Source organism: Diceros bicornis, chromosome 3, assembly GCF_020826845.1.
Source record: "Diceros bicornis minor isolate mBicDic1 chromosome 3, mDicBic1.mat.cur, whole genome shotgun sequence".
NCBI classification, from domain to species: domain Eukaryota; kingdom Metazoa; phylum Chordata; class Mammalia; order Perissodactyla; family Rhinocerotidae; genus Diceros; species Diceros bicornis.
In genome coordinates this window covers 25,104,351-25,316,424 of record NC_080742.1, presented here as the reverse complement: position 1 = coordinate 25,316,424, position 212,074 = coordinate 25,104,351, and the positions used below count along the sequence as shown (strand labels likewise).

General features: G+C 38.8%; 2 protein-coding genes and 1 long non-coding RNA gene across 10 annotated transcripts; 2 read left to right on the top strand and 1 right to left on the bottom strand.

Annotated features, from left to right (window-relative positions):
- The first annotated feature begins 23,948 nt into the window (after positions 1 to 23,948).
- On the top strand, positions 23,949 to 89,087 carry ABCB4 (ATP binding cassette subfamily B member 4). 3 transcript variants are annotated; one of them, XM_058524751.1, is made up of 27 exons: positions 23,949 to 24,081; positions 26,769 to 26,823; positions 30,221 to 30,371; positions 36,650 to 36,707; positions 38,567 to 38,758; positions 39,845 to 40,016; positions 41,308 to 41,432; positions 43,949 to 44,120; positions 46,482 to 46,595; positions 47,954 to 48,064; positions 48,285 to 48,410; positions 49,928 to 50,128; positions 50,476 to 50,646; positions 58,730 to 58,891; positions 63,589 to 63,765; positions 66,156 to 66,302; positions 68,345 to 68,449; positions 70,312 to 70,389; positions 71,709 to 71,792; positions 72,823 to 73,026; positions 77,223 to 77,323; positions 78,816 to 78,956; positions 81,518 to 81,674; positions 82,633 to 82,830; positions 84,350 to 84,556; positions 87,476 to 87,622; positions 88,233 to 89,087. In XM_058524751.1, exons 1-27 carry the CDS (start codon positions 24,002 to 24,004, stop codon positions 88,437 to 88,439), a joined length of 3,843 nt encoding a protein of 1,280 aa, XP_058380734.1. In that variant the 5' UTR covers positions 23,949 to 24,001; the 3' UTR covers positions 88,440 to 89,087. The 3 variants fall into 3 exon arrangements, with proteins under 3 accessions (XP_058380734.1, XP_058380724.1, XP_058380730.1); XM_058524741.1 differs by lacking the exons at positions 23,949 to 24,081; positions 78,816 to 78,956; positions 81,518 to 81,674; ... (2 more) ...; positions 87,476 to 87,622; positions 88,233 to 89,087 and adding an exon at positions 76,841 to 76,875 and having other exon boundaries at positions 26,799 to 26,823; positions 77,223 to 77,288; XM_058524747.1 differs by lacking the exons at positions 23,949 to 24,081; positions 58,730 to 58,891; positions 63,589 to 63,765; ... (10 more) ...; positions 87,476 to 87,622; positions 88,233 to 89,087 and adding an exon at positions 52,979 to 53,977 and having other exon boundaries at positions 26,799 to 26,823.
- Positions 89,088 to 89,985: 898 nt separating this feature from the next.
- On the bottom strand, positions 89,986 to 146,447 carry CROT (carnitine O-octanoyltransferase). Of its 5 annotated transcripts, XM_058524755.1 has the most exons (19): positions 146,270 to 146,447; positions 145,736 to 145,825; positions 144,906 to 145,014; positions 135,979 to 136,114; positions 132,310 to 132,434; positions 130,664 to 130,845; positions 130,372 to 130,496; positions 122,786 to 122,894; positions 114,427 to 114,520; positions 112,430 to 112,555; positions 110,715 to 110,816; positions 105,982 to 106,065; positions 105,798 to 105,905; positions 105,447 to 105,577; positions 97,281 to 97,404; positions 96,334 to 96,412; positions 96,150 to 96,243; positions 95,905 to 96,024; positions 89,986 to 91,465 (listed from the first exon to the last, which is right to left on the bottom strand). In XM_058524755.1, the coding sequence occupies exons 4-19, from the start codon at positions 136,091 to 136,093 to the stop codon at positions 91,345 to 91,347; spliced, it is 1,839 nt and encodes a 612-aa protein (XP_058380738.1). In that variant the 5' UTR covers positions 136,094 to 136,114; positions 144,906 to 145,014; positions 145,736 to 145,825; positions 146,270 to 146,447; the 3' UTR covers positions 89,986 to 91,344. The 5 variants fall into 5 exon arrangements, with proteins under 5 accessions (XP_058380738.1, XP_058380763.1, XP_058380757.1 ...); XM_058524780.1 differs by lacking the exon at positions 95,905 to 96,024; XM_058524774.1 differs by lacking the exon at positions 144,906 to 145,014.
- Positions 146,448 to 146,638: 191 nt separating this feature from the next.
- On the top strand, positions 146,639 to 208,644 carry LOC131393756 (uncharacterized). Of its 2 annotated transcripts, none has more exons than XR_009215969.1 (5): positions 146,639 to 146,812; positions 202,924 to 205,427; positions 205,648 to 205,682; positions 206,426 to 206,535; positions 207,995 to 208,644. It is a non-coding gene; the product is annotated as an uncharacterized LOC131393756 (long non-coding RNA). The 2 variants fall into 2 exon arrangements; XR_009215970.1 differs by lacking the exon at positions 146,639 to 146,812 and adding an exon at positions 194,694 to 194,742.
- The last annotated feature ends 3,430 nt before the right edge of the window (positions 208,645 to 212,074 follow it).

Sequence of the window (212,074 nt, the reverse complement as noted above, 5' to 3'; positions counted from 1 at the left end):
CACAATGAGGAGGCAAAGGAGTACGTTCCAAGTAGGAGAACAGCACAAAACCCCAGAAAAAGATCTAAATGAAACAGAAATGAACAATCTACCTGACAAAGAGTTCAAAGAGTCATAAGGATGCTCACTGACCTTGGGAGAAGAATGGATGAACTCAGTGACAACATGAACAAAGAAATGGAAAATATAAAAAAAAAAATCATAAATGAAGAATACAATACTGGAAATGAAAAATTCACTAGAGGGACTCAAAATCAGAGTAGACGATACAGAAGAATGGATCAGCAAGCTGGACAAAAGACTAGAAGAAATCACCCAAGCTGAACAGGTAAAAGAAAAGAGAATTAAAAAGAATGAGGACAGTCTAAGGGACCTCTGGGGCAATATCAAGTGCACTAACATCCGTGTTATAGGTGTCCCAGAGGGGAAGAGAGAGACAAAGGGGCAGAGATCTATTTGAAGAAATAATAGCTGAAAACTTTCCTAACTTAAGGAAGGAAACAGACGTCCAGGTACAGGAAGCACAGAGAGCACCAAAAAAGATAAACCCAAAGAGGCCCACATCAAGATACATCATAATTAAAATGTCTGGAATTAAAGATAAAGAGAGAAATCCTAAAAGCCACAAGAGAAAGGCAACAAGTCACATAAAAAGGAAACCCCATAAGGCTAACAGCTGACTTCTCAACAGAAACCTTACAGGCTGGAAGAGAGTGGCATGATATATTTAAAGTGCTAAAAGGAAAAAACATACAGCCAAGAATACCTGGCAAGGTTATCATTCAAAGTGGAAGGAAAGATAAAGAGTCTCCCAGACAAGCAAAAATTAAAGGAGTGTATCACCAAGAAACCAGTCCTACAAGAAATGCTAAAGGGACTTATTTAAGGGGGAAAGAGAAGACCACAAATAGGAAAAAATTATCTATTTCCATTACTAGAAGGTAATGGATACACATGCACAAAAAAGAGGTTGGATATGATATCAAAAACTTAAAATGTGGGAAGAGGGGAGTAAAAGATGAGAGCTTTTAGAAAGAGGTCAAAATAAAGAGACCATCAACTTAATATAGATTGCTGTATACATGGGTTACTGTATATGAACTTCATGGTAATCACAAACCGGAAACCTATAATAAATACACAGAAGACTAAGAGAAAGGAACCCAAACATAATACTAAAGAAAGCTATCAAACTAAAGGGAAGAGAGCAAGAGAAGAGGAAGGGAACAGAGAAGAACTACTAAAATACCCAGAAAAAAAGTAAAAAAGTGGCAGTAAGTACATACTTATCAATAGCTACTTTAAATGTCAGTGGACTAAATACTCAAATCAAAAGGCATAGGGTGGCTGATTGGATTAAAAAACATACCCATATATATGCTGCATACAAGAGACACACTTCAGACATAAAGACACGCACAAACTGAAAGTGAAGGGATGGAAAATGATACTCCATGCAAATGGCAATGAAAAGAAAGCTAGGGTAGCAATACTTATATCAGACAAAATAGACTTTAAAAAAAAAACTGTAACAAGAGACAAAAAAGGTCACTACATAACGATCAAGGGAACAATCCAACAAGAGGATATAATACTTGTAAATATCTATGCCCCCAACGTAGGAGCACCTAAATATATAAAGCAATTATTAACAGACATAAAAGGAGAAATAGCGACATAATGATAGTGGGAGACTTTAACACTCCACTTACAGCAATGGATAGATCATCCAAACAGAAGCTCAATAAGGAAACATTGGCCTTAAAGGACACTCTAGACCAGATGGACTTAGTAGATATATACAGAACACTCCATCCAAAAACCAAAGAATACACATTCTTTTCAAATGCACATGGAACATTGTCCAGGACTGATCAAATATTGGGCCACAAAACAAGTCTCCATAAATTTAAGATTGAAATAATACCAAGCATCTTTTCTGACCACAATGGTTTGAAACTAGAAATCAACTATAGGAAGAAAATCGGAAAAGCCACAATTATGTGGAGATTAAACAAAAGGCTACTGAACAACGATTGGGTCAACGAAGAAATCAAAGGAGAAATCAAAGAATACCTGGTGACAAATGAAAACATGACATGCCAGAATTTATGGGATACAGCAAAAGCGGTTCTAAGAGGGAAGTTTATAGCGATACAGGCCTATCTCAACAAACAAGAAAAATTTCAAATAAACAATCTAACAATGCACCTAAAGGAACTGGAAAAAGAAGAACAAACAAAGCCCCAAATCAGTAGAAGGAGGGAAATAATAAAAATCAGAGCAGAAATAAATGAAATAGAGACTAAAAAAACAATAGAAAAACTCAATGAAACCAAGAGCTGGTTCTTTGAAAAGATAAACAAAGTTGACAAACCTTTATCTAGACTCACCAAGAAAAAAAGAGAGAAGGCTCAAATAAATAAAATCAGAAATGAAAGAGGAGAGGTTACAATGGACACCTTAGAAATACAAAGGATTATAAGAGAATACTATGAAAAGCTGTATGCCAACAAATTGGATAATCTGGAAGAAATGGATAAATTCGTAGAATCATACAACCTTCCAACACTGGATCAAGAAGAAGTAGGGAATTTGAATAGACCAATCACCAGTAAGGAGATCAAAACAGTAATCAAAAACCTCCCAAAAAATAAAAGTCCAGGACCAGTTGGCTTCCCTGGTGAATTCTACCCAAGATTCAAAGAGGACTCAATACCTGTCCTTCTCAAACTCTTCCACAAAATTGAAGAGGAGGGGAAGCTTCCTAACTCATTCTGCGAAGCCAACATTACCTGGGTACCGAAACCAGACAAGGACAACACAAAAAAAAGAAAATTACAGGCCAATATCACTGATGAACATCGAGGCAAAAATCCTCAACAAAATACTAGCAAATCGAATACAACCATATGTTAAAAAGATCATACACCATGATCAAGTGGGATTTATTCCAGGGATGCAGGGATGGTTCAATATCCACAAATCAACCATGATATACCACATTAACAAAATGCAGAATAAAAATCACATGATCATCTCAATAGATGCTGAGAAAGCATTTGACAAGATACAGTATTCGTTTATGATAAAAACTCTGAATAAAATGGGTGTAGAAGGAAAGTACCTCAACACAATAAAGGCCATATATGACAAACCCACAGCCAATATCATCCTCAATGGTGAAAAACTGAAAGCTATCCCTCTAAGAACAGGAACCAGACAAGGATGCCCACTTTCACCACTCGTATTTAACATAGTATTGGAAGTCCTAGCCAGAGCAATCAGCCAAGAAAAAGAAATAAAACGGATCCGAATTGGAAAGGAAGAAACTCTCGCTATTTGCAGAGGACATGATTTTATATATAGAAAACCCTAAAGAATCCTCCCAAAAACTTTTAGAAATAGTAAATGAATATGGTAAAGTTGCAGGATACAAAATAAACATATAAATATCAATGCATTTCTATACACTAACAGTGAGGTAGCAGAAAGAGAAATTAAGAATACAATCCCATTTATAATTGCAACGAAGAATAAAATACCTAGAAATAAACTTAACCAAAGAGGTGAAAGACCTGTACACTGAAAACTAAAACATTGTTGAAAGAAATTGAAGAAGACACAAGGAAATGGAAAGATATTCCATGCACTTGGATTGGAAGAATTAACATAGTTATAATGTCCATACTTCCTAAAGCAATCTATAGATTCAATGCAATCCCTGTCAAAGTTCCAACAACATTTTTCACAGAAATAGAACAAAGAATCCTAAAATTTGTATGGAACGACAAAAGACCCTGAATAGCCAAAGGAATCCTGAGAAAAAAGAACAAAGTTGGAGGTATCACACTCCCTGAATTCAAAATATACTACAAAGCTATAGTAACCAAAACAGCATGGTCCTGGCACAAAAACAGACACACAGATCAGTAGAACAGAATCAAGAGCCCAGAAATAAACACACACACCTATGGACAGCCAATTTTCGACAAGGGAGCCAGGAACATACAATGGAGAAAGGAAAGTCTCTTCAATAAATGATGTTGGGAAAACTGGACCGCTGCATGCAAAAGAATGAAAGTAGACCATTCTCTTACACCAGACACAAAAATTAACTAAAATGGATTAAAGACTTGAATGTAAGACCTGAAACTATGAAAATTCTAGAAGAAAACATAGGCAGTATGCTCTTTGACATTAGTCTTAGCAACATATTTTCAAGTACCATGTCTGACTGGGCAAGGGAAACAATAGAAAAAATAAACAAATGGGACTACATCAAACTAAAAAGCTTCTGCATAGCAAAGGAAACCATCAACAAAATGAAAAGACAACCTAACAATTGGGAGAAGATATTTGCAAACCATACATCTGATAAGGGGTTAATCTCCAAAATATATAAAGAACTCATACATCTTAACAACAAAAAAACTACCAACCCAATTAAAAAATGGGCAAAAGACCTGAACAGACATTTCTCCAAAGAGATATACAGAAAGCCAACAAGCACATGAAAAGATGTTCAACATCATTAACTATCAGGGAAATGCAAATCCCAACTACAATGAGATATCACCTGACACCTGTCAGATGGCTATAATTAACAAGACAGGAAATACGAAGTGTTGGAGAGGATGTGGAGGGAAGGGAACTCTCATACACTGCTGGTGGGAGTGCAGCCACTATGGAAAACAGTATAGAGATTTCTCAAAAAATTAAGGATAGAACTACCATACAATCTAGCTATTCCACTTCTGGGTATTTATCCAAAGAACATGAAAACACGCATGCATAAAGATACGTGCACCCCTGTATTCATTGCAGCATTATTCACAATAGCCAAGACTTGGAAGCAACCTAAGTGCCCGTGAAGGGACGAATGGATAAAGAAGATAATGGTATATATACACAATGGAATACTACTCAGCCATAAGAAACGATGAAATCCAGCCATTTGTGACAACATGGATGGACCTTGAGGGTATTATGCTAAGTGAAATAAGTCAGAGGGAGAAAGTGAAATGCCGTATGATTTCACTCATAAGTAGAAGATAAAAACAACAACAATCACATAGAGACGGAGATTGGATTGGTGGTTACCAGAGGGGAAGGGTTAGGGAGGGGGTCAAAAGGGATGATTAGGCACGTGTGTGTGGTGATGGATGGTAATTAGTCTTTGGATGGTGAACATGATGTAATCTATACAGAAATCAAAATATAATGATGTACCCCTAAAATTTATATAATGTTATTAACCAATGTTACCACAATAAAAATAAAAATCGCAGGATTTCCTTCTTTTTTATGGCTGAATAATATTCCATTGAATATATACCACATTTTCTTTATCCATTCATGTGTCGATGAACACTTAGGTTGTTTCCAGATCTTGGCTATTGTGAATAATGCTGCACTGAGCATGGTGGTGCTGATTTTGTTTCCTTTGGATATATACCCAGAAGTGGGATTGCTGGATCATATGGTAGTTCTATTTTTAATTTTTTAAGTAATGTCCATACTGTTTTCCATAATGTTAAGCCACCAAATCTGTGGTAATTTGTTACACTAGCCTTGAGAAACTGATATAAGCCTCAAATCAGGGAAGATAAACACGATGCTTTTATTTAAAAAAAAAAAAAAGAGGGTAATGAGGCTCTGAGTTGTGCTAGTGAGAACAGAGAAGAACAGGTGACTATGAGAAATATTCATAGTCTAGATGTGAAAGGTGGAGGGATGATAAAAATTGACTGGGAAAATGCTGCGACATTGATAGAGATGAGGAACTCGTTTAGAAGGAAGATGATTTGTTCATATGGCTTGAAGGTGACATCATAGTAGGTGTTTGGAAGTGTGGCCTTCAAGGACTACCTAAACACAGATGAGTCCCTGCATGTGCTGTTTGCTTGAGTTCAATTCTCTTTTATTTTCCTAATTCCATCCTAGGATTATTCAGCTATATCCATCTCTAAACAATGATGGCCTTTCTATTTGGTTCACCAGAATCAACTTCTGAATTTAGGCCAAAATGTGTTTCAATCTGTTTCCTGACACACAAAGCAGCCATTTGTTCTCAAGTCCGAATAGTAAGAAATCTTTTTGATTCTTTTTTGTTACTCACTGCTCTGTTTCAGATGCCTACTCCCAGTTTGTGAACCCTTTGAGGAAAGGACTGTGTCTTTGCATCACTTTGTTCTTGTGTTTGGCATATACAGTCATGCATTGCTTAATGATGGGGATACGTTCTGAGAAATGCATTGTTAGGAGATTTCATCATTGTGACGACATCATAGAGTGTACTTCCACAAACCTAGATGGTATAGCCTACTACACACCTAGGAAATATGGTACTAATCTTATCAGACTACCATCGTATATGCAGTCCATTGTTGACTGAAACATCATTATGTGGTGCATGAGTGTAGCAGACTTTCAAAAAGTTTTTTTGCCAAGTTTTTGATCTAGTATGTACCTTCCCTTGGGTCACTTTTGTTTATCAAAAATTAACATCTGAAAAGTCCTTTGTTAATATGAGATATATTGAAAGGATTCTTATCTAAGGCCATAAAATTTTACATAAAAAATAGGGAGGGAAGCCCATGATTACCATAAGACCCATGACCCAGCCTTCCCCACTCTACAGAATAAAAGGGAAAGCCTTATGGGACTTGTGTCCACTATTTTGTAAAAGAAAAAAAGATTGTTTTTAAGAAATTGGGGTAGTCTGGTGACAGTATTGTACTAATGTCAGTGTCCTGGGTTTAATTTTGTACTGTCGTTACTACATGTCTTCATTCAGGGAAGCTAGGTGAAGGGTACACAGGACTCTACGATTTTTGCAACTTCATGTGAGTCTATAATTATTTCACAACAAAAAGTTAAGAAAAAAGAAATAGGAGAATCAGATGGTTAAACTTAAAGATTTGCTGCTTTTGAAGTGATAATAATTTGAGCTGAACTCTGAAGAATGAGAAGGAGTTACCCAGGAAGTGGTAGGAGTGGGGGAAATAGGCCATAGGGTTGGAGGGAGAGCATTTCAGGTACAGGAAACAGCCTATTCAAAGAGCATTTGAAATACAGAAAGAAGGATATTGTGTTTGGAGCTGGCTGAGCATGGCAGAGAGTGACGTAATGCACCCTGGTGGGGTAAGCAGAGACGCCTACCTTCCTCTAGGAGACTTACCTGTCAAAATGGAGTCTGGGAGTGTTTTAAGCTGAGGACCAGATCCTGAACTATGATGACCTCTCCCTCTCAGAACCCAGCCGCCATGCTATAAGAAGCTAAGCCCAAGATGCATGGGGAGGCCATGTGACTTGACTCAGCTGAGCCCCAGTCCATAGCCAGCATCAAAGTACCAGCCATGTGATTGGGTATCTCAGAAATCCAGCCCAGTCAAGTCTTCAGATGCAGCCCCAGCCAGCATCTGACTGCACCCTCATGAGATCAGAACCACCCAGCTGAGCCCAGTCAATCCACAGAACTGTAAGGGATCATAAAAACCATTGCTTTAAGCCAACTGACAACTAGAACAAGTAATAACCGTTTTAGTTCCAGAGCCTATAAAGGACTTTCACTTACCTTTACTCTCTTAATCTTCAAAAATACCCCTCTAGGCTGCAATAACTTGGTGGTTACTTGGTTCACCATCGTACTCCAACACCCCTATCAATACCTGGCACATTGCAAGTCCTCAATAAAAAAATTTGTTAAATAGAAAAAACAAGATTTGTTGCTCTTAAAAAAAAAAGGTGATCCAAAGATTTTCAGGGAGCCCCTTCTGCCACTGTAGTCCTTTGTCCCACTTGAAACTTCTAACACCAAGTTGAAAGACCTCTGCCCTTGGGGTCAGGAGAAATCAGAATAGCAAAGAGAAAGGCAGGAATGCTTACAGATACGTGCGAGAGGCAAAGATGCATGATGAAATATTTTCACCTGGACTCTTTCAAAAGAGCCAGTTTCGGTTCTAAGGAAAAGTGACCTTTGAGTTGAAAACTGAACATTTTTGCTTTCTCCACTGGGCAGCTAAATTGAAATATTTTTCATCTTATTAACTGTTACTTAGTGTTTGAAGAAGCACTTAGGCTCTCCCATCAGAAAAACCTGGGTTTCTATTTTGGCTGCCAATTTGTTAATATGTACCATTCTTTGGGCAAGTTACTTAATTACTTACTCTAAGTCTTTATTTTCTCATTGGCAATTAAGGGATTTTAATAGCTACCTCATTGGATTACTTGAGCACTAAATATTATAATAAAGTATTTAGTACTCAATGCATAGAATATAAGCATAAGAAAATAACGTTGTTTGCCTTCACTTCATATTTTTCTTGCTCTTCAAAGCTACCAATTATCTTGCATGAAAAGGAAGACTTGTTTTGTATTCATTCATTTACCTTAAGTGCCTACTGGACTAGATACTGGGAGCACAATGATAAGACAAGGAGCTCACAGTTTAGGAGACAGAAAATCCAGTTAGTAATGTGTACTGGTGCCATGATGCAAGACTTCTTGGGGAACCAAGAAGAGAACCATCACTTCTCCTGGGAGTGGTTTGAGAGTTAAAAAAGCTTCCTGGAGAACTGAGTATCTACTGGTCAAATAGACAGTAGAGAAAGGGTGTGGATGTGGAGAGCAGTGTAGAACAGCCTGGAAGGCTGGAGTCGGAAGTGACTCAGGTGGTCAGAGTTTCAGGTGTTGGGTGAGGGGAGGAGTGGGTGGTGGCCACCACAGGGATGAGTCTGGGAAGTCAGGGAGGATCGGAGCCCAAAAAGTCTGGTTTACTAGAATAGATTTATTTTTCTTCTTGCTGTGGTTTATTTGAAATAGTGAGAGTGTTGAGATATGCCTTACTTTAGAGTATCCACCTTCCTACAAATGTACCTGTGCAATGAGATTTTATAAAACGAGTCAAATGAAACTTTTTTGATTTCCATTATAAAGATGAAAATATAACGCTTTTACAAACTCCATAGGTAAAGGAAGAAAAGAACACACTTTAGAAACCTACCTTGCAACTCCCAAGCATGTGGATAACCTGCAGGAGAGCTTCTGTGGCTGTGGTATTTCAATCACAAGCATCAGGGAGACACAACATCCTAGCATCGTAGGCAGGAAATCGCACTATTCTATTTGGGGAGGAGGGGAAAAGTCAAGGTGAGGGAAAGAGGATTTTTCTTCTTTTTAGTCAAGAGATAGAGAAAACTAAACAATATTCTCAAGGTCATAACTCTAATATTTTGTTTCTGTAATCAAACCAGTTTGCAGTTGAGGCTTTCCTATTCCATCAGAATTTGTGTATGACAGTTATTTCATTTCCAAAAGAGTTCATTGTCCCTCTTCAATTCTGTCTTATGCAAAACATGTCTATCAGTGTGGGCAATGACCTCACTACTCCCACTCGTTAGAGTTTAAATAGGTGACTCAGGCAGGATTTGTCCATGGATTTTCTACATTGTCTTGGGGAAGTGCCAGTTCCAGCTAAGCTATGGCTGAGACTGCCTAAGTTATTTGAAAAACCCTATGGCCACAATATTCTACCTCCTTAGACTGAAAAAGGGTATAAAATTCTTTGGGGTCAGGGAGTCCAGGTCTGGAACATGTGCACATAGACAAAACCTGGAGAGAAATACACCAAAATTGAAATGGTTGGGTTAAAGTGAAAAAACAATCTTATGGATTTCTTCTATGAAAACAAATACTTAAAAGGGTGTTTAAGAATGTCAGAGGCTTGGGCCGGCCCCGTGGCTTAGTGGTTAAGTGCACGTGCTCCGCTACTGGCAGCCTGGGTTCGGATCCTGGGCATGCACCGACGCACTGCCTCTCCGGCCATGCTGAGGCTGCGTCCCACATAACAGCAACTGGAAGGATGTGCAACTGTGATGTACCACTATCTACTGGGGCTTTGGGGAGAAAAAGGGAAAAAAAAAAGGAGGAGGATTGGCAATAGATGTTAGCTCAGAGCCAGTCTTCCTCAGCAAAAAGAGGAGGATTAGTATGGATGTTAGCTCAGGGCTGATCTTCCTAAAAAAAAAAAAAAAAAAAGAATGTCGGAGGCTAAATACAAAATACTGGATGTTTCACAAAACTTAGCATTCATGAATGTCTTTTGCATATACTTCAATTCTGAAAGCAAATTTTTTGAGTAGCTAAATTTTTTATTATGGGTTATTGTTAGCTATTAATAGATGAAATTAAATTTCAAGTACATTTTAAATTCTCAGAATTTGTATTTATACCGGAAAGGCTGTTTTAGCCAACAATTTTACATTCTAGCATTGCATATCAAGGCTAAGGTCATAAGTTAGCTATGCAAATTCTCTGCACCAAACTTTCATATACTTTCTACACCTCTTCACATTTATGTTTCACACTATATTTTAATTATTTGCTTATTTTTCTCTCTGTTTATAGCTACTTTGCATACCTGAGGGCTGGGTCTCTAGCTTATTGTCTTCTTGTGCTCGATGCAATGTGCTCAATGCAATATCTTGACATAGTAGGTGCCGTCTTCAAAAGTCTTCCATGAATCATGAATAGACACAGCGAGGCAGGAAATGGTAGAGTTAAAATATCTTTGCAGTTTCCAGATTCTTCCACCTTGAGACATGTACCAAATATCTTCCCTTTGTCCTTCCATACTTACTCTCCACCCTTGTCTCCACACTGCTGTATGCCCTTGGAGGTTGAATTCTGTGGGTTCAGCTGAAGGGGAGCCTGGGAGACAGTTGGAGGGGATCACTGCCCTTCTCAAAGCAGTTTTCTCTACATGACACTCAATATGGGTTCTGGTAACTGCTTCCTCCCCTCACCCATGCTGGCCTAGGAAAGGCAATGTCCCCCCCATTTTTGTGGCCTCAATGTACTTCACTATTCAATATGGTATATCCACCCTATGTTCTGCCTATACTTTGTAAATAGTTACTTCATTAAATCCTCCTTGAATATCCTAATTTGAATATGCCACTCCTCTCCTACTGGGACTTCAACTGATAAGAGACAATTCAAATTATTTCAAAAAGAATCCACCATTTTTAACAAGTGTCATGATTGCTTTCTGAAAACCTTCTTAATAACCTCTGTAAGTCTAAATTCCTACTTAATGTATAAAACCTCTTACATATGCCACTGTATCCTTATCTGCCTTTTGCCTCCATCTAATTAAGATCACACCTTCTTTCTTCCAGGCTCCAGTCTTCACCTCCATCTGTTTTGGTATTATTTCCCTGCTCTTGGAACTTTTAGAATTACTTCTCTTAGAAGCAGCTTCATGTATAAGGTTAAAGAGAATATGAATATTGTATTTTTAATGGCTTAATTGTATTTTTAATGGATATTATGAGGGGGGAGAAAGCACAGGTAAAAAGTTAAATGACTTTTTTACTATAGAACTCTCACAATGTTTGATGTGCATTGTGACCCTCTGAGAGAGTAGCATGGTAACCAGCATTTCTCAAACTTACTTGACCACAGATCCCTTGTTATCTACTGAGCACCTGCTGGCATTCCTCAGGTCACAGTTTGGAAAACCTTGACCTAGGGGTATGTTTTAAACTCTATCCTTTTCTTCCTCCATAAATATTTTATTGAACAAAAGAACAAATATTGACAAAATTGGTTAGAACTCTAAGAGAAGGGAAACGGAAGACAGGGTTCCACAACCGCTTTTAGTCCCTGGTGTCTGCTGTGTCAGAATCTTCGAAGATGTGTGGAGTGGGGTGGGAGGGGGCCAGCACTTCCTGCAAGATCTAGTCTGAGGTACTAATTGATGGTCCCTGGCTATTGATGCAGAAGTCTTCTCCAAGCCTGTAAGCCTAGATTAATTGTAGATGCAGTTTCTCTTCTGAGCTTTCTGCCTTGATCCTGAGCTAGCTGGGGGTGGAAAAGGAGTGGGCGAGAAGGGAGAGAGTAGTAGTTATCAGGTGCTTGCAATGTGCCAGGTGCTATATTTAGTACATCCCCTTTCCTGAAGGAGCTCATAGTCTAGTGGGAAGGAAAAGATGTAAGAATAAGTGTAATCAATGTGGTGTAATATAATGTAACATAACATAACAACATAAGGCTATGTAAATGAAGATCTTGTACCCTGTTTCTTTCACATTGCCTCATTATTCTGCTATGGCAAAGTCTACAGTTATTGGCATTTGACTTTATATTTTATTGTGGAGTAAGCTTGAGGCCAGACTAAGACAGTGTCCACCTACCCTCATGTCTCATGTAGAAAAATATACAGTTTTTTATAAGTGCCATAATAGGCTGGATGTTACTAAAAGAGTGAGAGAGTGTGGAGCAGGGAAATGAGCAGGTAAGTTAGAGAAATCTTTTAATCTAATATTTCATATTCCTTCTTCTATTGATGAGCAAATTCAAAGATTGGCTAATTGGATTTTAGACTTTTCTTCCTTTGCATCTGCACCTTAATAGAGAAAATGGATTTAAAAAATCAGGCAGTAACTTCCAAGAGGATGGAGTACAGATATTTTTTCCTATTCTTCCCACAAAGTACAACTAGAAACACTGAAAATTATGTATGTATAATATAAACATGAGATGACTCTGAAAAATGGAGAGAAGAAGGCAAACTAGGTAAGGACCTTGGAATCCAAAGAATGACATGGTGGTGAGTTCCCCATTTTTTGTTTTTGTTTTGTTTTGTTTTGTTTTGTTCTTGCTTCACATATCCCAGACTCGGCGCTGAAGAAGGTGAAAACCCAGAAATGCCAATGTGCACAGACAAAAAGTAACCCCCAAAAAGCCTGCTCTCTCTAGCCATAGGACCAGGAAAAGGGCAGCCTAGCAAGATAGAAAATGTTTAGACAGTAGCCACTCCATTCTAGCCAAACATCATTGAAAAATCTGTGGCACCACCCACACCCATACCCAAAAATGCTGAGTGACAAGCTTTGACTTCTACCCTTGCTAGGCTGTAACAAGGCACCTCAACCTCACTACCTGCCCCCCACTACGGCAGTGTCAGAGAAGGCTAAGTAGGGAGTTGACTTTTCATCCCCACCTGGTAGGAATGGGGCACCTTTCCCCCTCCCCTCTGGGGTGGGGTAAGAGGGGGCCTAGTGGAGGCTCAGGGCTTTCACCACCACACAGTGGTAACAAGGCTACCTTCCCATCCCTGTGGTGCCAGTGGAGGCCATGGGGAGAGCCAGAACTCCCACTTCTGCCCAGCAGTAATAAGGACCCCCCTCCTACCTCAGGTGTTAGTGGAGACCAAGTGGGGAACCTGGACTTCTATCCCCACTTGCAGTAATGAAGTAGTTATGACACCCCTTTCCCTGATGGAGCAATGTCCAAAACTCAAGGAAAATAAGAAGTTTAAATAAGATCCAGAATCTCATAACATAATACCTCAAATGTCCAAGTTTCAATTGAATACCATTCAATATACCAAGAACTGGGAAGATCTCAAACTGAATGAGAAAAATCAATGAATATATGCCAGCACCAAGATGACAGAGATGTTAGAATTACCTGACAAAAATTTTAAAGCAGCTGTCATAAAAATGCTTCAACAAGGAATTACATGCTTTAAACAAATGAAAAATATAGAAAGTCTCAGCAAATAAACAGAACTTATGGACCAAGTAGAAATTTTAGAGCTAAAAAATATGATTACTGAAATAAACTCAATGGATGGGCTCCACAGCAGACTGGGAGACAGAACAATAGAAACTGCCCAATCTAAACAACAGCGAGGAAAATAGACAGAAAAAAATGAACAGCGCCTCAAGGACCTGTGGAACTATAATAAAAGATTTAACACTAGTGTCATCAGAGTTCCATAATGAAAGGGAAAAGGGTGGAGCTGAAAAAGTATTTGAAGAAATAATGGCTGAAAATTTCCTAAATTTAGCAAAATACATAAAACCACACATTCAAGAAGATAAGCAAACCCCAAATGGAATAAAACTAAGAAATCCATGCTGGGACACATTATAATCAAACTTCTAAAAACTAAATATAAAGAAATTGAGTCAATAATTAATAACCTCCCAAAACAGAAAGCACCAGGCCCAGCTGTGTTCACTGGTGAATTCTACCAAACATTTACAGAAAAAATTATATCCCTTCTCTACAGAGGCTAGAAACAGAGAAATTTCTTTCTAACTCATTCTATAAGACTATCATTACTCTAATACCAAAACCAGACAAAGACATTACAAGAAAAGAAAAATAGAGACCAATATCTCTCGTGAACATAGATGCAAAAATCCTCAGCAAAATATTAGCAAATCGAATCCAACAATGTGTAGAAGGAATTATACACCATGACCAAGTGGGATTTATTCCAGGTATGCAAGGCTAGTTCAACTTTGAAAAATCACTTAATGTGATACATCACATCAATAGACTATAAAAAAGAAAAATCAAATGATCATATCAATAGATGCAGAAAAAGCATTTAAGAAAATTCAACACCCATTCATGATAAAAATTCTCAGTAAAATAGGATAGAGGGGAACTTCCTCAACTTGATAAAGAATGTCTAAAAAAACCTACAGCTAACATCATTCTTAATGATGAGAAACTCAAAGCTTCCCCACTAAAATCAGGAACAAGGCAAAGATGTCCCCTCTTACCACTCCTTTTCAACATCGTGCTTGAAGTTCTAGCTAATTCAATAAGCTAAGAAAAGGAAATAAAAGGTAGTCAGACTGAGAAGGAAAAAATAAAACGGTCTTTGTTCGCAGATGACATGATGGTCTGTGTAGAAAATCCAAAAGAATTGACCAAAAAAGTTGCCTTGAGCTGAGAAGCAATTATAGCAAAGTTGCAGGATACAAATTTAATATACAAAAGTCAATTGCTTTCCTATATTCTAGCAATGAACAAATGGACTTTGAAATTAAAAACATGATATTTACATTAGCACTCCCCCAAATAAAATATTATCTAACAATAAGTCTAATAAAATAAAGTCTAACAAAATATGTGCAAGATCTATATGAGGAAAACTATAAAACTCTGATGAATAAAATCAAAGAAGAACTAAAAAAATGGAGAGATATTCCACGTTCATGAATAGCAAGACTCACTAATGTCAAGATGTCAGTTCTTTCCAACTGATCTATAGATTCAATGCAGTCCCAATCAAAATCCCAGCAAGTTGTTTTGTGGATATAGACAAGCTGATTCTAAAGTTTATACGGAAAGGTAAAAGACCCAGAATATCTAACACAATATTGAAGGAGAAAAACAAAATGGAGGACTGACGCTACCCGACTTCAAGACTTACTATAAAGCTACAGTAATCCAGAAAGATTAGTATTGGCAAAAGATTAGACAAATAGGTCAATGGAACAGAATAGAGAGCCCAGAAATAGACCTACATAAATACAGTCAATTAATCTTGGACAAAGGAGCAATGGCAATACAATGGAGCAAAGATAGTCTTCTCAACAAATGGTGCTGGAACAACTAGACATCTACATGCAAAAAAATGAATCTAGACACAGATCTTACACCCTTCACAAAAATAACTCAAAATGCGTCACAGACCTAAATATAAAATGCAAAACTATAAAACTCCTAGAAGATAAAGTAGAAGAAAACCTAGATGATTTGGGTATGGCAATGGCTTTTTAGATATAACACCAACATAATGATCCATGAAAGAAATAATTGATAAGCTGGACTTCTTTAAAATTAAAAACTGCTCTGCAAGAGACAATGTCAAGAGAATGAGAAGACAAGCCACAGACTGGGAGAAAATATTTGCAAAAGACACATGCAATAAAGGACTTATCTAAAATAGAACTCTTAGGGCCGGCCCCGTGGCTTAGCGGTTAAGTGCGCGCGCTCCGCTACTGGTGGCCCGGGTTCGGAGCCCGGGTGCGCACCGATGCACCTCTTCTCTGGCCATGCTGAGGCCGTGTCCCACATACAGCAACTAGAAGGTTGTGCAGCTATGACATACAACTATCTACTGGGGCTTTGGGGGAAAAATAAATAAATAAAAATTAAAATAGAACTCTTAAAACTCAACAATAAGAAAACAAACAACCTGATTAAAAAATGGACCAAAGACCTTGACACCACATCAAAGTTAAACAGATAGCAAATAAGCATATGAAAAGATGCTCCACATCATACGTCATCAGGGAAATGCAAATTAAAACTACAGTGAGATACCACTACACACCTATAAAAATGGCCACAATCTAGAATACTGACAACACGTACTGCTGGTGAGGATGTAGAGCAACAGAAACTCTATTCATTGCTAGTGGGAATGCAAAATGGTACAGCCACTTTGGAAGACAGTTTAGCGGTTACTTACAAAACTAAAAATACTCTTACCATATAATCCAGCAATCATGCTTCTTGGGATTTTCCCCAAGGAGTTGAAAACTTATGTTCACACAAAAACCTGCACACGGATATTTATACCAGTTTTATTCATAATTGCCAAAACTTGGAAGCAACCAAGATGTCCATGAGTGGGTAAATGGTACATCCAGACAATGGAATATTATCCAGCACTAAAACAAAATGAGCTATCAAGAAATGAATAGATACGAAGGAACTTTAAATGCATATTATTAAGTGAAAGAAGCCAATCTGAAAAGGCTACAGACTGTCTGATTCCAGCTATACGATATTCTGGAAAAAAGCAAAACTGGAGACAGTAAAAAGATCAGTAGTTGCCAGCAGTTGGGGGTAGGGTGGGGTGAGCAGGGATGAATAGGTGGAACACCTAGGATTTTTAGGGTAGTGAAAGTACTCTGTATGATACTATAATGATGAATACAGGTCATTATATATTTTTCCAAACCCATAGAATGTACAACGCCAAGAGTGAACCCTAATGTAAAATTATGGATTGGGGTGATTATGATGTGTCAATGTAGGTTCATCAATTGTAACAAATGTACCACTTTGGTGGGGATGTTGATAATGGAGGAGGCTGTGCATGTGTAGGGGCAGGAGGTATATGGGAAATCTCTGTACCTTCCGCTTAATTTTGCTGTGAATCTAAGGCTGCTCTAAGAAAGTAAAGACAAAAAAAACACCCCTAAATATAAAGAAAAAATGTTGATAACAGCAATGGAGAAATGACACATTACTGCAAAGAAAAATTATTTGAATGACAATGGGTCTCTTATCAGAAACCATGGGGGCCAGAAGGAAGTGGCACACCATTTTTCAAGTGCTGAAAGAAAAGAATTCTCAACCCAGAATCCTATATCCAGTGAAATTATCCTTTAGGAATGCAGGGAAAATGAAGATATTCTTAAATGAAGGAAAATTAAGGGAATTTGTCACCAGCTGACCTACCCTAAAAGAAAGGCTAAAGGAAGTTCTCTATACAGAAAAGAAATGATAAAAGAAGGCACCCTGGAATATTAGGAAGGAAGAACATGGTAAGCAAAAATATTGGTAAATACAATAGACTTTCCTTCTCCTATTGTGCTGTCTAAATATTTTTGATGGGTGAGGCAAAAATTTATAAATAATTAACCATACTGTCTGGTGTGGTTCTAAATGTAGGTAGAGGAAGTATATAACACAATCAGATTATAAATGTGAGAGGGAAATGGATGTAAGGGAGATGAGATTTCTACACTTCACTCGAACAGGTAAAATGATGCCAACAGTAAACTGTGATAAGTTATGTATATACAATGTAGTACTCAGAACCACTAAAAAAGCTATACAAATAGCCATAGTCAAAAACACTATAGATAACTTTAACAACAATAACCACAAAAAAAAACCTCTGGATAAATCAAAATGGAAGTCTAAAAATGTTCAACTAACCCATAATCTCATCCAGAAAACAGAAGTGGAAGAATGCTTCCCAATGCATTTTATGAAGCTAATATTGCCTTGATAGTAAAACCAAAGACAGCTTAAAAAAAAGTACAGATCAATATCCTTTATGAATTTAGACATAAAAATGTAATATATTACCATTGGGGAAACTAAGTATAGGGTACAGAAGATCTCTCTGTATTATTCTTACAACTGCATGTGAATCTGTAAGTATGTCCAAATAAAAAAGTTCAATGAAAAAAAACAGAGGGATTAAAAAAGGAGGATAAAGAGAATCATAGATTCCACTTGATATTAGTAGAGTTCCAAAATTGATGCACAGATGATTGCAAACCCAAGCTAATTTTGCTTCGATAGATTTCTGAACATTTCACAACACCCTTTAAAGTGGTTGAATAACCCTTAGGATGCCACAGTTTTAGGGCTAGAAAATAGTGCTGTGAGTAATTGAGATTAATATCAAATACAAACCTGATGTTACTGTTTTTTTGTTATATTATTTATAGATAACTTTGGTATGGTATTAGCAAAGTAAAGTACAATATTTTGAAAAGGTATGGTTTTAGAATAACCTTAAGAAAAGTCAACATAAATAACCTAAAGCATAGTGACCCTAGCTTGTGCTCGTTCATTTCATCCCTGATGTTGGCACCCTGCAGCCCTCCCTGTCCACCCAACAGTTCCCATAACTCTCAGAGCACAAGAATCCCACTAGGCAATGTGACCTTGGAACTCTCCGTGTGCCATTACTCTATGCTGGTGGAAGTGAAGTGACATTGTGATTGACAGCAAAATCTTCCCAACTGCTTCCTTAAATTTTGTCATGGTACCTTTGCAAGTCCACCCTGGTTTAAGAGGGTGTAAGGAAGAGTTCATTGGAAAAGAGAGAGCTGAATCAGCACTACATTCATCTTCAAGACCTTATGAATGTCTTCCAGTATGCCAGGGCCAAATTAGCTGGATGAATTTTATAATGAGCAAAAGAACAGTGAGAGCAAAAGGAAATTATTTTTTAGGAGAAAAGAGGTCAAAGGTGGAGAGGGATTTTTGTTTCATTTTTCAAGCAGTGAGAAGATTTTAAAAAAGAATTTTGGGAGAAAAGTGTAAGATGTAACATGGTTTGAAGAAAGTGAAAGCAGAAGAAATCAAGAACTATAAATTCTGAGAAGGAGATGGAAGATTTAGGCAGAGGTTGAAAAGTACTGGTGGCAAAAAAATCTGGAAACAAAATGTAGTTAAGTGTGGCCCTGTGCAAATATAATAGTCGAAGATGATACCATCTAACCTTCTATCTTCAGAGATGAAAAGTCAGAGAAGTGTTAGCCACAAATACAATATAGTGGAAAAAAGACCACACAGCACATTATCATCAAGCTAACGGTCAACTGGAGAGAGAACTAAGTCCATCATACTCTCTTCAGGGAAAAATGTTGTGAATTAATTTGTACTTAAATATAATATAAAATATTGTATTATAACAATATTATTATATAATATTAAATATATATTATATTTTTAAATACTTTGGTAGATGGAGTTTGTTCTTCCCTTTGACACTTACTTATAGGAATCTCCTTTTTACAATAAAAATCTTTTATGCTATAACTTAAAAATATTATCTATTCAATACACATGTACTGAGCCTTCTAGTGCTGTGGGGACTAGAAATATAGGGAGGCATGGCCCCAGCTGGCAGTAGTGTTCCCCAGGGATATTGAGGGAGCAGCTGGAGTCACATGGCCAGGGCTGGAATTCTAATTTTATTGTGTCTTAGCTTGTGGAAATTCGCTTCCTCTTCAGGAATCCCAGTGTCCACACCTTTAAACAGAGTAATTGCTCCTTGCTTGTTTATCTTAAACATGCTTCTTGTTTTGAGAATTGAATGGGATAATATGTATGTGTGATGGGCTCCGTAACTTTATAAAACACTACAAATATCTGAATGATTTTTGAACTGGTTTATTCTCAGTCCATTATGAGGCAGGAACTATGCCCTGTTTTCTTTATATTCCCAAACCCTAACACAGGGTCTGGCACATAGTAAGTGTGGGCAATAAATGTTGGATATTTCATTGACTAAAACCAAGAAAAATATGTTTATTCTCATGGGTCTTACCTACTACTCAGGTGACAATAAACGACAAGCATAATAAATTCATAAATTATATAGTATGCTAGGAGGTGATAAATGCTGTGGGAAGAAAAATTGTAGTAGAGAGAGGGGAACTGAGAGTCCTGAGGGTATGAGATGCAGTTTTTAAAGGGGAGGTCAGGATTGGTCTCATTGAAAAGATGGTAATTGAGAAGAGACTTGCAGGAGGTGAGGGTTTTAGCCATGAGAATATCTGCGGGAAGAGAATTTTGGGCAGAGAGAACAACTAGCACAAACACTCTGAGACGGAACTCTCTCTTGCTTGAGGAACATCCAAGAAGCCAGTGTGGCTGGTGTGGAGAGAAGTAGAGAGCGAGGTCAGAGGGGTTATGGAGAGGGCGGACCACTGCAGGTCATGGCTCGGAATGAATTGGGGGCCACTGGGAAACTGTGAGGAGAGGAGTGGCATGATCTGACTCATGTTTCAAAAGAATCACTCTGGCTGTTGCTTTGAGAGTGGACAAAGGCAGAAGAGAGGGCAAAGACAGAAGCAGAGAGACCATGAAGAAGCTATTGTACTAATTCAGGTGAGAGATGATAGTGGCTTGCACCACAGTGGTAAAACTGGAGAGAGAGAAGTGGTCAGATTCCAGACATATTTTGAAAGTAGAGCCAATGGGATTTCCTAACAGACTGAGTACCGGATGTAGAAGAAAGATAAGAATGCAGGATGACTCTAATATTTTTGCTGAGCCACTGAAAGTCTGGAGCTGCCAACTGAAAAGGAGAAGCCTGTTGGAGGGGCCAGCTTGGGGAAAAGACCGGAAGTCAAGCTTGGGCATATTCAACATCCAAATAGAGATGTCAAAGATGCAGTTGTATAGATGAGTTGGGAATTCAGGAGGGAGGTCTAGGCTAGAATAAAAACTTAGCAATTGTTGGATACAGAAGGTATTTAAAACCATGAGACTGGCTGAGATTACAGAGGGAGTGAGAACAGATAGAGAAGTCCAGGGAGTGAGCCTTGGAGCACTCCAATGTTAGTAAGAAGTTGAAAGAAGAGGAAGACCATCAAAGGAAACTGAGAAAATGACCAGCAAAGCATAAGAAAATCCAAGAAATATGTGGTGTCCGGGAATGCAAATAAAGAAAATGTATTACGAAAGAGAGAAAGATAAATTTGTCAATGCTTAAATTTGTCATGTAAGGTAAGGACAAAGAATTGACCTTTGGATTTAGCAATGTAGAGGTTATCAATGACCCTCACAAGAGCAGTTTTAGTCGTGTGAAAGGGTCAAACTCCTGATTAGAGTGTGTTTAAGGGAGAACAGGAGGACGGGAAATGGAGAAAGTGACAGAGATAACTCGTTTAAGAAGTTTCGCTGCAAAGAGAAGGAGAGAAATGGTAGTGTTTAGGAGAAGTGAGCTTAAGAGAGATTTTTTTTTTTAGATGGAAGAAATAACGGCACCTATGTATGCCAAGAGGAATGATCCAGCAGGCACGGAAAAGTTGATGATGCAGGAGAGAGAGAGAATAACGGCTCCCTAAGAAGTCATTCTTGAAGGGATGGGATCTACAGTATAAAAGTACAAACAGAAGGACTGGCTGCAAATAGGGGCATGGAGAGTTCATTTAGAGAAACAGGTGGGAAGGCAGAGTGTTGGTACAGGAGTGGGCAAATGGCATGGTAGAAGAGTATGGCAGTTCCCTTCTGAACACTTCGATTTTATCAGTGAAATAAGAAGCACAGTACTTCAGCAGAATGTGGAGACAGGGAAAGAATGATAGAAGTTTGAGGAAAGAGAAGGTATAAAATAATTATCTAGGAAAGTAGAATAGTGAATGAGCTAGGGAAACATTTATGCTTGTTAGGCGGCAAATGTTGCGATACATCAATGAATAAGCCAGAAAAAAGTCTCCATCCTTATAAATCTTGCATCCCACAGAGTGGGCAATAAATAATAAGCATAATAAATACATTTTATATATATATATATATATATATATATATATATGTAGTTAAGGCCATTTAGTTTCATGGTGGGACCAGTCAGATGGTTTTGTGTTTTTCTTTAGCCATGTTCTGCTGTATGGTGGAGGCTTGCAATAGTTGGATAATTTAAATTTACCAGGGTTGTGGTTTTACCAAGCGAGCCTGATAAAAAGAGAGGGTGAGGGGGTTGCAGATGTTTGCAAGATGGGTTATGAAGGAAGAGAATACATCAAGGGAGGGAGGAAGAGTTAAAAGATAGTGAGATCAGGGGCCGGCCCAGTGGTGTAGTGGTTGAGTTTGCACAGTCTGCTTCCACGGCCGAGGGTTCACGGGTTCAGACCCCAGCCTCGGACCTACACATAATTCCAGAACATGCCATAGTTTCAATCATCCCCCGGCACACTCTTCAAGTCAAATTCTGCCTAGCTCAAGGTAACAGGTAGAGCAGGATGGAGATACACGGCACATTTAACAGTGAGTGCCAGAGCTGCTGCCACCGATTCCAGTCTTTCCTCATCAGCCTCTTCTGATCTCTTAGCGATAATACTAGTTGTCATTTGTTAGATGCTTCCTATGTGCCAGGCACTTTGCACACATTATATCTAATCCTAATAACACCCCTGTTTTGTGGATTCGGAGACTGAATCAAGAATTAAATAAACTGCCCAAGGCTAGACAGCTATAAATGGCAGACATGAGATTCACACCAGGGTCTGCTGGACAACACCTCCTCTTATATCATGCTCTGCTTGAAGGTTCTCTTGGAACCCAAGAAAGCCGCCTGATGACTTTTGTGTTAATAAGACACAGCAGGAGCAAGGCCCCGCAGGTAATCCTGCTACCTGATTAGGAGGAAGGAAAGCCATATTTGTTGAGCAGGTACTGTGTGGTAGGCACAGCACTAGTTCCTTTTACTTGTTTAATTTATTTGTTCCTCACAGGAACTTGATAAGGAAGATGTTTTTGTCCTCATTTTACATATGAGGAAGCTGAGGCCTAAAGAAGTGAGCAAACTGTCCGAGGTCACATAGCTAAGAGGTGAAGCTCTGAGTTTGAATCCCACTGGCTTCATAACTTACTGCTCCCTGTTTTAGATCTTTCCTTTTCGGAGAAGTGTGGAGAAATTGAGAAAGCAATACAGGGGACTCAAACAGGTGCTAGGTGTAGAGACAATTTAGTATAGGGAGAACTCTAAGATCAGGCGAGGGCACTGGGGACTGGACTCTGGTCCCACTGGTGCAGTCTCAGGCAGGACTTACTCTCTTTGTGCATTAGTTTCTTCCAGTAAAAAATGCGGGTTTTAAATTAGGCGATCTCCACAAAGTCCCTCCAGCTCAGCACCGAGAGCGTTCCTCTTCTCCAAGGAGCATAATGTGATTGTTCTGGGCCGGCCCTGGTTAGCTCTCGTGGTCCCTGGAGATGGTTCGGTTGGGTGCCATCCAGACTAGACCTGGGGATGCAGAAGAGGGAGGCGAGGCTAGTGTGCTCTCTCCGTCCTTGGCTGCCCTATGATTGTCGAGCGTCCAGAAACTGTCCCCCACATGGGTTTAAAAAGAAAACTGAGCGCCGAGGGAGTGTGACAGTCACTTGGGGCAGGATCTGGATGGCCCTCCAGGCGAGGCTTTCCGAGCACCCCGCAGCACCAGGCTGGTCGCGGGCTTATGGGCCGCAGGTGGCGCAGCCGGCCCGGGGCTGGCGGCTCGCCTGGGTGGGCGGCGGCCGCGCTGGGCGCTCCCGGCGGCGAGGGCTGCTCGCTCGGCCCCTTGCCTGCCCCTGGCCTGCGGAGCAAGGCCGGAGGGCGGCGTTGCTGAGGCCCGACGCGCGTGGGGGGCGGGAGCGAAGCCGCCGCGAACAAAGTCCAAGCCCCTCGGCCGCAGCGCCCGGAGCGCCCAGCGGCTCCGCAGAGACGCGCGAGGTCCGAGGTAACGGGGGCCGCGGCGCGAAAGAAACCCCGGGGACGGTGGGCGCGGGGCGGAAGCAGAGGGATGTCCACCTGGCGATCCTTCACCCCGCGACCTGTACGTCCTGCTCGGACCCCTCGGGCGGGCGGGGGCTGCGAGGAGGCTGGTTGTCCTCCCGGAGCTGGAGCGAATGCGCTTGGACCTGAGGCTGTGGTTTCTCCCAGGCTGAGATGGATCTTGAGGCGGGAAGGAACGGAACAGTCCTGCGCCGCAGGAGAGCGGAAGGCGACTTTGAATTGGGCAGCAGCAGGTACATCACCAGCAGCCACGGCTTTTCCGTTGCATGCGAATTAGCACGACCAAATTCGCCCTTGGAAAGTTGAGAAGCTGATGCGTTTGGCCTTTGTTTTGGAGCTTCTTTGCAGGGTCTTATCTGACGTTCTGACCTTTCTCAAGGAATGTCACTGAGGCTCCTTTTGGAACAGGCTCAGGAAGAAGAGGCTGTCTTTAAAAGTGCCCCGCTCCCCTTTGTGGAAGGTGATTCGATGAATATCTGTGTTGTATAACATTCTTGGCATTATATAACTTGAAACTTTTACAAATAACTTTCATAACATCATCTGATTTTTCATGTTTGTAGAGCATCAGACATCTGCTGTTGATGGTTGCCCTTTTTGAACAAGAGTAGTGAAGAGCGCGCGCGGCGCACACACACGCGTTATTCCTCTTCCTTCTTGTCTTATCCCCTCCTCCTCCTCCCAGCGCAAGGCCAGTTCCGTGTTTCTCCCCTCTGAGCGGCGAGGTGAGGAGGGGAACCTTGAGCAACCTCGTTCTTCCGCAACCGGTATTTCCAAATCAGTTTTTGTTCAAATGCAAAGGCAAAACCTCAGCGCTTCCTTTGCTCGTGCGTCTTTCTCCCTGGGCTGGCTCTTGGTTCCCAGGGGCCCTTGTTAAGCGCACTGCACAAGCTCTAATAGGGGCAGAAGTGACCAGTCAATGGTGTGTTGTCTTTGTTTCCTCTTTCACAGTGAATCATTTTCGCCTTTAGCCTCAAATAGTTTATGAGGCTGTTATGGTCTCTGAGTTCATGCCAAGCCACCCAGAACTAATTGACCTGTATCATCGAGTAATCACCCAGAGGGACAAATTTATCAGGTTCTGTAGTGTGTCCTCAAGCTGCAAGGGGCCTGATTAGGTAACTGAAAATATGCCTATCCGATGTTTAAACTGAAGCATTATTTTAGTCTGTTAACTTCTTCATACAGTGATATTGCTCTATTCCTTCTAAGAACCATGGTATTCATTCACAGCAAATTTAGTTTGCCGTACAGAATTGGAAAACCGGTGGATGGTATTATTACTACTAGAAAAATGTGGTTTTCATCAGCCGGCACTTTAGCCTGGGATTGACTGTGAATCTGTAAATAGGTGGCATTCTCAGGAAGAAGGCTATGTATGCATTGCACTGGCTGAACGTTTGATGAGTATACAAAGGAGCTCTCCCTGCAGAAGGGGCAGTCACACTTCAGAAGCTAAGGAAGTTCTCAGAAGTGGAGCTCACAGCCTTGTGTTGGAAAGAAGAAAGCAGTTCAAAAGAGAAATACAGAAAGTTAAGAATAAGACTGTAATATTATGAAATTAAATGTAATGAGACTAATTTTTATAAAAAGCAGACCAAAGCTTTGCATTCAAAGGCAGTTAAGCTCACTTCAGTTATCTGGGGCACATTGCGAGTTAGTTATGTGCTTGTTCCAATTGTGCTCTGTTGGCTGTGGCACATTCTTTTCAACATGTTTAGTGGCACATGTCTGTCCTTTGATTTTGGCGATTGTTCTAAATAATTTGGGATTAAGTCTTATAAGTAAAACTTTATCACCTACCTGGAAATTTAAGCTAAATAAATGCATTTTAGATTAAAAAAAATCTCTGCCCTCATGGAGTTTACATTATTGTGTGGAGGACAGACATACATAATACACATGCTAAATAAGTGAACTACAGCAAATGTTAGAAGGTAATGAATGCAATGGGAAAACATGAATCAAGGCCAAGGAAATCAGGAGTGCAGGGAGAAAGTAGTTTGCAGTATTAAGTAGTGTGGTTACGGTCAGTCTTATTGAGAAGGCAGTATCTGAGCAAAGGCTTGAAAGAAATGAGAGGAGAGAGCTGTGCGGGTGTCCGAGAGGAGAGCTTTCCAGCAGACGGAGCTGATAATGTAAAGACTCTGCGATGGGAACGTGGTGGATGTGTTCACAGAACAGCAGCAGCAGAGAGGCCAGGGTGGCTGGACAGAGGAAGCAGGGGTGGGAGTGAGAGATGTGGTCAGAGAGGCAACAAGGAAACAGATCATGTAGGGCCCTCAAGGTCAATGTAAGGATTTTGGTTTTTACTCTAAGAAAAATGGGAGCCATTGTAGGTTTTTGAGCAGAGGAGTAGCATGATATGACTTGAGTTTTTAAATGATTGCTCTAGCTGCTGTGTTGACGATAGACAAAAGTGGGCATAAGTGGACGTGGAGAGACTAGGGAGGAGTTCTCCTGGGCTATTGGGATAGCAATAAAAAGTGTGAGCAGTGGTTGAATTCTAGATGTATTTTCAGTATATAGCCAACAGGACTTCCTGACACCACTCCCCTAAATCCTTCAGAAGGGTGACCTTTTCTATTTTTAGATCAATATATATATTTTTTAGCAAAAGAAGAATGTGATTATTTGGCAGACATTGTTAAGTTATTCATCTTCCCTCTGTGTAGGAGCTCCACAAGGCAGGTGACCGTTGCTCGTTTATCTAGAGATCCTTGTAGTACCTTGGACAGTTACCTTTGCTCTTTGTGACTGCTTTGCAGTGTTTGTTAAACTGAACGATTTTGATAATTTGTGGACATCACTCTTTCATATTTGAAAATATTATAATAGTTGAATATGAGAACTACTCAAATTTATACTTAGTTGACTGTGAAACATTTTGTTTAAATTCAAATGATTATATTTTTTACAGCAACCAAGACAGGAAAAAAATGAAGAAAGTGAATTTGATTGGACCATTAACATTGGTAAGTTGTGAAATATTAAATGTATATAATTCTTGTCTTCATTCAAATTTGGTGTCTTGAATCGATAGTTATAGAGCCAGTACTTTAAGATTGTCTACAGGCAGCAATATATTTTCCCTGCTGCCCCTGTGCTGTCTTAGCTTGGCTCATTGTAGTCAATGGCCCACATTGTCGAGATGGATGATAGGCTGGCTATGAAACAGAGCAGAGCTAACTCGTTTACAGGAAAATTGAAAATAAGACTTGTGTTCATAACACCATACAAACTAACCAATTTCAGGAAAATGCATCTCTGCGTTAGTTTCACCAACCCCCTCCCCAACCCCCAGTTTAGCTTAAAACAAGCTTGCATATAAAGAAAGTGCTTGTTAACTACAGAAATTTTAAAATAATTAAGAAATCTATGTTCACATTTGGCTTCCAATAAAATTGATTAAATATGGAGTAACTTCCATGTATGAGTGAAATCATACGGTATTTGTCTTTTTCCATCTCACTTATTTTGCTTAGCATGTGAAAGGGGTAAAGGGGAACATTTGTATGGTGATGGATGGCAACTAGACTTTTGGTGGTGAACACGAGGTAGTCTATACAGAAGTTGAAATATAATGATGTACACCTGAAATATATAATGTTATAAACCAATGTGACCTCAATAAAAAAAAACATATATGTGGAGTAACTATTAGGGATTCAGATTATGTTTAACACAGTTCTCAGTGATTTTCAGCTGGCACAAGGCAAGCCAACATATTTTTGGAGGAAATCTAATCTAGTTTTCATTTGTAGTATGTCTCAGAGAGGTGGCCCATGAAAATGTTTGCCCACTTTTGGTAAACATGATGTATTTCAAACTATGACAACCATTATTCAGTAGCAAAGAAGTTGATATTAAGAGGCATGTCAGCTGAAATCTCTAACTTAGTGAGTAAATGAATGAAAAGACACCAAAACATCCTTAGTCTTGAACATAGCTGCACATTTCTCGTCACCACAAAGCCCCTATTCTCTTCTCCTTTATTCTTGTGATGCTTTTGTTTTAAAGCCTCAGTAAGAGTTTTTTAAAATTTAGTACTTTAGAGAATAAATTGTTTGTAAAACTGAATATAGTTTTAATGCACAGGTTTTAAATCTGCCTGCTAAAGAAAAATAAAATAGCATAAACTTTGGGGCTGGCCTGGAGGTTTATCGGTTAAGTTCGCACCCTCTGCTTCAACATCCCAGGGTTCGCTGGTTCAGATCCTGAGTGCGGACCTACGCACCGCTCATCAAGCCATGCTGAGGCGGCGTCCCACATAGAGCAACTAGAAGGATGTACAACTATGACATACAACTATCTACTGGGGCTTTGGGGAGAAAAAGAAAAAAAGGAGGAAGATTGGCAACAGGTGTTAGCGCAGGGCCAATCTTCCTCAAAAAAAAAAAAATACCATAAACCTTAAAGTAGAAATATAGAAAATTTCATTTGAATTTTAAAAGTTAAAATTTAAATGTAATCTTTTTCTTTTTTTCAGCCTCTGAATAGATATTTTTCATCCTGAAAAAGGTTCAGGACAAAACTGTGCTCTAACAGGAGTTAGAAATGCATTGTTTTGTTGAAAATCATTGAAAACAAATCTAGATTACTTAGGATGTTGCTGTGAAATTCACATAGTTTTAAATTTAAGCTTAGAGACAGAAGAAAATTTTATTTAAGTAATATGAAAAGCATTTAAAACATTCGTCGATTTCATGTAAATGTTCAGTAAAGAGAACATTACATAACAACCTGATCCTGTGCTTGTAGCTGTGGCCGATAGACTCAAGTGCTCTATCTTCCTTTCCCAGGAGCCACTAAAATGAACCTCGGGGACACTGGTCCCTTTTGTAGCAATTTTAGGGACCCTTCTCCACCTACTCCCCTTGTTCCATTCCAAGTTCCAGCTGGCCTCTGACCCTTTGTCTCTTCCGGCACTCTTGCTTGCCCTGTGTGTTTGATGATGGAATTTGGCCTCCCCTCACTGTACTTCTGGAATTCTTTGAAAACAGTTTGCACACACCGCCCCCCCATCATGTGAGTCTGACCTCAGGCTGTCCCAGCACATTGACCCTGTCTGACTCACCTTCAGCTCTCATGGACCCCCACTCTGCCAAGCCTGACTCATCCCCCTTCTCCTGATGACTGTTCCTCATCCCCAGAAGAGGGTGGGGTGGGGGAAATGGGCAGAGGGAAATGGTTAAAAAGAAGGGAGAGAGGCAAGGGACAGAGGGGAAGGTATAGAAATGGAAAAATAAGAGAAGGAATGTGTAGTCTAGAGGGCAGAGGAGGAAAGAAGAAGAGAGAGAGCCATAGAACAATCATTCAAAAATGGGGAGAAAAAGTGAGCAATTGGAGAGGACTAAAAGGACAGCGAGGAACAAAGTCTTTGGAGTGTTATGACACTGATTGGCCGGTTAGTTCCTGGGTGTTATGCACTTCACTGTGACAAGTGGTATCACCCGTCTGAGTTATAGTACTAAGTACATTGTACATTGATAGTACTAAGTCCAAGATCCTCAGTGGAGCATACTGGGCCTTTTATACCTCTCTCTAATATTGTCTCCCACACTTTGATCTCTGCTCTTCAGGAATTCCACTGCATGGAGTTACCTGAGCCCTCCGTGCAGTTTCTAGTTACCTTGCTGTTCTAAGCCTAAATATCCCCCACTTCCTCTGCATATCCCCCACTTCCTCTGCATTCCCCAATTCTTTTTCAGCGAACTCCCCGTTATCCTTCAAGATTCTGCAACGAGCATCATCTCCATGAGCAAGACTTCCCTAAAGTACACATATAGACACTCCATAATGTTTGTTGCACTTCACTATGAGCTGCCTTTTAAAAGCTGACTTAAACCTCTTAACGGACTCTTATCCTCAAAACTCAGAGGATCTGTTTCCCCCCATTTGTAATCTCTGAAATATACTGTGTCCTTTTAAAGGATGTGATGGGTGTGTGCATGAGTGTGGGTACTTAATGTCTACTTCTAGCTGTTTTTATTTCACTACCTCAGGAGCTCTGGAAGATCAAACAATATTTCTTAATGGAACCAAACTTTTATCCCTTCTGATTTTATATATATATATATATATATATATATATATATATATATATATATATATATACACACACACATATATATATATAAGATACTGATTAAACAGAATCAGATTGATTTCTTCAAAGAATACAAAATAAATAGAATCATGAAATTAATCTGTCAATGATTTGGGTCGAAATTCTCCATCTTCTCTAATACATTTATTTGCCACAATTGCAAAAGTACTGATCTTAAATAAAAATCCAAAGAAATTATAATTGTGGAAAAAGGGAAATTCTATTTCAGAAGGTAAGTGTTATTTTATTTTACTTTTTTTTAGTTTCAATACTCCGATTGGCAGGATAAGTTATTTATGTACCTGGGCACTATCATGGCTATAGCTCATGGATCAGGTCTCCCCCTCATGATGATAGTATTTGGAGAAATGACCGATAGATTTGTAAATACTTCAGGAAACTTCTCCTTTCCAGGTAAGCATTTCCCTACTTTTTTTTAATGCATAGCACTCCTTTAACTGGATGAAGGATTGGAAATTGATTTTGCTATTCATCATCTACTTATTTAATTTTTTGGACATTTGGGTGACTCCAGATATCACAGAAGGAGTTATATAATTCTCAGAAAATTCCTCAAATACTCATTTAAATTTCAACAAATAGCTGTACCCTATTTGACTATTAATATAGGATAAGAAAAGATACAGAAAGATTTGCATCTGTATAAAGTAGAGAAGTTACTCCCCTTGAGGATAGTGGAACTATTACAGAGTATGTATCTATGCAGTGTCCATGCCATCATGTCTATGCGGTGTCCATCCCATTAGGGATTCCTGATGAATTTCAAAATACATCAGTTAGCATGGCATTACTTCTTAGTAATGCTCAGCTTGTATATCTGCTTCTAGTTTTCTTTTTTTCTCTCTCTCCACCCTTTTTGTTAAAATTATGCCCATTTTACATGCATATACAGAATATACAATTTTTGTCTCTGATTTTTGGATCAACCAAGTTGACTGGAACTTGATGTAACACTTCACTAAGAGTAAATGGATTCAATATGAGAATGATGTGCTTTGAAACTCACCTAAAAGACTATAATTACTAAAGAGACAAAGGAGTCCCATAAGTTAATGTTGTCTATAAGAGGGGCTGTGACAACAGCATTGGAGTGAGGTTCCAATGGACATAGTTATTTTCATATTAGCCAAATTCAACATAGAAAGGAAAAAATTTCATGGTTTCTATCAAGCCTACAGGCTCAGTTTCTCCCAAGAGACCTTGTAGGCACTAGGCTGGAGAAAACTGAATAAAGCTCTATTGCTACACAGATGGTGGAATATAAGAAAAAGACTGATAAAGGAAAAGTATCTTTCATAGCAAAGATACCTGAGAAAAAGTGGACTCTATCATTTGGATAACATCAGTAAGAGTTTTCAATGTTCACTGATTGAGAACTACATATTTGGTTAGCATTGTGGGGCTTAAGTGTAATTACTTAAGAGAATATGATTACTTGATTTATACCATAGGATCTGTTTACATAAATATTAATGCCTTTTGAAAATCCAGTAAAAGTGTCCTTTGAATAATTAAAGCAAGATCTTTCAAAAACACAGTTTATTTATTTATTCTCAGATACTATTGTCTCTGAGAAGAACTTATCATAAAAATAACAACAATAATAGTAATGTTTTATTGTCTTTATTATCTGCTAAGTCCTATTTCACTTAACCCTCACAAGAACAATCTTACACATAAGGTAGTGTTATCCTCCATGACATATGAGGAGACTGAGGCTTGGAGAGGGTGAATAACTTACCCAAAGTTACATAGCTGGTGAGTGTTAGGACAGAATTCAAACCTAGGTCTTTCTGCCACCCAAACCATGCTCACAACCATATACATTATACTACCAGTGTAAATAATTGCTTTCTCTTAAAAACAAAAATGTGTTTGGAAAGCTTTAAATGGATTACTTGTATTTGACCAGTGACCAAAACTTTAACACAAACACCATAAAGGAAAAATTGGAGTAAGATAGGATAGTTTAAAAAGTCTTCAGTGAAATGAGGGATAGGGATTTTCTATTTGTTTTCCTTTTACTTCTTAGAAGATCTATAGATCTATTAAACATTAATTTTATATATATATTCGGACATGTCAATCAGAAATTGGTTTTAGGGCCGGCCCCGTGGCTTAGCAGTTAAGTGCACGCGCTCCGCTACTGGTGGCCCGGGTTCGGAACCCCGGGCGCGCACTGATGCACCGCTTCTCAGGCCATGCTGAGGCTTTGTCCCACATACAGCAACTAAAAGGATGTGCAACTATGACATACAACCATCTACTGGGTCCTTGGCGGAAAAAAAAAGGAGGAGGATTGGCAATAGATGTTAGCTCAGAGCCAGTCTTCCTCAGGAAAAAAAGAGGAGGATTAGCACAGTTGTTAGCTCAGGGCTGATCTTCCTCACAAAAAAAAAGAAAAGAAATTGGTTTTAACTCAGGGTTAAAAAATCAGATTAGTGGATGAATGGATAGACAAAATGTGGTATATACATACAATGGAATATTATTCAGCCTTCAAAAGGAAGGAAATCCTGACAGTGCTACAACATGGATGAACCTTAAGGACGTTATGCTAAGTGAAATAAACCAGTCACAAAAAGACAAATACTGCAGGATTCCACTTATATGAGGTCTCTAAAGTAGTGAAATTCATAGAAATAGAAAGTAGAATAGTGGTTGCCAGGGGCTGGGGGTGAGGAGGAAATGGGAGTTGTCTAATGGGCTTAGAGTTTCAGTAGAGTTTCAGTTTTGCAAGATAAAAAAGTTCTGGAGATTGGTTGTGCAATAATATGAACACTACTGAACTGTACACTTAAAAATGGTTAAGATGATAAATTTTATGTTATGTGTATTTTGTCACAATTAAAAATGTTTTAAAAATCAGATTTAAATGTTTAAAAATCAGATTAAAACAATGCAATGCATTTATCGCAGATGAGTTTGCATTTGGACCAATTTTATTAGACCTGTTTTTGTTTTTACTAACACCGGAATAATTCTACAACTTTCCTATTTGGAGCAGTTTGCTTGTTTTTTACTCATTTCTAATTATGCAACCAAATAGCTTTGAAACTGGACATGGCAGACAGGTGCCGTCTGCTGTGCCCAGGGCCAAATTCAAGGGCTCTCTGGGGAATGGCACGAGCAAGTCACTTACAGACCTGTGATTGCTGGAGTGATAAACTCACCAAAGTTGTAAAGTTAGTTTCAGTAGCCTCCAAATTATATGACCCTTGGTCCTCTATAGCCATGTTTGTCATTAGGCCTATTGTCTGTCTTGGAGGATTTGGAATGGGAAGTCCCTCAAAAGTTATGAATTTCCAATGTCCACTCTTTGATAGTTTGTAAAAATAATATTCTCAGACCTTTTTGGAGAAAATGAAATCTGTAAAGGATATTCACTCTAAATCCAGAGAGCTCATTAATATGTTCAGGGTTGTAGAGTTTAGCAAAAATAGTGGGCATTAAGAGAAGCTAGAGTATTTGGCTGAGCTTGCTAGCACATCTCATAGAGATAATGTTTATTGAGAGTCTGTTCTTTAGAATTGTTGTATTCTTGGACAGTTAGACATAATGGGAGCCAAATGAGAAGGGGATGTTAGAAGAAAAAAAGGTTTAAATTACAAGAAGTTCTGACAATGACTTATTGTGAACAGAGCCCATCCTTGTCAACAGAATAAAGCTACTCTGTGACAAGGTCATCCCCTCACAATGACTCAGTTGTGCAGAAACTATGCACAAAACATTCTGCATCCAAAACCTCATAGACAGAGTATTGGAAACAGATTTTCTGCAGAGTATCAGGAACTTGATATATTTTATACCAAGTCTATGTGACTGTAATAATCTAGGAAATTCTGTGGAGAAATTGACATACCCTACATGTCTTGCATTGCCTCATGGTTGAGAGGAAAAGGCATTTTTGAGCCCCTAGTTACTTTAATTAACTGCCAATATTGCCAAAGCTGCCTAGACAAACACCAACTCTTTGTTTTATGCTGAATATTTCTCTATGATAAAAGGAGTACTAGGCAGAATCAAGGAAGGCAGACATTGATTTACTTTGAGACTCAAAAGTAACAGTCAGGACTCCTTATGTAATGTCTCCCTGTGTAATCCTTAAAGTATACAGTTGTTATTTAGGCTCTTCACTCACCAGCTATGTGAACTTGGACAAGTTACTTAACCTTTATAATCCTTACTATTCTCATCTTTGAAAGGTAATCATAGACTTACTGGGTAGAATTAAATGAGAGGATTTATGTAAAGTGTCTGGAACATAGTAAATGATCAATAAATATGGGGGAAAACTATCCCTAAGAACTTGGAAATGAAATAACCACTCTGAAATTCTGTTTCCTCATCTATAAAATGGATGAATTGTATGGGAGCTCTCTAAAATGAATACGCAGCTGCAAGAATTCCCCATTTCCCTGTTATGGGAGGCATTCAGGCAGATTAGTGTGGGAGTTTTCCATCCTGGCACATTAGAACCAACTGGAGGCACTTTCTAAAAATATGATGCTCTAGACTCAGCCAAAGGTGCTGATTTAACTGGGTGGAGCCTGGGCATCTGTGTTTTTTCAAGCAGAGAGTGTTGAGAATCACTGAGTCAGACAACTACTTGGAGATTGTTTATGAAACTGAAGCATAACAGGTAGCATCTGAGAAGACCAGGTCTAGGCCCTTTCCAGATCTAGAATCCCACAGGATTTTCAGATCTAGAATTCCAGATCTAGAATCCCGCAAGATTTTCAGATCTAGAATTCCAGATCTAGAATCCCATGAGATTTCCAGATCTAGAGTCCCATGACTTTTCTGGGAACATATCAACACACATTTGTCTCACCTTTGTCCCCAGGCAGCAGAAACTCTTGGTTTCCTGGGGCTCCTAGGGTTACTAACCCAGAGTTAGATTGGAACTCCGAGAAAGGAGCAAGTCAAATTCGGAATGCCCATAGATTCTTCTTTCCTAGGAAAGAGAGTCAGTCTGAATTATAATATCCTCATTGAGAGAATTAAAAAGTTTGAGGTATGTGTTGGAGGAGAGTAAAACTCATTTAAAATTTCACCTGATTTCTAAGTTCAGGGGGAAAAAATAGCCCTGTACACATTTATCTGGAGGTTTCCCAAGGTTTGGAACAATGATTTCTACAAATACCACAGCTTTAAGATAGCTTGTCTGCCTCTGATTCCAAACACAGTTCCCATTTGGCATATCAAAGGTGCCGTATTTAAGGACTTAGGAAGGAAGGAAATAAGCACACAGAACTGAACTGATAAGAAGAGAAGTAAAATAGGGTTTGAGTCCTCAAGGATCTGATAGCTGATAAAGAGCTAGATTAATAAGCAGAAACACTTCACTGTGAACATCAGTAGAAGTTACAATCCTGAGGGAAAAATTGTGCCATAATCAAGGCCACTTGCCTGGTAATTGATCCTGACAGTAGTTTAAGTTTTAAATAAATTTCAACTTTTTCTCCCTTTGGAAGAAGAAAAGGAGGATACACAGCACCCAGAAAACACGACCTATGGGTTAATTACCCATGATAAGGAAACAAAGATAGACTAGTTTCTCTCCTAGCGTAGTGATAAATGGGAAATACCTACCCTGGTATCTTTTCGCAACAATGCTGTGGTGATATGTTCTCCTATTGTTTTATAAATGCAGTAAATATGGGCTGTTTTCCTTTTTATTTTTTCACTTTGTGTTTTTGAAAAAATGAAAATAAGTTATCATCATGTGAATCAATCAGTATAGTATAGTGTTAGTACTCTCAGCCAACCTGCTAGCTGTGTGACTTTGGGCAAGTTACTTTATTACACTGTGCCTCACTTTCCTCATCTGTAAAATAGAAATTTATAAAATAGTCCTACCTTATAGGGTTGTAGTGAAAATTAAATGAATTAATACACGTAAAGTGTTTGGAACCTAGCCTGGCATATAATAAGTGCCCAATAAATGCTAGGTATTATTAAAACATGAAAACCAGGAAAGGCGTATTGACATTATCAAATTAGCCCACATTAATAGACAATATATTTCCTCCCAATTAATACTGCCTTAAAAACACCAGAATACTGTTTTACTAGTAAACAATATGTGGAATGCAGGACAATGACTATTTGCCAGTGATCCACTGACTTGTCTTTGAGCAACTCAGTTATCTTCCTTAGCTTTAATTTGTCTTCCTTTACAATGGATGTAATTCAGCCTTGTTTATTACTTATGTCATAAGGAAACATGTAAGGGAAAACACACATATATTAAAATAAAATTTACAGAAGCAAATATCTGTAAAGTGCCATAAGCCACTAAGAAAAAAAGTGCCCCTTAAATCCTGTATTTTCTGTGTGGACCATTTCTTTTTTTCTCCTCTGCCTTCTGTATGCTCTGTGGCCTCCCTACCCTTCCTCAGCTCCTCTCTGTTGCCTTAGGAAGCTGCTTTGCTAAAGGCCCAAGATTGCTAGCATGGGGAGGAACCTGGGAGGGCTTATCCTCCCCAACTTGGGCCCTAGATGTCCTGTACCCGAACCCTTGGGCTCTTGAGTAAAGTGAAAAGAATGCACCTGATAGTGAAAAAAAAAGAGAGAGAAAAGAAAAGATTTTTAAAACCTGGCAATGCTATTAATAGTTCAGCCTTTCAAAAATGTCTTATTTTTTTTGTTTGTTTGTTTTTATTTAGTGAATTTTTCATTGTCAATGTTAAATCCAGGCAGAATTCTGGAAGAAGAAATGACTAGGTAATTGGCTAATATATATATGTATATATTTATGGTGTACTTTTTAAAATGTTTTATTTGAAAATAATTTCAAACTTACAGAGAGTTATAGAATATACAAAGAGTGACTGTATCTCCACCATTTGTTATACTCTTTAACCTACTGTTATCATTTATATTTGCCCCCACCATTTAAAATAAGTTGCATACATCATGGCCCATTACTCATATATACTTCGGTGTGGTTTCAAAGAATAGGATATTCTCTTCGTAACACAGTTCAGTTATCAACTTCAGTAAATTTAATCTTGATACACTACTCTAATCTACCATTGTATTCCAATTTTGTCAGTCGATCCAATAATGTCATTTAAGGCATTTTCCTCCTCCTTCAGCCTTAATAGAAATCTCAAAAGCCCGTAACATAATATTTGTATGTTTAAATATCAATTAATGCTGCTGATTTAAATGAGTACTCTCTGTATGCTATAGTAGCCTGAAAGGCTCCCATCTGAAAACAGTTTGTAAAATTATATAAAAAATGTATTTGAGGGGCCAGACCGGTGGTGCAGTGGTTAAGTTCAGCATGCTCCGCTCCCACTACCCAGGTTCGTGAGTTTGGATCCTGGGTGCGGACCTACACACGGCTCATCAAGCCATGCTGTAGTAGCATCCTACATTCAAAATAGAGGAAGATTGGCACAGATGTTAGCTCAGGGACAATCTTCCTCAAGCAAAAAGAGGAAGATTGGCAACGAGTGTTAGCTCAGGGCCAATCTTCCTCATCAAAAAGAAAGAAAATGGTATGTAGGTCCATGCCCGGGATCCGAACCTGCGAACCCCCGGCCTCCAAAGCAAAGCACACGAACTTAACCACTATGCCACTGGGCCATGCTGTGGCGGTGTCCCACATAGAAAAATAGAGGAATATTGGCACAGATGTTAGCATAGGGACAATCTTCCTCAAGCAAAAAGAGAAAAATTGGCAACGGATGTTAGCTTGAGGCCAATCTTCCTCACCAAAAAAAAAAAAAAAAGAAAGAAAGAATGTATTTGGAAGTACTTAGACTGACTTTATTATTTTTAAAAATACTAGCTTTCCTCTAATTTAGTTAAGCCTTCACTCCAAATTAGTTTGAATTCATGAAGTTTTAGCATTCCATTTAAAAAAATATTTTCAAATTCTGCCAAATAGGAAGAGGTTTTCTTTTTGTTTTTTGTGTAAACAATATGGGAAAACTTACACTTAGACCCATTTCACATGCTCAATCAGTTTGTTCCTATATTTGCAAGATGTGAATAGTAGTGAACTTTTTCAGTACAATAAGATATGCAGGTCTAGGAAATTAATTATGAAACAAGAGTCAGGGGCCGGCCCCGTGGCTTAGCGGTTAAGTGCACGTGCTCCACTGCTGGCAGCCCAGGTTCGGATCCCGGCACGCACCGACGCACCGCTTCTCTGGCCATGCTGAGGCCGTGTCCCACATATAGCAATTAGAAGGATGTGCAGCTATGACATACAACTATCTACTGGGGCTTTGTGGGAAAAAATAAATAAATAAAAATTAAAAAAAAAAAGAAAAAAAGTCAAATTGTATCTATAAATCATCAGTCAGTTTTAAAATGATTCATTAAGACCACTATTTTTTGCAATTAACCACAAAAATTTATGTTTTCTTTGGCTGATAATTCAAGTAAATAGATTTGCCATTGTCCTTATAATTTAAGAAAAGAGGAAAAACTTTTTAATGTGTATTTGTTGTAATGTCCTACACTGTCTTGGTGATCAGTTCAGTAAACTTATTAATTCCCAATTCTGAAGATTCCTCCTGAAAAAGGTGAATAAAGTATTTAAAAGAACCTTTCTAATTCTTTCACAGATATGCATATTATTACTCAGGATTAGGTGCTGGAGTTCTCGTTGCTGCCTATATACAAGTTTCATTTTGGACTTTGGCAGCTGGCCGACAGATTAAGAAAATTAGGCAAAAACTTTTTCATGCTATTCTACGACAAGAAATAGGCTGGTTTGACATCAACGACACCACTGAACTCAATACGCGGCTAACAGAGTAAGTATATTGTTAACGTCACACTTTCATAAAGAAATTAACCACTAACTATGTGCAAGTTTATCGTGGGAAGATTTTAAATGAAAAGAAATTACTAGATTAGGCATTTGATATGTATTGGGAATAGATCATCTGACAGCCATTTCAAGCATTTACAGCCTATGCCGCAGTGTATTTTCCTTATCTGTTAGTTTTTTTCCTCCTCAGATATGGTAGGTGTATTTGAGGACTGAGCTCACATCTTATATTTATCTCTCAATGGAGATTACCACAGGGCCTGACAGATGTTGTACACTAATTTAAGATGGTTGAATGAATGAATCAATGATTGAATGAATTCACAAAGAGACTTGTCTTAGTAGTTGTTGACTCTTCACTTGTTCAACAAATATTTGAGGGCCAATTATGTGCCAAGCACTGTTCTAGATATTGGTGATATACAAGTGAACAAGACAAAGATCTCTGTTCTCTTGCTTACATTCCAGCAGCGGGAGATAGATGATAAACTTTTTCTTACTAGACATCCTGGCAAGAGTATAGTGTGCAAATGAGGTCAAAAAGGAGGGAAGATCAAGGTGTTTGGACCTGGTTGGCCTCTGTAAGGACTTCAGCTTTCACTGAGTGACATGGGGAGCCATTGGAAGTTTTTGATCTGAGGAGTAACATGTTGACTCCCATTTTCAAAAGATCGCACTGGCTGCTATATTGAGAACAGAGTGGGTTGAGAATAGGGCCAAGGGTAGAAGCAAGGAGCCCTTCCCTATTACTGTTGCAATGCCCTTCCAAACTCCTGCTCTTGAACAAATTGACTCGTATGTTCAGAATGTTAATGCTTCTCTAATAGTATTAACAATTTAATAGTATCAACTTTAATGATATTAACTTTTCAGAAGCACGAACTAATCCTGAATTTTTTTCTTTGCACAGTATTTAGGTGGGGAAAAATATCATTCAAGAGACTAAGACTCTGAAAGAGGCTTGCAATAGCATGAACAAATTTTACCTGTCTGTGTTTGTGAGATGTCTGCTGTACCTTTCTAACTGAAGACCTCCTGCCTGTAACCACTTAGGTGTGATCTTTTTTAGTGACATCTCCAAAATCAGTGAAGGAATTGGTGACAAGGTTGGAATGTTCTTTCAAGCAGTAGCCACGTTTTTTGCAGGATTCATAGTGGGGTTCATCAGAGGATGGAAGCTCACCCTTGTGATAATGGCTATCAGCCCTCTCCTGGGACTCTCTGCAGCTGTTTGGGCAAAGGTCTGTGAAGCTTGGGCATTTTCATGTGTGTTAACCTGCACATACAGAGTTATTTTAGATTTGCAGGATTCTGGTACTTGTACTTGCGCAGATCTGCATTAAATGTCAGTGGAAACCACATTCAGAAGCATGTTGTTAATATGGTGCTTTAATAAGGAAATTTATTTTCTAATGTGATTCAAAATGTCACAGTTATTACCTCAATAATAGGTTTTTACACTACTCTTATTTCTTTGGGTAAATCTTCTGGCCTAAATTACATACATGGAAGGAAACACAATTTTAAAATGTAACATTCCTCCAAACTCTTGCATGAATATAAAAAATTTAAATAAAATTTGAATTTGTTTCATTTAGTTTTCATAGTCACCTGTGACAGTTAAGTGGCACTCTGCCAATTTTGCGTTGCAATAAAATACACGTAACCTGTTCTAGTTTAGCCAACACTGTAGAGTTGAAAAATTTTACTGGCAATTTTTGCTCATTCTGGGGCTAATAATTTACTTAGTAAACTACTTGTGTCTCTTTTATTTTGATTCTGCCTTTACCTTGCTCTTGTATCAGCTTGTTTAGCCATCTTATTATTCAGTAGAATGTCCATGAGTAGATATAGAAGTATTATTTTCATAGTAGTTAAAAATCATGACACAATAAAGGATGTGAATCCTTTCAAAACAATAAGATTTTATTTCAGTTTATCTTGCAATTAACCGAGGAAAAAAAAGCATAGTAGATGTGAAACTAGACACTATTCTCAAAAACACATTTTAGAGGATTATGTGTGTGTTTCCTTTTCCTGACTACCCTTGGGGAGCACGTCACCAGGGTGGATCAGATCTAGCCTTTGTAGGCAGTGGAAGGAGCCGTTGGATGGTACACTGGTACACTGAGTGTGGTTTGCTTCATGACTTCAGTGTTTGGTAAAGGATAGGGTTTGGAAAGAAAAAGTAAGTTAAAGTGAGGCTGGCCCGGTGGCGTAGTGGTTGGGTTTGCGCCCTCCGCTTTGGCGGCCCAGGGTTTGCGGGTTCGGATCCCAGGCGTGGACCTACACGCCACTTATCAAGCCATGCTGCAGCAGGTGTCCCACTTATAGGGTAGAGGAAGATGGGCACAGATGTTAGCCCAGGGCCAATCTTCCTCAGCAAAAAGAGGAGGATTGGAAACAAATGTTAGCTCAGGGCTAATCTTCCTCACCAAAAAAAAAAAAGAAAAGTAAGTTAAAGAGTTGACCAGACTGTCTGTTAAACTTTTCTCCCCATACAAAAGTCATGAATGTTTCTCTTCTGTCCAGATACTCTCTGCATTTAGTGACAAAGAACTAGCTGCATATGCGAAAGCAGGTGCTGTGGCAGAAGAGGCTCTAGGGGCCATCAAGACCGTGATAGCGTTTGGGGGCCAGAACAAAGAGCTGGAAAGGTCAGGAAGGTTCTTTGTCCACTAGTTCAAAGAACCCACTTTTACATTTTGTTGCTCACTGTTTTGTGGTGTGTGTTTACTACTTTTTCTAATGTTAACTCCTCCCCCACAAAATATAGGCGCCCTTTGCTGATGGCTGCGGTTTAATGTCAGACCCTAAAGCACGGTTTTGCCTTTGTGTTCCTTGGACTCCTTTGGCAGTCTGATGAAGCCTATGGACTCTCTTCTTAGCATATGATTTTAAATGCATAAAACAAAATACATAGAATTACAAAGGAAACCAATTGTATTGAAGTACAATTATCAAAATATTTTTAAGTTGTGATACGGTGAATATGTGCTTCTATTGTTAACATATTAAATAGTAAGAGCTAACTATGGGTCTAATAACTACTGTAATCCCAAAGTAGGGATATGGGTAAAAGATATTTTAAGATATTTGTATCAATTATAACATGATATGAAAATGATCTGGGATTTCTATTGGCAACGAAGTCACAGTTATTATTAATACTACAGCCGTTTGTTGCCTGCATTAATAATTAAAGGAAATGCTAAATTTCAGTTAGAGGTTAGTGAAAATAAATATGTGATTTTTTTCCCCATTCAAGTTCCTTGACCATGGATCCCAGGTCAAGTATACTTGCTTCCAAGGAAGTTGGTGTACAAGAACCTAAATGCCAGCACAAAGTCACTGATAAAGGCTACTCTGCTTTACTTAAATGTCCCCAACTGGTTTCGTTTAAATAATAACATCCCCTAATATTGTTGAAGTATGACTCCATGTAAAGTACTATTTTCTTTTGCTGTTCTATGGGACTCCTGATACCCACAACTCTTTGAAATAGAAATACTGTGGAAATTCTCCAGCATTAAAAGCAAAGTTTCCCTGATTCCCTCCATTTCACTTTCTATTCTTTAGCTCTCTTCAACACCACTGTTCCTGGTTCTCTAACCTCTTCCTTTTTCTCTCTCACTGTTGCTTCCTGTACACAATAGCCCACACAGGCCACACTAGCCTTCAGTTGGACCTCAGGATGTGAGTGTAATCATTACCTCTCCATTAGCTGCAGTAAGCAAGCCGCCTAAGCAAAGGTAATTACAGCATGTCCAGTATTGTCGCTGGAGCCTCCTCTCACATTGGGGCCGACGTAAATCTCCCCACACGCACCTTGAGGCCCAGCCACACAGGACTAATCACAGTGCTGGACGTGGCATGCTGGCTGTCTCCCCAGGGATGCAGCTCTGCTAAATGAATGCAGCCCAACGCTGAGGAAAGTACACTGAAGAGTTGAGTGCTTTAAGTAATTAAAAAGATAAACTTTTTGGTGGCAGCATATGATTTTTAAAAACTAATAAAGTCTTAACATCTCATTTGGTTTAACTAAAAAAAATCCCATGTTGTTTGTTTGTTGTTAGAAACAGAAACACCCTATTTTATATGATATTTCCCCCAAAGTCTCATTGAATATCCACTGGATTTTTTTCTGATTTTACAGAGCCAAAATTAAATTTTACACATTCTCTCTGCCTAGCATGGAAAAGTAGATTTAATTTAAATTGATGTAAAAAACATTGTAATTCAACGGAACCATTCTAGACATTTGTTCCTTTGTATCAAATCCTATGAGCCAGTAATATGAATTTTAATTACTATTCAAAAATGTGATAATACAATGAGCAATATTTGGGAAGAGATTAAATTCTAAAACAATAATAGTAATAATAATAGGAATGAGAATAATCAGATTTTGCCAACTATGTGCTAGCACTGTACTAACTACTTTCTATAATTATCTGTCAACCTCATAGTTATTTTGCAAAGTAGGCATTCTTAATTGCATTTTACAGATGATGAAACTAAAATCTAGAAAAATTGAGTAAGAACCCATATCCTATAAGTAGTGACCACTTTATAACCTTGTACCCTGGCTTGACAGTTGAAGGTCAGAATGATCAAAAAAGAAAACAAAACAAAAAACCAAAAACAAGCAAAGGCCTGAGTTTAAGTACAAGAACATGTAAAATTCCTGTCCCTCATCCAATGGGGCAACAGAAGAAGGATTTTCTTTTCTCTAGAGAAGAGAAATTGAGCTGTGTTAAGAATCTAACTGTTTTAAGAGTCCTGAATAACATTTACATTTTGGTGCCATTCGTGGTTGGCTTGGTTTCTCTCCTTTCCATCTTAACCTTAACTTATGATGCTAGCCATGAAGGTGATGGTGAAGCTCTTCTGGATCCCAGTGGTGAGAGTTCAATTCTGGAACAGCTACGAGAATATTTGTTGGACTGGTAGGGATCAAGGGAGATGGGTCCAGGCCAGTAAGGAGAAAGCTCAGATCAGTTCTAGTCCTGGCCGTTCCTAAACTGGTTCAGTTCCCAGGAAGCTGGGTCTCACCAGGGCTTTCTTACTTTGTTGACTTTGTTCCTTAAACCTCCAACTATACAGGAGGTGAATATGGCTCAAATTATGGAATGTTTTCTTATTTTAACATTTTCCCCTCATTTTCTGGTAGGTATCAGAAACATCTAGACAACGCCAAAACGATTGGAATTAAAAAAGCTATTTCAGCAAACATTTCCATGGGCATTGCCTTCCTGTTAATATACGCATCATATGCGCTGGCCTTCTGGTATGCATCTGCTCTAGTTATAGCAAAAGAATATACTATTGGAAATGCAATGACAGTAAGTAGTTTTTCTAATATTTATGAAGAATCTGAAAATATTCTTTATCCATCCACCTTTTCTTTTCTTTCATAGACCTTCTTTTTGAGGGATGAGCCATGATTATAGGCTTTTTTCTTTTGGTGAATCTTTGTTCCGTCCTGTGGGCGGAGCTGGCCTTCTTGAGTACACAAGGCATAATTATGAGCGGGGGCGAGAAAATAGCATGTAATTAGACCAATTGAGAAACATATACAACATATAAAAGGAAATAAAAATTGAATGACTTTGTGAATGAACAAATATGGATTGGAGCCATCCTCATTCTGCCCTGGAGGTTCATTATATAAGAAAGTAAACAGGGCCGGCCCCATGGCTTGGCGGTTAGGTGCTGCACACTCCGCTGCTGGCGCGGCCCAGGTTGGAATCCCGGGCGCACACTGACGCACCGCTTCTCCCGGCCATGCTGAGGCTGCGTCCCACATACAGCAACTAGAAGGATGTGCAGCTATGACATACAACTGTCTACTGGGGCTTTGGGGGGAGAAAAATAAATAAATAAAATCTTTAAAAAAAAAAAACTGCGATTGTATTATGTGTATTATTTGTAACCTTTTTTATAAACTATCAATATTTTGTGACCATCTTTCCATGTCAGTGACAATCAGAACAACATGTAACCATTCAAATAGCAATCTTTTAGAACCTGCAATTCCCTATCTTTCTAAACAGGGGATACTGAACACAATTTGGCCCTTTGATGATGACTTAGGACCGTCATAAAAATTAATCATTTCAAAATGTTTTCTAGAGTGGTATCTTCAGACTCCATTGAGGTGCTGAACGCTGTTTGGCTGGATGAGCTTTCGTAATTGCTGAGTCTGTTTTGTCTCATTTTGGTCTCCTTTCTGGTTGTTAGCTTAGAAGCTCTCCACCTTTTTTTGCTTCCTCATTTGATAAATTCTATGAAGAAGGGGATTGAATCCTGACTTTTCCATTCACTTTCTGTGATGAGTGTGTCCTCTCTGGCCTAGTCTCCTCGTTTGTAGTCTGTGGACAGTGACCTCTCCCTAGTTGGGCGGAGGGTAATGTCTACAATGCAGGGACCCAGCAACACCCTCTGCTAAAGGGCAAGAGCCCTGGTGCATTCACTTTATGACATCTATTTTGGTAGGAAAATAGATGTTTTTTGCTTTCTTACTGGTCTTTATCTGTATTGCAGATAGTGGATAGATATTCGAGGGATATTTGAGTCCTCGGTATGTGAAGTCTTATTGTTACTGCCTTCTGAGAAAAGGAAAACTATATGTAGAAGTTTCACCATGCCCAGGAGAAAGGAATAATTTCATTTATGTTTTTCTCAGTTAAGTTATGCTAATAATCTGGATTCCTGAAGCTATATTCTTGGCTTTTCCAAATCAGTTTATTTTCCTAGTGAAAAAAATGTGAAGGGAAATGTGTTCTTTTCTGTGCTATAGTACAGAACAATTGTGTAAAGGAATTATTAATCAGTGCGCACAGGTGTGATTTAGTGTTTTATAAAGTGTGAATTATTTTTATATTAAAAATCTTATCAAGGGGCCGGCCCGGTGGCGCAAGCGGTTGAGTGCGCGCGCTCCGCTGCGGCGGCCCGGGGTTCGCTGGTTCGGATCCCGGGCGCGCACCGACGCACTGCTTGGTAAGCCGTGCTGTGGCGGCGTCCCATATAAAGTGGAGGAAGATAGGCACCGATGTTAGCCCAGGGCCGTCTTCCTCAGCAAAAAAGGAGGAGGATTGGCGGATGTTAGCTCAGGGCTGATCTCCTCACAAAAAAAAAAAAAAAAAAAAAAAAAAAAAAAAAAAAAAAAATCTTATCAAAATATATGTGTAAAATTGTACTTTTCAGGAAAATTTCACGGGGCCAAAATCTACCACGTTTCACCTCGAACATTCTGTGTAATTCCGTGCATAGTTAGAGAAAATCATATAGGACTGAATAATAATACTGATGGAAGATGTTTCCCTCTGGTGGCATTAGCTTCAGGGTCAAGGAAATAGGTTTGAAAAATCTTTCTGACTGTGTAAATTCAGAAGAGCAACAAATAGTTTGGCAGTCTAGATAAAAAAATATTTTTGAGGTTGAAGAAATCCATTTGTGCAATAAAATGCCATATTAACCTTGTAAATTTTGCTAAAAAATTTTTAAAGGGATAAACTTAAACTCAGTATAAATATTGAGTATAGTATATATTTACTATACTTTTGTGTGTATATATATATATATACACACACAAAAAATATATATATATATTTTGTATAGTATATATTTCAGATAAATCATATTTGAGATGGTAATGGATGCCAGATGGGGCTTTTACATTTTTCTCATGTTCTTTTGCTCAGGTCTTTTTTTCAATCCTGATGGGAGCTTTCAGCATTGGACAGGCTGCTCCGTGTATTGATGCTTTTGCCAGTGCAAGAGGAGCAGCATATGTGATCTTCGATGTTATTGATAATGTGAGTCATTTATTATTTTAATGCTGAAAAATTCTTTGAGGCTTGGATAATTAAATCTGGCTTTAGGTTAAATATCATGTGAAAATTAATTATGTGAAGTTAACAACCTCTTCTTAGTAATGAATGAAACAAAATACCTCTTATTACTATTTCTAAAAGTTTTATATTATCTATATTATCTAATATCTATATTATCTAATATCTATATTATCTATATTATCTAAAAGTATTATATTATTTAAATAATATAATAACACTGATCTCGTTTTGGAAAACTGCATCTGCACTGGTGTCTTATTATTAGAATTCAGAGGAAAGAAGTTTGTCTACCTTGTTTTTCTCCTTTTCTTTTTCATTTTGTTGCCAGATTGAGAATATTATGATTTGTATACAGGATGAGTGGGTGGAAAAATTATTGGTCAGCCCAAAATTGACAGTATGTTTTGCTATGGGTTGCCCCCCTAGGAAAAAAAGATCATTGCATGTGTGATATGATTTTGAATCAAATATATTGAATAAGTTGTACTAACTGCAGTTAAATAAAGAAAATTTTGACATGTTAAAATGTGTCACTGCGTTTACACAGATAAAATGCAAAGTAGATAACTGAAATTTGATCTTTTTTTTTTTTTTTTTTTTTGCTGAGGAAGATTGTCTTTGAGCTAACATCTGTGCCAGTCTTCCTCTATTTTGTATGTGGGTTGCTGCTACAGTGTGGCTGATGAGTGGTGTAGGTCCGAGCATAGGATCTGAAGCTGCAAACCCAGGCCGCCGGAGCAGAGTGCAGTAAACTTAACCACTACGCCGTGGGGCCAGCCCCTGAAATTTGATCATTTAATCCAAGCAGTTCCTCCTGTTTCATTGATCTAAGTCATGAGAAAATTGCTCGGCTTCTAAATACATTGAAAGTTTACATTGATTCTAAATAACTTGGCTCTAACCAATTGTTCAGTCAGTCTTCTCAACCCAATCCATTACATTTATTGTTTAGGAGCAAGCTAATTTTCACTAAATGCTGAAATGCCTGGCTATATCAATTATAGTGTGTTTTGTTATTACAGTTGTATAAATATGCATATCTGACTATTTAGAAACTTTATGAGGCTATACCAAAAACTTAAAGTGAAATATTGTATGAATGAAATGAATATATCCTTTATGTACTATTCAGGAAAACCCTGTTTTCTGAGAAAATATTTCTTAAACACACACACACAATCTTCACCTTGGTTTCTCTCTCATGTGAGGAAGATTATGCCATTCCAGGTCCTATTTTTGGAATTTGCTGATTCATATACCTTGAAAATGTAATTGTTTGTCCTATGATGGAATAGTCATTGAATTTTTTTTTTATTTAGAATCCTAAAATTGACAGTTTTTCAGAGAGAGGACACAAACCAGACAACATCAATGGGAATTTGGAGTTCAATGATGTTCACTTCTCTTATCCAGCTCGAGCTAATGTCAAGGTACTATAAGTAATATTTATAGAAATTCCTAACTCAGATTGATTATTTAATCATCTTAAAGAATCTAAAGTCTCTATTATTTTGATGTTTATATGCTTTTTCTTTTTGGGATTATGGTCCCTCATTTGTTACTTTTTTTCAAATTTAAAATTGAATCAAATTACTCCCCTTTTAGGGCTTTGTTGTGAGGTGTGTTCTTTTTCTCTCTTTTCCCTCACAGATCTTGAAGGGCCTCAACCTGAAGGTTCAGAGTGGGCAGATGGTGGCCCTGGTTGGGAACAGCGGCTCTGGGAAAAGCACAATAGTCCAGCTGATACAGAGGCTCTATGACCCTGATGAGGGTATGGTAAGTGGGAAGAACCAAGTCCTCCGGAGTTGGAAGCTGGGTACCAATTAGCCCTTTGAAATTGTTTTTTTAGTAACAAATTTGCATGTGAATCTAATTTTGGTAAAAGGGCTACAGAATTGCAGTGCATCTGGCTAATGCATTCAGACCCTTGGGCTTGTTTAACAGAAGAATTCAAGATGATAAAAGCCAACGAAGCTAGACAACACTCTCTTTTGTTCCAACTAAGCTTTTCTTACCCACTAAATCACTGGAAAACAGTCATCCAAACCAGTGAGAAGATTTTTTCCAATGAGTTATTGGGTTTGGTCAAAAATGTGCCCTATAGCAATTGTTGACAACCTGGTAATCAGGGTTACAAGAAATCTTAGGATAATAACTAAATTCATCAAAGACAGTTGAGTTTTCTTAAATGTTGTAATGTCTGAAAGGAGAAATGGGATAGTCTCTGAAGAAACTTCCAGGAATATGGGGGACAGTAATAACTTAGGGTATATTTTTTTGCCTTTTAAAAATTTTGTTATAAATTCAAACTTACAGAAAAGTTGCAAGTAGGGAACTCACATATACGCTTCACCTAGATTTACTAATTGTTTATATTTGACCCACTTGCTTTATTGTCCTCTCTCTCTCTCCATACATGCGTGTATAACACACACACACACATACGTGTGTATTTTTTTCTGAATCTTTTTTTTTTTTTTGTGAGGAAGATCAGCCCTGAGCTAACATCTGCCAATCCTCCTCTTTTTTTGCTGAGGAAGACTGGCCCTGGGCTAACATCCATGCCTATCTTCCTCTACTTTATATGGAACGCTGCCACAGCATGGCTTGACAAGCAGTGCATCGGTTCGCACCCGGGATCCGAACTGGCAAACCCCGGGCCGCCACAGCGGAGCGCGCGTGCTTAACCGCTTGTGCCACTGGGCCGGCCCCTAGAGGGTGATTTTTTCAACCTTTACTCAGCAAATAATAAATGCCCAACATACACCAGTCATTGTACAGGTAAGGAATTGTTATCAGAGAAGAAAAAATAAATTATACTCTTCCGCTGGGTAATTCTCTACTTTTGTAATGATTGTCCTTCAATGTTCCTTGAAGGAAACTAAGTGTCCAGCAGGTGACAAATGTTAAAGTAAATTATGGTATATTACATATAGTAAAATATCATAATGCCATCAAAATGACCTGTAGACTAGGTAGGTAAGTGGACATTTTTATTCAAATTTAATAGTGGTAAGCAAATATAATAGTATGCCAAAAATATATAACCCCAATTGTTTATGGAGAGTAGTCTATCCATGAAAAAACTGTATATGTAAGATAATAAATATCAAAAGAGAGCGTATACTTTTTATTTTTATTCTTGCACATTGCTGTTTATTTCCAATTCTCATTTTTAACCACTGAAATAAGTTAAATATTAGCTAAGACTTTTTCGTAACAAATTAGAGAGTCTTGATGCTTTAGATATCAGATGGCTTAAAATATTTAATAGAAATATCTCTTTCTTTCAGATTAACATTGATGGGCAGGATATTAGGACCTTTAATGTAAGATATCTGCGGGAAATAATTGGAGTGGTGAGTCAGGAGCCAGTGCTATTTTCTACCACAATTGCTGAAAATATTCGTTATGGCCGAGATGTAACCATGGATGAGATCAAGAGGGCTGTCAAAGAAGCCAACGCCTATGAGTTTATCATGAAATTACCACAGGTAAAGGCTCTGTCAATGTGGTTGCCCTCGAAATTAGAATTTCACCTCATGCAACTGAATTCTTTCTTCAAAGGTTAAGCTAATAACGGTTGAGATGGAAAGTTGTCTAACTTTGCTAGGTAAGTACCTTGAATTATTCAGCTGGAGGTTTAAGGTACATGAGTCATAAAATTTTATACAGAATATGTGTTAGTAGTTTTTAGAATTCAGTATTCATTCACTTATATTAAAATTTATGACTCATTGTGATATCAAACTGAAGCTCCATGTTGTCTTCATGAATTTCTAGATCCATAGCCTTTTCTGTTTAAAATACTTCAAGAACTCCTCCATCTTTCCTATTGCAGAAATTTGACACCCTGGTTGGAGAGAGAGGGGCCCAGCTGAGTGGTGGACAGAAGCAGAGAATCGCCATCGCACGAGCCCTGGTTCGTAACCCCAAGATCCTCCTGCTGGACGAGGCCACATCAGCCTTGGACACTGAGAGTGAAGCTGAGGTACAGGCAGCTCTGGACAAGGTCAGTAGACCCTCAACACCTGAAGGACCAGTGAATCAAAACTTTATTGAAAATTTTTGCCAATACTTTGTGAGTCTAGGTTGAAAAACATAAACATAAGAGCAAGTGAAGCTCTGTCGTGGGGCTTTACTGATTTCTCCTTTCTGTCAGCTTGCGTAGCAGAGAGAGGTGGACAGCACATTAACGGCTTTCTTGACCAAGGTGCAGTGAGCCACATCCAGGCCAATGCAATGAGCCACTTAGCTTTGTTTTTTCTCACACACAGTTGTTGTCAAAAGTAGTTGTGTTAAAATGTACAAAGAAAAATCTAGTTACCTAGACACTGGTCCAGCTGAAAAACAGTTCAAAATAGTTGCTTTATTTTGTAGGCAGTAACATCATCTTCATCTATTCACAAAGGCGAATGGATGCTTTTCTGGAAATAAAATTCAACTTGTGTGTTTGTCTAAGCATATAAATAAGCAACACATTTTAAGGATGCAGAACTCCCATGCCCAGCTCAGATATTTCAAAATCTCTCATTATCATTGTTGCTAAGCTGAAGCTTCACAGGAGGAACATTATCTTGGGACACTTTCAGCGTCAGTGCTGATGTCATCTGTAGTAAGACCACAGTATAAAAACCAGAGTCAGATGACACCGTATAAATGGGTTTCAAACATATAAATATCATAGGTATATTTGATTTGGGAAAGTTTAGTAATAAAATGTGCAAGTTCCTTAACAGATTCTATCCAAATTATCTCTTGCAATTATAGAGACAAGCTGTATGAACCTTATTTTCTCAGGAAAATTTATACCTGAATCCTAAGTAAACACGACTGCCTTCTGTGCTGTAAACTGCAGTTAATCAGTGCTTCCTGGTTCATCAGATTAATATTTGGCTTATCTTATATAATTTAATTTAATAATGACTAATGAGACGATGATAATTATTCCTCACAAATTCTTGCACTGAATTATATTGCTTCCATGTATGTTAAATCATAATATTAAAGAACCAAAATATAATATTTATGAGACTGGTATTTGATTGGTTAATTAGAAAGTGACAAAGCAGGAAATCATAAAAAAACAATACATGCAACAATTTTAACTTAAAACATATAAATGGACATTCATGTGTTGACATAGACTTTTTAGGGTAAAGTCAGGTAAGATAAGAGAGATATTTATAAGAAAAGAAAGTCCCATTCAGCCCTAGGGCCCAGGTCCCCATCCTTTCTGGGATACAAATATTCAGTATATTAGCCCTTGCTGAGCTAAAAGAACAGAATTATTGGACATGTTGTTTTTCATAATATAGATCTTGTCAGAGAAATTGTAGCCTTGCAATTTTTAATTCATATTTGGACAAGTTACTTCACTCAATTTTAGCAATTTGTGTTTTGTATGATTGTGGCCCACTCCTCAGTTAATAACCTTTTACATATCAACTGTAAAAACAGCTGACGAATCACTCATAATTTTTTAAAATCCCCAAGAAAAGCCATTGGCAGCTTGGGGTGGTGATTAAGAGCACAGGCTTTAGTGCTAGACAGGCTGACGCTGGAGTCCTGGCTCTGTCACTTTCTAGCTGCGTGACCTTGGGCAAATTAACTAACTTCTCTAAGCCTGAGATACTGCAGAAGTAATGAGGGTGGGGAGAGGAAAGTAGAGAAATAATGTCATAGGATTATTGAAAAGATTAAACAAAGTACTGCATATAAAGTTATTAGCAAATGCCTGGCACACAGAAAACGGTATTGTTAGCTGCTGCTATTGTTATGGTGATTACCATTATCATGATTATTATTAATTTTATTGATTGCTCAATCGGTTACCTATTGCTACATAACAAACCATCCCAAATAAAGACTTAAAACAATAATTCTGTAGATTGGCTGCGTGGATCTTCTGCTGTTTTCACTTGAGCATATGGCTGCATTTACCTGGAGGGTTGACTTAGCTAAAATGGTCCCAGATGACCTCACTCATGTGCTGGCTGTTGGCTGGGCATCTCATGTAGCTTCTCACCCTCATGCGCTACAATAGGCTAACCTGGCCTCCTTATACAGAAATCTCAGCTATAAGAAGCTATAAGACATCTAGAGGCTTAGACTCCAGAACTCATACAATGTCACTTTCATCACATTCTGTGGGTCACAGCAAGTCACAAGGCTAGCCCAGACTGAAGAAGTCAGGAAAGAGATTCCACCTCTTAATAGGTGAGCTGTAAAGAATCTGGGATCATATTTAATCTTCCACAACACACTCCCTGCCACAATTATTTACATTTCTCCCATGTGCAAGATAAATTCACCTCTTCCCAAGACTCTCAAAATTTTCACAGAGTTATGACCTCAGGCTCAAAGTCCAGTATCTGAAGATCTGTATGTGGTCCAGACATGGATGAGATTCTTCGTGTTAAGCTCATCTTGATCCAGAGACCTCTGAACTAAAGAGATAAGTTATCTTCCACACATACACCCAACATATAATGGTGATGCAAGGACAGGATAATCATAATAGACACTCTTGTTCAAAAAGGATAACAGGAAGCACATAGCAGTTACTGGTTCATAACAGTTCTGAAATGCAGTCAGGTACACGTTGCTAATTACCCCACTGCTCCAGGGAAAGGGAATGTTCCTTGATTAAGGCCCAATTCTGCCCCCTAGTAGTGGGTTCCTTAGTCCATTGTTCTCCTTGGTTCTGGGCTCCACCCTCTGGGCTCCCGGATCCTCCCTCTGAGAAGTCTTACCTTTTCCTTAAAAAATGGCGTATGTTTGCAGCTGAGTCGCTTTCTCAGCATGCTTTCTGCTCATAGAAGTTTAGGACCCAGAGGCCTCTTTACGTTTTGAATTTTCTCAACCTCTTTTAGACCAAGCCGATGGACTCTCTTAAAGACTTTGTGAGTTTGCTTAGAATTTGACTGTGGTTCACTCAAGCCCAAAAAGCTACATCTATAATTTTTTTCAAGACAAGCCTCTCTCTACTTTGGGGTGCATGTGAAGCTGCCATGAGAAAACTCTTAATTAAGAGTCTTAGAAGCCCTTTTATATAGCTGAGACTGTCTACTAGAATCTGCCTTAAATCTTTCAGAAATTTTAACAAAAAACTTACACCCACACCCTGATTTGATCCTCATTTCACTGGATGACTAACAATTCATTTTCCAACCCAGCAGTACTGGGTCTTCTATGTTGCCTCTAAATTCATGTTGCTAACCAAATAGCTCCTTCTTTAGCTCATCATTCTCTTCCCAAACCTTATCATATACAGCCAGCAGAATCCAGTTGGCACTTTCAACATTCTGTTTAGAGATCTCTGGAATCTCCTTAGCCAGATGTACAAGTTCATTAGCTAAAATATCTTTCTTCCAATAATTGGAAACATTCTTTCCAATTATTCCAAGGTTCCATAACACAGGTCACCATCTTTCTAGCCTCCAATAACAATTTCCTTACTTCTCTTTCAGTCTCCGCTAATAATATCATCACTTCCCTTCCAGCCACTGTCTACCACTCAGATCTCAGTCCCAAAACCAATGTCACATGTTTTAGATTTTTGTTACAATAGCATCCCAATCTAATTACCAATTTCCTTATCAGTTGCTTTAAGCCAAAACTTAATGAGTTGGCTGGTGTGGTTCCTCTGTTGATTTTGACTAGTCTCACTCAGGCAGCTACTTTCATCTCCGAGTCAGCTGGGCTGAAATGTTCAAAATGGCCTCCCTCATGTGCCTGGCAGTTGGTGATGGCCATTGCCTGAGGCAGCTCGGTTCTCCTCCATGAGGCTTCTCATCCTCCAGTAGACTAGACAGGCTTCCTTTCACTGTGGTTTTGAGGTAGCATTCAAAGACAGCAAACACACAAGCTGTAAGGCCTCTTGAAGCCTAGGCTTTGGAAATTGCAAAAGCATCAATTCCTTCACATTCTTTTGGTCAAAACAAGTCAAAAGGCCTGCCCAGATTTAAGGAGGTGGAGAAATAGACTCCTCCTCTGGATAGGAGTAGATGCAAAGTGTTTGTGGCCATGTTTAATCTACCATAGTTGCTATGAATAGTTTATAATCTACCTAATTGACTCCATACTTTGCAGGATAACTAAACTGATGTATTTTGCAGACAATAAACCATTTCTTTAAAAGGGGAATCCTTTATTACTGCACCCCCCACAACGATACTAGTCAGCCAATTGGCCAGTCATTCTAAGTTACAAACCAACTTTCTTTTAACAATGAAAAGATGAATTTTGTAATTTATCTTTCCTCTGAGGAGCATAAGGATGTACCACTATTATACCTATTGTTATTCCTCTCTGATTCCCTATCCTGGAAGAAAAATATTTTCCTTTTGTGGATCCTTTATACATTTATCAGTACCTCTTGTGTGGCACCAACTTATTGTAGTTAGCTATTTATTTATATGCTTTCTCTCTCCTAGAAAGAATAAACCTCTTAAGAGGCGGAATTAATAAATGGTTCATGTTTGTATCTGTATAATGCTTAATCCAGTGCCTTGCATATAATACAGCCTAAATAAATATTTACTGAATTGATTGCCATGGTCCAGCCCATTGAGATAATACATGTCTATATTTAAAAAAAAAAAATTTGAATGACCATATCAGCTTTTCACTCAATAGATAACAACTATTTATCAAAATAAATAATAGGTTTTTCAAAATAATATCTTAAAATACCACCTCACGCCTGTTAGAATGGCTATAATCACCAAGACAAAAAACAACAAGTGTTGGAGAGTATGTGGAGAAACAGGAACCCTCATACACAGCTGGTGGGAATGCAAACTGGTGCAGCCTCTATGGAAAACGGTATGGAGATTCCTCAAAGAATTAAAAATAGAGATGCGCTATGACCCAGCCATCCCACTACTGGGAATCTATCCAACGAACCTGAAATCAACAATCCAAAGAGGCTTATGCACCCCTATGTTCGTTGCAGCGTTATTCACCATAGCCAAGAAGTGGAAGCAACCCAAGTGTCCCTCGTCTGACCATTGGATTAAGAAAATGTGGTATATATATACAATGGAATACTACTCAGCCATAAAAAAAGACAAAATCATCCCATTTGCAACAACATGGATGGGCCTGAAGCGTATTATGTTAAGTGAAATAAGCCAGAAAGAGAAAGACAAACACTGTATGATCTCACTCATATGTGGAATATAAACCAACACGTGGGCAGAGAAAACTGTACTGTGGTTACCAGGGGCAGTGGGGGTGGGGGCTTGGCAGAAGGGGTGAAGGGAGTCATATATATGGTGATGGACAAACAAAAATGCAAAACCCAAAATTTCACAATGTTAAAAACCATTAAAACATCAATTAAAAAAAAAAAGATCTTAAAGAAGAATACAAAAGCAGATTTGCCATTTTGATTTTTTAAAGAAAGTCAATAATCACAATGCATCATACCTACATGCACTCTTCTACTCATAGTGTTACCATCTTGGAGCGGCAAGAAAAGAACCAAAAGAGAGCCTCCATGCTGAGTTTATGAAATAATTCCAAAAGGTTTCATTTTATACTTTGTTTTTTTCAGAAGTTCCAGAAAGGCTAATGGATTAGTACTCCCTTTGTTTGGGCCTGCCTTTCCTCCCTGCACATCTGAAATTAGTAGCAGGTCCAAATTTCTTAATAATTGGTGTCCTTGAATCTAGGATATTTATTTGCCAATGTCTTGTTGTCACTGGGGTGTCTTAGAGCTCTGAAAAAGAATCTCTTTGTGTCAAATCTCTACTCTGGCCAAAATTTCTTGGTCAAGAGTGACAGCTGCTGACTTTTAAATTCACAAATACATACTTCGTTTCTCCTGCACACCAGTCATTCACTTACAAGTCTAATCTCAATTCCTCTGTTTCTTTATGTTGACATAGCATCAACCTATTATTATCATAATGATAACACAGTCACTGTTAGCAATTTACTCATCACTATTACTATCATGAATATAATTAGATTGATCAAAGTATTTCCTATATGCCTTATCATACATGGACCAAGCCGTCCTACTTCCACATCAGTAAATATTTGTGAATGCTTCTTTGGGGCTTACATACTAAAAATCAAAGAACAGTCTTAAATGTTGTCCAATAGAGATGTGCTCTAGTCTCTTCTTTATGGTTTAACCCTTTTATATATATATATTTTTTTCCTTTGTTGAGGAAGATTAGCCCTGAGCTAACATCTGTTGCCGATCATCCTCTTTTTGCTGAGGAAGATTGGCCCTGAGCTAACATCTGTGCCCATCTTCCTCTATCATATATGGGATGTCTGCCACAGCATGGCTTGATAAGTGGTGCGTAGGTCCGCACCCAGAATCCGAACCCCCGAACCCCAGGTCGCCAAAGTGAAATGTGCGAACTTAACCACTGCACCACTGGGCTGGCCCCCTTAACTCTTTTATATTTGTTTAAACACAGTTAATTCATCTGATTATTGTAGTGTAAGGACTGAAGTAGAAAGACCACATTATTTTTTTCCAGGCAACTACACAACTGGCTCAATACTATTTATTGTATAGTCCTCCTTTTCTCTACTGATAGAGAATGCCATATTTATCATATACTAATTCTTAAATGTTTTATATCTACTTCTGGGTTCTCTATTTTGTTCTATTGATCAAATGCCTATTCATGTGATAGCTTCCCCTGGATTTTACTATGTTAATCGCTATAGCTTTTTATTTTGTAATATCTGGTGGAGATATTCCTCTCTCATTAACTTCTTTTTCAGAATTTTCATGGCTTCTCTTTTTTAAAAAATTGAGATGTAATGCATATACCATAAAGTTCACCCTTTTAAAATGTACAAGTCATTGGTTTTTAGTATAGTCACAAGATTTTTGACCTTCACCACTATCTAATTGCAGAATATTTTCATCATCCCAAAAAGAAACCTCGTACCCCTTTAGCAGCCACTCCCCATTCCACACTCACCTTAGCCCTTGGCAACCACTAATCTACTTTCTGTCTCCATGGATTTGCTCATTCTGGACATTTCATACAATGTCTGGTCTTTTGTGACTGGCTTCTTTCACTTAGTATAATGTTTTTAAGGTTCATCCATGTTGAAACATGAGTCAGGATATCATTCCTTTTTATGACCCAATAATATTCCATTGTATGGATATACCACATTGTGTTTATCCTTTGATCAAATGATGAACATTTGGATTGTTCCCACTTTCTGGCTATTATGAATCTAGCTTCTCATTTTCAATTTATATTTTTAACCACTTTGGTGACTTAAGCTATACTCTAATAACCATCCTAACGATGTGGTTTTATTGCCTCAGAGTAGGAATGGTCTTAAGAAGCTATTAGCCTGATAGGGCTAATGAGTATCAAAAACAGTAACCACTATTAATGACATAACATGAGTAATTTGATGAGTATTTTCAAGGGTTTAAATGCCCATTCATAAACCCACAAAGCCAACATGTGAGTTCACTGAACCACTTAGAGGAGTGATTTGTAGATTTTAGATGCAAAAATATCACCTGGGGCACTTATTAAAAATCAAAGTTTACTGGCCCCAATCCAGAGACTGTGATTCAGATGATCTTTGAACCGTTCAGATCTCCAAGGTACATTTTCACCTAAACTCCCTGCACCAAGTCCATCAGAATTACGGTTAGAATCAGATACTTCCAAAGAAACCCTACAGAAGTGCTCTGGAGAAGGCTGTATGTGGCAACAACTCCCCCAACACGTTTCTCCTAATGTCTCTAACATATTACATAAGTCAGAACTAGAGCCCCTTAGACAAGTACGAAAACACTTGAGAAGGGCCAAACTTTTTCTTGTTTTTCTTGAGTAAACACTGACACTACTGTAGGCTTCCAGAGTTATCTGTCCTCATCCTGAAGGGATTGGCCTCCTGCCTGGTCCAGAACCCATCTCACTTAAACCTTTCATAGAGGGGAGGTTTGTGCCCTAACCACATGGAGTGTGTAAGCTACTCTCTCATCTACCACAAGCACGTCCATCCAAGTGCTTAATTGTGCATGTTAATTAACAGTGCAACGACCTTGTAACCCTGCTGCCCCACATGTTTGTCTTTTTCTCCATTAGGCCAGAGAAGGCCGGACCACCATTGTGATAGCACACCGATTGTCTACAATCCGAAATGCAGATGTCATCACCGGGCTTGAGGATGGAGTCATCGTGGAGCAAGGAAGCCACAGCGAACTGATGAAGAAGGAAGGGGTGTACTTCAAGCTTGTCAACATGCAGGTATCTGCTTCCCAGGAAATTTTTCTGCTGTTTGCTCCTCAATATAGTATTCTTCAGATTAGTAAAATATCACGCAGCTAATGAGATATAAGAAGTATTCTGAGAAATATAATTATACTGAGAAATAAATTATATATACTGAGAAATAAATTATACTGAGAAATAAGAAGTATTCAAGAAGATGCCTAAAAGTATACATCTGAGACTTTAATTCAGAATCAGTGAAATAATCCTGAAAGAGGGAAAGGCAAGGGAGGAGGAAAATAAAGGAAAATGCCAAAACCATTTTGAATTTATTCCTTAGGACAGAGATTCTTAATTGCCTGGGGAATGTGTTCAAACTAACTGGTTCTTTCCACCCTAAGATTAGGGGTGATCACAGCGGTGGTAGGAGTAAGAGGGTAATGCCAGGATCTCCAGTGGTTAGGGGAGGTCCTACGTGTTTTTATAATGCTTCCTAGATGATCCTAATAAAACCAAGAGGAGGATTCCTGGCTCTAGGAAGTGAATAGTTTGGTTTGCTTAAAAAAAGAAAATCATTCATTCTAGTTCCTAAAACAGGTGATATTGATAATTATTGGTTTGTCTTATTATTGAACAAGACGTTTTATTGTGCTTGCTTGAGCAACTTTGCAAAATAAAAAAACTTAAAAATTTTTTTCTGTAAACGTGATTCTTATATTTGTAAAAGTATATACATTTGCTTTGATATAACTGTAACTAGTATGTACCTACATATTTTTGTTCCTTTTTTCCTTAACATTTCAGATATACATCATTTAAATACTATCATTTTAATGGGTGCTCAGCAGTCCATTATATTAATGTGTAATAAATTGCTTAGTCATTTCTCTAAAGTTGGATACTTGGTTTGTTTCCCATATTTCTCTGTTCTAAATATTGCCCTTTGGGAGCATGTGTGGGTCAAAAAAAGTTAAGTCAAAAATTTTCTTGGTTTTCTGACAAGTAACTTAACTCCTCTGAGCCTCAGTTTCCACATTTGAAATACTAAACCGACCATGCAAGGTTGTTATAAGGTTAAGAAATAAGCACCTGTGGGGCTGGCTCGGTGGCGCAGTGGTTAAGTGTGCGCGCTCCACTTCGGGGGCCCGGGGTTTGCAGGTTCGGATCCCGGGTGCGCACTGACACACCGCTTGTCACGGCAGACTGTGGCGGCGTCCCATATAAGGTAGAGGAAGATGGGTATCAATGTTAGCCCAGGGACAATATTCCTCAGCAAAAAGAGGAGGATTGGCATTGGATGTTAGCTCAGAGCTGATCTTCCTCACCAAAAAAAAAAAAGAAAGAAGCACCCGAATATACTAAAAGAACACTTTAAAAGGGTGAATTTTATAAGTTAATGTCTCAATAATGCTGTTATTTAATTTTAAAAAAGAAGCACCTGACACAAAATAGATGCATGATAAGTTACAGTTATTGAAAATTACCAAGTCCCCAAAGTGAAAACATCAAATGAAATGGTAGAAAGTTTTATAACTCTTGCTTCAGTTTGCCAGGGAATGTTCGTTCTCCACCAGGAGGGGATTAATCATAGTGTCTTTGCTTCCGTGTGGCTTAACCATCATAGGTCTCTATCATTTCACTGGTTAAAATATATATATAGTGTTACTTTAATTCAGTTTTAGTTTCCATTTCATTAATGGTTATTAAGGCTCTGCGGTTTACCTATGGTGAGATGTTGGGTCTTCGGATGAGGTAACCACTTCCTCTGCTGGCTGGCCTATTTCTGTGCCTCTGAAAGAAGGACCTTCCACTCCCATCGGAGCTTAGGCTGGGAGACTGCCAAAGGGATAAGGACAGCTTTGACCTTTCTATATCATATTTCCTAAGCTTTCTCTCCTAGGAAAAGTTGTATGATTAAAGACTGAACAGTGGCCTGGTGTGATAGAAAGGGCCTGTCACCAGCCAAGCAATGGCTTCGGGCAAGTCGTTGGCTTTCGGTGTCCTCATTCTTAAATGAGCAGGGCCTGCACTAAGACCACCACAGATGTTTACCAGCTCTGGCATTCTATATTCTTAGGCCCTTTGAACTTCTCCAGCTTGGTACCCACACCTTTCCCGTTTCTGATTTGGGTTTTGCCTCACCTTTTACTTATTGGTACTGTTGGAGAGATGGAGGAAAGAGCCCCAGTGAGCCAGGGAGTTCACTAATGCTCAGGCTAATGCTTCTTCCTTTTCCTCAAACTCCGAAGACCAACCTAATGTTAATACAACCTTTTCTTGGTTTTATTTCTAAGCAGAATAATCACTGCTTTTCCATTAGGTAGACTATTGGCTCTTAGTTGTTTCTTTTAAATGTCTCAATTTTTTTCTGATTTAAATGTAATGCAGTCTTATTTTTTAAAATCCAAGCATTTAAAAAAATCCACACATGAGTATCTTAGAAATTTGAAAGTCCCCCATAATACAGACTCCTGCTAATAACCACTGACAGCCATTTAGTGTTTATTTTTCATCTTTGATAGCCTAAAAGAGCTAAATAGTATCTCCAGATTTCTGTAATTATTCGTGAGATTGAGCATCTTTTCTCAAATTCCTTGGCCATTTGTATTTTTTCCTCTGTGAAGGAATCTGTTCATATATTAGGTCTTTTTTCCGTTGGGTTGTTTATAATATTCTTATTGATTTATAAGAAGTCCTTGCATAAAAAGGAAATATGCTCTTCTCTTGCATGTATTAGAAATATTCTTTCCTGCTTTGTTCTTTCAATTTCATTTTGTTATTTGTTTGGCTGCCGTAAAAAAGCTTTAAAATTGTATGTAATTAGATTATTTTTTTCTTCCCTGTCTTCAGGATTTGGGGTTGTTCTTAGAAAGGATATTCACCCATATTTCCTTTCAACATTTATTGTTTTACTTTTTACAATTAAATATTTGAGCCAGCTGAAGTATATTCAGGTATAAGAAATGAGAGATTTTGGTTTTAAATATACTTAAAAAAAATTTTTTTTTAAATTTTTGGTGAGGAAGATTAGTCCTGAGCTAACGTCTGTTGCCTATCCTCCTCTTTTTGCTGAGGAAGATTGGCCCTGGGCTAACATCTGTGCCCATCTTCCTCTACTTTATATGTGGGACGCATGCCACAGCATGACTTGATAAGCGGTGCATAGGTCTGCACCGGGATCCAAACCTGTGAACCCCAGGCCGCCGAAGCAGAGCAAGCGAACTTAACCACTATGCCACCGGGCCAGCCCCTAAATATACTTATCACATGTGAAAAGTGGCCATTTTGGCTTTGTAGCTCAGTGACCTCAGCACCCAGTAAATGAGGGCTTTTAAGTAAGGCACAGAAAAAATATTATGAGAGAGAGGGAAAATCAGAGGTAATGTTCATTTGGTCATAGGAGAAGGCTAGAATCAGAACAAGTTTAATGGAAAAATTGTCTATTGAGATGGACCCCTTGATAGCATGGATGAGATTACAAAATGAAGAAAAGATAAGGGGAGGCGTTTGTAAGAGGTGGTCCAGTTTGACTTGCCGTGAGCTAGATTTTTGGGGAGCCAGGCTTGAGCATGTGGTGGGGAGTTGTGGACGATATTTGAGCTGGGATGTGATTTGAGCAGAGCTGCCCTTTAGGAAAATGAATCTGGTAGCTGTGTGGGAGTGGATGGAAGTGAGGAGGCAGGGATCAGTTACAAGACTAAGTCTTTATGTTGGGTTTGCTTGGGAGATGGTATAAAATAGTTCCAGTTATAAGTAAGGAAGTCTACCAATCAGAATATATCTTTGCATTGTGGTTCAAGACAATATATAAACACACGGGCAAAATTCTGTTAGGTGTCGAAAGCACAACTGGAAAGCTAGGATCAGGTAATATGCAGAGATCAAGACAGACAGGCTACTGTAGGTGCAACCGGGCACTAGCCATAGGATTGGGTTGGGGACAGGACTTGAAAGGGAGGAGCAAAACAAGACAGTACTACAAGGACTGAGGTCCTGGACAAACCACTTAGACGTGTCCTCAGACATGGAGGAGGCAAACACGGAACCAGACTCAAAGTTAGAGTCCAACAAGGTTGGCTTGATGTTCTCTCACCTGACATTGAGATAGAGGTCTTTAAATTACCCCTCCATCCTGCCCCCCTTAAAGAGAGAATTGATCCCAAAGCTGGCAATGAAGCCAAGCCTGCACCTGGGGTCACCTGGGGTGAGGTGTGAGTCTGAGCAGACTGTGAGGAAGAAGGAAGATGATCAGTCAGTCAAGGAAAGCAGTTTCATTGCCTCCCATGGGGAGTGACCAGCTTTTCCTTGTTTGTAGCTCTAAAAATGAGCCCTTGATAATGTTTCTGTGTATTCTTCTTCCCTTTTGTGGTGGTTATGACTTGTTCTCTGGATTCTTACTTATGGAGGAAATTCCTACATACCTGCTGGATATTGAAAAATTTGCCTTTTAATTTTTAGAAAATACTTTTATGATCCAATTTTCATATTGTTCAAGTTGAATTTAACCTTTTCTGTCCTTTTTAATCATTTTTGCTTCTGTGTGTTGATACACTATAGTTTTCCAGCTAACTTTGATTGAGAAACTGTTATGGAATCTAAAAGTCTTGACACATGTAATATGCAAAATGGCTTTTTGGTTATAAACTTGGAGGTTACCTCCATCTGGAGGCACACATACATGCACATACACGCGTGCACGCACACAGGGGCAATTTAACATTTTGTTCTTTCAGACGTTAGGAGACCAGCTCCAGTCAGAAGAATTTGACATTGAACTAAATGATGAAAAGGCTGCCATGGGTATGGCCCCAAATGGCTGGAAATCTTGCATATTTGGGAATTCTACTCATAAAACCCTTACAAATTCACGAAAGTGTCAGAATGGCATTGATGTGGAAACCAATGAACTTGTAAGTTGTTTTTCGCTTGAACTAAATCTTTTATTGTGTTTTTTTTGTTGAAATTCTTAGCCTTGCAAGTATATTGCAGGCACAGATAATTCCTACCGTGAGCCACTCTTCTTGAAAAAAGGAATTTCAAATTTTAAACATATTTGACAGTGAACTGAAATCAATTCCAATTAAAAATGGATTTCCAATGGGAAAAAATAGATGATGCTTAATATTAAAATTAGATATTACATTCATCTTTGAGATCCAGAGATAAATAGGGCTAGTCTAAAGGAAGAGGCCCTGATAATTGCATACTCTTTTAGGTAGGTTTACATTTGATCGCCTGTACTAGGAAACCTAGAAGAACCTCAATTTAAGCAAGTTAAGAATTTCTCTTTCACATAAAAAAATCTTAGAAGTGAGAAACCTAGGGCTAGAATAGTAGCTGTACAGTTACCATAGATTCAGGCTCTTTTTATCTTTATCCTCACTATCCTGGCATGTGGCTTCCAGCCCCTGTGATCTAAAATGGCTCTTGAAGCTCCAGCTGTCACATCTGTGTTCCAAGCAGCAGGAATAAACAAACAGATTTTCCAGAAGTACCACATAATACTGCTACGTATATTTCATTGGCCATAACTTAATCACATGGCCGTACCTAGCTATAAGGGAAGGTAGAAAATTGAATCTTTTTGCTCTGTGCATTGCCACTCGGAATTAGATGGGAATTTTCTTACTAAGAAAAAGGGGGAAATGGCGAGAAATAGCAAAATTGTACATTCTTTAACATTTCTCACCTGAAGTCTTGGGATATTATTAATTCAGGTTAACAGAAACTTTTATAATGGAGAGGGAATTCATTCCGAGAGAAGTTATTTTCTTATTTTAAGGAATGGTTTTAGAATACCTTTGATGTTATTGATTGATAAAGGCTGAGTTTAATTTTACTCTTGTGTTGGCCTGAAGCAACTAATCCTACTGAGAGTTCATTGCATCTGTTTTTCTCTGCCCACAATATTATTTACTGCAGAAGTTACGAGGGCTCTCTTAGAGGTCTTAATCTTGGTATATATATGGAAAGAATAACAGTTGTAATATTGTGGAGCTGCTTTATTATAAGTAAGATAAATAATTTTCCCCTTTTTGCCTATGGAACCATCCACTTTTCATTTCCTCATTTATCTTGAGAGTTATGCTGCTAATCTTTAGAGTCTGGTATTTTAGAGGAGCACTTCTCTTAGAGAAACAGACGGAAAAGAGGGAGAGGCAGAAAATGCCACAGCCCACAAGATTGTCATAAGTATCATCATAGAGGGATAAACAATGTGCCCAAAGAGAGGGAGAAATTTAGTCTGATTAGAAGGACCTGGGAAAACCTGTGGTGTGTTGAAGAGCAGCCTGAGGAAAAGGCTCCTTTATCAGGCTGGAGTCCAGGACTTAAAGATAATGTTAACTAGGGAGAAAAAAAAGCAACTAAAATACAGAGAAAATGGGTGGGTTGAAAGAAGAGGGGTGAGTAGAACCTACTTCTGTGGTCTCTGTTGCATGGAGACACAAATATGACCTATTTAAATGACCATAAGGCTATGGGATTCCATAGCCTTTTGTATCTAGTTTAATGTTAAGCTACCTCTATAGTCAGAATATTCTCCTCTATATGACCTAAATTCTTTGTGCTTGACCAGACATTGAGTTCAACATTTGCTGAGGATCTGATATGTACCAGGCATTGGGCTAGTTTCTAGGGATATAAAGACATAGGCTTCACTTTAAAAAAAAACCCTCACATATTAGAAAAGGAGACGCATAAACAAGAAAAAAAAAATAATGGAACAAGCTAAGCTATGAAATAGGAGAAGTCTGCACAGGAAGAATGGTAAAAGAAAGGGGGCATAATTAATTTGGTTTTGTGAGTTGGGAACATGTCACAGAAAAGGCAGCACTGGGCAAGGTTCTGGGGGTGAGGAGACCAGGCCCATATTCTCAGGTTAATAGCAGTATCCTATCCATCTATTCCTGGGTATTGTCTCATCTGACCCCAACATCATCCCTGAGTTGAGTTGGGGCTTGAATTCTAGGGCATTTTGTGCCCAGATCCTGCTTCTGCTCACTCTGCTGAGACTGGAATGGGGATGGGTTGGTCACACCATGAAGATTGGTTCTTGGGTGAACAACTCATACTCACCTTATGCTGTGTAATCACTGGACATCGCTAATATTTTATAATATACTCTCCTACTCTCGTGGTTTGCTGTAGACCGGTCATTCTCTGAACCTAGTGTGCAAGTTCCTTGAGGACAATGCTGTGCCTTTTCTGTGTCTACAAACCCTAGTAACTGTTGTGTTATCACCAATTTGTCCTGATATATATATATATATATATATATGTATATATATATATGTTCTAGGATGAAAATGTGCCACCAGTGTCTTTTCTGAAGATCCTGAAACTGAATAAAACAGAATGGCCCTACTTCGTAGTGGGAACAGTATGTGCCATTGCCAATGGGGCGCTTCAGCCAGCATTTTCTGTCATATTTTCAGAGATGATAGCGGTAAGTTTGAAAACATCATTTAACAGCTTGAATTAAATCAGTTCATCATTAAATCAGCTCTCATGCCAACCTCAATACTGGGTCCATTTTGGAGTAAAGCAGCCTCAAATTAAACTAAGCCGAAGTTTTTAATTCCCTTTTGAGGAAAGCTGTGAGGCAAAAGAAAAAGTAGCCTTTTGAACCATTCTAGGTTATGATATTAATGAAATCATAAACTGTAAAATCAATGAAGGAAGCTTAGCTCCCTTCATTTGGGTGAAATTGGTGTCAGGCAGTGATCCCCATCCTACTTGTGGAGAGGAGATGCACGTTTCACAGGAAGGCTGGGAGCGGGTGGAGGAGGGAAGAGTTCAAGTCATAGTGTTTAAGAGGCCAGGTTCTGGGGCCGGCCCCATGGCTTAGCGGTTAAGTTCGCGCGCTCCGCTGCTGGTGGCCCGGGTTCGGATCCCAGGCATGCACAGACGCACCGCTTCTCCCGCTATGCTGAAGCTGCGTCCCACATACAGCAACTAGAAGGATGTGCAACTATGACATACAACTGTCTACTGGGGGTTTGGGGGGAAAAAAAAAAAAGGAGGAGGATTGGCAATAGATGTTAGCTCAGAGCCGGTCTGCCTCAGCAAAAAAAGAGGAGGATTAGCACAGATGTTAGCTCAGGGCTGATCTTCCTCACAAAAAACAAACAAACAAAAAAAAAAGAGGCCAAGTTCTGGACACAGACCGGCCTCACTACCTAATAGCTGTGCAAACTTGGGCAAGATGCTTTCCCTTGCCGTACCTGATTTTCTTCATCTATAAAATAAACCTACCTCATAGGATGGCTGATTGAAACAGATATATAGGTAACTTTATAGAAAGCATTTAAGAGTGTCTGCCTTGCAGTAAATATTCAAAAGGTGATAGCCACTACATCATAGTTTGACCAATCCTTCCAAGGCTTGGGGAGTCTGAGACTAAGAATGAAAACTCATACTATCCAATTGTTAAATTCAGTGGGGGATATTTATAGGAAGTTATCAGAAATATCTAAAGCTCTGTAAAAACCAGCGTTTATATTGTATAACCTAGCCAACCTCTGACATTATTGCAGAGACTTTTTTGTGAAAGATGAATTACTCTCTATCATGTTGAGTGTATTATGCTTGTGACATTGGACATTGGTCTACAATTAAGACCACAAGACAAACAATAAATAAATTAGAAAGGGCCATCTAAATGTTTTTAAATTATAAAATAAAGCAATCCCTGGCTCACTCGCATTTCAAGAGCTATGTGGACTGTATTTATATTTTTGGGCATCTCTTATGTGCCCTCTTATGTGCCAAATGCTGCTCCAGGCACTAGAGATACAGCAGGAAACAAAATAAACCAAGTCCTGCTCTCAAACAGTTTACTTTCTGTTGGGACAGATATGCAACATACAAATGAAAAACAAATATATAATGTGTCAGGGGATAGCAAGTGTTTTAGAAGCAGGATCGGGCAATAGAGGGGCTGGAGACGGGGTGTTATTTCGTGTAATTTGGTCAGGGGTGGCCTCTCTGGGCAGAGGCCCTGTGGAGTGAGGGGCGGAGGGTAGGGGCCAGGGCAGGGGGCAGTTCAGGCAGAGGGAACAGCGAGTGTAGAGGAAGAAGAACAAACACTAAAATGTGCAACCACACACAGTCCACACGCAGTGTTTCAACCCATGTTAATAATCACACAGTCCTCAAATTCATAGAGACAGAAAGTAGAATGGTGGTTCCCAGAGGGCTGAGGGACGGGTGATAGAGAGTTATTGTTTAACGGATACAGAGTTTCAGTTTGGGGTGATGAAAAAGTTCTGAAGGTTGCACAACACTGTGAATGTACTTAATGCCACTGAACTGTACGCTTAAAAATGGTTAAAATGGTCAATTCCATGCTATGTGTATTTTACTGCAATAAAAAAACCCACATATTCAAAGCCTAGTTTTTAAAATGTGATGCTCAAGCCATTGTTTATGGGAGAAATAAACAAGGATCATGTAATTTAAGTGGGTATTTTAAATGTTCTTTTGTAGATTTTTGGACCGGGGGATGATGAAGTGAAGCAGCAGAAGTGCAACATGTTCTCATTGCTTTTCTTAGGTCTGGGAATTATTTCTTTTTTTACTTTCTTCCTTCAGGTAGGTACCTATGATTTGATGTTCTCATTGAGTCTGTATTCAATTAGAGAATATAGATTAATTGTCTATTAATTAGATTTTTATTACCTATTAATATAGATTAATTATCAACCATTCAAAATCTAATGGAGCTTCCAAATCTTAGACTGAAATGAATTGCGAACACAATTGGCCTAAGGCTCTTTTAAAGATTTTATTTATTTATTTTTTCCCCCTAAAGCCCCAGTAGATAGTTGTATGTCATAGCTGCACATCCTTCTAGTTGCTGTATGTGGGACGCAGCCTCAGCATGGCCGGAGAAGCGGTGCGTCGGTGCGCGCCCGGGATCCGAACCCAGGCCGCCAGCAGCGGAGCGCGCGCACTTAACCGCCAAGCCACAGGGCCGGCCCCTAAGGCTCTTTTAGAGGGCAGACTCCTTAGCAGGAGGAATTGTGACTTCCCTGTGTGCTAAATTATACTAGGTTGCAGGTTTACGCTCAGCAAACATTCATGACTAAGAGAAAAGGAGACTTGAATTCACAGGAGAACATAAATACTGGTTAAACTCAGCTATTTATAAACTGGAAAAAATTGCACAATAGCGTTCTCTTTTTTGTTGTTACTCTTTACACAATATCAAGTAACTTCTCTGATCTTTTCCTCCTCAATTGACGAACTGTTTGAAAGAACATGCGTTATATTGCATTTAAATATTGTAGACCTGGACAAATGAACTAGTAAACCTTACTTTGATTGTACTTATCCACCTAGACTTTTACCAACTTTCTTTTGTGTACCTCAGTGAGCACCATGTGGGCCTTTCGGACTCAATTCCTGAAGTCGGCAAATGATGTTTGCTAGTCATGCCTAGCATGCTTCTCTTTTATCATTGCTGAACCAATGGTAAAAGGAAGCCAAGCTTTTTATTTAGAAATCATTCTCTTGCTAATAGCAACTCAATGATCCAATCCAGCCCCAAGCCCAGGTGTGTTAGGGAGTGGAGCTAGTTATATAAATGGGTCTCGGAGGCTGTGTGAACAGTAGGCTGATGAATAGAACTGTGGTTCCCACACTGGCCCTGAGTGATCTGCTGGCAGAGGAAGGAGACCAGGGCAATCTAGTCTTGGACACCTGGGGCAGATTGTCCCTGCGTACTGAGCACAGATCCTCCTGGCTTAGTATAGGCTTCTGATGTGTCCTCCCCAGTGTCCACTCCACATGCCTACACCAACACTCAGTGTGGCTGGAGGCTCCCACCCATCCCAGGTGCCCAGAAGCAGGCCCAGCTGTGGACATCTGGGTTACTCTCCAGTTTGAACATGGTATAGTTAGAAAGAGAGAAATCATCTGGCAAGGGTGCTTGAGGAGGAAGAGTAGCCTAATTGTTCCCCAATCTGAGGGGGTGGGGTGGGGTGGGTGGCTGTGACAGGGGACCAGCAAACTCACTGGGGGCCTGATACTCCAGACAGCCTCCCTCCCTCTGCACTACATGAGCCAAAATGTATTCCTGCGTAGGATTTTACTTCTATTTTTTGACTGGTTTGTTTCAAGTATTCAGAACACACTGAAAGTTGTGATTAAATACAGGATTGTTCTCACTGAGATGTTGTCCTTGAAAGTTTTGAAAAGGAAACCTATTTAGAATGGTTCAGAAGCCAGAACTGGATACTTTTTAGGTTTTTGGTCTTATGAGTCTATTGCATGCTAATAATTTAGCAGTACATGAACTTTAGGTTGGGACTTTGCATTAGTATTTGGTCATAGACTTTTGTTATTTGAACAGTTGATTAACATAAGGAATGTAAAGTTCAGTGTGAACACACCCACTTGTGTCCGAATACCAGTGATGATCAAAAGGAATAATAGCTTTTTTTCTCAACCAGGGCTTCACGTTTGGGAAAGCTGGCGAGATCCTCACCACAAGGCTTCGGTCAACGGCTTTTAAAGCAATGCTGAGACAGGTAGGAGTGTGCCCTGGGGCTGCCTTCTGTTTCTTCAGCCTCTTCCTGTTGTACTGATGTGCTGCAGTTCATGTCCCCCCTCCCCGCAGGGTGTTCATGCAAGGACTGGTCACGGCCCTGCAAATTGTCCTGGTTCTTCAATATCCAGAGACCTCTCAGGGTTTTCATGGAAGTAGGCTTAATTTAGGTAGCTTTTTTGGCTTACTTTGCAACTATATCTGTGTGGACACTACCATTTCAAGGACTTATATCTCCTCTCTGGATTCTATGCAGGCCCTGGTGAGTCATTTGAGACTCCAGGATACCTTTAAACAAAGGAAAAGGTAGTTGGTAGTATTCCTGTACACAATTGACTGTACTAACTATAGGTGTTCCCAGACGTTGGTAATTGAGTTTTATTTGTCTTATTTGAGCTATTTTCACATTAATTCACTTGTTAATTCACTCAGTTGTTACTACTGTGTACCAGACAGTGTGCTGGTAGCTGAGACTGTAAAATGCATTATCTGCCCTTTAGGGAAGTTCACAGTCTAGTGCAGGACATGTGGAAAAATGTGCAAACATGAATTCTCTATTTTTATAGAGAAAGCTTAAGAGAGGGCTGGAATATTATCCTTTCAATTGACAGGAATTGATTACATTCCTGTTCACAAAAGGGCACATTGCAGATGTCATATTTTGAGCAAGTCTAAGTTTACAAACCTTTTCTCAATGTCTTTTAAACTGTTGCTATATAGAGAAGATTATTTTATATGAAACTAAAAGATGCTATGGATGAGTAGCTTATAATTAAAATCATATCTAAGATACACTTTTTTAATCCTTGTTTTAAAAAAACAAAAACATGGTGAGAAACCAGGGCTGATTTTCTCATGCCTAGCATTTGCAAGAAAGAGCCGTGTCCAGCACAGCCCCACCATGGGTCATGAGAGACACCACCACATCAGGGAGGAAGTGTCCATGGTGTAAGTTGTGAGGATTGGGTGATGGAAGGCCCACGTGCCCCACAAGCTCAGGCAAAGCTGGCAGGGAGCACAGTAGCAATCTGGATAAGATCCCTACCCACCGCCCCCAGCAGTGGCACTCTCCCCGTCACAGCAGAGCAGCCTGGGGCCTTCGATCCCTGTGGACTCTGGTGGAGGGGGTGTGTTCAGGGCAGGGACCAGAGCTCTACACTGCATGTGAGGTCTCCCCTAGACTCCAGTACCCCAGTTAAGTGTGGATATTTCTTCAGCGAAGGTTTGGGAGGTTTCATCTGATTCTTTTTGCTTGTTTCATTTTAATTTTGAACTAATTTAAAGGTATATGTTGTGCCGTAGGACATGAGCTGGTTTGATGATCATAAAAACAGTACTGGTGCACTTTCTACAAGACTTGCAACTGATGCCTCCCAAGTCCAAGGAGTATGTAGACTGCATTCTACTACTGGTTTTCTTTAACATGGTTTTGAATAAACATACGACGTAGATGCATCCATTAAGCTGCTCTCAGCTGGAAATAACAGAAAACTCAACTCAATCTGGCCCAAACAATAAAGAGGAAAGGTAGACTTCAGAGTTGATTCATCCGCTGGCTCAAGAATGTCGTGAAGGACCCAAGTTTCCTGTCTGTGTGGCTCTCAGTGGCTTTTAATCCTCAATGTTGGCTTCATCCTAAGGCTTGTTCCCTAGTGGCCATAAGATGGCTGCCAGTAGCAACCAGAGCTACAAGCTTCCTTGTTTCCTATCCAGTGAAAGAGAGCACACACCTGTACCTCCACCTCCAAACAAACACCCTTCCCTTAAATCTAATGTAGGCTAATCTGGGTCATATGCTCGAGCCTGAACCAATAACTATCTCCGGGGAATACCATGCTCTGCCTGGCTTGGGTCCCCACCCCTGGAGCTGAGGTCTGCTGCTCTGAAGCTCACTGCTTCCACACAATGCCAGAGAGTGGGGGAGAGTCAACTGCAATGTCCACTACAGCAGCTCTCAATTTCTGAGCAGTATAAACAGTAATTCATCTTTACATATGCTTTATGGTAGATGGTCTCTTAGGATATGTACACTTTGCGAAAGATCGTCTCTTGGAGTATGTAAATTTCCCTCTTAAACATTTGAAGCAAACAGTCTTTAAAACGACCAGAGTACACTGGCGTTAATTTCCTCTTAAAACATTGCCTTGATGAAAAAGTCCGTGTGTCCCACAGCCTGTCCCCAAAACAGAGCAGCTGATTACATCTGTAATGCTGAAGTCATGTGGGCAAGAGAGGAATGACAGTTGAAAGACATGAACAAAGAAAAACCCGAAGAGCCTCAGGACTTAAGCACGGGTGTCTTGGGTTTATTATAATGAGATCATAGGAGCAAATGTTAGAGCAGGCACAAACCCTCTCATCAGCTCATGAATTTGCAACTTAAAACGCAGCTGCCTCTCTTCTTTTGCTCTTCCAGGCCACTGGGACCAGACTGGCTTTAATTGCACAGAATGCAGCTAACCTTGGAACTGGTATTATCATTTCATTTATCTACGGTTGGCAATTAACTCTTTTGATGTTATCGGTTGTTCCAATTATTGCTGTATCAGGAATTGTTGAAATGAAAATGTTGGCTGGAAATGCCAAAAGAGATAAAAAAGAACTGGAAACTGCTGGAAAGGTGGGTCAAATAAGGCTTCAGTTAGTAAAAGTATTGTTTTCTGACTTGTGTTTTATTTGAATTATTTATTACAACATGCATGTTTTTAATAATTGCTTGTGCTTTTAATAATTGCTAAATGCAAATAATTGTTTGTGCTCACAAATAATTTGTGAGTCAACACTATGCATGAAAGTATACTGTAATAATAATGCCTATAACTTGAAAATGGGATAATTAATGTAAAGCTTTTATAGCCTGTAGAAAGCAATTAACGTGTGGTTATTATAGAGAATTTCTGAATTTGCAAAGTTCATTTTACCTTTTACTTTATAACTCGATGCCATTGTTAAGACAAATGTCACCCCTATTTTACAGATGGGGAGTCCTTAGGGCAGAGAATATAAGTGCATTGTCAAGGCAGGGATTTGGTAGTACTTAAGAGACAGTTCTTTTCTTCTTGGCTGTGATTTCTAGAATTAAGGTGGGCAGCCACCAGATGGCGGTAATGGTTCAATCTGTGGTTCTAACTATAATGGCACTTGGGCAAATATATACGTGGGCCTTACTATGGTGCTAAGTATTTATATGCACCAACTCATTATATCCTCAGAATAATCCTATAAGGCAGATACTAATGTTTCTCCAATTTTACAAATGAGGAACCTTAGAAATGTAGGGGAGGAAGACAAATCCTCTACCCTCTAGGTCCTTCTGGCTGGGCTACAAATTAAATTGACATGAGACAGAAAAACAGGAGAAAATCAAACAAAGCTTTACATCGTGTATACGTAGGAGAAACCCGGGAAAACTGAGCAACTTACCAGAATGCCTGAGGTCGCCACCTTAAGTACCGTTTTTAAGCTAAGGAGGGTGTTGGAAGTAGTGGTTTGGGACTTCAAGGGGAGGAAGGCAATTCACATGGAGATGGAAAAGCAAATGGGCTGACTGTCGACAATGTGACCTGAGAGACACGTTTTACATTACATTACGGTTATCTTATGGTATTAGCTCGTTCCTGGAACAGGCCCTTCTATCTTAAATTCTTTTAGGCAGTTGCGGGGGAGGTCAAAGTTTCTTTAGAGTCTTTTGTTCTTAAAAATAATCAAGCCAAAGAGATACATTTTGTAGTGGCCAATTCTGACCCCCACAGACACAAGTTAAAGGCATGCTGGGATTCAAGTTCCAGCCTAATTTCAAAGCTCTTTACTCTGTGGCCTCTTTATATGTGTTTAAATGTGTCTAAATCTACATCTAAACATTTTACTTACATGTACATGCATTTAAATGTTTAAATGTAGATTACGGCCAGGAATTTTTTACTCTTACTTATGTAAATATTATCCTTTATTGGAACATTAGGAGGTGAAGCAGATAATGAATATAAATTGTGATACAGTTTCTACAGAACCACACTTGACAAAGGTCTTGCACAAACATTCCTGCAACTGGCCTTCGATAGGGTTATGTGAGGTGGGGCCAACAGCATCTCCACCTCACAGGGAAGAAAGCATTCAGAGGTTAATGACTTGCTCCAGATGTGTGGCATGTAAGTGGTAAGATTAGAATTCCAACCAAGCATGTTTCCACTAAACCAATTATGCGCGATGAAATCCTTTCCCCTTCTCTTAACCCGCATCAGCTGCAGTTCAATGCAGCATTCGCATCGTCCCTGGGTTTCCATCAGAATGCCTCCTTCTCATGTTCACCCTGCCTCCTCTCCTGGAGTTGGATCTGTAGGACAGCTCATGGTTCTGGGACTTGGGAAGCCCTGGGTGTCCAAGGTTCTTGAAGATCCTCTTGGCTGCTGGCTGTGGGTACTTGAGCGCCTCATTTCCTTGACTTCTGTTTGTCACAACTAACTGCTGAGAAAACACCCTGTAATTTTTGTTTCCTTTCTCCTCTGAACCCTGCTGCTTTCCATGTTTCAGAAGGGAAAATTGTCAGTAGATAGAATGAAGATAATGTTTCCTTAGACTAGTTACATGAAAGAAAACATCTTGAATTTAGTTAAGATGATAGAATCTTAACTCTAGTAAAAATAGGTAATAACACTGGAAGTTGTCAGAATTTTGGCAGAAGTAGGACAGTTAGAATCAATCGAGCAGTATGGCAAACAAAACACAACACCTTGGATTATTAGTCTTGGCCTTACTACTCACAGTGTGTGATCTTGGAGAAGAGCCCCGACTTCTCTGATCCTCACTTTCCACTTTTATAAATGAGAAATTGTACCAAATAACTGCCTGTGTTCCTTCCAGCTAATACTCTCATTCTAGGGATCAGAGAATGAATAACTCAGACTGACCAGTCTGAAATTATTTTTAATAGCTACTTTAAGCTAATAAGGTTTTTAAAAAATATGTAATATGAGAGATTGGAAAGTTTAAATGTTAATTTTGAGCAATTCAATCATAATTCAGTTTTGTTTACTCAGTCAACTCTTGATTAATGCAGAATGAGAGTTAGAAAGAAGGTCCTGGCAAACCCCCCAAATCACCTCTTGACCTGAGTCATTGACCTGAGTCTCTCATTGACCTGAATGCAGATTAATCATGGTTAAAGTACCTCAGGATTTGGAATACACTCCTATTTCCATTTTCTGAAAAGAGCTTGGTAATGAGGGTGTTGAGTGCTTGGCCTGGAAGCAGGCAGGTGGGAGGAGGCTGCATGGTAACCCTCTTGACTCAGGCCCTGCCTAATTACTGAGATGAAAGGCCTGCTGAACCAGGGTTAACCCTCAAAGCAGCTAATCCCTTACCAGAAAATCAAGAGCTGAGTGTAAAGTCATTAACAGCTGGTTCCTCCTGTGTAAACAACAAAGGAGGGGAAGCAGAATATCGTAATGGGTTAAGAACATGGACTTGGCATCAGCTAGCCTGATACGGAATCCTTGCTCGCATACTTATTAACTCTAGAGCTTTAGGCAAGTCATTTAACTTCTCTGTGCCTCAGTTTCCCCACCTGTGAAAATAAGAATAATAATATTCACCTCACAGGGTTGTTGTGAGGCTGAGATCACGTCAGTTAAATGAGCTAATACCTGTCAAGTGGTAAAAGCTTAATAAGTATTCCTCTATTCTGGTTATTATTGCTGTTAGATTTTTCATATACAGTAAAGATATAAGGTTATTCAACCTAAAGTATCAAATTTCATGCTTTCATCTGGTTACAGAAGCTGAGAATTGAGGTAAAAGTCTCAAAGCCGATAAAACAAAAACCTAAAATAAAATCTTATGCTCCTTATGTCAATGGTTTAGATGACTCAACTGTAGAACTATGATTTAGACTAAATAGGGAAGTCACAGACAACATTAGTCAAGAGTGAACTGGCTGTAAGAATGAGAAAACTGCTCTGGATGGTTTGAGTAAAAAGGGATTTGAGGTAAGGACACAGGGAGGTCCAGGGAATACAGACGGTTTGTGTTAACTGGAAGTCACCAGCAGCTCCCTCTTAGTGTCACAAGCTCTACTGTCTCTGAGTCTCTCTACACATTTGCTCTGTTCATCACTTGCTGTATATTCAGAACAGCTTCCTACACATACCCAGTGTGGCTCCCCAATGGTGACCTTTGCCTTTGAATGAATCCCCAGGACCTCCCAGTTCAAGCAGTTGCCTCCAAGTCCAGGAAACCAAATCTGATTGGCCTAGACGAGTCAGGTGTCTGTCCCTGGTTTAATTGGGGATTTAAGGCAGGGTCATGTTGTTTACAATTGGGATCTTCTTTCCGGTTGAGGGTGAACAGTTTCTCTAGGTAGGGATATACTCATAGAGGAAATGGTTGGCACTTCCAGTGGGCCCTTAGAAATCACTTAGTGTGATTCTCTCTTTTAGGACCTACCCTGTGAAGAAAGCAAAGCAAAAAATGGGTGAGTAAAGCCAGCCAAGGAACTGCCTGGTGGCAGGGCTGGGAATAGAATCAGGCTTCTGGGGCCCAGGCCACCATTCTTGCCCTAAGCTGGTCAGTCTCCCTGGGCATACAAGGAGTTGCCCACCATACTTGGCACAACCAGAGGTGCCTTTAAGGTTGCAAGTTTTGTCGCAGAGCTGGTCTTAAAGAACACATTATACCTTTGCTTCAAAATTGAAGGAATCTAAAACCTGTCAACATCAACATAACTTTCAGGATTCTTTTGACAGAGCCCTAAGGTTTATGTTATTTATCATTTCAGAATTGAAAGCCCCACTTCTAATCAAGGTCTGTCCTACATTACAGATTGCGACAGAGGCAATAGAAAATATTAGGACAGTTGTGTCCTTGACCCGGGAAAGAAAATTTGAATCAATGTATGTTGAAAAGTTGTATGGAGCTTACAGGTAATGAGCATATGATTGTCACTAAGAACCTAGTGCTTTCTTGAGGCTGAGTTATTGTCCCCAAAAGATAATAAAAACTCTGCTGCTCCAAACAATGATATGACTGTAAGGATGACAGTTTCAAGATAATTATCTCTCTGCGAATAAGCAGCTTTTTGATGGGCCACAGGATTGGATTTTTTGCATCTCTTGTAAAAACGGTAGATTGGGTCTGCAAGAGCTAAGAGGTACAGAGGACTGCACGAGTATTTGTTCACCAGTGTAGGAAACATCAACAACCCATCTGGGTGATTCAGGATAAACATTCTTTTAGGGAATTGCTCAAACCTTTATTTTCTGTGGACTGTGTAGACTGAACCAAAGATGAGACTTGTTATTTGGTTAATCAACGTATTCCCTCATTCTCTGGATGAGGACCAGATCCAACTTACTCTGAAAACAGACACATAGCCTGTTTCACTGGTTTTTACTTAAACAATTCAAGAAACTTCTAGTGGCACTATTTCCACTTGTTTCCAACCATGGCCTGAATTTATAAATGAATATATTTTAACACTAACAAAATTGAACACAAATTGGATTACAAGTGTGCAGACTAGAACAATAGTTTGAACACTTACAAATTTGAAAAGAGATAGTTGAAATTCTCGATTTATTCCATCTCCTTCATGCAGCTGCATTTTTCTGTCCGTTTGATGTTTGACATATAAATATGTATGTGCCATTACCTGTGACCTTATGGTTTACTTTGAACTTTAAAAGAATTAAGGAATAGAAAGCTGCAGCTAATTTCTCATTTGTTTATAAAGATTCAATAGCATTGTAAATTGTTTAGTAAAGTATTATTACACCATGCTAACAGCACATAAGTTAAACCATCCAAATCAGTAATACTTTGAATTTTCCCTCATGGCACTTGAAGTCTAATTAGAAATGGTGCTAAACAAATTGTTTTGGGGCTGGTGGGATCTAGTTCAGGGAAGAACTTCTGATGTGTGTCTATGTAACCAGTGACCCGACTTTTCTGAATCAAACATGAATTTTGACATAAGAGACTATAACTAGTCACAGAAGATAATAATATTAAAGAAATCACATTCAGACAATTCAAACTTTAGTCCTAACTTTGACATCCTCGATATTTTTGACACAACAATCAGGTTTACATCACAGGGGTTGAATAGCTGAGTCATCAGATAATACGGTATAATGATAACAGCAACCATCATTTGAGCAACCACTATGAGCTGGTACTATGCTAGACATTTATATTGTTTATTTAGTTCTCAAAACAGTTCTGCATTACTTGTTATCCCCGTTGTACAGATCAGAAAACTGATGCATAGAGAGGTTAAGTTACTTACTCAAACTAATATAACTGGAGGCAAAATTTAAACCCAGGTCGACTAGACTTAGAAGCTATGCTCTTTCCACAACACACTGTTAAGAGAGGCTGAAGAGGTGGTTATGAATATACTAATTTGCTTTTCAGGAATTCTGTGCGGAAGGCACACATCTGTGGAATTACTTTTAGTATTTCACAAGCATTTATGTATTTTTCCTATGCCGGTTGTTTTCGATTTGGTGCCTATCTCATTGTGAATGGACATATGCGCTTCAGAGATGTTATTCTGTAAGTAACTTCAAAGATATTAAGATTATTCTATAATAAGGTTTCAATAGGTCTATGCCAAAGTTTAGAGTAGAAAAAAACTCATTTTTTCTAAGATGAGGTCAGAGAGTTGAATCTACCACAGAAATTTGCTCTCATGAATATTTCAAGTACAGTTTAATCATTCAAGTGGACTAAAATTAACCAAGCTCATGAAAATGATCATAAACCAGAATTTTAGTAATACATAGAACTCCAGTCAGGAGGACAGCAAATTTTCTCACTTGTAGAATGTAGGCGGAAATAAATCATAATTAGAAAGTTTCTGGTGACCGTGGACTCAGAACAGAGGGTTAAGTAGCTTGCTATTTATCTGCAACCAAAGATGGCCTTCACAATGGGATGGGAATGCTTGACTGAAGTCAGGTAAGGGCTCTCTCCCCTAACCAGGCCTGGGAAGACCCTGCCAACGTTTGCCTCTTAGCCTCTCCTTTTTTTCCTGGTTTCTAGGGCTAACCAATGGTCTTTCTAATTGATGCATTCCTCTTTTCAAAATATGCTAAATATATTCAATTAGGTTGCAGTCTAGTCTTGCCAAAGGGAAGCCATTCTTTTTAAGATGGCTTGGCATATTTCTGCTCTGGTGGGATGATTTTAAAGCAGGAGTGAACAAGGTGTTTTTGAACAGGGTCAAGAAAAGGAGAGTGATGGTGTTTAAGAGCTGTTCTTTTGTTTTCATCCAATATTAAAATGACCATGAAAACAGTGTATATAGTTTTTGTATCAGTCAGGATCCCAGCAGGAAACAAATGGTACCGTAAATGGGGTAACTGAGGAGTTTGCTAAAGGATCTGTTTACAAAGGAGTGAGCAGTACCAGGGGAGCTGTTAACACCTCAGCAGTTCCCAGGTAGGAACTGCGAAGACTCTGAGTCTAAAGGGCAAGAGGAGGGAAAGATTTTCAGAACCCAGTGTAGGGGCCTTCTGTGGCCTTTGGTGGAGGGACACCGACAACACAGTAATCCAACAAGAAGGAAGCCAATGAAACAGATACCCTGGCCTCACTCTCCTCCAGCCCTCCTGTCCTCTGCTGGTGCCTTTCATTGCCAACCCCCATCAGCAGCCAGAGGACAGAAAAACCTTTTGATGCAGTCCATGAAAGTCTGCATCTCAGGCGTGGAGTAGGATGGCACAAGATAGAGGTGGGTAGAGAGTAGAAAGTGGTTTTGGAGGGACAAATGGAAATATCCAGCTCTGGGAATTACAACTAAGAGTACTTTTGTTGCCTAGAAAGATATCACTGAGAAAACTGGCCCTACTTTTTTTGTTGTTTTATTTTTACTATTAAAATGTTAAATTCTTGGGCCGGCCCCATGGCTTAGCGGTTAAGTGCGTGCGCTCCGCTGCTGGCGGCCCGGGTTCGGATCCCGGGTGCGCACCGACGCACCGCTCGTCCGGCCATGCTGAGGCCGCGTCCCACATACAGCAACTAGAAGAATGTGCAACTAGGACACACAACTATCTACTGGGGCTTTGGGGGAAAATAAATAAATAAATAAAATTATTAAAAAAAAAAGTTAAATGCTGGATAACTGGAAAACAGCTTTTTTTATCTTTCGTGCTAAAGCTAGATTGCAGGCTGTACAGGAAAGCTAGGTAGCTACATGTGGGTTATTCATTACTATTTTAAAATTTATTTTTTGGTAACCAACCTTATCAAGTATTTAAGAGAGAACCTTACTATAAACTATACCCACCATTCTCGCCCCCAAGTACTGAAAGAGCATTTTAATATCTTAGATCTAGAAATTTGGGAGGTGAAAATTTTGAGTTCTCCATTATTATTAGAGATTTCCCTACCTTCCCCTTTCTCTGGGGACCTCTGGCGCCAGAAGTAAATAGCTTTGTGGAGATGTAGATCTCAGAATCTTTAACATTTTCTAAAAGTTATAATCCATAGCCATTCTTGAAAGAGCATATAATTGGAAAATAGACCGTTAGCTTAGGACAATTGTTTTTTCAGGGTAGTGTCAATAATTCTTTTAATTGTAAGAGAAAAGCTATTTGTAGTAAAGGCTTATTTTCCCTAATAAAAATTGTTTGAGTACAGTGATGATTATTATTGTTTGTGCAGGAGTGTAGAAGAAACCACAAACCGGAAGTCAGAGCCATAGATTCAGTAGGAAACCTCACTCCTTGTCTGGTACTGATGACGCCCTTTAAGCACTCTGTGCTTCAGTTCCCTCAACTCTAAAAAGAGTAGAACTAGTTTGTAAAATTACTCAGATTCAGTTATAAGCCACTTCCTGAAAGAGAAGAACTTTGGAAAGTTACATTAACTCTAGGAAATTAGGGGCTCCTAAGGGAAGCCAGAAGGCAGTAGAGAAAAAGGAACCCCTCGGGCAGTGCATCCTGCCTCTCTAGATTTCTTTTGTTCCTGGAATTCCATGGAAATGTGGGTCAGTGGTGGGAGGAGGATGACTAAGGGAGTAAAAAGGTCAATACTGGTAAGCAGTATGTGTTTGCACTTTCGAACATCATGGAGCTAATTATATAAGCTAATTTTTTAATTCCTCTGTCTAGGGTGTTTTCGGCAATTGTGTTGGGCGCAGTGGCTCTAGGACATGCTAGTTCCTTTGCTCCAGACTATGCTAAAGCCAAGCTATCTGCAGCCCACTTATTCATGCTGTTTGAAAGACAACCTTTGATTGACAGCTACAGTGAAGAAGGCCTGAGGCCTGTGAGTTCTCTGCTGCCTGATGAGTGCTTGGTTAATTTGTTCCTAAAGGTTTGCGGTCTGCTAGATTGTAACTGCAGGATAAACATTTATAGTGATTACACTGACGTTTATTTACCCTACTTTGTGATATTTACAGGGCTGATATTTGGCCAGCTTTCTTGGAATTTTAAAATTTCATAGAGGATTTTAAGAATTCTGAATTTTAGCATAAAAAAAAAAAAAGAGTCCAGATATACTGGAGCTCGATAACTTCCATGAAAAGTGTTAGTCATTTCTGTATGAAGGTATATGCATATAATTCTGTATGTAAATACAATTGGCTCTAATCACATTTTGTAATAACTAAGTTACAGTTGGTAAGAAGGCTGCTTTAATCACAGTAAGGATCCTACACGATCTCCATAGTTAACTCAAACTTAGATCTGAGTGTTCTTTGCATGACGCAAGCTGCTGCACATTTTAATGCATGAGAAGCAGTGTGGGTAAAGAGATGAGGACTAACAATCTTGCCAGGATTTTAATAGGTATTTTCTGTTCTGAGAAAATTGCTGTGCCCAGTGAGTGAGATAAAAAGAGCAAGATAAAGAGGCTGCTGCCCACTGAGATTACAGATAGAAACTGCTGCTGAATTCCCGAGGCTTTGAGCCTTTGGCCACTGGCTCCAGCCTCAGGATCATCAGTTGGGAAAGCTGAATATTTGTCTTAAATGAACCAGAAAGTGAGTTTAGATAACTCTCTGTAATATGACTCTATCTAATGTAACCTGTACCCCCATCTCCCATCTTCATTTTAAATAACAACTTGCTATCAATAGTAACTGGTGCCAGCACTGTACTGAATATGAATTTTATGTTTCTCTACTACAGTCTTTGGTAAAGTCTCCTTGAAGTAATACTTTTTATTCCAATAATTATCAGACCAATCGTAATAGCAACATTAAAAAAAATTTTTTCTTTAGGATAAATTTGAAGGAAATGTGACCTTTAATGAAGTCGTGTTCAACTATCCCACCCGGCCAAACGTGCCTGTGCTTCAGGGGCTGAGTCTCGAGGTGAAGAAGGGCCAGACGCTTGCCCTGGTGGGCAGCAGTGGCTGTGGGAAGAGCACGGTGGTCCAGCTCCTTGAGCGGTTCTACGACCCCATGGCCGGAACAGTGGTGAGCACACTTTCTTAAATTAGTAATCTGATTTAAGACTATATTTTAAGTGGCCAAACTAATATTTCCATAATGGAAAAAACTGGACAAGTAAAGACCTATAATCTTATTTGATACAATGACCACATTCTATAAACCCCAAACTGGCACCCACAGTCAGACAAATGTCTGAGGACAATAGGGTGGAACATCTGGACTTTATTGTAATTCAGAAAATACTGAATATGAAGTTGACCTCCACCCTGCCGTGAGCCTTTTGAGCCAGACTGATCCTCCTAAGTAAACACTCACTTCCTGGTTTGTAAAGGTAAGCCGCAAACTCCTGCCTGAACTCTGAGCAGACTCCTAGGACAGGCTAGTGCCTGCTTATTCCCTCCTCACCTTCTCCTTTGCCTTATCTCTCTAACCCTGAACTCTAGGTTGTCTGACTTTCAATTTGATCCTGACTTCCAGCCCTTTTCATATTTGGCTTTCGTCATTGACTTTCTGGTATCTAGCCCCTGGCTCTCTTCCATGAGGGAAGACGTGGCTCTTACTGATAATGCCGACATCTCCCATTACCTTGGAATGGCGCCCAGTAACCTAGCCCTTGGGAGCCCACTCCCATATGGACCGTCACCACAGTGTTAAACCTCGTTTAGTTGTTTCTTTTTGGGAAATCTTATGCTTCTACTATTACAATTACTCTGCAGATATGAGTACAGGCAAACCAGCTTACCAACCCTCTATAGGTGTGCTGTGCTAATACTAAGGTGGGAATTTCTTTCTTTATTGAGAGGTCAAGATTAGTTGGACTTGTCTCTGTTCTTTCACCTGTGACCTTTACCTTGCAGGAAGCTGCATTCTTAGTCACTGCATCACAAGGCTCCTCTAGAAGCATCATGCCTCCTGCTTATAGCAAATAAAAAATAATCAAAACCACCACCAACAAAACCATTCTCCTAAACACACTGCCCTTTGAGCTTGTTCACTTTCCATTGAATTCTTGTTGTTAGCGCTGTGAAAAAGAGAAATGGGAGAAGTGGAAGGCTGGTGGTTCTCAGGGGAAAGAGAGGTAGAGGTAGGACAGGAGGTAACCAACTTTCAGATCTGGGGCATGTTACTGCTCTGCTGTTTTTTCTGGTATGCCTGGAGGAGGGGGACAAAGTCAAGTTGAAAAGTTGGAGTTATTCAGGAGACAGCAGATATGAGTAGGACGCCTAATTGCAGACCTCTTAAAGGCAGAGGATGATATACTTGCCTGGGGAAGAGCAGATAGGGACGAAGAGAGCAATGTGGAAAGACAGGGTCAAACATGCTACCATTTTGCCAGTTAGACAAAGATAGGGATGGCCTAATCACCATCAAAATCATTTTGTTGGCTCTGTTGGCCTCCAACTATGTAAGTGCTGTGAGGATTAGTATTTCACAAACTGCTGATGCCCACATGCAACAATCCTCTGAGTGGTTAATCTGTAACTTACTATTTAGTTTTTTTCTTCTTAAGCCCTTCTTATGGTTTCTGGACTTTGGTTTTCAGCTCCTAGATGGTCAAGAAGCAAAGAAACTCAATGTCCAGTGGCTCAGAGCTCAACTTGGAATTGTGTCCCAGGAGCCCATCCTGTTTGACTGCAGCATTGCTGAGAATATTGCCTACGGAGACAACAGCCGGGTTGTATCACAGGATGAAATTATGAGTGCAGCCAAAGCAGCCAACATACATCCTTTCATCGAGACCTTACCCCAGGTAAGTTAACTGGTAACTTCTTAGGATGAAATCAGAATCAACTACAGTTTTCCTTCCCAAAATAGTTCCCAAATTTATACTCCAACAAAGTCTCATACAGAATTTTTCTATTTACTGTCACTGTGACCTTGGCAAGACACTGAACTGCGTGATACCAAGTTTCCTTATTGGTAAATAGGAATATTAGTAGTCATGTCTACCTCATACAAATGTAGTGAGAAGCAAATGAGGTGATATTAAGTCAAAGCACTGTATTTCAGGTTGCAAACTGGTGGTTGCGGGCTGCATTCACATGGCAGCTGTGTTTGGTTTAGCCCTTATGGTACTTTCTTTTTTAAATGAACATTTTATTTTGAGATAATTATAGGTTCAAATGAAGTTGTAAGTTGTCATTTCCTCTGATAACATCTTGCAAAACCATAATAGAGTGTCACAACCATGATATTGACATTGAGACAGTCCACTGATCTTAGACTTCCCCAGTTTTACTTGTATGCATTTGTGTGTATTTAGTTCTATAGTTTTATTGCATGTGTAGACTCATGTATCCACTACCACAGTCAAGATACAGATCATTTCCATCACCACAAAGATTCCTCATGTTGCCCCTTTATAACCACACACCCCTCCTTCCCCCCCTCATGCCCCCCAACCTCTGGCAACTACTGACTCTTCTCCATTTCTGTAATTTTCTACTTTAAAAACATTATATAGACATACATACACTATATAACCTTTTGAGATTAGCTTTTTTTACTCAGCATAATTCCCTGAAGTTGTTGAGTGTATCTATAATTCATTTCTTGTTATCATTGAGTAGTATTCCACAGTATGGATGTACCACAGTTTGTTTAACCATTCATCTGTTGAAGCATATCTAGGTTGTTTCTAGTGTGAGGCTTTTAAGAATAAAGCTGCTATAAATATTTGCATACAGTTTTTAGTGTGAACCTAAGTTTTTGTTCCTGTGGCATAAACACCAGGAGTGCAGTTGATGGGCTGTGTGGTAATTGCATGTTTAATTTTATAAGAAATTAAAAACTAAATGGTTTTCCAGAGTGACGGTACCATTTTATATTCACACCAGCAAGTATGAGTGCTAGTTTCTCTGAATCTTTGCCAGCATTTGCTGTTGTCACTATTTTTTACCATTCTGATAGGTGTGTAGTAGTATCTCATTGTGGTTTTAATTTGCATTTCCTAATGGCAAATGATGTTGAGCATCTTTTTATATACTTATCTGCCATCTATATTTCCTCTTCAGTGAAATGTCTCTTCATTTTGCCCATTTTCTAATTGGATTTTTTTTAATGTTGAGTTTTGACAGACTTTTATATATCCTAGTTATTAGTCCTTTGTCAGATATGTAGTTTGCAAATATTTCCTCCCAGTTTGTAGCTTGTTTTTTCATCCTTTTAACAGGGTCTTTTGCAGAGCCAAAGAATTTTGATGAGGTCCAATTCATCAATTTTCCTTCTACAGATTGTGCTTTTGGTGTCAAGTCTAAGAACTGTTTATTTAGCCCTATATCCTGAAGATTTTCCCCATTGTTTTTTTCCTAAAAGTTTTATGGTTTTACATTTTACATATAAGTCTGTGCTCCATTTTGAGTTAATTTTGGTATAAGGTTTTCTTTAATGTTTCGTTTTTACTCCTTTGGAGAAGACATGTACTCTCCAGTTTCCGTGGTCCCCAGCACTCCCTATTACCTCATTATAGCTGCTATGACTGTAGCCAAAGTGCAGTGAAGTCAGGATGGACTTGAAAAATATCTAAGGTGAGAGTTTAGTGGAACAATTTTCTTCAGTGACTGGTAAACACAAGTAGTCCTGGAAAGATGACTTGAGATCCCTAATACTGATGGGAATCATTCATCTTGTGGCACTCATTTTCATCTGAGGTTCCACTGGATTAAAGTGAAGTAGAGCTTAATTATTTTTACTGTTATATTCAGCTATAATTAGAAATCACACTCACTCACAAATAAAACTTAAAACCCTCCATGTTGGTTAGCCTTACCAACCCTTAACACGTAGTCATTGTCTTCAAACAAGTATTGGATTTGACTGTGAGTAGAAAAAGTGTAAAGCTTCAGCTTTTAATTCGACTGACGTTGGACTTTAGGATATTAATTCACATGATGTACATTGAATTCAGTTCACTGCAAACTGAACCAACTGAATTTGTACTTTTATTCATTCTATGCATTTTTGGCTTATTCTTCTCTCAATATCCAGTTTCCCAACTTCTCTGCAAAGGTATCTTTCCTTCATTTATTATCTCCCCTTTCTTCTCCTTCTCCCTCATTATCTGCGCAACTTCTATTTCCCTCTTCTGATCTTTCTTAGCATGTTGTGTATACTACTCATTTGGTACTTACTTGACCTTATATTGAGTGCTATGTGTTTTTTTCTCTTTAGATTATAAATTCCTTCAGGGTAGGAATGAAGCCGAGTTTATTTTTATGCTTCCCACAGTTCTTGGCATAACAGGTACTCAGTAAATATTTAAGTGAATGAATGAGTTTAAAAGAGAATAAACTAGGCTCCATGTGGGTCCTATGAATATTTCAAATTAAAAATTATTAAAAAACCTTGAAAACATTAACATTTAACCTTTTTAGGACTCCAGTGACATGAGACCAATTGACATTATGATAATGGTAGGAATTTGAGAATTTGTTGCAGACTACCATTAAGAACTAAAGTCACTAGTTTTCTAGTTTGATTTTGAAAATGAACATTCTGTTAAATGGAAATAACATTAAATGGACAACTACATGGTTGTTATAGAAACTTTATTGATTCTAAGTGTTTTTTCCTTATAAGTAGAACTGTCAAATATTTAGAAGTAAAAGTTTCTCAATATACCATTCGTAATTTTTCTGGGTTAAAAACTTTATTAATGGCTACTTTGCAGAAATATGAAACAAGAGTGGGAGATAAGGGGACTCAGCTCTCAGGAGGTCAAAAACAGAGGATTGCCATTGCCCGAGCCCTCATCAGACAGCCTCAAATCCTACTGTTGGATGAAGCTACGTCAGCTCTGGATACTGAAAGTGAAAAGGTGTGCCCTCCCAACTCACGTCCCATTTAATCTGTAAAACAGAAGTCTTTTGTGCTGTCAACCATGAAAAAAAAATGTCAACACAAAAAAACAAGTTAACAGAAATTTAGACAGTGGTTATTTTGAGGTAGAATATTTTATTCCTTACATTATTTTCCAGATTTTCTAAAACGACCACATATTACTTTTATAGACACAAAAAAAGTAAAGCATTCAAAATAAAAAGCTGCATAAATCACATTTTCAGCACATTAACTCTAATGGAAAAACTGAAAAATAAAATAATAAAAGGGAACTAGTTAAAATATCATATTGTGACTAGTTAGAAAATTTAAATACTTGTAAAATATCATACTGTGACTAGAGATTTTAAATACTTGTAAAGATTATTTACAATGTGAGAATCCATTTTTATTATAATTAAAAAGAACATAAGTATATGTAATGTTGATTATGTAAATACATGCATAGAGCCAGCGCTTCAAAGAGATGAGAAAAGAAATGAAAGGTAAATTTTTTTCTTGGATAGTAAAATCATTAAATTTCCTTTAATGTTAAAACTTATTTATACAATTTCTAAGATAAGCCTTCTGTTCTGATTTAACAATAGATAGTCCAAGAAGCCCTAGACAAAGCCAGAGAAGGCCGCACCTGCATTGTGATTGCTCACCGCCTGTCCGCCATCCAGAACGCAGACTTAATTGTGGTGATTCAGAATGGCAGAGTCAAGGAGCACGGCACGCACCAACAGCTGCTGGCGCAGAAAGGTGTCTATTTTTCCATGGTCAGCGTTCAGGCTGGGACAAAGAACTTATGAACTCTTGTTGTAGTATATCTTAAAAATAAATTCAAATCATTCTACAACTTTTCCTGACTTGTAAAACAAGTTTCTAAGTTATCATAAATATAGGTATATCTTATTCCAGATCAATTTAGAGCATCCAATTTGGGATTTGATATTATAGCATTTGACGTTTAGGAGTTACAAGTGACACCTGTCTTGATGAAGAATGAAAACAGCCTAGCTCTTCCTGAGTTAGAAACAGAGAAAGAACCAAGTTCAGGTATTTAAGCAGTAGAATTAATAGAAGTCACAGATATAGGGAAAATTCTTATGGTCCTGAATAGTTGTGTAGATAACAGGATGGTTTGGGAAAATTTTTCCAAGAACAAAGGAAAAATAAATTGTTCAAATTCTTTCCCTTGGTAAGTTTCCAAATTATTCTATTGGGGAATTGAAGTATTTTAAAATGAATATATTCCCAGCTTTATCATTAAAGTCCAAAAGAAAATGAAATTGTCCTTAGATAAGCTATGAAGGCACATATTTGTTCCATAAAGCAAGAAAGAAGCATATCGTTAAGTATTACTTTTTAAAAATGTTTAAAACTCATTAATAAAAGTTGTACATATTATCTCTTCGTGCAATCTGAAATATTGGAAATATCAACAATAAAATGCTGAGTTTTCATAGCACTGTATTACTTTTTACCAATAATTCTAATTTTCCCAGAATATTAATCCACTTCTCCAACAAGAAGGAAGTATGTTTAGAGAACAAAAAGAAATATTCTAGGCAACCCTTGGAAGCTTAACCACACTGAAATGGTTTTTCCATAATTTTCTATTATTTGTTTTCTCGAGAATTTACTGCAGCAATATCAATTCTCATTGCTGTGCCAGGTTGTTTAGGTCTGTAAACTATCCAAACCAACTTCTTCTGTCTGTACTAAACCAAACATTACCAAAAAATTTTTCGAATGTGACCACATGTATCAGCGGACTGAATTTCAGATTAACCAAGAAAAGAGTAGGGCAAGGGGCACATGACCACAGTGACTCAAAGTTAAGAGAATTCAACCTACTCCTGTTTAATCATTCCAAAGCCTGCCTGATATGGCTCATGGGACATCTCACCTGGAAAGTCTCAGCACATCTTGGTTGAGGCCCAGGAATATCTTTGTAAAAAGCATTCCAGGTGATTTTTCAACCTCAGGCAGGTTAGAGAAATGTGTTAAAGCATGAATGGGAAGAGATTTCTTTGCAGGTGATCAGTTTTTAAAATATCCAAATCTTCAGACATTATTTAAAACCAACCAACCAATTCTGAATGCCCTGGCAATCTAGTCTACAAAATTGTACAAGTGAGGAAAAGGGCCCATAGTTCAGAGTTCATCTTCCTGTTCTATAGTAACTGTTAAGGATCTATCAAATGCCATAGAAGCCAACTCTGAACGTTTTCAAAGAAATAATAATGATAATAAACCAGTCTTATCAAATTTAGAACATGAGAATGTAAAGAAAAAAGGGATATATACAACCAATACACTAAATATACTATAATCTTTACATAGTAGATTGCTACAAAAATGGCCCCAATATATCATGCCCTTTTGTACCTGCTCACTTACATTTACAAAATGACTTTGCTGTTCCTCTTATCAAAAGATGAGACTTTCCCCCCTCTCCTTGAACATGGACTGTTCTTGTAACTTGTTTTAACCCATAAAATGCAAAAGAAGTGACATCATGTGACTTCAGAGCATAGGTCACAACAGACCTTGCAACTTCTACCTTTCCTTCTTGGAGCACTCCCACTGCCAAGTATGGAAGTCCAGGCTAGAATACTGAACGCTCAAAGACCACATGGAGAGAGAGTCTCCCACCAAGTCCCCAGACAGTGGGTGAGGCCATCTTAGACTTTGCAGCCTCAGTCCAGCAGCCTGGTGATTGCAGCTGCATAAAATAACTCAGGCAAGACCAGTAGAAGAACCATCTGGCTGGGCACAATCAACTCACACAATCTGGAGAAATTATCAATTGTAAGACAGTAAGTTTTGGGTGATTTATTACACAATAATACATAACTTATACATAAAGTATAAGGTCAAACCAGAAGGAATCGCTTATTCAAACGCAAAACAAGCAGCTATGTGATTGAGAGTTTTATTTTCAGAGACAGAAACTACAAAACTGAATAGAGAAGAGGAAAAAAACTGTAAAATCCTGAGACTCTGATTCAGCATTTAATCCTTTTAAAGTCACTAACTCAACTAATTTTAAATATAAGTGCTTTCATTTTATATTCACAAAACTAATTACAACAATATACTATAATGAATTTTGTTAGGTTTTTTTGTGTCAGAGGATATAAACCTCCCTCCTACAATCTAATGCTTCTGTCTGTCCAACAGAAACTATTTTTTTTAGATCATCATTAAATTGTAGTGGTCTTTCCCATCAAATGTAGTAGGCTTATATCCCTGTGGTGAATATGGAAGGCACTGATTTCAGAGAAATTAGCATCCAATCATGTATTTCATACCCTTTGGCAACTAGAAAATGTTAAAGTGCTTAGAAGACTCTACAATGATGTTCAGAGAGAGGATTTATAAACTATACATGTACCAAAGAAAATATTTAAAAGTTAGAGTAAGACTTGCATTGTTAAAATTTGTAGATTTGCACTGTTGAGACTTATCTTAAATATTGCATAGTTCTATATTCACTATATCATAATTTTCATTGCTGTTGCATCAGAGGAAGCTTAAAAATATTTCTACTTTCCATGTCAGAATAAATTTAGAGAGCATGATTCTACTAATTTCTTCATTTAACAAGTTTCCTTCAAGTCAACATTTCTTCGTATCTCACCGTACAACCCACTCCCAGCACCCAGTTTAACAATACATTTTGGTAAGTGCTTAATAAATGATTAGTCTCTAAAGATGAGCAGTGTTCACCAGCTGAATCATATCATGGAAAGCATGAAAAACCTGCTGTATTAGCTTTTCTGCATCAGTCTCTGAACATGATTTCCAAGCTGAACAGGCCACAACAAACCTGCGAAGCACAAATAATAAATGATTAAATACTATGCAAAAATCACAACACAAAAAAGCCCCAAATGGTAATGGTGGATACAGCTCTGACCTTTATTCCAACTGGCTAGTCACAGATGAAATATGAATTCTTGATGACATTAGGTAAATGTCACCTGACACAACTGAAGATAAAGCCATGTTTATACAACATGATTAATGATCACTAGTCATTTTCCAGTGACACTGTGCAAATAATTCTCAAATATTTAGTGACATCTAAATATATTTCTCTGCAAAGATTAACAATTCCTATTTAAGTATTAAAATTTTTAAAAATTCAGTTATCTTTCTAAATTATAAAAGGAAATAACCTTTCCTACATGCACAATTCACAAAAGAATGTACAAAGATATCAATAAACAAAAAAATGTTTTGCTTCATAAGCAAAGAAAGAATTCAAATGTTATTTTTGCCTATAAAATTGGTAAAGAATGTTTTATAGCCTAGAGTTGGAAATGATGTGATAAAATGAGGAAGGATATATTATAATATTATATGTTATTTGTAATGATGAAAAACTGGAAATAGTAGGGAAGTGGTTAGATAAATTACGGAAATCTCTAAGACTAGACAGTATTCAACCATCAAAATATCTCAAAGCATATTTAATGGCATTGGGAATTGCTTGAAATAATATTGTGAGAATTAAATTCACAAAAAAGACACTAAATTATTTACAATATGATCAAAATTTATAAAAATTTTACACACAATCTATATACATTATAGATTAGAAACATAACACTCTTGTGTCTTAAAATGGAAATGTAGATAACTTTGTTCTTATATTTTTCCTTATTTTACAAGTTTTTTATAATGAGCATGTAGTACATTTAAAATGCTATTTCAAAAATAAAATAAACCAATTTTCTTTCAGTCATACAATTCTCAAGTTTAACAGTGAATGAAAAAATCCCTTCCAGATAATTTCTATGTATTTCATTTGAAAACTGTTTTGGGTGTGTTCATAGTAATGACTCATAAATGTATACCTCTAGCCCTGACCTCTTTTCTGAGCTCAATACTCATATATTCAACTGCCTACTGACATATCCTCTCATATATAAATAGAAACATCATAAATCCTTGAATTAGCAGAAATCTCCAAGTCAATATGTACAAAACAAAATTCTTCATTCTGCCCCCAAACCTATTTCTCCCCTAATTTTCTCCATCCCAGTAAATGCCTCCATCCAAATTAGCAATCCCTCAATCAGTAAGTCCTACTGGTTTTACCTCCAAAATATATCTCAAATCCCTCCACTTTTCTTCACCTTCATGAACAACTGCTTTGTTCAACTTATTCATGCTTCCTGACTGATTTCCCTCATCTCATTCTTGCCCATATTACTGTCCACCTAATTTATATTCCATATAGCAGCCAATAGTCCTCTTTACATGTAAATAAAACATGTAATTCTCATGCTTAAAACTGGTGAAATGCTTCCCATTATTCTTAGGAGAAAATCCAAACTCCTTACCATGTTACAAGGCCCTACATCAACTGAACACCCCAACCAAATCTGTGTCCTCAGGAGTATCATTTTTAAAGCTCTCCAGGTGATTCTAATGTGCGCTCTGGGTTGAGAACACTGCCCTTCAAGATTTAGCTCCTGTCTACCTCTCTTCAACTTCTTCTTCCACCACCCTGCCACTCAATTGCTAATTTATAGCCATACTGCCTCTTTCCATTCCTTATAAATGCCAAGGTTTTTTCTATCCCAGGACCTGTTCAACAACAAAGTCACTGTGCAACATATTTATGAGGCATTGTTACAGACCTGGGGATACAATAAACAAATCAAAAACCTTGTACTTGCGGGCTTACATTCTAGGAAGGGAAGACAGATAACAGACAAATAAATATACATACATACTGGGTAGATATAAGTGTTATAAAGAAAATGCAGCAGGTGTGTGTGGGAAAGGGGAGAAGTGCTATTTTAGATGATCAGGGAAGGCCTCTCAGGTAAGAGCAAATTTTTAACAAATATCTGTATGAAGTAAGGGAGTGATTCTTGCATATATTTCGAGGAAGAAAGTACTAGGCAGAGGAAATCATAACTATGAATGCCATGAGGAGGGACCTTGCTTGGTATGTTTAAGGTACAAGAAGGACAGTGTGGCTGCAGTAGAGTGAAACAGTAGGAGAGTTGGAGAAGATAAGGTCAGAGAGGTAACTGAGAGCTAGGACATGTACAGTCTCACAAGAGGACTTTGGATTTTACTGTGAGTGAAATGAGAAGCCCTCAGAGGATTCTGAGTACAAGAATGAAATGACTTGAGTTACATTTTTTTTGTGTGTGTGAGGAAGATCGGCCCTGAGCTAACATCTGCCAATCCTCCTCTTTTTGCTGAGGAAGACTGGCCCTGGGCTAACATCCGTGCCCATCTTCCTCTACTTTATATGGGACGCCACCACAGCATGGCCTGACAAGCGTGCGTCAGTGTGCACCCGGGATCTGAACCGGCGAACCCCGGGCCGCTGCAGCAGAGCGTGCGCACTTAACCGTTTGTGCCACCAGGCCAGCCCCTTGAGTTACATTTTTAAAAGGACTATCAGGGCTGCTGTGTAGAGAATGGTCTGCAGGGCAGGAATGGTGGAAGCAAGAAGACTACACAGGAACCTGTTGCAATAACCTAAGTGGGAGAGGATAGTGGCTCAGCTTGGGTGGTAGCACTGGGAATAGTAAGCAGTGATCAGATTCTGGAGAGCCGTTTTCTTGGCTATTCATGCGAGTAATTCCTTCTCATCCTTAACATCTCAGCTTAGTTGTCACTCCTCAGAGACATTCCTTGACCACACTTTATAAAGCCGTGCTCCATCTCCCCACCAGTTGTCTCTATTACCACATCAACTTGTTTATTTCCTTCACAGCATCCATCACTATTTGAAGTTATCTTGCTTATTTGTTGGCTTTTGTCTCTCTTTCCCAAACAGAAAATAAAGTCTATCAGATGGTGGATCTTGTCTGTCTTGTGTCCTTAGCACCTAAAACAGTACCCGGCACACTACAAGTTCTCACTAAATATTTTCTGAATGAGTGAATGGACGTTCTGCCCCAGGATCATTAAAAATATATTTTTCTTAAGTCAGTGAGCTCAGGTATATCTGGCCTGAACTCTTATTACTGCACACAATACAGGATCCACTACTTGTCGGGGGATATGTTAGAATGCTTACTTATTCTCTGTGTCTGATGATTTTAGACCTCTGACCCTTTATTATGAAAAAAGATGATAAGATCTGTGTTTAACCTTTGTCATTCAACCTTTAATTTGTAAATTAATGTACACAAACTGAATACTATGGGAATACATAATGTAAGGACTTAGACGCCAACAAATACAAGCACCACTAACAGACTATGCACAAATCACACTTGACATGGAGGCAGATGATAAAATTTTGAAAAAATAACACTGAGTGTAAACTCTTTAAAAAAGGAGAAGTATTAAAAAATGTATAAGAGTGCAACTATGACATACAACTATCTACTGGGGCTTTGGGGAAAAAAAAAGGAGGAGGATTGGCAATAGATGTTAGCTCAGAGCCAGTCTTCCTCAGCAAAAAAAAAAGAGGAGGATTAGCATGGATGTTAGCTCAGGGCTGATCTTCCTCACAAAAAAAAAAAAAAATGTATTAGAAACTGAAATATGCCATACATATTATCATTCAAATTTTTCCCATTCCATCAGAAGTGCCTCCAATCCTGCCCTCTTCTTATTCACATAGTGCTAAATGTGGCCATGTCATTTTTTTATAAAGCCTCCCATGCTTGGAAAGACCGCTACAAAGAGACTGCCAGACTGTGAATGAGGACCTTCTAAGCCTTTCTATCAATTCCATATTACCTTGTTCTCCACCTCTCTTTTTCCTACCAGGTTTTAATATTTCCTTTCTCCCTCTTTCCAAAAACATAAGTCGAACTTGATACAACCCAAATGAAATGCATCTGAATTGGTAAAACATTCTTTTTTTGAATATAAATTAATTTACCTAGTCTCTTATCTTAGTCTTATTAGTATTGTCTATGACTATGTGAAACACCACATATTTACAAGGCAGTCAAATTTTATCTGAACTTACCATAAAATACCTTGGGTGGAACAAATATGTTAATATGTATACTGATTTTTGAGGATGATGATGACGATCACCGAGTCAACCTTAAACAGTGTTCTACACAAAATGGCTAAAGGAATAATATGACAAGTGTCTCAAAAGCAGGACAGAGAAACATAAATACACATTAAATGCCTAAGTGGTAAAAATAATTAACTATGCAGCAAGTGACAGATGACACAATCAGAATCACAGCAGAGGAAAGACATTCAAACAACAAGTGATAGCTTTCTTACTCTATAGCACAGTAAGAATAACAAGAGCAGCTTCACCTGTCATCTCTGATGTGGTAGAAAAATCCATAGCCATCGTGTACCATGGGAACCACCACTCCCTGGACTCTTAAATAACCAACCAGACTTGTTGAGAGGGCAAAGTTTCCACCTCCTCCACTGTGTGCCATAAAGAAAGAATATTTTACTAGGCTTACAGAAGCTTATACTGCTTTTGAAGAGCTTTTAACATTCAGAAAAAAAGAAACTGCTTGATGAAGTTATAAAACAGTCTATTATATCACCTTTTGGAGAAAAGTGGGTCCGTAAAGAGTTCTGGAACAGGGAGACCTTCCTCTTTTGCTATGAGTGAAAGCCCTAAAAGATGACGGTCAAATCCTACAATGAAACCCCAAATCTGAAGTTAGAAAAAATTTTTCAACATAAGAGAATTTTTTTAAAAAGTTAGAATAATTCTAATATAAGTACCTTTTCCAATTGAACAGTCTCTCATCATTTTATCATGCTTTGCAAAAGCTTGTAACATCTTTTGCTGCTGCTCAAGATGCTGTGTTAAAAATCAAGAGACATTTTAATAACAAACTGTACAGAAACCAAACAAAAAAAGACTTCAGCTCAATGTAATTAGGATTTGGGTAATTTGGGAGAGAAAAGAAGATTTCTAAGAAGACCTTGAGACACATGCTTCTGTGTCTTTTCCTCACTTCTAGTATTGCCTTTTCCTTCCTATATGTCCTGCATCTTGATTATTTCTTTCCCGGAACAGGAAAATAGGAACTTCTTGGCAGCATGGAAGTGATATTAACAAGTATATAGAGAGAAGCAACTAGGATTTCAAAACTAAAGCATAGTTGTACAAAATGGTAATCAAGCAGTTCCTTGAAATTAAAATAAATTAACATATACATAACTATGGCTATCAAAACTAAAGAAACATATGCAATACCAAAATAGCAGTGGGAAGGAACTACCCTGTCGTCTAAATGCTTCAAAAAAGTAAAACAAAACATATAAAATTTTTCTGGTTCTAATACATGAAAACAAAAATCCGTGATTTCAAAAACGTTCAAACACATCAAGAAAAGCTTCCTTTTGACTGCACTTTGGGAGCCTGTATTTTACTGGTGTTACTCTAAAAGTCGATCAACAGTAGTGAAATACTCAAGGTACTGAGGATATTTTGCTTAGGAAATGACACAAATGGGCTTCGTCCCAGGTCTTCCCTGTTTCTTATTCTTTCCAAGTATATACTTCACTGGCAACTGAGCAAATGTTTTGAAAGCTTCAGGAAAAAATGTCTGAAAGTATTTTACTGATCCAGGGGAACTGAGGTAAAGAAGTTAGTTATTCAAGCGCCAAGCTTCCTTTAGAACAATTAAACAAATTCTGTGAATCTTTTCATTTCAAATACTCACACTGGTAGAAGGATCCTGCATGGATTGGCACCACCTGACTGCTTCTACGGTACATGAACGCACAGTCTCTGTACGGCCATGATAAAAATATCTTGTCATAGCTGTTTCATAGCAGCAACCAGGGCTACAAGCAAAAAATGAAAATAAGAGAATGAAAATGCTCTGATGTTATTACAAAGAAGAGTTTACCTAATAAAGCTGGCGTTGGTCAGAGACTAAGTTCTACAATATAGACCAAAGTTGAGACTTTCAATAACAAAGAGGCTATTTTCAATATCAAAGAACAAAAAATACTCTGGTATACAGAGCCTCGTATAATATGGAATCTTTCACAGGCTTGGCTGCTGTCAGGTTATTTACACAGGAGTCTGTGGTAGGTGGCCTCTGAGATGCCCCCCAGTCCTCCTGCTATTTATGCCCTGGTATAACCCCTCACATTGAATGTGGGACAGACTTAGCGACTTGGTTCTAAAGAAAAGAATATGACAGGGGCCGGCCCCGTGGCATAGCGGTTAAGTGCACGCCCTCCACTGCTGGCGGCCTGGGTTCGGATCCCGGGCGCACACCGATGCACCGCTTGTCAGGCCATGATGTGGCAGCGTCCCATATAAAGTGGAGGAAGATAGGCACAGATGTTAGTCCAGGGCCAGTCTTCCTCAGCAAAAAAAGGAGGATTGGCATGGATGTTAGCTCAGGGCTGATCTTCCTCACACACAAAAAAAAAATAAAGAAAAAAAAGAAAGAAAGAAAAGAATATGACAAAAGTGATGGGATGTCACTTCTGAAATTAGGTTATAGAGAGAGCTCTCTCTTGCTCTCTCACTTCCTTACTCTGAGGAAAGCCAGCTGCGAAGCTGGGAGCTGCCCTGTAGAGAGGCCTAGGTGGCAAGAAACTGAAGAGGGCATCTGGACAACAGCTTGGGAGGAACTAAATCCTACTGATGACCATGTGAGTGAGCTTGGAAGTGTATCCTCCCTCAGGAGCGCCTTCAGATGAGAACACAGCCCTGGCTGACACCCTGACTACAACCTCACAAAAGACCTGAAGTCAGAGGCACCCAGCTAAGCTGCACCTGGATTCCTAGTCAACAGAATATGTGAGATGACAAATGTGTGTTGTTTTAAGCCACTAATTTTGGGGGTAATTTGTTACACAGCAATAGATAATACAGAGTCCTTGCCCTTGAGTTCCTTCATGTAGAATATGAACGACTGCAGAAGTCATTCTACAATGGGAATTTAAGAAGTTCCCCAGAGTGATGACTGTTTTCCTGAGTTGGAGAATGATATAATAATTTTAGATATAAAGCTCTTTTACTTTCCTGGTGGTTGGACTTTAGAGTTACAGAGATCAAATTGAGTGAGAGTAAAAGGTCTGAATGTGGCCACTAAGAGGGCTCAAACAGAATTTTTGAGCCTCTTCTGTTCGGTGTTTCTGTGAGGCTGTCTCCCTGAGCTAAAACTGTATCCTTTCAAAGTATGAAGGAGAAAATATGAATAAAAATTTTAAACACCATTAAATTAACATTCTTTTAAAAAAATAGGTTAAGGGCCAGCCTCGTGGCTTAGCGGTTAAGTGCGCGCGCTCCGCTGCTGGCAGCCCGGGTTTGATCCTGGGCGCGCACCGACGCACCGCTTCTCCGGCCATGCTGAGGCCGCGTCCCACATACAGCAACTAGAAGGATGTACAACTATGACATACAACTATCTACGGGGGCTTTGGGGGAAAAAATAAATAAATAAAAAATTTAAAAGATAGGTTAAAAATAAAAGCAGCAAGAATGAATGACAAAATATCACTACTCTGCAACCTCTAATGAAATAATTGATCTTGGTAATGATCATCAATGACTATTAAAACCATTAGGTGAAAAACTCAGGGAGGAAACTTTATAATGGATCTAGGCTGACAACTGAACCCACTCTCAATCAGAAAGGGATAAAATAGAAAACAAATAACATTAACTATTTAATTTATTGTTGTAAAAAATAATAAAAATAACTGATTATTATTCTCAAGTCTCTGGATCTAACCACCAGTTTATAGGAAATATGAGAGAAGAAGCAACATGTTTAACAGTTTTTTTTTTTTTACTTAAAAGGCAAATGCATAAAACAATATAAATTTATGTTAATGGGCACACAATGTATCAAGATGTAATCTGTAACAATAACAAAATAGAGGGCAGTACAGAGATATATAGAAGCAGAGTGTATACTACTGAAACTAAGCTGATATTATTCAAACTAGGTTGTTATAAAGTTAAGATGTTAATTGTAATCTCTAAGGTAACATGAAGAACATAAAGAGAAAAAATAAAGAGAAAAAACAGAAGGGAATCAAAATGGTACACTACAAAAAACCAACTACATACCAAAAAAGGCAGCAATGGAGAAATGAGGAACAAAAAACATATCACACCTACAAAAAACACAGCTAAATGGCAGAAGTAAATTCCCCCTTATCAGTAATGATTTTAAATGTAAATAGATTAAACTCTCCAATCAAAGGCAGAGATTGGCAGAATGGATAAAAAAAATTGTCTATCTATATGCCGTCTACAAGAGATTCACTTTAGATACAAAGACATTAAGAGGTTAAAAGTAAAAGGATGATGGGCCGGCCCCATGGCTTAGCGGTTAAGTGCGCGTGCTCCACTGCTGGCGGCCCAGGTTCGGATCCCGGGCGCGCACTGACGCACCATTTCTCCGGCCATGCTGGGGCCGCGTCCCACATACAGCAACTAGAAGGATGTGCAGCTATGACATGCAACTGTCTGCTGGGGCTTTGGGGCGAAAAAAATAAATAAATAAAATCTTTAAAAAAAAAAAAGTAAAAGGATGAAAAAAGATATTCCATGAAAATAGTAACCAAAAGAGAGTTAGAGCGGCTATGTTATTATCAGACAAAATAGATTTTAAGTCAAAAAGGTTAAAATAGACAAACAGGACATTATATATTGATAAAAGGTTTAATTCATCAAGAAGATATAACAATTATGAAAATATATGCACCAAACAACAGAGCCCTAAAATATATGAAGCAAACACTGACAGAACTAAAGACAGAACTAGACAGCTCTACAACAATAGTTGGAGACTTCAATACCCAACTTTCAATAATGGATAGAATATGCAGACAGAAGATCAACAGGGAAACAGCGGACTTGAACAACTCTATAAGTAACTAGACCTATTAGATATATATAGAATATGCCACTCAATAATAGCAGAATTCAGATTCTTCTCAAGTGCACATGGGTCGAACATTCTCCAGGATAAACCATATATTAAGCCACAAAACAAGTCAGAATAAATTTAAAAAGACTGAAATCATACAATGTATTTTATTCAATGATAATGGAATGAAGCTAGAAATCAATAACAGAAGAAACACTGGAAAATTCACAAATACGTAGAAATTAAACAATATATTCTTAAAAAACTAATTCAAGGAGAAATCACCAGGGAAATTAGAAAATACCTTGAGGGGCCGGCCCAGTGGCGCAAGCGGTTAAGTGTGCGCGCTCCGCTGCGGCGGCCCAGGGTTCGCCAGTTGGGATCCCGGGTTCAGATCCCAGCGCGCACTGACACACCCCTTGTCAGGCCATGCTGTGGCGGCGTCCCATATAAAGTGGAGGAAGATGGGCATGGATATTAGCCCAGGGCCAGTCATTGTCAGCAAAAAGAGAAGGATTGGCAGATGTTAGCTCAGGGCCAATCTTCCTCACAAAAAAAAAAGAAAGAAAGAAAGAAAGAAAATACCTTGAAATGAATGAAAATGAAAACACAACATACCAAAATTTATGGGATAAAGCAAAAGCAGTGTTCAGGGGGAAAATTTATTGCTCTGAATGCTTACATTAAAAAAAGAAAGATCTCAAATCAATAAACTAACTGCACACCTTAAGGAACTATGAAAAAGAAGAGCAAACTAGACCCAAAGCTAGCAAAATGAAGAAAATAATTAAGATTAGAGTAGAGATAAACAAAATACAGAAATTAAATGTAGAGAAAGTTAACTAAAACAAAAGTTGGTTCTTTGAAAAGAACAACAAAACCTACAAACCTTTAGCTACACTGACTAAGATAAAAAGGGAATAGACTCCAATTACTAAAATTGGCTATTAAAGAGAGGGCATTATTTTGACTTAACAGAAATAAAAAGGATTACTGAGGTATCTCAGAGATATTGTGAGTTTGGTTCCAGACCACTGCAATAAAGTGAGTATCACAATAAAGCGAGTCACGTGAATTTTTTGGTTTCTCAGTGAACATAAAAGTTATGTTTACAATATACTGTAGTCTATCAAGTGTGCAATAGCATTACGCCTGAAAAAACAATGTACAACCTTAATTTAAAAATACTTTATTAGTAAAAAAATTGCTAACTATCATCTGAGGTTTCAGCAAGTCATAATCTTTTTGCTGGTGGAGGGTCTTGTAAAAAATGCAATATCTGCAAAGTACAATAAAGTGAAGCACAATAAAACAAGGTATGCCTGTATAAGAGAGTACTATGAGAAACTGTATACCAATAAATTGGGTATCCTAGATGAAATGGACATATTATGAGAAACACACAAACTACCAAATATGACTCAAGAAAAAATAAAAATCTGACTGGACCTATAACAAGTAAGAAGATGAATCAGTAATCAAAAACTCCCAACAAAGAAAAGTTCTGGACCAGATGGCTTCATTGATGAATTCTAACACTTAAAGAATTAACACCACTCCTTCTCAAACTCTTCTAAAAAACTGGAGAGAATACTTCCTAATTCATAATATGAGGCCAGCATTACCCTGTTACCAAAACCAAAAACACTACAAGACAAGACACTATAGATCAATATCCCTTATGAATATAGATACAAAAATCCTCTACAAATTACTAGCAAATCAAATTCAGCAGCATATTAAAGGATGATACACCATGACCAGGAACACAAGGGTGGTTCAACATGTGAAAACTCAATGTAATACACCAGATTAATAGAATGAAGGAAAAGACCTACATGATGATCTCAGTTGATATAGAAAAAGCTTTCAACAAAATCCAACACTCTGGGACCAGCCCCGTGGCGTAGTGGTTAAGTTCAGCGCATTCCACTTCACTGGCCCAGGTTCGTAGATTCAGATCCTGGGCGTGGACCTACACCACTCATCAGCCACACTGTGGCGGCAACCCACATATAAAGTAGAGAAAGACTGGCACAGTTGTTAGCTCAGGGCTAATCTTCCTCAGCAAAAAAAAAAGAAAAAAAAATCCAACACTCTTCCATAATAAAATCACTCAAACTATGAATAGAAGAGAACTTTCTCAACATGATAAAGGGCATTTATGAAAAACTGACTGCTAACATCATACTCAATGGTGAAAGACTGAAAACTTTCCACCTAAGATGAGTATGAAAGAAGAAGGATGCCTGCTTTTGCCACTTCTATTCAACATAGTATTGGTTGTTCTAGCCAGAGGAAAAAAGTAAAAGGCACCCAAACTGGAAAGGAAAAAGCAAAACTATCTATTCATAGATACCTGATCTTATATTTAGAAAACCCTAAAGAATTCAAAAAAACTGTTAAGACCTAATAAACAAATTTTGCAAAGTTTCAAGATACCAAATCAACACAAAAATCAGTTGCATTTCTATACACTAGCAATGAATGATATGAAAAGAAAATTAAGAAAATAGTTCCATTTACAATAGCATCAAAAAGAATAAAATACTCAGGACTAATATTAACCAAGGAAGTGAAAAGACTTGTACACTGAAAACTACAAAACATTGCTGAAAGAAATTTAAAAAGACATAGATAAAGGGAAAGGGACCCCATGTTCATGCTTTGGAAGACTTAATATCTTTAAGATGACAATACTACCCAAAGTGATCTATAGATTCAATGCAATCTCTATCAAAATCCCAACAACATTTTTGCAAAAATGGAACAACCCATCCTAAAATTCACATGGAATTTCAAGGGACCTAGAATAGCCAAAAAATCTTGAAGAAAAGAACAGAGGTGAAAGACTCACACTTCCAGATTTCAAAACTTACTACAAAGCTACAATAATCAAAACAGTGTTCCATGAGCACAAGAAGAGACATACAGACCAATGGAATAGAATTAAAAGCCCAGAAATAATCCTCACATCTATAGTCAATTGATTTTGGACAAGAGGGTCAAGACCATTCAATAGGGAAAGAAGAGTCTCTTCAACAAATAATGCTAGGAAATCTGGACAGCCACATGCAAAAGAATAAATTTGGACCTTACCATACACCATATACAAAAATGAACTCAAAGGGATCAAAGATCCAAAGTAAGAGCTACAATTGTAAAACTCTTAGAAGAAAACATAGGGGAAAAGCTTCATGACATTGGATTTGGCAAGGCTTTCTTGGATATGACACCAAAAGCACAGGCAACAGATGAAAAAAATAGATAAATTGGACTTCAAAATTAAAAACTTTGTGCAAAGGATACTATCAAGAGAGTGAAAAGACAACTCACACAATGGGAGAAAATATTTGCAAATCACATATTTGATAAGAGTTTTATATCCAAAATATATAAGGAACTCTTACAATTCAACAACAAAATGACAGACAAATCAATTACCAAATGCACAAAAGACCATGAACAGACATTTAGCCAAAGAAGATATACAAATGGCCAATAAACATACAAAAAGATAATCAACCTCACTAGTCATTAGGGAAATGCAAATAAAAACCACAATGAGATACCACTTCACAACTACTAGGATGGCTATAATTTTTTAAAAACAGAAAAATAACTGTTAGCAAGGATGTGGAGCAATTAGAACCTGCTGGTAAGAATGTAAAATGGTGTTGCCACTGTTACAGATGAATGGATAAACAAAATGTGATATATCCATATAATGGAATATTATTCAGCCATAAAAAGGAATGAAGTTCTGATTCTACAACATGGATGAACCTTGAAAACATCATCTTAAGTGAAATAAACTAAACATAAAAGGACAGATATTGTATAATTCCACTTACAGGAAATATATAGAACAGGCAAATTCATAGAGACAGAAAGTAGACTAGAGGTTACCAGAGGCTGGGGCAGTAGGAGGAATGGGCAGTTATTGCTTAATGGATACAGAGTTTCTGTTTGGGGTAATGAAAACATTTTGGAAACAGAAAGTAGTGATGGTTGCACAACATTGTGAATGCAATTAATGCCACTGGATTAAACAATTAAAAATGGTTAAAATGGCAAGTTGTATTGCATATACATTTTACCACAATAAAAAAAGATAACTGACTGCTTAAGGCAAAAACAGTAACTGTGCATTGTGAGGTATATAAATACACAGAAGTATAATATATGCCAACAACAGCACAAAGAATGGGAGAAGCGAAATAGAAGCATTCTGTTTTAAGGTTCTTACATTATACTTGAAGTGGAAAATATTATTTGAAGGTAGACTGCAATAAGTTAAAGATGTATTTTGTAAACCCTACTGCAACTACTAAAAGAAACAAACCAAAAATCAGTATAGCTGACAATGGAGATAAAATGAATCTTAAAAAAAAAAACACCCTATTTCAAAAGAAGATAAAAAAGAAAGAAGGAACAAAAAAACACACATGGGATAGAGAGAAAACAAATAACAAGATGGTAGACTTAAACCTAACTTTATTAATAATTATATTAAATGTAAATTATCTAAACATCCCATTTAAAGACAAATATTCACAGACTGGATTAAAAAAAGCAAGATCAAGGAGCTTTCACTTCTGTTGAGGATGCAGAAAGTCACAACATACTACCTCTCCTATCCTAAAAATGAATGAAGACTTGATAATCTATAAAATCACACCTTTTCATGAACCCGTCTGAAAACCGAGGCTGCAAGAAAACCAAGTGATTTGAATTCCAAAGAATGGCAAAACCTCTCTTAGAAGAGAGCAGACACTTCAGAAGTATCAAGGTAATGAAAAACAAGGAGAGACTGAAAGTGTCACAGATTGAAACTCTAATACACTGTTGATAGAAACACAAATTAGGACCCGGTGCCAATTGGGAAAAAAGTCAAGAAGTACTGGGGAGTTAGGATGGAATGGATATGGTAAAGATATATCATTGACTTCAAGATTCTGAAAATGGAAAATGAATGGTCCTTACCGTCCATGAAGTCTATAATAGGCCAGCTGAAGTGCAAGCTGAATAAATGTATCAGGGTGAAGCATCATCTTCTTGGTTAGCTTTTTGCCAAAAGACGTAAAGGCATACACCAAAATCTGCAGATCAGATGCCTATCAAAAAGAATTAAATGGGAACAGTAAAAAATCACTTAAGGAGAATACCCCAAAGATAACCAAATTATCATTTGCATTAATCATCAGACATAAATAATGAAAGGTATTAAAGCTATAATTTAAAAATGTCTTATGCTGTCATGCTTGGATGATAGCCAAATTTTTATATCTAGTCGTTACAAGTAGTTACTATCTAAGAGAAAAGTGAAAAATGTACCTGCTTCAGATATTGGGCTTTAGCTTGGTTGATACAGTCTAATATTTTCTCATCCACAGTGAAAACAAGCTCCTCTGGAAGTGGTATATCCCGTACTTTTTCTGAACCCTGACAATAGGGAAGACTTAAAAACATTATATCTGTAGAAATATGAGAAAAAGGATGAATATTTGTTCTAACATACCTTCCATCTTCCTTCATTCTCAAAAATCTTCTCATCAACATAGTGGCTGATGTTTACTATAACCATTGCATCATAAGGAGCATGCTAAAACAAAAATACACAAGATTTTGAATACTTCACATCAATACTTTATGTCAAGTTAAAACTTGACCAAATATATTTTTTGTGTGTATGAGGAAGATCAGCCCTGAGCTAACATCTGCCAATCCTCCTTTTTGCTGAGGAAGACTGGCCCTGGGCTAACATCCATGCCCATCTTCCTCCACTTTATATGGGACGCCGCCACAGCATGGCTTGACAAGTGGTGCGTCAGTCCGCGCCCGGGATCTGAACCCGCGAACCCTGGGCCACCGCAGCGGAGCATGCGCACTTAACTGCTTGCGCCACCGGGCAGGCCCCTTGACCAAATATTTTATTTTCACTTTCCCTCCATTCTTAACACATAATAAAGTGCAGAATTCTCAAATGCCTCGCCTCCTAATGATAAAGACATAGATATTCTACAGTATAGTATATATCTGCTGTATTTTACTTTCTGAGAAAGAACAGATATTTAAAGTTGGAAGCATCTAATTAGGGCTCTTGAGGTAATGGGGAGGGGTGTAAAGTAAACATGAACAATCCAGAAAACATAAACTGCCATTTGTACTGGAAGTCAAAGCAAGTATATGTATATATGCAATACTAAGATGTTCTGGAATTATAAGAGCACTGTGGAAAAGCATATGAGGATGGCAGACTATCTGAAGGCTACACTGAGGATGAGTATGAACTTCTGTAGGTAAAGACATAGGCCACTAGTTGAGTATTAAAAAATATAACGATTTTGTGTACATATCTACAAGAGCATTCAGATGTGGCAGAAATAGTCTTCAATGTTTAAGGAATGTGGCAAAGATGGGCTGAGTTACCGGGGTGTTACAGGTTTGACAGCTATATTTAGAGAAAGGAATTGCAGCTAGTGAATTTTTCCACCATTTATTTTAGAGGACAAACTTGCTGCCTTATTTTCTCCATGTTCCTTTGATGAGAATTACACCAGACGGTTTTTTTCCCTCTGTGTTACTGCTACCACTTTACATTAAACACAGCTACCGTTCACGAACTGAATGTGACATTGCTAGCCTTGGAGAGAAAAACGGGAGGCTTAGGACATGGACCCAGCCCACCTGGGTCCAGTTTCAGAGGGAGTAATTAATTGTCTTAAATATCACCCTAACACTACACAGCTCTGCTGCCTATGTGATGGCCCAATGGAGCCTGAGAAGCAGAGTATACTGTTAGCACGTAGGTAGCAGCTACAACATCAGGAAAATGCTCACAGGGGAGGTCAATACAAGATGCATGAGCAGCTCATCCCACCTGTCAGCAAGAGCATGCATAACAAGACTCACAGCTTACTGACAACCCCCTTTCCTAACCGCATCTTACAACTGTGTAGTGCTTTAGAGCTTTACAAAGAATTTTCACAGATATCACATATATTGTTTCATGTAAGACAACAGTATTAATTTCTAAGTCTTTTACTGGAACCAGTAAGAAAGAGCAAGACTGAAGGATGTAAGTCTCTTTGACTTATAATTCTACCCACCCATCTCCTGGTGGAAAGCTAATAATCCATTTCAGAAAAAAAATGTCAGGAAATGTAAAAAATTCAAATACTTTCCCAATAATTTATTTGTTCACATAAGTTTTATCTTTCTTTTTTTTCATTTATATGGAGGCAATATATGTAATATACTATTTAAAAATGTGGACTTTGGTTCTGAGTCCAAACCCCACCACTTGCTAGCTGTGCAACTAGGAGAAAGTTACTTAATTCTTTAAGTAAACTGCCTCATCTGTTAGTGGGGATAATAATACCTATTCTCATATTGCTGCTGTGAAAAATGATTTTAATAATGCTTATAAAGTACTCACTAAAGAACCTGGCCCACACAGTAATTAGCAACTGCTGTTATTATTAACAACTAGTGTTTGTTATATGCTTCCTATGTGCTCTTCACAAAGCCCTATAATAAAGCCTATATAGAGAAGACAAAAGAGGGGACCTTAGGATTTTAAATCCCAAGAGGGAAATGCAATTAATTAGTATAATCACAAAAATACATATTCAAGCACCAATGGAAGACAGCAACAACATGACTTTGGATTACAACAGTTTTACTTTACAGCCTATACAATTTACTAATGATGTTTTACATAGGTTAAATTACATTTTCTATAATCACCTTAGGTTACAAGGGAAACCTACATGGAACTTTAAACTCGGGTTATCAAGTGGAGATAATCAGATTGATATTATAAATATATAGGTGTTAATGCATACACACAAAACATGTCCATACACTTACTATAGGAAAGCATCTCAGTTGTGAGGAGACTTATGCTGAGACGAATATTAGGGACCAATATTCTTTATTCAGAGATAGAAAAGATCATTAAAGTTATTTTTACCCTGAATTTGAGCAAACAGCAGGATGTTGGTGCTATTAGTAAAAATCAAAGTAGTGCAAAGTGGTTTTCTGGGGGATTGAGAGGGAGGGAGGAAAGCAAGATGATGAGTTCTTTTTTGATGATGAGAGCAACTTACCCTTATGTAACAATATAACATCCAGTTTTAACAATTTAACATATAGTTAAAGAAAACTCTCAAAATGAGAATAATAGGTGAAAACTGGAAAGGATAACCGCAAGCTACCAAAATGGTCAATGAAACTATTAAACCAAGGAAGAGAGCAGGCACAGGGGAAAAAGGTATGACTAAAATTAAGGTCAGTTTTAGAATCAGTAGAGCAAAACACTGTTAAGAGGATGGAGGTAGTGTCAGATTCGTATGAAGAGGGTAATCAACTGCACCAGACACATCAAAGAGAAATGGAAGGAAGAAGCCAGGGGGCAGTTAGCTACTTTACAAAGGGTAGTTTCCAGGGAATAAGAAGGGTATAAACCAGTCTGAAGAGGTCAAGAAGAACCAAACAAGGAACTGAAGAGAAGAAAACTGAGGCAATTAACAAGAAATATTTTGTCAACAATGGACTCCAGGGAAGAGGAAAGACAACAAATCTTTAAAATGACTCATGGCAATCTTTCACTCCGATGAGCTACTATAATAGACATCTAGTTTTATTACCTGCTCATCAACCTCTCCACCTTCTTCTGTGATAACAGCAACTTGATTTTTCTTTAGGTAACCACGACGCATCTCTGTGGTGATTTGAATGAGAGTGAGTCTACTCCCTAGGTTCTAATGTTTGGCATGTGACCCAGGCCAGACAAATCACAGCACTTGGTTCCCTGGAATGGGCACATGATTCACACAGGCCAATCACAACCAATGAACAGTACTCCCAGGACTTTTGCTGGAAAAAAAAGCTGGCTATTTCCATGAGGAACACTAATCTATGAAGAGAGCTGTGAAGATATGAGACTGTGAATACAACAATTACATGAGGGATCAGCCCAGTGGCGCAACGGTTAAGTGCGTGCACTCCGCTGCAGCAGCCCAGGGTTCGCAGGTTCGGATCCCGGGCGCGTACTGACACACTGCTTGTCACACCATGCTGTGGCGGTGTCCCATATAAAGTAGAGGAAGATGGGCACAGATGTTAGCTCAGGGTCAGTCTTCCTCAGTAAAAAGAGGAGGATTGGTGACAGATGTCAGCTCAGGGCTGACCTTCCTCACAAAAAAAACAAACCAAAAAACATTACATGGAGTAGTCTACTTAAAAATAAAGCCAAACATAGGAGAGTAGTGCCAAAAAATGGAGACAGAAATTCTAATGAAAGCATTTGGTCACTGGAAATCAGTTTTACCCAAATTTAGCTGTACCCTCATGCCAACAAATATCTTCTTAAACTAATGCCAGTTTGATTCAGGTTTCTATCACCTAAAGCTGAATACTGATGAGTACAACTATTGAACTCAAATCAGCCTAACAGGTCTTGTTAGTATTTTACAGTCACTAAATGCTTATGTAGGAAAGCCACCAAAAACAAACAAAAATCTACCTCATGCTACTTTATACCAAATTATATACTTTATGAAAAATATTACAATGAGATTATAAGTGTGTATTACAACTCTGACTTAGGCTGATTTTTTAATTTTCTTGGACCTCCTGAATGTCCATCAGAAAATGGCAAGGTAGAGCTAATAAAGATGACAATGGGAGAACAGAAGAGAAGTAAGTTTTTTTTTTTTTTATGAAGAAGGTAAAAAATGGCATTACATACCAGACATTTTAATATCCATAGTGTAAACAAATAATGTTCCAAAGATCATGTGCCATTTTAGGAAAAATAGTTACACAAAATTATTAGGCAAATCTAGAAATAAATCCACATACGTTTCTCTGTGCATAGAATATATACATAATGCTATATCATATCTTTTAAAGTAGGTTGTAATTCTCAACAAACAGGTAACAGTGGATTTTAAAGAGCTTATACTACATAAACATACATGCAAATTCCATACTCACCAAACTGTGAGCCTTACTATAGGTGAAAATAACTTGTCCTATACTCTACTTTCACTGAGAATTCATAACTAAACCTTTTACTATAATGCCAGAGAACTCTTTGAGTGTTTTAAAACTTAAAAGAAGTGTTATAAAACACTTCTTTAAGTGTTTACTTATACTACCACAGCACAGCATGTATTGGACTTTACTGCCATTAAATTAACCTAAAAGATTAAAAGGAAAAAATGACTTCAGTAGTTTACTTACATCACAATTACAGCCAAATACTCCATTAGAAAAAGAAACCAAGTTATAGGATTTGTCACCCCAGCGTACTGTTGGGTCTCCAGTAAGAAGCATTGCAGTTATCTAAAATAAATTGAAATATTTCCAAGTTAAAAAGATTTTCATATTGGTTTGTAAGTATTTATATCTTAAATATACATATATTATCTCACTTTTCCTTGTCAGGTAAACCAAATTTAATAAAATAATAACAATTATACTCAAGAGATAATAATAATATTCTGGCCCTGACTTTAGATATTTTTCAAAATGTCAAGAAATGCTACTAGAAAAAAGAATGCTGTACAATATTCATGGATGTTTAGAGAACGTACAATGGAAAGGAAAAGGCTTTTGCAACTTGAATAGTGTAAAAGGCCTTGGTAGGTTTAGTCATTAAAGTCTCGTTATGGGCCGGCCCCGTGGCTTAGCGGTTAAGTGCGTGCGCTCCGCTGCTGGCGGCCGGGGTTCGGATCCCGGGCCCGCACCGACGCACCGCTCCTCCGGCCATGCTGAGGCCGCGTCCCACATACAGCAACTAGAAGGATGTGCAGCTATGACATACAACTATCTACTGGGGCTTTGGGGGGAAAAAATAAATAAATAAAATCTTTAAAGTCTCGTTATGAGGAAAATATTTCAAGAATTCATATCCCACTAAGCTTATTTCTCAAATGGTAGGTTTTGGCCCATTAGTGAGTCATGAAATCAATTTAGTGCATCACAGTAAACATTCTTTACAAAAAGAAAGAATAAAATAGAACATAAATATCAGAGTATATCACAGATAGTAAAAGTAATTACTGTTTTATGAAACTTCTATTACATATGCGTGTGCGCACATGCGTGTGTGTGTGTGTGTGTGTGTGTAGTGGGCTGCAATCTAAATGTGTATCTATAGATTGCTGTAAAAAAATTTTGAACACTGCAATAAAACATATTCTTCCTCAAGAAGTCTGGTGATTCTTCTACTAAAAAAAAAAAATGCAGCTAACGAAGAGGAAAAGTTGGTTTCTAGCTACGAGGTTTTTCAATCCTGTATTATTTTATTCCCATCATTTAATATTGATGAATGCATTATGAAATAATTTAAGTGTTTTCTAAAGACTATGAGACTTCTACAAATATGACTTTTATTATTTCCCAGGAAATGATAATATTACCCCCAGGGGAAAAAAAACGAAGTAAGGCCACATTTACCCTTAAACTCACTGAAATCAGTGTATTCAATAAAACCAAATGATAAAATAAATTACTTATAAGAGTGAAATAATTCTTAAAACAGACCTCACCAACTAAGGTGTCAAGGTACACTCGTGTGGGTAGATTACATAGATACAGGTAGATTCTCATGTCACCTTTGGCATGAGAAGTTCATTTAGTCCAGTGCTCTGTGCAAATTTTCTATATACGCAATCAATGAAAAGATTGGGAAACACTGACATGTGATATGCAAACAATAGTCATACTTCCTTAAACAATGTTCAAGATATATCTGAACAGAACCAAACAATGGGGCAAGAATTTACAAAGCATTATTTATTTATGTATAAGCTTCGATTTGGTACATGTATATATCACAGCTAAAAAAAAGTTTTGAGAGCCTGCATGTAACAAAAAAATCTCACATTCAATATACACAAGAGTCCTCCAGAAAAATCTGTAGGAAGAAATAACGGAACAAGATAGTTATGTACCTGAGAATAATCTTCTGGTGTTACATGTGGACGGCCATCCTCTATGGAATATACCAGTAAACTGCTCTGAATTTTTTCTAACATAGTCAAGTTCTCTGGATCAAGACTAATCAAATATTCTCGTGCCTAAAGGCAAGGAAATAATGATTAAATGTTACATATTAAATACAATATGTCCAGAAAATCTCAAAATAGTTTCTTAGGGAAAAAGTTCATTAGGAAAAGCATAAATTAGGGGCTGGCCCCATGGCGTAGTGGTTAAGTTCACGCGCTCGGCTTTGGTGGCCCAGGATTTGCGGGTTTGGATGCTGGGCACAGACCTACACACTGCTCATCAAGTCATACTGTGGCAGTGTCCCACATACAAAATAGAGGAAGACTGGCACAGATGTTAGCTCAGCGACAATCTTCCTCAATCAAAAAGAGGAAGACTGGCAACAGATGTTAGCTCAGGGCCAATCTCCCCCTCCCCAAAAAAAGTGTAAATTATAGTTAATAACACTGCATTGCATACTTGAAAGTTAAGAGAACAGATCTTAAAAATTATCATCACAATACAGACAGCTAATTTTCGACAAAGGTGCTAAGAACATGCAATGGAGAAAGGATAGTCTCTTCAATAAATGGTGTTGGGAAAACTGGACAGCCACATGCAAAAGAATGAAAGTGGACCATATGCTATCGCCATTCACAAAAATTAACTCAAAATGGATCAAAGGCCTGAAGGTGAGACCTGAAACTATAAAACTCATAGAAGAAAATATAGGCAACACACTATTTGACATTGGTTTTAAAGGAATCTTTTCGGATGACGTGCCTACCCAGACTAGGGAAACTAAAGAAAAAATAAACAAGTGGGACTTTATCAGATTAAAGAGCTTTTATAAGACAAATGAAACCAGAATCAAGATGAACAGACAACCCACCAGCTGGGAGAGAATATTTGCAAAACATACATCTGACAAAGGGTTGATCTCCATAATATATAAAGAACTCACACAACTGAACAACAAAAAAACAAACAACCCGATCAAAAAATGGGCAGAGGAAATGAAGAGACACTTCTCCAAGGAAGATATACAGATGGCCAATAGGCACATGAAAAGATGCTCAACATCACTAATCATCAGGGAAATGCAAATCAAAACAACACTAAGATAGCACCTCACGCCTGTTAGAATGGCTATAATCACCAAGACAAAAAACAACAAATGTTGGAGAGGATGTGGAGAAACAGGAACCCTCATACACAGCTGGTGGGAATGCAAATTGGTGCAACCTCTATGGAAAACGGTATGGAGATTCCTCAAAGAATTAAAAATAGAGATGCCCTATGATCCAGCCATCCCACTACTGGGAATCTATCCAACGAACCTGAAATCAACAATCCAAAGAGGCTTATGCACCCCTATGTTCATTGCAGCATTATTCACCATAGCCAAGAAGTGGAAGCAACCTAAGTGTCCCTCGACTGACGACTGGATTAGGAAAATGTGGTATATATATACAATGGAATACTACTCAGCCATAAAAAAGACAAAATCCTCCCATTTGCAACAACATGGATGGGCCTGGAGCGTATTATGTTAAGTGAAATAAGCCAGAAAGAGAAAGACAAACACTGTATGATCTCACTCATATGTGGAATATAAACCAACACATGGACAGAGAAAACTGGACTGTGGTTACCAGGGGCAGTGGGGGTGGGGGGTGGGCACAAGGGGTGAAGGGAGTCATATATATGGTGATGGACAAACAAAAATGTACAACCCAAAATTTCACAATGTTAGAAACCATTAAAACATCAATAAAAAAAAAAATTATCACAAAAAAAACCTTTTGTAACTATGTATGGTGATGGATGTTAACTAGAGGTATTGTGGTGATCATTTCACAATATATACAAATAGAAAATCATTATGTTGTACATCTGAAAATAATACCTTACATGTCAATTATACCTTAATTAAAAAAAAAAGAAAAGTATAAATTATAACCTTAGCCCACCGAGTTCGCTCCTCGCTAGTTAATGCTGCTACCCCGGGTCCATCAGGTTCACTATGGCACTTCTTGTGGATGTATGTCAATTGCCTTATGGAAGATTAAAGAAAGAAGATTCAAAAAGAGCACAGGCAGGATCACTAGCTACTCTGGCCTTTAATAGATCATAATGTTTATCAGTATTTAAATGTTTTGATATATTATCCAAAGGAAGAGATTATGATCTCAACAGCAATGGATTTATTTCCTACACTACATCTTTTTTTTAAAAAAGCAATTACATGGCCTATTAACACCAAAAGTATATTTAACAATAACTTAATAAATTTGGTGTTTGGCTGATATAATTTATACTTTCAAAATGTACATTCACTTCTAGGGTCTAAGTAAATACTCCTTACATTGGAGAACTTGAAAAATATTCTGGTAAATAATCTCAAACATCATGCACATCTTATCTAACTAAAAACTATGTGCATCTATATTTAACAGAGGACTTACTCTATACCCAATTAGTATTTGTCTTTAACCCAAAAAGTAGAAGTACCATGTGGACAGTTTCAAATGTTTTCACACGTGCGTTGTTACTTATATCCATTATAAAGACTCTATTAGATAAGGATAAATTATTTCCCCCCATAGCATTCTATACTCCCAGATCCCTGATAAGTTTCATGTATCTTTAAACATACAGCAGGTTATTATATGAGGAATCTCAAATAGTCAAACTCATAGAAGTAGAGTAGAGTGGTGGTTGCCAGGGGCTGGGGTAAGGAGGGTATGAGAAGGTATTAGTCAAAGGGTACAAAGTTTCAGTTATCCAAGATGACTAAATCCTAGAGATTACTGTATAACACTCTGCCTGTAGTTAACAATAATGTATTATGTAAAAAAAATTTGCTAAGAGGGTGGATCTTATGTTGTGTTCTTATCATAAAAAATTATTAATAATTAAAAAAGAGAGTGGGAAACTTTTGGGGATGATGGATATGTTTATGGTATAGATTGTGGTGATGGCTTCATGGGTGTATACTTATCTCCAAACTCAGCAAGTTGTACCCAATAAACTTGTACAGCTTTTTGTATGTTAATCATACCTCAATAAAGTGGCTTAAAAAATAAATTCTCTGTTCAAAAAAAAAAGAGGTACAGATTTAGTAACTAGGATAATCCCTCTTTTCCTTTAATTTAGATATCTATGCAACTGTTTTTCATCTACAAGTGCAATTTTTGATATTTATAAGCACAAAGGTTTGTATTAACAGTATTTCACTTCAGAAGCATACATCTTTAAAAATATTCTACACCTGATATTTCCTCACAATCTGTTTTCTGCCTTCATTACTTTCCACTCACTGGTTCTGTACTCCAGTGATTATCTTGAAGCTGCATTTCTGCAAGTTACCAATAGCATCCCATAAAACAAACCTAGTAGCTTTATCTCAGACTTATTTTCTTCATCATACAGTGTTTAACACCCAGGAGTAAATCTTAAAATTATCGCTGCCTTGGCTTTTGTAGCACTGTTCCATTGTGGTCTCCCTACCTCACTGACTTCTCAGTCTTTTTCACTGACCATTTATTCTCCTTCCACTGACAAATGCGTGTTTCCCCAAATTTCTGTGTCAAAGAATTATGAGGCAGATGCTGGTAAACTTAAAACAAAAAGAAATTTATTCGGGGTTTGTTAGGACTGCAGCCTGGGAAGCACAGATTCAAGTAGCACTTGAATTGTGTTCCAACCGTTGAACCGAGAAGAAAGGTTTTATAGTAATGGCTAACAGAGGCAAAAAAAAAAAAAAGAGAGAGAGAAGGAATGTCTGTTAACAAGTTCCAGGCACGACGTAATCATTGGGACGAGGGTCGGCTGAAACAAGCCATTAATCTTAGGAACGTGGGAGATGACTGACAGACACAGGGTCTCTGTCCCGATAATCTTAGCTTCCTGACAGGAATGTGGTCTCTGTTCCAGTAATCTTATCTTCCTTGAGAAGACTTGCAGATGCATTTCAGGCATTTAATGAATTCAAGAGTTCATCTCGAAGGAGGAATTCGTTTGTCTCCTAATGTCCGCTTGGCTCTATTTTAGCACCTTAGCAGGAGAGACTCCACCTTCTTTGTATTCCACTTCTGTGACTGGCCTCCCCCAATCTCTTCTACAAGTTTCTCCCTTGGTCATTTCATCCACTTCTTTTATAGCTTAAACTATCACCTTTATGTAAGAGGCAACCAAATCTCTAACTTCAACCTCATTTTCTCTCGAAATTCCTGGTACCAAATTTCCAAACGCTTGCTGGATATCTCTACCTCAATTTCCTCCAACATTTCAAACTGGATGTACATTTAAAAATTATTTTCCTGCCCTCTTCTCACAAAAATAAACAAACAAAAACACCTGATCTTAGAAGAAAACATAGGTATAAATTTTCATGTCCTTGGATTAGGCAATGGTTTCTTAGCCACGACATCAAAAGCACAAGCAACCAAAGAAAATAATAGATACATTGGATTCTGTCAAAATTAAAACAACTTTTGTGCTTCAAAGGAGGCCATGAAGAAAGTGAAAAGACAACTCCAGAATGGGACAAAAATATTTGCAAATTATATATCTGATAAGGGACTTGTATCCAGACTATATAAAGAAGTCTTACAACTCAGTAATAAGAAGACAAATAACCCAATTAAAAATTGGCAAAGGATTTGAATAGACATTTCTCCAAGGAAGATATACAAATGATCAATAAGCACCCAAAAAGATGTTCAATATTATTGTCATTATAGAAATGCAAACATAAACGGCAATGAGATCCCACTTCACACCAACTAGGATGGCTATTATCAAAAAGGCAGACAATAACAAGTGTTGGTGAGGATGTGAAGAAATTGGAACCCTCATATACTGCTGATGTGAATGTAAAATGGTGCAGTCATTTTGGAAATAGCCTGGCAGTTCCTCAAATGGTTAAACATAGAGTTATAACCCAGCAATTCCACTCCTAGGTATATACCCAAGAGAAATGAAAACATATATCCACCCAAAAACCTGTACACAGATGTTCATGGCAGCATTATTCATAGCAGTCAAAAAGTGGAAACAATCAAATGTCCAACAACTGATGCATGATTAAATAAAATGTGGTCTATCCATAGAATGGAATATTATTCAGCCATAGAAATGAAGAAAGTACTAATACATGCTACAACATGGATGAACCTTGAAAACATTTTGCTAAGTAAAAGAAGCCAGACACAAAAGGACATATGTTATAAAATTCCATTTATATGAAATGTCCAGAATAGGCAAATCTGTAGAGATAGAAAATCAACTGGTGGTTGCCTAGGGCTGGTGAGGTGGGAGTGTTTGAGAGATATGGGAAGTGTCTGCTAATAGATGGGGTGAATGGGGAGTTACTCCTTATGGGTTCAGGGTCACTTTTGGGGGTGACAAAAATGTTCTAAAATTGACTGTAGAGATGGTTGCACAAATATCTGTGAATATTAAAAACATGCTGAATTGTATACTTTATTTTTTTTATTTTTTATTTTTTTTTGTGAGGAAGATCAGCCCTGAGCTAACATCCGTGCTAATCCTCCTCTTTTTGCTGAGGAAGACCGGCTCTGAGCTAACATCTATTGCCAATCCTCCTCCTTTTTTTTTTTCTGTTTCCCCCAAAGCCCCAGTAGATAGTTGTATGTCATAGTTGCACATCCTTCTAGTTGCTGCATGTGGGACGCGGCCTCAGCATGGCCGGAGAAGCGGTGCAGGATCCGAACCCAGGCCGGTAGTGGAGCAGGCGCACTTAACCACTAAGCCACGGGGCCAGCCCTGAATTGTATACTTTAAATGGGTGAAAGATATGGTGTGTGAATTATATCTCAATCAAGTTGTTATTAAAAATGAGAAAAAAAGAATTGAAACGGTTGCTCCTCTTCCATTGCCTCCCCCTATTATAATACTATCTGCCTACTCATCCAAGTCGGAAAATCTCAGTCATATTTAATACCTTCTTTTCTTTCTAAATCCAGTCACCAATTCTTATTAATTTTATCTCCAAAACATTTTCTGCATTTGTCCCATCTTTTAAAGTCTCATCTCTTACTTCTTTCCTGGATTACTGCAGTAGATTTTAATACATCTCTTTTGAGGCTCCAACTCACTAAGATTCAGAATCTGACTGGGTCTGGCCCAGTACGTAGCGGTTAAGTTCACGTGTTCCATTTCAGCGATCCGGGGTTCACCGGTTCGGATCCTGGGTGCAGACCTATGCACTGCTCACCAAGCCATGCTGAGGCAGCATCCCACATAGAAGAGCTACAACTCTACAACTATGATACACAACTATGTACTGGGGCTTTGGGGAGAAAAAAGAAGAAGATTGGCAACAAATGTTAGCACAGGGCCGATCTTCTTCAAAATAAGTAAAAAAAAAAAAAAAAGAATCTGACTAGTCTATCTTACACTTCTAATATACATCTTACATTTCTAGATAAAATTTCCTAATGTATAGGACTGGCCTGATCACTCAACTCACATACACACACTTTTGTTTTATATTAAGCAAGGGGAATTTAAAAAAAAAAAAAACCCTGGTTAACTAATCTCTTAGAGCTCCATCTGCATGTGAAAACACAGAAATAAATGACTGCAATACAACATTATAATCAATATAATAGAGACAAATAGAAGGCACACAAAGAGACTAAAGGAGGCTACTCCTTGGGGCTTAGACAGAGGAACGGGAATGGGAAATTAGGAAATAGTTAACCTTGTGGTGACACATGAACAGAGACATAAAGCATGAGTAAGAAAGCTTACTTTACTCAAAAGGTGGACAATGCAGGAGAGGACGTTCCAAATAGACAGGACGAGAACATGCAAAGATCACAGATAATCTGACATGTTACAAGAACGGCAAGCAGGAAACGGGGTAGGAGTATAGGATGCACAAGGAGGAGGCGCAGGACACAAGGCTGAAGAGATAGGCACAGGTCAAATCTAGACCACAGCTAAGGAACTGGGACTTGATTCTAGACCACAAGGAACCATTTAAGAATTTTAAGCAAAGGTGAGATACAATCAAATTTGAATTTTAAAGCCATAAAACTGATGAGTGCAGAGAACGTATGGAGGCAAGAAAACCACCATAGAGGTTGAAGTAACAGAGAGTTAAAAATCTGAACAGGGGCCAGGCCAGGTGGCGCAAGCAATTAAGTGCTGGTGCTCCGCTGTGGTGGCCTGGGGTTCGCCAGTTCGGATCCCAGGCATGCACCAACGCACCGCTTGGCAAGCCATGCTGTGGCGGCGTCCCATATAAAGTGGAGGAAGATGGGCATGGATGTTAGCCCAGGGCCAGTCTTCCTCAGCAAAAAGAGGAGGACTGGCAGATGTTAGCTCAGGGCCGATCTTCCTCACAAAAAAAAAAAAATCTGAACAAAGAAAACTTTGATTTAATTTTTTAAAGAGAAAACAGAAATCCATATTTTTATGTGAACTCTCCTGATTTTTAAATAGTGAGTCAAATTCTCTGTTATCCAACCAAAACAGGTCACAGGCTGAATTTAGCCCACAGATGACATGTATGCCATTTCTGGAAGAGTGGCTTTCAGTTATCCAATTAATAAGCCTAATTTAATAATTATGTCAAATTTGGACCAAATTAAAAAAAATAATGAGAACACACACAAATATTATTCAAATCACAAAAGCAAAACACCTAAACGAAATGATGGACAAATGTGCCTACATCAAAATTAACAATGTCTGTACAATTACCAAAAACATTTTTTAAATTAACTGGAAGAAAATGTTTGCAACACATATTATCGATAAACGATTAGTGTCCAGTCATATAAATAACTGCTACAAATCAATAAGAATAAAAAAGTAGCCAATAGAAAAATAGGCAAAAGCAACTCACAGAAGAAAAATTACAAATGGCCTATAAACATATATAAAAATATTCAACCTCACTAGTAATGATGTGCCAGTTCAAGAACAATGAAAACCATTTGTCACCTGTCAGTTCACTGTGTTTTAAGTTGAATTATACCACGTCAGCAATGATGTGGAGAAGTGGGTATCCACATAAAATACTGGCAAGGAACATAATAATGCTGCTTTGGATGACAATTTGACTCAGTTAAAAATTTTAAGTGTATATATCATATGATCCAGAAATTTCACTTCTAATAAAGCATAGATATTTTCTCTCAAATACACAAAGAGGCATGCTTGAAAAAGTTCATTGTTGCAGTAACAAATGGAAACCAGCTCAACGCTCAATGTGTACTAATGGAGAAATGGTCAAACCATAGTACAGTCACGCATCACTTACCGACAGGACAGTTCCGAGAAATGCATCATTAGGCAATTTCATTGTTGTGCAAACATCATAGAGTGTACTTACACAAACCCAGATGGTACAGCCTACTACACGCCTAGGCTATATGGTACTAATCTTATGGGACCATTGTTATATGTGCGGTCCTTCATTGACCTAAATGTCATTATGCAGTGCAGGACTGTATATCCATTTGATGGAATTCTATGCAACAGTTAAAAAGAATAAGGTAGATGTACCTGTTCCAATATGAAAATATCGCTGTCTTATTACTGACTGAAAGAAGCGAACTGCAGAAAAACACCTAAAATAACATTATTTTTTAAATGAATACAACTACTCCTTCCTCATGCTACATACAAAAATCAATTCTAGGAAGATTGTTGTTTTTTTATTTTTTATTAATTTTTTTAAGGCTAGTCAAGTGAAGCAGTGGGAGTGGAGAAGGAACAAAGAAATCTGTAACTGGCTGTGATCAATTAATTGTCAACACCACCACACTAGGACCAGCTGGCAGATTGTTAATGTGAAAGGCAAAACAATAAAATTATAGAACATAGTATAAGAAAATATGTTCTTGACACTGGGTTAGGGAAAATTTTTTTAAAACATGACACGAAAAGTAAAATCCATATGGTAAAAGATTAATAAATTGTACTACATTCAAACTGAGAACTTCTGTTGATCAAAAAGATGCCTTTAGTAGAACGAAAGGGCAGTTACAGACATCTACTCTGTGGATTTCAACACATAAAACCAACAAATATCTCATATCCAGAAATGTATAAAGAACTCCTACAACACTCATACACTAGTGGATGTGCTTATTGGTACAACTATTTTGGATACACACATACCCTATGACTCAGCAAGTCCTCTCCTGGGTGGAAATGCATGCACATGGGCATCAAAAGACTTGTACAAGAATTTTTACAACAGCATTTTTTGTATTAATGAAAGCTGTCAGCAGCCTAAACAATTACCCTTGGGAAGGAGGGAAGGCACAGTAACTGGGAAATGGTATGAGGGGCTTTCTGGAGTACTAGAAACGTTCTATATCTTGACTTGGGTGGTGGTTACATGAGTATTTAGCTGTATACTTCTGTGTGCACATTTGTATATGTTTGTCGTACTTAATAAAAATAATTTAAAATATATATAGATACATACAACTCAACATCTATTAGACAGTCTAGGAAATCTGAACAATTGATTGTATATTAACAATATTAAAGAATTCTTGTTGATATTTTAGAAGAAGTCATTAGGTGTGATAATGGTACTGTACATGTATGTTTTTAAGAGTCCTTATATTTTTGAGATACATACTAAAATATTTATAGTGAAAGGATATTACATCTGAGATTTTCTTTAAAATAATCCATGAAGGAGTAAAGGAAGGAGCACAAGGAGGCACAGTTGAAACAAGATGATGAATTTGTAATTGTTGAAGCTAGGAGTTGATAACTGTTAAGTTAGGGGAAGAGTACACGGAAGAGTTTCATTATATAATTCCCTCTACATTTTGAAATTTCCCATAATACTTTAAATAACACTTTAAAAATATAAACATACAAAATAATACTATATATATACTGCCATTTCTATGTATGTAATACATACTATGTATAAAATATACATATATATTCTTTTTTAAAAATCTATATGTGCATGTAAATTCACTCCAACAGACCTGGAAGGATAGAATACACCAATCTAGTAATAGAGAGTAATTCTGGGGCAGGGAATGAGATTGGTAATATTTGTAATGTTTTCCTTTTCTCCAAGTAGAGAATGTTAATTTTTGTTAATATCCAAGTAAATATTCATATATATCTAGTAAAATAAAATAAATTTAAATCAAAAATAAAGTAGACTTTTAAAAAATAAGCATATATAAAATTCTTATTTTTCAGCTTACTCTTACCTTATTAAAAGGCAATTCTGAACATTTATTTTTTAACTCAAGCAAAAGCTTAAGACCTAACAGGACTCAAGAAAGTAGTTTGAAAACCTGAGGATCTCTGGTGGGGTGATCAAACATCCTTCGTGTATTACATCAAAGACAAAAACTCGGCCACGACAGAGGACTACAACGTGACTTGGACAATGCCCTTCATTCTCTGGAAAAAGAAACAGAAAACACAAGACTCAAATCTCTCAATGTTAAACAAGAAAAAATAATATTCCTCCAATATTTTATTTATCATATATTCATCAAATATATCACATGAACACAAACACTTTAATAAGGTGATGGAATTTCAGTTATTATGATATAAATACAAGCTCTTGAAACCTGTCCATATGAAACATCTAGAAATCCATGAGAGTTTCAAATATTTGTACACCTTGAGACTCATATAAATCCCAAACTACTGTAGGGATTTCTAGTTTTATTTATGGATTGGAATGGGAAGGGGAAAAGGGTAGCAGAGGAATCCTGGAGGAGAGCTATCTGAATTAATCAGTTTCTCTTTGGGAATATTTTAATGTTGATTGCTCAGATAATTTAATTGCAGTAATACCTAGCTATGATTTCTCAATAAAATCATTTTCAGTAGAATAAGGGCACTGTATGCCTGAGTGGCAAGGAGAAAGAATTTTGCCCAATCTGTATTTTTACTTAAGGTTCTCATAACACCTGGAAAGCCACTGATAATTGATTCTATGAGCCTTTGGCACATCTTAACTCCCCAAGGACTATTTGTTTGCTGTAAACCTGACTATTCTGATTTAGCCCCATTTTTCAAGTACTAATCCCTTTGACAAGGGTCTTCCTATATGATCCCTGCTCCTTCCTTCTAAAAAAGGAAAAAAGAAAAAAAAGAAGGTTAGAGAAGACATATTGCCCCTGGAAGGAAATTTACTGGTTGATATTATGTATAAGAAACTGTGCTAAATGCTTTATACACATTATCCCATGAAATCTATTCATCAACTATGAGGAAGGACCATCTCCTGATAGCACTACTATTTTTTCTCTTATATCCTATTTCCTCAAGTCCTAGGAGGTAAGGTATGTATTTTCCTTGTCCCTCATGGCTACTTTCAACCCATTTCTTCTCTCTTCCCCTTCAAAAATTCCCATATCCTTTTACATCTACCAGTGCTACCCTTTACTACTGTCATCTACTGACCACATCCTATCCAAAATTCAGGGCTGGCAAAGAAAAAGGAAAATAAGCCTGATGCCAAGTTAATCAATAAACGGTTGAGAGGAGGATGACATGACAGGAGGGTGCTACCTCAGGATGAGCCTGAGAGTGGATATTTGAGCAGACACCTAAATGAAGTGAAGGAGTGACCCATGGAAATATCTGCAGGAAGAGAGTTCCAAGCAGCGGAAACAGCAAGTACAAAGGCATTAAGAGAAAAATGAGCTGGTTTTCTTACAGGAAAACAAGGTCAGTACAGTTGCAGCAGAGAGAGAAAAGGGTAGAATGGTAGATAAGGTTGGGGCCAGATCATATTGGCCTCAGAAAGGGCTTTTAATTTTAAGTATGATGGGAAGGAAGCCAATGGACGGTTTTAAAGCAGAAGAGTAATAATGTGACCTAATTAATACTTTAAAAAGGTCACTCCAGCTGCTGTACGGAGAAGAGATCATAAAAGGGAAGCGAACATACAGCAAGACCAATCAGGAGGTAATGAAGTGGTCCAGGTGAGAATGATCTAAGTGAAAGGTGATGGTAGCTTTGACTGGGGTGTGACACTTCAAGGAGACAAGAGGTCACTTTTGCTTCTTTTAAGAAGGGAGATATTACCGATTGGAACAGTCTAGTGAAAAGAGAAAACTGATAATGCAGCACAGAGACAGAGGATAATCCAGAAGCAAGGTCCTAGATTAGGTAACAGGAGGTGGGGCCCAGGGCACCATATAGAAGAGTTGTCCTTAAGAGTCAGAACAGTCCATCCATTTTAAAAAAGGGAAGGCAAAGTATATGAATGAGCAATAATGTATTGCAAGGAGGTTGCAGGATAGGCAAACATTTGAATGAGTATGTGTTCTACGACTGCTGTAACAAATTACCACTAATGACACAAATTTATTATCTTACAGGTCTGGGGACCAGAAGTCTGAAATGTATCTTACTGGGCTAAAATGAAGGTGTCAGCAAGTCTGTGTTCCTTCTGGAGGCTCTAGGAGAGAATCTGTTTCCTTCACTTTTCCAGCTTCTAGAGGCTGCTCACATTCCTGGGCTCATCCATCTTCAAAGCCATCAAGGGAGGATCATGATTTTCTCATGCTGCCATCTCTTTGGTTCTCTTTTCTGCCTCTTTTTTCTACTTATAAGAACTCTTGTGATTACTTTGGACCCACCTGAATAACCCAGGATAATCTCACCATCTCAAGGTCAATTGATTAGCAACCTTAATTTCATCTGCAACCTTAATTCCCCCTTACCATGTAACCTACACATTCAACAGGTTCCAAGGATTAGGAAGGGACATCTCTGGGGGACCATTATTCTGCCTATCAGATAGGCTGGTAAATTTGGTGATGGAAAGATTGCTTCATATTTGGTGAGAGTAAGAAAAGAGTTCATTAGCTGAGAATAAGGAAGGAGAAGGCATGAAACAATCTCTGGAAGTGAGAGAATGACCTGACAAAAGAATATGGCAAGGTAGTGCTGTGGTTCCAGCTGAGGTTTAACTGAGAAAAGTAAGTGAGGTTTCGTGGTTTTCTCTGGCCAAATAAATTGCTAGGGTAGGTATCTCTGATATGTAGAGGTAAGACAGAAGATCGACATTTAAGAAGTATTAAGGTGGGGATGGAACAGGAAGAGAGTGGGTAGGCAAAGATTTGAATGTGTATACAACAGAGTGATTACAATGAAGAACCACGGGAAGAAGTGAAGACTGGAGGTGGGGGAGGGAGAAATGAAACTGCGAAGAACTGTAGTAGGGTCAGTGAATTGTAAGTCACAAAGTGATCAAAGAAATGGCTGAGGTGGACTACTAAAGGAAGTGAGTGGTGAAGAGAAGGTGGAGATTAAAGTGAGATGCTTATAATTGTGATGTTAGAGGGAATGAAGTTTTTGATAACAACAAGGTCTAGGGCATGACCACGGGAGTGGGTAGCTGCTGGAGAAGGAGCAGAGATAACAGAATCTTAGAGGAAGAAAGTGAAGGAAAGGAGAGGCCATGGATGATCTATAATTGGAAGCTAAAGTCATCAAGAATTGACTGAAGTAGTGATGGAAAGAAAGATAGTGAGACTGGTGCTGAAGCAGTCAATGAATGAAGAGGAATGATTAAAGGGAAATTCACTGCAATAATGACAAGCAGTGGTGATATAACCTGATAGCATCTCGTGTACGTATGTTGAGGGAGGAATCCCCTGGACATGAATAAATTGTAAGGAAGAAGGGAAAATGGAAAGGGCAATGGGAAATAAAGAGGACACCAATATCTCCTACATGCGCCTTCTAGTACCAAAGTATAAGAGGAAAAATAAATCCCCACTTGAGATGGCTAAAAAGAAAGCAGTAAGCTCAAAGAATAACCAGGTATCAGTAACAGTATCTTTCAGAAGGCAACAGGAACTTCCGGAGAAAAAGTTGAGGATATAATGGATTTTGCTGACCATGAGCTCCAGAAAGTAGAGCAGAGGTGTTTGTGGAAGAGTTGGGGGTGGGTCACAGTAGTGGGGAACTTGAATCAAATTAGGCTATGCACAAATCCACGAAGACAATGACAAGAGATGACATGGGAAGTCTGAACTTTTTGGGCAAAATGAGGTAAACAGGATGAAAGGCGTGACTGAATTAGTTTTCATGGTCGCTTAGAGGGTAAGTCAAAAAAAAAAAAAAAAAAAAACTAGTTCTAACTATTGCCTCCTTAATGAGACTAGCCTCTTCGCCACAGCAGCTTGCATGCTGCCCTCTCCCTCAACACACATTTCCTCAATTTTCTCCTTACCCAGGATATACTCCATGGCTCAATATTATAATTTCTCCCTTGTAAAAACGCTTAAATCCTTCACTCCCTTTTCCTCTGCACCTGCCCCTGATTGTTGCTGAATAATAAAAAAAAAAAAAACACCATCTAATCTAACTTTGTTTTTTGTGTGTGTGAGGAGGACCAGCCCTGAGCTAACATCCAATGCCAATCCTTCTCTTTGTTGCTGAGGAAGACTGGCCCTGGGCTAACATCGTGCCCATCTTCCTCTACTTTACATGGGATGCCGCCACAGCATGGCTTAACAAGCGGTGCATCGGTACACGCCCGGGATCCAAACCGGCAAACCCCGGGCCACCGCAGCGGAGCACGTGCACTTAACCGCTTGTGCCACCGGGCCGGCCCCCTAATCAAACTTTAAATTCATAAATACATATCTCAAAGGGGCACTCAACACTGTTCAGCTGCCCTACATTTCCACAGCATGTTTGCTTTTACCACTTTCCAAAACAACTACTTCAAACCTTTTCCTTTCTCCTCAAATCTTCCACCCCAACTGATGACCATAGTTCTTATTTCACCAGGGAAAACACAAGCAATACATAGGACTTTCTCATCTTCCTACAGCAAAATTGGCCAATCTGTCTGCATCTAGATTCACACTTTCTGCATTCCCTCTCATCCTTGCTCCTGTCAAAGACCAATCCCTTCAACATTTCTGCTCTTGACTCTCTCACCTCTTACCTTCTCAATGATTTTGGCTCCTTATCCTTTCCCCTACAAGATTATTTTTCTTTCTCTCCTATGTCATTCCTATGATATAATATCACCCATCTTTTAAAAAAACAAAAACAATATCTCCCACTGTACATCAAAACTTTTTTCACAAGCATTATTTCCAAATGCTGTCACCTCTTCTTCAGTTTGCTTTCATCTCCTCTAGTTGAGCTCCCTTCCTCAATTTCCACTAAGACTGCTCTTGTCAAGAGCAGCCTCTGTCCACATCATGTTGACAAATCCAATGGTCACTTTTAATTTTTATCTCATTTGACCTCTCAGGAGCATTAGATAAAACACTTCCTTCTCTTAGCTTCTGGGAGACCACTGTCTTTGTTTTCTTCCTACCTTGGTCTCTTGTGCTGGCTCCTCCTCCTCTGACCACCAAGTACTGTACTTGATTGTGGTAAGAATGGTTCCCCTGATCACTTTCATCTATATGACTTCCGAAAGCTAATCTTAGCAACTCTTATGGCTTTAAAAACGATTTCTATGCCTGCTAATGATGACTCCTAAATCTATATCTGCAGACCTGAATTCTCCCCAGAACTCCAAACTTTGTATCCACCTGCCTACTTACATTTCCACTTAGACATCTAAAAGGTACCTTAAATTCAACATAGTCTAAGGGACTTCTTGATTTTCCTCCCTAAATATCTCCTCCCAATTTTTTCCACCTCATAAACCAACACACCTATCTATCCCGTTAGTTACTGAAGCCAAATATCTTGATGTCATCTCTGATTCCTCTTTTTATTTTTTTATCTCACAACCAATCTATGAATAATTCTGCTAACTCCAAATCTAAAGTATATCCAGAATCCAATCTAATAACTTTTCACCACCTCCATGCTAGTACAAGTCATTATTATGGCTCACTTGGACCACTAAAACAACTTTCTCACTGATCTCCCTGCTTCTATACTTGTCTCTCTCCTAAAAATCTATTCTTCAAAGAGCAGGGAGAATGATCTTTTTAAAACATAAATCTAATCACATCACTCTCTTTCTCAAAACCCACTAATAGTATCTATTCACATTTTAAATAAAAGCCAAAAACCTTAGTTAGCTTACAAAGTACTATATGGTCTAGTCTCTAGTCACCTTTGCAATCTGCCCCTCTCCCTCCTGCCTACTCTGCTCCATCCACATTGCCCTTCAAACATGTCAAGTTTATTCATGCCCAGGGGATTCCACACACACAAAACAAAAACAACAAACAGAACTAAACAAAGACAAAGAAAAAGCCAAAAAACTGTGCTGGATCATCTTATCATTCAGATCCTCAGAGAGGCCTTCCCTGCCTACCTAATCTAAAACAGCTACCCAGTTATTCTCATGTTACTTGAATTCTCTATATAATATTTATCATTCACTCTGATATTTTTTCATGTTTACTTATTAACCTCAACTTTATCCCTATCTACACCTCTTCACATAGCCATAAGTTCAAGAATATACTAACCATAACAGCTTAAACCACTGTATCTAGAGGCACATTATTAAATTAATGAATCCCCATTCTACACACTGTAACTTAAAGGAGTTACTTTATCTAAGGACATACTTGCTAAGTAATAAAGATTGAATTCAAAACCAGGTCTATTGATATTAGGTCTTAACTGATATGCGTATTGTCTCTGTTACTGCTATTCTGATATAATTTTCTCTTGCCCATCTTTTCCATTCATATTTGGGCATTAAACTTTATGCCATAAATAACCAGGTTCCTTAATCCTTTCTTTTAATTCTTTCACTTGCAACATCAAGGTAAATATGTGTGGGCTTGAAGACAGTATCTCAAGCATCTAAAGAGGTTTACAAAGAGGATTTGAATTCTACATGAATGTAAACTCATACCCATCACACTACAAGCAAAAGTGGCTATACAAATTTTACTTTTAAATAAAATTTTATGTAAGAAAAATATCCATTGATAATTACATTCTGCCATAATTATAAACTATGTTATTAAATTTATAAAAAGAAAAAAATTCCTGAAGTAGCTAGAAACTAGCAGTTACTACAACAAAATTTTCCATTTCAGGATATGTTAGGGCACCAAGCAGAAATTAAACACCAAGCTATTAAACTGAAAGAAAAACAAAAATTTTGATGAGTCAGTCTGAACTCATGTGCCTTCAAGAAGATTGATACCAGGTTCTCACCTCATGTAAGGGAGGAAAAAAGCATACTCACAAAGAGAAATGGGGCATAAAGAGCACATACAAGCAAACACTCAAAAAGAGAACTCAGATAAGAAGGAATGAGGGTAGAAAGAGAAGGATCCAGACCATATGCTCCAGATTTCCTAATACTCTGATTCATAATTCTACTCTTTAACTAAAATTTAAACTCTCAAATGATGCAAAGTAAGCATCAAGTTTGCACAGAACCAAATAAGACACAGTTTATAAAATCCATCCCCATAAATTACTTCCAACTAATCAGAATGACTGAAAGATAAGGTTCACAGAAAGCCTTTGATGAGTCAAAATCCAATAAGAAATATTCTTCAAAATAGTATGTTCCACAGTGTCATAACTACAGCCAAACTACCCAAATCCCTGGGCCGGCCCCATGGCTTAGCGGTTAAGTGCACATGCTCCGCTACTGGCGGCCCAGGTTCGGATCCCGGGCGTGCACCGACGCACCGCTTCTCCGGCCATGCTGAAGCCGCGTCCCACACAGAGCAACTAGAAGGATGTGCAACTATGACATACAACCATCTATTGGGGCTTTGGGGAAAAAAAGGAGGAGGATTGGCAATAGATGTTAGCTCAGAGCCAGTCTTTCTCAGCAAAAAGAGGAGGATTAGCATGGATGTTAGCTCAGGGCTGATCTTCCTCACAAAAAAAAAAAAAAACTACCCAAATCCCAATGCCTTTACCAAAAAAAGTACCCAAGTTTTCTACTTACCAGTCCTAAAATAACTCATAACTGAATCTCTAGTAATTCCAGGAACCTTGCAGGTAGAAAATAGCATTCGGAATTGATTCATATCTAGAGGAATATTTCCAACTTTATGAACAGGCAATTTTTCTCTAGTGAAACAACAAAAAAAGTATTTTTTATAAGAAGTCATTATAAAACCTATAAACTAAACAGTCACAACTGTAGCATTCATCCCCAAACTAAATTAAGCTTCTCAACATTTTGCCACCTGAGACTTTGAGTAAATCTGTTACTAAATTCACATAACTATCCTTACTTTCTTAACAGCTGCCAGTAGCTCAAGTTATGCCAAAGACTTATACTTCCTCTTTCCAACTGAGTGCCTTCCTGTGGAGGCCAATAGTGTTCAAAATGGGGCGCAGGACCCGCAAAGTTGACATTCAGTTGTGATGGCGCACGAACATCCAGGTAGGCAACATTCAGCCACCACTCCTCCAGCTAAAAGAAATTAAGAACATCAGCCTAACGCTGTTGATAATATTTACATGTGTCACTGCCAGCAAGAAAAGAAAAAAGAGCTATATCTGTTCTTTTTTCTTTAATTACTCTTCAACACTTAAAAACACATTTTCTTGTTTTAAATCATCAGATATTGAAAAATGCTACTGTGATCATGTCTTTCTTTTGGAACTGAAGGATCTTGAATACTATTCAGTTTAACTACATTATCAAAAACATGAAACAAGAAAGCACTGAAAAGCGACCTTCAGACAGATCATATTGAAGTCACAAATACCCAACAAAGTACTTAGGTGTGTTTTCTCAGGGTACCTGGGGTATAATAGGCATTCAACAAATCCTTAAATATAACAATTATTAAGGCATTTACAATTTTCCTTTCCCAAGCAAAAACTGAAATACTAAATCAGAAATATAAAAACTTTTCAGTGGACTTAAAACTAATTTAGATTTTTCACAGACACTACTTTCTGTGTGTCCCTCTTTCACAATATGCAACTGAATTTCACACATAAGTAAGCAGATCTCATCAAATTACCTGGAGTTCTTTTTTAAGAAATTGATGTTATAAACTATAATCAGTCATTCAGAAAAAGATATAAGTGAAAAAGATACAAGCATTAAAACAACTTCTTTACCTTTACCCTGATTTAATTAAAATCATTCAAGGCTCAAGATTGAGAATAAAGGAATCTAGAAGCATAAAATTTTATTATTCCACCTTAGGCATCAATGGCTGATGAAAAGATCAGCTTGCTTTTTATTTCTAAAACTACAAGATAGTTAAAATCATTAATTCTAGACTAAGGCAATGTTTTTTAATTATGAAAACTCATCCTCTGGTTCATACTACAGAAGTAGAGTAGTTTAAGCTCAAGAAGTCAAAGAAGATTCCTCGTGCAAAATTACTGAGATCCTCAATAATTATTATACCAACATCTCCTCAATCTATCTAACTGAAACACAGAATACTCATAACCATTCTCCAATTTTTTAATGGCCCTTTTTCTCCTATGCACCGTTTAATATTTGTATGCCACTTATGTGACATGTCTATTTCAGTGTTTTGGGTTTTTTAGGCTACGATTACCTGGACAAAATGTCTCTCTGAAGCATGGTCTACAGATCACCTGCGTCAGAACCACAGGGACTAGTTGCTAACGTAAGGATTTCTGGGCCTCCATTCCAGAGATTCTGAATCAGAATCAGTGGTCCCAGGAAATCTGCATTTTAACAAGTTCTGCATATGCTAAGAGAGGAGTCCACTCACAACACTCAAAACTCTCCAGAATTAAGTGATTCATTCATTCTTTTGGATGATGATAATGACAACAATGACTGCAAGAATTTTTACAGTAATAATTTTAAAACAAAAGCCATGCACAGTTTTTTTTCATTCTTTAAGCATCAATTTTCTAATTATAAGTACAATAACAAAAATACCCAATTTTTTTTTCCTTTTGCCCTTTCAAGTAATTTCTGGTGCAATTCTCTTCCAATTCCATTTTGAAATTTTTTGACAATTTCTTCAGTTTTCTTATATTCTTTTTCATTTGCAAAGGGCTTTACTATAAAGAAAAAATATGCATTAAAGTATTTAGACATCAAGTACCACGAACTCACCTCAATTATTATTACTTACACAAATCTTAAGACTCAGTTATGTAAAACAACTATGTATTATCACAGCAGTCCAATAAGTTATAATAATTTACAACATGAAAATGGCTGAAAAGCAATGCCGCAAAATACTATAAAAAATAAAACAGTGAATATTATGTAATCTGATAATCATGCTCTGAAAAATTATTTTAAAATCATTCTAGATGATAGTTAAATTGACAAAGACAGGGCCATCGTCTACCTATTAGCCTAACAGGAAAGTAAATCCTATTTAGCCACAAATAATAGAAATTAAGTTCCTTTCCACTAATGTTCAAGTAAAGCCTTGAACATTAGGTATGTGATGCAATACGTATGTAAATTTAAGTGTAAAGCCTGCCCAGAGCAGTTTAGGGTGCCTAGTGGCCAATAATGGTTTCCTTCAAAAAAGAAAAAAAAAAAGGATACAGGGTTCCTAGACCATGAAAAAGTGTTCTGAAAATTAAGCTATAGATGAAAGTAAATTAGAAATCAAGGGACATTAATGTCTTCCTTTTGTTTTATTTTGTCTCTTCAAAGTCTTATCTTGAAGTCAATTTAAAAGCTGTATTCAGGGAGAGTACAAGTGAATAATCAAAAACAGTGAATAATCAATGAATTTTTCAAAAAAGAAACTGGAACTTCCAGATGAAAGGAGATAAGAAAAAAGAAGAGAGAAAAAGAAGACATAAAAACTCTATCAGAGGGCTTCCAGTCAATGTGAACTAAGTACATACATTTATCTCCACTCCTAGAAGCTTTCTAAAATGACAGTGAAGTAATAAAAAAGGTATAAATCCATAAGGACAAAGAAAACGAAAAAAGAGAAGAGAGCAGAAAAGTTAACAGTTTACAAATTAGAAAACACATGGGAAACCAGTGACTGACTTTGTAGGATGGAGAAAGTTAATATCTAAGGCCTGGAGAGTGGAAGGCAGTAGGAGATAGGGTAGGGTTAGGTGCAAACCAAGAAGCAAGACAATTCCTGCAGTAGAATCCCAGAAATGTTCAAGAATTCAAGACACACGGACTTCCAAAGGCAGGGGGCGAAGTGAGGCTGAAAACAAGAGGACTGCTTGAAAGTCTTTAGAAGCAGCAGACAACCACCCCATCCACACTTGTTCCTGTATATATTTTTCTCCACTCTAGAAAGCCAGGAAACTTCCTCCCAGTGCTAGTAGAAAGCTGGAGGTTTACTCTCAGGAGAAGTTGAACTAGACAAGCAGCATACATAGATTCTAGCCCATAATGAAAAAACAGGGATTACAATGAAAGTATACACCTGGAACAAGGAGTCCTCCAGCCCCCTTCCCCTACTCAGCTCCCCAAACACTAGCAGTCAGGCTTATGCCTTCTAAACAAAAGATAAGAGGATTCTTCTGGGGGAAACTGATCCGAGTATCGGTATCTGGCTATGCCCTAACAGAACTGCTACATCTCTGCCCTATTACCCCACAAGGCTTACTATAAGACCCACTAGTCTTGAAGTCCTACCCACGCACACAGAGTTCCCAGTCAGCTTTTTAAGGGTCTGACTCTTAAATATGAATAACTAAAGATTGCCAGATATTTGAGGAAAGCCTCTCACATGAGTCAGACACCAGAACAAATAAAAAAAGGATTGGTGATATCAAACAGTAAATAGGCCAAAAAGGGAAAGGCACTAATAATGAAATGGAGATAACTTTTTAACTAAAAGCTGAGCCCAGAAGGACCTAGATCCAAGTAATAGGAATTCCAGAGAGAGCAAAGAAGGGAGGAGAAAACTATCAAAGAAACAATATTTTTAAAATTTCTCAGAACTGAAGAACATGACTTTTATTTTTATTTTTTGTCAGGAAGACTGGCTCTGAGCTAACATCCATTGCCAAGCCTCTTTTTTTTTTTTTTGAGGAAGACTGGCCCTGAGCTAACATCTGTTTCCAATCTCCCTCTTTTTTTTTTTCCTTTTTTCTCCCCCAAGCCCCAGTACATAGTTGTGTATCATAGTGGTAGAGTTGCAGCTTTTCTATATGGGACCCTGCCTTAGCATAGCTTGACGAGTGGTGAATAGGTCCGCACCCGGGATCTGAACCAGCAAACCCCAGGCCGCGGAAGCAAAATGTGCACACTTAATTGCTGCACCACCAGGCCAGCCCCAGAACATGACTTTTAAATTAACAGAACCCACTGAGTGTTCAGAGAAATAAATGAAAAAACCTACACACCAAGGGACATCATTGAGAAATTCAGAATGGTAGGGATAAAGAAAAAGGTTTTCAAACGCATCCTGAGAGTAAAAAACAACAGGTCATACATAAAGAATCAAACATCAGAAGGGTGTCAGATTTCTCAAGAACAAACAGTGCCTTCAAAACTCTTAAGAAAAATCATTTCAACCCAGAATTCTATACTTCACCAAACAATCAAGTATGAAGGTAGAATATGTTCATGTTTAGGTCTTAGATTCTTTTCCTTCCAGACACCTTTTCTCAAGCAGCTACTGAAGATGTGTTGCACCAAAATGAGGGAAGAGAAAGGGGAAGACAGAATCCAGGAACCAGACAATCCAACACAGGAGAGAGAGGTGAGGAGAACTGCCAGGATGAGGGCCAAAGGAAAGCCCCAGGGCAAGAGCTGTCCAGCCAGCTCAAGAAAAGTGAACACTGACCGAAACAGAAGAGTAGAAGGCCCCAGGACGGATGTCTCCAAAAAGAAATGAAACTAAGAGTGTCTTTAAATTCAGGGATTTTCAGCGTATTGAAATGTTTCGAACTGAATTAGTTATGGATACAAAGCACCAAGCAAGTGAAAAATGAGGAAAAACAAAATGCAGCAAAAATGTAATCAAAGTACACTGAATGGTTCTCTTGTGAATAATTGTATAACCACAAACCCTAAATGGACAGGTGTATTAACTGAAATAAATGCTGATCTAAATCAGGTTTCACCTGACTTAATTTAATTTAATCCCAAATGGTGATTTTGTACAACTATATTGACAGAATGAGAGGGAAAATGTAGATCTGTTGGATTGCATATACGTTGGGGGTAGGGAAAGGGCAGGTAGGGAGTGTAGAGAGCTAAATCCACATCTTTTTAGGAACTAATTTATGATACTTACAACTAAAAATTCCAAGAAATAGTAGTATAAGAATGTTAGTTTAAATCCAGAGATAAACAAAACAGGAAACAGATAAAATAGTTGAAAATGCTTGCCCGAGGGAGTGGGATTTGCAGGATTCCCAGTGTAGGGGCGGGAGAAGGCAAAGGATTACTACTTTTTATTGTAAGCCTAATAGTATTACCTGGCTTTACAAACTATGGAAAAATTAACATGAGAGAGAAAGATAGAAAAGTTTTGGACATTTTAAGGATACTTTATCATGAGCCTAGAGGAAAAAGCAATTAGATCCTCATCAACTTCTAATGATTTCATAGTTTTCTAAGTTGCTAACAATATTGATATACACTAGAAAATTACAAACATACCTGATTCAAGGTATTTTTTTAATGATTCTTCAAGTGAAGGAACAGGCAGTGATGGAAGAGAATCCTGGTACTGAAATGTTCGTTCTTCAGTTGATGTAGCCAATTGATTTTCCATGATGCAATCACAATGGGAAATCTAAAGAAAAAAGCCCTCACAACTTCAATCTCATAAATATTCTTACATATGCTAGTTCCAATTCACTAAGTCAATATTTAGGGACCCCAATATACCCAGGACTTGGTCCTAGTTCTTAACGAATTCATAAACTTGTGAGAGAGAAAAACCAATCTTTTTTTTAAACAAGTGCCGACTCGGGGCCAGCCCGGCGGCTTAGCGGTTAAGTGCACATGCTCCACTTTGGCGGCCAGGGGTTGGCAGGTTCAGATCCCAGGCGAGCACCAACGCATCACTTGTCAAGCCATGCTGTGGTAGCATTCCATATAAAGTGGAGGAAGATGAGCACGGATGTTAGCCCAGGGCCAATCTTCCTCAGAAAAAAAGAGGAGGACTGGCATGGATGTTAGCTCAGGGCTAATCTTCCTCACAAAAAAAAAAACAGTGCAGACTCAAAGTGCTAGAAGCCAAGGAGTGATCAGTGACTAGTATAATTTATTGAGCACCTACTATTTGCCAAGTACTGCTGTAGGTGTTATAGAAAACGTATTCTCTCCCTAACCTTCATATTATCTCTGGCGGCATTTACTACCATTTTACATACGGAGAAACCCAAACTCCGAGACTTAGTAACTTGCCTAAAGTCAAACCAACAACTCAAGCCCAGATCTGTTTGACAACAATCTTCCAAGTATATACAGGCTAAATGATAGTGGATGAGGGGACCTGTGGTAGGTCTAAATGAGTAAGTATAATTCAGATGTAGAAAAGGATGGGCTGAGAGAAAGAATTTTGAAGAGCAAAGTATGAAGAAGTGTGGAAGAGTCATTCAACTGCAGAGTTATACAATATTACTGTATACATAAATCACATGACAAGGCATTATCACCTAATTGTGCAGACGGCATGTGCAGATACACAAAATGGGTTCACATATCCCAAAGCAACCTTCAACACTTTCCACAATGTATTAATTTTCATCAGAGAAATCAAACTAACCCAAAATGTGAATAAATTGTACAAGTACTAAATGAAAAATTAAATTTCTCAAAGAACTTAAATTACATAAATTTAAGTATGTCTATCAATTAAATTATATATTAAAATGGCAATTGAGAAATCAAGAAACATTAATATTGAATAAGAATTTCCTGTCCTTTCAAATACTACTTTTTAAAACTAACAGCAAAGCCAAACAAAATACTCCACTCATAGAAGGTTACAGAATAAACCATCAAAAACAAAGGTATGGCAAAGACTGTTTTCTGCCAATATTATTTTTCCTCTTCTTTCTTAACAGAATCCTGAGTTTTAGCTGGGGATACAGCCAAACAGCCATATCTTTCCTACCCTCCCTTGGAGCTCAGTACGCTTTGTGATGCACGTCACAAAGGTCATGCCCCTAATGAGGACGACGTGTGCTCTCCTGGTGCTTTCTCTCCTTCTCACTGCCCGGCAGGTAGTGCCAACTGGAACAGCACCTTGGATCCATTTATGGAAGCCATGTATCGAGGTTGTCAGAATCTTCCTACTAGCTCTGGACTCCTTCCTCTAGATGTATGAAAAAAACTTTTATCTTATTCATGCAATTGTATTTTGGGCTATCTTTGTTAGGGTATAAGAGTTTAGCCTATACCACTAATATAAAGAGATAATCCAGGCGAACTCAAGATGGCGGCGTAAGCAGACTCGGAACTCACCTCCTCCCATGGACACAGCCAATTTACAACTACTTGTGGAAAAATTACCCCTGAGACAGAACTGACAACTGGATAAGAGGAACTCCTGAAACAACGGACAATCCTAACTGACGTGGAAGAGGCAGAGACTTCCTTCTGGAGAGGAAAAATGCCGCCTTCACAAGCCGCCAGCTTCACGGCCACCGGGAGCAGCTCACAGGTACGCAGCCTCCCTGGAGGCGCGGGGCCCTGAGCCAGGGAGCGCCCCCGCTGTGGGCATTTTGTGGACCCAGCACAATCGAGCCGAGTGGCATAATATCTGACTTTGCCTGCTACTAAAACAGTGGGGAGTACCCCAAGAAAAGCTGGTTCACAAAGAAACTAAAACCGGCTCTTAAAGGGCCCACGCAAACTCACCCGTTTCAGAAAGCATCCTAAAATCACCAGAAAGGTGCACAATGCTGTAGTGAAAACAGACTCACCTAATAGGCCCTGAGTGCATCTCGGTGAGGGGTGGGACCTCTCCAGGGACTGGGACATTGGCGGCGGCCATTGTTGTGGCCTGGTGTGAGCGTGCTGACACAGACGCCATTGGAGTTCTCCCTGAGGCCTGCTAGCCCAGGTCTGCCCCACCCGCTAGAGCACCGATTTAATCCAGCTCAGCCAGGGCAGGCAGCCCACCCTAGAGACTGGCCCCACCCAACAACAAGCCCTCAGGCAACTTGTGGGCCTGCATAGATTGGTGACTGGATTCTCTGCAGCCTGGCAACTGAGCTGACTTTAGCGGGGCAGGGTGTGCACAAGGAGCAGGTGGAGAGTGTGGGGCGGTGGCAGAGTGTGTGGGGCTCCCGCCATGGAGAGACTGGCTCCACTTCGGGAGGTCGGGGCACGCACACGGGGCAGGACTGTGTTGACTGTGTGTGTGGACCTGTGGGCAGCAGGGCTTGTCAGCTGCACAAGACTTGTGTTTCTCAAAGACCCACATAGGGGATTTGCCCCACCTTCCAAAGCCTGAAACAATTGGGTGCTCCTGTGCCTGAGGCCAGCCCCACCCAGCTGCAATCCTCAGAGAGGTGACAAGAGACCTAATAGGCTAGAGGCTTACAGCAATTGTAAGGCCCTGAGCCTAACAACCAGCCACGCTGGGGGCCTACTCACTTAAAAGAAATACTGCAACACAAATGTGGTATTAGAACTTGCAGCCAACTGTGCTGGGGCTCCCCGCACCTGATAAAGAGACTGAAGGGCCCACAACAACTACAAGCAGCTGAGCATTACAACAGCTGGCCAGGAGCATAACTCGGCCTCCCTGGGCGCCTACAGGGAGAGCAAACAGGCCACAACAGAAGGACACACGTAGCCCACGTAGGGGTCACCCCTGGAACATCAAGAACCGAGGGAAGCACACTGGAAGCCTCCTAAGGCATCACTTACATAAGGTCACCTATCCAAGAGCAGGAGACGTAGCTGACCTACCTAATACATAGACACAAGCACAGGGAAAGAGGCAAAATGAGGAGGCAAAAGAATACATTCCAAGTAAGGGAACAGGACAAAACCCCAGAAAAGGAACTAAGTGAAACAGAAATGAGCAACCTACCCGACAGAGAGTTCAAACTAAGAGTGTTAAGGATGCTCACTGATCTGGGGAGAAGAATAGATGAACTCAGTGAGAATGTCAACAAAGAAATGGAAGATATAAAAAAGAACCAATCAGAAATGAAGAATACAATACTGGAAATGAAAAATTCATTAGGGGGACTCAAAAGCAGAGTAGAGGATACAGAAGAACGGATCTCTGAGCTGGACGAAAGACTAGAAGAAATTACCCAAGGTGAACAGGTAAAAGAGAAAAGAATTAAAAAGACTGAGGACAGTCTAAGGGACCTCTGGGACAACATCAAGCACACTAACATCCATGATATAGGTGTCTTGGAAGGAGTAGAGTGAGACAAGGGGGCAGAGAATCTATTGCAAGAAATAATAGATGAAAACTTGCCTAACCTAAGGAAGGAAACAGACATCCAGGTACAGGAAGCACAGAGAGCCCCAAACAAGATAAACCCAAAGAGGCCCACACCAAGACACATCATAATCAAAATGTCCAGAATTAAAGATAAAGAGAGAATCCTAAAAGCCGCAAGAGAATGTCAAGTTACATACAAAGGAAACCCCATAAGGCTATCAGCTGACTTCTCAGCAGAAACCTTACAGGCTAGAAGAGAATGGCACGATATATTTAAAGTGCTAAAAGGAAAAAACTTACAGCCAAGAATACTCTACCCAGCAAGGTTATCATTCAAAATGGAAGGAGAGATCAAAAATTTCCCAGACAAGCAAAAATTAAAGGAGTTTGTCACCAAGAAACCAGTGCTACAAGAAATGTTAAAGGGACTGATTTAAGGGGAAAAGAGAAGACCACAAATAGGAAAAATTATCTATTTCCATGATAAGAACGTAATGGATATAAATGCACAAAAAAGAGGTTAGATATGATATCAAAAACATGAGGGAGGAGGGGAGTTAAAGAGTACAGCTTTCAGACAGAGGTCAAAATAAAGTGACCATCAATTTTGTATAGAAGAAGAAAAGACAGGGAAGGACGACTAAAACATTGAGGGAAAAAAACAGTTAAAAAATGGCAGTAAGTATATACTTATCAATAGCTACTTTAAACCTCGATGGACTAAATACTCCAATTAAAAGGCATAGGGTGGCTGACTGGATAAAAAAACAAGACCCATATATATGCTGCATACAAGAGACACACCTCAGGCCTAAAGACACTCACAAACTGAAAGTGAAGGGAGGGAAAAAGATACTCCACGCAAATGGCAATGAAAAGAAAGCTGGGGTAGCAGTACTCATATCAGACACAATAGACTTTAAAATAAAAACTGTAAAAAGAGACAAAGAAGGGCATTACATAATCATCAAGGGAACAATCCAACAAGAGGATATAACACTTGTAAATATCTACACACCCAATGTAGGTGCACCTAAATATATAAAGCAATTATTAACAGACATCAAAACAGAAATAGACAGTAACACAATAATAGTAGGGGACTTTAATACTCCACTTACACCAATGGATAGATCATCGAAACAGAAGATCAATAAGGAAACATTTGCCTTAAATGACACACTAGAACAGATGGACCTAGTAGATGTATACAGAGCATTCCATCCAAAAACCGAAGAATACACGTTCTTTTCAAATGCACATGGAACATTCTCCAGGATTGATCACATATTAGGCCACAAAACAAGTCTCCATAAATTTAAGAAGATTGAAATAATACCAAGCATCTTTTCTGACCACAACGGTATGAAACTAGAAATCAACTATAGGAAGAAAATCAGAAAAGCCACAAATACGTGGAGATTAAACAAAATGCTACTGAACAACGACTGGGTTAACGAAGAAATCAAAGGAGAAATCAAAAAATACCTGGAGACAAACGAAAATGAAAATACGACATGCCAGAACTTATGGGATACAGCAAAAGCAGTTCTAAGAGGGAACTTTATAGCAATACAGGCCTATCTCAACAAACAAGAAAAATCTCAAATAAACAATCTAACAGTGCACCTAAAGGAACTGGAAAAAGAAGAACAAACAAAGCCCAAAATCAGTACAAGAAGGGAAATAATAAAACTCAGAGCAGAAATAAATGAAATAGAGACCAAAAAAACAATAGAAAAAATTAATAAAACCAAGAGCTGGTTCTTTGAAAAGATCAACAAAATTGACAAACCTCTAGCTAGACTCACCAAGAAAAAAAGAGAGAAGGCACAAATAAGTAAAATCAGAAATGAAAGAGGAGAGGTTACAACAGACACCTCAGAAATACAAAAGATTATAAGAGAATACTATGAAAAGCTATATGCCAACCAATTCGACAATCTGGAAGAAAAGGATAAATTCTTAGAATCATACAACCTTCCAAAACTGGATCAAGAAGAAGTAGAGAATTTGAATAGACCAATCACCAGTAAGGAGATCGAAACAGTAATCACAAACCTCCCCAAAAATAAAAGTCCAGGACCAGACGGCTTCCCTGGTGAATTCTACCAAACATTCAAAGAAGACTTAATACCTATCCTTCTCAAACTCTTCCAAAAAATTGAGGAGGGGGGGAAGCTCCCTAACTCATTCTATGAAGCTGACATTGCCCTGATACCAAAACCAGACAAGGACAACACAAAAAAAGAAAATTATAGGCCAATATCACTGATGAACATCGATGCAAAAATCCTCAACAAAATACTAGCATATCGCATACAACAATAGGTTAAAAAGATTATACACCATGATCAAGTGGGATATTCCAGGTATGCAGGGATGGTTTAACATTCGCAAATCAATCAACGTAATACACCACGTTAATAAAATGAAGAATAAAAATCACGCGATCATCTCAATAGATGCAGAGAAAGCATTTGACAAGATACAGCATCCATTTATGATAAAAACTCTGAATAAAACGGGTATAGAAGGAAAGTACCTCAACATAATAAAGACCATATATGACAAACCCACAGCTAATATCATCCTCAATGGTGAAAAACTGAAAGCTATCCCTCTAAGAACAGGAACCAGACAAGGATGCCCACTCTCACCACTCCTATTTAACATAGTACTGGAAGTCCTAGCCAGAGCAATCAGGCAAGAGAAAGAAATAAAAGGGATCCAAATTGGAAAAGAAGAAGTGAAACTGTCACTATTTGCAGATGACATGATTTTATATATAGAAAACTCTAAAGAATCCACCAGAAAACTTTTAGAAGTAATAAACGAATATGGTAAAGTTGCAGGATACAAAATCAACATACAAAAATCAGTTGCATTTCTGTACACTAACAACGAAGTAGCAGAAAGAGAAATTAAGAATACCATCCCATTTACAATTGCAACAAAAAGAATAAAATACCTGGGAATAAACTTAACCAAAGAGGTGAAAGATCTGTACACCGAAAACTATAAAACATTTCTGAAAGAAATTGAAGAAGACACAAAGAAATGGAAAGATATTCCGTGCTCTTGGATTGGAAGAATTAACATAGTTAAGATGTCCATACTTCCTAAAGCAATCTATAGATTCAATGCAATCCCTATCAAAGTTCCAACAACATTTTTCACAGAAATAGAACAAAGAATCCTAAAATTTATATGGAACAACAAAAGACCCCGAATAGCTAAAGGAATCCTGAGAAAAAAAGAACAAAGCTGGAGGTATCACACTCCCTGATTTCAAAATATACTACAAAGCTATAGTAACCAAAACAGCATGGTACTAGCACAAAAACAGACACACAGATCAATGGAATAGAATCGAAAGCCCAGAAATAAACCCACACATCTATGGACAGCTAATCTTTGACAAAGGAGCCAAGAATATACAATGGGGAAAAGAAAGTCTCTTCAACAAATGGTGTTGGGAAAACTGGATAGCCACATGCAAAAAAACGAAAGTAGACCCTTACCTTACACCATACACAAAAATTAACTCCAAATGGATTAAAGACTTGAATGTAAGACCTGAAACTATGAAACTTCTAGAAGAAAACATAGGCAGTACGCTCTTCGATATCGGTCTTAGCAACATCTTTTCAAGTATCATGTCTGACCGGGCAAGAGAAACAATAGAAAAAATAAACAAATGGGACTACATCAAACTAAAAAGCTTCTGCACAGCAAAGGAAACCATCAACAAAAAGAAAAGACAACCTAACAATTGGGAGGAGATATTTGCAAACTATACATCTGATAAGGGCTTAATCTCCAAAATATATAAAGAACTCATGCATCTCAACAACCAAAATACTAACAACCCAATTAAAAAATGGGCAAAAGACCTGAACAGACATTTCTCCAAAGAAGATATACAGATGGCCAACAGACACACGAAAAGATGTTCAAAATCACTAACTATCAGGGAAATGCAAATCAAAACTACAATGAGATATCACCTCACGCCCCTCAGAATGGCTATAATTAACAGGACAGGAAACAACATGTGTTGGAGAGGATGTGGAGAGAAGGGAATTCTCATACACTGCTGGTGGGAGTGCAAACTGGTGCAGCCACTATGGAAAACAGTATGGAGATTCCTCAAAAAATCAAGGATAGAACTACCATATGATCCAGCTATTCCACTGTTGGGTATTTATCCAAAGAACTTGAAAACACCCAATTTGTAAAGGTACATGCACCCCTGTGTTCATTGCAGCATTATTCACAATAGCCAAGACTTGGAAGCAACCTAAGTGCCCATCAAGGGACGAATGGATAAAGAAGATGTGGTATATATACACAATGGAACACTACTCAGCCATAAGAAACAATGAAATCCAGCCATTTGTGACAACATGGATGGACACTGAGGGTATAATGCAAAGTGAAATAAGTCAGAGGGAGAAGGTCAAATACCGTATGATTTCCTTCATTAAGTAGTAGATAATAACAACAATAAACAAACACATAGAGACAGAGATTGGATTGGTGGTTACCAGAGGGGAAGGGGGGAGGGAGGAGGGTGAAAGAGATAATTCGGTACATGTGTGTGGTGATGGGTTGTAATTAGTATTTTGGTGGTGAACATGATGTAATCTATGCAGAAATAGAAGTATAATGATGTACACCTGAAATTTTTACAATATTATAAACCAATGTTACTGCAATAAACAAAAAATTAAAAAAAAAAAGAGATAATCCAAAAAATGAGGTACAATAAAGATCTCATAGATTCTCAGTTTCTTCCTATCTCATGACTTTGGCTGCACTTCACTGTGACTATCCATAAACATGGCTTTAGACCTAATGGAAACGTAGATCTGGGTCCAAATAGCAACTCTGCCACTTAGCCATGTGCCTCTGGGCAACTAACTTTAACTGAACTTCCTTATCTGTGGTGAGGATAATCATACAATCAGAGTTGTTAGGATTTTTTAAAAATGCCTGCAAAAACACATTACAAAACTAATCTAGTTGAGACAACCATATTATGCTAGATAGAATGTCTATGAATGGCCTCCGTGATTCCACTCCCTCTAATCCCCAGAACCCATGAATATGAGATTATCACTTCCATGAGTGTGATCACGTTATTTTACACAGAACAACTGACCTTAAAGTAGGGAGATTATCCAGGTGGGTCTAATCCGATCACTTGAGCCCTTATCAGCAGAAAGCTTTCTCTAGCTGGTGGCAGAAGATGAGCCAGGGAGATTCAAAGCCTGAAAAGGACTGGAGGTGTTGTCTGGCTTTGAAGATACAGGTGGCCAGTCTTATGGAACCCGAGAGAGGCCTCATCTAACAGTGAGGAAATGGGAACCTCGGTCCTACAAATGCATGGAAATGCCTTCTGCCAACAACCTCAATGAGCCTGGAGGTGGACTGTCGCCCAGAACAGAGCCCAGACCTACAGAAACCTTTATTTCAGCTTCGTGAGATCGTAAGCAGAGTACCTAGCTAAACCTACATGGACTTCAGATCTATAGAAGCTGTGAGATAATAAATTTGTGTCTTTTTAACTGTTAAAAAAAAGTTTGTTAAGTTTGTGATAAATTGTTATGATAGCAATAGGAAACTAATATATATATATAGAAAAGATGAAGATGAACTATTCTCTGTATACCTCCTTGCCACTTAATAGACTCTAGGAAACTGAGACCAAGATTACCAATTCCATTCCCACTACAATCTTAACTCATCAGGAAGTACATATTAAAAATATGAATTATCAGATTCTTTCATGAAGGATTATTTGCTTTGAATTCTCAACCACAAAGATTAAACGAAACAATATAATTCCAAAAAAACCTATATATGCATTAAGAAAATGATGACACTGGATTTAACTACAGTCGGCTTCCTGGCGGCATTAGGATGTAAACTCAAAGTGGAAAGAGAGTCAGGAACAATAACTAAAAAAAAAAAAAATAGATTGTCACATACCAGTACACCAGGACGAATTGTTTAGGACTGCCAGTAGCCTGTTGCAACAATTCTGTTTTGAGTTCACAGGGGTTCGAACTCGGCTGGTCACTGTGGGAAGGAAAAACAAGCTTAACAAATGCAGAGAAAAAAAATTAACAACTGGTGAAGGAGGGTGGAAGACAGACAAGCTCGGGGTTGGGAGGCCCCAAGATTCAAACGTTTGGTAATGACAAACACGTGCAAAAGTCCATCTGCTAGAGAGGTGGATAAAAATTACTGAAGGTTTCACACAACCGCAGTCCCTTTCATTAGACGGATCCACAGGATACAAAGTACACCCTGGTGCCCAGGTATCTGGCGCCCGCGCCCTGTCGCAGGGGACAAAGAGTTCAAAGCTTGGCTCTAGAGACAGGAGGAGCAGACAGCGACAAGAGCTCAGAGCCTCCGCCCACCAACCCAAGGGCAGCTCTGCACACTCAAGAGGCCACCAAGTGAGAGAAATTCAACCAAGCACCACGATGGACCAGCCCAGCAGCCCAACCTCAAGGGTACCTCTCCGACCCCGGCGGATGAGTTGCCTGATGACACGACACCCCGGCCGAGTCCTGACACCTCCGCAGTCCTACGCTATTTCACTCGGTTCTGCTTTACTTAACTTTTTCCCACCTCCAAGGGTTACGGGAGGGAGGGAGCGCTGCCTCGGCCGGCCTGCTTGACCTCGCAGCCAGCAGCCGACAACCGCGCCGACCCGCTCCCCCACGGGAGCCAAGGAGCGGGAATTGGACGCGAAGCCGCGGGGTCCCGCCCCGCGGTCACTGGGGAACGGGGATTGGCTGCACAGCCGCGAGGGTCCTGCCCTATACTTGAAGCCGGGGGCGGGCCGGGCCTGCGCTCTGGTGGGACCCGCTTGCCCCTCCCGCGCGCGTCCTCGGCCTGGGGCTGAAGTCTATGTTCCTGGCGTGGGGCAAGCTCGCAGGACGCCAGATGACCCGTCCAAATCCTGCCGGGCAGCAGTTAACTCCTCGCTGTAGGTGGAGCACAGCGCCCTGGCCCGGGATACGGCGGTTCCGGGTCGGCCGCGCTCCGCCCACGCAGGTACCTAACCCTCTGGGACTGATGCAGGAACAGGTTGCTCAGACCTATTTTCACCCACTTGTGCAAGAAGTTGGCACCCTGTTTCCCTTCCTTCTCTAGCCCTAGCTCTGGCTTATCAGCCACAGCCCCCCACCACCACCCGTGCGACGCTTTTTGCAGCCTCCAAACAAGAATTTATACCAACGCCTTATAAAGGAATCTTACTGTTCATCCTGTGTCCTGGCAAAAGAACAGTGACCACACAGATCCCTACTTGACCTCTCTTTGCCTTCATCCACTGAGGCTTAAGTTTGCCAGCGCAGATGTGCTGCACCACTCTGCGCCATCTCGGGCCTCCCTACCCTCCTAGAGGTCTTCATGCTGCCCAAGGTCCTTGAAGCCCCCAGCGATGCTCACAGTGCAAGCTTGGGGTTGATCTGATGTCTTTTACTATCGCGCCGAGAAATGGAGTTTTTAACCCGAGTGGAGCTAGGCAAGTTCTAGAGGAAAATCATAATGTAGTTAACTTAGTTTTGAAGGCTAATCAATTTCACATTTACCTCATGAAATGTACAGTTTCATTTTTTCATTTTAAATACATTGTTTCATTTTTGTGGAAGAACAGAGCAACAGTTTACAGTGGCTCTGAACTAGATACCAAATATAAAGAACTAGATTTCAAATTAATGTGTCAGTACAGGTGCCAATCCTTTGTCTGTCTTTCCTAACTCCCTTGGTGGTAAAATCTGACCCGAATGGAACTGAGGCTGTGTATAACTGAACATTCACTTCGTGTGAATATTCATAAGTTTCCTACAGAAATATTAATGTGTTCGATTACAGTGCAGCTCCAGCCCTTGCTGGAGGTGTTGCATAATATATGGCAGACACACCTTTCTAATAGAAGTTCTGAATTCTGAAACATATCGGCCAAAAAGATTTCAGATACCAGATTGTAGGCTTGTTGTAGTAATTTCTGAAGGTGCTGTATTTTCTCTCATAGTATGTAAGTGCTGTGTTCTGGATGATGTTAAGATTGGCTTACAAGATAGTATTCTAGGAGTAATAAAAAGCTACTCAAACACTTTCATTGTACATTTTTCTCATTTCTAGTGAATTTTGGCACCTCTGAAAAAGTTCCTGCATGTTTAATGCATGTTGGTGGCATAGAATGTAGGGTCACGTAGCTTCACTGTCTTTCCCCCCGTCTTGATATTTATTTAAAGGGAAACTTGATATTTCTGAAAGGATTCTTGGAATCTTGGAAAGAGAAAAAATGTGAGACTGTATGAAAATGAGTAGAACAGAGACCCAAGTGTGCAGGGGAAAAAAAGAGCAATCTTTTAAAATATACTGATAAGTAGATGTACCAATAATCCCAAAAAGCATATATTTATAAGTGATTTGTTTTTCTTCAAAATGCATAATATATATTTTAATGGCAGATTCCAAATTGTGTTCTGTTCAGGATAGATTTGAACTACTTTGCATTTCTTAGAGTGAGATGGAAGATATTGGCTAGTGAGGAAGATGTTTCAGGCACATGAAGTATATTGATAACAAGAAGTTCTAAGATTAAAAATTCAAAATATTTTTCTGGAGAAAAACTTGTAAGTACTACAAGTGGTGATGATAAGTTTTTTTAAGTTGCCATAAAAAGTCTTTCATTTTTAATCCTATGTAGCTCTTTCTCAGTATAGCACAAATAGGAAAACTCTTATAAACAAGTCTGGATAAATTCCACCATAAAAAGTATAAAAATACTAGACCTTTACGTTTCGATCTGAAGAGCTAGTTTACTGCTAGGACTTATGACCCTAAAAAGTAATGAAATGTAGTATAAATAGCTCTAATCTGTGGGACAGATCTTTAACCTACTTTCATCCGGATATGTAAAATGAGCATATTGAAGAAATAATTATTTGATCTTTTCTAATTTTTTATGGGATGGGGCAGTAGAGGAGTGGTCATTTTGGGAAGTAGCCAACAGCAGATTAAAGTATGCTAGGTGCAGAAAGGTCAACCTGAGATTAAAAACTAATTCCACTACCAACAGCAGATGAACGTACCAAGGGCCTCTTTTTAGCATTAATCATTGGTTTGGGGTTGCCTTTGATGATGTTTATTGTACATAAAAATTTACCACCAAAATCCTGGGAAAGAGTTAAGATAACTACAATGTTTTTATATCTAAGAGAAATTCCTTATTACTAAACAGAACATAACATTTTTAAAAAATTTAGCAGCTTTATCAAGACAATTTACATACCCTAAAGTTTGCCCATTGGCATTTACTATATTCACATAATTATACAATCAGCATAATCTAATTTTAGAACATTTTTATCACCCCAAAAGGAAATGTTGTACCCATTGCAACCATTAATCTACTTTCTGTCTCTATAGATTTGCCTATTCTGGACACTTCATATGAATAGGGTCATATAATATGCAGTCTTTTGTGACTGGCTTCTTTCACTTGGCATAACGTTTTCAAGATTCATCCGTGTTTATTACATATCAGTACTTCAATCCTTTTTATGGCTGAATAATATCACGTTGTATGGATATACCACATTTTGTTTATCTCTTCATCTGCTGATGGACATTTGGATTGTTTCCATCTTTTGGCTATTATAAATAATGCTACTATAAACATTTATGTAAAAGTTTTTGTATGAACATATGTTTTCAGTTATCTTGGATATATACCTAGGAGTGGAATTGTTGGGTCATATGGTGACTCTGTGTTTAACATTTTTAGCAACTGCCAAACTGCTTCCCAAAGTGGCTGCACCATTTTACATTCCCACCAGCGATGTATAAGGGTTCCAATTTCTTCACAATAAATATAACAATAATACTGGTTATTGTTCATCTTTTTTATCATAGCCATTCTGATAGATGTGATGAGATGTGTTAGCTCATTGTGGTCTTAATTTGCATATCGGTAAAGACTAATGATGTTGAGCATCTTTTCCCATGCTTATTGGCATCTTTGTGTATTTTCTTTAGAGAGATGTCTGTTCAGATTCTTTACCCATTTTTAATTGGGTTGTCTTTTTGTTGTTGAGTTGTAGGAGTTCTTTGTCTATTCTGGATACAAATCCCTTATCAGATATATGATTTGCAAATATTTTTCTGCCCTTCTGTAGGTTATCTTTTCACTTTCTTGATAGTGTCCTTTGAAGCAGAAATGTTTTACTTTTAATGATGTCCTACTCATTAATCTTGTCTTTTATCACTTGTGATTTTGATGTTGTAGCTAAGAAATCATTGCCTAAGATAAGATCATAAAGACTTACTCTTGTGTTTTCTTCTAAGAGTTCTATAGCTTTTGCTCTTATGCTTATGCCTATGATCCACTTTAAATTATTTTTTTATGTGTGATGTGAAGTAGGGGTCCAAATTCATTCTTTTGCACGTGGAAATCCAGTTGTCCTAGCACCATTTGTTGAAAAACTATTCTTTCCCTGTTGAACTGACTTGGCCCCCTTGTCAAAAGTTAGTGGACCATAAATGATAGGGTTTGTTTCTGCACTCTCAACTCCGTTTGAATCTCCACACTATATGCTGTCCTATGCCAGTACCACACTGTCTTGATTACTGCAGTTTTTTAGTTTTGAAATCTGGCGTCAGAGTCCTCCAACATTTTCTTTTTCAAGATTGTTTTGGTTGTTTTGGATCTCTTGTATTCCCAAAGACGTAACACTTTGCAATATAGTTAGAGATGCCAGAGTACAGTATTTCATTTAGTACATAAATATTGACTTTTCATATACATTATGCTTCTGAGAAACCAGTCTAATCTGGTGAACTGGAAGTCTCAGTGTTCTTGGTCCTTTCCAGTATCACACAGCAATGTCTTCATTTACACAGTTATTATGAGGAAAAAGTATTCACAAGTGTAAAGTTCAATATGCATATTTATTAATAACACTAGGTTTATAATCTATATATTGCATAATATTCATGTTAATAGGTATCTGGGGACTTTTCCAATGTATGGTAGCCAAGAAAATAAGAGAAATGATGTATATGTATCCTCAAAAGGAAACCAGTTTTATTCAGTTTCATTTTAAATAACAATAGTTTATCAAGAAAGGACTATAGTCAGCCTTCTAGTGAATTGTTAGTGAGGGCTAGTCAACAGGCCATATGTTCATAGGCAAGTTATATTATCAAGAGTCTAACTTCAGGGGCTGGCCCTGTGGCATAGCAGTTAAGGGCTCCCACTCTGCTGCTGGTGGCCCAGGTTCGGATCCCGGGCACGCACCGACGCACAGCTTGTCAGGCCATGCTAGGGTGGTGTCCCACATAAAGTGGAGGAAGATGGGCATGGATGTTAGCCCAGGGCCAGTCTTCCTCAGCAAAAAGAGGAGGATTGGCATGGATGTTAGCTTAGGGCTGATCTTCCTCACAAAAATAATTAATTAATTAATTAAAAAAAAATAAGAATCTAACTTTGAAAATCATCTGAGAAAATGGTCATCCATGAAATTGTGGGTGATCTACCTAAGTTTCGTCATGCTTGCTGACATTTAAACTTGACCTTTTTTAATCTGAGAATATTTTCCAATATTTAGTTGTGTTTTTATAATTAACAATATGAAATGTACCACTAACAGTATAAAAATTTTCAGTCTATCAATCAGCATTAAGTACTTAGAGAAAAATGTTAGATTTTGAGGCTGACTTATAATTTGTTACCTTTGTAATAGTGAATATTTTGTCTTTTTAAAATTTGCATTCCATATTAGTTTATGCCTCATATTTTGATACATGCCTTATAATGTACTTTGCCTATTAAAAAATACACGTACATTTTTGTTAAAGCATATTGGTGTTGCATTATTTAAAATACTTCTGAGTACTTAACCATCATTCTGCTTTTTTTTTTTCCCCCGTCCTTAAGTTATCAGAAAGGATACCACAAACCAGAGGGAACTCTGTTATGGGTTTATACAAAAGAGCAAGTGTCATGTTACTCTGTGTTCTTTCATCACGGTGCCTTTAACAATTTGCAGCTCCTCAGACCTCCAGTTTGTTTTGTTTTGTTTGTTTTTTGCATCATGCTTGTGACTAAAATTAAATTCTAACACTTAAAATTAACAAGTACTTTTTGAAGGTTTTGTTATAATAAGGATTCTTATATCAGCCATGAGATGAGACGGAGTCACCCCTTATGTAACACACTCTTGTGATTGTGAACTTAAAAAAATGGGAAGCACAAATAATTGGAATTTACCTTTGGACATTGGAAATTGGAAAGTACCAAGATAATTGATATTTATAAAGATCTGAAATGTTGCATGATCTGAAGTACCCTTTGTAACATCAAAGAGATAATGAAATTAGATTCTACATAGTCTTAAAGTCAAGCATCACTTTTCATAGTTTTATTTTTGACAATCCCTGTTATTGCAAGGCAGAGACTCACAAAGGATGGGTTGATGTTTGTACTGCCATACTTAATATCAAGAAGCTGAAGGAGGATTTCCATTTCTGTTCCCAAGACCACACTTGTCTTTTTTCCCCTTGTAATAGCATCCTTTTTCTACTATATCAGGTTCATCTAAACATATTAACATATAAGATCATGTTATACATGTATACATATAACTGTACACAAATAAGATCTCAGTTGTAGTGAAGTTAATTAAACACAAATCCCTTTCCTTACACCAACTCATGTGAGCCTCAAGTGTGTAAGACACACATCAGGTGTAGCCAAGCTCCTCTAACGCGGCTCAAAGCACTATGTTGACATTGAGTGGCCTTGAAACTTTCAGAGGACATGGTCAGTAAATATTTTGGTGTACAAATCTGGAGCTCAAGACAAAGTTTGTATGAGGCTGCAAAGAAAATCTAGGTATCCTATGAAATTCCAGGGAATAAAGAGTAGTGAGCTTTTTAAAGGGAAACTCCAGTATCCACAGCTCTCCCTGCGTCTCCCTATCCTGTATCTTGGGTTCTTCCCTGTGGTGACTCATTACTGTCCAGTGGGGTACTGAGTTCCCCACCTAAACTGAGGTGAAGAAAATTTCTTTTTCTTTTAGTTCAACTGGGACAAATTTAAATTTTTAAAGGGAATATAAACAGGAGTTCTAAGACAAAGTGTGTAGAAATGATAATACAGAATACAAACTTAGGCTGACAACTAAAATCTAGCCATAAATTGGCTTACCTCGTACTACTAGGTACCTGTCTCAGCACGTTCTAAAGCTGTAATTCTAAAAGGTGGGTGATTTAGCGCACCACGGGACATTTGGCAACATCTGGAAACATTTTTGATTATCACAGCTGTAAGTGGGGATGTTATTGGCATTTAGTGGGTAGAGACCAGAGGTGCTCCTAAACATCTTACACAGACGGCTCCCTACAAAAAGAATTATCTGGCCCAAAATGTCAGTAGTGCTAAGGCTGAGAAACCCTGGTCCAAGTAGATGTGTGAGAAGAATGAGGTTCGACCATGCTGTTTGGCCTTCCAGCCCAAAGTGATTTGGGTTGATACACTTACATACTGGGAGCTCTACCAAAGGCCAGGATCAATCTTAAAATCTGTTCTAATTCAATGTAACCAGTATCTTTTCAGCCTGACGACAAAATTCTTATTTCATATCTGTGAGAATTCCAACTCTGATAATTTTGTGTGCAAAGAAAATAAACCATATACCTAACCAATGATTAAAACTTTATTAACTGAGGGAGCTGGCTTTCTCTACTTCCCCAGTTCTCTTTGATTACTTAGGTACCCCTAAGAAAAAACATTGCAGACTTCCATCACCAGTTTTTAAATATTGATAATGTAAAAGTTCCCTTAAAGAGGCCACTAATAACTTTTTATTTAGCACCTACTGAATGCCTAATATTCTGCAAGAAACTATAGAGGATTTTTTTAAAGTATCATCTTCACTAGTTTTATATTAATGTTTTGCCTTCAGCTTATCCTGGAAGCCCTCTCAAGGAACAACCACATGAAATTTGAAATATACTGTAAAAATGTTGGGGATGTTGTTCATTACATCACTTACAATGTCTCCTGTTATGTCCCACATTAAAACTTTCTTTTAGGGGGCCGACCCCGTGGCTTAGCGGTTAAGTGCGCGCGCTCCGCTACTGGCGGCCTGGGGTTTGGATCCCCGGCGCGCACTGACGCACCGCTTCTCCGGCCATGCTGAGGCCACATCTCACATACAGCAACTAGAAGGATGTGCAACTATGACATACAACTATCTACTGGGGCTTTGGGGAAAAAAAAGGAGGAGGATTGGCAATAGATGTTAGCTCAGAGCCGGTCTTCCTCAGCAAAAAGAGGAGGATTAGCACGGATGTTAGCTCAGGGCTGATCTTCCTCACAAAAAAAAAAAAAAAAAAAAAAAGATGGGTGAGATTATCATGAATTCTAAATCAGAGAAAATTTGAAATAGATGGGCCACAATGAAATGTGTCAGTTGGTAAGGAGGGAGGAAGATGGGCTTTCATTCTGCAAGTGCTAACAGTCAAGTGTTTGACAGCTGTGTAAAGGACAGTGAGGAGGCCAGCTGAGATGAGAGGTTCATACTGGCTGTATATAGAGAGACAGAGAGTGTTGGATAGATGGTGCTGATTGCTGAAGAGCCTTGAATGCTATAGAGGAAAAAAAAATTTTAAGCTGGAAATTCAACCTCCTGTTTTAAAAAGAAGAGACAGAGACCTCAAGGGGTTAATTTTCCCCCCACTGCCCATAGGGTCTAGAATGCAGAGTTCCTTACTCTAGGCTCTTTCTGCTCTACCACATTGCCTTTCAAGGTTTCTCTTTGCAATAGAAAGCCATTGTATGTTTATAAGCTAGAAAGTGTTTTAGAAAGGGTAGCAGAGGGCCGGCCTGGTGGCTTAGCGGTTAAGTGCGCCGCTCTGCTACTGGCGGCCCAGGTTCGGATCCCGGGCGCGCACCAATGCACCGCTTCTCCGGCCATGCTGAGGCCGCGTCCCACATACAGCAACTAGAAGGATGTGCAACTATGACATAGAACTATCTGCTGGGGCTTTGGGGCAAAAAAGGAGGAGGATTGGCAATAGATGTTAGCTCAGAGCCGGTCTTCCTCAGCAAAAAGAGGAGGATTAGCACTGATGTTAGCTCAGGGCTGATCTCCCTCACCAAAAAAAGAAAGAAAGAAAGGGTAGCAGAGTGAGAGGAAAGCTGTGAAGAGAGAAAACTAAAGAAGAGTCTTTAATTTTCAAGAAGACATTCATTACTGATGGAAAAGAGCTTGTTCCTAAGGAAACACCGGCAGGGCCCCACTGCATTACTGTTCTAGTTCCCTCGTTGCAAAAGGCAAGATAAGAATACAAAGTCCCTGTTTATCAGGATGGATGTCTTTCTGTGGGAAGTGTTATGAAAGTTCCACGTAAGTTATGTCTGTGTCCTTTGAGCTGCCTTCTCTAACTTGGAAGACAGCTGGCTTGCAATCCTTGATTACTTCATATTTAGAAATCAGGCAGATTAGATTTTAATAATGTCAACTTACACAAAGATAAACTGAGGGTTTTCTTAGGAGCAACCTCTCCAATATATTTAATAAAGGATTCTCTTAAGTAGCAATCTTTCCAATGTATGGAATATCTGATACCATATCATCACTACTTTTCAGGAAAATGAAAGGCACTGAAAGATGCCTTTTCCCACATTTTGGAGAGTGAGTTTTATGAATAAATTTAAATACTATGAATTTAATGTTTATGTTTATTCCTTGGTACAAAACATTTTTGAGGAAACATTTCATTTAATCAGGCACTAAAGGAAGAAAGTAAGGGCTCTTCCTTAATAATAGCTTTTCTCCTGAGCAATAGAAACTTGACAACTTGAAGTTTTTAAGGCAAAACTTCAAATGACCTAGTCTTAGGTCAATAAGAATAAAATAATTTTGAAGCACTAAGATTAAAGATACTTTAATATCTTTTTAAAAGCTTAGAGATACTCAATCATATCAGTGTTTACACCATAATGGATCAACTTGTATTCAGTGTTGTATTCTTGCTTTACTCAGGTAAATATATTCCATGTAAAGTACTGAGAACGCCTGAGGTCTTTCCATGTCTCTTCTGGGTTCTAAGACTTATCTGGGTACACAAAACCATTTAGACTTTAGGGCTGTCATTTTTCCAGATAGAATTTTGCAGTTGAGAATGTAATGTTCTTGAAGAAACAATGAACCTTTGTACATAGATTTCAGAATAGCCTTGGAAAGCCTCAAAATTCCATAGTAGGCCATTGTAATTCAAATAATACGGGGTGAGGCAGAGTAGTATAGTCCGAGCATTCGTGGGAAAGTCTAGAAACCTACTTCTGCTGCTAACAGACATGTTCTTGAGCTAGTCATTCAAACCCTAGGTAGGCCTCACCGTTCCCTGGAAATAAAATGGTTGCTCTCCCTACCTACTTGATAGTTCTGAGAAACTCCCAGTGAGCTTTACAAGGTGTCCCAAAGCAGGGCTCATTGTGACCATGTCTCTTGCTTGGCAGAAATCTCATGGGAAAGTGGCATAGTCACGGAGTGTGTATGATTTACAATCTACCACAGGAAACTTGTAGAATTCCTTGGAAAACAAAATGGGTTCCACCATCTCTTGGGTCTGCTCTCCATTCTTCCTTACACACCAACTCCAGTAGGAAACTTTTCTTAATGTTCCCCTCTTGTCCTCTTCTCACCTCTTTACCAGCAACCCAGGCTGACTGCACAACCTCTTTCCTCACAGATCTTTTCCACTTTTTGTAATCGTTGTGAACCAGTCTCAGCTGCAATTTCACCCTGAGTCCTTGTACTGCAGAAGTTGGTTAGCTGGGACAGGTACTGTTATTGGGCAATTTGATACACTTGTTAACACTGGTTGTATAGTAGTGTAGCTTTCTTATTAGCATTCCAAGTACTTTGGACTCTGCTTTGGTGTGCATAAAGTTCACTTTCTTTTCTTTTGGTTTCATAGAAGCTGATATTTGATTAGCTAAATAGGTAAAAGGCTATACAAATAAGTATTTATTGAGCACTGCTCCTTGCCCAGCATTCTGTTAAATACAGATACAAATCAACAAGTCAATTCTGTATTTCCAGTTTTTGGTTTTCATGGATATGACAGCTCAAAGAAGGTGGGAGTCCTAAGGCATTCTTTGTCATATTTTATGGTGAATCATGTATATTGTGAAAAATAATATTAGGCTGCTAAGTGTGTAACTTCTACAAAAAGTACATTTGACATTCTGCTTGTATAAATATAAGTGCTGTATTTTGTATCTTTTCACTACATATTCAATTCTTCTGGACTTAATGCTATTTCTTGCATTAATGTTTGCTTTTAAATAAAAATCGAACAGAGGGCACATATTATTTTATTAGACATACTTTGTATGTCTCCAACCCAATGCCAAGCCAAAGTGGGTGCTGCTTGAATTTTTATGTGTGGGAAAAAAAATCCTGGATAGGAGCTATTATCCCTGGGTTGTAAGAATATGGATTATTTTTATTTCTTTATACTCCTCTGCATTTTCCAAATGGCCTATTATAAATAATGTTATATATACATACATATATGTATATAATGTATGTTGTATATACATTTTTTTATGGGATCTCAGGATATCATACAATCTTGTGTCTGGCCTTCAGAGAGATTATATGCCATTATCCTTATAAGAGGTCAATCATCAGAAGCCCAGAAATATTAAGTGACTTATCTAGAATTATACATGTAGGAAGTGATGGAGGAGGGACCAGAACCAAGATTTTTCTAGCTACTGGTTTTGTATTTTTCCTGTTAAAATGAACATGACAGGTGGAAGTGTGGAACCACTGTTTCCTCCAGCAGTGCACATATATACTACCTACTTTATGTTAGATCTCTGATATTCCAGAACTTAAAATGTGAAATTCAGGTTTTTGTGCATGTGTCTTCTGTCCTTAATCAATTTGAAAAATTTTGTCTTTTTTTTTGTATATCTGAGTGCCTTACACAGTAAAACGCATATATTAGACTCTCAATAATAATACCTTAAAGAAAATATACCAAAACATTAACAGTAATTGCTTCTGGGTTGTGGGTTACTGTTTTCCTTCTCATTTACATTTTCCTACCTTTTTCTTATTTTCTATAATGACTACTGCATAGTTTACAATTAATCAAAACTGATTTCTTTGTAAAAAAAGAGATTGATATTCCTGAGTTCATGTTTTATTCCTCAAATAGGGAGAAAGATTTCTTTTATTCAACAAGGACAAATATATATTCACGGTAAATATTTAACATTATAATGCATTGCTTTTTAAAAAAAATTTTCTGTCACAGACTCCTTTCATCATCTGTTGGAAGTTATGAAACCTCTCCTCAAAGAAATACAAATACACATATAGAAACAAAATGTAAAAGAATTTCTGGAGGTTCACAGATCCCCTGAAGCTCATTGATTTCCCTCTCAGTATTTCTCAAAGCATGGGCTACAATTTTCATCAAAATACCTGAGATGCTCATATGAAATGGAGATTCCCAAACCTTGTCCCAGACTTTCTGAATTGGAGGGAGCAGTGGGGCCCAGGAATCTGCCTCTTTAACAAGACAGTCCTTCCCCACCCTCTCAGCAAATGTGAGAATCTCAGGACCTAGGTGTCTATAGATCTCATATTAAGAATCCTAAGTAAGAATAGCAAAAATTAAAATGATAGAGAATATCCAGTGCCAGGTCTTGAAATTAGAAATCTGAGCAGAAGGAATGCAATTTTGCCAACACCTCGATTTTAGCCCCATTTTTGAGATTCTGATCTCCAGAATGGAAAGATAAAAAAAGCTGTGTTGTTTTAAGCTGCTAAATTTGTGGTAATTCATTACAGGAGCAATAGGAAGTTAATTTAAAATAGATATACCAGGGGCCGGCCCGGTGGCATAGTAGTTAAGTTTAAGTGCTCCACTTGGGCGGCCTGGGGTTGAGGCGTCAGAACGCAGGCACGGATCTGCATTCCACTCATAAAGCTATGCTATGGCAGTGTCCCATATACAAAATAGAGGAAGATTGGCAGCAGATGTTAGCTCAAAGCCAATCTTCCTCACCAAAAAAATAAAATAGATATACCAGTTACTTGCCCAAGGTCATAACGCTAGTAGGTGATGGGTCACAAATCAAACCTAGATCCTCTCTGACACCCAAATTCATGCTTAACCCACTATAGTAGCAGTATGACTTATGTATAAATAGGGGAAGAATAATCTATATTGAGTTGTTTCAATGAGAGATTTATTCTAAAAGTCTAAAATATTTGAGAAAAGGATATGTCACAGTATTTTGAGTTGGTATTGGTATCAAATCAGTGTTCCATATGTCATAATTCCCTGTGTCAGTGGTGTATGAGACCAATTGCAACAAAGGCCAGAGCAAATCTTGAGTGAGAAAGAGAAAATTATTTCTCCAAACATTCTTTCTCCTCTTCCTCCTGCACCATCTACTAGTATCACCACGATCTACTTACTTTCAATTCTTGAGTGCTTACATTTTTCGCAATATATGGTGTACTTTACATACATAAAGTTCATACATCCTTTACACACGTTAATATTTTAATGAAGACCTTCAGTACACTGCATCACCATTCAGGCTTTATGGTATGTAACTAGAGTGATCAGAAAGAATAAAGAAGGGAGAAGATGAAAGAATGGAAGCTTCTAATATGTCTGAGTCTGTGAACAACAGCCTTGTGTGTAGCCAGATGAGCATATTCAAGTCTGGAATGAGTGCCCAATGTGGCCAAGCACCTTAGTGAATGGTCCCTGGGAATTTATGTGGCAGAGTAGTTTTTAAAAGTAGTCCAAGTCAGCGTCATGGCAGAGTGAGCTTTCCCGTGAACTCTTCCCCGAGAAGATACAACAAAAGGAACAGTCACAGACCAACAACGGAATCCCAGACAGTGAAAAGCAAGATTGGAAAGATCCACACTGCCACACATCCGAGAGTGGAACGTGCTGGACCCCGGGAGGAAGTGAGGAGAGGTAAGGAGAACTCCTCTCCCTCCCCATCAGATCAGCGATCTGGGTCCACGTGACTCCCAGAGAGGGGAGAGGGGTGGCCTTCTGCAGGGAAACCGTAGCTCTTCGGGCTCTCTCAGCCAGTAGGAAACTCCCACACAGAGGACTCAGAACTGCTACGGGGTACCATCAACATCTGAGCACCCCAGAGAGCAGATAACGAGGGGCGAAGGAGAAGCCCCCCATGCGAGGGACCCAGTGAGCAAAAGAGAGATCCCACCCCTCCCGGAAAACCGGACCCTGCAGCTCAGCTGACCAGACCAGACCAAGCGACCCGACCCGTGGATCGCAGCGAAAAACCGTGGCAGAGCTGAGGGGGCTCAGATTACATAGCCCTTTACCCCCACACAGTGGCGGCGGGTGGAAATTGCAACCAGAGATTTCCAGGATGAGGAAAAACAAAGCGAATACAGGAACCACAATGCAAAAATACGTGAAATCACCAGACCAGAAGGAAAATGACAAGCACCCAGACACCAGCCCTGAAGACACAGAAATCCATAACCTAAATGACAGAGATTTCAAAATAGCTATCATAAAAACAATCAACGAAATACGAGACAACACAGACAAACAATTCAATGAGATTAGGAGTTTCTTCACAAAAGAGATTGAAATCATACAGAAACACCAATCAGTGCTGATGGAGATGAAGAACACAATGGAGGAGATAAAGGAGAATCTGCAATCTTTAAAGAACAGAGCTGACAATATGGAGGAAAGAATTAGCATTTTAGAGGATAGGAATACAAATATGCTCCAGATGGAAGAGGAGAGAGAGAACTAAGACTAAAAAAAAATGAAGAAAGTCTCCGAGAAATATCTGACTCTATTAGGAAATGTAACATAAGAATTATAGGTATTCCTGAGGGAGAAGAGAGGGAAAGAGGAACAGAGAGCCTATTCAAGGAAATAATAGCTGAGAATTTCCCAAATCTGGGGAAGGAGCAGGAAATACCAGTAAGCGAAGCCAACAGGTCACCTAAATATGTCAACAGGCAAAGGCCCTCTCCACGACACCTAATGGTAAGGCTAGCCAGAGTCAATGACAAAGAAATAATATTAAGGGCAGCTAGACAAAAATAAAAAATAACATACAAAGGAACTCCCATCAGGCTCTCAGTGGATTTCTCAACAGAAACTTTACAGGCTAGGAGAGACTGGAATGATATATTCAAAATACTGCAAGACAAAAACTTCCAGCCAAGAATACTCTATCCAGCAAAAATATCCTTCAAATATGATGGAGAAATAGTAACTTTCCCAGATAAACAAAAGCTAAGGAAGTTCATGGCCACAAGACCCCCACTACAAGAAATACTCCAGAAGGCCCTCAGGCCTGAAAAAAAGAAGAGAAAGGGAATACAAAGCTTGGAGCAAGGAGAAAAATAGGTAGATAAACTCAGAAAAATAGTAGATCTTTACCAGAATAGGTTAGCAACCACTTAAATACTAAAATCAAAGATCAAAGGAAGGAATTCACCAAAAATAAATTTAACCTCATCACTGTAAACACACAGCCACAACACAAGATAGAATAAGGTATAACAAGAACGACTTAGAAGGGGAAGAGGAAGGTGATTGAATTGACTTAGTATAAGGAAATAGGAGGCCGTCAGATAATGGACTATCTCATACACAAGATTTTTTACACAAACCTCAAGGTAACCACTAAACAAATAATCAAAACAAAATCACATATGATAAACAAAGAGAAAACTAGAAGAGTCATCAGACAGAACAACCAAACTGAATTGGCAGTTCAAAACACATGGGACAAGAAACAAAGGAAATGCAAAAGAACCAGAAAATAAGTGACAAAACAGCAACATTAAGCCCTCATATATCAATAATTACCATAAATGTAAATGGATTGAACTCTCCAATCAAAAGATACAGAGTGGCAGGATGGAGTAAAAAGCAAGACCCAACAATATGCTGCCTCCAGGAAACACATCTCAGCTCTAAAGACAAGCACAGGCTCAGAGTGAAAGGATGGAAGACAATACTCCAACCTAATGGCAAACAAAAGAAAGCAGGTGTTGCCATACTCATATCAGACAAAGTAGACTTCAAGATAAAACAGGTTAAGAAAGACAAAGAAGGGAAATATATAATGATAAAAGGGACACTCCACCAAGAAGACATATCATTTATAAATATATATGCACCCAACATAGGAGCACCAATGTACATAAAGCAACTATTAACAAACCTAAAAGGAGACATTAACAACAATGCAATAATAGTAGGGGATCTTAATACCCCACTTACACCAATGGATAGATCATCCAGACAAAAAGTCTATAAAGAAATAGTAGACTTAAATGAAAAACTGGACGAGATGGACCTAGTAGACAGATACAGAGCACTCCATCTAAAAACAGCTGACTACACATTCTTCTCAAGCACGCACGGAACATTCTCGAAGATAGACCATATGTTGGGAAACAAAGCAAGTCTCAATAAATTTAAGAAGATTGAAATCATAACAAGCATCTTTTTAGACCGTAATGCTATGAAACTGGAAATGAACCATGAAAAAGAACTGGGAAAGTGACAAAAATGTGGAGATTAAACAACATGCTACTGAACAACCAATGGATCATTGATTAAATTAAAGGAGAAATCAAAAACTATATGGAAACAAACGAAAAGGAAAATATGCCATACCAAACCATATGGGATGCAACAAAAGCGGTCCTGAGAGGGAAACTCGTAGTGATATAAGCCCACCTTAACAAACAAGAAAAAGCCCAAATAAGCAACCTTAAATTACACCTAACAGAACTAGAAAAAGAAGAACAAACAAAGCCCAAAGAGAGCAGAAGGAGAGAAATAATAAAAATCAGAGCAGAAGTAAATGAAATTGAGACCAAAAAAACAGTAGAAAGGATTAATGAAACAAAGAGTTGGTTCTTTGAGAAGATAAACAAAATCGACAAACTCTTAGCCAGGCTTACTAAGAAAAAAAGAGAAAAGGCTCAAATAAATAAAATTAGAAATGAAAGAGGAGAAAGTACAACAGATACCACGGAAATACAGAAGATTATGAGAGAATACTATGAGAAATTATATGCCAACAAATTGGACAATCTGGAAGAAATGGATAAATTCTTAGACTCATACAACCTCCCAAAACTGAACCAAGAAGAAATGGAGAATCTGAATAGACCAATCACAAGTAAAGAGATTGAAACAGTAATCAAAACCCTCCCAAAAAATAAAAGTCCAGGACCAGATGGCTTCTCTGGTGAATTTTACCAAACGTTCAAAGAAGATTTAATACCCATCCTTCTCAAACTATTCCAAAAAATAGAGGAAGATGGAACACTTCCTAAATCATCCTACAAGGCCAACATCACCCTGATACCAAAGCCAGACAAAGACAATACAAAGAAAGAAAATTACAGGCCAATATCACTGATGAGCATAGATGCAAAAATCCTCAACAAAATATTGGCAAACCGAATACAGCAATACGTTAAAAAGATCATATACCATGATCAAGTGGGATTTATACCAGGGACGCAGGTATGGTTCAACATCAGCAAATCTTTCAACGTGATACGTCACATCAACAAAACAAATAATAAAAACCACATGGTCATCTCAATAGACACAGAGAAGGCATTTGACAAGATACAACATCCATTTATGATAAAAACTCTCAACAAAATGGGAATAGAAGGAAAGTACCTCAACATAATAAAGGCTATGTATGACAAACCCACAGCCAACATCATACTCAACGGGGAAAGACTGAAAGCCATTCCTCTGAGAACAGGAACAAGGCAGGGCTGGCCACTCTCACCACTCCTGTTCAACATAGTACTGGAGGTTGTGGCCAGAGCAATTAGGCAGAAAAAGGAATAAAAGGAATCCAAATAGGTAACGAAGAAGTGAAACTCTCACTATTTGCAGATGACATGATTTTATATATAGAAAACCCTAAAGAATCCGTTGGAAAACTATTAGAAATAATCAACAACTACAGCAAAGTTGCAGGGTACAACATCAATCTACAAAAATCAGTTGCATTTCTGTATGCTAATAATGAACTAACAGAAAGAGAGCTCAAAAAGATAATACCATTTACAATTGCATCAAAAAGAATAAAATACCTAGGAATAAATCTTACCAAGGAGGTGAAGGACCTATACAATGAGAACTACAAGACATTATTGAAAGAAATCCATGATGACATAAAGAAATGAAAAGATATCCCATGCACGTGGATTGGAAGAATAAACATAGTTAAAATGTCTATATTACCTAAAGCGATCTACAGATTCAATGCAATCCCAATGAGAATCCCAATGACGTTTTTCACGGAAATAGAAAAAAGAATACTAAAATTTATATGGGGCAACAAAAGACCCTGAATAGCTAAAGCAATCCTAAGAAAAAAGAACAAAGCAGGAGGCATCACAATCCCTGACTTCAAAACATACTACAAAGCAGTAGTAATCAAAACAGCATGGTACTGGTACAAAAACAGACACACAGATCAATGGAACAGAATTGAAAGCCCAGAAATAAAACCACACCTATACGGACAGCTAATTTTCGACAGAGGTGCTAAGAACATACAATGGAGAAAGGAAGGTCTCTTCAATAAATGGTGTTGGGAAAACTGGACAGCCACATGCAAAAGAATGAAAGTGGACCATCTGCTATCGCCGTTCACAAAAATTAGCTCAAAATGGATCAAAGACCTGAAGGTGAGACCTGAAACTATAAAACTCATAGAAGAAAATATAGGCAACACACTATTTGACATTGGTCATAAAGGAATCTTTTCAGATGACATGCCTACCCAGACTAGGGAAACTAAAGAAAAAATAAACAAGTGGGACTTTATCAGATTAAAGAGCTTCTACAAGACAAACGAAACGAGAATCAAGATGAACAGACAACCCACCAGCTGGGAGAGAATATTTGCAAAACATACATCTGACAAGGGGTTGATCTCCATAATATACAAAGAACTCACACAACTGAACAACAAAAAAACTAACAACTCGATCAAAAAATGGGCAGAGGAAATGAACAGACACTTCTCCAAGGAAGATATACAGGTGGCCAATAGGCACATGAAAAGATGCTCAACATCATTAATCATCAGGGAAATGCAAATCAAAACAACACTAAGATATCACCTCACGCCTGTTAGAATGGCTATAATCACCAAGACAAAAAGCAACAAATGTTGGAGAAGATGTGCAGAAACAGGAACCCTCATACACAGCTGGTGGGAATGCAAACTGGTGCAGCCTCTATGGAAAACGGTATGGAGATTCCTCAAAGAATTAAAAATAGAGATACCCTATGATCCAGCCATCCCGCTACTGGGAATCTATCCAACGAACCTGAAATCAACAATCCAAAGAGGCTTATGCACCCCTATGTTCATTGCAGCATTATTCACCATAGCCAAGAAGTGGAAGCAACCTAAGTGTCCCTCGACTGACGATTAGATCAAGAAAATGTGGTATATATATACAATGGAATACTACTCAGCCATAAAAAAAGACAAAATCACCCCATTTGCAACAACATGGATGGGCCTGGAGCGTATTATGTTAAGTGAAGTAAGCCAGAAGGAGAAAGACAAACACTGTATGATCTCACTCATATGTGGAATATAAACCAACACATGGACAGCGAAAACTGTATTGTGGTTACCAGGGGCAGTGGGGGTGGGGGGTGGGCAGAAGGGGTGAAGGGAGTCATATATATGGTGATGGACAAACAAAAATGTACAACCCAAAATTTCACAATGTTAGAAACTATTAAAACATCAATAAAAAAACAATAATCCAGTTAGGGCAATCCTAAAAGTTACCTGGAAAAACAAACTCAGTAAGATCCCTCAGCCACCCAAGAAATAGGATACTAGATCCTTTCCTACTACAGAAGTGGAGAAAAAATGCTGATTATACATACAAAGCCAATAATCTGATATGTCCTGGCTCTCTGTATTCAGAGCTTAGGTCATACGCCATACGCAGTCTTACTGATCATCTTACAGGTTAATTATTTATCCGCTTTTCACCTTGGTTCTAACTTTTCTAATCTCCATTTTATTGTTATTATTCATGTCCTGAGTTGTAAACTTTTTTAACTTGTTTTGAAAAGAGATACAGTAGATATAAATTTAAGTTAAAATACACAAATGTCCTGACCATCAGTTGCATAAAATCTGAAACTTGAAAGAGAAATGACTTCTAAATGTAAATTATAAATGTAAACATTATCTTTTAGATCACTTTGCAAATCATCTCCCTCATATTGATTCACTAGCTTTTTTTTTTTCTGAAATCTCCTCCATCTTTTTCTTGCCAACCATAAGAATTGATTAACTCTTCATCTTCCACATGATTCTTATGGAATCCATGATGATTTACTCAGGATTACCCTGTGCAATCCAGGCTACAGTTATCTCTTGAACACCTGCCTTGAGTCAGGCATTGTCAGTGGCGAGTGTGAGGGTTACAAAGATGATAAAAAGAGTCCCACAACTCTGATCCAGTTTGTCGTCCATTGAATCCACAGCTCTGTCTTCATCATGATCCATCTTCAGCCTTGTCTCCGTTTTATTTTGTTTATGTCATAGCTTTTTATCAGGTTTTCTGTGAATGCCTTCTGATTTCTGAAGGTTTCTATGTGCTGAACACACAAAGGACAATAAATATTAATCAAGTGATAGAAATCTAGAAAGTATGCTGGTGGTGGAGAATGTAAGTACATTTCTCTAAGCCTTAGAGGGACAAAAGCAGGCAGGGGTTGAAGTGAAGGGAAGGACTGTAAGAGGACCAGTTATCAATTTGTAGTGCTTGTATTTGGGTCACAGTGTCTTATCTGTTTTATATATTGCTGGATTGGTTTGCTAACCAATTTCATTAGTACATTTATTATTTCATTAGTACAATGGCCTACAATTTTAATTTCCAGTAATGTTCTTGTGGGATTTTTGGTATCAAGGTTATGCTAGCCTCATAAAATGAGATAGACAGTGTCTCCTCTTTTTCTTTTCTCTATAAAAGTTTGAGTAAAATAGATGTTATTTATTCCTTGAATTTTTGCTAGAATTCACCAGAGAAACCCTTTGGACCTGGAGTTGTTATTCTACATATTATTGCTTTAGAGGCTAAATTATTGATTTGTATAAATTTAAAATAGAATTAAACTTAAAAAAAAAAACTTATAGTTTGAAATAGAGTCACATGAAGCCGCAAAAGTAGTACAGAGAGGTCCCATGTACCCGCCCCTTTGTTCTCCCCAATGGTTACACTTAACATGACTATAGTAGATATGAACAGGAAATTACAGTTGGAACAAAGTGCGCATATAGTTCTATGTTATTTTATCATATGTCTACATTTATGTAGCCACAGGTGCAATCAAGGTACAGAACTATTCCATCACCACAAAGAATGCCCTTATGCTACCCTTTTATAATCACTCTGGTTCTCCTCCCCTCTCCCACCATCCCCAGCCCCTGGCAACCACCAATCTGTTTTCCATCTCTATAACTTTGTCATTTCAAGAATGTTATATAGTAAATGGAATCATACAGTATGTGACCTTTTGAGATTGGCTCATTTTACTCAGCTAGAGGCTCTTGATATCCATCCAAGTTGTATGTCAAAAGTTCACTCCTTTTTATTGCTGAGTAGTATATATTTCAGGTACAGAAGTATCACAGTTTGTTTAACTGTTTACCTATTGAGAGACATTTTGGTTGTTTACATTTAGGGATATTACAAACAAAACTGCTTTGAATATGCATGTACAGGCTTTTGTGTGAACATCAGTTTTCATTTCTCTAGGATAAATGCCTAGGACTGTAATTGTTGGCTTGTATGTTAAATATATGCTTAGTTTCCCAAGAAATAGCCAAACTATTTTCCAGAGTGGTTGTACCATGTTACATTCCCACCTGTAATGTATGAGAAATCCAGTTTTTTGCTACCTCACCAGCATTTGGTAGTATCAGTTTTTGAAATTATGGCTATTCTAAGAGTTGTGTAGTGATATCTCGTTATGGTCACGATTTGCATTTCCTTGATGGTATAGAGATTTTTGAATATATTTTTATATATTTATTTTCCATCTATATATCCTCTTCAGTGAAATAGCTTTGTTCATTTTCTAATTGGATTTTTTGAGTTCTTTTACTGTTGAGTTTTGAGAGTTCTTTATATATTCTAAATATAACTGGTCGTCAGGTATGTGATTTGCAAATATTTTTTACCCTATACCTGTCTTTTCATCCTAACAGGGTCTTTTTCGGAGCAAAAGTTTTTCATTTTGTTCAAGTCCAATTTATCAAATTTTCCTTTCTGGAATCATATTTTGTTATCCAGTCTAAGAACTCTTCACCAGGTCCTGGATCCTGAAGATTTTTCTCCTTTTTTTCCTAAAAGTTTTATGGTTTTATATTTTACATTTAAATTTATTATCCATTTTGAGTTAATTTTTAAATAAGGTGTGAGGTTTGGTCAAGGTTCTTTTCTTTTTAGCCCATGGATATCCAATTGCTTCAATTGGATATACACAGTATCCAAATGGATATACACAGTATCCAATTGTGTATACACACACACACACACACACACACACATACACATATATATGTATGGCATATATATATATTCTGGATATTAAACTTTTATCAGATATAAAATTTGCAAATATTTTCTCTTATTATGTAGGTTGTCTTTTCACTCTTTTTCATTTTGTCCTTTGAGGCACAAAAGTTTTTGATTTTGATGAAGTCAAATTTATCTATTTTTAGTTTTGTTACTTGTGCCTTTGGTGTCATATCTAACAATCCATTGCCAAAACCAAGTCATGAAAATTACCCTTATGCTTTCTTCAACTGTTTTATGGTTTTAGCTCTTATATTTATGTTGTTTTCCATTTTTATTGGAGTAAAATATACATAACATAAAATTAATCATTTTAACCATTTATAGGTGTACAGTTCTGTGGCATTAAGTACATTCACATTGTTATGCAGCCATCACCACCGTCCATTTACAGATAGTTTTCATCTTCCTAAACTGAAACTCGGTACTCATTAAACACTAACTCCCCGTTCTGCCCTCCCCCAGCCCCTGGCAACCTCTGTTCTACTTTCTGTCTCTATGAATATGACTACTCTAGATGCTTTTAATAAGTAGAATCATATAATATTTGTCTTTTTGTGCTGGCTTATTTCACTTAGCATAATGTCCTCAAGGTACATTCATATTGTAGCATGTGTCAGAATTGCTTTCTTTTAAGGCTGAATAATATTCCATTGCATGTATATACCATGTTTTCTTTGTCCGTTCATTCACTGATGGACACTTGGGGTTCCACATTTTGGCTCTTATGAATAATGCTGCCGTGAAAATGTTATGCAAACATCTTTTTTTTTGCTGCCTGTGCTTCTGGTCATATCGAAGAAATCATTGTCAAATCCAATGTTATGAAAATTTCCCCTATTTCTAGGGAAGACCTTCCCCTAGAAGTTTTCCTTCTAAGTATTTTATGGTTTTAGCTCTTACACCTCAGGTTTTTGATCCATTTTGAGTTCATTTTTGTATATGGTCTAGGGAAACTTCTACCTTCATTCTTTTGCATGTGGATATCGAGTTTCCTAGCACAATTTTTTGGAAAGACTGTCTTTCCACATTGAGTGATCTTGCCACCTTTGTCAAAAATCATTTGACCGTATATACGAAGGTTTATTTTTGGGTTCTCTATTCTATTCCATTGGTCTATATGTCTATCTTTATGCCAGTACCACACTCTTTTCATTACTGTAGCTTTGTAGTAAGTTTTAAAATCTGGAACTGTGAGTCATCCAAATTTGTTCTTTTTCATTACTATTTTGGCTGTTCAGGGTCCTTGAGATTTCATGTGAATTTAAGGATTGGTTTTTCTATTCTGCAAAAACATTGTTGGGATTTTGATAGGGATTACATTTAGTCTGTAGATCACTTTGGGTAGTATCAACATCTTAATATTAAAGTCTTCCAATCCATGAACATGGGGTGCCTTTCCATTTATTTATGTCTTCTTTAATTTCTTTCACCAGTGTTTTATAGTTTCTTTGTACAAGTCCTCTGCCTCCTTGACAAAGTTTATTCCAGTGTTTTGTTATTTTTGATGCTACTGTGAATGGAACTGATTTCTTAATTTCCTTTTTGGATTGCTCATTGTTAGTTTATAGAAATGCAACTGATTTTTGTGTATTGACTTTCTATCCTGCAACTCTTCTGAATTCATTTATTAGTTGTAACAGTTTTTCTTTAGAATCTTTAGGGTTTTCTACATATAATATCATGTTATCTATAAATAGAGATAATTTTCCTTCTTCTTTTCCAATTTGGATGTCTTCTATTTCTTTTTCTTGCCTAATTGCTCTGGCTAGAATTTCCAACACTATGTTGAATAGAAGTGGTGAAATTGGACATCCTTGTCTTGTTCTTGATTTTACAGAATGGTCCTTTTAAAATTTATATTTCCTTATTGATAATCTCATCTTGTTCATCTATTTTCCTGATTTTCTTTAGTACTTTGTCCATGTTTTACTTTAGCTCTTTGAGCATATTTAACAATTTTTTACAAGTCTTACTCTAGTAAGTCCAATGTCTGGACTTCCTCAGAGATGGTCTCTGTTGTTTTATTTTGTTCCTTTGAATGGGCCATACTTTTAATTTTGTTTTGTGTGCCTTGTGGGTTTTTTTTTTGTTGTCGTTGAAAAGAGGATATTTGAATATTATAATGTGGTAACCCTGGAAATCAGATTCTCCCCCTTCTCCAGGGTTTGCTGCTTTTTTTTTTAAATTGAAGTCTGTAGTAGTCCTTTTGACTAGTGACTTTTCCCAACTTCTCCCCCTCCCCAGTAACTGTATTCATTGTTGTGTGTGGTTCCTAATATCTCTGTTCCTTAGCTTTTGTTCGGCTAGTGTTTTGACAGAGATTTCCTTGATTGCCAGAGCTAATACAACAATGAAAACAACTTACTCTTTGCAGATGGGTTGTGTGCTGAGAGTCCTTCAGCACTTAGCCAGACTGGCACTGAATTCTAGGGATCACTCTGAGGTGAAATATTACAGTCTTCTCAGATCTTTTCTGAGCATGCTTACCCTGGGCATGTGTGCAGCTTTCTAAATTTCCCTGTATACATAAGTACTTTTGATTGCCCTAATTCCCCACAGAAATTTTCTCCTGACTTTTCCTCCTACTCTTTAGGTAATCAATTGTATGTCTCAATCATAGTCTTTTGCAACAGGCTGTAGGTTGTTTGTCTGCCATCCAATGTTTTTGAGTAGTGCCTACTGTTTTTCTAGCCTGGGTAAGCTCCTGATTAGGGAGAACAGACAAGCACCTTGCCTCAATCCTTCAGGTATTCGCCAAGACAGGTTAGAATAGAACTACGCAGTAATTGTTGAATAAGGTCTGCTCTGCTCCCTCAGAACCAGGGACGAAAGTCCCAACCTGGGAACACAGGCTGCTGTCTTTAAGACTATATCACTGAGCAGGGGAGGGGGCGAGACAAGAGCAAGTAAAAATACCACAAAGCTTTCCTACTGTTTTTTAGTTGCCTTTTTCTTTATTCAGCATTTGCTTGGTTGCTGTAAACTTTTGACTCTTTTCCAGAGTTCTGATAAGATGGGTTCTGATCATTTCTGCTTAATTTCTGATGGTTCCGTTGGCAGATGGGAGTTTGAAGCTGCCTGTTCTGCCATTTTGATGTCACTCGCTGAAGTGATCTGTTTATCTTTCCCTAGTAATGCTTTTTTCCTTAAGATCTATTTATCTAATATTAATATAGCTAAATTAAATAATACTGGTTAGTATCAACATGGTATAACTTTTTTTCATCTGTTTCCTTTTCTTCCTTTCTGCACCTGTGTGTTTAATATGATTCTTATTCATGGTATACATTTGAGCGTTTTTGATCCAGTCTGACAATTTTCGTCTTAACTGAAATATTAAATCCTTTTACATATAATGTAAATACTTATATGTTTGATTTTAAATCTATGATCTTTTTGAGCTTTCTAATTGTCCCTCATTTTCTATGTTTCCTTTTTTTCTTTTGTTGCCTTTTTTTGTTTTATATTTTATCATTCCATTTTTTCCCTATACTTATTTGAAAGTAACATATTCTATTTACATAATTTTAATTGTCCCTCTAGAAATTAAAACAATATCTTCTATATTTTCCATTATTTTCTAAGTCACATTCTGGATAATTTCTTCTGCTCTGTCTTCGAGTTCACTGATTCTCTTAGTGTCTTGTACACTGTTCATATCTATTGAATTTTTAGTTGATATTATTGTAGTTATTTTTAGAATTTTATTTGTTCCTTTTTCAATTATTTTAGGTAACTTTTTATACCTCCCTGTTTCCTAAACATGTTTAGACTCCTTTTTAATTTTTTTAAAACAGTATAAACATTGTTTTCCTAATAGTTCCTGTATCTGAAGTCTTTCTGTTGTTTTGCTTATTTTCTTCCATGGTGAATTACAAGTCTTGATTTCCAATGGTATAATCATAATCACTATCTTTGTCCTCATTTGTCAGCACGACTAAACAATGCCTCAAGCCTGTTGCTGTCACCTAAAGGCAGAGATGGCAGGGGGGGGGGGGGGGGAATGAGAGCAAAGGGAAAGAAAGGAATGCAATTGAAAAAGAGATAATAATATGAAAGAAAGAGATGGAAAAGTTGAAAATGAGTGGATGGGAATGCTCACAGCTCTTACCTTAAATGCCACTGAAGGAAAAATGCATTAAGTATCCCCATCTAGAAACTTGTACAATTAAAGCACTTTGTGAAAAAGGACCTGGGAAAAGATGCTCCAGAATGTTAATAATGATTGATACTGAGGGTAAAAATATGTGATTTTTTTTCCTTTCTACATTTCTGTATTTTCCAAGTTTTCAGTAATGAATGTTTTATAAGTTAAACCTATTAAGCAAGTAATATTTGTTTTAAAAATGTATTGAGTAACATGAAAAAAGGGATAGGTAAAGAAACAGCATTAAGGATCTTACTGACCCACGTATTGGGAGAGTAAATAAATATATGGGTAAATATTTTCTTTAGAAAATAAGATGTGAATAAATTTGTAGGGGTATTTTAAATAAAAGCAGATGTTTCAATAAAGAAAATCACTAGGGACCATTTCCAAATGGCAATCTTACCCTCCTAAGTTTCTTATCAAAATCTCATTGGCAAATTTACAGACTTTCATTGAACAGACATGAACATTGTTATTTGAGTTGCTTTTAAAGTAGTAATGCAACATTAATGGAAGGCAGGAAGGCTGTAGTGTGTCTTGGTGTTAGCGTTTGCTGACCTAGCCTTTTCTGACTCCAGTGTCTAACATAAGATATGCTGGAAGAGAAAGGGAATCTAAGAGCCATTTGCAAAAGACCCACATGGTTGATGATATTGCTAGTTTTCTGCTGCCAAACCTTCAGGAAAAATCTTTTTGCTTATTTTGGTCACATGTTAAAAAATAAAATAAAAGAACAGTCATTTTTAGTGACATCTTTTGGAGTTCTTGATCCAAGTCCATCTAAAGCTGTTGATTTTTATGTCTGGTTAATGTAGTTTTTTTTACTTGGTTAAATTTCATCATTAATGAATTAAATGTTGTATCTATATTCTCAAGAAAAGAACATGAGAATCTGTTAAGTAGTAACTATAAATACTATAAATCCCATGGGCTGATGCTAATTGACATTTCCTTCTAAGGATTGAACAAGTCCTGTTTCTCAGGACAATAAATGCCCCACTAGACTGTAAGCTAGTGCACCTAGCACTTTGTAATTCCTCAATGGATTCTTGTAAAACAAACGTTTAAAAGTTGAGAATAAGCAATTTGTGGTATATTCATGCAATGGAATACTATTCAACAATAAAAAGGAATGACCTAGTGATATATACAACATGTATGAATCTTAAAAGTAATAATGCTGAGTGAAAGAAGCCAGATCAAAAAAAAAAAGGAATATTGTATTATTCCATTTATATAGAAATCTAGAAAATACAAGCTAACCTATAAAGACAGAAAGAAGATCAGTGTTTGCCTGGGAGGACAGAGGGAGTAAGCAGGGAGGTTTGAGAGGGAGGGACAACAAATGGACATATGAACAGAAAATGTGGAAGAAGATGGATATGCTTGTTATCTGGGTTGTGTTGATGGCTCACAGGTATATACATATGCCCAAACTTATCAGATGTACACTTTAAACAAGGTACTTGCTTCTGTGTCAGTCATACCCCAATAAAACCGTTCAGAATAAAACATAACAAATCAAGCCATGCTAAGTCTTTGTCCTCTCTCCAAGTCTCTGTGCAATAGTGTTACAATAGTATTGAAAGCCCAAGATGTACCAGATAATCATGATCCACCACAGCTTTTGTAATTATCTGTTTACAATCCAATTATCTTATTTTGACCCCTTATACATAAACTAGTTTCATAGGACCTAAGAATAATTTAGATTCCCTTTGAGTCTTGGCTCTTGTTGAATTGATTAGCGTGCATTTTAGGGAAATGTTCTTTTGATGTTTTTTCCTTCTTCCAAATCCTGTATGAGAGCATCTGTTGCTTTTGTGACTAAATTACACTTTAAAGGAAAGCATAGACTTCAATCAATGCATTTTTTTCTGTCAAGTTCAACTATGTCTCATGTAAGATATATATTTTTGGGGGGTGGGAAGGGGAATTCAAAATAAATTTAAAAAGCAAAAATTGTTATGCAGTTTGTTTGTGATTGGTCCAGAACATTTGTTGATCAAAAGTTCCTCAACCTATACTTACATGTTAGTCAGGGCTCCTTCTAAGGCAAGTGATCAACTTACAACTCTAGCTTAAGCCAAAAGAAGATTTATTGGTTCATGTAACTGGGAGATTCAGGGCCTGGAAGCCGGGACAACAATTGAGGTGATCAGGTATTTGCCCTGCTCTCCTCATCTTTCACTTCTGCTTTCCTCTCTTCTGATTGGCTTCGTTCTCTACAGGCTCCCCCCATGACTGGGAAAGACGGCTTTTGGCAGCCCTAGGCTTCTGGGCTTTGGCTCTTACCACTTAAGGTCTCACAAGGAAAGAGACTCTATCTTGTTCTTGTCATCAATACTCAACATAGGATTCAGACTGGAACTGTTTGGATCACATGCTTTTCCCTGCACCAGTCACTTACCCAGCCCTGTGGTAGCCTAGGACAGGGAAGTAGGACCCTTGATTGACAGCCCCAGCAGAATCATGTGTATGAGGGGGCCAGGAGTGTAGCTCCCAAAAGGAAATGCTGCAGGGTAGACAAAAAGGAACAGATATCCACTACAGCTAGTAACATCTGCTCTCCCTGTCCAAAGCCAGTGATGGAGATGGAGCAGCAGAAACCTGGTTTTCCTGTCCTCTGCTTGCACGACCAAGTTGGTCACCATTGAATAGGCTCTCTCTGCATATACCCTACTCATTTCATATCTGATAATTGACTCAAAACCAGAAGGTTTCTCTTTAATTCCAAGTCAGTTGTGAACTAATCATCTTTTAGTAAATTAATAGGTATTCATCCAAAGAGAGAGAAATTCCATTGAGGGAAAGATCCCTTGAAGACAGGACAGAGCCTCAAACAGAACTATCCTGTTTAAGCCTTCAGCTTTGCTAGCTATTTTGAGGCTACCCGGTTCTTCTGGGTCTCACTTAATTGCTATTTTTTCTTTTAATTAGGCATCTTCCCCCTCACCTTCCTCTGCCAAAATCCAGAGGTGGCATCTGGATCTAGAATTCTATGACTAGGATGCCATTTTAGGAGCATTCTGAAGCAGGGATTTCTGGTACGCTATCCTCCCTTGTTCCTTATATGTAAAGAAGTAGATTGCCTCTGAAATCTGCCTTTGAAGAATACTCCTTCTATCACTTTGAGTGACTTAACTTAAAGATAATGTGAGGGCCGGCCCCATGGCTTAGCGGTTATGTGCGCGCGCTCCGCTGCTGGTGGCCTGGGTTCGGATTCTGAGTGCGCACCGCCACACAGCTTCTCTGGCCATGCTGAGGCCATGTCCCACATACAGCAACTAGAAGGATGTGCAACTATGACACACAACTATCTTCTGGGGCTTTGGGGGAAAAATAAATAAATAAATAAATAATTTTTTTAAAGATAATGTTAAAAATACAGACTTATATGACACATCAACCTTATTTTGTTTGCTGTGTTGTCTGGGTACTGTCTTTGCCTTCTAAGAAAAAATATAACCAAGGAACAGTTTCTCCAATTCATTAAAAATTTACCTCGAGGAAGTTTGACAACAAGGATCTATCCCAACAATTTTTTTCCCCATGCTAAATGTAGATTTGCAAGTTATTGGTACATTTATATTAGTATTTAAAGACTAACTGTATTTGTCCTATGGAAAAATACAGACTGACAGCTTCTGAAGATATGCAGTAGGCTAGGTTCCACTCTAGGCTCCACCACTGACTGGCCTTGTGACTTTGGGGAAGTTGCTTAACCTCTCTAAAGTCTGATACTGCCCATCCTGCCCCCCTCATAGTGATGCAGAGAAACTTGATCACTCATACATTGCTGGTGGGAATGTAAAATGGCGTAGCCATTCTATAAGACAGTTTCTTTAGCAACTACACATGCAACTTCCATACAACCCAGCAATTGCAGTCCTGGAATTTATTCTAGAGAAATAAAAAACTTATGTTCACACAAACACTTGTACACAAATTTTTTTTTAATCTTTACTCATAATAGCCAAAACTGGAAACAACCCAGATGTCCTTTAATGGACGATATATCCGTATCATGAAGTGCTACTCAGCAATAAAAAGGAATGAACTGGAGATATATGCAACAACCTGGGTGGTGCTGATTGTGAAAAAGTCAATTTCCAAAAGGTTGCAAACTGTATGTTCCCATTTATATAACATTCTAGAAATAACAAAAACAAAGAACAGATTAGTGGCTGCCAGGGATTAAGGAGCAGTAGGAGTGAGAGGGAACTGGGTGAGGCTATAAAAGAATAACCTGAGGGATCCTTGAGGCGATGGAAAGATTCTGTATCTTTACTGTATCAATGTCAATATCCTGGTTGTAATATTGTATGGTAGTTTTTTGCAAGATGTTACCATTATGGAAAACTGGGTAAGTATACTCTGGGTCATAATACTCTGGGTAATAATACTCTGTATTATTTCTTACAAGTGGTTGTGAATCTACAATATCTCAGAATAAGAAGTTTAATTTTAAAAATTCGTTTTAATTGAGGAGGGAATCTTCAAGTCCAAATTCATAATTTCAGTCTGAGGGATTAAAGTAATCCTAGAGAAATTGTGTAGTGTGATAAATGTATTATTCTTTATTCCTTAAACTGGATTGTTATTTGGAATCTCTACCAGTAAGCAGGGATTCATTCAATACCTTTTTAAATTAGCGAGTCATGATGTGACTTCTCTTGCATAGTACCTTGTGCTCAGTATATCCCATATAACAGGGCTCTGCAGCAAATACCAAAATTCTTTGATGCAATTCGTCTTTCATCTTTCAAAACCTTTTAAACAAATGGTCTTTTTCCAGCCCGTGGTAGGTTGAGCAGTTGTGCCCAGGTCTGGAAGAGTTTAGGAGGTTCTGTCATTGCTGGACAGTAACCACCTCGGCTGGACCTGGGCTAGGCTTCTTAAGGAAGCCGCCTCTCTGCAGTGCTGAGTCTTGATTAGCCTCAGAGCTATCTTAATTTTCTTTCATCATAACATTATAAAATTATTTCATCATGAAAAATTTCTCTTTGAAAATTATGTTAGATTCTTTATTTTTCTATCAGTTTTGTTTCTGTAGAAATAAGGGAACTTTTCAATACTTCCTTTGACATACCTGTAAAAGTTATGAATTTCTTATTTTTTTAGAACTCTGAATAGTAAATTCACTTTAATCCTATATCATAAGTTTATTTTAACTTGCCAAAATGAACCCAGTGGATGTACGGTCCTATTTTGTATTGTTTAAATTTAACCTTTCTGCCACTCTACCAAAAGAAAATGTGGCTTTCATGCACACATTTTGATCATATAATTCTATAAATTTTTTTCAAAAATCTCAGAAGTTTGCACAATTAAGAAAAGTGTCAGTACCGTGCAGATACCACTGTCATCTGCAATCAATGTTTGTAGACTCCAGAATAAGGATCTTATGAATGAGATGTCTCATACAATGTCGTTCTGCCATAAGTTCTATTTTAGGAAATAAGGCATTTTGAGGAAGATTCAAGAGAGGGTCCTTCACCAGGTTCAAACTCTAGAAGAAACCCAGAATGAACTCTAGAATAAACCTGGAAAAACAGATCCAACTTATCCAAACAAGCCTTTAAAAACATCTTACTAGGGCCGGCCCCGTGGCTTAGCTGTTAAGTGCACGTGCTCTGCTGCTGGCGCCCCGGGTTCAGATCCCGGGCGTGCACCAACACACTGCTTCTCCGGCCATGCTGAGGCCGTGTCCCACATACAGGAACTAGAAGGATGTGCATCTATGACATACAACTATCTACTGGGGCTTTGGGGAAAAAAATAAATAAATAAATAAAAAACATCTTACTAGATTACTATAACTTACTAAATGATAAAAGCCAGGTATATATCTGTATTATGATTCTACTTACATAAAGGAGGGGAAGGCAAAGAAATCATGAGATGGAAATATGCCAAAATGTTAGAGGTGGTTGATTTCGGATGGTAGACTTAGGAAGGTTTTGTTTGTTTCTTTGTTTGCTTTACTTCTTTAAAATTTTCAGACTTTCTGTTAGGGGTAACTGGTTCTTTTATATTCAGAAAAATGTAGTAAACAAAAACCTGAGAAAACAACTTTCATAGTATCCATGACTGTCTTAATCCCCCCCCTCAGGAAAACCAAGAAGTTGGTTGGGATAGAGTTAATTTCCAGTAGGGCTAAATTATTTTATTTTCCAAACAATACCACCCCAACTTTTTAAACCACCGAAGTCTCAATAAAATGCAAAAATCACCAAAGAACCAATAATCCACAGCACAACCTCAGCATATTATGTCCCTGGCTCCCAGAGGGTTTGCAGCTCTGTCTAGACATAAGATGGAGAGTTTGCAGAGACAAAAAGCAACTTGATACCAGATGGAACCCCGAGCCTAGTTTGTTCCATTCAAGTCAAGCTCTCAACACCCTGCCTCCCCCATCTCTTGACCAAAGTCACAGCCCATAACACTTCCTATCCCGTTACGCAATTTCTTATATAGGCTCATCATTACCCACTTCAGTTCTATACATTTCCTGCCTCCTTACCCTAATTCTCTGTTTAAAGCTTCCTATTATGTTCTCAAGCCACAAATTAATTTCTAAGAAATCTCCCTAAGAAATTTAGCACATTCCTAAAACTCTGCCATCTCCTCACTGTAACTGAAAACCTGATGTTTCTCCCTTGAAGGTTTCCTTCCTGAGCATCAGGTGCAGTCTGCTCTTTCTCCTACTAACCCCTACATGCTCATCTCTAGACTGGGAAATGGGGTTAGTATAATCTTGGCTCTCCCTTGCCCTTTTTGATTCATTGTTCTACTACCTTCCTTCAAAAATTCTCTCCTTCGAGTTTCATAATTCCTTACCTCAACTTTAAGGATGTTCAGTTCCATTTCAGGAATTCACACACTAGTTCACAATCCAGTATTTACCACCCTGAAATATTCCTTTAAATTTTTTAAGTCAAGAAGGTAAATTTTATATTATGTGTATTTTATAATAGTTAAAAAAAAAATCTTTGTCATAAACTCCCTTTTCTGTCACAACTTCCTATGCCTGTACTACTACTATCCTCTCTTCTGCTAAACCTTTTTATTGACTTTAGAAGACTTACACAGTCTGTTGACTTCGCCTACTTCCCTCAGTTTATCGCCAACTCCCAAAGAAAATGAAGACCATCACGTCATGAATTCCTTCAGCTTCTTTTCTCTGTACCTCTGGACTCACCCACATGTCCACTAATTCTACATTCTTCCTTTCTATTGAGGATAAAAGTATCCCTACCTGTTTTCACCTATGTTATTGATGCTCTTATCGCCCATCTTCTAAGGGACCTTGGTCATTACTTATCTTCTCATTCTCCTTTATCTTTAATCTCTATCCTTCTCCACTGGATTCTTTTTTTTTTTTTTTTAAAGTATGAGTATACACATTGTAAATGACTTTTAATTTTTTTTCCCCAAAGCCCCAGTAGATAGTTGTACGTCATAGTTGCACATCCTTCTAGTTGCTGTATGTGGGACGAGGCCTCAGCATGGCCAGAGAAGCGGTGCGTCAGTGCACGCCCAGGATCCGAACCCGGGCCACCAGTAGCGGAGCGCGCGCGCTTAACCGCTAAGCCACGGGGCCGGCCCTCCACTGGATTCTTTGCCCCATTTATACAAATTGCTCTTTTTCTGCACATACTAAAACACAAACGAAAAACTTTCCATAGACCGTGGTCCCCCTCAAGTGATTTCTCTTTTCACCTGTAAATTTCTTGAAAAGGTAGACCACCTTCGTTTCCCACCTACTTGCCTCACATGTACTCCACTATGTTTCTACAACAGTTCACGCAAATGCTACTAGTGACCTCCATTATAATCACCAAGGTCAGTGGACTTCAATGACCACTTTCCCCTTCCAGTCCTCATCTTCCTTTACCTTTGCAGTATGTGACACTGTTCACCATCTTCCTGCCAGTCTTTCCGCCTCAACTTCCCTGATGCTACATTCTTCTGTGTTCTTCCTCTCTCTTTGAACCTTCTCATGTAAACCCCTCTCTTTGAACCTTCTCATGTAAACCCCATTGCAGTAGACTCTTGACTTCTCTCTCCTGAGCTTCAGCTTCTCACAAAATCCTGTCATTCAACATCTGTAGTGTCTATTGAATCTGTCCATTTCTCTCCATTCACTGCCACGGACCTGGTCCAAGTCCTTCTCCTGTTCCGCGCCCCTTCCTCCTCCCTACTCTGCAATGCAACCTCTGTCCAATCCTGCGCAACATTGCCAGAGCTATCTTTCTAAAGTCCAAATCTGATCAAATCCCTCCCCTGGAAAAAAGATTAGTGGTTCTCCAGTGATCCCAAGATGATGTTCAGGCTTCATTGCAGTCCTTAGCTGCTTTCACTCATCTGCCACAACTGTGCGTTATGTTCTGTGCTGCCTTCTCAGCCTGATAAATTCCTACTTGTGCTTTAAAGCCAGATCAAATATTACCTCCTCTAAAGTACCTTTTCTAGTCTGTCTCCTTTCCCTCTTCCTCTCTCTTTCTCTTTCACTGTCCTTGAGGCCCTGAAATAAGTATGTACAGAGCTCTTTGGGAATACAGAGAGAGTCACTTCAGTATCTTCTTTGTGCTAAACATCCTCACACATTTAATTGTCATGAATAGAGTTACCAGAAAAAATACAGGATACCCAGTTAAATTTGAATTTCAGATAAACAACAATTTTCTTTTAGTATAAGTATTTCCCAGGCAACATTTGGAACATGTTATACTTCAAAATTCTGCAATTTAACTGGGTGTCCTATAAAATAAATTCATACTAAAAATAATTTATTGTTTATCTAAAATTCAGATTGAGCTGGGTGTCCTATATTTTTATTTGCTAATCTGGCAATTCTAGTCATGAACCACATCGAAGGGTAGGTAAATGATGCCAAGTTTCTCGGTTGATGAAATGGAATGAAGCTCAGAGAGACAGTTTCCCCAAAGTCAACTAACTGAAAAAATGGCAAGAGACATGAATTGAACTCAGATTTGATTCAAGGGGTAGATTTGAACTACCCTTTCAGTCTCAATAACCATGGGCAATGACAGGAAAGCAGGAAGGAAGTGACAGATCACAAAAGTTGCAGACCTGAGGGTGGGACTAGCTGCCTCACCTTCAAATATAGCTGGGCTATCCCCAGGCTGCCCTGAAGGCAAACACAAGTCCCTTCTGCCTGGAAGAACAGTTCTATACTGAACTTTGTGTTGCTTTATTTTATTTTTTGTAACTTGCTGAGACTTGCATGACACAGCACTTGTCTTCCAGACATGCCACTGTGGCTGTGTCCTCACTGAGGTCCTACATCTAGCCCACCCTCCACCAGATCTCAATGCCTGGAGGGCCAGTCTGTTACCAAACTAAGTGGGCTCGCCTCTTGGTGAGTTAAAAAGACTCTACACCAGTGGAAGTTGTCTCACAAAGTAAAGTGTATTTGCAGCAAATAGGAGGCTATGAGGAATAGTTTCCCAAGTCATGGCGTCCCTGAACAAAGGGAAGCAGGAACTTTTATTTCAGTTGGGGAATGAATATGCAAAAGAGAGAGGCGGGTATTTGCTTGCACAGGCTCAATTGGAGAACATGCTTCCACATAATGAGGCCTAAGCTCCTCCTGGAGAGATCTTTGCATTAAAAATAAGGCAAAGGTCATGGGCATAGCGCTTGTGGTGAGGTTTGGTCAGTTTCAAGATGGCAGGTGGTTACATCTCCTTAACTTACAAAAGGAAAAGAAACAACTTGGAAAAACAGTTAATTGCTTCCAAACCCATCTTTGAGTTTCTCGAGGCACCTAGTCGGTGACAACTCCTCCCAAGTTCCCTGACAAGGTGGGAAGAGGGAGGTAAATTGTAGACCCCAAGACTGGACTGGATGGCTGCTAGCTGCTGAGACATACCTAGCAGGGCTTAATAGTATGAGTACTAATATGAAGAGTAGCTCCCATTCATTAATGCTTTATAGTATTAATACCAACAGCAGCCACCCTGTGTCTTACATTGCTGGATCTTTTACATACATCATCTTGTATAATCCTCTCAACACTAGTCTAATCACTCAACACCCCTAGACAGCAGATACTACTATCCTCATTGTACAGGTTTAGGGAGGTGGATAACTTGCAAAAGACATCCATCAGAGCCAAAATTCCTATCTAATTTGGTCTGCCTCCAAACCCCATGATACATAGCTTTCTTTGCTGTCCCTGACTGTCAGGAAACTAAACCTGGAGCTGGTGGCTGCTGCTCCTTGCAGCTTTCCACCTTCAGCGGAGAGCAAAGGAAGGTCAGAGATTTAAATGAGCACCTCCCTGCCCCACCTGCCTCGCTGCCTCTTTTCCTTTCTTTCTTTCCTAATTAATCAGACGTGTTATAACCTGAAAGTCACGTCTGTCCACCAGTTTCCAAAGTGCCCCACCCCTGGGATAGGCTCTATGTCTCTGGTGGAGCCCAGGATGAATGAATAGGGTCTTATTTGGATTTTTACTCAGTGAGCAAATCAAGTACAAGGTACTTGTGAGCAAGTTCTGCGGCTATTGTAACTCTTTGGCAATTAACATACAAGTTGAAACTGGTGTTCTGTCATGCCAAGGACTCCAGAAAGAGCCTACCTAGCTCTGTGCCAAATCAGGAAATAAATTGTAAACATTGTATTAAGAATGCAAAAAGAATGTAATTAAATCCACTCTTATATAAGAAGTTCAAAACTTTTTTTTTTTTTGTGAAGAAGATCAGCCCTGACCTAACATCTGCCAATCCTCTTCTTTTTTGCTGAGGAAGACTGGCCCTGGGCTAGCATCCATGCCCCTCTTCCTCCACTTTATATGGGACACCGCCACAGCATGGCTTGACAAGCGGTGCATTGGTGTGCGCCCGGATCTGAACCGGAGAACCCCAGGCCGCCGCAGCGGAGCGCGTGTACTTAACCGCCTGCCCCACTCCAGCCCCAGAAGTTTGAAACTTTTAATCATAAGAGACCCATGGAAAGGGTAGTGTTCAAAGATAATTACTGATATTAACATAAAACTTCCTCAAATTTGTAACAGCGTATTATTATTATTTTTTTTTCCACTAAGGAATATTTGTCCTGAGCTAACATCTGTGCCAGTCTTCCTCTACTTTGTGTGTGGGTCACAGCATGGCTGATGAGTGGTGTAGGTCTGTGCCCAGGATCCGAACCCACGAACCTGGGCCGCTGAAGTGGAGCATGTGAACTTAACCAGTAGGCCATGGGGCCGGCCCCTATAACAGTGTATTTTGAGGAAAGGTTTAGGAATAATTTTTTCAGTTTATGTATATTTGCTGCTGTTGTTTTTAATTTAAAAAGTGTCAGGGAACCCAATTTAGAAAAGGCTTGTCTAGACCCTTGCTACTCAAAGTGTGGTCCAGAACCTGCTAGCACTCGTGTCACTTGGGAGCTTATTAACTCCTGTTAGATTTTAAATCAGAATTTGCATTTTCACAAGATCCCCAGGTGATTTCTGTGCAATGGTCTAGACTGATAAATGAAAACAGCAGCTGGAGGAGGTGTGGTTTTTGCTTCCTGGGGAGGTCTGGGGCTGTGTGGTGGGGTGGCAGTGGTCTGTAGAGCCCAAAGTGATCCTCAGGAGGGAGGGTTCATCCTGGAAGAAGCAGTTGGGCAGGTCGGGCCAGCAGGTGGACTTCCCGTTGAGTACATGGTTATATAATATTATAATATAAAAATATGCTTCATATATATGTGTATGTCATATATATATTTGTCATTTCAGTGATATTATGGTTGGGAGAGAACTATCAATTTGCCTTCTTAAACCCAAGCTGCAGTAAAACAACGAAACCCTCCCTGAAATAGTTCAACCCCAAAGCTAATGCATTTTCAGAAACCAGATCCCTGTCTAAGTTATAGAATTGATATTTAAAGGAGCTTATAAATGAGCTTCTGAAAGAAAAATAATGCAGGATTTTGGAAAATGTGGGATCTTTTACTTAAATTCACTGTCCTCTCCTTTGAACTTGGGATGATGATAGTGACATACATGGTATGTTTTCTAAAATGTTAGCATTATTATTAGAATCAGTATTCGTTTCACACCAACATAAACACAGCAGTAGCCTCTCTGACTATCTACATACTAAACCAGTGAGAATCCAGGTTCCTGGCAATCTGTATCTGGCTTGCAAGCAGCAGAGCTTGACTCAGAACCCGAAGTTGATTGTGCTTCAAAGCTTATTTGTGTCCACACATGACAAGGAGAGTTAAAAGTGAATGACCTGGGGGCCAGCCCCGTGGCTTAGCAGTTAAGTGCGCATGCTCCACTACTGGCGGCCCGGGTTCGGATCCCGGGCGTGCACCGACGTACCGCTTGTCCGGCCATGCTGAGGCCGTGTCCCACATACAGCAACTAGAAGGATGTGCAGCTATGACATACAACTATCTACTGGAGGAAAAGGGAAAAAAAAAAAAAGTGAATGACCATAGAAAAACAAGGAGACCTCATTTATAAAAGAGACAGTTGTCACCAGTCTTGCCAGGAATGATGACAAGGAAGGTTGGAAATTCCCATGATCCTCAGCACTCACTGGACCCAGGATCAACGCAAGCCAACAATGACACCAGAGTGTCTTCACGTTGTCCTGCCTGTTAAAGAGAATATTTCAAAAAAATTTAGAGCAGGGTCCAGCCCAGGCCCATTTCTCTTCAAAATAAGTTTATGTGGCTCAAGAGCTGACTCCTTATTTCCCGACTGCACCACCCTCCCAAATTGCTCAATTACTTTTTGCTGCATAACAAACTACCCACATTTGGTGGCTTAATGTAACAAGTTATTCTTTCCCCTGATTCTGTAGTTTGGGCTCTGCTGGGCAGCCCCATTCTTCAGGTCAGCCTTTGAGTCATAGAGCTGAGAGTTGAGCTCCGCTTGTCTTTTTCGAGTACTTTATTTCTCAGGTGTTCTGAATTTTAGAGGCAACATATTAAGTCTGTGCTCCTGTAACAGACTTTACGGAAGAGCCGTGAGTGACTAGAGCAAATTTCATGTAGGGGAAAAACTTAAAATTAGATGCTAATTATAACTGTTCCCACATTACAAATTTTTAAAATATAGTTAAGCCCTTCCCTGGACACAACCCATTTCCCTGTCTTGGTGTCCACTCCCTGCTTTAGAAAGAGAGAGAGAGAGAGTTTCTTCAGTATCTCACAGCACGAACTGTACCACATCCTTCAGGAAAACCCCTTAACAGAGCTAAAGCTCAATTCCCCATCTTTTCCCCAACAGCATCTTGCAGGCAACAGTTTGCCATAGAACAATTCCCCAAATCTTAACAGAGTGAGGAGAGGAGCTCTATCAGATCGACCCCATCTGGGCTTTAACCTTCCAAGTCTTCTGGTCTCCTTTGAAGATTCTCTACAGGTGTGAAATGAGGATGCACCTCTTCATTCTTCCTGTGGTTCCTAATGGGTCTCTTCCCCCACTCCCACATGCACCCTTCAAGGATGAACAATCAGAAACTGTGGAGTCCAAATCCATTTGAAGGATGAGAACCATTTCTCTAAGTGCAACCTCATGAGAAGATTACCCTTCCATCAATGGAGAGTGCATTACTGTGCAGAGCAACTGTGACAGTTCCTCTTTGTTCATTTCTCTGCTTCCAGACCTTGCCCAGGAACCTATTAATGTTTTCATATTTTTTTAAAAAATCAGACTCATTATAGTGTCTTTCCAACAAAAGAGAGTATAATCCTGGTGGCTACCCTTTAGCTATACGAAGTCCAAACAAAAGCACTGATTATCAGTTTGTCTTTACTTTGGACCAAACCAAGTTCTTGAACATTAGTCTCTATAGAAGATAGGCCATTTAAAGAATTTTTTTTCCTTTGTCCAGAGCACACCCAGAGGGGTGAGGTTGAGAGGTGTCTTCTCTTCTCTCCATTTTTAACCTGTGTGTAGTTTACGAAGGTCATTCACTGTGACCATTTTTCCCCCAGGGGCAGAAAATAATACGAGGAAAATTGTGCCACATGCCTAGATAGTAGTCAAACCTGCCTAATTTAGAGCCTGTGTCCTGCCTACTTCTGTGCACTATTACATTTACCATTTCAGACCACCTGGCAAAGGTGGTCAGAACATATGGCTCCAGTCTTCAAAAGTCTCTTTAATGCCAAGAGTAGGCTTTACTTTCATAGCATTTTGACAGAATTATTCATTGAGACTAGATTTCCTATAATGGCCTTATCCTGAAAAAAGCAAAACATACTTTGTCTCCCACTTTTGGGAAAGTGCCTAGCATATTTATTGAGAATCTTAAAAATCCCGACTATAAAAGAAATTAATTTAAAAAGTACTTTAAGAAATTAAAAGTAATCTAAAAACCCAATAAATCTTCCCTGGGTAATGAATTACATATGACATGCACTTGGACACAGCCTGGTAAATATGCACTTGGACACAGCCTGGTAACTAATGACTTGGTTGTAGGTTTAAAGAAATGGATTCAGGGGTCAGCCTGGTGGCATAGCAGGTAAGTTTGTGCACTCTGCTTTGGTGGCCTAGGGTTTGCTGGTTCGGATCCTGGGCGCAGACCTGCGCACCGCTCATCAAGCCATGCTGAGGCAGCGTCCCACGTAGAGCAACTAAGAAGGAGGTACAACTATGACATACAACTATCTACTGGGGCTTTGGGGAGAAAAAAAGGCAAAAAAAGGAGGAAGACTGGCAACAGATGTTAGCTCAGGGACAATCTTCCTCAAAAAAAAAAAGAAAGGAAAAGAAATGGTTTCAATGAAGAGAAGTTCTGATCCTCTGGCAAGTGCTGGCTGTGGTGGGGCGACACCTCCTGGCACACACAGAGTACTGCATGCCAGCTGGCCCCCTTTGAGGAAGCCCTCACGGGTTAACCTTGGATCAAGGGCTCGCTCAATGAACTCTGTTGACCAAGTTCAGCATCATCAATGGGGTCAAAGGTCGATGAGAATATTTGTTAGAGAGTTAAAAATTTCCACTGCTCTCTTTTCAAGTTGTTACTGGCCACTGGCCTTTTAGAGAGAAACAAAGCAGCCTCAAGTACACGTCTCATCTAGAATTCTGGGAAGTATTGGCCAGACCCTCTCCACCCCGACTCCATGTCCCACCCAAGAGAAGACTTTGTAGGGCAAAAAATTCAGTGGAGTTGTTGGGGAGGAGGGAGAATCCCCTTCGGCCCTATCCCTTAAGGTTTTATGGCTGGCCAAATAATTTAAAGACAGGTTAGCAGGAAAAAATAATACTAAGTTTAATAACATGTATACATGGGAGAAACCAGGGAAACTGAATTTCTCAACAAAATGGCAGAGATTCTCATCTTAAATACTATCTTCAGCTAAAGACAAAGGAGGATGTTGGGGGTGGGGGGTTTGGGATTTCAGAGGGGAAGAAGACAATTTACATGGAGAGGGAAATGTAAGTGTTTGTCAGACAATCCTTTGTAGGGCCACCTATGGAGAATGTAGCCAGAGACACAGAAATTATAGTAATCAAGAGTATGTAGAGTTAAGTCCTCTTCTTCCATCCTGATAGGAGTTCCCAGAGATAAGGTCATCCCCCCCTCTTCCCAGTACACAGAGGGAGATACCTTTACAAATGTAAATGTTTGGTAAACAGAACTTTGAAAAGAAAGAACCCTGCCAGTCTGTCTATACCTCGAGTTAAACTCCTTTAGGCAGTTAGTGGGGGAGATCAAATGTCCATCAGAGAAAATAATCAAGGTAAAGAGACATATTTTGGGGTGGCCAATTTTGATCTCCCACAGAGTCTTTGTAACAGTGGTCAGTCCAGAGCTCCTTCCAGGTGACACAGGCAGCAGACCAGTTGTTAAAAGGTATTGCAGCTCATATTATTCTGGTGGGCCCCAAAGCAGTGGGGAAAAAACTCCCAAACGTAATAATGAAGTTCCTAACTTCACAGGAGGAAAGCAGTGTATGGCCATTTGAATGTGTTAGTTTACTAGGGCTGCTAGTACCACAAACTGGATGGTTTAAGGAATAGAAGTGAATTGTCTCCAGTTCTGAAGACTAGAAGTCTGAGATCAAGGGTTGGCAAGGTTGTTTCCATCAGAGGGCTGCGCAGGAGAATCTCTTCCATGCCTCTCCTCTAGCTTCTAGGGGTTTTCTGGAAATCTTTGGTGTTTCTTGGCCTGTAGACATATCATCTCAATTTTTGCCTTCTTATTCAGATGGCATTCTCCCTGTGTGCATGTATGTCCCTCTACATGGCATTCTTTCCTAAGGATTTTAGTCAGATTAGAGGTCTACCCTTCTCCAGTATGACCAGACCTTAATTCATTACATCTACAATGGCCCTTTTTCCAAATAAGGTCACATTTGGAGGTACTGGAGGGTTAGCACTTCAACATATGGATGGGGAGGGTGAGATAGGCAGGAAGCTAGATGTGAGCTGGGAGCAAGTTTACTCCACCAGGTGCAGCATCCTAATTGCCAGGCAGCGACTCTTCAGACATGCAACACTCCCCCCGACTAACAGCAAGGCCACTCCACCAGGCAGCGGCTCTTCTGACATGCCGGACTCCCCCCAACCCTGACCGAGAGTAGCCCAAAGCCTCATTATACCCTCATTTGCCTTGCCGTTTTGACCCTCTCTGCAGTGGATCATCACCATGACAGTTCCTGAGATGCCCATGTAAGGGGAAAATCTCCCCCTCCCAACGTGAGGGTGGAAACAATGCCCCAATTGGCACACATTTCAAGACCCTCACACACACCCCAGACCCGACATTCCAAAACCACTGGCCACCACAACTTTGGGGAAGTTGCTCCCTGGAGCCTGCCCACACTTCCCCTTGGGTGTGTACTTTCACTTTGCTAAGAAATCTTCCTCTCTTAAAACTTCTGCTGTGTGTCCACTCTCAAATTCTTTTGTGTCTGTGGACCAAGAACCTGGGACCCCACCGCACCGATCTGACTAGTGCCCGTAACAAGGGGAGACACAACTCAACCTTAACAATTTGCCCCTTGGCCCCCAAAATTCATGTCCTTCTCACATGCAAAACACAATCACTCCATTCCACCATCCCCTGAAGTCTTAACCCATTCCAGCATCAACTCTAAGTCCAAAGTCTCATCTAAATCAGGTATGGGTGAGACTCAGGGTATGAGTAATCCTGAAAAAATTCCTCTCCATCTGTGACCCTATGAAACCAGACGAGTTGTCTGATTGCAAAATATGATGATGGAACAAGCACAGGATAGACATTCCCATTCAAAAAGGGAGAATTTGAGAAGTTACGTTTACCAATATCTGTGCCCATGTTTCAATTTATATTTGGAAAATATTGGCCAAGTCCTCTAACTCCCCTGGCATTCTGTAGCAAACTCCCTCAATCGTAGAAATTTTGTTTCGCTCTCCTGTTATCCATATACAAATCCTCATCATTCTCCGATTCCTAGATTCCTTTGGAAAGATGTGGCAACTTGAAATTCAGTGTGATTGCCACTACATCCCTCTCCTGCCACACACACATAGAAACACTCGTAAATATATACACACAAAACACCACTGCCAGAGCTGCTGCTTTTGAACAAAGTGTTGTTTTAAAAACTGTAAGATGGGCCATGTGTTGATGATTGTAGAAGCTAGATGGATACATGGGGCTTCATTTATTATTTTCTCTACTTTTGAATATATTTGGAAATTTCAGTAATAAAAATACTTTTTAACTATTAAAAAAATGGGGGGACTTGGAAAGAAAAAAGGGGTCACGGTTCCCAAGCAAGTCGGCAACTTAGCATGGCAAATTCCATTAGATTTTGAGATTTGACAACAGTCCTCTTTGGATGGAGCTCTGTCCTCTGGGGCCCACTGAGGTGGCACAGCCCTCTGGAACAGAGGAAGTGGCCACCGCTCTGGAACTACAGAGGATCTGACCCCCACAGGGACATTCTTCTCTTTTCTTGAAGAATAACACATGTTCACAGCCAAAGAGCTCTATTGTCCTGTTTCCTCCCGCAGATTCCCAGAATTCCAAAAGCCTTCCCTCCTTTCAAGTCTCTGTCCCCTTCCTTCCAAGCTTGCAGTGTTTCTGCAGATGGTTGATTGAATGATCCGCAAGTCACACATCTAATCTCTTTAGCACACTCTTGGTGTTCTCTCCAGAGCACACTGTCTCATTTTTTGCAATATGGATAGGCTGAGAATTTTCATTTTCCAGATCTTCAAGTTCTGGTTCCTTTTTGCTTAAAAAATCCTTTTTTGGGGGCCGGCCCGGTGGCGCAAGCGGTTAAGTGCGCGCGCTCCGCTGCGGCGGCCCGGGGTTCGCTGGTTCGGATCCCGGGCGCGCACCGACGCACTGCTTGGTAAGCCATGCTGTGGCGGCGTCCCATATAAAGTGGAGGAAGATGGGCACAGATGTTAGCCCAGGGCCGTCTTCCTCAGCAAAAAAAAAAGAGGAGGATTGGCGGATGTTAGCTCAGGGCTGATCTCCTCACAAAAAAAAAAAAAAAAAAAAAAAAAAATCCTTTTTTGGTTTATTTCTTTCCTCTTGCATTTTACTATAAGCAGCAAGGAGAAACCAGGCCGTAAATTCAACATTTTGCTTGGAAAGTTCCTCAGCTAAATATCCAAGTTCACTGCTTAGAGTTCTGCCTTCCACCCAACAGAAGAACACAATTCAGCTAACGTCTCTGCCACTTTATAAAGTGGATCACCTTTCCTCCAGTTTCTAATAACATGTTTGTCATTTCTGTGTGAGACTTCACCGGAAATGCTTTTGTGTGTGTGTGTGTGTTTGTGTGTGTGAGGAAGATTAGCCCTGAGGTAACATCTGTTGCCAATCCTCCTCTTTTTGCTGAGGAAGATTAGCCCTGGGCTAACATCCATGCCCATCTTCCTCTACTTTATATGAGACGCCACCACAGTATGGCTTGACAAGCGGTGCGACTATCCGCACCTGGGGTCTGACCCGCGAACCCCGTGCCACCGCAGCAGAGCACGTGAACTTAACCGCAATGCCACCGGGCCAGCCCCCAGAAATGCTTTTAATGTTCACATTTCTACCAACAGTTTCTTCAAGGCAATCTCGGCTTTTTCTATCAAGCACCTCAAAACTCTTCCAGTCTCTACCCATTACCCAGTTTCAAAGGCACTTGCATAATTTTAGGCATCTGTTACAGCAGCACCCCATTTCCCAGTACCAAAATCCGTGTTAGTTTGCTAGGGCTGCTGTTACAAAGTATTGCAAACTAGTTGGTTTAAGCAACAGAAATGTATTATCTCACCGTTCTGGAGGCTGGAAGTCGGAGATAGGTGCCTGCAGGGTTGGTTCCTTCTGAGGACTGTGAGGTAGACTCTGTTCCCTGAACATGCCTTCACGTTCAGGTGGTGTTCTCCCTGTGTGCATGTCTGTCTCTTCACATGGCTTTCTTTTATAAGGACATCAGTCATATTGGATTAGGGGCCCATCCTACTCGAGCATGACCTCATATTAACTAATCACATCTGCAACGACTCTATTTCCAGATGACATCACATTCAGAGATACTGGTGGTTAAGACTTCAACATATAAATTTTGAGGGGAACACAGTTCAATCCATACTATCAAGGAAATATTTTCTCCCTTGATCTCTTCTCTAAAAAGTAATAGCTGTCTATGAGAGAAGTGCACGTGTGTATTCTAATAGGTTTATGCTTAAAGCACAGTATGCCAACAGGTCATACTGGTCAGAATATTGAGAATACAAATCAGGACACAAACCCACAGTAGACCTACGGCAGCCCCCTGCAGTGTGACCTGAGCACACCATCACTGAGACCCCAGGCAAGTCCCTGGGACTCCTCCAGACTGAATGACTCAGACTGGGGCAAGTACATGGTGGGGATGAGAATGGGTCCAGGATTTGTGACTGCTCCCTGTGGATAGCGGCTGGTTGCCTGAGGAATGGTTGAAATGGATCTGGAGAGACCATAGACCAGGCTCTTGGAGATGGGAGGGAGCACACAGGAGGAGACACCCCTCAGTGAAGGGCCCTTCATCCTTTGATGCTATCCCTGTAGGACTCTTGCCAAGTCCTAGTTAGTAAGCACTTTGGCTTTTTTCCCATGGTATAAATTCCTTTGAAAATTGCCCTAACCTTTACAGGAGAGTCTTGATAAGATGGAAGGAATCAGAAGGAAGGGAAGGAGAGGCCTGAGTTACTGAGTCACCCATTTTGTCCCTGGCTCTGGTGGACTGTTTAGTGAGTGGGGAGACATGCAGCTAGCCGTGACCCAGTGGGGAGCTGGGAGCAGTGGGGAAAACCATCTGATCTGGCAGCACGCTCAATCCAAGAGAGACTGTAGCACTGAGCCTTCTGCTTGTGCATATACATTAGAGGAAGCTGGGGGAAGGGGTGGACATCTGAGTTACAAGGTGAGTCAGGCTTGTAATAAATTCCCACCGTTTCCTCGTGCCTTTATTTTGTAAAAGGGTAGGGGATGGCTCTCTAAATAGGAGCTATTTTTTTCCTACTAATAAAAGGAAATAAGGCTTCTTCTGAATATTTCTTGGGATCCCCAAATTTTAAACTTAGAAAATAGTTTCAGGGGGAACAAAGGTCACTGACCTTTGGGAAAAAGTTTTTGGGTTCATCTTGGAGAAAAGACTCATCAAATTGGTTCCATACTCATTCAAGAACAACAGGCCGCCTCCCCCGCCCCTCCCCCTCTCCCCCCAGCAAAGGAGTAAAAACCGTTTCCAGCACTTATCTTGTTTTCAAAGGGACATTCAATCCACATTGTTGGTTCTAAGGGGAGGACTTAGGACAAGACAAATACATCTTGGCAGTTCTGGGTAAAGGACAGAGGGTAATGAGGATGTATTTTGAACTGAACATCTAGAAAATGTTGTCAATAAAAGCATTATGGCTTCAATAGTCCTCCTAATATATCCTCTCAAACCAGATGTTCTATTTCCAAATGAAATCTCACACAAAGTTTGACTGCTGGAAGGGTCCTTAGCAAGCACTTCTGGTCTCCTTATTTTGCAAATGAGGAAACAGACTCAAAGAGAAGAAGGATTTGGCCAAGGCTCTGCCTCTAATTAGTGGCTGCCTTTACTTAGTGCCTCTAGAGCAGAGGTCCCTAAATGTTAAGTGCATCAGGATCACCTGAAGGGCTTCTTAAAACACAAATCGCTGGGCCTCACCCTTGGAGTTTCTGGGCCCAGAGAATTTGCATCCCAGGCAATGCTGAGGCTGCAGATCTGGGAGGCCCCAGTTTGAGAACCACTGGTCTAGAGATTAGAAATGAGAAGAAAAAGACAATAGAAGCACAAAGAAACTAAAGCTTTAGGTTTTTTATTGTGTTGGATGAGCTCTTTGGGTTATAAGGACAGAAACTAACACGGGTTGAGTTAATAGAGGCCTATTGTGAGAGGTAGTATACTGTATGAATTTAAGATATTGTGAGGCTATAGGTAGAAATTTTTAAAAGGCAAAGGATGTCAATACAAAGCAAGACCACATTGGAAAAACAGGTACCCCAGCTCAGCCAGGATTCAAATTGACCAGGATGTAGTTCAGAGCAGAAAGGTCATTCAGAAGGCAATGAACAGGGGCCGGCCCCCTGGCTTAGCGCTTAAGTGCTCACGCTCTGCTGCTGGCGGCCCAGGTTTGGATCCCGGGCGTGCACTGACGCACCGCTTCTCCGGCCATGCTGAGGCAGTGTTCCACATGCAGCAGCTAGAAGGATGTGTAGCTATGACATACAACTATCTACTGGGGCTTTGGGGGGAAAAAGTAAATAAAATAAAAATCTTTAAAAAAAAAAAAAAAAGAAGGCAATGAATAACCTGGTTAGCACTTTGCCCCCAGCAGCTGAGGAGAAGTTATTTGCCATAATACAATGTAAACTTTGGCTGTACAATAGAAGCGCCTGGGGAGCTTTAAAAAAACAAACGAAAACAAACCCGAAACCTGGGTCTCCTTGCCAGCGATTGTGAAATAACTGATTTGTTGTGTGAACTGGACATCAGTGTTTTTGACACCTCCCCAGGTTTCCCCTTTAAGGCAGCAACTCATCACCTGTCCCTGCTCCTGGCAGCCTTTGAAGCTACCCATCTGCTTCCTCATCTTCCATGCTGTAGGGCAGGTAAGCTGCTTGTTATTTGAGGCCTCTGCTGCCCGTGGTCTTCAGGCTTATTTTTATCTGTTATTCCCGCTGCTGACTCACTGACTCTCTTCTGAATCTTGGTTTCACATCTGAAAAAGACAGTATCCAATTAGTGTACTTGGTTACTTTTTATCCCAATTGGACAAAACTCTCCCATTGGCCCAATCCATAGGCTACTTCTTAACCAGGTCCCCTCCTGCCTGCAGCTCAGTCAGCTGTGCTGACGATGGTGGGTTACGAGGAGCAAACTATGGTAACTCCATGGAAAATAATCCCTTAGAAAGAGACAGAAGGTGTAGGATTGCCAGATTTAGCAAATAAAAATACAGGCTGCCCAGTTAAATTTGAATTTCAAACAAACAATTAATAATTTTTAAAATATAAGCCTGTCCCATGCAGTATTTGGGACCTGCTTATACTAAAAAAGTACTTATACTCAAATACTGCATGAGAGATAGGTATACTAAAAAAAAAATTATTCATTGTCTGAAATTCAAACTGAATGGGGCATCCTTTATTTTATCTGACAACCCTAAATAGGTGGGAATACCTTTGATAGCTGTGGTTTGGCCTACCCAGTATATCCAGTGGTATGCTGGTAAATGCTTAACATCCAGCTCTCTGGGGAAAACAAAACACCTGAAAACCTTGATTCTAAGTGTTTGCTAATTTGCATAGTGTAAATACTCCTGTGGCTGATTTTAAGATGCCAGGATGAGGTCACTAAACGCAAAGCGGGGGAGAGAGGTGCAGTCACACATCATTATATAGTATATCACCGTACAGACACAATACACCAAATAACCTCAAGAGTACATAATAAAATGACTAAGATCATTCGGAAGTGATGAGTTTTGAGTATTTAGTATCTTTGTTTTGAATAGAATTTCTCTAATTATAAGCTTTTGTACTTTAATTTTTGATAATGGCTGGGTTTAATAACTGGCTTGTGGAATTCCTGAAAATTTAACATTTCGTTCTTGCAAGCAGATAGGAGCTGACTCTAGCTGACTACATAAGTGGTGTAGAAGTGTAAACATATTTCAGGAAAAAAATAGTGTGCTAAACTCAAAACACTACTTTAGACGGCAGAAGGGAATTTAGAGTGCATTAAAAGAGTAGTATCCTACATACTTGGTAGTATTTTATGTCCTTTATTTGAACTGTCATAAATTTGAGACATATTAATAATATCCATATTAATACTATAGAATCCCTAAAACAACAACAAAAAAACTCAGGATCTCCTGAGCATCCTCTAGTTTCAATCATATTAAGATATTATCCTGCTCTTTTTCTTCTTCTATCTCTTGATTTTATTTGATAGATTCTGTACCCCTATCTTTTTCAGATTGTTGCTAATTTCCTTCACCGAGGATTCGACTAATGTCTTTACTGCCTGATTGGTTCTACATTCTTTTCCTTTGATCTGGATCCAGATCTTTATTTTATTTTTTTATAATTTTATTTATTTATTTTTTTCCCCCCAAAGCCCCAGTAGATAGTTGTATGTCATTGCTGCATATCCTTCTAGTTGCTGTATGCGGGACACGGCCTCAGCATGGCCGGAGAAGCAGTGCGTCGGTGCGCGCCCGGGATCCGAACCCGGGCCGCCAGCAGCGGAGCACGTGCACTTAACCGCTAAGCCACGGGCCGGCCCTGGATCCAGATCTTTAATTAGCACTCTTTAATATGCAGAATCAATCATCAAAACTCCACAGCTTTACTGAAAAACTAAACCATAAAGAAAATGGTTCAATACAGCTACAGCAAAATAATAATTAGTCTTTTTTTACCTTTTAGAAAAAATTACTTCTTTGTAACACAATTTAAGAAGTATTCTTAATAAATCTATGTAAAAAATGCAAGATTAAAATTTGAAAGTATGTCAGATGCCTTAGTTGGCACTCTGATGTTCACTTAGCATTTTTCTTAGAAGCTTTTTGTATTTTGGGGGAGTCATTATATTAAAAAGATCACAAGACAGAAAACAACAAGTGTTGGAGAGGATGTGGAGAGAAGAAAACTCTCATACACTGCTGGTGGGAGTGCAAACTGGTGCAGCCACTATGGAAAACAGTATGGAGATTCCTCAAAAAATTAAGGATAGAACTACCATATGATCCAGCTATTCCACTGCTGGGTATTTATCCAAAGAACGTGAAAACACCAATGCGTAAAGATGCATGCACCCCTGTGTTCATTGCAGCGTTATTCACAATAGCCAAGACATGAAAGCAACCTAAGTACCCATCAAGGGACGAATGGATAAAGAAGATGTGGTATATATACACAATGGAATACTACTCAGCCATAAGAAACGATGAAATCCAGCCATTTGTGACAACATGGATGGATATTGAGGGTATTATGCAAAGTGAAATAAGTCAGAGGGAGAAGGTCAAATATTGTATGATCTCAGTCATAAGTAGAAGATAAAAACAACAAACGAACACAGAGAGACAGAGATTGAATTGCTGGTTACCAGACGGGAAGGGGAGAGGGAAGAGGGCGAAAGGGATAATTCGGCACATGTGTGTGGTGATGGGTTGTAATTAGTATTTGGGTGGTGAACATGATGTAATCTATGCAGAAATAGAAGTATAATGATGTACACCTGAAATTTATACAATGTTATAAACTAATGTTACCGCGATAACAAAAATAAAAATAAATAAATAAATAAATAAAATTTTTAAAAATGAAAAAAAGATCACAAGGATTACAACAGCATTTCCAGATACGCTAGAAAAGCTTGCTATTTAGGCATATAGATATGTTGCCCAACAGTGAAGAAGGTAACTGTGATGTTGTTTTGATGGTAAAAATAAAAAAGAACTCTTGCTCAGCTATCAATAAGCAAAGAAAAAAGAAAACTAAAAAAATAACATCAATTGAAACACAAATTACTTTCTTATCAAAAAGAGCAGGAGCTGGTAGATAAACTTGCTAGGCAGATTGAAGTTGTATTTCTTCTGAGGCAATGGCTGAATATATTAAAAAATATATGTATAAAACATCTGCCACAACACTGCATTCTACCATGCTTAAACTGTTATTGAAATCCACTGCTGTGTAAGGAAACAAGACACTGTTTTTATATGATTTACAACATAATTAACTGTCACACATGACATTTTTAGGGAACTTTGAACAGAAGAAAATGCAAAGTAATTTTTTTTGTTGATTAAAATTAAAGAAACCAAATTGTTCATGTCATTGAAGAGAAAATTCCTACCTCAGGTTCACCAACAAAGAATGAACCAAAGCTTGGGGTTGAAGTTCTCATGATTGCAGACACAGTAGTCTGCAAGGGCAGTAACAATAGTTGCATAAACTATGATTTGCAAGAAATAATGTGTACCACTTTCCTGCACTGGAGTTGGTTCCCAGAAATGAGAGTGATGGTCTAAGCAGCTAAATTCCTAAAATTGTGGAGTTGAAGAATGGATTTCAGGAAAGATTCTCTGGCTTAAAACTTGAGGGAAATGAACTAACATTGTTCAGTTTTCTTTTTGCAATTAATATTGATAGTGTGAGCTTGAAGAGCTAAAACCAGAAGCTGTTGAACTGTGGTGCAATACAATACTGAAAACCTACTAGGAAGCTGTTGGAGAACCACATTTATTATAAATATCTCTGAAGTCATCTTCTTAAATATAAAAATCATGGATTCTTTTCATGTTCAGAAGTACTTAGGTTTGTGAATTACTATTTTCGTTTTAAATAAAGCCAACTTTAGGTTGCAGTTAAAGAATCTAAGGCAAAAATTTTATAATAAGCACAAGACCTGAGACTGTTGACTTAAACAAATAAAACAGCTGGTTATTTTACCAGAAAAATGGGTTTATTTGGGAATAGCAGAAGTGCAATTTGGGACAAGCAAGCTATAGCAAAAGCCATAGGCAGGTCCAGCAAACAAAGGAAAGGAAGATTATAGAGAAAAAGGAGGAAGTTGGGAGGGGTTGTTTTGAATGAAAATCCATTGGTGAGAGTTCAAAGTCATGACGGTTTCTGATTGGCTGAGTTGCTGGGCAAGGAGGAAATCTTCCTTCCTCCGGCTGGGGTAGTAATTGGCAACTTCCTGTTGGGGAAAGTAATTGATGATACTTCCTATTGGGGTCTGTAATTGACATGGAGTAGTAGTGTGAGGCTCCCCCTTATGGCCTTCTGATCTTATTTTAAAGATTTTATTTATTTATTTATTTTTCCCCCCCAAAACCCCAGTAGATAGTTGTATGTCATAGCTGCACATCCTTCCAGCTGCTATATGTGGGACGTGGCCCCAGCATGGCCGGAGAAGCGGTGCGTGCCCGGGATCCGAACCCCAGCCGCCAGCAGCGGAGCACGTGCGCTCAACCACCAAGCCACGGGGCCGGCCCATGATCTTATTTTAAATGAAGTTTTTAAAATTCTGTTTCACAAGACTGACAGCTAGAAACAGAAGGAATGGTACCAGGTTTCCCGTTCCAAATTAAAGTAGTAGTGAATTATGAAGTAATGTAATAACTAAGATAGTTTTACTTTTCACAATCATGTTTAAAATATCTTCAGCATAATACACATATAATAATATCTTCCACATATGTAAGTATGTAAGCATATTTCCTGTTTGTTTACTGTTCCTGCTGCTCTTTCTAATCTCTGCTTTTTCTTTCTTCCCACCTGCAAAATCAGTAGACCTAACTCACTTGTTTTAGAAACACACTTGTAAAGCCAGATTTTCCATATCCAGAAACTAGATAAGACTCAGACTGGGGAAGAGGACGGAGGAGTGAAAGAAAGACTAAGACAAAGGAGGAGAGGAAATAGAGGAGAACCTGAGTCTGGCAAGGGAGGGAAGAAAGAGGGTCCATCACAAGAGCCAGCGAACCATGTGGAAGGGACTCTGTGCCCAGCTGTAAGAGAGCAAGGACCGTCAACAGCCAGCCCGTTGACCAACCACCTTCCAATAGTACCTGCCATGGACTGAATGTTTGTGTCCCCCCAAATTCATATGTTGAAATCCTAACCTCCAATATGGTGGTATTAGGAGGTGGGGCCTTTGGGAGGGAATTAGCTCATGAGGGTGCAGCCTCATGAATGGGATTAGTGCCCTTATAAAAGGGACCCCAGAGAGCTCTCCTGCCATCTTTTTGCCATGTGAAGATACAAGGAGAAGTAAGCAGTCTGCAACATGGAAGAGGGCACTCACCAGAACCCAACCATGATGGTACCCTAATCTTGGACTTTCAGCCTCCAGAACTGTGGAAAATAAATTTATGTTATTTATAAGCCGCTCAGTCTATGGTACTTTGTTATAGCTGCTGAAAGAGACTAAGACAGTACCTGATGGCAAAGCAAGCTGCCAGAACAAGAGTAGGGGTGAGGGTGGGAGTGGGGATAGTTGCTTGAAGGAAACAAATCTCACCCCTGAATAAGAACAGCACGGACTAATTTGACATTTCCCTAGTGGCCCAGCAGAAATAGACGTGTTATTCCTACTTTAACACATGACCATGATATGGGGCATGCTTCCACCACAGTTTTGTAAAAATAAAGAACATGTGAGTATAATTCTGGTGGTTGATGATTTTTCTTACATCCCAGCCCCTCTTCTCATTCGTGTTGCCTGTCCAGCCTCTGCTCTGGGCTTTAGTACTTCAACCAAGAGCAATCAAGAGGAACATCATACACATTGCTGAGGAGTACAATCTCTAGTCTATAATAAGAGTCTTGTCTATAGTATGTTCACATACCCTGGATTGTTTTTGCTGATTTGAACTTCTTGACTATTTTTAGTCATGCATTGCCACTTAAATTATGCCATATGTTTAAAGGAAATTGCTTCTTATAGGTACATGCTCTTCACAAGCTGGGCACACTTTAAATAATCTTGAATTAGATTTTTAAATTAGTTTTTGCTATTTGATCATTTTGTTTGAGCTTTTGTGTTAAAGAAATAAAATTACTTTTCAATGGCAAAAAATTAAAGAAAAAATAGTATGAGAAGTGTATTGTCAAAGATATGATGGTAATGCCAAAAAGACTAAAAACAAATAATTATTAGTAGTTGTCTCTGGAGATGAGAGTCAAGGTAGGGAGAAGTGGGGCAGAAGATGATTACATTTTTATTGGGAGCCTTTCTCTACTATTTTTAAAAATTTTTGATAAAATGGTGATGGGATGGTCCTATCATAGCATATCCCCAAATGTTGATTTTATTTGATAAGAAAATAAATCATTTTCTACTCTCTTAAATTTTCAACCAAAAAAAAAAGAAAAGAAAAAAACATCTTTCCAAATTTGGGATTCAGTGTTAAAAATTAATCTATAAATATTATACATACTGTATTTAATTTTTTTTAATGATTTTATTTATTTATTTTTTCCCCCAAAGCCCCAGTAGATAGTTGTATGTCATAGCTGCACATCCTTCTAGTTGCTGTATGTGGGATGCAGCCTCAGCATGGCCGGAGAAGCGATGCGTCAGTGCGCGCCCAGGATCTGAACCTGGGCCGCCAGCAGCAGATCGCATGCACTTAACCGCTAAGCCACGGGGCCGGCCCTTACTGTATTTAATTTTAATAAATGTTATATAATATAAATGAGATAATATATAGTATCATATATTTTATTGTATATTTAACCCTAATGAATATTTAATAATATAAATATAATATCTATTTAATATATTTTCTAAAATATTTTTATTTTTAAAAGTTTCTTTTAAATATCTGACTTTAAAGACTGTTTTGTTTAGTATTTGAATTACTTATTTAAATTGAATAAGTTTGAGTGGAGCAAACGTTTTCCGTTGTTGGGAGTGTGGTGGAGGGTAATAGGAAGACTGGTAGGAATGCTTCCTTTGGAATTTGTTTTAACAGAGAAACATTCTCAGGTGGACAAAGGAGTCAGGTAGGTTCTTTTTTTTTTTTATTTTTTTGGTTTATTGTGGTAATACTGGTTTATAGCATTGTATAAATTTCAGGTGTACATCATTATACTTCTATTTCTGCATGGATTACATCATGTTCTCATGTTCACCACCCAAACACAAATTACAATCCATCACCACACACATGTGCCTAATTATCATTTTCACCCTCCTCCCTCCCCCCTTCCCCTCTGGTAACCACCAATCCAATCTCTTTCTCTATGTGTTTGTTTGTTGTCATTATCTACCACTTAATGAGTGAGATCATACGGTATTTGACCTTCTCCCTCTGACTTATTTCACTTTGCATAATACCCTCAATGTCCATCCATGTTGTCACAAATGGCTGGATTTCATGGTTTCTTATGGCTGAGTAAGTATTCCATTGTGTGTAAATACCACATCTTCTTTATCCATTCTTCCCTTGATGGGTACTTAGGTTGCTTTCATGTCTTGGCTATTGTGAATAACGCTACAATGAACACAGGGGTGCGTGTATCTTTACGAATTGGTGTTTTCACGTTCTTTGGATAAATACCCAGCAGTGGAATAGCTGGATCATATGGTAGTTCTATCCTTAATTTTTTGAGGAATCTCCATACTGTTTTCCATAGTGACTGCACCAGTTTGCACTCCCACCAGCAGTGTATGAGAGTTCCCTTCTGTCCACATCCTCTCCAACACTTGTTTCCTGTCTTGCTAATTATAGCCATTCTGATGGGGGTGAGGTGATATCTCATTGTAGTTTTGATTTGCATTTCCCTGATAATTAATGATGCTGAACATCTTTTCATGTGCCTGTTGGCCATCTGTATATCTTCTTTGGAGAAATGCCTATTCAGGTCTTTTGCCCATGTTTTAATTGGGTTGTTAGTTTTTTTGTTGTTGAGATGCATGAGTTCTGTATATATTTTTGAGATTAACCCCTTATCGGATGTATGGTTTGCAAATATCTTCTCCCGATTGTTAGGTTGTCTTTTCGTTTTGTTGATAGTTCCCTTTGCTATGCAGAGGTAGGTTCTTACTCAAGAAACTGTTTTAATACAAAATTGTAAACTCACTTGGTTAGAATTTAGTGCAAATTTTTTTTTGCTCATGTCAATAATTACTGCCATTTGTGGGGTATTTACTATGTGCCCGACATTGTGCTATACACATGACGTGCACTAAATAATTACATGCGATTACGTACATTTTATGTGAACCCTCACTTCAGTGCTCTCATTTTATCTCCATTTTTACAGATGATGAAGAGGAAGATGAGAGACACCAAGAAACTTGATTAAGGATCCAGAAGTGGTGTCAATGGTGAAACCAGAATGTAACACTGGGTCTATCTGGCTCCAACACCCGTGTGCAGTCTCCTTGCCCGCGGTCACTAGGATTTGATCTATGGTGGACAAGCCCGGTGGATTTTAAGTCTACCTTAGTTCCCGGGCACCTTTGCCTATCTTCTCTAAGAAGAGAAGTTTCCATGCTTTCCTTGTATAATTCATCCACCTGAGCTCTTGATTGCATTTCTTACCACTTCCTCTAGAATCTTTCTGCATTAATTATGTTCTGATTTTCTTATATTTTGTCATTCTCTCTTCACAGATTCCTTCTTCTTAGACTACATGCATGCTTAAATTTCTCTTCCTGCAAAACAAACACCCACCCCCTTCCCTTTCAGCTCCTCTTCCCTCAAGGCCTAATTTTTCCCTTTGAGTCATTCCCTGTGTAACTCCCCGTGTAATTTGGCTTTCCCCACTGCCCTACCCCAACCACCCTTTTAAATTATTTGGGCAAGAACCTAAGTCTTATTCGTCTCTGGTAAGCGCCTAGCACAGAATAATAACTACAATGATAAACTTAGCTTATTAAGCTCCTATTAGATGCCAGGTGTGATATAAAACACAGACATTATCATTTTATTGGTCTTTGATAAATGTGTCGAATGGGCCGTGGGCTGGCAGTCACCCTTCCCGTGGTTTTAGCTGTGAGCCTCTCTCCTGATGCTCAGTGTCTGGCAGTCACTCTGGTGTGATTTTGCCAACTGAAATGAAACCTTCTTCTGCCTCCAGTAGGTCATGTAATAGGTGGAACAAAAATATTTCCCGGAATGTGTTTTTGCCCCTCTTTACAGCTTTTACTATGAGGACTATATGTTCCAGCACGTGTTGTGTGACTGCAAATACCCTTCTGCCTAAGTGTTTTCTGAGTATTGCAAGCCCTGGATGGATATAGGCAGAAAGGATCTGATTCATCTAATACTTTCATGCAAGAAATATTTACTGGAGAGAGTTAAAGTATTATAATAGGCTCTCAGGGACACAAAGGAGAAGAAGACAGGCACATTGCAAGGGGGGGATTTTAAACAAAAGCAAATTGATGGGAGTGGCAGTAGGGAAGGTGGGAAAAGCACAATGGCTGCCTCAAAAAGCAGTACACACAAACGGCCAGTAGACCTTGAATTTCTGAAATGGCGAGCAAGACTGGAGAAAAATGAAAGACATTCCCTCTATTAAAGCAGGCTGGTTTGCTCAGCTTCTGCAGCATGTAACAGGTTATCCTCCAATTGTGCTCTCAGTGCATTTCCAGTAGACTCAGTTAGTAAACATCTCTCCTGTGTTCTGATAATAGCCCTAGCTGTTGGGGAGGGTGTGGGTAATCCTCCTCCTTTTTTTCATTGGCAGGACATGACAGATCGATGGAGGAAGGATGGGATCTTGGTTACCCATATGGAATAAAATAAAATTAGATCCCTATTTCACATCAAACATAAACATATTTCAGATGGATTAAAGATTTAAATGTGAAAAGCAAAATTTTAGAACATCTAGAATGACGTATAGGAGGGTATCTTAATAACCTTGGATAGAAAAATGCTTTTTTAAACAAGACATAAAGAACAAACCATAAAGGAAAATATTAGTAAATTGTGTCAGAATTAAAACATCTGTGCATCAGAGGATACCTTTCAAAAAGTGAAAAGACAAAACATGTGTTGGGAGAAAATACTCACAGCACCTGTTATCAGCAAAGAACTGGTATCCAGAATATATCAGAGAACTCCTCCAAATCAATAAGAAAAGGGGCAAACAAGCCAATCGCAAAACGAGCAAAGGATTTGAACAGGCAGGTCACTGAAGAGAAACCTTGAAGGCCAATGAATATTTGAAAAGATGCTCAGTCTCATTAGTAATCAGGAAAATGCCAATGAATACAATGAGATGCAATTTCAGGCCCATAATATTGGCAAAAATTAAACATCTGACACTACTGAGCATAGTTAGGAATGTGGAGCTAAAGCAACTCTGATGCACAGCTGGGGGAAGCATAAAACTGGGCAATCCCTTTGGAAAGCCATTTGGCTATATCTAATGAGGTTAAAGATGTTCGTGTCTTCCTACCCTCGGTGTATGTCAAAGAAACTCCCACAGTATGGTACAAAATTGAAAACAATCTAAATTCCTATAATGGGAAAATGCATAAATGTATTGTGGTATATTTTCTCTCTCTTTTTTTTTTATGAGGAAGATCAGCGCTGTGCTAACATCTGCCAATCCTCCTCTTTTTTTGCTGAGGAAGACTGGCCTTGGGCTAACATCCGTGCCCATCTTCCTCCACTTTATATGGGACGCTGCCACAGCATGGCTTGCCAAGCAGTGCGTCAGTGTGCGCCCGGGATCCGAACCAGTGAACCCCAGGCAACCACAGCGGAGCGCGCGCACTTAACCACTTGCACCACCGGCTGGCCCATATTGTGGTATATTTTCAAACAATGGTTAAAATAAATGAACTAGATGAGCTCCATATATCAACATAGATAAATCTTAAAAACGTAGTGTTAAGGGAAAAGCAAATTGCAGAATTACAAAAGCATGCACAGGTATTATAAACCCCTGGAGAATGAAATAGGGCAGGGTTACAAGTGGGGCTTTAATTTTACCTATTAAAGATGTTTTATTTCTTTGCAAAACATGCAGGCAATATGCTGAAGTGCTGGCAAAGCTGAGGGCGGGTAGGTACATAATGCATTGTGTTACCTTTTTGTAATTAATTATAGTTGACATACAATATTGTATGTTTCAGGTGTACAACATCTTGATTCAATGTTTATTTACATTAAGTATTACCTTTAAAAGAAAATAAAAGGCTTTAGCACCTGACAGATCTGATTTCCAACTGTGGGTGAAATCTTCGGCTCTGTCTTTATGAGCTCTGTCCATACGCGAGTCACTTAACTTCTCAGAGCTTTCGCTGCCTTATGTACTTTATGTTCTGACACTTGTCTGATAATTCTCACCTGTAGAGTCCTTGTGGCTCCAGTCCTGCTGTCTGGAGCCTGTTTTCTCCGTGAGCTCTCGTTCATGGCTATTTGTTTCCTAAGGAGCATTCTGGTTGTGGACAGTGAGTTCAAATTTCTTGGAACTTTCTCTGTGGGACTTCTTGGAGCCCTGAATCTAAAGTATTTTTCTCTAGAGGGACTATATGCTTTCAAGAGCGTGCAGACACTACCAACCTGGGGCTACTTTACATTCTTGCCCTGAGTGGTTTTCTTTTTCCAAAAAGTACCCTGATAGTGCTGTTTGGGGGCTAGGAATCTATTGTGACAGCATTTTGGGGTTATAAATTCCCTCTCTTTTTTCTTCCCCTTCACCCATTATCAAAGTTTGAGACAATCAGTGTTCCTTGCTGCTCCGTGGAGAAGCTGGTTATTTCTACTTACTTTTCTCTTATTATGTTCCCCACTTTCTGTTGTAGCTGGAAAAACCTGGGACCCTGTCACCATAGCCGAATCAATGAACACAACGACCAGGGATCGAGGAAAAGAAAAATGGTTTAATTTTGCCAGCAAAATGAGGCTAGGGTGGGTTCATGCCCCAAAACCCACAGTCCTCCTGAGGCATTAGGAGTTGGGGTTTTTAAAGGAAAGTCTGTGGGAAAGAATGTACTCTTCGTGACTGTGACTATTGGAGGAGAATATTATTGTGGGGATCCCAGACCTCCTGGCGCCGGGCCAGCTGTCATCTCTATCTATGGCAGGAGGTTTAGGGCCCCATCAATCTTACTGCTTCACCTGAGATTGGGCCCTGGGAAGAGGAAGGAAACTGCAGTCAATTAACGATTTCAAAGTTTACAAGGTTTTAGATAGGGCAGGGGGAGCTGTGGCTTTGCAGTCTGGAGTCCTCCCGTCAGCATGTGTTGGGCCGAGATAAGGGAAGCTGCAAGTGTCCTCCGTTTGTCTGTCTCCGCGATGAATGGTGGATTTGGCGCCAGGAACAAGGAGTTGGGGAGCTTCAGCTTCTTGATAACTTTTGGATATCAGTTTCCCTGTAACAAACCTCAAGAACTGGTAATTAGCCAGAGCTTCAGGGTGTAACAATTTATTACCTCCATTTGCCTGTAGAATTCAGGGATACAAAGGCTAACACAACCAATATCTGCATGTGAACAGACCTTAGAGAAGCAGGGAAGGGGGAATGAGTGCTTTTTGGTTTTTAACCCCATATATGCTGGGTTCAACATAGGGGAACAGATATCAGGGCCAGCATCGCTGTGGATTCTGGGGTTTGGGCCCTGTCCCTTGCATCCATAGAGACCATGAAGAATGGAAGTTCACCTTCATCTGGGTTAAGTTAAAATCCTCAAGGTGAAAGCCAGTTTCAGTTCTCTGCCACCTTCTCTGATTTTTACTTTCACTTAGTTTTTCATTTCTGAGAATCCTTTCTTTCCAACTTTTCAACGCGTTTTATAAGTTTTTTCCCCCTTAATTTAATCCAACATTAAAAAAAAAATAGTGGAATGTTTCCCAGGGATATCTCGTCTATGATACTGCTGGGAATTGAACTCGTATGTTCTTTTAAAAAGATTATTTGAAATCATATCTGGGATTTGCTTTAAAGTAATTCCATCAAAAAAAAAAAAAGAGGCAAGATTGGCAAAATGTGGAAGCTGGGTGATAGGTACCAAGGAGTTCATTGTGCTATTCTTTCTACTTTTGTGTTTGTTTGAAAAATTCCTTAATAATTTTTTTTTTTTAGAGAGAAATTTTTTTATTAGAGTGAAAAAAGGAGAATCCAGGTGTTTGATGACAAAATGGCTCCCTTTTCTGTTCCCCTCCAGGGCTGTCTGACCTAGACCACTTTTCAGCCTCCAGCCACAGTGTTGAACCCCTTCTACTCTCAGTACATATAAAAATAGAGATATATGGAAATAAAAATTATAGTTTTACTAATAGCTATTATTTATTGCCTTTACTCTGTCCCAAGTGAATATCCTCACAATGGACCCAGTCAGATGGTATCATTAATATCTCCATTTACAGATGAGGAGGCAGAAGCTTAGCTAGATTGAAAGTCCACTTGTTGATCATCACATATTCCATCAGCGGTGGAGCCATTAACTGAAACTCAATGACTAAAAATCATTCTGTCTGGCTGCAAAACTCCTGCCCCTCACCACTACAGGAGACTGCCTCCCACTCCCATACTGTACTGTAGAGAAAGAAAAAGACAAAGGCATGAACTCCTTCTCCATTTGGAACTTTTAGATGTCTCTTCTTCCCCCTAACTTAGAGGAAGAAGTATTTCTCCTTGGTCCATCGCTGACTAGGTGCCTCGAGAAACTCAAGGGTGAGTTTGGAAGCAATTAACTGTTTTTCCAAGTTGTTTCTTTTCCTTTTGTATGTTAAGAAGATGTAACCACCAGCCATCCTGAAACTGACCAAGCCTTACCACAAGAGCTACACCCATGACCTTTGCCTTGTTTTTAATGTAAAACTCTCTCCAGGAGGAGCTTAGGCCTCATTATGTGGAAGCATGTTCTCCAACTGAGCCTGTGCAAGCGAATACCCGCCTCTCCCTTTTGAATATTCATTCCCCAACCAAATAAAAGTTCCTACTTTCCGTTGTTCAGGGACGCCATGACTTTGGAGATGATTCCTCATGCCCTCCTATTTGCTGCAAATACATTTTACTTTATGAGACAACTTCCACTGGTGTAGCGTCTTATTTAACTCATCAGGAGGCGAGCCCACTTGGTTCAGTATCAGTTCCCCTTCCCTGTTCTGTGATTCCACTGTCTGCAGATGGCTGGACCCTTTCCACACCTCCTCCGTCTTCTGGACCTGCATCACCACCTTCCTGCTAGGAATTTCCCGTTGGCCATTCTCTGCAACCAGCTCTTGTAGCCATAACTTCTTCGTGCCACTGCCAGTACCCAGAGAGAGGCATGAGGCCTTGAACGCTAGAATAGCCTCCTCACCACGTTTTTTCCTCCAGTCTCTTATTTCTCCAGCCTGATCTGTATTTCACACAGGTTAGATGCCCTAAAACACTGCTTTGTGTTGATCCTATTCAAAAACCTTCAACCTATCCTGGACTTAGAGCTAGAATGACCAACGTGTCACAGAAGAGCCCCTCTGTGCCCTGCTGCCGCCCTTCACTCTTATCTGAGCACACAGCACTAAGAGACCACAGCACTCGTCTCTCTCAACTCAGTGCTCCCGGAAATCCCATCCAGTCAGAGGTGTGCACAGGAGACACTCGACCTGCCTCGTGACCCGGAGCCCTGAGGATAAACTCCTGTGCTGCGTGGTCAAGGCCCTCCCCAGTAACAGTTTCCTTCTTCCAGTGAGGTCTCAGTGGATACTCACAGGAACCTTCTGTTCTAGCCAAACTGCTCGCTTCATTGTCCCAAGGACATGTCCGGCACTTTCCCACAGTGGTTTTTGCTCTTTGCTCATGCCGTTTTCCCAATTTTGTTTTCCACACCCTCTTCTCTACCTACTAAACCCCCTCCCCGCCAGGTATAGCTCAGAGGCTAACTTCTACACAAATCGCCCTCGACTGCCTGAACTGTACCTGCCATCTCCCCGCTTTAAACTATTCTCCGTTGTCTGGTCCATTTCTCACTGCCTGACAATGACCACTTATGCGTCTCTCTGTGTCTCTTTCTGGTCCCATCCCTTTATCTTTCATACCCCATAGCTTACAGGAGGATGTTAGAAACACAATCTAGTGTTCTTAATTTCCCAGGTAAAGAAACAAAAGTGCAGAGAGGTTAAGGGATTTACCCAAGGTGGCACAGTAAGTTAGGGCAGGCCTGGGTATAGAATGTCAATTTCTGGATGCCCCTTCAGTGTCATTCTCCCCACACCATGCTACTTCCGTCACCACCTAAGGCTTACTTCCTTGTGGGAAGAGAATGTATTTTATACTTTGTAAACATACGCGGCCCCTCCCTCCCACACGCATACACCTTTCCCATACCTGGCACACAGTAGTCACGTTATAAATATTTGTTGATGATGAAAAGGCAGTCCCATTTGGAACTACAGTATTTGTGCAGTCTCAAATATGAAAACAATTCTTTTTCTTTGAGAAGGGGAACATTTCAACATATAACCACCAGAGAAAAGCAATAATAAAAAAGAAATGCGTTTAAATACTCTGATGTAATCATCCCATTCTCAGAAGCACAAAGGAAGGATGCCACCTCCCTTGGCCCAAGGCCATCTTGAGACAGTGGAGTAGATCAATCTGATGTCTTCTTGTCTGACTGCCGGATAATTCTGCTCAAAAATGCATTGCAGAGATCAGGTGTGGAGACCATGATACATAATTTAACTAAGATGTATTGGGACCAATCGCATGCAAGACTTGTGCTCAGCCAGAGGGGAAGATTCAAAAGTGAGAGCCTCAGGGGTTAACTGGGAGATAATCACACATAGAAGTAACTCAACCTCAAACATGCTCTCCAGGTGCTCTGCTGGAGGGTCAAACAGAAATGGCCAGGAAGCACTTGAAAAATTTTTCCACCTCGCTGGTAATCAAAGACAAGCAAATTTACATAATAATAAATATCATTATTCCCTGATCAAATCAGCAAGATTTTTTGTTTTAAATCATAACATCTAGTGTTGACTAGAGTCTGGGGAAATGGGCTCTCAGTGATGGTGGAAGATCTTTTCAGGTGGATAATTTAGCAAAATTCATAAAAACCTTAAAAATGTGCATATCGTTTCACCTAGCAATTCAATTTCCACAAGTAGACCCAAGAAAGTCTGTTTTCCAAAGATTTTGCTACCAAGATGTTCATTGCATCAATATTTTTACTTATAGTGAAAAACTGAACATAATCTAAATGATAATAGCTAACGTTTAATTGAGTATTTACTGTGTCCTAGACACTTGTCTGAGCACTTTGCATAGGTTAATTCATCCAGACCTCATACACAACTCAATGGGGAGGTACTAATAGTATTGAGCATTAAAATCAGTAATACTCAACGTTGTGTGTGTGTGTGTGTGTGTGTGAGAGAGAGAGAGAAGAGGGGGAGGAGGAAGGGAGGGAGGGAATGAATGTGTGTCAGATGCAGGAGAGTTGTGTCATGAGAGTGTATCCAAATTACTTAGGGCCAAATTACTGGAGGGGGGCCGGCCCCATGGCTTAGCGGTTAAGTGCACGCAGGCCACTGCTGGCAGCCCGGTTTTGGATCCCCAGCGAGCACTGATGCACCGCTTCTCCAGCCATGCTGAGGCCGCATCCCACATACAGCAACTAGAAGGATATGCAGCTATGACATACAACTATCTACTGGGGCTTTGGGAAAAAATAAATAAATAAATAAAATTTTTTAAAAAGTTACAAAACATTAAAAAAAAACAAACAAACTGGAGGTAATGTCTTGTATTCCTTGGGAGTGAAGAGGAGGGGAAAAAGGGAGAGAACTCCTGGGTCACATGATTTACAGCACATTTACACAAATACTATGCAATTATTAAAAATTATGATGTATAACTATGTTGAGTTGTGTTCTAGAGCAGTGCCTTTCAAACTCTTTCGACAAGACCTCTATTAAGAAATAAACATTTAGCGTCACAACCATGCCCATCCATAACAGATTGAAGGTAAGCTGGCTCCCACTACTACAACTGTGCTAGTTGTTTATGGTGATGTCTATTCCTATGTCATGCCAGTTCTTGAATTTTTTGACTATCATATACATTGTATATACACACACACATCTAAAATAAAAGTTTCATGAAACAATACTCAATCTTAGTGTGATGCATTCATATATTTTCTGTTCTGTTCCATTCCATTCTGTTCGGTTCTGTTCCATTCCGTTTCATTCCACTCTATTCCATTCTTAAAATTCTGGTTGTCAGCCTCTAGTTGATTTCTTCATCCTAAATTAATGTACCCATAATTTGAAAACAATCGTAGAGGAAAATCATGGTGCTTGTAATACCTAAAGTTTCCACAAGAAGGCACCACAATTCTAGCCGGACACATTGTATACCAAAGGCTCTCCCTTGGGGAGAGAGAGAGGGAGAGGGCAGGGATGTTGTCAATGGGCCAGGAGTGGGCACCTGGCGCAAGGACAGCCAATGTCTTGACCATTAA

Bases quoted from the DNA above. Each gene is read 5' to 3' on its own strand.
- CROT (XM_058524755.1), bottom strand. From the start codon at position 136,093: ATGGAAAATCAATTGGCTACATCAACTGAAGAACGAACATTTCAGTAC. The intron at 114,521-122,785 runs GTTTTCAAACTA...ATCTTCCATAAG, and splicing joins ACCCCACCAGAGATCCTCAG to GCAATTGACATACATCCACA. The intron at 106,066-110,714 runs GTAAGTAAACTA...TTTTTGTTTTAG, and splicing joins TATTTGGCTGTAATTGTGAT to CATGCTCCTTATGATGCAAT.
- ABCB4 (XM_058524751.1), top strand. From the start codon at position 24,002: ATGGATCTTGAGGCGGGAAGGAACGGAACAGTCCTGCGCCGCAGGAGA. The intron at 36,708-38,566 runs GTAATTGGCTAA...ATTCTTTCACAG, and splicing joins CTGGAAGAAGAAATGACTAG to ATATGCATATTATTACTCAG. The intron at 58,892-63,588 runs GTATCTGCTTCC...TTGTTCTTTCAG, and splicing joins TCAAGCTTGTCAACATGCAG to ACGTTAGGAGACCAGCTCCA.